Raw genomic sequence first — 288,358 nt, 5'->3', positions numbered from 1 at the left:
AAGAAGCTCTTCATGGTCATACAGTCCTCCTTTGCCTGACCAAAGCTTACATCAGTTCTTATACCAAGATGGATACACTACCATCTGTGATTTTTAATGAAAGATGATCCCAAGCCATAAGAAGCAACTAACCCTCACCACAGCAGCTGGACTCTGTCTCCAAAGAGAGTTATAGGAGAATTGTTGCATGCATAGCATTGCTTTGCAAGAATCTCATTAGATACAGTGTGGTAACCAAAAAATATGAACAAGTACAGCTTCAGAAAGTGATATTTACTATTTTATTCTCAGTTCCACATACTTTCCGAATTTCATGAGTAGAAAGTCATTGTTTCTCTAATTTCCACAGAAGCAATGATAAATCATTTTACATTATCCATCTGGAAGCAAACTATGAAAGGAGAAAAGTTAAATGGGGGTATGAAAAATAAAGCCAAGGTTATTCCCCTCAACCATTGCCCTAAAGAGGTGGCAGACAGGGACAGGCCATACATGGGTAGGACAGAACAGACACAAGTGGGGTACTGTGTCCTTTGTAAGAGTGTCAGGACAGAAAGGAACCAGAGGAAAACTAAGGCCTTATAAGGTAGAAAGGAAAGTAACATGTCTAATGAATTTTAAAAGGAACTAAATTTTTCCCACAAAATTTCTTGAAACAAAACCTAAAAAGTCACACCATTTTAGATCAAGGGAATAGAACCCAGTCAAGTGCAAGGATAGCAAACTAGGCCCAGAAAATTGGTGCTGTTTGAGAATGAAGGCTCCATGTTGCCAGATCTTCCCATTTGGTAAGAGACATTAAGAATCATATATAAAATCTCCTGACTTTTAAAGTGATTATGTGGCCCAAACCAAACACCTGTGCACATTAGATTTAAGCTGTGAACCACCAGTTTGCAAATCTCTCACTTCACACAATGACGACACTGGGGCTCAAGAAGTTTACATTTAAGGTCTAATAACCGCTTGTGGGCAAGTGCAGACCTGGAGTCCATATCTCTGTGTTCAGTCCATACCATTAAATAAAACTGGCTTAACCTAAATATTTCAACAATATAAAGAGTGCAGAGAGGAAAAGAGAAGAAAAAAAAAAAAAAAAAACTACAGGTGGATATGGACTCTTCCACTCTTTCCTATTAGCTACCCAATTTGGAAATGCACTGCTGAAGAAAAGAACCTAAGCCTTCCCAACACGCATGTGCTCTGCTGTGAGAAGCAAGATGCTTACAGATGTGCAGCCACAGATCCTTTGCGAGATATGCAGGGATACACAGAACACTTCTCAGATTAGAATCAGACTCAAGGAGTGCAAACCATCTTCTTCTAGGATTATGACACTTTCTCAAAATGACAAGCGTGTTGACATAAAGCAATAAACACAACTGACCAGTATTTTCTAAGAAGTTTTACTCATTAATGCCTTGAAATAACAAACACTATTTAAAAGCCCTTAAAAATAACTCATACTGCAGTATTTACTTGTTCCTGTTGAGAACTGAGAACAAAAATAGCCTCTCATGGAGACTTGCATAAGAATAATGTGCTACAGTTTTCAGTAAAATCACAACCAATTCTCTGTGGTCATAGGTAAAATTCACAAAACTTTCACAAAACAAGGTAATGCAAACTCAGGAAGATATTTCACTCCTGTAGAGACAGAAAAGCAGAGTTGTGTGTAAGAACGTTATTGAGGAGTAGTGACTTGTATCTTGCAAGAGTGTGGAATGGTTATGTATGCATAATAAGTTTGCAATAAAGTTGGGGACTGGTGTTCAGCACATTTGCCTTAAAGGAATCTTTAGCTGTGAGTTCTGGGGTAAGGATTTTAGTAACTAATGCTATAAATACTATCAGTAAAAAAATTTTTGACTGTATTCTAAAGTGTACATACTCCTACACAAGTAAGATGTGATATACACAATACACAGACATTTAACATATTTTTATAATAAAATTGACAAAGCATGGCTTAGCACATTCACCAGCTGAATTTTGTTTTTTTATCTATTTCATTTAGACCTATATAATCAATAAGGGGAAATAGTTGGAAGAAATTCCTTTACAGAAAGGCTGATTTAATTTCTCATGCAATGTTGCTATTTAGTTGGTCTGCTTTCTGCCATTGCAATCTCAGAACTCTGAGAGTATGAAATAAATTATACTTACCACAGACCATACAACTAAATGTTCTCTTATGTTATCAAAAGGAATCAAATTAGAACAGCAGTACTTTGTAAATAGCTGATCACATGATCAGGCATTAAGCTAGGAGGTCATTCTGTAAGGACATATGAGCTTTAAAAAGATCTAAGAAGACAGGAAACTGAACCAATAACTAAATACTACCATGATCTCATGCTTCATTTTGGGAAACAGTGTAGTGGCAATAAAGAGAATTTTAGGACTATTTTAGATACAAGTATGCAAGGATGGTGAGCTTGCTGTCTGCAAAGGAGCTAACTGCTCCCTTATAAATGTCAGAACCAACTTCAGAAGGATCCGGGCCAATATAACATCATCTCAAAAAATAACATCTATTATTATAGATCATACTGCAAATGGTAGTTTGAATCATACCATCCATACCAAATTAAGTTTCCAAAAGGTAAATCACGTAATTCCATAATTTTGTGGCACATTCCTAACCAGGTTCTTAAGACCCAACATTCTCATAGGCAACAAATGTTTGCTTGCTCTTTTATGATTATATTTCCCATAGTGAGAAATAGTTTTGTTCTCCCAAACATGTCATGCTTCTTAATGAAGATGACAATTTTCATCCCTTGTGTTGCCGGATTCACCATCTCTCAGGGATCAAGATTTATTCACCTTTAAGATGTATTTCTTACTATCTAATGATGTTTTGTACAGTAGATGCTTAATACATGCCTGTTTATTAATATTAATCTAACCTCTCTTTCATGCATTCAATCAAATATCCCTTTAGATAATTCAAATAAAAAATTGAAATGTGATGGGGTGCCTGCGTGGCTCAGTCAGTTAAGCGTCTGACCTCGGCTCAGGTCATGATCTCCTAATTCGTGGGTTTGAGCCCCGTGTCGGGCTCTGTGCTGACAGCTCAGAGCCTGGAGCCTGAGTCGGATTCAGTGTCTACCTCTCTCTCTGCCCCTCCCCTGCTCATGCTCTCTCTCTCTCTCTCTCTCTCTCTCAAAAATAAATAAACATTAAAAAATATTTTTAAATAAATAAATAAATTTGAAATATGAAATGTCTGCTGGGGTTTTTTTATATGCTTTCTTTGATATACTTTTACCAATTAGGGAGTTTTTTGACTAAGTTTTCTGCATTCCATAAAGTACATTCTCTCCCTTGACATTCTTAGATTTAGTGTTGCAATCAAGGGGAAATGAAATACTTATTTCTAATACTGTTTGTAACAGAAATATGGTCCTTAAATCACTTCCTTACATGTAATGACATATAAGAGTTCCATCTTCTCACGGAGAACCTACAAAGATTACAATACCAACCTCCTGTGTCATGAAACTTAATCCCCCAGTGTCTGGCCAAGTTTAAATTGGAGCACATCCACTGTGCTTTCATAATCCAACAAGATGCAAGTAAGAGTTCTGGGACCATTTATCTCATCCTTCTCAGTTGATGGGGATCCCTGCCCCCTTTTACCCTGCAAAATACTCTTTGGCATGGTCCTTAAGCCGCTGTTGCTTTTGGATTTTCAGTTAGCAACTTGAGCTGACAGTGTCAAATTCCAACTGTGTTAGGACAGAGAATGTGCCCACTGTCTGAGAATCACACCTCTATCGAGGGCCTACCTCATACACATGCACGTCAATTCTCTAAGCGGCATATGGTAACAGGGAGAGACCAGAGTTGGAAGGTAGAAGACCTGGCTTTTGGTCCTAGCTGTCACTATTTCTTTTTTTTTTTTTTTTTTAAGATTGCTTTATTTTTTTTTTTAATTTTTTTTTAACGTTTATTTATTTTTGAGACAGAGAGAGACAGAGCATGAACGGGGGAGGGGCACAGAGAGAGGGAGACACAGAATCTGAAACAGGCTCCAGGCTCTGAGCCATTAGCCCAGAGCCCGACGCGGGGCTCGAACCCACGGACTGCGAGATCGTGACCTGAGCTGAAGTCGGACGCTTAACCGACCGAGCCACCCAGGCACCCCTAGCTGTCACTATTTCTAATAAAAAGGAGAAACCCTTTAAATGTATTTCCTCATGAGTCACATGCAGAGTTTGAATAAAAATGTTTTCTAAGGTACTCTCCAGTCTTAAAAATCTACAGTTTCAATCTCTTAAAATCTCTTAGAGTAGCTTTCTCATCTATTAAATGGGGACACTATATAGATTAAACTAGACAGTAAACCTTTTAGATCAGGGACTTTATCTATTTTGTCACTGCTCTAGCCCAAGTGACCAGAACAGTATTTACTAATTTGCAGGCCTCCAGTAAGTATTTATGGAGTGAATTAGTGGATGCTTTGAACAGGAACAACAGGAATGTGAATCCTTCTTAATAGTTGGCTACACAGATGTTAACCTAGGAGATGATCCAATAGTTCTCCCTGCCCACTGAGCAGTACCAGCCACAACAGCTGTCCCACACTTTACATGTTGCCTACTTATCTCTAATGCAATTTAACATCATGCCTATTTCTAAAAGGCCCCATGGTTTTTGTTCCAAATCCCATAACTCCCTCAGCAACAGTGGTAGAATTACAGGACTGGTCTGGATTACCCCATTTTCAGTATTGTGCACCCACTTTTTCGATGATGTTGCCAACTGAGGACAACAACATCAAAGACCCTTGTTTTTAAGTGGTTGCCTGGGAAAGGCTGTGCTGTCCCTCATCATCCTTATGGCATGAGGTACACATTGATCAAAAGTTCTGAATTATTTGAGGCAGATTCAATTTCAAAATGTCTTATTATCAAAGAACATGTCAGATCATGTGTATCAATTTTTGTTTCAAGATATGTATCTGCTCTCTTCTCTTCTACAGTTCTTGTTTAAGAAATTTAGGACACCATTTCCCAAAGCATTTTCCCCAAAACCTAGTCCTGAGAGATTCTCTGTGAATAAAGAAAGTTTTATGGGAAAATACTGCATACACGATGAATATTACCAGGTTAAATGATTCTATAGAGGAGAAACCAACTTGTTTTTCTAGCATTTCCCCAAGTTTTGTTCATCAGGAAACATTTTTCTTTTTCAACAACGCTTATAAACATCCCTGGAATGAAGGAACATTTTTTGAGAAATGCTCACAAGTCTGTTGTAATTTGGGACAAAGAAGGAAATGCAACATAATTTATGAAAAAAAATGATAACCTTCAAATTAGTACTGATAAAAATATTGTAACCTTAAATTTTACCTGTGAATAAACTTCACAGGGAGGAGGCAGCTCTAGCTTTAATGGATGCTGGCATTAAGCTGTTAAAAGGAAGAGCCCCAGTAAGGCATGCTTTCTTCACAAGGGAACCGTCTGTAACCCTGGATATTACAGTTCGGGGGTGGGGGAGGGGCATGCATGGATATCTTGAAACAATAAACTGCCACAGAGAAAAGGGCTTCTGACCAGTAAGGGAGAAATGCAGGGAGGAGATCATCTTCTCTCTGCCCAGTTAACTCTTCACAGATTTATTTCAGATGTGGAATAAAGTTTTGTTGTAAGCCTGTTTTAAAGAGTTACCCACATTTGGGGGAAAACACATATCCTACACATCTCCCATTTGATACATTTGTAAAAGAACGAAGGGAAAAGTTTGAGTCAAAGACAAGTGCAATTGACAGATGTCATGTGTGAAGCAGAAAGTACTGTACTGGAGAGTTAAGTCCAAACAGGACTGACTTCTATATGGGTGTACTAGCTCTGTGAGACATGTGCAGAGCCTTATAGCTACAGGGGGGTGTTCACAAGTTTCCTGATTGCTTAATACAACTGTGGGTGGTCCTTGGCTTCTTCTGATTTGACAAGGACACACACGGGAGTTCTACAGGGAATTAGGTAAGCTGTCCTCTGTGCATTCAGCAACAGGCACCTGGGCATCTACAATTTATTAACAGCTCTACAACTGATTGGGTTGCAGCCAGAAGTGAGGACCACTGCTCTAATTCTCTTCCAGAAGATGCTTAATTTCCTTGGCAATGGAGGTTAAGAAAGAAAGGAAAAAAGAGAGGTCAGAGATGGACAAAACCAGAGTCAGGATTCTGACTTCTGTGGCATACCCTTCACATGTCCTGTAGAAACTCCCTGGGCAAGTTGGTAATTGGTTGTGGGTGAAGAGTGATCAGAGATAGAGACTAAAACTGACTTTAAATGACAGCAGTTTACAGAATACTGTTGAACATGGCATGAGCAGGGAGAAAATGAGACTTTTACAAACCTCAAGAATGCTTATGTAGTGTAAGATTATTCCTTGTAGCATATTCATTGTAACCCAGTGCCCAAAGACCAATTTCTTAATGCCATCACAGGAAAACATCTTTATTTGACAAAGCCCTTTATTACAGCCCTCTAGTTCCAACTTTGTCTTCCCATCTTAGGTGGCCACTAAGAGCTCCAGCCAGCATTTACTGAGCTCTCATTACATGCCAGGCAACATGCTAAGCATGGTAAGCACAGTGGCTATTACTCCTCACCACAACCCAATGTGATGAGTAATGTTATTCTCCTCATATGCAAGGAAAAGTGAAGCTTGGAGAGGTTAAGCAACTTACTCAAAGTTACATTGCTGGGAAGTGAAGGAGAGAGGCAAGGCCAAGCTGGACCCTGTCTGCCAGAGTCCCTGCTGTTAATCTTGTCATGTCAGGCTGCCTGGATGGATGAAGCTGAATTGCTACCATACTACCTCAAAGGTGTGTAGTCTGTGTTCTTGGTGAAGACTAGGCATGGTTGAATCTTTGCTACTGTAAAAGGGTGTTAGAGCTGTCAGACTCTCCTTATCTCTCTGCCTTCTCGAAGGAGGATAACATTCACTCTGTGGGTCCAACATCTTTAGAACTTATACATCAAGGTGATCCATGTTTCACTTTTTCTTGATTTGTAATCAAGACCCTTTCGCAGCATCACATGAAGGTATTTCTGAGAAGCAGTAGTTCATCCATGCTGGATCCAGGTGGTCGTCTGCTCGACCTACACCCTAGCTCTGAATCTGGTGGTGTCCCTGGTTATACTGATGGTCAGCTTTGGTGCTCCCTCTTACAGAGTTCCCTCTGCTCTCAACGAGTCCCCTTCAATGTTCAGTTTGCATTCATCCAGTTGAGGATGGAGCCCATTGTCTGTATACATAGATGACAAATCTCAGTCTTAGAATATAACAAATAGTATACTCCTCTCCTCAACTACCATTTACCAAGTAATGGCAACAATTTTCAGGAACAGATTGTGAGTTTCATTCCAAACAGGTAAAATACCATTTAATCAGTTCTGCTTAGTACAGCAATTTCCAGGTCTCCAAGGATAGACCATGGTAACAGTGCTTTGCTGATCTGGTTTTCACAAAAAAAAAAAAAATCTATTAAAAGAAAATCCTTTAGAACAGATGTGTTGACAAATCCCTGTCCACAAAGCAGTCAAGCTATTTAACAAAAATGTTGGTTCAGTATTTGTTCTATCTGTTATAAATGTGTGGGTTTGCTGAGTCTCAGTGGGGGGTGGGTTGGGGGGGATGAGCTAGAATGAACCGAGATAGAAGCATTAGCAGAGCCAGGTAAGGATGAAAGAAAACAGCAGTGGTGTAAAGTAAGAGGAAGTCAGGGACAGGGAGAAAGGGAAGAGAGGGCAGGACAGTCAAAACCAAAGTTTCAGAGACAGTTACCAGAGAGCAGAAATCAGGAAACCCTGACATTTACCATTCTAAGCAATGCTAATTTCAACAGTTCTTCCCGAACACAGTCATCTTAAATCATCTTCCACTTCACTCCTTCTCTTCCCCCCAGTATACTTCTCTCAATTAAAGAAACTACTAGATTCTTGAGCCTTAAATCTGGGGGTCTTCTAGACTCCTCTCCCTCACTCACTGCCATTGAGTCAACATCCAAGTTCCAATAACTCTTCCACTTGACTGTTGCTCAAACCTGTCCCCTTTTCTCCATTACTGCCACCACCTCTCCTGCAGACTCCTCCAACCACCTCCTACTGACTTCAGTCACACCCTCCTGCAATCCATTCTTCACCCAGCAGCCCAGAGGGCTTTTATCTAAAATGCATCATTCATGCACACACTCTTTCTACTCCCATTTTTTTTTTGCCCCCTCCTTCTACCTCCCATGCTGACCTGATGCTTAAATTCCTTAAGTGGCACCCTTAGGGTATTCCAAATAAACTTCAAACTTTTAGAATGACAGACAAGACCCTCTAAGACTGGACCCTACTTACAATGCCAACTTCATCTTTTTGCCCATCTCTTCCCCGTCCCTATCTGTACTCCAGCCAGCATCCTCAGCTCCTGAGTGTTTGCATCTTTGCACATGCACAGCTCTCTGCAAAGAATGGCTCATCACCCTCACCAGCTCATCCTCCAAGATATACAGCTAGGGCACAGATCAAGCCGATTCTGCCCTTCTCCTGAGTTCCCACGGTCTTTTGAGCTTGTCTCTCTAGGAGCCCTTGTCATTGTCACACTGTCTTTTAATCTCCAAAGGATTTTAATCTCCTCAGGAGCAAGAACGCTATCATGGTTCCCTCTACATAAACCTAAAGCTCACCACACAATGACTACTTAATGATTGCTTCTTGATTGAAATAATTCATGCCCCCATCAAAACTTTCAATGTTAGGAAGCTAGAATTTGCAAAGAGTACACACCAAAGTAGAGGGGGGAAAAGTAAACTTTCCATATCCTGCAGCACAAGGTTTTTACTTTAACATAATTTGAATTTAACAAAACCATCTAAATAACCCATCTGGTTAATTAAATTGGAATTTTTACCTGCAAATATGAATAGGGGTTTAAAATAACTTTGTGATACTATTTGAATTGTTCTCTCTGATGGAATCCTATCTGCAGTTTAATCACAGTGTTTATTGATGTTTCCATAAATGTATCTGTACTGAAGCACAGTTTATTTTCCGGACCACAGAGCTCTAATTTCAACCACCCCAGAGAATACCCATCATTTTCATCCAATTCCTTGACTTCATAGGAGGTCTTCCTTTCTCCTCAATGGGACAAATGAACCATTTCCCATCATTTAGGCTCACAGTTGCTGCTGTAGTGGAAGTCCTTTGCACAAGAGAGAACAATTCATTAGGCACTCAACAATACTACACTAAGTGCCATGAGAAAATTAAGGACCTAGATAAAGACCCTGCCATTGAGGAACCTCCATTTTTAGATGTGAATAGTCAGCAATGTGGGGGAAACCGCTGTTAATCCTCTGATCTTCCCAGATTGTCCACCTCTTTTCCCTGTTTGCTTTTCTTTCCCTTTTCTGCTTTACTGGCCTCTCTGTCTCCTCTCTCTCTCCATCTCTCTCTCTTTTTCTTTCTGAAGATTCCCTCACTCCTGTCCTCAGACATAGGCCTGACTCTGAAAATCCCAGTAACTCCAAACTCCCAGGTTAATACCAAACTTTTCTCATCCACCCCCCTCCACTTCTCCTGCCCCAGGCAGGCTCCACAGGGAGTCCCTGCATTCCCTTCCCTTTCTCTGCAAATGATTTGACTTCTCTGTGTTAGAATTTCCATTGATGGAAGTCACATCTGCACAATCTTCTGCAGAGTATTGCTATATCAAATGAAATGAATATAAAAATATACTAACACAGTAACATGCTACACAATTCCCATCATCATGATGACGTTTATGATCATTTTTTAATTAAAAAGACAATAAGCATATGACTGTCACATGAACCAAAACAGCTCATTTGATGTTGATTTATAACTCTGCTGAAATACACAGTCCCAAACCAACCTTAATTCTTAAGAATATGTAATGGTGGCTGGATGGGAGTGCTGCAGCGAAGAGTAAAAGGTGGGGGAGGGGCAAATTGAGTGGCAAAAGACTGGGATTTCCACACGACCCCTTTCAGAAGCATTGCTTCATTGACTACAGGGACTATAATAATAACGCCATTAATAATAACAGGTAATATTTATTAAGTAATCTGCTACGCACTAGGCACTCTTTTGAGTGTTTTACATGTATCCACTATCCTCCCCAACACCCAATGAAATAGAAACTGTTATCACCCTCATTTTACAATGAGAGAAACTGAGGCAAATAAGGTTATAAAACTCAGCAATCCGGGTCTGGAGCCCACAGTCTTGACCGGTGTGCTCCACTGACTTTCAGCACAGAGCTACACTTAAGCACACAGGTTATAGAGTCAAACCGCCAAGCACTGAAGCTGCTGCACCACTTACAATAAACCTCAGATTAATGAGTTAATGAATGCCCAGCACATGACAAGCACACAGTAGATGTTAGCTAGCAACACACTGCCTCAATTTGCTTTCTTTGCTTCCGAAACAATGAACTGGCTCTACTGATTATCCCAAGGCAACACGGTTTTTGAAGCCAAAATATCTAAAATAAGACGTCAAATGGAAACCCACACAGACACGCAGTGAACCAACTGAACTGAGATCATTAAATATGTCAGGCTCAGTCCCTCCCAGACTTAATAGTGGGATGGGGCAGCAAGAAATCAGAAGCATTCATTTTGCCATTTGCTCAGCACTACGATGGTCCTCTGTGAATAGAATTAATTGAATTTTTTTTGGCCCCAAATCAATCCATACAGGGTGAGGCAGACACAGCCTAAGGTCTGTCTCTCTAAACAGATAAGGTGAAATAGAGAGCAAGGCAATTTTAGATAATTTTAATGCAGTTAGTCCTGTTGAATAATTTAAGCCAAAAATCCCTGTTTAGATTTAATGAAGGTTTTAAAAAATGAAATAATTTAGGTAATTGTCCCAGATTTCTATTGCACTTTGCTTGTATCCACAAAACTTAAACTTGCAATTGAGAAACTCATTTATACGAGGATCAGGAACTCAGCTTCTGTTCAGGTGGAAGGAGAAATCCTTTCCAGACTACACGTTACCTGATTGGGACCATCCTTATCTAGTTTTCTTTCATGGGTCCTGGGTGAAGACTTCCAGTGTAGTCTCTCCCATCATAGAAAAGATATGATCAATTATTTCATAATAGGGTATGAGTTACTCAGTATATTACCCCTTCCTGGAGTATTTGCAATTTAGGATAGAACCACTGTATGAAGGAAAAGTTTAGCAGAAAGCAATGAATCACTATTGGTGGCATTTCAAACATCCACAGTAGGCCTATATCTTGGAGCAGGGAAACTTCCCAGCTTCCTGTCAGATCCACAGGCTATTTACACTATATAAATTGAAACACTTGAAACTTTTTGGCATTTTAAGGATCAGAAATAATACATTTTGATATTATAAAAACTAAAGCAATATGAACTTTCATTAATGGAAAATAACAGACAATGGGATTACCTATTCAATATACCAAAAAGCTATGAAATAAAGGGCATTTTCTCACTAAAAATGTAGCTTTTTTTCTATGTTGTAATATATAAGCCCAAGAAGATATTCTTTTCAAATGTAATGAAATATATAAGTCTAACCATGATATTTGGCACCAGATGTGTAATTTTTCTAGATATAAAGAAAGTGTAAACAAGCACATTTGTCACCCAGGGAAGGTACTGACTCACTAAATAATACACATTTTCAGAGTAAGTTAAAGGGTCAGAACGTGTGTGGTAAAGCTATGTCTCTGCATGCACATAATGTACATTATGTATGTGCTCCCAAGAAAATCACCTCTAACCAAATTTCAGAGACATGAGACAAAGTCTTAAGCTTTCACTAATTTTTCTTAACAACTGTTCAACATGATGATGATATTTATAAAAATTGCCCATGTGCATTTTTGATAGAGTAGACTTTTATGTCCAGAATTTAGAACAATTGCATAGTTGAAGCATTTAACCATTGTCATCATGAGAACTACCATCTTTAATAGCAAAATTGTATTGTGTATGTATTGTTGGCCGTAGCACAATACTATATAGTATTTCAGTCTACGTCCTACGTGTAAAAATTTTTAAGTTGTGATAAGATACACATAACATAAGATTTGCCATCTTAACAATTTTTAAGTGTACACTTAAGTATTAAGTATTTTCACATTGTTGCACAATAGGTCTCCAGAACTTTTCATCTTGCAAAACTAAAAGTCTCTACCCATCAAATAACAATTTCCCTTATATTCAAGTCTTCCTTATAAGATTGTTCCAAAGACTAAATAAGGTATTATGAATAAGGCACTTAGCACAGTGTCTAGCATACCATAAGTGTTCAAAAATGGTAGTTGGTACTGATATTGGAACTGATGTTGGAACAAGAAGACTTGAGATGTACACTTGGAAGAACCTTATCATCTTGTTGGGAAGAGGTTACTATCTCACTTGGGACATCTAAGTGATGACAATGCACTCTAGGACATCCAGAATGTGTTGTAGGAGTTCAACAAAGGAAGAAAGCAATCTACCGAGTTCAAAGCATGTAATGTTCATAGCACTTATGAACTTGGGTGAAGGACAAAGAGCTTCTTTCCTTTATCTCCATGAGTTGTTTTTTTTTTTTTTTCCCTTTGGGATCATGCCCAGGCTACAAAGAGTTGCAAGTTGACTTTCTCATTCATTGTACCTCAATATAGGGAATGAAAGAGGGAGTCAGAGGGAAACTGACTGAAAATCCAAACCAGAGGTGGCAGGACCTGGAGACACAGACATAGCAGGAAGGAAGGACGCCTGAGATGATGGGCAAGTTTTAAGGAGTCAGGCAGCAGGCAATAAGCACAGATCTGGGTAAGAGATGATTAGGTCTCTAAACATATCAAGTATTCAACTGCAGGTGTGGAGACCAAAGGCAGGACCCTAGAAACCTGGAAAAGGATCTAAAGTAAGATATATCCCAGAGCAATTGCTATATGAAGGAAAGTATAAAGGTAGTCCTAGGGATGACAAGGACTTGGTTACTGAAATTGGGTACTGAAGCAGAATAAGAGCCCGACTATTAGCCCTACCACAGAAATAGGAGGTGGACCAGTAAGCTGAACATCTGAGTTTCTCAATCAATCTCCTAACAAAAATTACCCAAATAAAAACAGGGTAGGGACACCTGGGTAGCCCAATCAATTGATCATCTGACTCTTGATTTTAGCTCAGTTTATGATCACACAGTTCATGAGACTGAGCCCCATGTCAGGACCTGCACTGACACAAAAGAGCCTGCTTGGAATTCTCTCTCTCCCTCTCTTTCTACCTCTCTCTCTCTCTCTCTCTCTCACACACACACACACACACACGCACACAATAAATCAATAAACTTAAAAAAAAAAACAGGGTCATGGTGGCAGACTTAATGCAGATGTTCAGTTTGAAAGAATCAAAGGAACAATGGAGTCAAGGAATCAGAGTGGTTTCCTTTAGTATATTTATACTTGTACGAAATGATAAATGTGCAACAATATATATTGAAGAACAATATTCAATAGTAAGAGGTTGGAAATAACTTATATATATCATCAGGGAACTGGTTAAATAAATTATGACTCATCCTGAAATAACTAATAAAATTATGGTAATTGGTTAAGTAAATTATGGCTTATCCTGGAATATAATTCAGCCATTAAAAAAAATGAGGCAGCTCTACAGGTACCATACGGAGCTGCCTGAAGATATATGATTAAATGAAACAAGTCACAGTTTAGATTAGTATCTTTGGTGTATTATCTATCTCTGATACAAGTAAATAAAAGCATATATATATATATATATATATGTACCTATATACATATATTTTTGTATTATCTCGTGCTTCATGAGTTTGAGCCCCACATCAAGCTCTGTGCTGACAGCTCAGCCTGGAACCTGTTTCAGATTCGGTGTGTCTCTCCTTCTATGCCCCTGCCCCGCTGTGCTCTGTCTCTGTCTGTCTGTCTGTCTCTCTTAAAAATAAATTAAAATATTTACAAAATTGTCACTTACTTTCTGTGAGTCCTAGTTACTTAATGAGTAAGTTGAAGAAAGCTACATTTGCCCTGCTTACCGGAGAGTATTCTTATTGGGCTCAAATAAGAGGACGTTCTTTAGTTGGTAAGCTATGAAACCCAATTAGGTAATACATATCATTATTGTTATTACTACCTAAGCATCCTTGTGCTGCAGGAAAAAATCCTAAGAGAAATATTTTGGAAAGCTTGAAATTTAGTGTTTGCTCTACTAGTCCATGTTTATAATGTAATCTATATTACATTCTAGATGTGTTTATATTGTAATATTGCTACTTTCCTAAATGCCTCTTTTTTCCAAATGAAAATATATTTTATTTCTGACTTAAAACTCATTGATTTTAAAGGCATGGCTTTAAACAAAAAAAGCTTAAAAATCCTATTGGTTATCTTTGCTTTAACATTATTTTGATAACATAAATATACATAAATCATAAAAATAAAATATTGCAGTATCTCATTTCCCAGAGATAACCACTATGAACTAATATTCTTTTCAAATCCTTCCAGATATGTCTTTATCATAATCAATATCCTTACACACATTTACTTAGGATTTGACCCCCCCCGACACTTCTCAATCCAAAACTGAAACATTAACTACAATGTCCCCTCCAAACACATTACCCATCTAGGTTTCACTTACAATGAGAAAATCAAGAGCATTTTTTCTGTTATGAAGAAAACCCATATAAAAATTTGGAAAGAACCCATTTTGATTTTAGTTCCTTCTTAAATGTTTAGATTCCCTAAATGTTGGGTAGAAGTTGTAGACCTAATTTTACCTTGCCAGCTAATTCTTATCTCATTGGAAGCTGGGGCAATGGTGTGAATAGATGCCCTGCAGAATAAAAAATGTAAAACTCCCTCTGCTACTAACCCCTTTGACCAAGATAATTAGGAAGCACCTAATTTAGCCCTGAACATTCAGTAGTGAATAACATATTCCCACTTGAAAGAGAAATTTTAAGACATAATAAATATTCTTTTTAATCAAATTAATCTGTGTTTGCATAAGCAGCTCCATCTCTAGGGCAGGTCCAAGATAGAATTTGCGCATAAATCACACAACACATCTCTATCTACAAATGTGAATTTATGAGCTACAGAAACTTAGCACTACAGGGGTAAAGATAAAGATAAAGACTTCTGTTTTCCTTCTCACCATTTAATTGTACTTCATCAAGGCAACATCAGTACTTGTACCAATACCAAACCAATGGGAAAGTAGCCAAATTTGGCCATATAAAGAAAGTATTCTTTCTTTCATCAGTTGCATTAGTCTGCTTGGGCTTCCATAACAAAATACCATAGACTGGGTGGCCTAAACAACAGAAATTTATTTTTTCATAGTTCTGAAGGCTGAGAAGTCCAAGATCAGGGTGCCAGCCTGGTCATGTTTTTTTGGTTTTTTTTTTACGTTTATTTATTTTTTGAGAGACATAGAGAGACTGAGCACAAGTTGGGGAGGGCAGAGAGAGAAGGAGACACAGAATCCACAGCAGGCTCTAGGCTCCGATCTGTCAGCACAGAGCCCCACATGGGTCTCGAACCCACAAACCGTGAGATCATGACCTGAGCCGAAGTCAGACACCCAACTGACTGAGCCATCCAGGTGCCCCCGGCCTGGTCACTTTTTAGTGATGGATCTCTTCTTAGCTTACAGACAGCCACCTTCTTCTTCCTGTGCACTCATATGACAGAGAGAGAGAGCCAGAAAGCTTTCTGGTATCTCTTTTTATAAGGGCACTAATCCCATCATGAGGACCCCATACTCATGACCTCATGTAACCCTACTTACTTCTGTAAAGGCCCCATCTCCAAATATAGTCACACTGGGGTTTAAGCCTTCAACATATAAATTTTCGGGAGACATAAACATTCAATCCATAATACTGGTCATTTCTGATGAATTTTGCAATTAATAGAATTATAGAGAATGAAAAGTAGTGAAAAATACCCTGGATTAGAAGAGAATTGAGTTGTATTACAAGTCATTTGTGTCTTTGAATATCCATCTCTTCCATGTGCTAAACTGAGACAGGTGGACTGCAGACTTACCATCAGAATTAATATTCCTTTTATTCAGAGCAAAAAACTGTTCCAGCACTTAATTTTTCTGACATCAGCCAAAATTAATTTCTATCCAGCTGTGAAAAGATGATTGAATTATAACTCCCCTTCCTTTTCAAAAATTATCTCTTTTCCAAACAAAAATCCAGTTTTGTTTCTAGAAGCAAATAAATTCCAGTACCTATAGGAGACATGGTTTTAATGTTGCAAAAGCATGTATAATTTATATATCATGACTGATGAAAGAGAGACATTGGGGAACAATCCACCAGAGAAAAAGTTTAAATGATTTCAGGTTTCTTATTAATTTCCCTTCATCATCTCAGCTTCCTCTCTGAATTTACTCCTTCATACTATGATAATGTTATTATGACCAGACTTAATACAATTAGTAATCTTTCCACTGTCATAATGGTACATAATTGCCTACGCCTCATCAGTAAGGGTAATATACAGCTCGTGTAGCTGTTATAAGACACTTTTCAGATACTTGGTATACTTAGGATTCAGATATCTTATGAACTGTAAGAAGAATAACATAAACTCCAAAGTTATTCCATAAGTATTGGAAGTTTATTACTGCCATGTAACTCAAGCAAGGCTTAAATTTTTTTAACTAGAGGTAGGCATAGAAGGTATTTGACTATAACACCCACGAAGCCATAGACCTGATTTCTACACAACAGAGGATTATTTTTCAGTTTGAATCCAGACACTAGCTTGCTCCATTATGTTAAAAATCCATGGAAACACATATAATTTTTTTCCCAGTCTTGCAATATAGGGCAAATCAAAAAATTCCCAGAGAAAGCAAGTTGCAGCAATGCTTACAAAGAACAATCCCATTCCAGGGACAAAATAAGGGCAAGGAATTTGTAAACGACAGGGGAGGCACAGGAATACCTTTCACATTTGATGCAATAATGAATTTGCATTGAATGTAATGCAAATTACATCTGATGCAATTACCTAAAGAAATGATTTATGAAAACTCTACTTAGAGGCTTTCATATGCAACTGTAAATGTAGCAAACAAACATCCTCTTACAATAGTAATCTTGAGTCTGAGGCAATACACACCCATTCCGTGGCAGGCAGTTGTAGAACATGCAGGGTGTAGGATCTGGAAAAGGAGCTGTGCAAAGGGATTAACACTAGGTCAGAGATATTCTCTGACCCACACTTACCTAAGAGGCCACCAATTCCTTCATGTGAAGAGATGAATGCCACTGAATTGAATAACACTCAGTACTCACTGTAAGTTTTTGTATATGTATTTAAGTACAACCTAATTTTAAGTATAGTAGTACTAATTTCATATCATGGATTTAGTTATTCTCAGCTATACACAATTCCTTCAAACCTTACTAAAGAATGTTGCCTAAATCAGGTGATTCCCAAGACCTCAGCTAACAACTGTAGTCAAGATTCAGCTGCCCAAAGTGACCTGGGTAGGTAAGTGTTACTGCCGGCAGAGGGTGCTTGAATAGGTCATATTCCTACCTGGGTATATACACATTACATCAGCCTTTAACTGGGCACTAAACTTGTGCACTGTAGTATGCGTGGCATTGTCCTGACTTCCAGAAACATGCAATTTAGTTGGAGAGGCAAAACTGATATGCATACACTCACAAATTTAGCAAATGAGGGTCTTTGTACAAGACATTATGCTAAGCAGAATACAAAGAGGAATGAGACTACATGTCCTTGACCTCAAAATGACTACAATCATTAAATAGAAGAGGACATAATAATATCAAAAAATAGTAATTTCAAACATATGTTGGGTCACATTTTGTGTCAGGGACTGCACCAAGAACTTTATAGCACATTGAGGGATTTCATTTAATCCTCATATTAACAATACAGGCTAGGTGTTATTATGCTTATTTTATAGATAAGGAAACTAAGCTCACAGAGTTCAGTAAGTGTTTCAAGGTCATGAAACTAGTAAGGAGGACCTGTTGGTCTGACTCCAAGGAACATTAGTTCCCCTCTGTGATATCGCACTATGTCTCCCACAATACACAAACTATTATTACATGGAAACCATCTTAAAAGCAGACCCATGAACACAGTTTTAATAGCAATCATTCTCAGCCAGAGGGAACTAGAGATGGCCTTTGAGCTGACCCCTGAGCAATGGCAAGGAGTCTAATAGAAGATGAGTAACTACAAGAGGCTGGGTCATTCCAGGAGTCAGGAGGCATAGAAATAGGAGAGCATATGTTTTGTAAAAGAAACATAATAATCTATTTTGGTGGTAACCTAAAAATAATACGGTGAAGGGCACTTATTTGTTGGGATAAGCACTGGGTGCTATATGTAAATGGGGAACCACGGGAATCTACCCCCAAAACCAAGAGCACACTCTACACACTATATGTTAGCCAATTTGACAATAAATTATATTTTTAAAAATTAATTAATTAATTAATTTTAAAAAAGGAAAATAAGTTGGAACCAGGTTGGAATCAAATGGTAATAAGCAGATCTTGAATGCTACTTTAAGGGGTTTAGATTATTTGGTAGATACCAGTGATCTATTGAAAGGTGTTTTGAGGAAGAAGGGCATAAGCAAACAGTGCCTCAGTATGATTAAAAAAGCAGATGATAATTAGGTGATGATACATGACAATTATCAGCAAATATTATCTCAGTGTGGAGTAATATGCTGGGTGCAATATTAGGAGAGAGCTAGTAGACTGCTTCAGAAGTGGCTTGTTAAATAACTGATTACATCTTGACCAGAACCATCACAGTTTAGACAGGCTGAAGAAGGTGTATACATTGTTTCCATCAGTTTGATCACACTGGAAGAAATGATAATGAAGCAAGGAAAATAAAATAACAATGTATAATAATAGCTAATCTTTGTGGAACTCATATGATGTGTCAGGCACTGCCCCCTAAGCTCTTTACAGTAATAGTCTGGTGTCTGCTGAGCCCAGATTCACTGCAAAGGTGGTTGGATAGTTCCGTGAACTATTTAAAGCAGACTATCTGAGAGTTTAGAGAATTCATCCCTTTTCAGGGGATTAGATTACTAATGATATCAAATAGAGTCTCTTTCTCCTCTTGAGTGGTCATAGGTAAACTACTCACCCCTCATCTTTCCATTTCCTAAACTCCATAAGGATCGTTTGCCAAGAACATGCTTCTATCTCCAAAATTACAGTTTCTTTTCCACGGGTTACAATGTATGGTGCTTATTTCGGTGGGCCTTCCATCTCTTTAGCAAACTTTCTCTTCTCCAAATCAGTAGTGGATAGCTTATTTCTAGGAAAAGCTCTTCGGATAAAACTGATTCCCTCCACTGTGTATTCATTCTGGTGTCATTTCTGGATTTGTGGGACTTGCAGCTCACTGTCTCTGACTGCCCAAACTTTCTCAATGTAAAGAGGGAAAATGGTTGGGAAACAAAATGCAAGAGAAAGATTTTGTGACTGCTATCAACCTTGCCTAGCAAAGGAGATTTAATCACCTGTGTTCTCACTCACAACATACCTACTATAGGTAAGCCATATGTTTAATAAGCCACATCAGGGTAGGATGGGGTGGGGGATACTACTTTGAGTCAAATTATTATATGTAAGTTCTTTAATGATGGAAACTATTTCTTCATAATCTTTGTATCTCTGAGTTGGCCAGCCCAGTGAACTACACACTCTAGACACTAAATAAATATCTGTTGAAAAAATAATGGATTTTTTAAACAAACCCTCGTTTGGTGAAATGGAGAGGAAATAAAATTGAAACATGAACAATTCACTTTTTTCAACAGTTTGAGGTAAAATAATTCATAAAGAACGAGGATAATGGCTAAATTTGAGCAGAATATTGGGTTTTTATAGAGATTCAATAATCTATTCTTTTATATAACCAATACAATGAATTATTTTGAAGAATAATCATAATAATAATGTTAATACCTGACTATTTAATTTAGCAACTCAGGCTGTTATCAGGTCTTCTGTCAGGTAAAAGAAAAATTATATACATTCTTCCCCCTCACCCTACCTGCTTTGCCCACAAGCTCCTCCCATTTCAGTGAACAATGTACTGGGTTGAATGATGCCCCCTCACCACCACCAAATAGATCCAAATCCAAATCCCTGGAACCTCTGAAAGTTACCTTATTTGGTAAAAGGTACTTTGCAGATATAATTAAGTTAAGAATCTTATGGCGTGATCATCCTGGATTTCCCCACATGGGCCCTGAGAGACAAAAGAGCAAGAGGCAATGTGACCTAGAGGCAGAGACTCGAATCATGCAGCCAAGGAATGTCAGTGGAAGCCAACAACCACCAAAGCTGGGATTCTCCCCTAGAGTCTTCAGAGGGAGTGTGGGTTTGCCAATACCTTGATCTGGGACCTATGGACTTCAGAACTGTGAGAAAATACATTTCTGTCACCCTAAGCCACCTAATCTGTGGTAATTTTTTACAGCATCCCCCAAATCTATTGCAAATGGCCACTCTTTCTTTCCAGTTGCTCACCAAAACTCCTGGAGTTTTCCTTTTTTTTCCTCATACTGCCAATTCATCCAACAGGACTACTTATAAAATATACCAGGAGTCTGCCCAATTTCTCACCACCTCCATGTCCTGGATCAACCCCTTAAAGAGTCTCCATGATCCCACCCGGGCCCTCTACAATCTACTCCGAAAGCATCAAACAGACTGAATCTTTTAAAACTTAATTCAAAACGCTGCAAGTACTCCCCATTTCACACAGAATAGAAGCCGAAATCTCCAGCCACCACCTGACTTCATTCCCCCGGCCCTCCAGAACACAGCCTCCACCGTCTTCCTTGCACCACTTCCAAAACTCCAGGCATGATCCCACCCCCACCACGAGGCCTTTGTCATTCCCTCTGCTTGGAAAGTTGTTTCCACGAGCGCACTTCACGTCCTTTAAGTTTAACTCAAATGTCACCTTTTCAGAAGGGAGTCAAAACTTATTGAATAAGTAATTAAGTGAAGAGATTTCAGATTTTTTTTTATAATCAGCAGGCACTTTTACTTTATAATTATTCTATTTTCCCTATTATTGTTCTTTTTTAAACACATGACCTGGCCTTAATGTCCCCTGCTTATTTTTTCCACCTGTTCAAATTGATAACGTTTCATACATTAAATCCACAATTACTTAATGACCTTGGATGATGTGGAAACATACAATGTTGTCCAATGTTTTCTGAAGTAGTATGTCATACTTTGCTCAAGTAACTAATTAGTTTTAATATGTGAAATAAGTGAAGTACTCTTTTCTTTACAACCAGGGAGACAATGGTATCCCCTGATCTTTTCCCAAAGTTACAAACTCCTGTCAAACATGAATGGTGATTAGTTAATGAATAATGTAAGAGAGTGGTTAGAATAACATAGAAAGTTAGTTTCTAAATGAACAAACCTATCAAAGAAAAAGCTCTTTGTCCAATATGGTCAGGATGGTAGCAGGTATATCATCACTACAGGAAGCAAGTTTGACTGTCAAGTTGACAAAGAATAATCACAATTGTCGGGCAGAGAAATGATGAGCTTGTGGGAAATTGAGCATTCCAAAATTCTCACCAAAGTGTTGACTTCATGTTATAGTCCCAAAATTCATCTTAATGCTATAAGATCCAACACACTTTTCCAGAAGTCATTGTTGCCAGTTTTCACCCTGCCAATTGTGAAATGTTCCAGTGTGATTTTTGTGTTTGTTTGTTTTGTTTGAGAATTCATTATCGCATTGTCTGATTCCTAGGTCATCACTTGGAGGGGCAATTTTAGTAGTGTTTTAAATCACCCATGTGATAAACCTTTTATTTGGAAACGCTTCCGTCTCAATCATCCAAAATAATTTCATAATCTCTCTTGGATTGAGAGTTTATAGATCTGAGGCCTATACATAATTCTTTCCTTGGCTAAGATAATAAATTTCCCCAAGCTAAAAGGAACTTTCCCAAACCACGTTGAAAACAAAATTGTGATGCTCTGTCAATTTCAACAGCTCAAACCCTTTTAAAAAAAATTTCAAGCAGATCAAATACTTCTACAAGTTAGGCACCACGGGTCTTTTTCTTGTTTTGCTAGGTACATGGTTTGTGGTGTTCATAACAACACAGTACTTCCTTTGAAGTCAGTATTCTTGAAGTCCCTACAGGCACTTGGGCTCGGGTAAGTTTCTCAAAGACAGACCTGGTATAATTTGTATAACAGCCCACGGCATTACCAGTTCGCACTGTAATTTTGCCAGATTTTATAAACTAAGCAGGCTTGGCCCTAGTCATTAGAGATGGACAGCCTCCAGGGTAAACCCAATTGCTGTAGAAACTATCATTAAAACTATTATTGAACATGTATCTGGTGCCAAAAATACATCCAACTCATTGCAGTCATTCAGATCTGCAGCAAGACAACACTTCTGTGCTTCACAAGGGACATATAAATGCCTTGGAAATTTTAACCCAGGGAAATACTGAAATGGAAAAGCACTAGTCCCAGAAGGCACTCAGGCAACATCATCCTGCTCCCTCTGATTCTGGACCACTTCCAGTTCCAGCATCCTTTATCATCCCTTCTGTAGTCAAGAGTCTGAAGGGAGGCCCAGATGTAATTTCATCGTGTTTGGCCAATTTTATCTCCAAAACACTTCTCAAATCTATCTCCTCTTTCTTCATGCAAAATACCACTGCCTTAGTTCAGTCCTTCCTTCTGTTGACCTGGAGTAACACAAAACTTCCAAACTGATCTAACTCCTATCTACCCACCTCCCCCCAGCCCAATCTATCCCCCTACATACATCTTCCACACTGAAGCCAGGGTGACCTGCCTAAAACACACACCTGATCCTTTCACTCCCAAGTTTTGAATGGCTCTTAATTCATTCATCAATTTATTCAACAAATCCCCAGTGCTCCAGCACTGGGAATACAACAGATAAAAAACACACACCTTTGCCTTCTTGAAGCTTACATCCCTGTAAGACAGGCAGTAGCAGATAACTATACAATGATAGATGTATAGCTATAGCAGAAAAAAGAGACAGAGTAATGGAGGTGGAGGATAAGTTTTAGAGAGAGTAATCAATGAAGAAAGGTCCTTTCTCAACAGAAGGGAAGGAGGGGAGAGGGTCAGCCATGAGAAGGAAGGAAGGAAGGAAGGAAGGAAGGAAAAGTATGTCGGGCAGAGAGATTAGCAAGTGCCAAGCCCTAAGTCAGAGATATGCCAGAATGTCCCAGGCACAGCAAAGAGGCCTGCATAGTTGGAGTGCAACATGTAAAGGAGTTGAAGGTGAAATGAGGAGCAAGGCAGGGACCAATTCAAGTAAGGACTTGCCTTTTACACCTTGGTAAGAATGTGGATTTTATTCTAAATGTGAAGAGGCTTGAGTGTTCACTGGGGAACGTCATCTGATTTATATTTTAAAAGTTTTTTATTTGTTTGTTCTTTTAAAGTTTATTTACTTAGTTTTGAGGGGGGAGGGGAGAGAGAGAGCATGCAGGAGAAGCAGAGAGAGAGGGAAATAGAGAGAGAATCCCAAGCAGGCTCCACACCAGCGCACAAAGCCCGATGAGGGGTTCAAACTTGTGAACCATGAGATCATGACCTGCACCGAAACCAATGAGTCAGACGCTTAACCAACTGAGCTACCGGGTGCCTTGATTTATATTTTAGAGGTACTGCTCTCACTTCTGTGAAGAAGGTTGACCTCACAGTGGCAGAAATGGGATGAGACTGATTCCCATTATCATTGCTGAGCTATTGCTATGATCCATGGTAGCTTAGCCTTGTTGGTTATGGTGGTGGGTCAAGAGGGTTTGCTGAAGGACTGAAGGTAGTTATGAGAGAAAGAAAGGAATAAAGGACTTGGCATTGCCTGAAAAATAAGTCCCAAGGTTATAGGACAGCATCCAAGTCCTTCCCTACCCAATACCTGCTTCCTTCTTCAGCCTCCTCTCCCACCATTCCACACCTAATACATTTCCCTTCAGTAACTCTTGAAATCTGGGTATTTCCCTGCCCTTGTCCCCATGCCGTTTTGCATCTTTGTGACACTTTTCAGGCTTTACTTTTTAAATTTCTAAATTTTTTTAGTTTTTCTTGTTTTTTATTTGAGAGAGAGAGAAAGAGCTTAAGCAGGGGAGGGGCAAAGAAAGAGAGAGGGATAAGACAGAATCCTAAGCAGGCTCTGCACTGAGCATGGAGCCTGAAGAGGGGCTTGATCCCATGACCCTGGGATCATGACCTGAGCCAAAATCAAGAGTCCAAAGATAAACTGACTGAGCCACCCAGGTGCCCCCAGGCTTTACTTTTTGCATAGATTTCTTTTCCCACCTATACAATTCTCTCTCAACCTTCCAGACTCAGCTCAGGCATCATCTCCCCGAGAAACTCTTGGTTAGACTAAGTAGCTTACCTGTGCTCAGCATCCAGGAGTCCTATCTTAGCATTAGTCATATTCCCCCTAGCATTTGTCCGTTTTCCCCCTAGGCTGTCACCTCCACAAAAGAGGGATCTTGCACTTTATGTCTTGGTATCCACAGTGCCTCATTCAGTGCTTCCACACAGCAGAGGCTCAATAAATGCTTGTTGATCTGAACTGAATCTCCTAGGAACTCTTCATGCTGGCAGATCAGCCTGATTATGCACCAGAGGGAATCATACTGTCAAAGAGAAATGGAGAGTGAAGCTTTCCTGGTTAAATCACATTGCACCGAAGGGCATACTGACCATATGAATCGTGTGCTCTTCCTGAGGAGCAGTCAGAGCCTTTGTCCAAAGAAAGCCATCTCCAAACATCTCTACAAGTGATAAAAACAGGAATCAAGGAGTAAGGGCTTGAGGGGAAAAGGGAGAAAGAACACAATTACCTACTATCTTTTGCATTTAAAGTCACAGACTTCTAGAAAGATGAAACTACCAGGCACTAGCCACTTGTTATCTCTGCCTGTGTCCTCTACATCAGCCCATGCTGCTTTTCATGGTGATAATATCTGGTAGAGAATATCAAGACAATCATTCTGTAAGTTGCAGGTACAGAACAGTGTTCAGGGGATCTATAATCATATTACATAAAGTAGGGTTTATATAAAGTTGACAGAATGTGCTGATGTGAGCCATTTACAGTTCAATTGTAACAGAGCAGTCTGGCAAGCAGCTAGCTTTATTTGGGAGATGATGTACTTTGCATTCTGCCATCAAGTCAGATTTAGAATAACAATCTGAAGGGAACACAATCCCCCTTTAAAAAATCTTACCTTCCCTTTCTTTGGATTCAGGCAAGTAAAAGAAGCTAGAAGACTCTACATAACCCCAGTAGACTTTTTATTAATTTATACAGAAAAGCAACTCCTTTGAAGAGTTTTTTGTTAAGGGAAACATTCAATATACAAAATCTGACTTCATACCATGAACTACAACTCTTTTTTTTAAAAGAAATATATTTTTTGAACCTAAAAAATGTGCCAGATGAATTAACAAAATCTCTTAAAATGTTTCAGCATAGTTGCTTTATTTATTAAAATATACAGCCAATGGCAATTCTATAAAGGGACTAAATTATGGAAGAGACACAGTATCTGTATGTGTGTGTGCATGCATGTGTGTGTGTGTGTGTGTGTGTGTGTGTATATATATATATATAAACACTCTGTGTGTGAAAAGATTGAGAACTCCTTAAACATAGGACTGTATTGCCACCTGATTTTATTTTCATATACATTCTCAAAACTTTGTTTCAAATATTTTCCCAATTTGTTTCATGGTCTTTCTGTTTTTCATGGTTTCTTTTGCTATACTGAATTTCTTTGTATGCTTAAATATGTCAGTATTTTCTTTTGATGTATATGAGGGGGAGTGTCTGTGTGTGTGTGTGTGTGTGTGTGTGTCTATGTGATGGTTAAAGGCTTTTCTCACCACCCTTGTTTTTGTTTTGTTTTGTTGTTGTAATTCTATGGTTTAATTTTTGAACTAAATCTATGATCCATTTGGAGTCTCTATTAACACAGTAATTGAAGTCAGTAGCGAGCTTTTTTTTTTTTCTGAATGACTAACCAGTTATCTTAACATTATTTTTTAAATAATCTACCTTTTTGACATTGCCACCTTTGTCTTATTTTATTCCTGCACTAACATGAATCTTCTTCTGGACTCCCTGTTTCATCTCATCTCTCTATGTATTGCTGTGCTGGCAGCTTTACTTACTAATGCCTTGATACTAAAGACAATTACCCCTCATCTCTTTTCTTTTTTGGAATTTAATTGGCTGTTACATTCATTGACTATTATACTTTTCAGAATATTGTTGGCTATATTTATGATCCAATATAATCTTTAGACTCATTTAATCAAGTTCCCTCCAAAACACCCATCTGGAGTCTTGATTAGGACTACCATTCATGCATTGATTGACTTTGAGGTCATTGACATGGTTACATTAGTGAGTGTTTCTAGCCAAGAGAAGAAGGTGTCTTTAAATTTTTTGACTCCTTTTATGCTCCTCGGCATATTTTATCACTTTCCTCATAGGTCATGCATATCTCATGTTAAGTTTATTCCTAGGTATTTTGGATGTTTGCAATTTAGAAATTATAATTTGTCCATATCCTGTACATCAAGATTCAAAAAGATTTTAGCCTCCAACTTTTAGTCAGCGCATCCTGTTAATGTGCCACCTAATTTTAATCTCCAGCTCATCCTGAAATAAATGTGTCCTCACTGAGGTTTTTTAGTCATAGCCTTTGGAACTTTGTCATTTGTAGCTGTCTGATATCTTTTAAAAATTCTCAATATTTTGATAGATTCTCAAATCATGAATCCAACCTTGCTGAAGTGAAATTAAACACACACACACACACACACACACACTGCTTCTTTCAGTCTCACTTGTAGCTACAGTGCAAGCATCAGATCTAGACTGTGTCAAGCAAATACACCCATTATAAGACTCTGGGAATAAAATGTGGAAGGTAGCAACATGAACCATGGCCACATGTAGGAGATGAACCTCCAGGCAAACATGGAAGTGGAAGCATCTCTTCAGGAGGTGCTGGCATGTAGCACCAAGGACAATCATTGAAGGGGGGCAGCATTGATGTCTTGGTAATAACGGTTCTGCAGCAGCAGAGCAGACCTCCAAGCTGTATTGTTGGAGAATCTGTTACATGTAAACCTGGCCTGATGAACCTTGCAAAAATTCTTTGAGCTACCTGCAACACTTTTTGTTTGTTTGTTTGTTTGCTTGCTTGCTTGCTTGCTTGTTTTGAGAGAGAGAGAGAGAGAGCATGAGTAGGGGAGGAGCAGAGAGAGAAGGAGACACAGAATGTGAACTGTCAGCACAGAGCCCAATGTGGGGTTCAAACCCAAGAACCGTGAGATCATGACCTGAGCTGAAGTTGGACACTTAACCAACTGAGCCACCTAGGTACCCCGAGCTACCAGAAATACTGTAATAAATCTCTTTCTCTTTAACCTAGGCAGAGTGGATTCCGTGGCTTGCAACTAGAAACTCTGAACAATTTATAGATGAAAGGTGGAAATTCATGTTATAGAGGAGGAAAGGAAAAAGAACTGTAAGCAAAAGCGGATATATTGTGCCTATGCTTATCTTTCTATACCCTGGGCATTTACCTAATTTTGGCTTTTACCATACCTCTGGCTAGTAAACACAGGTTCTGTTTGAATTCCTCAAGTGCCACTAAACTTGGCTCCCTGGTGTGAAAAGCAAACATACTTTCATAGCACAGGACTTTGATCCCCCAGTTGTGTGATTAACCATGTGTTATGGAGAAAATGTGTGAATTTGCTAATCTGGTGTTTTTTAATCCTTATTAATATTGGCCATCAGTGTGTCTAGAGATTTAAGTATACGTATGCTTGAACACACAAATTGAGTATTCACATATAATCATTAATCCACAATAAAACTATATATGTAAATATAAATAAGTGTGTGTGTGTGTGTGTGTGTGTGTGTATACACATATATATTTGCTAAATTACATACTGGTCTCAGCTACACCATTCACCACAAATAACTGTACATATATTACTAAATTTCCAAGGGCACATTAATAAGCTAAAGGAGACCAAGATACCAGAATCAAATGGGGCTGGGATTTATTGCCTTTGTTACTGGTTTTTGATACCGGAACACCAACCAAAAGTAGAAAAGCTTTCTTCAAGATAGCTAGGTATAAAATATGGACACATCAAACATATATTCCATTCTCCTCTTATTCTGATTTCATTTTCTTTCCCCACCTTAAAGACATGATGATCCAACTTCTCTTGGGTCACCTTTCTACTTCCTCAACTAGATAGCGAAGTATCTGCTCTGCCTTTCCTTAGTCCAAGTTCAAAGATACATAAATCTTCTTTTCTGTTTGTCTTAACCAAGGTTAAGATAACCCTACTCGTGCCCAGAAGTACACCTCATACCCTGTTCAAGGCATATGTTAGTATTAGAACAATTATTAATAAAGGATTAATTCCCAGAATGCTCACACACATCTCAAGTGCCATTTTGTTTCTCTATTTTTAGAACTTCTAGCATATAACATCCATAAAGAAAAAACACTGTGTCTCTAGAGTTTACTTTAGACCCTGATATACATAAGGCGTACAAGCAATATTGATTAAATGATGTTTCAATAGTAGATTATCACTGATCAATTTTTTGGCTGTATGTGAAAATACATTATAACTAAATTTCAAATTTCCAAAATGTCTGAGGTGGTCTGAGTTGCAAGGTGGTCTGAGAGGTGGTCTGAGGTGGTTTGAGATGTTCTGAATAACTAGATATTTTTCCTTCTGAAATCTGTTTTTATAATTTACTTTAGAACAAAGAAGATGAGATGAAAACTCATATTCATTCCACAATTGCCTTAACTGAATACATTTTTTTAACTTTATGGCTCTGCTTATATAAGCAACTATACACACCAGGAAAAGCTTCTTCAAATAAAGTAATCTATAAGGACAAGCTAACAAAGAGTTGAACTAAAACATTTAGCCAGTGAGAGTCAGTGGGATTATCTTAACCATTTTGTGTATTGGAATAAGTGTTTCTAGACTCCATATTACAATATAATTATGTGGGAAAATCTCTATCATACTGAAAAGCCTGACTTTTTTCTGACCTAATAGGCCATGCTGTCTAGACAGCCTTTTCCTGTGAGGACATGGCTAAAAAGGGTTTTTTTAAGGTTTCTTTGGCTCTAGATTTATCCAATTGCCCTCTGAAAGATAAGCCATAGCTCAGGTAGCTGATACAAATTTTCTCTTTTGTGCAGTGATTAAATTTTCTCCTACTGACCTTCCTTTTTTGGTAATAATTGCAATGAAAATTTGTAACAATTGGGAAATCAAGAAGGATTTTACCCAAGAAACTTGAGAATGTGAGGAAAACTGGCAACTTGAAGGGTAGTGGCCTTTATAAGTATTTTCTTGAAGTTATTTATTTATTGCCTTATATTAATCATGTTGCTTGGAATTACTGGCTTGTATATAAATACAATTAAGAAACATTTTCATATAAAAAACAGATGGTACTTGTTTTCTAATAAAGCAAAAATGACAGAATGAAAAAGGAAAAGAAGGGAAACTCTCTCAAACCTACAAAATATAATTGCTTCTTCCTCTTAAAGAATACTAAAGTCTTTTTTTTTAACCTTCATTGCACTTTGAATTTATCCCCTCAGTTCCAATGACATTTAACAGGAATCTTACAGTTTAATGCCTGTATGTCACATTGAAAAGAAGGCAACACTGGGAATAAATAAGCATTGTTAAATGATGAGTTTACTCTTAGAGGTCTTTCAAAGCCACCCTGAAGAAAATCAAGCCCATAAGAGTTGGAAACAAAAAGTTAAGTGACAGTTACTAATAGTGAGTGGTTACTTTACAAAGCAGAGGCTTCTTTTACGCATAAAGTCTCCACATTGTTGACTTCAGTTTGGATGACCCATTTCTTTGCTGTTTCAAATTCGTGTCAACTCCAGCGATCTCTTTTCTTTATGTACCACACTGCAGATTAAGGTCACTGATTTTGCATTGGCGCAAACATGAAGAAAAAAAGAAAAAGAACCCAATTTCAATGCATTACTGGGAAGAAAAAGATTAGTCTGCTAATAATTATCTATTAAACAGATGTTATGTGCAGAATACTGAAGTGGATTCTGTATGAGGAAACAGGAAGCAGAAGATAATAAGTATGCCTCTTGAGGAACTCAAAATCTAATAGGGACAAAACAAACCTAATGAATACAAAAACAATGAATGACATGCAAAAATATAGGGAAATATGTATGGCCAGGCTGAATATCCATGCAGGACCAGAATCCAAGACGAGAATGATTTATCACCCTGACTTCTATGGTACAGTTCACCTCCCTTGTCACTTCTGTGAGAGTCTTCACTGCTTTACTGTGCTTATGGAATACACCATAGGACAAGAAAGCAGGGTCAAACAGATGCAACCCACATGTATCAATCTCATCACACAGTTGTCTGAACTACTCAAATGTCACTACAGATTATGAATTCAAAGGGTTTAAAGGAATCTTTTAATCCCCGAACTATACTCAAGAAATTAATTCAAATCTTCATTGGAAAGTGAATGCCCTCCTCCCCATCGGTTTAATAAAAACAAAGTTCATGGGCACCTGGGTGCCTCAGTCAGTTAAGTGACCTAGTCTTGATTTTGGCTCAGGTCATGATCTCACAGTCATGGGACTGAGCCCCATGTTGGGCTCTGTGCTAGAAGTGGAGCCTGCTTGAGATTCTCTCTCTCTCTCTCTCTCTCTCTCTTTCTCTCTCTCTCTGTCTGCCCCTCCCTGCACTCTCTCTCTCTCTCTGAAATAAAAAATTAATAATAATAATAATAAAGAACATGTAAAATAAAATAAATAAATAAATCAACAAACAAACAAATAAATAAAGCAATTTCACTAAATTCTCATTGGATCCCTTAAGGAAAAAGAATTTTAAAAGGAAACAATTCTCCATTTGTGAATCTGTGCCAAACAAGCAGAAGACAATGTGAAAAAATAAAAGATGGCTCCTGCTACCCCATGCAGCATTGGAGGGAGTGTGGTGTTACTTCTCCTGTTTCTCCTGATAGGGGGCTGTCCAAACAGGGCAATTTTTAAAAAACAGTAGGAGATGAACACAGAAGAGCAACCTGGGAAAATCACCAAGCATGCCAAACTACTAGTGCTCTTAGCTTTTCCTTCCTTCTTTTTCTACATTTGTTGGCAATGAGAGTCACCAAAACATAGAATCACATGCATTAATTTTTTTCGAGATAAAGTTCCTATCTCTAAAATAGTAAATTCCTAGTGGGAGCAGGATAAGAGGTATGTTGATTCTTTTGCAGATAGATAGTTACTACTGTGGATGCCAGTGTTTTGTTGATTTTGTTTTTTTAAGTGCTTAAAAAAAATGCCATCCATCTGTCCTTAATCTGGAAATGACTCAATGGTTTAGAAGCTTTTGTTTAAAGCTCACAGGATTGCTATACATTGACTTATCTGCCTAAATGTGAAACCCAGGCCTTCAATTAGATACCCAAGTGAGAAAATTATGAGAGTAACAGAATTATGTTCTTTAATAACCATTTATTGTCATCCAGTGTATTTAACTTAATATCTTATGTCTTCTTTGACATCTAGTTAAAATGTTAGTCTCATCTAACTGAAATTGATGAAATCTAAAATGTATAATTAATGACCTCCTTTGCAGAAGAGCAGAAAATTAACTTTATTTCTTTTAGAAAAGGTGTTATTCTCATGAATAACCAAATTTCTCTAAGTTGTTGGAAGTAGTTTAGCTTAATAGTCTTATAAAAAAAGATCACAGAATTTTTATTCTTCCTTTTGCAAAAGAAATAAAAGCCACATTCACTGTAACACTAATGCTCAAAATTAGAAACTTTTGCTGGCTACTTCCATTCTCAGCCTCCACACTCATCACTTGCCATGCCCCTTTTTACCCTTTTGTATTGTTTCTGTGCTTATCTGTCTCCCCCACAAAACAGTAAACTCTTTGGAAAGCAGGGAATAGATTTTGTTCATTACAAACTTCAGCACTTCCATCTCCCAGCCCAATAATGTATACACAGTAGATGCTCAGTAAGTGTTTATCTGCAATGGGGTGCCCTGGTGGCTCAGTCAGTTGAGTGACCCACTCTTGATATCGACTCAGGTTGTGATCTCATGGTCCATGGGATCGAGCCCCACATTGGGTTCTGCACTGATAGCATGGAGCCTACTTGGGATTCTCTCTCTCTCCCTCTGCCGCACCCTGCTCATGCTCTCTCTCTCTCAAAATAAGTAAATATTTTTAAAAATGTTTACCTGCAACTATTTTAAAACTTAATAAATGTGCAAGAGACTGCATTTGTTTCTGTATATAAAGATAACAGATTGTTGACATCACAGCCCTCATGACATCAAGACTCCCAAGAGGGCATATGATATGTGAGTAATACCTTGACCACTTCCATCTTTCCCCAACCTGGCCTGAGAGCTGATGCTTGATTGAATGATGTAACATTCCCCCTTACCTCTAAGTCTGCTCTTGATATCAAATATGCCCCATATGTTCCAAGGTTGAGAGCCCCTGTGGGGAAAGCTTTCTGTAAGCAGTGCCTATTCCAAGGACATTTAAAGCCCCAAAGAAACCCCTCTGGGCTTCCCCACCTGTAAGGGAGTCAAATGTTGCTCTGGACAGGAAAAGGCAGAGTTTGTTAGACAACATGCATGTGCTTTAAGACGATGGTCCCATAGCCCATGTCAATTTAGAGAAGGGAAAATTACTCAGCTGCTGAAAGCTGATCTAGGGCAATGCTGGTGGTAAGTGTTATGAGTGTGTAGAGTGGTTATCTAAATTTTCTTGGGGTCAACTGTGTTTCTGCCATCAGTGGATCCAGGGGCTTCAGTACACACAAATTAAGGTGTTTGATTTCTCATTGTCCATTTCTACTCCACCCTGGTTGAAACTAGCCATTTTCATTAGGGAATGAAAGGCTGGGACAGAAACCCTTAGGGTTCAACCTTCCCAGCTCCAAAAGTAGCAGCATCTAGGACAATGGTCAGGGCTAGCTTGAGGCTACGGCCAAAGGGGACTCAAAGTCCTAATGCCAGACCAGACAGCCCAAAGCATCAAGACCAGGGATCAAGCTTAGAACCAGAAATAGTTTCAAGCACAAGATTTGCAATAGAAGGCAGAGTTCCAGAGGGGTCCAGAGACCCAAAGGTCCAGAGAGTGAGGTACAAAGCCGAGGGAGGAAGCCTGTGCTACTGTTCCATACACAAATTCACCAGCAGGCAAGGAACTGTTAATGGCTCTGGCCAGTGTGGTCTTCCTGTTTTCTCAGTTCCCAGGGATTTCAGAATGAAAGTGGGAGCTTATAGAACCCATGCACATGCCCTTCTAGGAACAGTTTTTAGCTTGGAGTTTTTGTTCGTTTTTTTCCAAAAATGAGAATCAGAGAAGCATCCATCGGCTCTGGGAGGGAGGGAGAACATCGATGGGGGAGGTAGCAAAGACTGGTGAAGGCAAGCAAAAAAAGCCCCAGGAGGTCAGCAAAAAGGGAGACCTATCTGTGGTTCCAGGACAGCTCTTCTGACTGAGACCATGAAGGGGAAGCCAGAATAACTCAAGACGGTTGGACTAACACATTACCTGCAGCAAGTAATAGCAGGTATTTGGGCAGGTGAGAGGCTCCCAAAAGACCAAGGGAGCCAGGTAACACAGAAAACAGTTTGCTAAAGGAAATAATTGGATGTGCTACACTCTTCTTGCGGTGTGCAAAAACTGACCCTGTGAAGAATATGACTGTCGCCACAGTTGGACTGGATGGCTCAAATTAACTTTCATGAAGGAGCTACCCATGTGAGACTGAGACTCACCTATATACTTTGTGCATAAACAGAAGGGAACGGGGACTCTCATTTGTCATCTGCATCAACATTCCTCAAATAGTCATTGCATGACCACTAGAAAAGACATTGTTCTAGGCACTGGGAATATATAGTAGTAGTGAGATAAAATCTCTGCCATCATGGATCTTTCTTGTTATATAGATAAATAGATCAGTAAGTAAAATATATAATATATAAGAACGGTGATAAATGCTATGGAGCAAATATATGAGGCGAGGGGGATAAGGAATGTTGGTGGAGAACAGATGCAATTATATAAGGTTCCCAGGGAAGGTCTCACTGAGAAGGTGATGTTTGCCAAGTGATATCTTTAAATTACATTTTTTTTACCATGAAAATTTATGTTGTCTTTAAATGGATGTTGAGGACAATCTAGAAAGATAAGAGGAAGAGATGCCACATAAATGTAAGATGTTTCTTGAGAAGCGTAAGTGGAAATGCAGGAGGAGATGTGTTGCCCAGCAACCAGCAGCAGGTCAAGAGCTGGAGCATTTAGGGGACCCCTGGGTGGCTCAGTCAGTTAAGCATCTGACTTTTGGTTTTGGCTCAGATCGTAATCTCACAGTTTCGTGAGTTTGAGCCCCACATTGGGCTCTGTGCTGATAGTGCAGAGCCTGCTTGGGATCCTCTCTCTCTCCCTCTCTCTCTGCCCATCCCTTACTCAAGCTGAATAAATAAATAAACTTTAAAAAAATTCTCAAAAAGAAAAAGAGCTGAAGCATTTTATAAGGAACCCAGGAGTTCCCTGGGGTTACTACTTTCTTCTTCAGGAAAATGGTGGTATCTGTTTTCTGGCTGCAGTCAGAGCCTGTTCTTACTGCCATGTTCTTCCCAGGAGCTGATCCCTCCCTGAGGGCTTCTCTGTAGGATGGCCTTCAGTATTAGACCTCCACCTGCAACTCAGCATTACTGGGAGAGGAAAGGATAAAATGCATCTCCCTTCCTTTTGCCACACTAGCTTTTTTGTTTCCACAAGAATAACTAACCAGGCAGCACAGACTCCAGCAAATTTCCTTACTAAAGAATTAGTGGCATTTCAGAAGGGAATAAAAACAGGGACGGAAAAAATATTAAAATTCCAGCAACTTAGACTTTCTCCTTGAGTGTCCAAGGGACCTCACAAGCAACATCTCGAGAATAAAACCTTCACAAAGAAAGATCCCTGTGGAATACTTTCCCCAGCTCCTACCTTGGTTTTCTTACACATGCACATGCACACGCACGCGCGCGCGCACACACACACACGCACACACACATACACACACACTCAGACTCACACAACTTCCACCACCAACTCTAAACAGATGCCTGGTGCTAGAGAAAAGGCAAAACAACAAAAACCAACCATCTCTAGTTTTTATTGACCCCTGAATCTGGGGATAAAGGGATTATTTCCTCACTAATGAGTCTCCTGAATCCTTTTTTATGTCTTTATTCTTTTAGTATTAGCAGATAGAACCATCTCCTTATTTAAACTGTCCCCAACCCATAACCAGTCATTTAGTTTTCAAAACTTTAGGGGTTCATCCTTCTCCAAATTGACTGTCTATGTTTGAGAAAAAGCTCCAAGCACAAAGGCAGCATAGAAATCCAGACACATGAAGAAAGTGATTTGAAATAAGAAAATCAACCTAAATTTTTCTCAGTAGTTAGAAAATATAGTTTGAGATTTATCTTAGAAACTCCTTCTTTGAATGGACACCCAATGAATAAAGAAATGAAAGTTGCCAATATATCAGGAGTTAAATAGCTCTTGAATACTCAAAAGAGTGAAGGCAGGGTGATTTGGTATTTTTGACCCAATAATCGATTACAGAAGAAAAAAAGTCCAATTTAAACAGAAGTCTCACTGAACCATGCCTCAGAATGGGAAAACTGATCAGTATGGCCACTCACATGTGTCAAGAATCATGTTAATGTTTCATAGAGGAAAGTTTGAATGTTATTCTGACATTTAATGAGAAAAATACCATGTTTCAATGCTCAGGGCACTCATGATTTCAGCTCAGTCTGATGTGATGAGTAATGCCCCTTTCTCTTCCTACACATTGTTTTCCTATAAGTTTTTCTTGATAAGGTTGCATTTTCATCTAACCAACATTCTCTTTATGCAAATGAATGTTATTTACATATGTAAAACTGGTTAAAAATCAAAATGACATGCAATTGATATTTACAGGCAATTTCATCTACTCATTTTTCAGTTTCATAGAATTTAAATTCAGCATTTTCTGACTTAGATTCCATTAGATTGGTACACTTAAGAGTTAAGCTGATTTTCTTTCATTAAAGTTTAGTTTCTGTGGTTTAATCAGTGAACATGTAATTGCTTAAAGTATTCATTTTGTAAGATTTTTCAATAAATTATCAAGGATGTTTAAATCTAAAAACTGGTGCTATTTCTGTACTTGTGGTCATAGATACACAGCACAATTTTTACAGCTAGTCAGCTTGTTCTACTTTAATCTAATAAACCAGCTGGAAAAAAATGGTCCTGTTTTCTCCCTGCTGGATTTCTTTCTTTCTTTCTTTCTTTCTTTCTTTCTTTCTTTAAATATGAATAAACCCGTTTCTACATTGTGTCTCAAAGGCCATCTGCTTTTACTTTGAATCACTTCTTGATTCATCCGGTAATAGTTAATATTAATTGAGATCTTACTATGTGCTAGGCACATAGTAATGGATTAATTCATTTACTCTTTATAATAACCCTAAGAGATACTTACTATTACTCTCCTTATAAACATAAGAAAAGTAATGCACAAACAGATCAACTTTGGGAAATAAAACCTACTCCCAAGTCCACCATATACTTATTAAATGAAGAGTATGTATGTAAAGCATGTATCTACCAAGGTTTGCCATGTTCTTATTAAGTGCAATGTGATATGTGAAGCATGCAGCATAGCACCTAGCATACTCTTTGCATTGTGTTTCAATTATTTATTAAACTAAAGGACTTTGAGCAAAGTGCTTAACAGCTAGTAAGTAGCTTGGCAGAATTCTTACTCCCAGGCAGTTCTTGTATAGGGCCCTAATTCTTAATTAGTATAATACACTGCTAGATAAATAATATAGGATTGATAATTTCATCAAACAATCACATATTCTGCCTTATTATACTATTATAACACACAAGAAATACTTCTATTACAACACTGACTTGAGAATATCATCCATTGTCAAATCTAGATGACAATGTTATCATATAAATGTGGAAAGAAGATATGAAATGGAATAAATGCAAACAGAAAGGGGTGTGTATCTGTAGTGGGCATTCTCATAAAAGCTGGGAACTTTGACTCAAGACTGGGTAGGACCAGAGCATGAGTCACCTACCCCTGGAAAAAAGGGAAAGTACAGAATCTAAGACTCAAAATGAAAAAGGGGTGACAAAGCATCTTGTTCATGACCTTCATTTTGGTAATATTTGGAGTCAAGAAAGAAAGTAGCACAGTAATTGTAATTTATACAACTTTTTCAGGCAGAATCATTCTTCTTAACTGCTACCAGACTGTTCTATCTTAAAAACAAATCTGATACTCCTCTGCCAAAATCTTTCAATGGTTTCTCACCACCCCCTCCCCACCCCGCCGGTTCAACATCATCTGGCCTTGTCTCTTGCAGTTCTCTTATTCTGTTAACCTTGCAAAGACCATTTGATATGGTGAAGAAAACTTGGGTTTTGAACCCAGAAAGATGCAGATTTACATTTCTTACCCCACCACTACAAACTGAATGATCTGACCTGGATGAATTTACTTAAACTTTCTGACTCTTATTATATTCTTTCTTTGTAACTTAGAGATAATATATGCATTTGGGGAAATACTTGGATTAAATGAAATATATATGTAATATATAACATATATATATATGTAATATATATATATATGTTATATATATAATAGTAATATATAATGGTATATAATTATATACCATAATGCCCAGTATGCCATAGACATTGCAGGTATTCAATTAGTTTTAGTCCCATTGTCTTTTACTTGCATATTTTTTCTATTATAGTATTTGGAAATACTTCCAAGTGTCTTAATTTTTTTTAGACTCCACTTTCCTCTTCTTCAAAATGGACCTGGAACAAGTACCTAACAGAGTTTTTATGAGGAATAAAGAAAATAATGAATGCAAGGCATGCAGTAATCACTCAATAAATATTAGTTATATTATTTCACTGGGCTGCTTTTAGTTCATAAACTCCTTGAGGACAGCAACTCTTCTTATTATTTATTTTTAAGTTTTTATTTATTTATTTTTAGTAATCTCTACACCCAACGTGGGGCTCGATCTCATGACCCCAAGATCAAGAGTCACATTTTCTTCCAACTGAGCCAGTCAGGCACCCCTTACTCTTTTTTATTCCCAGTGTCTTATATAGCACCTGTTTATGCAGTAGGTGTTCCACAAAATTTCAAAATGTTAACAAAGGAGTATTATCTGCTATGCTCTTGAGGCAGGATTTCTTGGGACCCACCAACAACACTGGACTTAACAGCAGTTCCAAATCTTATTTTCTTAGTCCTACTAGAGATTTCAAACTCCAACTTTATTAGTTAAGGTAAGTAACTATTGTTGCTATAAAAGAAAAGCCCCAAACCTCAATACTTCAACACAAAGACTTTATTTCTATTTCATGGTACAATCTAAAGCATTTTGGATTCTGAATGGTTTGTGATAGGGATAAAATTACCAAAAATGAATAAGTTCCTGTAGAGTAGGATCAGTGTTGTATATTTATTTGTATGTGTGACTGTCTTAATTACCACTACCACTTTGCCCATAGTTATCAGCACAGAGCTTCACTTTCCATAAGAATTCAAAAATTATTTATCATTTATCAATTGAACTATACAAGTTAGGCTTTTATCCAAATGTTTTAAGAAAAAAACTTTTATTAAAGAGAAGTTGGGCATAAAAGCCTATATTTGATAGTATTATTTAAATTAGTTGACTTTGTAAACAAATCACTTAAATCATATTCACACTGAAAAAATCTTTTTGTACTAATTTCTGGATTTTCTACATTAAAAAAAATTGTCAACTAGCTTAGCATGAGTATGACCAGAAGTGATAAGTATTCTTTTATGCATAGAAGTCTGAATATTCCTGAATTTAATGTAGAGAATATTTCAGAGTATAATAAATACTGATTGCTTTCTATTTGTAGGCACTGAGCTAAGTGCTTTGCATGTATTGACTCACTTACTCCTCTCAACAAACCTTATGAGAGAAGTCGTATTATTATTCCCTTTCACAGATGAGAGAACTGAGACACAGAGAAGTTGCAAAACTTGCCCAAGGAATTAGAGCTGGAGAGTGAGAGAGCCAGAATATGAATTCAGGAAATCTAACCTATAGCCTATACTTGTAACTACTTCCCCTGCTGTCTCCATAATAGAGCATAGATTGAAGAAAAATAACATATTTTTGGTTTCCAACTAATGTCTAATACCACATGGGCAAATTGTCATTATAAACAATATAGCCACAATTGTCTTTTTTTAACTTTAAAAAAGCTGAAGCTTTAATATAGCCTAAATTGACAGCACTTGAGTTATGAACTAGCTTGGAGCCGTTTTCTTTGATGCCAAAAAGGCATTTGATTTGATGTGGCAAAATAATACAATCCAGTTTTAAGGGTAACATTTGAGCTGAAGTCAAGATTTGCTTTTTGAAAAACAATCTGTAATCTTCAGTTACCAATGGCTGATTTCCAGGTTCTATTTTGAAAGTGATAATTAGGCCCAGAAATTTTTTGCTAACTTTGTTATGTAAATCACACCTTTGGGGAAAAAATTGGACAAAATAACACAATAGCAATAGAAAACCATTTTACCCTGAATGATTTTTTTAAATCTATTCAATCAGATGAGATATGTGCCAGGTTTTTGCCATACTCAATGGTTCCTAGACCATTTATATAAATATTTAGTCCCCAACTTAAAAAAGAATGGTTCTTGCTTTTGTTTATTCCGACCTCAGATATAATCTTGAGTTTCTCAGATCTTGGGTCCTCACTTGACAAGTTGGAGGCTCATAGAATCTTGAACTGCCAGAATATTCAATATTTCCCTCTTCTTCATCACATCTCCCTCACCCCTCACCATTTTCAACAGTTCTTCTCTGGAAAGAATATCAATTATTCTCCAAATAATGCTTTTTAATTCCTGTTTCTACATCTTTTAAAAACTCTGAGACTGATTAAATTGCACACGTCTTGAAGACTGTTCTTAGTCAAGTCAATTCCCAAATAAAAGTTGATAACCTGCATTGCACCACCAATTGGAGATAGCTTCTCTGGGCCAGACAAAAAGAAAAGAACTATATCAGCTCTTTTGCTGTGATGCTCCCTCACACACTGGAAGGCAGAATGAAAGTGATCCCATGAAATAGCACTGAACGCCCTATTCTGGCTCCTCGAGAAGCAGTGTCTGGTTTTGATGGGAAAGTCCAATTTCAACGATAGACTCAAGACATTCACAGAACTAAATACATCTCTAACTAAACACAGCACAGCTTGAAAAACAGATCAGATCTGGTTTCAAAACACTATATTGTTAATCCTTTTCAAGATGTGGAATTCCTTGAAATGATTATCCTCAAAGTTAAAGAGAAAAAAATGTCACAGAAAATCATTTTGTATCCAAATATTTGCTTGTATCTCAGCATATGACATTCACACAGTGGTGGCTGCATTCTACCTTAAATTACTTACTGTATGGCATCCAATGGCTTACAGATTGCTGAAGCCAAGAAAAAAATCAAAATGGACATAATTCTCCTATTCATATGTTGAGGTCAAAATAGAAGCTGACTCATCAGAGAGTCCTTACTTAGCTAGTCACAGTCCTTTTTACTACCCGTTTGTTCATTTGTTATTATGAGCTATTCAATTGCTGTTTTTCTTCCTTCATCCAGGGCAGAAACATAGGGTTTAGGCCAGAGACAGTGGAGTCCTTAATGGCTCTTTCTTTCTCACTCCCCACTTGACAGGATAGCCAGTTGGCTTACATAGCCAGTTGGACACAAATACCTTTGTCATCTCTCCTCCTCATGCCTTCCCTCTTTATACACTTGTCAGTGTGCTTTTGTTTCTTGTCTGTTGAGAGGGTAGTTTTCCTGAGCGCATATGCCCTTTTTGTTGCTAGATATGGCATTTGCCATAGTGCAGTTTGAGTCTCATGTATAATTTAACAATTTGTCAACTTTAAAGATGTCATTTTCCCTTTATTCATATTCTTCCCAGTGATGAAGATCCTACAAGAATAAGGGGCCTTCTCTTCTTCAAACTCCAGATCTTACTGTATCTAATTTTTTGTAAACATGTTGACTCAAATAAATCTTCCCTTATTTCATAACGCTACTTCCCTTTTCTGTCCCTTGGCAGTATTATTTGGAGTACATATTTAATGTCTTATTCTATTCTTTCTTAGTCCAGCTTGCCTATCAGTGGTTCCCAAGCTTGCTGCATATCAGAAATGCTCAGGGAAATTCTACCCCTTCAGAGTCTCTCTCTTTCTCTCTCTTTTTTTAATGTTTATTTATTTTTGAGACAGAGAGTAAGCCAGGGAGGGGCAGAGAGAGAGGAAGACAGAAGATCCAAAGCAGGCTCCAGGCTCTGTGCTGACAGCAGAGAGCCCAACATGGGGCTCAAACTCACAAGCTGTGAGATCATAACCTGAGCCGAAGTTGGACACTTAACCAACTGAGCCACCCAGGTGCCCCTCTACCCCTGCAGATTCTGATTTCAGTAGTCTCTGAAACACCCAAAGAAACTATATCATTTTTAAAGCTGCTACATTTTTTTCTTATTCTTATTTCCATCTCCAAAAAGAGATTGTTTGCATTGCCCAGTCAATGTAAAACAGATTAAGAGGACCATAATATCTATAAGAGTATTGCTTGGGAACATAATTTTTTTTAAGTTCCCTAGTGATTCTGAGGTAGATAGTCATTGAGAGTAGTTAAGAATCTTTGTTAGCTATGCTACAGTCGAGACAGACATGCAGAATAATGCAGAAAAGACTGATGTGGTTGGAGCATTCAGGTAGAGACTAAAAAGTTAGGTTGGGATAAATGAATAAAGACTCTCAAATGGTAAGTTAAAGAATGCAGGTTTATTGTATAAATAATGAAATGTTACCAGAGCTTCTTAGAAAAGGAGTGTCCTGATCCAGCCACAACTTTTAAAATGTAATTCTGCAAGCATTAGAAAGAAGGATGGAGTTAATGGAGGAAGAGACTAAAGTCAGGTAAAACTATTAGTGAACCAGAGATAAGATGAGGAGATCCTGATTCCTGAAAGAGGGAAGAGAAGGAAAAGATGTATGGGATGGCAAAAGAAAACTGTCCAGTATCAGAGTGGAGATGGAGGGTCAGATGGAAGGAAGGGTTGAAAATGACTCTCAAGCTTCAAGCTGGATTTCAGTAAGACTTTTGATCATTAACTGAGAAGAAAGGACCTGGTTTTGAAAGACAATGATGTTAGTGATGTATTTCTTACTTGAAAATAAGACTCAACTTGACTTAGAAAAATGCTCAGTAGCCAGTTGGAAATTTGGGTTTAGAATTCAGGAGGGAAGTCTAAATTGGAGAGGTAGGTGTGGGGTCATCTATACAGAAGTACTACTTAAAATAGTACATGAGACTACTTCTCAGGGATTTGGATGTAGAGGGGGCGGGGTTGAATCAATTGGGCCTTTAACGTTTTTTTTTTGTTTTTTTTTTTATTTATTTATTTTTGGGACAGAGAGAGACAGAGCATGAACGGGGGAGGGGCAGAGAGAGAGGGAGACACAGAATCGGAAACAGGCTCCAGGCTCCGAGCCATCAGCCCAGAGCCTGACGCGGGGCTCGAACTCACGGACCGCGAGATCGTGACCTGGCTGAAGTCGGACGCTTAACCGACTGCGCCACCCAGGCGCCCCTCAATTGGGCCTTTAAATGTGAGGGTAAGCTAGCTGAATTTTCTGCCCCTCCATTCAATTTATGAGCTTTATGAAGAAATCATTGTGGGGAACCTGAGAAGGAATGAATACACTGGGAAGGAGTGAAAGGGTCATATTGCAACATCAATGGCTGTATCAGTCAGACTATAGCAACTGTTGTAACAAACAGCCCCAAATCTCAGCGGCTTAACACAATAACCATGCATCTCTTGCTTAGATCACAGTTCAATGAGAATTAATGAGGTTCAGAGGGAGTAAAGGGTTAGGGTAAGTGAGGGGCTTGACTCTGCTTCATATACTTATTCAGGGACTCCAATTTCTTCACCTTTCTACTGTGGTGTCAAGACCACTCTAGTATCATTCAACAAGAGGATGAGGAAAGATGGATTGCAGAGTATTTATAAGACGTTTCAGAGGTCACACCCAGAAAAGGAATATATTGCTTCTATGCATAGTCAGACCCCAGTTATATGGCTTCATCCAACTGCAGGAAATTCTGGCAAAAAAATAATTTTGTTGCAGACCAGTTGGCTAAAAAAAAAAAGCAGATTTGGTAAGCACATGAAAACGTTTCTGCCACAGTCTGCCGTTCTGGTCATCACATATTTATTTCAACCTCTTTTTTCAAACATAAAACAAAATCACCACCTCCCCATAAGAGGCAGCCCAAATTCCCATTCAATCACTGCATCCAGCCCCAATGCCAGGATCTCTCAGTAATGATCAAGCTCTCCATCAATTCCAGGTGGGATTTCTCAAGTTCTTATAAATTATAAGCAAAAAAAAAAAAAAAAAAAAAAAAAAAAAAAAGGCACAAGCCACCTTCCTCTCAACTTACATACTCCCAAAATTCAGTGGTAGAGTGGGCACAGAATTACCACCAAAAAGCACTCCCATTTGGGAAGCAGAAGCAGACATGAGTTAAAGCCATTCTAATGGCCCTGATTCTCCTCTTTGGGAGGATTCCTTTGACCTTCTAGGAGCTCCTTCCTTATGCAACATTTTTGGCCATATCTAAAATGGATACTTGGGAGTACTCCTTTCTTATTGACTGCACAATTTCTAGGCTGCTTCCTGTTAGAACAACTTGGGGGTCCAAGAATGGTCTTACTCCCTAAACAGTATTTTTTTGTTTTTAATCCAAGCTTGAAGTTTGCAATTTCTTTGATAATGCAGTTCCCTCAAAAGCATGGAATGTTTCTAATCTACTTAACTCATGCTCATATCATTAGCTAAATAAACATCCCAAAATTATCTTCTAGACATAATTCTCAAATATGTTTTTTTTTCCTCACTCTGCACCTGCTGTCTCATTAATGGCAGTTGCCTCAATGCCATCAAGCTTGGTTGGAAAACCACACATTCTTAATCTGATATTTGCCAAATGTTTGGATTATTAATGGGTTTTTAACTTTTCAATCTTATTTTCTACTGATTGGGGCTTAGAAATGATAACCTTTGCCCACCCTTCAAGGCCCTAAATTTCTAGACTCCATTTATCTCATTTCTGCTCACTGAGTGGCCAGTTCTTTCCTGACCTTATCTATTTTTTGAAATATTTTTTAAAAATTAGCCAAAGGTAGTCAATACACATTGACAGCTTGATTCTTTTTTACCATATCCTATAGAGCTGTTTTTCAATATAGATGTATTTGCTTCACAAAATATAAGAGATGACAACCGCACCAAACAATTTTCCACTATATTACATGGATTGCCATTTTTTCAGACTTTAATATTAGTGTCTTTGCTACCTGCACCCCACCACACCCACCGGTAAGCCAATGCCATATATTTTAGGTTTTTATTATATGTTACCCCAGTTTTGATACCAGTATCTCTATTAGTCAAGATATCTGAGCTGCTGTAATACACCAAATCTGAGTTAAACAATAACATTTTCTAGCTTATGTCACAGTCAATGCATGTTGGGGACTAGGATCCCCCTAATTTTAACACATAATTTCTGTTATGGCCTTACTTGTATCTCCCCCCAAATTCATATATTTGAGAATAACTGCCAGTTATCTCAAAATGTGACCATACTTGAAGATAGGGTCTTTAAGGAGGCAATTAAATAAAAATGAAGTTATCAGGGTGGGCTTCATCCAATATGACTTGTCCTTATGAGAGGAGGAAATTGGACACAGACACATACAGAGGGAAGATGTGAAGATACAGGGTGAAGATGGCCATGTCTATAGAGTACTAGTCAAGGAGAGAGGCCAGGAACAGATCCTTTGTATAGCCCTCAGAAGGCCAACCCTGCCAACACCTTGGACTTAGATGTGCAACCTCCAAAACTGTGAGAAAATCTATTGTTGGAGCCACCCAGTCCATGATACTTTGTTATGGCCATCCTAGTAAACTAATATGGCTTCCTAGTCCCCAGGTGTCAACCAGCCAGCAGGTGGGAAAAGAGAAAATGTAGAGAATCTTGCAGGAGACTTCAGGGTCAATTCCTGGAGATTTTAGAGGCTATGGCTGTATATGACATCTATCCACATAACATTAGCTAGAACTCAGTCACAAGGCCTCACTTTACTGCAGGAAAGGTAAGAAGATGTTGTTTAGCTGTTTGCCATGGATAAAAAGTAAAGGGTTTGGTGAGTCCATGACAGTTTCCCTGCTGTAGTGACCTAGCTCAAGTCGGGTAGCCTGAATTTGAGGTGAAAATGACTCTCCACTCAGACCGGGAATGACTAGAATTTCTGCAGAGATCTGGGACAGAAGCAGAAGGGAAAATTTTTTTCTTCATTTATGTATTACTCTGATGCTTATAAAATACTTTTCTCAGTTAATACTCAAGTCACTCACTCACAGCCCATTCAAGTATCCACTGAACAAATATTTGTTGAGTTCACTGTGCATACATACTAACCACAAAGGAGACTCTCCCTTAATTTTCCAATCCATTAGATGTATGAGTGGATGGGTAGGCACACAGTTGTAGAGATACTCTTGTTCCTATTTTATATACAAGTAAACAGAGTCACAGAAAGATGACTTCTGTAAGTCATATAGTTGGTAATTGTATGACTTAGGCAAGTTATACCAACTATATATATATATATATATATATATTGCCTGAAAGCATATAATAAATGCTAGTTGCCTCACTCCACCCTTTGCTTTTATATCCAGTGCTGCTTTCATAGATTATACAGGGTAATCAAATATATTAAAACTGCAAGTGAAAGGTGCATTATGAGAAGCACAATTATTTTAAATGCCTCTGACTATACATATATCACCTGTTCTGTGGCACCACCATAGAGTGCAGACTCCTCAACTGTGTGATCAAACATGACTGCCACATGGTGGCCTGTCCCACCTGAGCTCCCAGCTGAGAAGACTCTGCTGTGCTCACCATTCTTTCCACAAAACATGCAAGGAAAACCCATCCCCTTGTGTTTGCTCATGCTTTTCTTGCCTTCTGGAATATCAGCTCCTTTCCTCTCTGCTGATCTATTTAAATCCTACCAATTCCTCAGATCTCTTATGTGGCCTCCTCATAACTTCCCCTGCATATTTCAGCCTACCTCGAGCCTCCACTATCTGATCTCACTATTTTTATTATTTTGGCATACCATCCTTAGACTTACCTTATATAACATTTTCTTTATGCTCAATGGACTTAGAATAAAGCATATATTTATATTTCTAAACTTCTGGGGCTTTCAAAATTCATTTTGCGGTTAGAATAAATTTGCATGAATCATCTGCTCATTTACTTCTTACAAAGTCATAAGTTGGCAGATCTTATTTCAGTGTGGTGTCTAGATATGGCCTTCTCTGGTCAAAAATGTGAAATAGATAACTTTGTGTACCCTTTCAAACCTTTTTTTTCTGCACTTTTTGCCTTTTTTAAAAAATGAAACTTCTAGTATCCTCCTCCCATTGTCAAGGTAGTAGGGCTGCCTTGGCCCCATAGGAGAAGTCCTGTAACCACAGATATTCTCAATTTTCCTCATCTCTTTCCCCACAGAATGTACGTGTCCTTTCTCCCATTTCCATGTGTCCAAACTTAATCAGAGAAATTTACAATAAAATACAGATGCTGAACACAACAGTAGTTTCATGGTTGCAATTTCATGATATCCAGGGTTTTTTGTGCAAATTGTAGTCTGTGAAGAAACACTGGAAGTATGGAGGCAGGATGTGAGGAACTTTTGATGTCCTTCACACGATGAAACTGTGAGTATATAAACAAAATCCTGTGGTCCAATAGAATGTCATCAATGTTACCTCTTTAATATTGATTTGAATAGTAAAACATCATAAAGCATGAATCTATAAAAATAGTTTTAGTTTTGAGGTCTCATATCCCTATTATAGCTTTTCACATTTTTCTTGGTTTGTGTTTTTTGGTTTTCGTGCTTTTTATGGTTATATAGCATAATTATATAGAAGCTGGCCAGCTGCTTGATATAAAAAGTTCATTCTTGGGGCATCTGGATGGCTCAGTCAGTTGAGCATCTGACTCTTTGATCTCAGCTCAGGTTGTGATCTCACAATTGTGGGATCGAGCCCTGCTTTGGGCTTTGTGCTGGGCGTAGAGCCTACTTAGGACCCTCTCTCTCTCTCTCTCTCTGCTCCTCCCTGTACACACATACTCTCTCTCTCTAAAAAAAAAAAAATCATTCTTGCCACAACAGTAACAAAAGAAAACTGTTTTCTGACTTAGTATTTAACAAGAAAGACAACAAGCAATGCTTTAGAGGAGAACTTTCTACTTAAGGGAAAAGAGCCTGATAAAAATAACAAATAGATTTAAGTGTGAAAATCCTCTACCTTCTCTGCAAGTCTTCTGGCGGGCAAGGCCACAAACATAGTGGTCCAAGCCCTAGAAGTAATCTAGGCAGGCTCTGGCCACTTCTGAGAGAGAACTAGAAATGGGCAGGTTGTACTTTTTTATTATGAGCCCCAGGTAACTGGAGATCATGTCTTGTTGATTATTTTGGCACACTCTTGCACAGTACCATGTCCATTTTTGACACTCAAATGCCCTTCAATACCCCTCCATATTTGTTCATGGGCCTCAAGAATAAAAGAAAAACTTCACCTATATTGAAACGTTCTCATTACCACTTAAGGCCCAGAAGCTAAAAAGTCTCCCTTTACTCCATCATGAAATATTTTATTATGCCAATTACGGGAAACCCAGTCACTCAAATAATTCATAGTCAGATGGAACAAAGTACCTGAAGAATCATTAGAAATAATCATAAAACTGACCATGGATGTGAATACAATGATATACATTTCAATAATTTCTTATTCCTGAAAACAAAGGGAATCAATCATTTATTCCTCCCTTTTAAATACAAATATAGATGTAAAGGCATTGAGAGGAGTTAGCTTAAGAATCATAATTACCAGCAGGGTGCCTGGGTGGCTCAGTGGGTTAAATGTCTGATTTCAGCTCAGGTCATGATCACACAGTTTGTGGGTTCGAGCCCTGCATCAGGCTCTGTGCTGACAACTTGAAAGATTCCTCTTTCTGCCCCTCCCCTGCTCTTTCTCTCTCTCAAAAATGAATAAATATTAAAAAAACTAAAAAAAATAATCATAATCACCAGCTTTTATTATGGATGAGGTCAACTCAAAGAGAGAGGAAAAGGACAAAAACTAGCGTCATTCTCTCCTTCCTTTTCCCATGATATAATAATTTACTATGAATATATAGTAAACCAAGCTTCACAATTTTTGTTAATTTAAATAAAATAAATTAAGAAATGTCCTCATTATGAAATATTATTAAACATCATGATGAAAAAAGTAGAGCTAGTTTATTTATTTATTTATAGAACACACATGCCCATTTGTAGGTTATTTCAAAGCATATCAAAGGGTAGATTGTTAAATACAGAACTAAAGTACACACTGTTAACCTGCAAAGTTTCTTAGTTTGATTTTCCTATATCACACAAAAATGAAGAAAAACTACTGTTTTAGTTTTTATTATTCTTTTAGTTTTCCAATTTAACAACTTTACCACCAATTGAATTAATATTAACATGTTTGTGAATCTTACAAACAAGACCTTGTAGTCTGCTTTAAAAAAAAAAAAAAGAAGTCTGCTAAATAGTATTTTGTTGTCAGAAATTTTCCTTATCTTTTTGTGTTGAAAAAAAAAGGCAATCTCAAATCTTATCACAAATGACAAAAAATATTTTTTTGTTTCAATGATCTCTTTTCAGTTCATTGCAATAAAATTTCTCTGATACACCAATGGCAAGGCTTTTTTACAATTTCTCATCAGTGCTTTCATCTGCCATTACCTAATGGCTGGCTCTCTAGCTCCAAATATGCTAAAAGGTGCAAAACACAAAGAAGCATACCTCTATGCCTTTTAGTACAGGAAGAATGAAGTTCTGAGGCTCCGTCTCTGAATGGGGGATTGGTTTTGTCTTCCTTATTTTTCCACTCTGCCCTGGAATGTATGCCCACAAATGGAGGTGATAGAAACAGGTAGAGGATTGTCACAGGATCTCCAATACCTACTCACAGCTGAGTAAATGGGATCTGTTTGTGACTCCATACATGCGTGTACACGCAGGAGAAAGAAATACAAAGAAAGGATATCTCCAATCCTGGCTATTGGAACACTTCGAGATGTCTTATACTCACCTTCAACAACTTACTTACTGTACATTCCTGCAGATCTCTGTGCAAATAAAAACATTAAAGCCCGAAGAATGACTTTGCTAATGCTTCAAACAGACAACCCACATCCTCACAAGGAAAATAAATTCTCGTTTATTTAAAAAAATGTCTTATGTGCTTGGAACCAAAACACTACTCTAAACAATATCATGTGGTGGAAATGAAAGACACAAAGGATGTTTTAGTAACTGGGTCTTGTTGTGTTAAATAAATGCAGCATGAAGTTTACATATCTATGTGGGCGTAATGATGTAATTCAATCTCAGAAAACTCATACATTTACAAGATGATGTTGGTATATATGCATTCCTGAGCACTGAGATAAACCATACATTTGTATAAAACTATACACGTTGTTTATAAATAAAAAAACATTGCCACCTTTTTGGAAAAAAAAAGACAAAGACAGCCATTCATATAAAGTATTTTGATCAATTCTCTGTTAGATTAAAATTGAATTACTCCTTTTTCTTCTTCCAGTTTAAGAGGGTCCAACAAATTCTTTCCAAACCTCCCTAATCCGGGTTAAATCTTGTTTTCCTATTCTTATTTCTTTCATTTTACCCTAAATTTTCCTCTACCTTTTATCCCATTGTGTTGTATATAAACCATTACAAATCGTTTCTGAACAATGGGGCAAGTATACCCAATCATGTCTCTTTCTCCCCAGTCTTAGTAGCAGGTAGGCTGGACTCTACCTTGTTCAGAGTGTCTGTGTCCAAATCTTACCTCCCAGCTGCCTTAGAAAGATTACCCAGCCACATGTTAGCTGCACATTTAGTTTTACATTAGAAGTGAAGGGTTTTGGAGGGAGGGGGTGGCATATATGTGTGGGAGCATTAAAAATTTCCTGGCTTAAAACAATCTTGAAAAAGGAAAACAAAGCTGGAGATATCACATTCCATATTTCAAAATACATTGCAAAGCTATAGTAATCAAAACAGCATGGTACTGGCACAAAAATAAACATGGATCAGTGGAACAGGAAAGAAAGCCCAGAAACAAACTCATGATTGTCAATTAATCACTGACCAAAAAAAAACCAAGACTATGCAATGGGAAAAAGTCTCTTCAACAAATGGTGTTAGGAAAACTGGATAGCTACATGCAAAAGAATGAAACTGAACCACTTGCTTACACCTTACACAAAAATAAACTCAAAATTGATTAACCTGAAACCATAAAAATCCTAGAAAAGTGCATAGGCAGTAATTTCTCTGACATCAGCCATAGCAACATTTTTCTAGATATGTCTCCTGAGGCAAAGGAAATAAAGGCAAAAATAAGCTATTGGGACTACATCAAAATAAAAATCTTCTGCACAGCAAAATAAAAAAATAAATAAATAAAAGACAACTAAGAGAGCTACAAGACAAGAAATAGACTCTAAACTACAGAGAACAGACTGATGGTTACCAGAGGGGAGGTGAGTGGAGGCATGGATGAAATAGGTGTTGGAAATTAAGAAGTGCATTTGTTCTGATAAGCACTGGGTGACATATGGAATTGTTGAATTCCTATATTGTATACCTGAAACTTATACAACACTGTATGTTAACTATACTGGAATTTTATTTTAATACTAGAATTAAAATAAAATAAATTTAAACAAAACTAAAAGACAGCCTATTAAATGGGAGAAAATATTTACAAATTACATATCCAATAAAGGGTTAGTATCTAGGGATACCTGGGTGGCTCAGTCATTTGAGCATTTGACTCTTGATTTTGGCTCAAGCCATGATCCCAGGGTCCATGGATTCAAACCCTGAACCAGGCTCCATGCTGAGTATGCAGACTCCTTGGGATTCTCTGTCTCTTCCTCTGCTCCTCTTCCCCATTCTCTCTCTCTCTCTCTAATATACATATGCATATACATATACATATACATATACATAGCATATACATAATAGCTAATATTTATCAATAAAATTTCACAGAAAGGGCTAGTAACTAAAATATGTGAAGAACTTATAAGACTCAACACCCAAAAAACAAATAATCCAAATAAAAGATGGGCAGAAGACACAAACAGACATGTCTCTAAAGAAGACATACAGATAGCTGACAGCACATGAAAAGATGCTCAATATCACTCATCATTGGGAAATGCCAAATCAAAACTACAATGAGATATCACCTCACACCTGTCAGAATGGCTAAAATCAAAACACAAGAAATAATAAGTGTTGGTGAGGATGTGGAGAAAAAGGAAACCTTGTGCTCTATTGGTGGGAATGCTAACTGGTGCAGCCACTGTGGAAAAAAGCATGGAGGTTCCTCAAAAAATTAAAAATAGAATTAGCCTATGATCCACTAATTGCACTAGTGGGTATTTATCCAAAGAATACAAAAACACTAATTCAAAAGGATATATGCGCCATTTTTTTGCAGCATTATTTACAATAGCCAAATTATGGAAGCAGCCCAAGTGTCCATCAATAGATGAATGGATAAAGAACATGTGTATATACACAATAGAATACTATTCAGACATTTTAAAAAATGAAATCTTGCCATTTGCAATGACATGGATGGAGCTCAAGAGCATAATGTTAAGCAAAATAAGTCAGTCTGAGAAAGACAAATACCATATGATTTCACTCATATGTAGAATTTAAGAAACAAATGAACAAAGGGTAAAAAAAAAGATAGAGAAAGAGACAAACCAAGAAACAGACTCTTAACTATAGAAAACAAACTGGTGGTTCCCAGAGGGAAGGTGGTGGGGGAGGTGTGAAATAGGTGATGAGGATTAAGAGTACACTTACCGTGATGAGCACTGAGTAATGTCTAGAATAGTTGAATCACTATATTGTACACCTGAAACTAATACAGCACTATATTGTTAACTATACTAGACTATATATATATATATATATGTGTGTGTGTGTGTGTGTGTGTGTGTGTGTGTATACTATACCTATATATATATATGTTAACTATACTAGAATTAAAATAAAAACTTTAAAAAATCACCAGGCTTGAGGTATGTACACAAAACCTGGCTTGAAGTACATACAGAACCAGGTAGTGTATGTTAGAGTTGCTACAGTTAAGACAATTCAATTCTCTTCTTCTAAGTAACTTTAATAAACTGAATTGCCCCCTTCAAATCCCTTCCCCCATAGTGTTAAACCCCTAAGTGGCAGGCTCATGGCCCTAACATTCTTTGGATCCCTTTTTGCATTCCCAATGGCTTCATCCAATGCCATATACAGAATAGCTAATATTTATTAAGCGTTTATGATATGCCAGGCCTTGTTCTACACATCGAGCATGTATTATCACATTTAATCATTTCGACAGGGGTATAAAGTAGTGTTAATTTTATCCCCATTTTATCCCCATTTTACAGATTGAACCAAAGCACAGAGATGTTCAGTAACTTGCATAAATACAAATCCACATTTGTAAGTAGCAAAACTGGAATTCAAACCCAAAGTATACACTCTTGACCCCTAAGCAACACTTTCACTAAGCACAGCATAGATGCTTAATCAAACTTTGATATGAGAATAGATGAGTTCAACAAGCACATTCATAAAAATGTGGAAAAGCCGTTGAAAGGCCAATTGTTCAAGTAAAAAGGAGAGTATCTTTGATAACTCAGAAGCTCTACCTTATATCATATTTGGTCACTGAGCAATGGCATCTCCTGAGCCACATTGTGGTATAGACACTGCCTTAATCTAAATGATAGCAATAACTTCCTAATTGGCCTCTCTGCCTCCAATCTCCCACCTCCAAACGACAGTCTATGCTTTCCAAATCAATGATATTAAGGGTGCTAATACAGAATGGATCAGAATAATTCAGTAAAATCATTTGTCTACCTTATTTTTCTCTAAATTCAAGCTCACTGAGGTAGAGACTATACCTTATTCATTTTTATTTCAGCTATATTACCTTTCAAGTAGTAGACCCTCAGTAAAGGTAGAAATTGGTTAAATGAGGGCCTTGTCAGGTTTGGCTAACTCTTTGGGGCATAGAGTAGGGTGATCCTGACTGACAGAATATTCTGGGAAGATGCAGGCATGGACATAGGCATAGGCAAAACAATGCATACATAGGCAATTTTCCTTTGATTCTATATTGTTAGGAATGTGTTCAGCTAGAAATAATAGAAAACCTAACTGTCTCAAATCAAATGTCACATTACAAGATCAAGGGTAGCAGTTGCCAGGGTTATTTTGGCTGCTCAAGGATGTACTGAGGTTCAGGCTCTTTCTATTCTTCTTTACCATACTCTGTGTACTGGCTTTTCCTTGGTATGGTTTTCATTTCATATTGAAAGATGGCTTTGGACATCATATCCCTACTCAGAGCAGGACAAAGGGAAAGGGGTAACACCATGACTTTTATCAGGAAAGCAATAGTTTACCCAAAGCCCCTCCTCCCACCCTGAGTAGGCTTTCACTTACATCTGATGGGTTAGCATTTTGTCACATGGTCAGTCATCTACAAGGAAAGCTGAGGAAGTCAGTTAGTTTTTCCAGCCTCTTTGGTGAAAGGAGACAATAAGGAAAGTGTGGGGGGGGGGGCGCGGGGGGATGGGGAATTGCTGTCAGTCAGTCAGTCAACCAACAGTACCTGCCACACACAGATTCTTCCCTTTCCATCTTCTTTGCCCCCATGAGAGCATTATTTCCAAGACAGTCATCTACATGTACTCTTCCCGCCAGTTCTAACCAGTCTGTATATCAAAACGAGTTCCAAGGAAAGACTACTGAATTTATGATAAGTTCTGAATGACAGTGACAACTCCAGTACAATAGGTCCCCTTTATCCAAAGGCCCCTAGTCGATGCCTGAAACTGCAGATGATGCTGAACTCTACATATTCCATGTTTTTCCTGAACATACATACCTAAGATAAAATTTAATTTATAAATTAGGCAGAGTACGAGATTAACAATAACAACTAATATAAAATAATACTGTTACAACAATACACAGTAGTGCAATAAAAGTCAATTAATATACAGTACTGTCATAAAAGCTATGTGACCGTAGTCTCTCTCAGAGTATCTTATTGTTCTCTACTCACCTCTCTTCTTGTGATGATGTGAGATGATAAAACACCTACTTGATGAGATGATGTGAGGTGAAAGATGTAGGCACCATGACGTGGTGGTAGGCTAATGACTGACCTTCCGATGATTCGACAAAAGGAGGATCATCTGCATCTAGACCATGGTTGACTGCAGGTAACTGAAACCACCGAAAGCAAAACTGTGGATAAGGGGAGGTTGCTGTATTTAAAAGTTAAAAGGAATCAAATTTTAAATCTGGACTCTGTCAGTATCTCTCGCCACATGCACTGTTAGCATTTAGGTAGGATAATTCTTTGTTCTACGTGACTGACTTCTCATGAAAGGCATTTATCTTCATCCCTGTCTCCTGCTCCAATTGATTGTAGTAATCCAAAAGGTCTCCTCTCAATACAGGTGCCCCGTAAGAAACTCCCAGAGGAGAACTACTGACCTAAAGGAATAGAACTCCCAGGTTAAAGAAATGTCAGAAACCAACAGCCAGGGGCTGGGTAAGAAACCTAATTGGAAAAGAGTGTGAAAAGGAAAGTTTGATAAGTTAACACGATCTTTTCAGAACCCCTAAAAAGTCAAGTCAGTGCCATCTGATAAAGAGAAAAGTCTAAATAACTTGTTTGCCATTAGTTTTGTTTTTTTTTTAAGAGGCAGAGCATGAGGGAGAGAGAAAGAATCTTAAGCATGCTCCACACTCAGTGCAGAGCCTGACATGGGGCTCAATCCCACAACCCTGGGATCATGACCTGAGCCTAAATCAAGAGTCAACTGACTGACCCACCCAGGTGCCCCTGCCACTGACTCTTAAGAAAGAAGAGATCACCTGGGGTTCTTGTCTGACCAACATCACTGCATTCTGGAATCCATCAAAGATCACAAATTAATGAGAACAATTTCAGTGAAGTAGGTTTGCCATTCAGTTTAGAGAACGGCCAAAGAAGCAGACATTTACATCCACCACACAAACGTATTTGCTCATACAAGTGTTTTTTAAAAACAATTTTATTGCTATGTCATCCATACACCATACAGTCCACCCATTTACTGTTTTCTTTTCAAAGTAGGTTTTACCTGTGTCCAGGGAATGAAAGCGTTGGATTCGGTGGTCTCAAGGTATTTGCAGCTCAGGGATTCTCCATCTTGCTGTGCTATCCCATTTTCTCTCTTTAGGAGGGGATGGAAGGTAATGGACAGGACATTGCCTGGCTCTGCAGTCAATGCTATAGACAAAGACTCTTTAAATGCTTCAACACCATTGCCCCAGACACATGGGGAGTACAGTGTCACTGAACAATAATCACAACAATTATAAATTGCACTGTCCTGCAAAGAACTCAAAGCTAATGTTAGCTAATACCTCCAGGAATCCTTATTTTCATATCTGCATCTTAAGTAGGTAGGGGTTAAGTATGATCATCTTCACTTCAGTGTTAATGAAAGTAAAAGACATTGGTCTGGGGTGGTTTAGTCCAAGTCCCACCCTTATCACCGGGTTAACTGAGCTGAGCTTTCCAGTGGGAGTGATCTGCTTTTATCTCTTACAAGAATAAACGTTGATGGCAGTTTTCTACAAAGTTGAAAAGCAAAAATTACAATAAAATACAATTCCTTTGTAAGATATGCTTGATGTGTTCTTTCAAACTTGGTCTTTTGTTACTAACAATAAAGATTTAGCACTTATGTAGCACTTTTAATCCACAAAGCACATTTCAAATGTTAACTAATTAAACTTCACAAGCACCCTGGGAATGAGCAAGTTATTATATTACACTTATGTGCTTCCTGTAACATGTATATTATATGCTTTACTTTTTAGTTCCTCAGAATAGTAGTGACATAGATGAAGAAAATAAAGTTTTCACTAATTGATTGTCTTTTTCCCATAATGCAATAGAAAATGCTGTTGAAATATTGACTAGATATTCTGTAATTTTCAATTAAATAGAGTGATATAGGGTTTGAGACTCAATGTATATTTGGTGTGACATATTGTGATTTGAAGTGTAATAAAGTAGTATTCGTTGGATTATTTTATTTTTTCTATTTATTTTATTTTATTTCATTTTTTGAGAGAGAGAATCTTAAGCAGGCTCCATGCTCAGTGTGGAACCCAAAATGTGGCTCGATCTCACAACCCTGGGATCATGACATGAGTGAAATCAAGAGTCAGATGCATGACCGACTGAGTCAACTAGGAGCCCCTAGATTATTCTAAATCAGCCCTTAAGAGAGGTAAAAAATCATCAAAATTGCTAAGATTTATTGAGCCTCCTCTATGCCAGGCACAATTCTAAGTAGCTTACATTTATCAACTCATTTAATCCTGGCAACAGCCCTATAATGAGCTATACAATTATTTCCATTTTACAGATGAGGAAGCTGAAAGAAAGGAGGTTAAATAATACAAACTCAGTTAGATAGCTAGTGTGGAACTGAGCCAGGCAGCCTGGTCCCAGAGTCCTTGCTCTTAAACTCCTTAGTATACTATTAAATTCACAACTGAGAGAAAAGTATTTTTTTAAAAGATTGTAGGTTAAAGGTCCATGGACAGTTATTAGAATATTATCTGTCCATGCCTCTTAGAAGTCTTAAACATACTTAATTATGAATATGGAAAATGAGCTAAAGTTCTGGCACCATTTCAGATTTGGGGAAAATAATGATAGATTTCGTATTTTCAAGATGGGTTTAAATACTCGATAATTATTTTAAATGCACATATATTAAAAATATTCTCTGATACTAACCATAGTTAATTATTTGAATTTTTAATCTGTCAATTTGTTAATAACTTCTAAAACAACTGTTAAACTTAACACTGAGTGGGAAAAAAATGCCATATGTAAAATTTTTTCTTGAGATATGCAAAGTACCTAAAGATTTGTGTGTGTGTTATGTAATATAAGCTAAGAACAAGTGGAATAGAACCCTCACATCAGGAAAGAATGAAATCTAACTAACCTTGGTCAACATTTATTGTCTCAAATATCACAGTAAATTCAATGGCTATTCAGTAAGCATTCTCCATGCACACAGCATCTACTGAATTTCTACTATGAATCTTTGGCAAAGAGAGAAAATTGTTTAAAATTTTGCCTATCACTTATCTATAATTGAGTATATTACTACAAATATCTTGACAGAAAAAGAAATGCTCATTTACCATAATTTAATGTGCCAAGATATATAAATTAAGATCTAGGTGGAATCAAAGTATAATATCATCCTGCAATAATTTCATTTTAGTGTGAATCAGATTTATATTTTAGTTCAAATAATGACCCTGGCATATCTTTCTCATTAAAATGTAGAAAAAACCCAAATGATGAATGTAAATTTTATCTCTGTCACCAATGTTATCACAGTAGCTCCATTGTTTCACCAGAGCTTTAAAAGTCCAACTTTGAGAAAGATACAGAATTCTCCTTGTTGAACCAACACAAAGCAAATCCCCAAGTCTCCCTTCTACATCTCTGGCCTTCCTCCTCTTACCACATTCCCTCCCCTCCCACCACCTCATCCCCTCAAAGGGCAAGAGGTACACCCTAAGAAGCTATGTATGGTCAAAGACATTAGAAAATAACTCACATTTTTAAAAACACTCTAGTGATTACATCACTCACTAGGAAAATGTATGCAATATACCCTTTTTTAAAACTTTTTTCCCTCCTGATAACAATTCCATCACTTCATCTGTACTCCTGGAAGTGTAAACATATTCTCCTGACAGCAAAAAACAACGAAATTAGTCATGGAGCTTACAAATCAACCATGTCAATGATATTTCAAAATTCTTATTAATGTCAGCTTTATTAGCCCCCATTTGGAATAACTCATTTCCTTTGCTTTGTCAGAAAGACAACTATTTTAAAGGTATATGACAAGATCTGAAACATAGAATTTCGTAACAATTAGAGAGAGTGCATAAAAAATCATTAAGACATTTTATACTTACCTTCAGGAGTATAAAGTTTTTCCTTCACTTTCTCTTTGTTTTTGAACTTTCAATTCAGGAATGAGAAACCTAGTACCTGATATATGTGTTATGTAAGGCCAGTGAAGATAACACCGTTCTCAGGCTCTTATAAATCTTAAGCGAAATGCTGTAACTCAAGATATGGAGCCTAACCATCAAACAAATCTTCCAATTTAAGAGTCAATCATTTTGATAAAAGCACCAAATTTGGTGATGTTAAAAGAAAGTTACAATAAAAAGAGGAAAATGTGACAAAACAGCAGGGCACACTATATTCTAACTTGTCTCACTAGGGAATTAATGCGCTGTAATGTTTGATCATAATTTAGTTGTTAAGGGAAATGATCGTGTGACAAATGAGCATAACAGAAGTGTCGTAAGGACCATCTAGATAGTGAGGGGGTGTTTCATGCCTAAAAAGACAACATCCTATATTAATAGTGCCATGGTAGGAAGAGTATTTTTAATAATGTTTGTTTTTTATTATGAAAGTAATATTTTCCTGTGTCCACATAGTTGAGATATACTATATATAGAATTATATATGCATTATATATGTGTATGTATATACGTATATAGATAGATTTTTTTTGCCCTGCTTTCTTCATCTAACATTACATCTTACATTCTATTTTCTTGAGAAAGTGTTTTGAAAGTGTAATTAAGGGATCCTTTTTCTGCTACGCATCCCTAGTCAAAAGGAAGGAAAAAGAATAGTAAAAACTGGGCAGCCAGCTGAACATGCCACAGTGCTAAAGCAAGACTTTTATTTATAAATTATTTTTAACCTCATTATTATTATTGATCATGTAAGCTTTCCATAGGGTGTATCATTAGGGTGTGGATTACTCTTTATGTTGCAGATAACAGAAAACCAAATTCAAACTGCCTTAAACAGTGCTTTAAGCAGCTTAAATCCAGAGGCAATTCTGACTTTAGGTAAGGCTGAATTTAGCAGCTTCATTGATTTTACCAATGAGCCAATTTGTCTCTATCTTTCCCACTTTATCTTACTCACTGCTGATTTGATTCTCCAGTTCCACATATTTGCCCCTTGTGGCCCCATCTACAACAGCTGCAAATGTGGTGTCTTCATATCATGCCAGCCAAGAAAAGAAAGACTCCAACAATCAAATACAAATTTTTTTTCAGGATCTTCTTGGTCCAGATTGGATCACATGGCTAACTCTGAACCAATCACAAGGGCCAGGATCTCAGGAATGAGATACTGATAAGCCAAATAAGACCCAGTCCAGGGCTACAAATAGGATCAATCCCACCTACCACATCATTGACTAAGAATAGAAGAAGATAAGATGGTAATGAATACTGCAAGACAAAATAAAACAGAATGATAAAATAAGATGGTAAAAGATGTACTCTATACCAACCACCATGGTTGGCTCAGATCAGACCTTCCTTGATCCATAGTGTTAACAAAATAAAATGACAAATATGAAAAATTAATAGGTAATTCATAGATAAACAACAAAGTTGGCTAAATTTATTTGGATTTCTTAGCCTACAGAAAGGAAATCCCAAATCTGATCCAAAAGACTCCATTAAAGTAGTCATAAAAAAATTATGATCTACATTATTTTCTCTTTCATAAGTTCTCCTAGATCGTCCCTTTAATGAATTCTTCTTGCTATGAGACTCACTGTCCAATCATGGAGTCAAGTTGGAATGTTCTATCACTTCACTGTGGTTTAGAATGGCAGAATTAGCCTGGCATCTTGCCTAAGCATTCTGTCACTCACAATTATAACAACTCTAACAAGGGCTAACTTCTATTGACTGCTTATTATGTGCCAGACAGTATGCTAAGAGCTTTGTGTGCATGCTTTCATTTAGGTCACACAATTCCATTGGGCGGTAAATATTATCATCTTCCTTTTAAAGATGAGGAAATGAATTGAGTTTCTTCTTCTCCAAGGTCACAGTCTCTAAGTAGTGCAGGATTCTTTCTACATGTCCAAATAATAAGCAACACAGTGACCCTATACTGAGCCAGTTACGGAGTTCTAAGATGGGGTATTTTTAAAAAATTTTAATGTTTATTTATTTTTGAGAGAGAGAGAGACAGAGCGTGAGCAGGGGAGGTGCAGACAGACAGAGGGAGACACAGAATCCGAAGCAGGCTCCAGACTCTGAGCTGTCAGCACAGAGCCCGATGCAGGGCTCAAACGCACAAACTGTGAGATCATGACCTGAGCTGAAGTTGGATGCTTAACCGACTGAGCCAACCAGGCGGCCCTGAAATGAGGTATTTTTAAAAAGAAGATTCTCACTTTTCCTGAGGACACTGATTGAGGATGTACTCATTGAGGATGGTTACCAACTCCTGTGCTCTTCAAGTACTCATTACAGCCATTCCAGAAGTATAAGCAGAATTGTACTCATGGATTATGTTAGTACTGGATTAATCTGGCCAAAGACTCTTTTAAAAACTATTGTTCAAATCTGTTTGTCTAATTTATAATAGGCACATAAACCCAATTGAGTTTTAAAGGTTTTTTTACATGCTAAATCTATAAATATTGATTCTATCTTTATAATTAAGCCCATCTGTATCAGTAAGCAATTGTTCCATAACAAACCACCCCAATACTCAGTCGTAGAAAATAAGCTTTGATTCTTAGTCACATGTCTATGGGTTATTTGGAGTGTCTTTTCTTTAGACTGCACCAGAACTGCTTTGCTTCACTGGTCTCATTCAGAGGCCCACACTGAAGGAGCAGTGGCTACCTGCTATATATTCTTATCCTGGTGGAGGCAGAAGAGAAAGAGACCAAATCCTACTGTGGAAGCATATATCAAACCTTTGCTCACATTTCTAACATCCCATTGGTCAAGATAAGTCACATAGCCAAGATCAACATCAATGAAATAGGGAAATATGCTTCTTCCTTGGAGGTTTTTTTTAGAGGAAGAAACTAAATGTATTGAAAAACTTTTTTTTAATGTTTATTTTTGAAGGAGAGAGAGACAGAGCGTGAGTGGGGAGTGACAGAGAGAGAGGGAGACACAGAATCCAAAGCAGGCTTCAGGCTCCAAGCTGTCAGCACAGAGCCTGACACAGGACTCGAACTCATGAGTTGTGAGGTCATGACCTGAGTTGAAGTCAGATGCCCAATCAACTGAGCCACCCAGGCGCCCCAGAAGAAACTAAATACTATTTGCCAAATAGTTGACTCTATCATAACTCAAATAAAGAACTAGAAGAGGTTAGCATGTATTAAGCACATACCTGTTTATCCATCAATTTAGAAAAGATTGTGAAGTAGGTATAATGTACTGATTTGGGGGCTACATGCTGGGATTGCAATAATGAACAATAGCCTAGTGGCAAAACAAATGTAATTTCCTTGTGAATCCTAATAGCAATCCTACTGGTAGATATGCTCTCTCCCATTTGATAGCTAAAGAAACTAAGGCATCAAGAGATCAAACAACTTGGTCAAAGTTGTACAGATAGCAAGTGGCAAAGGCAGATTATAAAAACTGAGAATAGGCCTAAATTCTTTCAACCTCACCAGTGTTGATTCTCAATAATAAATAAACTCTCATATGGCTTCAGAAGTGAATAACAAAAATGGACAACCCATCAGTTAGAGTTCAAGCAGGCAGGCAGAACCAAGGAATTCACTCTTACACACATTAGTCCATATGCAGCCATGGATGTCTGCCGCCTTTAGGTCTGGTAATGAGCCCAAACATCAGCAGTTAGGAAGAGAAGGTAGACACAAAGGGACAACCAAAGACAAAGCAGAACCTGCTAGGAAAAACGGAAAGATCACCTAATCACTGACTTCTGTCCTGATAATTTAGGCAACTTGAGGGATAAGCCAACATCTCTTTACCATAGGGCTGCACATGCCCCTAGTCCGGGATTCTCAGAGGCTGAAGGAGTTTGATGGGAGCAGGGGGTGCCATGGGTCCAGTAGGTGTCCTTGCCACCAGCAGATCCATGACAACATGCACAAACTCCAACAGTACCCACCCTGCAGCAATCCTCAGAGCTGAGAAATGGGTACCCTTCAGTGCCAAATCCTGTACAAATTTCTCTTGTGGCAAATCCTAACCTGGAACCATATGGGAGGAGAATTTGGGGAAATTGACATGGTACAAAGACATCACACCATGTTAGTACTTTTACTATGAATTAACTAAAACTTGTATTTGACATAGGAAAGTATGAAATAAAGTGATTTTTCCGAACTTTCAAGTGTCTAGAGTGGAAAATACTGAGAGATGTCAGAGAATTCATGTCCAGAAGCTTCTTCCCATGCAGTGACAGATCGTGAGTACTTTTTATTTATTTAACCCTGACATTTCATACTTACGGAGCCATAACACTTAGTTTTTCTCAGCATAATGTCACTCTGATATATACTATTTTGGTTGGAAGAATTCAAACCAGTGTAAGCAGAAAAGAAGGAATTTGTTGGCTTACATATCTGGAAATTTAAGGATGGCTCTCACTTCAGGAATGGCTAGGTACAGGGGTGCAAATAGTATCATTAAAGTTTATTTAGCATCTCTCAACCATGCTAGTCCCTACTTCTCTTTGATTATAAGGCACATGTTTTCCTACTCCAGACTATCTTCACATGTCAGAAAACATAAGTGCCAGTATTTCCAAGTGTGCATCTTTAAATCTTGAGATGCAAAAAATAAATAAGCCCTTTCTTTCACCACACACACACACACACACACACACACAAAGTTGCCTTGTCTGGGTCAAGACAAAACGGTGAGACACCATGAGTGGACAGGCTTGGGTCTCCTGCCCACTCCTGCAGCAGAATCTGCAAGACACGGAGACTGTCCTTTCTCCCAAAATCTGTAGGATGAGGGAGAAGCCAGTCCTCAAATAACACAGAGGTTCTGGTCAGATTAAAATGATTGATATTTAATGCAAATGTACCTTAAATCAAATAATTGTAGAGTCTGCATTGGTAGCAAAGGAAGATGTTGAAGTTTATGCTATTATTCTTTTCCTTTTTCTAGAAAGCATGACAGTGACGTAAAGAAGCACCTGATAACAGACGGAGTGTAGAAAAAAAAAAGGCAGCACATATTGGCAATAGAACCAAATGCAGTTTTCTATAGATAGCACTGGCCTGCTGCTATCTCAATTTAAAATACATTCAAAAAGTTGCCACCAGATGAACTTTATGGCCAGCTTTAGCTTTGAAGGAATTAAAAAAAAATCAAATGTCCAACAGATATCCTGTAATGGTTTGCCTTTGCTTAGGATGTTTTATTATCAAATAATCATGTATGCAGCTGTTACCCATTGGTCATTCACAGTTCATAGTTTCTAATACCAAAAAAGAAAAGAATCCATAAGAATGGAGAGACTTCCTGATAATGAAGAATGACCTCTAATTGTAATGGATTTACTTTCAGGTAAATTGGTTAAAAGCTAATTTTTATAGCATGACTTAGAATTATTATTTTTCTTACTGGTTTTGTTTCAGACAAAATGTAATGCATAGGTAATAACACTGAAATTGGTTCACAACTAAAAGCACTAAAGGATTATCCATTCCCTCATTCTTTCATTCTGTATTGACAGCCCACTGTATTGTCATGCACTGAACTAAGCACTAAGGATACCAAAAAGAATAAGACATGTCCTTGCCCTGGAGAAGCTTCTAGTGTAGTGTAGCGGAGGAAAGCTCAAGAAACAGACAGTGCTACAAACCTCTTATGTCCAGACAGCTTATGACAGCACAGAGGAGCAAACAATGAATTTTGCCTGGGGATGTCAGAGAAGGCCTTTTAGATCAAGGTCTTGATGGGAAAATAGTAATTTTCTAATCAGAGGCCCTAGAAAATGATATTCCAGGAAGAAAAGGCAGCACCCACTGTTACAGGACTTTGTGAATTAATCGTGTCAATGGCCGGACAGGGAACAGTGGGAAGGAATGCCCAGGAAACTAACAGGGTGAGACCAGACAGAATGGGACAGGAATTGATGTCATGCCAAGCAATTTGAAAAGGTAACTCTGGAAGCAGGACAAGGGAGAGAGACTGATTATTCTGGGGCTTTGAAGAGGGTACAGAGAAGGTTGATATGGGGCCGAAATTGAGACTGGAAATTACTAGCACTAAGTTGAATGATGGAGCTAAGGAAGAGGGAGGAATCAAAATACCTCTCCTGTATCCAGTTTAGGACACTAGCTGGATGGAGATACCATTAAAGATATTAGGGGAAACAGAAAAACAAAACAAAACAGATATGGGGATAGAGGGCAGGGCTGGGATGGAGTAGGAAAGAGAATGGAGCTCATGATTGCCTATGAGCCCAGACATTAATTGCATGCATAACATAAAACAACCTGTTTCACCCATAACATGTTATTCTTTTATATATTTTGATTAATGCCCCCACTTAAATGTATTCATTCTGTCAAAATACTTGTTATTAAGTAATAGTTTGCACCATGTTATCTGTTTCTATATTTCCAATATTATAAGAGGGGTATAATATTCTGAGTAGCAGTACAGAAATCTCATGTTATGTTTAGTATTCCAGCTTTATGAGAATATTACAGGTTTTTGGGAAAAAACTCTGTCTCCATGTGACTGCATAATATTTTGAGACAAAAACCATTTTTCTGACCTCAACTTGTGATCTCTTCAAAGCCAAGAACTGATACAGTTCATATTTCCTAACCTTCACTTTTCCTGTGGAGATATTTTCATCTCTAGGAGTATTAACAAAGCTAAATCTATGCAAATGGTGTCTCCTGGTTTAGTTCACAAAACTCGTACTACAGACTCTGACAGCTTAGGAGTAAACCATCCACCAGAAACAATAATAGCACCAGTTGTTGAATATACATTGCATTTTTCAATGATGTTCTAAGAAACTTGCTTTACTACTGTATTATAAAACTTCTACAGTGATCCTAGCTAAGGTATTAAAATGAATTACAAGAAAGGTGGCTGAGTTTTTTCCCATCAGATGTCAGGGTGGGGGTTTGGGTGTCTAGTCTTGTTTCACACTGAGTCTTTTTCATTTACTTTTCTTAATGCATTCAAAAGTTGTTAAAGTTTCTTATATAAAAATATGATTGATTGTTACAGTGACAGTAATTGCATTTTAGCAAAAGTAACCATTATAGTAATTTTCTTCAAGGAAGAGAAATCTAACTAACTAAAGTAGCTAGTTACTTCCTCATACATTAACTTTGAAATTTTTTAACATAAAAATACTTGATAAGGGAAGTACAAATTGAAGAACATAAAATGGCACGCAATATTTATAAAACTAGTTCCATTTGATGGTTTACAATTTTATGTAGCTGTTAATCACAAATTATGTGAAACGAAATAAAGGGGGAGACTACAATTTCTAAACAAGTTGGTCAATTAAAGTAAGGTCTCAACAGAAACCTTTTAAAAATGACTCTCAGATATCTCTTATGTTCACTTCTAAACTACAGAAAGTAATCATTTGTTTGTAACCAAGAAGATGTATTCATAGCATGCCCTGAGAAGATTGAATCAAATGAATACATGGAGATACTACGATTACAAAGAAAAAGGAAAAAACAACAATTATACATGTGCATTGACAGGATAATGCTGCATATAGTAACAACTCGTACATGTTAAATCACAAATGAAACAGCATCAGCATTGAATTTCATGTATTCCATTGCACACCTGAATACTAATTAGCAACTAAAATAGGAAATGTGTGGTACTGCATGTATTGATAATATCTCAGTTCTGTATTCTTCAGACACCAGCGATCTAACAGGAATTGCATACTAAGAAAAAACTACTTTAGCATTTTTACAGTTTCCTTTCTAAACTTTTTTCTTCCTTATTATTGAAAGCAATATACTAATTCCAAAATCAATCAAAGGTAACTGAAATGTTGGCTAAATCTGGAAATGCATTTTCTAATATTTATTGTTAACGATGTACAGACAGTAACTTCCAGGAGGAGTACAAAGCAGAAGCCTCAAATTCAGGATGCAAATAGATGAACAGTATTCAAGGTAACCTAAATCAATGGAGTCAACTCAAATTTTTCATTTTTAAGGGGCCACAGAGGACACTGGTACTTTGTTTCTGCCCCTCCTTAGCCCTGTATTGAAATGGCCCCTGTAACTGCAAAAGAAAGATTTATTTTGAAGGCCGAGACAGAGGAAAAGGAGTTTAAACTTCATGACTTTTCCCTGGCTGCCTCTATTCATCTCTCTCCCCATTTCCATTCCTTTGCTCGCCTCTATATTTAAATTGGCCCTTGCACTACCATTTGATTTATCCTGGAGTTACTCTTATAGAAGAAAATTTCAGTCACAAAGCCATATTTCTTTGAGTGAATACTTTCCTTTATTTTTCCACTATCCCCCATAGATTACATATCCTCTCCCGTTTGTTTGTGCCATTTTGCCCATCAATAGCATCTATAATACAAGTTAGTTTTTGTTATGTATGGCAAGGAATGCAGTGGGGGAAATTGCAGATGTGTGTGTGTGTGTGTGTGTGTGTACATGCTTGCCTGCACGTGTGCATGTGTGTCTGTTTGATTTTAGGTTGTATTCTAAAATAAGGATTCAGTATAAAATTGATGATAGTAGTCTTTCAGCAAAATCCTATTTCCTTGAAGCTTGGCTGGCGTTTCATTTACTAACAAAACACAAACATAAAAGGTAATTACAAAATAATTACACTAGCAGACATCAAAATAAAATGTTTCGGAGAAAAGGACCTGATAAATATCTGCTAAGAAAGTCACAGGGACCGTATCAATTAGGATGCTTCTAGTTATAAACAACAGAACACCCAACCCAAACTTGCATAAACAATAAAGAGAATTTATTGGCTCATGTAACTAACAGTCCAGAGGATGGGAGAGACTCAGGTGCAAATGACCAAAGCTACAGATGATTTGGTTGCAGTTAGTTGTCTCAGTTCTTCCCTTCTTTGATTATTGGCTCTGTCCTGAGACTAATTTCTTTCCAGGTTGCACAATTTTAGCTCACAGCAACCAGGGTCACCTTCTTTCCCACTCACATCTCCCAAGAGGGAGTGTGTTCTTCCCCACCCAGAAAATGAAAGTCCTGAGCCTTATTCTGATTGATCCAATTTGGGCCACTCTTGAATCATCTGTAGTAGCAGGAAGGCAAGATGTATTAGTTTAAACCAACAAAGGCATATGTTTAGCACAAGCTGACATAACTCCATAGTTTTTTTTAAATATTGAAATGCTTCTAAACCAGATGATAAGTAGCCCATGCTCTGTGTCCCCCTACATGTTCCTCACTGCACAGCAATCTATCCTGGAATCCTCCTGACCTACCTTTATCCAGCAACTAAAAGTTAACATCTACAAAGGAAGGATCCATTTGGTCCCTGCTCCGGCAATGCAGCAGGCATCTCTTCTGTTTAGATGGATCAACCCTGATGTGAAACATTTTGACTATAACCTCAGCCTATAGCTGAGGGCATTATCAACCCCACTATATTAGTTTCCTAGGGCTTCCATGACAAAGTACCACAAAGTGAGTGCCTTAGAACAATAAAAACTCATTCTCTTATATTTCTGGAATCAAGGTGTTGGCTGAGCCATGTTCCCTCCAGAGTCTATAGGGAAGGATCTCTCCTTGCCTCTTGTAACTTCTGGTAGTTGCCGGCCATCCTTGGTGTTCCTTGGTTTATGGTAACATAATTCCAATCTTGGCCCTCATCTTCCCATGATGATCGTCCATGTGTCCATGTCTAAATGTCCCTCTTCTTATAAGGATGCCAGTCACTGGATGAAGGCCCACCTCAATCCAGCATGACTTCATCTTAACTTGATTGTATTAACAAAGACCCTATTTCCAAGTAAGGACACATTCACAGGTTCCAAGTGAACATGAATTTGGGGGGACACTATTCAGCACAGTACACTCTTCTAAGCGGGATGGCTGTTATGTGATGGGAAAGTGGCAAAGTGATACTGGGGAAGTTCCTACAATGTCCACTAGATGCTGGGCCCTCTGGGCCTCAACTCTCTTCATTTACCTGTTACAATCAACAGCTGCATAGTTGACCAGGCATTTCAGATTTTATTTGCATCTTCTGAGCTGGATCCTAGTCTGTTAACCTCATTTTTAACTCTAAGGCTTAAGTCCATGGATTTCAAAAAGTAGTTTGGGGAAGGGATCTGACAGAGAGTCCTTAAATATATATGCCAGTCCAAGCATTATCAGTAGAGTGACTAAGCAATATATTTCAGCTAAGCAAGTACTATTGTTTTTCAAATATACATAGCTGTGATTAATTAAATAAAAATCCATTTAAAATCTTCCTGTATTTATAACGCCTCTTTGTCATTATGTATGTTCTCTATCAACGATAATAAAGGACAACTATCATTGCAAGTTAGCACACTAGCCTCTATTAGAAGGGCCATGCATAAACTGGGATACAAGTCTGTCTGCTGTCACAAAGGCCAAAAGAACAATAGCTCAAAGAAATAGCCATTGATTTCTTTCTCATATAAGAGCTGGAGTACAAGCAGTCGAGGGGTCATATGGCAGGTCTTCAGTCTTGAGGACCTAGGCACTTTCTACACTGTCATTCTGCCATTCTCAAGACAGGGCTTTCATCCCCAGTCTAAAATGGCTTTTGTAGCCCTTGCTAGTGTGGCTGGATTCTACTTACGTATCATTGGCCAGATCCTAAAATATATGGCCAAACATGGCAGTAAGAGTAGCTGGGAAATGTAGTCTTTATCTAGCCAGCCATGTGCTCAGCTAAATGTTGAGAATTCTAATACTAAAGAAAGAAGGAGCAAATCGATATTAGGGGAGAGTTAGCCCTCCTTAACAAGAGCTACATGCTTGTGGGAGAAAATAATGGATATTTGCAAGTGATATGTATATTCCTAATAGATTATTAAGTTTGTTCTAAGATAATTTTCAAGATAAGTGTACACATCCTTAACATTATAATTTTGTGATGTTTTCTTTAGCCTCTACCTCATCTTACTAACTGTACTTACATAGTTGGACTAAATATGTTCATTAGATGTCTATGGTAAGAAGGTTTTAAAGTCATAAGGAGAATGGTTGTAAATATTGGAGTCAACAAGAAACGTATGGAAGGGGGAAAATGACAATTTCCAGAGTGACTATTTTGCTTGCATGAGACTTTTAACCCCCTGTATCTGGTAACAAGTTATCCAATTACAACTAATAGGAAGAAAAGTTAAGCTAGGGTATCAATATTGAAGATATAAACTATCTGCACAGTGCACAGCCAACCAAGATCTTGTTTACTTAAAACCTGGTACCCAGTTTAAAAGTAGATTCTTCTTAAATAGGAAGAGGCAAGTCAAGGTCTTTATAAATATTGAACAACAAATTTGGGCAGAACTTTGCCAAAACAAAACAAACAAAACAATAATGTCCCCCTCCCAAAAAAAAAAGGAAGGGGAAAAAAGGTGAATGACTTTTTTTAAAAAAAAGAATTAACATTGGAGATTGGAAGTATACTATTCAAGTTACAATTGTTCAAAGGTCTTCCGATGCTGAAATTCTCACAATTCTTTGACTTTTCGCAAAGTCTTATTATAAACTTTTTTATGGAGACACGGGTACTGAATGGCCTCAGTGTGTCCTTTGGATCCATTTCCCATCCCTCCCCACCTGATCTGTACCCTAAGCGGCTGATTTGTATGGAACACATCACTAGACTTGTTTGCCCTTTAGTTTTTGCTGAAACTTGCTAATGAGAGGCTCCAACAGGATATCAGACAATGGAAGGACATTGAATTTGGGTATTTATTCCCCTACTTCTCTCCAAGCCACATTACAGGTTGGCAGTGCCTGTGGTCCTTCACTGAAGACCACAGCCCCTGTCAGCTTGTCCTGTCCTATAATTACAACCATAGTTGCCTTGCCTGTTCCCTGGACCTACAGAATCTAGCCTGGCCCTTCCTATTGATTTAACCCTGCTTATAATTTTATAAATAGTTCATTAATTATATTCTCCTAAATTGCTCTTTTTGGGTGAGCCATCTGTTCTTATGATCCTGAGTGATACAATAAAGAAGAAATGACTCATTCATCAAAAACTAGTCCTACTAATCCAGTGGCTAATGGGCCTGTCTCAATTTTGAAATTCTCTCCTTTCTACAAATCCATGCTCTCTCCTTCCTAAATTTGGATCAAGGCTCACCTCTTTCACGAACCATTTCTAAACTAACCACATGGCTTTTCTTCTTAAAAACACTGGCTATCACTTCCCAGCTCTGCCTATTACTCCACTTACCTACATTTGACACATTTATAAGCCATTTCTAAATTTACTGATGCTAGCTCTATACTATTTTTTTAGAGGTTTTAGTGTCCCCAATGTGGAGATGACTTTGTCTACTCTCTGTACAAATTCTGAACATTTCTAGAGTTCTATGCTTCTTAAGCAACAGATACGCAATATTTGTTACGTCTGGGAAGCAAATACCCCACTTTCTTAGGGTTTGAATTGGGAAGTAAGGTGAATATAAATTTCCTCAAAATGTACTCCTCTACAACTTTCACTGTGAGCAACAAATCAGACAGTTTCTCCTCATCTCCAGCACCTCTTAATGCAAGAGGGACCCAGGATTTAGTCTCTTGTGTGTGTATCCATCCTCTTTCCCTGGTAGTTCCCAGCCAGTCTCATGACTTTGTAGGCCTAGTGAACCTTTCTACTTTTAAGTCTAGTAGACATTTTTAATCTCAAAATTAACATATCCAAATCCAAACTTTGGATCGCCATCTTCACCCCAACTCCAAATAATTGTTCATGTTCCAGTCTTGTTCTCTCAGAAACTCCAGTTTCTTGGGCCCAAAACTTTGGAGCCATCTTTTACTCACCTCTTTTTTTCCCACACCTTACAAAAATCCTTCAAAAAGTTATGTCAGCCCTATATGCAAAATATATCCAGATTCCAGTCACTTCTCACCACTTCTTTGCTGCCTACTATTCTGGTCCAGGCCATTACAATTCACTAAAGAAGCCTCGTCACTGGTTTCCCCAGCCTAGGCCCCCATCCATTTAATAGTCTTCTCTTAGTAGAGCAGCCTGAGTGCTTCTTTTTTAAATATTAGTCACATCATGTCATTTCTCTGTTCAAACCCCCTCTCATGGCTCCACTTTTATTCAGAGTGACACCCAAAGTTCTCACATGTAGCCTATAGGGTCCCACATGATTCAGCTTCTGCTGTCTGTCTAGGTACATGTCCTACTGCATTCCAGATACACTGGCCTCCCTGTTTCAGGATAACATACCTGCCACCCCCTCTTCCCTTAGGTATCCACAGAACTCACTCTCCCACCTCCTTCAAGTCTCTGCTCAAGCATTACCTGCTCAGGGTGCAGCCTGAGCTGCACCTCTCTCTGATATGACTTAAAACATGCCTCTTTAAACTTAAAACAACAATAACAACAACAGTGATAGAAAAGATGAAATCAAACATTCATTTAAAAGGGGGAAACTAGGAACACCTGGGTAGCTCAGTCAGTTGAGCGTCTGACTCTTGATTCTGGCTCATGTCATGATCTTATGGTTAGTAAGATGGAGCCCTGCATTGGGCTCTACTGCTTGGGATTCTCTCTCTCCCCTTCTCTCTGCCCCTCCCCTGCTTGCACTCTCTCTCACTCTCAAAATAAATAAAATAAACTTAAAAGAATTAAAAAAAATAAAAGAGGGTGCCTAATGCCTAACTAGGATTCCACATGTGTAAAATTATACATCCTAGCTTTTAAAAGAAAAACACTGACTAGGCCAGGCAAAAGGCTGAGCAGAGATTAGAAAGGCAGAACCATACACTTGAGCAGACCAAGAGATTATATTAGAGAAACTGCTCTAAAAACCATCTTCTTTTCTCTTCTATGGCCATTGCTGAAGCAACAGCAGCCAAAATGAAATTCAATCCCTTTGTGACTTCTAACCAGAGCAAGAACCATAAAAGACATTTCAATACACCTTCCCACAATTGCAGGAAGATTGTGTCTTTCCCTCTTTCCAAAGAGCTGAGACAGAAGTACAATGTTCCATCCATGTCCATCTGAAAGGATGAAACAGTTCAGGTTGTATGAGGACATAACAAAGGTCAGCAAGTTGGCAAAGTAGTCCAAGTTTATAGAAAGAAATGTGTCATCTACATCAAACATGTGCAACAGAACCCAATGACACAACTGTCCAAGTGGGCAGCACCAGCCCTAAAAGGTGATCACCACTAGGCTACAACAGGACAAACACAGCAAAAAGATCTTTGAATGTAAAGCGAAATCTTGTCAAGTGGGAGAGGAAAAGGGTAAATATAAGACAAAACAGTTGAGAAGATGCAGAAATAAGGTAACCTTATATACAATCTTCATAATACCAACTGCTCAAATGAACAACAGTAACAACAACAACAACTCCGCAACCCTATTCCTGTGATCCACCAGCTGCCCCACACTCCTACTGCACAAAAGGATGGGAGATTGTTTCAAGTTCCTGCTTATTGATTTGATATCAATTAGCATCAGCAAACTGAGATAATCAAATAATTCCAGAAATAAAATTAGGGCCCTTAGTATTAAAAAATTCTCCTATCTTGGTCAATTAGAAAATAGGAGAAGAGTGCTTTCCTTTGCTCTTTTGTTGGTCAATGAAAAAACCTGGGATTGGTTCTGCCCCTTCTTCTCTGAGTCTTCTTTCTTTGAAAGAGGTACAATGTTTGAAAAGCCCTATGTTTTAAAATAATCCAGAGAAGAAAGTGAAAGAGTGTAAATGTCATAGTACACCCCAGACACAACGAAATGTTCTTGGGAAGCATTCACAAGTAAGTATCTGAAACTTTTCAAAATAAAAAACGAGGTTACGTGAATGACTTTTGAATATTGAAACTTCAAGTATGTTAACAAATCAGAAAGTCTATAAAACAAGACAACACCCTTTCTAACATCCCCTAAGGTCTCTATCATATAAACAGAGGTTCCAAAGGGGGCATTTACATAAGTAATCCACATTTGGAGCCAACACAAACCTCCTACTGATGAGAATATTCTAATTGTCAACATCTCTCAACGCAGTCCTTAAGATTTGAATACCTCACATTATTTGATTATAAGTTTCACTGGTTTTACACCAGAATTAATGTCTCAGAGAAAACTAAAATTTATATAAAACTTTAGGATTTTAAAAGCATTTTATAACTTGGCTTTATTAAAGAGAATTTTGTAGAAGAGAGGTAAAATGTTGAGATTCAACCATACCAGAAAGAAGGCAATGAAGTTGAATTTACTAGACCAAATCAGGATTTCAGTACCCACAGGTACATATGTACATGTTCACAATCTTTGGTTTTTCTCTTATACATCATTGGTGTTCATTGACATACTTCCCAATAGATATGTTTACATTTTTTTTTTTTTTTAATTTTTTTTTCAACGTTTTTTATTTATTTTTGGGACAGAGAGAGACAGAGCATGAACGGGGGAGGGTCAGAGAGAGAGGGAGACACAGAACCGGAAACAGGCTCCAGGCTCTGAGCCATCAGCCCAGAGCCCGACGCGGGGCTCGAACTCATGGAGTGCGAGATCGTGACCTGGCTGAAGTCGGACGCTTAACCGACTGCGCCACCCAGGCGCCCCTACATTTTTCCTAGTAGTTGGAAATATGGCACAACTTGTGAGGTTCTTCAAATGAGAAGATTCTTCAACACACCACATTGTATCTGACCGTGGCTAGCTCAGTACTAAGACTTGGGTGACAGCTGTGGCTCCTCAGAAACTAGCACTAAAGGGTGCTAATACCTTAGGAAGTGCTTAAAGAAGATGTAAAGTTGTCTCTATCTAATCTGAGGTTGAGAACTGTGTATAGAAAAAAGGCTAACAGAAATTCAGCAACCAGACATCTGTGTCTCCTAGTAAAAGACAGTTGGACAAGTCCTCTAAAAGACAGCAAGTTATTATTCATAAGTCAAACATTTGGGGGCCCCTAGGTGGCTCAGTTGGTTGAGCATCTGATTCTTGGTTCTGGCTCAGGTCATGACCCCAGAGTCGTGGGACTGAGCGCCGTTGGGCTCTGTGCTAGGCTCCGAGCTGAACGTGGCGCCTGCTTCAGATTCATTCACTCTCTCCCCTCTCTCTCTCTCTCTCTTTCTCTTCCTCCTTCTGCCACTCTCCCCCACTTGCATGCTGTCTGTAAAATAAAAAATAAAATAAAGTCAAACATTTCTTCTCCATTTGCAAGAGAAAATTATATTCTTTCATCAAAATCTAGTATATGTTATTTTTAAAAATTATATGCCTATCATTGAATGGCTGAGTTCACCTACATATTTGAGCTAACATATCAAACAAGAAAACAGGCTTGGCTGCAAAGTCAATGAAAGTCAAATAAAAAGCCAAACTAAACAGATGAGACACCATGCCCTGAAGATCAACAAAGAAGATCATTGTTAGGTGAGGAGGGTTTAACAACCAGCAAGGAGGATTTGCTGTGCCCATCATAAACACAAAGCAACTCATTTAAGCTACTTAAATATAAATCCCACTTCAGGACTGATGGGTAGTTGCTTGCATACACAACTGGATTTTTTCTTTATGATACTGTATTAGAGTTAAACTCCATGAGCCTTATATGAATATCTTAGAAGTATTTTTGAAATGTTTGGTAATAACAATAGTGGTAACAGATTGGTAGCTTTGTATCAGTAATTTTTAAAAATAGAGTGCTCTCGTGGCATGCCTGGGTGGGTCAGTCAGTTGAACATCCGACTTGATTTTGGTTCAGGTCATACTCCCAAGGTCATGGGATTGAGCCCTATGTCAGGCTCCATGCCGAGCGTGGAGCCTGCTTAAGATTCTCTCCCTCTCTGTCTCTCCCTCTGCCCATCCCTGCTCATGCGCACGTCCTCACTTTCTCTAAAATAAATAAAAATTTAAAAATTTGTTTAAATAAATAAATAGATAAAATAAAATAGAGTGCTCTCTATAAATATAAGTGTGAGGGCAATTATGATGACTAGGATTAAGATCATAATGAATTATTTGTTTTAAAACAATCATCATTCCAATACATCCCTTCTAAAATGATACTATAGTTTTTGAACACTGAGCATTACCTAGTCTGGTCTAGAGTACCCAAGAGTCCATAATGTATCTATATTTGTCCTTTCTGAGATTGTATCAGCATCCATTATGAATCTTCCTGCAAGGTATTATAATTATATACCTGGAAAACTCATGAGACTCAGCTAGAAAAGCTATTTAGCAAAGTAGTGGGGCACAAAATTAATATACAAAATAAAAACAACAAACAGTATAAATATATAATGGAAGAAAGTACTCATTTTAAAAAGAAAAGAAGATTAAAGGCAGGGGAATAAACTTAAGAAGTGTTAAAATCCTACTGGAGGACACACAAGAAATTCTGTACAGAGTGAAGATGTATCTAGTTGGTAGAGTTAACATTAAAAAATGTCAATTCTTTCTGAGTTCATTTATCATTTCAACAAAAGCACAAAAAGCAAAATATTGACAGTGAGTTTTTTGAAACTAGGCAAAGTGATCATGACGTTTTATGGAAAAATTATCAAAAATGGGAAGGAAAACTGGGGGAGGGAAAGGGCAATGAGGGGAAATTATCAAATGTCTTACAAAAACATAAGCATAAAACCTGAACACATCACAGTGGTATTAGTTCATCATTAGACAAACTGACCAATACAATATTATACAAAGCCCAGGAATAATTCCAAATGCATACTACAATTCGCCACATGAAAAAGATAGCATTTCAAATCAGTGGAGAAAAGATAAACACTTCGATAAATGGTGATAGAATATCTGAAGAAAAGATGTTGGACTCATACGTCATACCATACTCTAGCAAGGTAGCAGAACCAGGATAAATTTCAAACGAATTGAAGATATACATACAAAATAATGAAAGCATGTGAGTATTAGAAGAAAGCACAGGAAGTTCCTTTCTAACATTTCAGTGGAGAAGGTTTTTTCTGACTCAAACTCTAGAATCCATAAAATAAAATAAATTAAAATAAAATAAAATAAAATAAAATAAAATAAACAACATATGAAACTATAAACAAAGTCAAAAGATAAATGACACAATGAGAAACTTATGTCATAGACAAATACCAACCTCCCTAACATATGAAGAGCTACTAGAAACCAATAAAAGACTAATCACATACTAGAAAAATAGGAATACACATAAAGATATGTCACATGACATATATGTCATAGAAAAAATAGAAATGGCTTATAAACATAAACAGATGATCAAGTACACTGGTAATAAGAGAAATAAATGTTAAAACTACACTGATATATCAGCTTCCAGTTTGGTAATGGTCTAAGAGCTTGATAACACATTTTGTTGTTTTTAGGAAGACAGCCCTCCTCATACATTAGGGAGAATTGAAAGTGGCACAACTCTGATGGAAAGACATTTTCAAGGTTTATTAAAACTGCACATACATCACACTTTCAGGAATTTATCCTGCAGATATACTTGCCCACATGTGAAATGACATTATGTGTAATGTTATCTAGGTCAGTATTGCTTGAAATATAAAACTGGAAACACCTCACATGCCCATCAATAGGAGACTAGTTAAAAAGTTCTTGAACATTTACAGAGTGAAGTACTTACACAGTGGTTTAAAAAACTGAGGAAGCTCTCTGGTATTGATCATTAAGATGTATATTTAAATGTGAAAAAAATGATATAAGCCAGTGTATATTATGTGCTATTTTTTATAAAAAGAGGAAGAATACAACTATATATTGATATTTTCTGGTCAATTCATAAAGAAATCTGTTAAGAATAATCTGTCAAGAATATATAAGAATTAATTATGGCTGTGTGTGTGTGTGGAAAAGAGAGCTGTGTAAACGGTGGACAGGACAAGAGGACAAGTTTTCACTATATGCCTTTTTACATTTTTTGAAAATTTTGCACTATGTGAATATATGACATTTTAGTGTGTGGGGTGGGGATGGGGGGGGAAGACCGTGCTTGCCAGGAGGAGCTGTTCCTTTACAGCCCTAGTCACCAGCAAGTCACTTGCTGCTGGGGAGAGTGGGAAGTCAATTAAGACTAGCTTTTTCATTGCCAAAGAATCCTTTCTATTAAAAAGTACACATGAAAGCCACACTTTGGAAAAAGAACCAAGAAAAATACTTTTTTGTTTTTTTACTTTTTTTGTTGTTTTTTTGAAGATAAAAGGAATTTGGCCCAAAACAGTGGGTCCTTCTTTAAGTCTCTTCTTTGTAACCCTTTTTAAGCACACACAAACACACCATTCAGCATTGTCCTTGTCATAGTACATTTGTCTGCTCTAACAAAATATCACAGATTGGGTGGCTTATAAACAACAGAAATTTATTTCTCACAGTTCTGGAGGATGGAAGTCTGAGCTCAGAGTGCCAGCAGGGTTGGTGAGGACCGTCTTCCATGTCTCAGACTTCCGATTGTATCCTCACATGCTGGAAGAAGCTAGGGAACTCTCTGGAACCTCTTGTAGGCTGAATTTTTCTCTACTTTTGTTGATTTTGCCATTAATCTTTGAAATCCACAAAATTGTTTTAGTACAAGTCTGTCAAATGAAAAGTAGAGTGGAAGGATTATCTTTCAAAATAAATTTTTGGGAATTTCTTTGAAGTTAAACCTCACCTTGTATTTGTCATCTCTGATTTTACACTTTGTTTTCAGACTAACATTTTATCAACTTTCAAGTCATTTCTCTCGCCATTCCAGGATATTAGCAAACCACTTAATTCAGCTCCCTGTGAGTCTGACAATATGCTCTGAATCTTTTATCCAGGACATCAATAAAGATATGAAGAAAATTATCCTCATAGCATGTTTCCACTAATTGTCACTTGATTCACCTCATCTAGAAACACAACCATGGCTAACTACTCTTTGTTGTAACTTTGTCAAAGTGTTTGATTATCCAGAAGTGATATAAACCAGACCTCACTGTTATAGTTGTTTGAAGGCTTCTTCTCCTCTTCTTGTAGATGCTGCAGATATCCCCAGGCCCAACCTGCCTGGATTGAAACTGATTCAATTTTGTCCAGAGGTTCACCAAAGAATACAACGTAGGATAATCATTACAACACTAGCGTGGTGAAAGAAAAGTAACTTCAATAGTCTAGAATCCCCTTTAGCCATTGAGAATTTATAAGACATTTTATGTCATAACTTGCCTTATATGGTAAAGATAATACAAAAGAGATACTGCTGGAATTAGAAGAACTATATTCAGTTTGTTCGTTTTTCTTTTTCTACCCCTAACTTTTTTTTTTTTTTTAACTGTGTTTAATTTGGTTTCAGGACTAGATTTAGAATAAAGAGCAGATTGGTCATGGGGAATAATAATTCATGAGAAAGCAATATTAATACAATATAGTTACCAAAAACATTTCTTCTAAAAATAACCAGCTGAACGGCTCAGTTGGTTAAGCATCTAACTTGGGCTCAGATCATGATCTTATGGTTTCTGAGTTTGAGCCCCGCATGGGGCTCTCTGCTGTCAGTCTGCTTTAGATCCTCTGTTTCCCTCTCTCTCTGACCCTCCCCCACTCACACACATACACTCGCTCTCTCTCAAAAATAAATAAACATTTACAAAATAAATTTAAAAAATTAAAAATAACAAACATAAGCAGACTATGACAATTGTAGAAATTGGGTGATGGATACCCGAGAGTTCAATATAATATTCCTCTACTTTGATATATTTCAAACATGTTCCATAACAAAATATTAAAATAAGTAGACATTAAAGTATATTCTTAGTCTCTTTTGCTGTGGTGCATTTTATCAGATAGCCTCTAAATTACTCTTGGCCTCATCCCCCAAATTGGATCTATGTCCAGAGACAGAGATGAAAGTATAATTGAAGAAAATGTACTATTATTTTACTGTATTTATTTATTTTTTAGGTTTTTTTTTTAATGCTCATTTATTTTTGAGAGAGACAGAGTGTGAGCAGGTGAGGGGCAGGGAGAGAAGGAGACACAGAATCTGAAGCAGGCTCCAAGCACAGAGCCCCACACCGGGCTCAAACTCACAAAATGAGAGATGACCTGAGCTGAAATTGGACGTTTAACCGACTGAGCCACCCAGGCGCCCCAATTTTACTGTATTTAATAATATGATTAGAAAAGTAGAGAGATAGCAAAGTGATGGTATCCCTGAATGCTGGAAGAGAGGGCTACTGAGGTGGGTCGACGAACTTGTTTATATGTTTAGAGGGGACCTGGTGTGGACTAGACAAGGCGCTACAAGGAAATAAGGTTTTCAAGGAACTGTGGGTCTGGATGGTAAAAAAGAACATGAGAAAAGAAGGGAAAGAACAAACGTAGGAACAGCTGATAATGAAAAGCTGAACTCAGGCAATCTCTGCATATATCACATACCCAGAATAAAGGAAAGAAGGTTGATCATGGGATTTCTGTGGGTTCAATCCCAAAGACCTCCCACAAGGTTAATACTCAGATGCCTACAAGAACGGTAGCTTTAGCCCAAAACTGATCCAGCCAGAAAAAGGCCCTGCCTTCAAGGATAAAGTTTTCTAAAAAAAAAAAAAAAAAAAAAAAAAAGGTGGGGGCGCTTATCTGCCCTCGGCTTGAGGATGGAAGCAGTCTGAACTAGGAAGAAAGGCAGTGATTTTGATGGTTTGGACTCAAGGAGAGAGCATCAAATGAAAAGAACTGAGCTGGCTTAGGAGAGAAGGGTTACTGTTTTCAGGCTGTTCTGAGTTGATGAAGCAATGTACCCCAGTAACTCACCTCATCCATCTATAGCTTTTCCTGAAGCCCAAGAGGAAAGTAATATTAGTTGTGGGACTGAACAGATTCCGTGTACTGTATCTTGGTTGGATATAAGGGGAAAGGTGTGCTCCAGGGAGGTAAAAAGGGTATGACGCTGTAGAGAGATATTTGAAAGAAAAATCACCCCTCTCTCCCCCTTGAGTCTTCAAGTGGTTGAGAAGTTAAGTTTTTTGCTCAAGATGAGGGGCAGAGAAAATCCAACTAAAGTTGCTTTCTGTTTGGGATCTGGAGTGGCATTTCATCAGCTATTTAGAACTTAATTGCAAAAGAATAAATAAATATTCCAAGCCCCTTATTCTCTTTATAAATGGCACTTTCTCACTTGTGTGCTATTCTTCATTTGCCTGAAAAGCAAATTAAGGCTTTCTACTAACTATTCACAAATACATAGCAGCTTTGTGGGCCCTGCTTTATTTATTATTCTCATTTGTGATCCCAGGATTTATGTTGAGAGTATACTTATTAAACTAGCCAAAGATGCAAAGTTAGCTGGCATGCCTATTACTTAAGAAAACACATCTTCACAAATCAAATACCTTTAATTCAGGGAACAATTGCAGATTAAATCACCTAAGTAAAAGAAATAGATGTTAGAAATTTACATAAACATGGCAGAATATTATATAGTAATCATGATATATCAAAAACAATAAAAACAATAAAATCTTTGTATTAACATTGACCAGGTCTTAACCAGAGTACTGTTTTCTAGAATAAAGCTTCATAGCATAGATGAAATGACAAGACAAGGATATTTTCTGATAGGGAGAAGTTCAACAAATATGCAAATATTTAAGAAGTGATAGGAGGAAAGCTTAAATGAAGTAGGGAAATGATCACTAATGTGAAGATGGTTTTTAATATTCCTCAGATATTTAGAAAGGAATCATAGACTGTGATCAATCATTCTATATTTGAGTAGAAGTTATGGAAACAACAGGCTGCAGAATAGAAACTTAGTATAATAAGGGATGAGTTCCTATCATAAAAAGTATGTGATATCTAATGAGCGAGCATTATGAAATCTCTCAAAATATATGTTTAAATTAGATGATAAATACTCTTGTATCTCACAGAGACTCTTAAAAGAGGAAGTTCAGAATTCTGTCTGTTTCTAGAATCTTGGGATTATCTAGAGATTCAAGAATTAATATCATACTTTAAGAACTGATTTAAGAGAATTTTAGAGAGTTCTGAAACCATTGACACACATCTAATTTTTATAAGTTGGTATCGAGCAACTCTGAAGACTGTAGGTGTGGTAAAGAAGCATAATAATCTAAGAGTCAGACACATAAGGTATCAATCCTCAGTCTATTATTCACAGATTTTGATTCTTCATCTGAGTGTCCTCATTTGGAAAATGTAACACTTGACCTCCAACTTCAATAGCTATACAGATGACAAGATAATATATGTGAAAGCAGTTTAAGAATCATAGTGCTTTGTAGACATATATGCTTCTGTTAATTAGAAGAAACAATAATATTAGAAACAAATCATTCCTATGTCTCTATGGTACACATTTGACTCTCTTAACCACAAATATGAGAACTTTCACTCCTTACATAACACTCTGTGAGGGAATCTATATCCAAGAATTAAAAAAGGGACTGAGGTTAACCATTTACTTTTGTTTGTTTTTAAAGTGGTTTTTTTTTTTCAAAGAGTATACATTCATACCATAAAGTTCACATAGTGTATTGCTCAAAGAATTTTAGTAAATAAATTCACTCGTGTAACCACCATCCAGGTCAAGATATGGAACATTACCAACATCCTACAATATTTTCTCATGTTCTATTCCAGTTAACCATCCTAAAGATAACTAATATTCTCACTTTCATCACTACAGACTCATTTTAACTGTTTTGGGAAGGTCACATAAATAAAACTAAGCAATAGGTACTCTTTCTGTCTGGCTTCTTTGGCTCAATGTCATTTCTGGGAGATTCGTCAATGTGGTTGCATGAAACAGTAGTCATTACTTTTATTGCTGTATACTACTTTACTTCAACAAAATCTCAAAACCAAAGGCACTTCTGGAATGGCAGAGTAAAGACTTCTGATTTTCTTCTATAAAAGCAATAAGAACATTCATAAAAATTGTCAAAATTAACTTTTTCTGACTTCTAGAAATAAAGCAAAGACTTGCACAATCTAAAGAGCATTTATTCAAGAAAAATAACTGAATTTTGGTGAAAACAGCAAGCTTTGCAGCATTTTAACTTGCCCTGTTCTGGTTACCCTCTCCTCAGGTCTATCGTAACCTTGAAACCCAGGAGCCTTACACCACAGTAGCTATGAAAATCACCCAAGGAGACAATGAAGGGGAGAGAATGAATTTGGAGCTCCCAAAAAATCCCCAGTCAATTGTCACTATTTGACCCATCCAGCAACTCCCTGGAACAGCCGCCATTCATAATATTTGCCTTTATTTTACCTGAACTAGGGTTTGCTCGGTGAAGAGGGCTCTATCCCCAAGGGATTGTCCAAAACAATGAGTGGTAATTGTTTAACATCACAGCTACCTAAAACAGAAAAAAACTTAAAAGGGAAATCTGGGGGTGCCTGGGTGGCTCAGTCAGTTGAGTGAGCTGAAGCTCAAGTCATGATCTCATGGTTTGTGAGTTCGACCCCACACTGGGCTTGCTGCTGTCAGCAGCGCAAGCCTGCTTCAGATCCTCTGTCACACTCTCTCTCTGCCCTTCCCTCGTTCTCTCTCTCTCTCAAAAATGAATACGTTTTTTTAAAGGGAAATCTGGGAATCAGATATGCACAGTGGGCTTTGAAAAGCTCCAAAATATTTCTAGGGATCTAGAAGGCCACATGGTGGTGTAGGGCTGTATGCATCTCTCAGAAAAAGTAAAAGGCCCTATTTCTCATTTCCAGCCCAACCTGAGACCCAGTGCAAACAGGAAGTGAAGGCTAAGGCAGACTTATAAGATGCCAGAGCACTGAAGGCATACCCAACACAAACACACAGAGTCTCTTGGCAAAATCTTGGACACTTATTGTTTCAAGACTTATAAAAAAGTCATCCTGCAATTATTAGCTGACCACTAAGCTCACCAAGCAGAGACATCAATATATATATATATATATATATATATATATATATATAAAACAAAAAATAGTAATTTTACAGAATTAGTCTAGGAAAGTCACTAAAAACAACAACAACAACAAATAGCAACAACAATAACCCCTGTGGTATGAAGGTACCACATTATATTGCATAAAAATTTCAGTTTACAACAACAAAAAATAATTACAAGACTTGCTAAGACACAGGAAGTTATGGCCCATATACAGTGGAAAAAGCAGTTAATACATACTACCCCTGAGGAATCTTAGATGTTAAGCTTACTAGGCAAAGAATTAAAATCAGCTACTATAAACATGTTTAAAGAGCTAAAGGAAATCATAGCTAAGGAATTAAAGAGAAATATGAGAAAGATGACTTAGAGAATATCAGGGTGCCTGGGAGGATCAGTAGGTTAAACATTCGACTTTGGTTCAGGTCATGATGTCAGGTTTGTGAGTTCAAGCCCCACATCAGGCTCCATGCTAACAGCTCAGGCTCTGGAGCCTGCTTCAAATTCTGTCTCTGTCTCTCTCTGCTCCTACCTTGTTCATGCTCTCTCTTTCTCTGTCAAAAATAAATATTAAAAAAATAGAATAAAGAATATCAACTATATATATACACACATATACATGTATACACATATATATACAATACATGTGTATACATGTATATGTATACATATTTATATATATAAATATAGTGCTCGCTTCAGCAGCACATATACTAAAATATATATATAAATATAAATATATATTTATATATAAGTATATAAATATATATTTATATACAAGTATATAAGTATGTATATAAATATATACATAAATAAATAAATTTTGAGCTGGCAAAAGTAGAATTAGCAAACTTGAATATAGGTCAATAGAGACTGTCCAGTCTGAGAAACAGAAAGATTTGGGGGCGGGGGGGGAAAGAACAGACCCTCACAGATTTGCAGAACATCATCAGAAGTACCAGTATATGCATAATGGGAGTCTCAGAAGAAAAGAGAGAGAAAGAGACAGAAGAATATTTGAAGAAACAGTGGACAAACATTTGTCAAATTTGATGAAAAACATTAATCTGTAGATCCAGGAAGTTCAACCAACTCAAAGTATGATGAACATAAAGAGATCCATTCTCTTGCATATATAAATGATAGTCACACTTCAAAAGACAAAGAGTAAAAATGCATTTTTGTTTGTAATGCTTTTCTTCTTTTATATGAATTAAAAGATACATGCATAAATTATAAACCTTTGTTAATGGACATTAATACATAAGAATATAATTTATATGATAATAATAACACCAAAAATGGGGAGCAGAAAGGAACTAAAGCAAAGTTTTTGTATATTATTGTAATTAGGTTGGTATTAATCTGAAGTAGATTGTTTTAAGATAGCATGTTAATTGCAATCCCCATGGAAACCACTAAGAAAATTAACTCCAATAATATAATAGAAGAAACAACAAGAGAATTAAAATTGTACACTGGAAAATATCTAACACAGAAGAATGCAGTGATTGAGAAGGAAAAAACATAATACATAGAACACAAATAACAAAATCATAAAAGTCCTACCTTACCAGCAATTACATTAAATGTGAAAAGATTAAGCACTTGAATCAAAAGATGGAGATTGGCAAAATGTATTTTGAAAAAATGACCCAACTGTATGCTGGCTATAAAAGACACACATTTGACTTAAGAAGCAAAGAGTTTGAAAGTAAAAGAATGGGGAATAGTCTCTTTGGTTATTGTAACAGAGACCCAGTAACTAAAAGAGACTTAAAATAGGTATAATGGTATCAAACAAAATAGACTTTAAAACAAAACTGATGACTTGGGTCAAAGAAGGGCATTTTATAATAAAAAGTGGGTCAATTCATCAGGATGGCATATCAATTCTAAATACATATGCACCTAGCAGCAGAACTCCAAAGTATGCAAAGTAAAAGTTTACAGAATTGAATAAATGGACAATTAAACAATAACAGTGAGACATCAATGCCCCATTTCTAATAATGGATAGAACATAAAGAGAGAAGACCAAGAAGAAAATATAAAAGTGTATCTCCAATATAAGCCAACTAGACCTAACAAACATCTATAGGACAGTTTACCTAACAGCAACAGAATTCACATTCTTCCCAAGTGCTCGTGGAATAATTCTCCAGGATAGGCCATATGTTAGACCATATAACAAGCTGCAATAAATGTAAAATAATCGAAATCAGACAATGTATGTTCTCCAACATCAATGGATTGATATTAAAAATCAATAACAGAAGGTAATCTTGTATGTCAAGTATACTTCACTAAATAAATACCAAAAAATTAACAGAAAATAATTTTGAGACATTTACAAATATGTGGAAATTAAACAACACTCTTCTAAACACCAAAGGGTGAAAAAAATCACAGGGGAAATTAGAATATATTTATTTTATAATCATGTACATATTTTAATATTGTGTTATTAGGTATATTTAAATTTGTTTATATTCCGGTTGATTCTTCATTATTCAGAAACACTGTTTTTCTATAGTAATACTTTTTGCTTTAAAGTTTGCTTTGCCTGATATGAGTACAATTACACCATTTTCCCTTGGTTATCATTTCACATTATATCTTTCATATTATTACTTCTAATCTTCAATAGTCCTTATATATAAGTCATATCTTTCATGAGCAGTATATGGTTGGTTATTGTTTCTCTGTCCACTTTGACTATCTTTGTCATTTAATTGGAATATTAATCCAAGTACTTAAGTGTAATTATTGATGTATTTAGGTTTAAATCTACCTTTTTTTACTATATATTTCCTATTGTATCATCTTCTTTTGGATTAATCAAGTGTTAATTATTCCATTTGTCCCATGTTAGCTTGTTAGTGATATATATATATATGTGTTAGCTTGTTAGTGATATATTTTTTTATTTTATTAGTCACCCTAAAATAAGAAATGCCAAGATTCATTCTTTGTTCATTGCATTCTACTTTAAGTTTGTGCTTTTATGACTTCTTGGATAATACTTTTACTGTTGTCACGTATATTGATTCTATACTTATTTTAAGTCCCACAGTGATTTACTTACTATTATTTGCATTTATTTACCCTTCTCTCTGTTAATTTTTTTCCTGCAGTTCTGTGTTTAAACCTGAAAAAATCCCTTTAAGACTCTCTTTTAGTGTAGGTCTTCTAGAAACAAATTTTCTCTGCTTTTGTTTGCCTGAAAATGAATTTATTTCACATTCTTTTCTGCTGAGTATATTTGTAGGTATAGAATTCTTGGTTGGCAGTTTTGGTCTTTTCAGAACTTTAAGAATGTCATTCCATTGTCTTCTGGATTCCATGGTTTCTATTAAAAAGTCAGCTGAAGTCTTTGTTGCTTAAAAAGTTTTTCTCTGACTACTTTTGATATTTTCCTTTTATTGTTGTTTTTCAGATGCTTGATTATAATACTCTGGGTGTAGCTTCCTTGTATTTATCCTAAATACAGTTTGTGGAACTTTTTGAATTCATGACCTGCTATCTTTCATCAGTTTTGTAAAATTAGTTGCCAGTAGATTTGAAATGTTGCTTTTGTTCAATTTATGCTTTCCTATTCTTCTGGGACTCCAATTACTGGTATATCAAACTTTTAAAAAACTTTTATTTATTTTGAGAGGGGCGAAGGGCAGAGAGACAGGGAGAGAGAATCCTAAGCTGACACTGACAGTGTGGAGCCCGACGTGGGACTCGAACTCATGACCCATGAGATCATGACCTGAGCTAAAATCAAGAGTTGGTTGCTTAACTAAATGAGTCACCCAGTCTCCCCTGTTATATCAGACTTTTAAATGTTGTTTCATATAACTCATATTTTCTCTCCTGTGGTTTTTATTCCTCTTAATCTTTATACGTAAACTTGAATATTTTATACTTCTCTCTTAGTTTACTTTTACTATTCTCTCTGATGTGCCTAATCTGTTACTAACTCATCTTTCAATTTGTTTTAGTTCTTGTAACTTTCGGTTCTAGCATTTCTGTTTGGTCCTGTTTTTTACGTGCTTGGCAATTTTTAAATTGGATGATAAACATCATGTGTGAAAAATTGCAAAGATTCTACAGGAAGTTATCTTTTATCCTGAAAGGATTTGATATGCTCCAGTCATATAACATATGGACTGAGCACATTACTCAAGTCAATGCTGGGTTTCAGATTTTGTTAGCCTTATTGATTTTCAGTTTGTTCTAACTCTTAAAATATAGCCTTTAGTTTTTAAGAAGTAGCCTTCTTGGATTCTCTTCTGAAATCCTGAGGTGTTTACTTAGGCTCTAGCACCTTGGTGGTTTCTAAATTTTCATTTCTGTCTCCCAAGGTTTCCAAGGCTGTGAAAATCTCTGCTCAGCTATTTAACATCCAAGCTGTTCCTTTGCACTTAGTTTCTCTGCATTTTACCCTGCACAGTTTAGGAGTCAGCACATGCCTTGAGGGGACATTGTACATAAGTTCGGGCTTGCTCCTCTATGGTTTTCTCAATTCATGTATCTTAGTCTCTCAAGTCACAATCACCTTGGTAGCCTCAAACTACAGCATCTGTCTCCCTAACCCAGTGAGATTGCCATAAGCCCAGGCTGACACTTCTTCTTAGCTTCTATTACCCATGCCAAGAATCTGCCAATACACAAGTGAAAAGCTGAGGTGAATGTGGGGCTCAATTCATTACAGTTTTTTCCTCTCTGGGATCTTGGATTCCCTGGTACTGGCTTCCTTAGTTTTTCTCTGGTGACTCCAAATAGTTGTTGTATATATTATTTTTAAATGGTTGTTCTCAACAGGAGAGTTAAAATATTACAAGCTATTCTATCATAGCTAGAAGTGGAAGTTGAATCATTCACTTTTAATTTGCAATTTTCCATAATCTCTACTTTCAATATAGTCTTTCATTTGTGGTTTTAAAACTGCAGAGTTAAAACTGAGTCAGAAAAAGTATGTACCTGGGTGAACTTGAAATAAGAAAAATGAGTCAGGGAGGCATTTATTCAAATATTAAATAAAATCTGTACAATTGCTATTTTTCTATGGTTAGTCTAAATAACAAAGGGAAAATGGATTCCTGAATTATGTAGGTGTTAGTCTAATACTGCAAATTCAGCATTCTGTGTATTACAGGTCTAATGTCAGTATTGAACAACAAAATTAAAACACTCTATTGGTTTTATAAGTATAAAATATAGTGCCTTTCTGTAACATATATTTTGTATTACTTTTTGAATTCATAACATATATTTTCTCTCTGCAGAAAGGTAAGTCCGACGCTTCAGTATGTAAGTTGTTTTTATTTTTTTTTGTTATTTTTTTTCAAGTGAAAGAAATAGGTCTCTTTACTATGTTGTGTAGGTCTTCTGGATGGGACATGCTCCATTTAGAGCTCGGTTTCCTGCTTGGAGGGACAATTAATATGCTTACTACTTGAGAAACAGCATGGCTCATTGGACTAAGCTTTGAGTCAGTAGTTTGGAGTTATAATCCTACTTCTACTACTGATTCAATTTATGTCCCTGGGCAAAACATTTAACCTCTGTATTTGTTCACCTAAAAAATGGGATAAAATGATCACTTATTTGAATGAGTAGGTAGTAATAACTAATTTTGAATATAAAGAAATGTGTACAATATATTTTGACCAGTTAAAATTACTACAAGTGTTCCTACAATTCAGTTCCCCCCAAAGCCTCAGTATTGCTTTGATTAAAATTCTTCTGATCTAAGTTAAAATGAAGCACAATAAAGTGCAGCTAAGTGTTTTAATTTGCATGCTTAAACAGATGGGAAAATCCAGTGTTGTTTAGCCTGAGAAAACAAAAATTTTTTAGAAATAAAGTGAAAAATAATTTTTCTTTACCCATTGTTTTTTTAATTGTAAAGAGTATTATTTGTCATACACATGTATTACTCTCTATTGCCTCAGTGCAAAAATTCACTTTTACACACAATAACAATAAACTTACATCCACTCTTTTCATTTTCTTATAATTCTCTAGAATGGAGTTGTAATAATAATTACTGTTAAATTTTATGATAATTTTATCTCAGCACAGATTTTTTTAAAAAATGCTCTCACCATATCATAAAAAGGAGCAAATATTCGGATAGTTCCTTTGCCTGGTACTTTACCTTACTTTGCATAATATACGCTTTTGAAAAAATGTAAAGATAATCTTTTTTTTTTTTAATACAGAGAAATTTTCAAAATACTTGTATATAGGAAAGGTGCCATTGAAAGGAAGCCTTAAAAAGAATGCCTTTAAAAATTTAATAAATCACCCTCAATTTTTTTTCACAAATTTGAGTTTAATTTAAAATAGAGGACAATAAATTGACTTTCTTTACCATGTATCTCTTTATAACTATTTCTAGTGCACTGGTACTAGACTGAGACTCATTTTTTTTAATCTATGAAATGGCAATAATATCATCAAGGCTACCTATTTAACAAAGTTGTAATGAAAATCAAGTAAGTATGTATAACAAAACACTTTGAAAACCATTTGTCTTGTTGGAGATAACATTGAGGAATGCTGTCATCTAATAGCCTCCAAGAAAGATCTCTGTATTCTTGAAGTCTTAATGTTTTTACTCCCTTGTCTAATATTTGTCACCATTCTAAGTAGTTTCCACCTCCTTAGAAATGACCCATTCAGCTCACTGGATGCTTTAACATCCAATTTTGAATCCACTGCCAGTCACAATTTTTTTCTATCACTGCATTGGTAACTCCCTGGCCACTGTCATCACAGACACAACTCCCCTCCAAAACCTTGAATTCTTATTCTTAGATAATAGTTCCTATCCTAGCTCACTTGCTTAAATATCAGCCAGAAGGCAATGAGTCCAAATGGTGTCAGCCTTCTAATCCATTGCTCCTGTCACAACTCTACCCACAACAGCCTCTTCTAGATTGCATTTTCTCCTGTCCAACTCAAATTCCATTATTCAGTGTTTCAATACAATTCCTATAACTTTCTTGTTTTTCTTTTACTCAAAAATCACTTACTTAACAAACCCAACCAAGGTAGAACTCAATCATCTGTATGACATCTTTCTCAGTTTTTATCTCATCTCTCTGGCTGTTACTTTTTCATCCCCTTTCCTGGCTCTTTATCTTCCATTTGCTAAATTTCTTCTCTCTGTCCCCTCTCTACTTAAACACTTTTATTCATTCCCATGGACTTAAATACCTTTTATGTGCTGATAATTCCTAAATTTGTATCTGTAGGATTGCCCGTTCCGTGAAACTTCAGTCACATCCAAATGCTTACTTACTTTACATCTCTATTCAGATGTCTTGCGGTCATCTCAGATTTAACATTTTCAAAATTGAGTTCTTTCATTATTCATCTCTCTGCTTCCTTTTCTATATCTCTCCCTCTAAATATTCACCATCTCAACCAATGACACTATCTCTGATCCTTTGCTTAAGAAAAAAGTAGCAGTCATCCAATTCATCAGTAAATCCTGTTGATTCTTCTTCCAAATTATATCTTGAATCTGTCTGCTTCTTTCCATATTAGTTCATAGTACCATAATCTCTTGCCTGACTTACTGTGACACCTTTCTCACTGGTCTCTGCTTTCTTTGGTAATTTCTTACAACCTGTTCTCCATATAAGAGCAAGAATAATCTTTAAAGACCTAAGCTAGAACTCCCTTACTTAAAACTGTCCAATGGCTTGATGCTTCACATTGAATAAAATCCAAGGACTTTACTTCTGTCTATAAGATATTGCATGGTCTGGGGCCTGAATTCCTGTTTCTCCTTATTCATACCACTGTCTTCATAGCCATGAAATCCTCTTTTCAATTTCTGGAATACATTACAGGCTTTGTACATACTGTTCCTCCTTAACTAGCTCGATTCATGGCTATCTCCTTTTCGTCTTGTGGGTTCAGTTTAAATACGACTTCCTTAGTAGGTCCTTCCTGATTTATTCTAAATAATGCCTTTTTTCCTCTCCAGTTCCACCACTCTTCCTTATCTCAGCATCCTGTCTGCTTTTATACATAATCTTTCCCACTTGACAATTACTTGTTTACTTGCTATTTTTCCATCTTCCTTATGATACTGTAAGCTAAATGAGGGAAGAGATGATATCCACTTCTTTTATCATTATACAACCAACACCTAGGACAGACCCTGTAGCTAATAATTACTTGTGGAATAAATGAATACCACAGATAAAGATGGACAATGTGATGAAAATGATTGATTCTTATGCAGTCTTGCATTAGAGACAATTTTAGGGCCATAACCATCAAAGCTTTATTTAAGATCTTAAACATTTGTTAAAATGGATGGAAAGCACTATTTTTGAGACAGTCTTAGGTATATAGCCTATTTTCCACTCCAGTCCTTTCAAATGATCTATGGTGATTTTCCCATCTATGAGACTTTTATAAAATACAATAAAACTAAATTGCTAAAAACACGAAATAAAAAAAACAAAATATAAGCCCAATTATTTTTAACTTCCACAGACTTAACATTATTCTTTAAGTTTCTATAAAACTTTTTAATTGAATGTTGTCAATGTCTATGCCAATCGCATTGAAGATCATAACAAAGAGTTTGAGCCAACGCTGGTTTGAGAACTGCATTTTTGAGTAGTGTTGTTTTACTCCAACTTGAATGAATGACTGGGGTCATTGGGATTGATTTATTCACTATATCTCAAAGCGCATGTAGCCTTTGTTATAGAAAGAGGAGTTGAAAACCATTAGAAGTAAAATAGAAAACAAAATAAAAGCCATAAGATGTATAACATAGGCATACAATTTAGAAATAAAAGTTAGAAAATTAGTTGAAAAAAAGTTATAAAACTATGAAAACAGAAAACTAAGTCCCTGTAGTCATGAATATAAATTGGAGGGTGGGAAAATACCTCTGGATTTTGAAGGACATGAGAGTGGGAGAAAAGTCAAAATTTACCCTTGGGATGTTACACAAGAACCAGTTGGTTGTTGAGGATTCTATTACTACTGGTTAGTATAGCCTTTTTATCAAAGTGCTGGATACATTATTTCCACCACAGCTAGTATTTCCTAACTTTCCTAACTCATTTTCCTGCCTTAAAATATTCTGCCTTCATGTTTTGTCCCACGTCCATTCCCACATCTATATTCTCATTATTTCCTCCCCTTACACCCCACCATTGACATACTGCAATGCTATGCCTAGATCTAAGTAAAAAGAGAGGAGTAGCAGTAGCAAAAGCTAGGATATGGGGAATTTCATTTCCACCTTGAGCATTTAGGGAGAGGAGAATGTTCATAGAAGATATGCTATTATTTGCCTTCCTTTGACTTACCAAGTTACCAAGATTTTCCCCATGTACTATGCTTTACAGCATTGGTATATGAAAAATTCATTACTTATGCCACTTCAGGAACATCCATGTTATCTGAACACAGGAGAAGACTTTTATAGTACCTTTATAGTATACTTTCACATAGTTACACAAATATATACTTTTAGAGTATATCGAAAGCAGCAGAAATATTTTTAAATCCTTCATCTTAGGGAAATTCAACATCCTTCATACTCCAAAGAATTTAGTCATTTTACTGACGATAAAGGAAGAGAGATCTGGCATGTCTATGCTTAATTTATATGTGGCTGTTGGTATGTCCAAAGGCAAGTGAGTACATTACAGTGGGTTTCTTCACAATATATGGCATACCACCCAATCTCAAAGGTACGTTCAAATCTGACCTAATTCAATTCCAGCTCTATTTCAGAGCTGAAGATTTAAACTTACTCCATACCTTTTAGAGCCATATGAGTTTCTAGCATAAAAAATCAATTGTCCTTTATTTTGGAAGCAGTCTATGACACTTGTTTACCTCTGTATCCTCATCTAGCCAACATACACTTGAATTTCTAGATTGAATTGGCCTTTCAAGATTCCTCCAGCTGGGAAAAACTTGCAGTTCAATTGAACTTCTTGTCTGAACTCTGGACTTGAAATTCCAGCATTAGAGTGAATAGAAGACCAGGTCTCAGGCATGGAGATTGAGTGGTGTTAGCTAAAGATGTTTAATACATAATTGTCTAATGCTCTGGCAGACCAGAATTCATGTTTCCTTTCCCTTTCTTCTCCTTCCTTCCTTTCTTCCTCAGTTTGTGCAGATTGCACTGTTAGGGAGGTGTTGGATATGTAGATTAACAAAAAGTGATTCTAGAAATAGGAAAGAAAGAGGGGCAGTAGGGTTAGCTGCAGCTACCTTTGTCTTCTTTTTAACCTTTGGAATTCCAGTGGGAATTAGTCACATTCTCTCATGTCTTACTAGGTTAAATTATTTTTGAATTTTTAAAAATATACAGAGGATGGGGGATTTTAGGAACAAAATAGGTAACTACTGTTACTGGATATTAATAACTTCTCCCATGGGGTTAAACTCTTTATTAGAGAAGAATAGTCTTCTAGTGTGTACGTGGACTTGTTGCTCCTCTTTCATACTACAGAAAAATAATTTCCACCTTCTCTTACATTCTTTTACTGGCAAATTTAGGTGGTTAGATAAGGAATATATTTTCAAGTTTTAGTCCTATTACTGGTTATTCCAGTTATTCCACTTGCTCTGATTTCACAATTCAAGAAATATGGAAGTGATGCAGAGATAAGACAACAGTGAGGCCTGATCCAGGGTATAACCGACATCAAATTCCTGAATGAATTAAATACACTCTTCGCTTCCAGAAACATTAGTGGCAACTTTTAGTGCAACTGGAGAATGCAAGAAGGTTTATATTTATTCCTCTGACCAGCTCATAAAGTTCAGAGAATTACATAATATGAGATCATTTAGACACCCTGAAGACCAACTTGGGACTTTTCTTAACTCTTGCACAATATCAGTCAAATTCTGAGCACCACAACTTGAGAACTGGAAATCTTGGAGAGAGTTTAAAGAGTCACAATAATTACTAATAACCTTGACAAGTTGTAGAAATGGGCAGATAATTACAGGATGAACTTAATAGACAGAAATATAGAGTAATTTAGAGGAAGAGAAAAATAAAATGTGAATACAAGAGAGAAGGCTTGGCTTTGTGGGAAAAATGTGGGAATCAGTAAACCACCAGTAAAACATGAGTTAGCCGTACAGTACAGTTGTTTTATTATTCTTTATTAATAAACCCCCAAATTTATAGAATACACGCAAGAATATTGCACTTAAAAAAAAGGCAATAATCCCCTAGTCATCCATACAATTATACACCTATCACATGCTAGACACTTTGAGTGCAGGCATAATAAAATGGAGAAGACGTAAGATTCCTACCTTCACGGAGCTCGCTAAAGTGTGGTAAATGAGAAAGGTAGTACCTTTAATACTGTTTTAAGTTTGTATTTTGTAGCCAACTTCAAGTATAGCAAATACTGTGAGTTCCTTGAGGTAGGGATCCTGTTTTTGCATTTAGGATCCATTCCGTGCCTCCAGCACAGCACCTTGTAAGCCATCAACTCGTATTAAGGGGTAAAAATAAGTCCTAAAAGAACTAAAATTTGAAAAAGTAAATACTTGTCTGACCATCAAACATGTCGATCGAAATCAGGTTTCCTCTTCGGCACGTAATAAGTATTTGCGAACCTATTATGTGGAGAAGAGTTCTCAACACAATGCTTTGTGTATAAAAGGGATGGTGGGAATGCACTCAAATTGCACACGGTGATAACTGCCATGGATATCCTGACCGGGTTGACAGCCCATCCTCCACGAGTTTTTCCCCTTCTTTTTTAGCCAAAAGACAAAACGCTTAAGCAGTAGCTACAGGGTTGGGACGCGGAGCTAAGACTGGGGGCACAGACACCAGCTCGCGCGCACTGAGCTCCGCTCGGACTGGCTCACCCCGGCTTCCTCCGCGCCTCCGTGCGGACGAGGCGTCCCCCCAGAGGAAAGACAGGGTGCCGCAGACGCCCGTCGGAGTCACTGGCCACCCGCCCTGCCTCAGGCTCCTGTTCCTCTTGGGCTCCCACTGATCTTGCGAATGTACGCTCCAAAGAGACCAGCGGGGTGCGCGAGTAGAAAACCAGGTGCTCCGGGTCCCCGATCGCATCCAGTCACCCACCCACTCGAGCCCCGCAGCCCAGCAGGCCCAGCAGGCCGGACGCCGAGGCCTCGCGGTATCGAGCCTCCATCCGCCCCGCCTCCTCGCCCTCCAGCCGGCCCCGCCCTCGCACTCACCCCTCCCCCGCTCCCGCCTCGCTTCCCCGACAATCTCCTCGCGCTCCCGGCCCGGCACGCGCGCTGCGCCCGGCCGCCGCTGCCGCCGCCGCCGTCGCCGCCGCCGCGGCGGAGCGTTTCTCCGCGGTGCCTGGCTTCCAGCTTCGGGCCGGAACCGGAAGTCTGGGGGGCGGGGCCGGCGGAGGCCAGGGGACCGAAAACGCGGCCGAGCCCGGAGCCCGGAGCCGGAGCCAGAGCCTGGACCAGAACTTGGCCGCCGCTTGCACCGCTGCCGCCGCCGCCGCCCGCTGCTCCTTCCCCGCGCCGCAGCTGCCTCGGCCGCCACGGCCGTGAGCTCGGCCGTCAGTGGTCCGCGGACTTTGGGTGTCCGGGTTGAAGGTCGGTCCGGACGTCGGACCCAGCTCGGTTCCCGGACTGTCCGGGCGGCAGCGGACGCCGCCGCCTCCTCGTCGCCTCAGCCTGGCGTTTTGTTCCGAGAGACCCAAGAGGCGAGCGGAGCTGACAGTGATTTTGACAGTGATTTAAACCCGCTTTTGTTGTTGTTGGCTTTTCGTTGTTTGGTTTTGTGTGTTGTGCGTGTGTGTGGCGGTTTTTCCCCCGTGGTGCATTTTTTTTTTTTTATTGTTGTGCTCTCTCTTTTTTTTTTTTTTTTTCTTCTTAACCCCGTGAACGTTTTTTTTGGTCGGGGCTTCCGAATATGTTTTATGACGGTTGATTTTACACCAGGAGGTTTGTCTCCGAGGAAGACCCAGGGAACTGGATATCTAGCGAGAACTTCCTACGGATTCCTCGGAGCCTCGGGAAAATGGGAGCTGCTGCAAAGTTGGCGTTTGCCGTCTTTCTTATCTCTTGTTCTTCAGGTAGGTGCATGGAGCCCGGCGCGGCGGGGCTGCTGCTGCTGCTGCCGCTGCCGCCGCTGCTGGCGGCCGCGGTTGTTGTTGGCCGAGGTTGTTGTTGGGTCGGCGAGCTCCAGTGGAGCCTGGGGAGGTTTTCCCCAACCCGGAGCCCCTCGGCTGCGACCCCCCAGGTCTGATTGTGATCTGGAAACCTCCGTGAATTTTTCTCGTCTAGAGTTAGGCTGGCGAACTGATAAGAGTGACTGCTCTGTTGTGGAAGTGAGAAAGTCATGGTTTGTGGCCATAACACTGGATGACAGCGCTGGTTGGGTTGCAGTTAAGCCACAGATACCACAAGTGACAATCTATGCAAAGGTTTGAGAACCGAAAGGCGTTTTCTGGAATGTCATTTACTGTGGCATTCTCCAAAATAAGGGTGTTTTATTTTAATTGGCTTTTAATTAGTGCTTCACCAGTGACTATCACGACAGAGATCAAGCCAGTTGTTACTTAATTTTGACCGTGAGAAACAATGCATCATATCAGCAATTTCATCTGGGTCTCCCTTTACGTTTTCTTCAACTTCACTGTCCAGCAGTGTTAAAAATAGTTGTAGTTGTTGTTGTTGGAGTATTAACAATAACCCAGTGCTGGAGAGGTATGCCTCTGTGTGTTGGTAATGTGCTGGCTTTCAACCACCATTTATGTGCTCTTTTCTGGCATAGATTTTGCTTACCTACGGAATACTTATTTTAAACGCGTTGTATTGAAGCATTGTTTTTGGTTTAGAGCAGCCATTTGAGATTGTTCATACTGTCAAATACACTATAATCATAAAATAGGTTTTGCCCAAGGTTGGAAGAATAATTTGGTCCTTTTATATTTGAAATTTTGATTTTGTGAGAACGTTCTATGCTTGCAACCAGTGGTTGGAAAACTATCTAGTCCTTTGTATTTGAAATTCTGTAAATGAATATATCATCTAGCTCAAAGGTGCAAATGTACACAACAGGAGAGTTTGTTTGATAGATGAAACAATTTTAAAGTCACAATGGATCTGTTTATCATAAAATTCAATATTCAGTTATTAGGTTGTGACAGAATTATAGGGGGGGGAAACGAATTGACAGGTTTCATGGCCATGTCTTTATCTCGTTTGCTACAGGGAAATTAGAGGGTGTTAGTCTTTTCTTTGTGTACCTCTGTGGTATGTGTGTGTGTCCATCCTCCCAACCCTCCCCCCCCCTTAATAGAATCTTTTGTAATGTATAGAATTTTGCTGAATGGTACATTTCCTTGTGGTTAATAAATGGATAAAGTCTAGTCTTATGTCTGTAGTGGTATTGATCAGTTCCGGGTGGGCTAAATGTGTTGTGAAATGGCGATCATTGCCAGAGATTAACCAAAGAATCATGTCTGTTTAAATGGAAGAAGGAACATGCTTAAGGCAGGCTGACAGTTCTTTTTGTGCACGGTTTGGGGAAGAAGATAAACAATGGTGTCTCTGAAATGAATGAATACCTTGATAACATTAAACCTTTTGCTTTTGTGACATGACTTAACTGTGTAGTTTTTATTTTTCCCGTAGTACTCTTTATCCTGTGTTCTGTATGTTCTGGTTGGTAAACTCCTCTTGTTCAAATCCCTTTCTCTGATCTCCTGCCCTTGAGGAGGAGGGGCATCATGGCCACTGACCAAGGAATTGTGGACATTATTCCCTCCCAAACCCACCTGAGTCACACTAATTGGTGAAGGAGGTTATTCTTGAGCAGTCTCAAGGTATTACTTCTGGAAAAGCACGCTGTCGCTACAGATCTTACAGCTTCCTCTGCTTGGTTTGGAAGTAAAAAGAATTGAGCATTAGTTTTTTTGTAGGATCGTTTTAACTGGGCCAAGAGGTTAATAACTAAAATTTTAAAATACAGTAATTTTGTTGCTCTAGAGCATATAGATATATATATATATAGCACACAGAATTACATAAAATTGCTACTAAATATTGTTGCATAGTTTATTTTTCAAATAAAAATTCCTAGTTGAACTAAAATATAATTCTACTGAAGATCATTGAAATCATCTGAAAGACTTTAATCCATGTTTATGTATGAAGATTTTTAGTACTTAAAATATCTGATTTTTTTAAAAGGCTTTTGTTATGAATCAAATATACTCTAAAAAATTATTATGTTTCTTTTCCTAATTGATTTTTCTGTGTAATATGTAAATTTGGCATGCTGGAAGCATGAGGATGGCTATTTTTATGTGAATTAAAAAATTTTTCAAGTTGTCAGTTTTTAGTTTCTGGATTTTTTTTTTTTTAAGCAAATGAGAAATGGTGGTAAAGAGCTCTTGTATTTCAGGATTTTTGGATGGACGTTTATTGTTTTCTTTAGTATTTTGTGGACTTTGATTTTTCAGTTTCTATCCTGTGTTATATATACTGGAGACTGATTTTGCAGACTGATTTTGCATATTCTGCGTTCTTGTAGAATATGGCCAAATATGTAATTTCTTTCTGTAATTCCACGGGAAACATTTTGGAGTTTTTCCTTCATCCTCAAATGCCTTCAGCTTCCTTTTGTATTTGAATTTTTTCATTCTCCTTATCTTTCCTCAGATTCTGTTTCAAAACACAGATCTATTTCTTAGATTTTTATTTGTATGTTTTTAAAGCATTGTGGTTAATTTGTATCTTTCTTCATAATTCCTTAAACTGTGAAGCTGAGTTTAATACTTGTTCTAGTACTTAGGTTTATCCTACCTAGAATGATGCAGCTATTGTGGCATTTGAATTGTACTGTATAAGTAGAGAATTTGTTTGGATTTCTGTGAGAGCTGAAGGAGTCTGGTCCATATATTCCATGAAATAAGAACTGGAAATAAAGTAATTATCTGCATTTCCTTCACTTCAGTTAGACAATACTGTGTGTGTGTGTGTGTGTGTGTGTGTGTGTGTGTGTGTGGCCCGTGTGTGTTTCTGTGAGTGAGTGTATGTGCAGTTGGAGGGAGAATTGGCAGTACAGTGAATCTTCTGGGACTCTTCTGAACTTTGGCTAACAAGTGATAGATATTAAATGCTTTGTTTTCTACAGGCAGAATCTCTTAAATCTAGTCTGTGATCAAATTCAAATATAATATATTGGAACATTAAGACCATAAGAGAAACAAAATAAACTCTCTCTCTCCTACTAATTCATTTTGAATTTTTTTCTAAGACAGTAGTTCTCAAGCTTGGGTGTCTTTTGCTCCTTGCCCCTGCACCTCTCCCCCCAGGGGGCCTTTGAAGACATTTTTCCTTGTCACAATTGTGGGGGAGGGTGTGCTACTAGCATCTAGTGGGTAAAGGGCAGGGATTCTGCTAATCATCTCATAATGAACAGGACAGCCTTCCGAAGTGAAGGGTTATCTGGCTCAAAATGTCAATAGTATTGACAATAAGAAGGCTTATTTTAAACTTTTCATTTTTGAAAGCATGGGTATATTAGTAAAAGGGCTTTGCTTTCCTCTCCCACGGTCAATCATCCAAATTTTACAAGTACATGTTATTGATCTCTAGGTGACCTTGTATTGAGAGCTTTCATCTTTTATCTTTTAAAATTAGAATGATTATATTAGAGAAACAGACTATAGGTATGCACATTATTTCATCTTATTATACTTTAATGAAAATATTTTGTTGACTTACGAATAAACTCTCCAATCACTTTGCTATGATGGAGAGTCCATGAAGACTGTATATTCGTGAATAGGATGAATGATTGGTCAAGGTATCAAGTTTAATTATATTTGCTTTTGATCCAGTAGTGTCTTTGCTGTAATAATCATCTTTAAGGATATTTCCTTTTATCCTTATTAAAATCAGTGTCTGGACTGTGTGGTGGCAACAGGATTATGTGTGAGAGAAAGAGATGAACATGGTGCCTGTAAGTTTTATATGGAAGAAATATGTTTACTGTTAAATGTCTGTGAAAGGTTTCAGAGTATAAATTCAGGGTTTTTTAAAAGGGTATTTCATCTTTTTTAGATAACTTTAATTTGAAGAAATATTTATTTATTTTTGAGAGAGAGCGAGCGTGTGTTGTGTGTGTGTGTGTGTGTGTGTGCGCGCGTGCATGCGCGAGCAGGGGAAAGCAGAGAGAGAGGGAGAGAGAGAATTTTAAGCAGGCTCCACACTGTGTGTGGAGCCCAACGTGGACTCCATCTCATGACCCTAAGATCATGACCTGAGCTGAAATCAAGAGTCAGACGCTGGACTGAGCAACCCACGTGCCCCAATTTGAAGAAACTTTTAAAGTAGTTTCTTAATTACATAATTTTCTGAAGAACCATTGGCTGGGTTTTGGTTATCATTAGGCTCATGTAGGGTATACTAATTAATATTCTGTGCTCTATCACAGACCCTTGTCCTTTTTAAGGTTAAAATTTGACCATAATTAATAAGTGCTTACTTTGTTTTGAAATCTGGTTTTAAGGAAGTTAACCAGCCAGGTAAGGATTAAAGTGAAAAAGTTTAAGTGGCACTACACCAGTGAAAGGAAAAATTCTGAAATCTCTCCCACAACAAGTATGCAAATACGCCTTATACTATCTTTGTAACACTTCCCCATACATATATATCTCTGGTACTATTGACATTTTTACCTTTTGGGTTTACCAGACTCCTTGTTTCATGAGAAGTAAAGCATAACTAAACCAAATGAGATTTTAATAATCTCTAAATGTTCCTTTAGATTCTAAAACTATTTTGTTGCTTTTTTACTTTTGTAAGTAGTGTACTCTCATATCTCATCTTTGGTGTCTCAGAAATCTGTGATTTAAATTTGTCTTTTCATGCTCTTTTATGTTGCTACTTGTCAAAGTAAGGTTAGCAGTGTTTGATATTGGGGTCACTAGTACTCCTTCACTTTTTATTCCATATTCTGTAATTTATAATCTCTTCTGTTCCCTTTCCACTTTCTGCCTTCTTTGTTTACTCTCTTCCCGGCCCGCTCCCCACTGTTCCTTCTGTACTTCCCTAAACTATAGGCTGCTTGCTTGTGGAACCCACTTGTTGCTTAGCATCAGGGGTGGCTCAAGAGGGCACACCCATGGTTTAAATGAAAACAGGTTCAATTTAGGATGTTTGAGAATTAACCAGATAGTCTTTTCCACTGTTCTTTAAATTGTTGGTTTCTGGAATACCACACACACACACACACACACACACACACACACACACTTACACTTGGGAGTAGTGTTACTCTCTTGGAATCAAATGACCTGAACTGTAGATTGCTCTTACACCCTTTTTAATATTCTGGTTTTCTTTAACTCTTTGTTTTTTTCAGAAAGTCTGTCTTTTGTTACTATTCATTCATCATCTCTGGTTAAGCCAAAATTTGACCAGACCAGAGAATATATTTATTGCTACAGCTGGAACCACATCAGACTTCCTCTGTGGTAGATTTAATTTTGTTAGTTTATGATAGTCATGTCTAGACAGAACATTGATTTCAAATTGACTATTGAACATGAAAGTTCCAGGAATAGTGTATAGGGGAAGGAGAAGGAGAAGTCAAGAGGTAAGAAAACTACTGTAGATAGCAATTGACTTTCCGTCATTCTCCAACTGGATTTCTGTTAGGCACTTGCATATACCCAAATGCATCTAGTAGTCACATTTAATAAAGGGATCTAAAGGAAATGTATTGTCTTTGAGGTTCGATTTTTAAAAACTGTTAAATGGTGGGCTTAAAGGAAAAAAATCGGAGGTTCTTATGGATACTGAACAAGAATGTGGTCGTGGCGTCAGTGGACTTTGGTTCTGGTGCCAGCACTGCCACTGTCCAGCTCATTCATCATTTCTCTTACCTGAATTATTGTTGCACTTTTCTAGTTAAGACTACCTAGGATCTTGTCACTACTTCCTCTTCCATTCCATCCACATGTGACTTCCAGATTGATCTCATTAAAAGATAAATCTAAATATGTCACTCCTACTTAAAATGTTTCACTGTGAGTCACCTTTAGCATGAAACCCAAAGTCTTGGAATGGCATGTACTTAGAATGGTGTTTTATCATTGGTTCCTGTATGTTTTCTCTAACATGTTAGTATATTGGTTGGCTAAGGGAGTTATATTTCCCTGGTTTACATCCTGGCTTCACAGTTTAACCTTGGGCAAATCACTTCACTTTTTGTGCTTCAGTTTGTCATCTACAAAATGGGTATATTAACAGTGCCTCCCTGAGAGAGTAATTTGAAGATTAAATATCACATAAATACTAGGTATTCTGATGTGGCTCCTCCTTAGTGTGAGTCCTATATTCCGGCTGTACAAAGTTGACTTGCAGTTTTTTGAATGTGTCCTCCTTTATTGTGTATCAGTATGGTACCTTTGTATATGTTGTTTCTTCGTCCTTTACCTGGCTAACTCCTAAATTTTTACGACTGAGAAATATCCCCTCTTTGGAAGCAGGTTTTTTTTTTGCCACCCAACCCAGATTGAGCTAGTTACTTTCTATTCTTCTAAATGATCTTGATTCCAGCAATTATTGCAAATGTTTATTTGCCTGTATACACTTTAGACTATGAGCTCTCCGAAGACCTCTTTATCTACAGACCCAGTCCTAGAATCTGGCACACATTAGGTGCTGAGCAAATGTTTAGTGAATGAATGAAGTGAAATTTTTTAATTTCTGGGCCTGAATTTTCTTTTATGTACTAAAGCAATAAACTTGGATTAATTATTCCTGAACTTTTTTTCTGTCTCTAAAAGCTTTATGATTCTATAATCCTAAGGTTAGAGTTTAATAGTGATATTTTATTAAGAAAAAATGATTTTGCTGGTTGTTGTTTTGCTGCTGTCCTTAAGTTCTCTTCATTTTTTTGAAATGCTGTGTTTCTGATCCTTAGACTAAATATTTTAATGTAATTGGAATTGCAGAGATATCGAAGGCATCTTAGAGAGAATCAAGTTCTGTGACTTTCAGCTTTTTTGACTATAACTCACAATAAGAAATGACACATTGCATCATGACTCAGTTCCCTTAAACATAAATATGTATATGTATTAGAAATATTTTTGTGAACTTGTACTATGTGTAAGACTTTTATTTATTTTTATATTCTATTTCACTATTTTTTTTGTTGTGATCCATTAATTAATTCAGTGATCAACTAATGGGTTCTAACCTCCTAAGAAATAGTGACCTACCTAGCTCAACAATTCCTTATTCTCTCCACCCAATATTCTGACTAGAGAAGGAAACTACAAAGTAAATATGTGCAGTGAAAAATATGGGAGCTGAAAAATGTGCTCATTATTTAATCTACAATAGAGAATGTGTACTTATGTACAGAATATAGGGAAAACTCTTCCTAAGGGAGAACATGGACCTGCTCTGTCTAAGCTGTTTTCTCTTCTGGATTCGCAGGATAAATTAAGCACACATAAAGGTGTTAAAACAAAATTAGATTGTAATTTTGAAGAGTTCAGATTCCCCCCCCCCCCCCCCCCCCCCCCCCACCAAGAAAGGCTTGCTGGAGGACGTAGATAGATCCTAATAATAGGGAAAAAAAATAATCTTGGCAGGTAGTTGAGAGGGATGTTCATCTTAATATGAAGGAAAATGTACAAAATAGTATCATTAACACAGAGAACATTTGACAGTAAACCTGACCATGATGGAAGGCAAGTTGAAATGAAGGAATTTTGACTAACTCTAAGGAAGAGATTTATGAGATGAGAAGATGTTTATAATTGCTTGAAGAAGTAAAACAATCTTAGTCAAGGGGGTTCAATCAGATGAAAGGTAATTAAAACTAAGAGGGGATAGGAGTGGATGATACAGATCTTGAGGATGTTTCAAATATATAAAAATGTGGAATATAGAAGAGCAATTTGGTAGCACTACTAAATAAAATTGGTAAGGAAATAAACCAGGAGAAAATAGGGTGCATTTTCATAACTAAAGAGATTCTAAAGACAGATACGGATTTAGATTATAAGCACAAATGAAAATACAGACATAGATTTGGAATAATAAGAGTACATAGGAAACGTGAGTATGTGTGATATTCTTTTACAGGGGCAGAGACACTGTATGATGGAAAAGTCTTCATTGTATAGTTAAAGAATTCTAAGCACTCGTGGCTCAATATGTTGTTTGTATTTAAATAATGGTCAGATTACAGTAATTGCAATTATTGCTCATGCTGGCCATTCAGATTATATTCTTTGAAATCTTCGTGAGGCATTTTCCTCACAGTAGATCTTGGTTCTGTATAAGTAGATTTAGAAACTTTTCTGACTGACTTGATATATGCTGTTCATGTCTGAATCCTAAACCTTTTCAATATCATTCTTTTGGACTAGATAAAAGCACTTTTTTCTTCAGTTAACTATTTTCTTAGTAGCTCTTGTTACATTGGGAATCATTTTATTCTCTAACTTGCTGAAGAAAAGTAAAGCAATAAGATAATTATTAGAAATTCCCATTAGGGAGTGGTTGCTTTTTAAAAGATTTGAAAAATGAACCATCTTTACATATTGTAATAAAAATAAGCCTATCTATATATAAAGCTTTGAGAAAGGAATTTTCCTACTTAAGATTTCGAACTTTATAATATATACTTTATAGAAATGAAACATTTATTAGGAAATATCTGTGGGTCTTCACATCTTTATGACTATACATGATAAGTCAAGCTTGCTCCAAAGCATTATTTTAAGAAACCAGGGCAGGGCAAATTATGAGATCTTGGCAAGTTTCTAAACCTCTTAGATTAATTTTTTAAATTTGTAAACCACGATGTATTAAATGAAGTAACATGCCACATAACAGTAAATGGTTTATAGTAGATGTTACATACACATATTAGCTTCTAACCTGTGTTTAAGTCTTATTTTTAAGAATATAATCTGTAAAAACACTTAAAAATATAGATTCATTTCTTGGAATATGTTTTTTAATTTGCTGGTAAATTACTTATCAGTCAATATGAAATAATATTCTGACTAAATGATTCAGCCAAAGAAAATATCACTAAAGAGTGCCAAATAGGAGCCAGGAAATATCTAGAACATTCAGATAATTTTTTTTTTTTTTTTTTATGAAGAGTTCTTTAAGGTCTCCTTGTTCCAGCATGCATTAAAAGGAAACATTGGAGTACATTTTCATTTCTATTTATTGGAATTTAAAATATTTTTCTTAATTTCACTTAAACCTTAAGTGTTTCAAAATTTTTCATGTAAAAGTAAAGTCTTGAAAGATTCTTAAGTCTCTTATAGGGTAACAGCTGCAAGCTTTGAAAACATAATCATTTAAGTTTTGAGATCAGTATTTTGAATGTGGTATAATATTTTGGACTAAAACTTAAGAGCCTCATTCAAATTCCTACTTTGCTACTTACTCTTCTTTTACCTTGGCAATCACTAAGATTTCATTTTACTCATCTCTAAATTAAAGAGGATGAAATAAGTATTCATTTATTAACAAATATTGAACTACATGCTAGACACCGCTAAGTGCTTGGGATGCAGCACTGAACAAGACAGATATGATTATGTGCTTATGGAGCTTATAGTCTTAAAGTAAGTAGCCAAATGAATAAAAATAATTACAAATCATCATATGAGTTCTGACAGAAACAAACAGGGCCCTGACAGGGTAACTCTTTATTCGCCTCACTTCACATACCACAAATCTCTAGTTACTTAGTTTATCTGCCTATTTACTATCTGCACTTTCCACTACTGGAGTGTACACTCTAAGAGGGGGGTCTCACCTTTATTACAGTACCCTCAGGGGATGCACAGTTTCCAGAACAGAATAGAAAGAAGCTCAGTAAATGTTTGTCTATCTGCCTGAAGAAGTGAATGCAGGCTTGGGACTGGAGAGATAGCCTGGGACCAGATCATGCAGGGGCTTTGATATAATGTGGGAAAGAGTTAGAATAAAATCCAAAGGGCAGTGGGAAGCAGAGTTTTAAGGAGGAACTGGATCTGGGTTATGTGTTAAGATCACTTTGGCAGCTCTCTGGAAAATCTGTTGGAGATATGTAGAAGTGAAGAGGTGAGATTAGGAGGCTGTTACATCAACCTAAACTGGAAAGACTCTCCAAGACCCTTCTAGCTTTGAACATTCTCTGTATTCTAAAACTTGCCTACACTTAGCCAGTCTTCCTCTCAGATTTTCTTAGTCACCTCATATTTGCCCTGCTTATTCCTTAAAAAGAAGGGATAGGCTTATTGTGCACCTGAGGACTTTGAATACAACATCTCACAAGGAAACAAAAAAAAAAAAAAAAAAAAAGAAAACTCTTAAAAAAGAGATAATAAAACACAGACCAGAGTTTATTGAATTTTTGTGGCTAGTGCCTACATTTAGATTTTGTACATCTGCTAATTCATATTCTTATTTACTAACCATTTCTAGTTCTCTGAAATTTTGACTTTACTCCTTTTCATATGCCTATATTTTCACAAGATCACCTCTTTATTGTTTTAAACATGTAACATAGTTACTGTTGGTATGGTTGAAGATTCAGAGGTAGAAACAGCATACTTTGTATCTTAATTCTTAGGAGTTTGATATCTTTACAGGTTATCGAGGTCTTACAATAAAGGCTGAAAGGATAGTTAATACTATGGGTCCTTATTTTTATTCAGGGCTGTGGCCTCTAAGTAGTTAGCTTGAATATTTTTATCTGTGAAAGATTTCAAACCTCTACTGTTGGTAGGAGGGGGAGGTAGTGCTTGGCACAGGGAAATCAACTCTATATTGGCAGAAGTTCAGCAGCAGCATCTCTGACTAGGAAAAACTGTATTATTACACAGAGATAAAACCAGAAGAAACATTAAACTTTACTGAATTTAAAAGTATAATGGTGGCTGCCTCTTTTCATTTGGTTTCTTTCATTATGGAAGCAGGTAAAGCTGTCTTTGGTAAGCCATCTTCTATAAAGAAGTGTAGTTTTACCCTGTAAATATTATAAATAGGTCATTTTATTTATTATTACCTTAAAGTAGTTCTTGAAAAATAACTGGTTTGGTAGGTTTTGTGTTAATTGGTAGTGGAATTTCATAGTGTATTATTTGTGAATAGAAATTGCTAAGTGTTTTTATTTAAGCTAAGACCTGAAACTGCTTGTGTAAGTATACTTTAAAATGGTATGGGGAGAAGTGAAAAGTCAAAGTTAAAAGAGAATGGTAAATAGTGAGCAAAGGCAGTTGTGAGATAACTAACTTATACAAGATAGGCATGATAATAGTAAAGCAATTTGATCAGTAGACATTCAGAAGTAGAGTAAAATGTCTTTCTATGTGATGGGGAAAATGATTAAATAGCTCCTGATCATCCTTTCATTTTACATAAATATTACATAACAAATCTTACCAGCTGACGTTTTTTAATTCTCTTCTTTATTTCTTTAGAGATACATACATCTGGTTTGGGTGTTGAATTAGGAAATTAATTGCTAATTGTTTGTTAAAATGTAAATAGAAACTGCCTGTTTGCTGAGAGGGCTAGAAATAATAGAAACAATTAAATTAGGAGGCTTTAACTGCTGAGAGGGCCTAACAGACAGTCAGGTACTATTTTTTCTAGTAACTGCCTCTATCAGAATGATTTTTTGAGGAATAAGCTATTCAAGCTCATGCTTACTTCTGAAGGATGGAGTAAAATTAAAAGATTAGGGTCAGAGAAGAAGAGTGTTGGTTATACTTTTAACGTTTTGAATCAGTGAAGGGTGGTTTTGATCTTTTGTCCACAGATCTTATCTTTCACTACTACAGCCTTAGAATAACCTCACACCAAGAATTGTAATTCCTAGTTAGCAACATACATTTAGCAGCTTGATTAAACAATATTTTAAAATTAATATCTGGTCTTGTTTTCATTATAGGTAAAGATATCAGCTCACTAAGCCAGAGAGCAGAAGAAATCAGAAGAGCCCAGTCTGTTACAGATTATAGAATTTTCTACCATTGAAACCTGTTGGCCAGTAAGGGTTAGTTAATAGAAATAAAAGCTAATCTTGTTGGTACAAATATAGCTGTTGGTTAAAACAGAATGATTTTCTCAAAAACAAATAGTAGTAAGAACGTTCTTTATCTTAAATTCAGTGAAAGTAATTATGCACTTCTTGGACTGATATAGTAGAAAGAGCAGGCATTCTTAGGGAGAAAATTGGGTGTTGGGCCTTTTTTTTTTAAATCATGGTGTGATATACTGTGTGGATTTGGGAAAATTCCGTAATCTTCATCTGTAAAATGGAGTTTATTACACCCCTACCTTACAGGAGTACAGTGAGGATTAAAGGCTATATACACAAATGCAAGCACACTCACATAATACACTTGAAACTTTTTAAACTTTGAAATATTATTCCAGATATTTGTAATCAATGCAATGACTTTTTTAAGGAAAGCAGTAGAATGCTAGGTTCAAGTGAACTGTAACAGTTTTAAATCAGACTTTGTGATTCTACATCAGTAGACATTATTTATCTTTACATTGTGAATAAAGAGATTAATTCTACAAAAAACTGAATACACAATAAAATATTAGAGGAATGTATAATCCTTACAGTGACCTTAAAGTCATTGCTTGATATGGCCCTTCTCCAACTTCATCTTTTGCCACCTTATTTGTTCCCACAACAAACCAAGTGCTTTTTATTCCCCCTAGCTTTTGTTTTCACTTGCCTTCCATGAATACTTATGAGGGGGGAACCATCTCTGACTTATTCACTCTAGTTTTCCCAGTGTCTGACACATAAAGAGTGTTTAAACGATATTTGTGAATGAATGTTGAATCCTTTCAAATACCAAGGAGTTCACAAACTTTTTAGTAAAGTGACAGATAGTAAATATTTTGGGCAGTCTCTTTTGCAACTATTTGCTACTAATTTTAACACAAAAACATTTATAGGCAATACATAAATGAATGAATGTGACTGTGTTCTCAAACCCACAAACCTGAGATCAAGAGTCACATGCTCCTCTGACTGAGCTGGCTAGGCACTCTCCAGGTGACTGTTCTAATAAAACTTTATTTATAAATACTGGAATTTGAATTTTATGTAATGTTCCTGTGCCATAAAATATTCTTTTGTTTTTTTTCACCCATTTAAAAATGTAAAAACCATTGTTTAGGGGCTATAGTAAAATAGGCTGCAGGCTAGATTTGACCCCACAGGCAGTAGTTTACCAGCCTCTGACATAGGACATTGTATAAATAGCACCCCTTTCCCAATTTAGAAATGCTTTATGTTTTAAAAACTTTGGAACCTAGGAAGAATTTTCTTATAGGATCATTGTCATATATGTTGGTTAAGTTCCCAGACTAATATCTGAGCCTTTTTTTTACCTCTAGTGTTCTTTATTCCAGCAGTACAACTCTGCTCCCCAGCAATAAAATTGTTTCTGAGAGAATATGGGTATAGAATTCTTTCTTGGACCAGAAGAAAAATAGACTCTTCCAGCACCAGCAGAATTTCCTTCTTTCTGAATCCCTCCTTTTCTACCTGCTGGGCTTTGCATCCTGGGAAGTATCTGGCTCCCTGGGGCTCCAGTATGGTGGTATGATGACAAGAATAAAAAGAGCTTCCTGTATGTGATTAGGGAGGAGGGCATGGAGGGAAAAGAGTTCCAGGGGGAGCAGAGAGAAGAAAGAAAATAGAAAGTATTAGAGTCATCATACATAGTAAGGGTAGTTTTTGTGAAACTTCAGTTATGTGTGTGATTATATGCACATGTGCTGGGTCATAATGAAAAATGTGTTTCTTACTGTGGTTCATAGTCATAAAGTTTGAAAATTTATACTTTAAGGGTTTAAGATACTAATCCTGAGATCTTCCCCCCACCCCCCCACCCGCTTATTGTATATGAGAACAAAATGAAAAATTGAAAGGAAGTCTTACCGCTTGCTACAGTGTGTTTTGGGTACCAAGTTACTTCATGAGGTAGTTATCTGTTTAATAGATGAGAAGGCAGGATCTTAAACTAATAAGCTTCAGAAGTGATATTCATATAGACACTTACCTTACCTGTATTTTAGAATATGCACTTCTTCCATCATACTATGTGGTTTTACTTGTAGGGAAAGAAGCTATATATGACTTCCATTGTGTTACAGAGGACAAAAAACATCTCAATTGGTGGCAACTCACCAGATTTCTTGAGACAGGGCATTGGCTTAAGTATTAGGACAGGGTCGTAGGAAGAAAATGGTTAGGAACTCTGTATGAAGAGTGATAGGATGTGTAAGAGAGTAGAGGGCTCTGTCATTTTGCCTTTATTTTTCCTTTTCTTCCTCTCTGTACTGCTAGCCCTGCTCTTTCATACCTCACTAGCAGTGTTAGCTCTTAACTAATATCAGAAACAAGGGCTAGAGGATGAGGTTTAGTGAGGAAGAGTAATATAATCTTGTCTTTAGTTGAAAGGAGAATAAGGAGGGAAACCCAAGTAGCAGGGCCACCTGGCCACCTGAACGGGTTCGCTATTCTCAGGTGGCGATTTATAAGTGGGTATAAGTAAAACAGGGACTGCTATTAATCATGTTACAAGCAGAAGTCTAGGTGTTGGAGACTAGTAGCTTTGATATGCTAATTTAAAATAGTTCCTTTCCAGTTACTAAGGAGAAGCTTCTCTTAAACAATACTTGGTTAGTCCAGATTTAGTTACCCATTTTAAGTAGTTAAAAATTATATTAAATGTCTAAGACATTTCTGTTTCTCTTATATATTTTGTTAGCAAGTATGGTGAAAACTAATTTATGATGATTCTGATCTCTAACTTGATTTACAATTGTCTTGGGAAGAAAAAGATTGATAGGAAGGCTATTGTTCTTAACTAGAAAAGTAACAAAACCATAGCAGACAGATAGATACCTGGTCAATTGAATGGAAAGATGACATAAAAAATATGTTAATCTTTGTCAGGCTGAGTTGGAAGTTTTGATTTTCCAATGGGAATTACTAATTTATATATAGAATTAGTTTCAACTGGTAATATCTGAAGACTTGGACTTAATATTTTTTAGCCCTGTTGGTTAATCCTATGGTAGTGCTTACCATATTCTGTATTAGAATTGCTTCTTAATGTGTCCATATACTAGCTGACACTGAATTCTTTTAGATTCTTTTAGTGTAGTGCTTAGTGCTGAAGGTAGGTATAAGAGCACTGGAGCCAGAGTGCCTGGTTTTGTATCCCGGCTGCATTATTTTCTGGCGCTGTGATGAAGTTCTTTTTCTCATCTGGAAAATGGAGATAATATGGTACTTTATACAGTTGTTATTAAGTGTAGATGAGTTAATATATGCAAAGTGCTTCGAATGATATCTGGTACACAGTAAAGGTTCTAAATAACTCAGTGAAAATATTAGTGGAAAGATAAGACTGGAAGAAAATACTTGCAATATTTGGTAATAGCTGATAAAGGACTGTTGTCCTCAATAAACAAAGAACTCTTAGAATTCAATAAGAAGAAAACAAACAACCAGATTTAAAAATGGGCCAAAGACCTTAACAGACACCCCACCAGAGAAGATATACAAATGGTAGATAAACATAATGAAACAATGCTCTGACATCATAAGTCATCAGGCAAATATAAATTAAAACAGCAAGATGATACTACGCACATATTCAGAGGGTTAAAATCTGGAACACTGACACCACCAAATGCTGGCAAGGATGTAGAAAAATATGAATTCTCATTCATTGGGAATGAAAAATGGCACAGCTACTTTGGAAGATAATTTGGTGCTTTCTTATATCCTCTTAACATACGATTCAGCAGTCACACCCCTTTGTATTTACCTGGAGGAATTGAAAACTTAAGTCCAAAGAAAAACCTATATACATGGATGTTTACAGCTTATTCATAATTGTCAAAATTTGGAAGAACTAAGATGTCCTTTAGTAGGTGAATGGATATATAAACTGTGGTACATCTAAACAATGGGATATTATTCAGCACTAAAAAAAAATGAGCCATCAAGTCATGAAAAGACATGGAGGAAGCTTAAATGCATGTTACTAAGTGAAAGAGGTTGATCTGGAAAGGCTACATATTGTATGATTCCAGTTACATGACATCTGGAAAAGGCAAAATTCTGGAGACTGTAAAAAGATCAGTAGTTGCCAGGGGTAGAAGGGATGAATAGGCAGAGCACAGAGGTTTTTTTGGGGATGGTGAAAATACTCTATATGATATTCTAATGGTGGTTATGTCCAAACTCATAGAATGTGCAACACCAAGTGTGAACCCTAAGATAAGCTATGGGCTTTGGGTGATTCTGATGTATCAAGGTTTGGTAACAAATGGAACACTGTAGTGAGTGATGTTGATAATGCAGGAGGGCTAGGTATGTGTAGGGTCAGGGGGTATATGAGGTATCTCTGTACCTTCTTTTTATTGTGAACCTAAAACTGCTCTAAAGTAAAATTAAGTCTCAAAAAAATAATTGCTGCTGCTGCTTATTGTTTTTGCCTAGCACAATGTCTAGCTTGAACTGTTTATTGAACATGAATGAGTAGAATCTAAAACTGAGGGAATTCTGGTATGTTTAGTGAGAAATTATACTTTTTAATGTTTGTTTATTTTTGAGACAGAGACAGAGCATGAACAGGCGAGGGTTAGAGAAAGGGAGACACAGAATCCGAAGCAGGCTCCAGGCTCTGAGCTGTCAGCACAGAGCCCGACACGGGGGTCGAGCTCACGGACTGTGAGATCATGACTTGAGCCAAAGTCGGATGCCTAACCGACTGAGCCACCCAGGCACTCCGAGAAATTATACTTTTTCAGATGGCTGTGCTGTTCAGGATATAATAGTTTGTTTTATTTATAATAGTTATATTTATTTATATATTTACTGGACTCTAATTCTAGAACATCAGTTGGTTTTCAGGGAAGAATACTAATATTTTCAATTATGTAATTTGGTGGTATTTTGTAAAGAGATTTTGGGGAGATCTTTTCAGAAAACTATACAAAGAATGGAGTAGTGTGTCATTTAGTAGTGTATTCCCAAAGGGGAACATCTCAGAATCTTTCTAAAATGAGATGAAGACAAAAAGGAAGTGAGTGTGTTAGGGGAAATAAATGAAATTTCCGGAAGTGTATTTTATGTGATTTTTTTTCAGCATTTGTTTATCATCATTTCTGGGAAGAGAACTTCCATTTATTAATGCTTTATAGTTTTCGACATGATTTTGTGTATGTTCCTATTTGATCATATTTGAATCTGTTTGAAATAAGTTTCGTGTTTTGTTTTGTCTTTTAGTTTGCTTTAAGTCAGACCTTGAGCTCTAGAAAAATAGCTTGAATTCACTAATCAGTGGAGCTAGAACTTAAACCCTCATTTTTAAGTTCAATGTTCTTATGTAAAAGTAAAGGACGCTTACTAACTTTTTTCTCATCTTCCTCTGCCATTTCCCACCCTTAGTGGGGGGAGGTCTTTGCAGTCAATTATAGAGGTGGTTGTTTTGCAAATAATCCTTATAGTACACTTTGAGAAATAACGTTCTTGGTGGGGAAGTGGGAAGCTGGAAGTAGCTGTACAGCAGCAAGAAACACCAAAGTGAGCTCCAATTCCAGGGCAGGGGTTGTTTTGCTCTTGTTTGACAGCTTGACGGCAACCACAAATCCACATATGTTAATTGTGGCTGTAGGTAAATCCTGCCTTTGATTGCTGCAGATGTGCTTTTCTCAATTACTTTTGCTTTTGATGAAGACTGGTTAATGTTTTTTTTGCCAAAGGGGTCATTATTAGGTGAGTCCCATTACACATGTGTCAGAATTTTACATTATCATATTCTTTGGTCAAATTGGGACTGACAAATTATGTCATAGCTCAGTCATTATGTAAAACAATGTTATTAATGATTAACATTTGGTAAAGCTGCCATTATTAATAGCTACCACTTACTGTATGCCTTGGGCTAAGTGCTTTTAAGTTTTAGTGATAATGTGTGTGACTCACCTTACAAGATAGATATTATTCCCATTTTATAGATGAAGAACCTGAGAGTGACTTACCTAAGGCTACGAAACTAAATAAGTTGCAGAGCCATGGTATGTTACCTTGGTCTGCAGGGCTTACATCTATTCTATTGAGTCAAATACTTTGAAATGTATATTAAAATAAAAGTTACCAATTCCAGGGCAGTGTGATTTTCTTTGAGCCTGTTCTCCCCAGGTTCCTGCCCCATGTTCCCACCCTGACAGTAGCTGCTGTTGCTGTCACTCATTAAAACCTACGGTGCAGTAAACAAGGCTGAGTTATCAAATTGAGATTTTGATATTCTAACCATGGTTCCTGTAGCTGATAAAGCAGAGCTTTCTCCACCTCTTAAGTAAAAGTTCACAGCTGTTTAAAGACTGAGAAACAGAAGTTGTCCCTTTTGGCTATATAATGAGCCAGAATCAGAACTAAGTCAGAAATCATTTGCTCTGATCACCATTTGAGAAATTAGTGAATGAAAGGAACCAATCATTTAAAAATGATTATACTTTGATTCAGAGAGAATGAATTAATTGAAATTTACTTGTGTAGAAGAAAACATATCCAGATTCTTTTTGAGTGATATTTGGAAAATAATTTAATGGTAATAGTGGTTAATTGCTGACTCGGTGCCTGTTACCTGTGCTGGGTGAGTGAGAAGGAACATATTAGATAAGTTTGAATGGTGCTGGCATTTGGATTTGTGGTTCCCTTGCCCATATTAAGACAGATTGATAAAAAGATAAAGTACATACTTTGTTTTGCAAAATCTAAGGACTTAGTTTTTCTGTTACTGTAACTTTTATAGGTTAGCATGCAGAAAACTGAATGATGAAGAGAATAGGAAAAGAAGGTAGTCCCTTATTTATTCTGTGTTTCTTACATTAGGAAGAATGAATGACAAACAAGTAGTAGAAACTCATAAATCCGTAGGGATTTGGTTTGAATTTAAGTGACTGAATTTATAGAAAAACGAATATTGTAATATCCTTTATCTGTTTCTAGAATTGATATCAGCCAATATTTAAAGGGTACCTGCTGTGTGCTTCTTAGTATGCCAGGTACTGTGGAGGTTATAAAAGGAATATGAAGTTTTTGTTTAAGAAATAGTCACATTGGAATGATAAACCTTATACTCTGAAACATAATAAACATTTTGAAACTTAAAATGTAATACAGAAAGCATTTGACACATTAATTACTAAAATTAATGGTGTTAGGCACTAAGGGGGCATTTCTCTCTCTCTCTCTTGTTTGGAGGCTTTGGTTGTCTTTTAGGACTTTTTAGGTAAAGGATGCATTTCAGAAAAAGCCTTCTTGGCTTTGTTTCTTCCTGAATTTAGTGCTGCTACGGTAAAAGCACCATGAAGATAGGGATTATGGCCTTCGTGTTTATCACTGCATTCTTGTGCCCAGTGCTCAGTATTTTTTGAGTGAATTAATGCCATTCCCCCTTTTTCCTCTGTCCAATTTCTTGAAAGGTTTCTGCCCTACACTGGCTTCACATCTGTACCTTCTGTTTTCTCTTCAACCCATTGTCATCCTGAAGTAAGTGAAATAATCCCCTTCATTTTCTAATTGCCTAAAGGATTCTTCTTACCTATGTTCAGTCACTACTTGACTTTCCTGTAACTTTGATGCTGTTGTCTACCTGTTCTTGAAATTCTTTTGTCCCTTTATTCTCCCGCTTTTTCTGACTATAGCCACCTCACCACCTCAATACTCAGTCTGCCTGTCCTTTTAGTTTTGTGTTTCTCAAGATTTCAGTCTTCATGGAATTCTTAATCTGCATATCCTTCCCTGGTGAAGTAATCCCATCTCTTATTTTTAACTAAATGTAGATGTCCAGAGATATCTCTCACTCTGATCTCCCTCTTGAGCTCCAGACTTATTTATTAGTCATCCAGTGAACATTAAGTATATGTGAGAATGGGAATAGGGGGATGAATAAGACACAGCCTTTACCCTAGAGGACTCAGTTTTGTTGGAGAATGATTAGTAAAGGAGCAGTTATGTAGCACATTATATCTATATTAGAGTGTCTAGGGACTACAGAAAAAGGTGGCCTAATTCGGTTTAGAGGGAGTCGGGTAACGTTTTCCCTCAAAGATGTTTGAAGTGATTTTGAACGATGACTAGGAGTTCACCAGGGGAACGGAGTGGGAGGAATATTTTATGTTGTCTTTGTCAAGTCTGGTGGGTATGCTTCCTGGTGGTGAGACAGTCCATTATGGAAGCCTCCAAAGTCTGAGAACACACAGCCACAGGGCAGAGAGTGAGCATCTTTCGGTGGAGCCAATGTCGTGGCCAAAAAAATGGTATCAAGCAGTAAATCCGGAGGGAGAGAAGTGACTGTCTGAAAAGGAGAGTTAATAACAAAATCCATTACTTCTCAGTCAGCAGCAGTGTGGGTAAAGAAATGATTTAGATTAAGGCTCTGGAAGTAATGTGTGCTAGATTTGTCCTTTTCTGTGTTATCTACATTGTTGTAGTAATGGTTTTGATAAATTAAAGCAGTACTTCTCAGGCTTTAATATGCATATAAATCACTTGGAGATAATGTTAAAAATGCAGATTTTTGATTCAGTGTGTTTGGAGTGGCGCCTGAGGTTCCGCATTTCTAACAATTCCTGGTGATTCTATGTGTCAGTCTCTGTATTTGGGAGTAGAGAGGGACTAGAAGAGCCAAGAATGGCCAGACACATGCAGAGAAAACAACTTATATGGAGACATGGATAATGTTTGAGGAACTGGAATTAGTTCATGAGACATCAGTTCATTAGTTCAGGAAGCAGTGATGGACTCAGTGATGAGTCTGCAGAGTTGGGGAGGGATCAGATCACGAAGGACTTGTTTTGTGCAAGAATGTTAACTTCATGCCGAAGGCTGCCGGAGGGCCATTTTGAGCCAAAGAGTGCTTCATCAGATTAGAACTTCAGCATAAAGAGATTTGTTAAGTTTTCATCAAGTTGAGGTCAAAAACTACTTGTAGCTTATCCTGATAGGAATATCAAATAAGTAGTTGATGATACAGATCTTAACTGGAGAGAGATCTGAGTCTTCAGCTAACAGCTGTATAGGCATGAAATAAACTAGGCAGGAGGAAGAATAAAAAGAGTTCTAAAGGTCAAACTGGGAAACACTAACATTTTCAGGGTAGGGAGAGAGGACAAGGACGAGCTTGTAGAGGAGACTAATATGTGGCCAGAAAAGTAGAAGGAAACAAATATAGTGTCATTGTAAAAAGTCTATTCAGCAGTGCCAGAGAGACCAAATAAGATAGAACCTGAAAAGTCACCACTAAGTTTGTCAATTCGGAGATTATTTGTAATGTTAGCAAGAGACATTTCACTGGAATGGTGGAGACAACCATGCTGTCGAAGATGAGGAGTGACATGTAGATAAGGAGGTGGGTTCAGCTGTGGTCAATTATTTTTTAAGAAATGTTAGCTGAGAAGTGATGTGAAGCAATGGAAAGAAAGCTAAAGTTGAGATGTTCGTTCATGTGCTTAAGGAGTTGGTTCAGGAGAGAGATTATAGAAAGGGGAAGATTAAAATTTAAACCTTTTGGAACCAGAAACTTGGGTGCCATCTTCAACACTTCTTAGTGTTGTGCCAAATCTGAGAAATTACTAAATCCTGTAAATTTTACCTTCTGAATATTTCTTGAATCTGTTCTTTCTTACCCATTCCCATTAACAGAGTATTCTACCCTTTGACCATTCCTTCCCCGCACTCTTGAATGGACACTGTTCCCTCACCCCCCCCCCCCCAAAAAAACCAAAAAAAAAAAAAAAAAAAAAAAAAAAAGCACCAGGGAGTAAGAAAACCTGTCTTCCACACTCTTTGCTGGAAACCATAGAGACTATAGAAACTAAAACATGCGTCATGAATGTGCAGATTTGACCCTGACACTCACCTGCTTGAATCCCCTGCACTGACTTATCACCTACACAGGATGAAGGCCAAGCTTTTTTAACATGACATACAAGACCCCCGGGACTGTTCCTTTCCAGCTTCATTTCCTGGCCTTCACTGTCTCCCACTTTGATCCTATAACACTAAAAAAACTTCTAATCTCTCCCCTTCCCCTACATACTTTGATTTTGCCCCCAAACTCCACTCATTTTGTACTTGCTGCAGCTCATGGCGGACCTCCCCTAGCAAGTTGTTAGTTGCTCCTTTCTGTGTTTCCATACCACCTTATTGATTCAGGAAGTTGTTATACTTCCTACATTATTGACAAAAATTTTTTCTCTGGTTTTCTTTTCACGTGAGATCTGTAAGGGGTTTGTTTATTAATTCATCTCTGAATTCTTGGTGCCTGACTCAGTGCTGCTAGAGTAGGTAGGTAGGTAGGTGCTCAGCTCATGTTCAAGGATTAGATGTAGAAAGAATTATATGTGGAAGTAGTGGCATTTGACTGGACTGGGGAAGAATGGTAGGATTTCACCAAGTGTAATCCCATTGGCCTTTGATGGGGGAGAAGATTCTGTATGATGGGGAAGAAGATTCTGTACAGAGAGGCCAGCATATGGAAGAGCATCCAGGCAATAAACCTGATAATACTTACAGATAAGCTGAATGCCTCTTTTAGATAGGAGAGAAGAGGTAGAAAATGTATAGGAGAGAGGGTTAGAAAAATAAGTTGGGTACAGGTGAAATGGAGTGCTTTAAGATTTTCTTTTTTCCCCTGTAGCAACCCTTGTGCATTGTTAAACTGGGAAGTAACACCAACTCTAGAATTTTGAGGAAGGGCTCTGTATCTTCTTGAAATAGGAGATGAAGATAACCTGGGGGCGCCTGGGTGGCTCAGTCAGTTAAGCCTCTGACTTCAGCTCAGGTCATGATCTCCCCATCTGGGAGTTTGAGCCACTTGTGGAGCTCTGTGCTGACAGCTCAGAGCCGGGAGCCTTCTTTGGATTCTGTGTCTCCCTCTCTCTCTGCCCCTCCTCCACTTGTGTTCTGTCTCTTTTGCTCTCAAAAATAAATAAACATAAAAAAAAAAAAAAGGAAGATAACCTATCTTTTTTTGTTCAACGTTTTAGTAATTTCTTTTGTTTTTATTTTTTTTTTTTAGTTCTTTCCTAAAGATTATGAGATATTGCCCTTTATGCCTAGATCAGTACTTTCTGTCACTGTCTTTTAATATCTTTTAGAGCAATCCTTAATGACTTCTCAGTGTTTTTCTAGGTGTTTTTCTCTTAGAAATAATTATTTAATAAGGGCAGTTTGTATTGTTCCTTTAATATTAGAAAACATTCTAATATTACACTTTTATGCCCTTTAGAGAACTTCGTAAAGTTGCTCCCTTTTGGCATGGTAATGTGCTTCCTAGAATTGCTTGTTGCAATCTGTAAGTGTGGAGATTCTGCTATACACATACTTTTCCAGGTTATTTGTAAAATCTGTTAAAATTGATTTTGTATCATTGATAAGGGAGACTGACTATTCATTCTTGCCTTTTGTGTATTTCCTAAGCCAATGTCCAGTTTATGACTGCAAGACCCTCTTAGTTATGTGTTTAAATATGATATTGGGAGATTGTGTAAGCAAATCCAGGGATTTAAATGCATTTGGGGGACTGTCAGACAATATTAGATCAAAATGGGGAATAGCACGTAGGGTAACAGCCATTCACAAGGGGTATGTGTGTGCCGTATATTGTGTTCCTGTAGAGAAAACAGAAAGCTGTGATCTATGCTTATGCTCTAGTTGGAGAGAATTCTATATATAAATCAACAGTAAATGTTACAATATAGTTTATATTTAAATGCTGAATTGCTTGAGAAACCAGCTGAGTACTAGCTGAGTAACTAAGAAATTCAGGACCAAGAAAAATCAAGAGGCAAAGTAGTCTGGAAAGCTTCATGAAGGAAATGGGACTTCAGTGGACTTTGAAAGATGAATTAAAATTTAGATAATTGGGAAAGTGGTGTGTATGTGGGGGGGAGGGGAGTTGTTGTGAGTTGAGTGTAGGGACATGAACTAAGATATGGATATTGGAAATATGAGAATGACATTATTTGTGTTGAATGATGTATGGATGTGCTTGGGGATGTGAGAGCTATGTGGGGGTGTGAAAGTTGTGGGTTTGTGTGAGAGGAGAGGATGTGAGGGTGTATGAGCTACGGAGGTGTGTAGGAGTCTGTAAGAGGAAGGTATGTGTAGGAGTGTGAGGGTATTGTGGGCTGTGTGAGAAGAGGTTGTGTGTGGGAGCTAAGCGTGGCGGTATGTGGGAGCGTGAGGGTGTGTATGGAGGGTGTGAGTGTTAAGAGTGTCCTCTTCAAGGCAAAAAAGAAAGTGAAGTGAAAAATGTCCCAAGTATAAGGAAACCTTCAATATTCAGACATGTCTATTAGACATTGTGGTACTTTTGTGTAGCATAGCATCATCAAATTAAGTGTTGGCCTATTTCTTCCTCCCTTTAATATTCTACTTGGTCATCTCTGCTACTTTAATCAAAAGTTGTACCTTTCATCTCTGATAATTCTACCTATTGGTGCTTCTTTTGAATGTCTCTAAGTATACCTTGCCAGAATGCTGAGTTTAATAAGCCACATCTGAGTTTTCTTGTTTGAGCATTTGCAACTTGAGAGCAGGTGTCACAGTTTATTCAGTTCTTTGGCCTGTCTAGTACCTTGTGGGGTACCAAGAATGGAGTTTTACCCTTTACACCCTCTGGCCTAACTTAATAAAGTCAATATGCAGTGACTCTGAATACCATAGGTAATTATCATAAGTTTTTTATTTGCAGAACTGTTTACCCCCATTTTTCTCTTTTCATTCTTCTGTTTAGTTAATCCTGACTATATTGCGAAGACCTCCCTTCTCCCTTCTTCCCTTTTAATGAATGAGCTTCCTTTTTAATTACTTCTTGGTACAGACTGCTTTCTGCACATGTGTCATTCTTTTCCCTGACTACCCTCTTCCTTCTTTAGATGATCAAATATCTTTACTTTCCAAATATAGCTAGAATCTTTTCCATGAACTTTTTCTATGAAGACTTTTCTAATTAATCCTTTATATCATATATATCCTTTTAAATTTTACATTCCTCATGAAATTTTCACATTCTTCATGTACTTGGTTTGCAAATAAGCACAGAAATTATTTTAAATAAGTTCTAAATTTTTGGCATGTTTGATATTCAGAGCGGATTGCAGATTCCCCAAGGTCAAAAAAGGACTTGTGCTATATTTCTGTAATGTTTTGAGTGTTCTGAGTACTTGTATTTGGTTTTTGTATAATGGTTGGTACTCCTCTCCAGGACCCAGAAATCATGTGTTCAAAAGGTATTTTCCCTGGGACACGGTTCTGGTTATTTTATTATCATTTTTATGATAGTAAAAATGTGTTAGGAAGACATTTTTTTCTTGCTTTTGGTCAATGTTGAGTAAACGTCAAGTTAATACATTATTACTAATTAAATTAAGTTAATAAGCTTTCTCCTACTTACCTTTTGCTAATCACTTTCTTTGAATTCTAATACTTAAATTCTAATGACCATCAATAAATAATTTGGTTTGCTTCTGCTTTTTAAGTCAGGATTTTATTCAAATAAAAATATTGTATGTTCTCCCTGATAGAAAGATCTGCAGAATATCTGAGCTAGGTGCCTGTGCATAAAAGTACATATGATATATTTAATTATAAATACATTTTTACAGATAATATATCAGTATTTTGTGGTGGAAGAAAAGAAAAGTAAAAAGCTGTGCTATCTGCTTCAGGTAAGTCCTAACAAGCAAAAGCATGGAATAGCTCCTCTTAAGCCTTTAGTGTCAGTGGAATTGAGCAGATATATGCTGAAAAACTCATCTTATAAATATTCTGAGGACTAAGTCCCCTACTTAACCATCTGTTAAGATTTCATTTTAAAGAAAAACTTTCCTCCTGCTTTTTGGGACATCTTAAATTGCTGCTCACATTGCCTTCTTCTTGTTCTTCTTCAAGTTCACATCTTGTTAATTATTCTGCTCTTTCTTTTGTTACTTCCGTTTATATTTCTTGTGACTTGATTTTGTTTGTTTGCTGGTCGTTGTCATAGGTAGGAGAAAAACAGTTTGTTTATTAGCATCTACTGTATAAGGGAGCCTTATTGGTGATTCTTGTTCTCTGATGCAAGTTTTTTTTTACCCTTTAGAGTGGCAAACATGATCATGTACTTTCCCTTCCATTTCCTCTGAATTAGCATTGAAAACATGGAGCCCATGGTTTAGTATGTATTTATTCTATCACAGTAAAATTTTAATGATTGATAGCTGACTTCTTAAATGTGTCTTACCTACTAATTTTGCATCTATCAAAAGGGAGTCATGTGTTATTTTTTCCACGTAGAATGTGTTCTGTAAAGCCCAATTAAAAGTAAAATGTGCCTTGATGCAAAAAGCTTCTTTACTATGTCTTAATGGAAAGTTGGATTCCATGGATATTCGACATGTTGAGTAATTGATTTAAAGGATTAATGGCTTACATTTTGTTGTACTTTATATTTACAGAATGTTTCTCAACAGAAACCTCCTTTTCCAGTCTGACATCAACAGACTGCATGGTTTCATCTGATGTTTTTGGTTTCTCACTGTCACTTCTGCAAATTCAGGGAAGTTGTCATTGATGCATTTCTTGACTCCCACAATTAGAAAAATATTGGTGTGACTTCTTCCTTTGACAGAAATGCTACTAGATGACCATGATAGGAGTCTGAGTCACCTGCCACTGTCTCCAGGTTATCTAGTTAAGCAGCATTTGTGGCATATGGTGGTAAATGCATCTTTTCTAAAAGTTATAATGATTTTCTTTCTTAATAACAGATCTTCTGACTCTCAGAGTCTTACATACATTATCTTATATACAGATATCTTAGTGATAGGTATCTTAGTGATAGAAGTTATGCAGATATCTTACATACAGATATCTTAGCGATAGAAGTTATGTTTGTGTTTCTTATAGTTCCTAGGGTTTTCTTTTTCCCTTTGTTAGACGTAGCCATTGCCTTACCTTCTTGGGGTAGCTTTTAAGTACACAGGAGAGAGAGCAACAAGAAAAGTTCAAAGTATAGAAGGGGACAGGTTTTAGACTAAGCATGGCAGTTTATATGCCTTTGAACAGCTCGTTTACTTGACACCTAAGTTGTACGTCCCACTTTGGGACATTCATGGTAGCTTCATTTCTAGATGTTTCTTGAAATGCACGTGTATATAATTTGTGGTGAAATGTTTTGAAATTTTTTATGGGATGAACTAACTGATACAGCTTTGAGGAGATGGTTCAACAGAGACAGTGGGCATATTCTAAGAAGGTCTCATATGATGTGTTATAATGAGGGCCCTGGGCCAATTAGGCTAAGGAAAGCAGAACTGCGAAAGAAATAATAATGTAAGACACAAGTTCACAATAATGTGAACCACAAGGTATAATTTTAGATTTTCAAGCAGCCACATTAAAAAAGTACAAAAACCAAACCCCAAAAATGAAATTAATTTTAATAATATACTTTAACTCGGTATATTAAAGATATTATTGCAACATGTAATCAGTATGAAAATTATTGATGAGTTTTTGGTACTCTGAAATCTGCTATATGTTTTACAGTTATGTCACATCTCAGTTCAGATTAGCCACATTTCTAGTGCTCAGGAACCACATATGGCTAGTGGCTACTGCATCAGACAGCTGAGGTCTGGAGTGTTTGGTGAAATTGTGGTGATGCCAGGATATTGGGGAAGGCATAAGATGAGCAAACATGAATCTCTTAAGATAGACCTAGTGCAGGGAATTCTGTATGAAATGGTATGTAATTTCAGAAGAGAGATTGAGGAACTAGTGTGAAGCAGAGCTTTGGTAGGTGGTGGGGAAACCATCTGGAAGATGAGAACAGCAGAGATTCAAAAGAAGATGAAAATAGGAAATGGCAGGACTTGACAGTGGACAGTATTCTATGATACAGATAAAATAATTATTTTAAGGAAAACATCTTTCCCAACCAAGGACTTTTTAGCGTAGGCTATGTCACTACTGAAGACCAGTAGTTACTCATAATGACATTCAAGGGAAACCATTGAGATCAGTAGATAAAACTGATTGCAGAGAAATAATGTGGGTAGCAGTGAGGCAGGGGAGGATGATTTACACTAAGATAGTAGAGAGGAAGGGTCTAAGGTAAATGATTGATTTTAATGAAATAACTGAATAAAGTTCTTGGTGACTTAAGAGCAGGTGAAAGATTATGCAGAATATTAGATCATAATTTATTGCTTAGGCAGTGAATTAAGAGCACCTAGTGATAGGGGACACTAGTCACAGTATAGAAGTGATGTTCAGAGCTCATACTTTTAACTTTAGTCCTGGCCTGGCCTGACCGCTGAATTTTATATTCCTTGGTCAGTTACAATTACGCGTGTGTCAGTTTCTTCATCCATAAAAAGGGCAGAAATAGTATCAACTTCATTGATAAGTATGGGTTAAGTGAGTATGCATGAGTATGCATCTTGACTGGTCTGATCTTCCTGTTACTTCTCTTAGTTTGGAATATCTAGATGGAAGAGAAGAGTTACCATAGTGTTTTCTTGGGATATGTGTTCATACCACATCTTCAAAGCCAATATCCCTTAAAGCAGCCTTGATTAACAATTGATGAAAATTTCTTTACACATAATTCCTGTTAAGTGAATAAAGACTTTCTAAGTCTTGTTTTGTGAAAGGTGTGTATAGTGAAAATGAGAACAGAAGTCTGGGGTTGAGTCCCACTGCTGCCAGTAATGAGCTAATCACATCATCTCTCTCGGTCTCGGTTGGGATTGAATTGTTTAGTGATTCTCAAACTGTGGTTTGAGGTCCTCCCAGGATTAGAATCACCTTGAGTACTTGGATAAAAATGCAGATTCTTGAGCTCCACCTTAGACCCTCTGAATCAGTCTCTGAGGGTAGAACTAAGGAAGTTTTATTTAGCACTCACCTGACCCACACCACATCCAGTTTGAGAAACACTGGAAGGGATGGTTCTGTTTGGTTCAAGTATGAATCTTCTGATTGTATTAGAAGCCTAGAGTAGGAATTGGTAGGAATAATGATATCTCTTCCTTTTACCCTATAGGATTGTTGTAAGGATTAAGTAAGATATCTTTGTTTTTAAAAGTCAGTTTAGGGGCGCCTGGGTGGCTCAGGCGGTTAAGCATCCGACTTCGGCTCAGGTCATGATCTCACGGTTCGTGAGTTCAAGCCCCGCATCGGGCTCTGTGCTGATGGCTCAGAGCCTGGAGCCTGTTTCGGAATCTGTGTCTCCCTCTCTCTCTGACCCTCCCCTGTTCATGCTCTGTCTCTCTCTGTCTCAAAAATAAATAAACATTAAAAAAAAAAAAGTCAGTTTAAGTAAAAAGATAATTAAATGTTAGACTGCTATAGATTGTAATATATATAATGCATATTACCTGTGCATATACGACAATATATAACACATGTATTTTTATTTGTATATATAGGCAGTGACGCTTAGCTGTAAACTATAATGATTTCTGTATTAGGTGAGTCTTGATGGATAACAGTTCCTATTAAGTATATGATACCAGATTTCTTATGCACAAAACAATGAATTTTTATTTACCTCATTTCATTAATTTTTTGCTTTTATTTGTTGCATAGAGGCTAAGCAGCACTGTAGATATTCAAGCGAAGTAAATATATAATTTGAAGGAAAGACTTAGGTCTTTTCTAATTTTTAAATACAGAAGTTTAAAGTGTTTAAGGTTAGGAATATTAATATTAGAAATAATTCCTAATAATATTAAGAATAATTTTTAAAAATTATTTCTGTGACTATTATTTAAATAGAAATCTTGTTTGGGGATTATTTGAAGTCTACCTGCAATATTCTTTTACCGTCAATAAACAAAAAACCCAGCCCAGAATAAAAAGCCACCGCCAACACAAGGGTACTTTCTGGGGATAATAAAATATAATCCCCCATTTTCTCCATTTCCAGAGAGAGCAAACTATTACTGAACATCTATTTTGTGTTGGATACAGCATTTCATCTTCAAAAATTCTTATTTTTGTATCTCATCCCTACACATAATATGTAGCCATACTTACTAAAAATGTAGCGTAACAGACAACACATTATTAGAGAATTTGATTTAGTGGGTCTGGAATGGGGCCCAGAAATCAGCATTTTGGTGATTTTGATGGAGTTTGTGCAGGGCCCACACTTTGAGAAACATTGCTCTGAGTTTCTGGTTGCATCCAGAGGCATAAATTGTAGGAACATAAATTGCATTGCGTGACTTAGGAATAGTATGCTTCCAGCTTGAAAAGAAACATAAAAATGTTGCACATCAGAACTCTGTGTGTGGGTGCTTGTGCACATATATTTTCCCTAGTGACTCAAAATAAGGTATTAACACAGATGTCAAATTAGGGGACAAACCTATCACCTTTAGGTTAAAAACCAGAAATCATTAGTATCCAGAAAGGATTTTTAGAAAAAAGAAAATCATAGAACATGGTTGGCTCTCATAGAAGTCTGTACTTCTCACCCTTCCTTTTTAAGTTAGTTTCAGAGATCCAAAAATGTTACAGTCAGTCCATTAGTGAAAACTGTTAAGATTTTGTGGCAAAATAAATAGGGAAGCAGAAAATAGTATAGACAGGCAGTGTCTGGTACTTCTATTAAGAAAAATTATTGAGCATTATTGTATGCCTGGTTCTGTGCTCCCAGCGTGTTTTCTACACCACTAGTGTTCACCTCTTGGAAGGATTATGTACCATCACTCCCATGAACAATCCTTAGATTTTGGTCTTTTTTTCCTGTTTCTCATTTCAGCAGTCTATTCGTTCACTGTTTTTTTCTGTTTTTCTTGTAATGTGTCTCAATTTTTTGTCTCTCTTATCTTATTGGTTTCCCTTTTTTACTGAATAAAATAGTTATAAAAATAAATGAAGTAGTTTATAAAAAATTAAAATTTCTAAGTACCAAAGCAAACAAAAAACTAAAATTTGTTTTGTTAAATTTTCTTTCTTTACACCAGTGTGGCTGCTATTTTTCTTAGGTATTTAACCTCAAATCTCTCCTCAGGTGTTAGGAATATGCCATAAATGGTTATTTATATTTGAAAGTGCTAATGTTAAAGACGGATCTTGGGTTGTGTGGCATGTGGGACATAATTGTCATCAGCCTGTCACTGTCATTCTCCTCATTAAACTTAAGAGACTTTTAATACCTATAGATATGTAAGTTCCTGTTGGGTTCAAACTATCATCGCAGTTGTTCCTGTTCTTAATTTGTTTTTCAAAAGGAAAATTGGTCTTCACTGAAAATTGGGGCAGGTGGGTATATGTGCTATATGGGAAGAGGGTGTGTGAATTCCACCAGGAATTGGTTTTCAGACTTAGTGGAAGGCCAGGGATTAGAATTGTTGGCCCCTGAGTCAGCAGCCAGCCAGCTGCTTCACTAAGAACAACTCTGATGGATGCAGTTGTTTCCTGTGTCCTTCCAACTGCTTTTTGTCTCCATCCTTGTCTTCTGTCCCGTTGCTCTTGTCCCTTCTCAGTCTCCTCAGTGCACAAATACATCACTGAGCATGAAAAGGGGTAACAGTGGTAGCATTATTAAAGTTTCTGTTTCTCTGAATTCCTTTGCTTTCTGCTATACATCTTGATCCCAGACTTCCAAGGGTAGATCTGAACCTAAACACTGGCCATCTGTGGCCTTAGTTTCTGGCAGTGGGAAAGTAGCTTTTAACTTGGGAGTAAAGTGCCCTATATTTGAACATCTTTGAGCCTTATTTTGGTATCTTTCAGTGGCTCATTAGTAAGAATATTTTGCCTTATGTTTAAATGTTTCACAAATAGAGGACTGGGAACAGCCCCAATAATTGTTAGGATTCTGTAGGTCTTTGTTCTTTAACAAAACGATGGATGTAAACATTTCTGGGAGGGAGGATGTTGAAGAAATGGTAGACTGTCATTCACGGTGGGCTAACAACTCTTTTCAAGATATTTGACTTACTAGAACACAAGCAAGGGTACATGAAGGTATTAACGCTCTTCCAGTATTGGATTTAAAAGTAAATAGCTTATTTACTATTTTTCAGTTTTACTTTTCCACAGTTGTCTGTCATAAACATTTCTAGGAGGGAGGATGTTAAGAAATGGTAGAATGCCATTCAAGGTGGAATAACAATTCTTTCAAGATGTTTAACTTACTAGTATATTAGGCAAAGGTGTATCATGGTGTTAACTCTCTTCTATGATTGTATTTAAAAGTAAATAGTTTATTTACTATTTTTCAGTTTTACTTTTTTAAGGTTGTCTGTCATATTCCTGAATACAAAAAGTTCTTTTAACTATTAGCTTAAGCGAATAGTGGTTTTCTTGGTTTCATTAATGAGATGTAGGTGTTGGCATATTAGAAAATAATCATTCACATGGTAAAACTGATCAATTATTAATTACTGTTGAAGTAAACGACTTGTTTTTAGTAAACATGACATTTCAAGTGAACATTATATTAGGGTGATAAAATTTGTGTACTAAATGTAATAGGCTTTACAGATATGTATGTGAAAGCTTTCTGAGGAAGGCTCATTGTAGACTATTTTCTACTATAACTTTGATCCTTGATTGAAACTGTTAGTGTTATATTTATCATGTTCCTTTTTTTATTCTTTGAAAACCCTACTTCTTAACTACTGACTGGTTATACAGAGAAATAGGAATACTTACACTAAAAATGGATGCAGTAGTATATATATTTTATTCCATTAAGTTGTGGAGGGAAAACTCTATTGGGGTGCTATTAAAATAATTCTTTTGTGGTAATTAGCATAGAACAAAATTGTTGTATTTTGGGCAGTATTAAAGGAAGACTGTTTTAGTGTTGAAGAAAAACATTTTTCCCTCAGTTTAGAAGGTAAAGGTTAAAGCTAGATTTGGAAGAAATGTTTTAAAATTGTAAATGTGAAAGATTTAGATGAAGTATCTTTTGAAATATTAAATAATAATGTGTTTGTTAATCTGATTTTATTATTCCTTCTACTTTCATAGCGCCCGAACAAGCCAGTATTTTGAAGCAACTTTGATCATTATTGAAAGATGTTGGATGGACTTTTATCTTCAAAGTGGGCAAATGTGACTTGTATAAATAAACGAATACATTTTTATTAATAAGCAAGAGGCCAGTAACGAAACCAGAGTCAGATACTCATTTGATTTAGAATGTTCATCTGAAATTTTTGCTTAGGTTTCTCTGGGTTTAGGATGAAGGATACATGTTTTGTATTATTGTGACTTGGGATTTTTAGAGAAAGGTTATTAGATTTAAGGGCTTACCTTTGTCTCTTATGAATTAAATACCAAATGAGGCTTTCTTTTTTGGAGGAATTGATAATGGCTATAGACATATCATAGAAAAATAACTATTTTAATTTTTAAGAGCTTGGTTTCTTGGGAATGGAAAATTTGATGGTAAATGTACATATTTTATGTATTTCTTAAAAAAATTTTAATGTTTTATTTATTTTTGAGAGAGAGAGAAAAAACGAACAAGCAGGGAAGGGGCAGAGAGAGAGGGAGACAACATCTGAAGCAGGCTCCACGTTCTGAGCTGTTAGCACAGAGCCCGATGTGGGGGGCTTGAAGTTGTGAACCGCGAGATCATGACCTGAGCCTAGTTGTATGCTTAACTGACTGAGCCACCCAGGTGCTGCTAAATATACGTATTTAAAGAACTTACTAAATGTAATCAAACTGTGTTCTCAGTAGTTTGAGAACTATTTCCAAATTAGAGTTGATATTTTGCCATGATCTGGTAACTTTTCTCAACTTTTTGAAGCATTTTCTTAATGTTTTACTCCACTCCATTATGTCAGCCATTAAAAGGGGTCTGAAATAGGGAAGGAGTAGTAGAATGTATCAACCTGGAGGAGTTTGTTCTTTGTCTGGTGTGAATTGAGGCTAAAGACGAGCCAGATTGTGGATTGCCTAAGATTTGTTCATGTTTTATTTTAAATGCCTGGGCCGTGGGAAAGCATTGAATGGCTTTACGTTGGGGCAGTGACTGGATTTTGTTTGCTTTACTAAAGGATCTGACTTCTGGATGAAGAGTTGATAGAATGAGATGGAAGTGGAAGCTGGGAAATCAGTTATGGAAGCCATTGCTCTAGTCTAGGAAGAGATGGCTGACTTGAACTAATAACTTTCTTAATCCACTGACACTTCCTTCAAAAGCTAGCTTAGATTTTCTCTGAATTCTGTTGCTTATGACTTAAATCCCTGACTTGGTTTTGTTCTTTTAAAATTTTAGTTATCTATAAATATTCTTGACAAACTGGGTGACATTATTTTATTGTTCTATTCATTAGAGCTACTAATATGAATGCATGGTTTTTTTATAGTTAGTATGAATACCTTTATAGAGGGTTTATTTACTTTTTAAAGGGTCCTTACTGCCTACAATAAGGAGTTAATGTGGCTGCTTTGTGATATCAAGCAGTGATTAGTAGTGAACACTTTCATGTGCAAGTCAGGATTTCTCACTTGATTTTTATATTACTTTATTCACCTTTTTTCTTGTAAATTTAGTTCTGAGACAAAGTCTATATTTTTAGAGGCACTAACATGATTTTTTCCTTTAAATAAAATACACTGATAAAGAAGCATACTTGAGGGGCACCTGGGTGGCTCAGTCGGTTAAGCATCCAACTTCAGCTCAGGTCATGTATCCTCGCAGTTCATGAGTTCGAGCCCTGCATAGGGAGGGCTCTGTGCTCACAGCTCAGAACATGGAGCCTGCTCCAGATTCTGTCTCTTGTTCTCTCTCTGCCCTTCTCCTGCTTACACTCTGTTTCTGTCTCTCTCTCTCTCTCTCTCTCAAAAATAAACAAACATTAAAAACAAATTAAAAAAAAAAAAGAAGCATACTTGAAATTCCCTAGCCTTTGTGATTTTCTGATTGTTAATCTATCCTGCCTTCCCACTTACCTTACTGGAGAAATTAGAGTAAGCCTTAATTGAAATTCAGAAGTATCTAAAGGTTTGTGTGTTTTTTCTTTCTACTTTAGTATGTCGTTTTGAAAATTCAGTCTCCTTTTTTTCTCTTTTTCCCAGGTGAGGTTAAAGATTTCTCAAATTTTGAAAATACTTTCTTTTTCACTACTTCTGCTTAGTACCCAAGTGTCAAAGTGCCTGGCACATAGTATGGCCAACACTGTATTTGTTGGACATAGAAAATGCTCTACCTCTGTGAAATACTTAATGTCCTCTAAGATTTCATGTAGCATGTCACCAAAATAGACTTTAAAAAGTGTCTTGCCAGGGACAGAAGGGGTTGTAGAGGGGTAGAATTTTCTCATTTGTGAAGGAGAAAACATTGGGCCTCTTTTCCTGTTGTTTTTTGGTGGAAATCTCTCCCTCATAATGTTATCAGAAATCTACTTATATTCGCTAAAATTAGAAGACAGCAGGTCTTTTCTTACAACCATTACTCCTTCCTGACTTTTTACCCCTATTAAAAACAGGGAGGTTGAGGTTTGGAAGCTTGCCAGGATTTCTTGGACTGTCCTAGAAAAGTAATCTTAAATATGGTCCCAAGTGCTCGTCATTTGAATCAGAAGTAAGGCGTTTGTAATTTGTTCTTTTCTTGGTTCCTGTTATTCTGTATATACTTTATGTATTCAGGAAAGTGAAGTTCTTTGATAGTTGATGATAAAATCAATGCGTTGTTCTGGGCCACCAACCAAATATACCAACTTGAAGTAATTTTCTTTTGGGAGAAGACATTATAACGGATGGCTTTTGTTATTTATCAATTTAGTAATCAACTGTAGGTTAGGTAGTTTCTTATTGAACAATGCCTTTGTAAACTATCTTCTGTATGTATGTATGTATGTACGTATGTATGTATTTATTTAAAGAAAATTTTTTAAAATGTTTATTTCTGAGACAGAGAGACAGAGCATGAGTGGGGGAGGGGCAGAGAGAGAGAGGGAGACACAGAATCCGAAGCAAGCTCCAGGCTCTGAGCTGTCAAAACAGAGTCCGAACTGGGGCTTGAACCCACAAAACGAGAGATCATGACCTGAGCAGAAGTCAGATGCTCAACCGACTGAGCCACCAAGGCGCCCCAACTATCTTCTGTATTTAGACAAGAGTTTAAGAAATGAGGTCCTCTAAAAGCTTTGCTAATTAAGAAATGCATCTTTTTATATGATTAAGTGAATAAAAAAATTAGAAATTGTAAGGACTTTAAAGAGGGCTGTTTGCCTCTTTCAAAAAGGAAATTCTACCATTACAAATTTGATGATCTCTTTGGGGATCTAAAACTTTATTTATGTAGGTGCTTTTTAAGGAAGAGGTTTGAGAAATTGAGAAATTTATGTTTTTCTTCAAATCTTGGTCTTTATTAACTATAGAGAACAAACTGATGATTACTAGAGGGGAGGTGTGTGGTAGATGGGTGAAACAGGTGATGGGATTAAGGAGGGCGCTTGTGATGAGCACTGGTTGATGTATGGAATTTTTAATCACAAATGGTACACCTGAAACTAATTTAGCTCTGTGTTAACTATACTGGAATTAAATTTTAAAAAATAATATTAAAGAAAATCTTCGTCCTTACAAAGTAGATATATGTTTATTTTGGAACTATCTACATGGGAAAAATTAGTCACTTATGAGTTAACAGTGTTCAAATATACTTTAGGTGGTTATCTTAGTGATTTGTCAGGAATTAATATGGAATTAACATTAGGAGTCCTTAAATAACCAGTGGTTAAATGTTGACTTACAAGTACTATTTATTTATTTATTTATTTAAAAGTTTATTTATTTATTTAGAGAGACAGAGAACACAAGTGGGGGAGGGGCAGAGAGAAAGGGGGACAGAGAATCCTGAGCAGGCTCCTCACTGGCAGCACTGGGCCTGACATGGGGCTTGAACTCACGAAACCAAAACCGAGAGATCATGACCTGAGCCAAAACCAAGAGTCAGATGCTTGACTGACTGAGCCACCCAGGCACTTCAGTTTTTAAGTACTTTTACTCTCCTTTATCACACACACGTGCACATACTGTGTCTAGTGTTACACCATACAACGTTTAGATTTTTAGTTTATTCCATATTCTGTTTCTAGTTTATATTACTTGAGCTAGATGGATGGAATCTTGCAATATTTTGTCAGACTGATAGTACTAAGTACAGGGTATAATAGGTAAAGCAAAAAAATTTTTTTTTGGGAAGAATGCCAGAAAGTGTTTGTGTTTTCCTTTGGAAGTGACTGTTTGGTAGTATGGAAGTACTTGGTTTAAAAAAAAAAAAAAAAAGATAGGGCCTAAAATGTTTTTATTAGCATGTAGAAATTTTATTTGAAAATTTATTTCTCCTTCTTCATATTTCTGGTATGTTTATCAGAAGGCTTTTGGGACATTGTGGATTTCCTTTTCTTGGTAATGCTTAAAAACAGCCCAGGGCAGCCAAATAGGGAAGGTGACTTGTCTTCTATGATGCGTACTAATATAGAAATGAAAGGATACCAGAAGACCTGTAATGTACTTACAGTTGCATAGAAAATATTATTAAATTGAGATTTGAAATAGGACAGAAATTACATAACATACAAAAGTAATAACAAGAATTTTAGGTTTTTTTCTTTTCTAATACTAGGAGTCTTGGTTATAAATATGAAAAAAGCTCTTGGTGATTTTTAAAATAAGGCTAGTTAAGTGATTCTATACCCATTGTTATTTAATGTCAGTTTGTTTTTAGTCTGCATTCTTTTCCTTTAATAGAATTATATGGCTAGTTAAAGCTACTCTATTAAGTATTGGTAATTTTCTTCAATTGCGGATTTTAAAGTGCCTGATATCACTTTGATGAACACTTTTGCAATGAGGTGTTTTTTTTTTCCAGTTTCTCTTTTTTTATTTTATTTTATTTTATTTTTTTCAGTTTCTCTTTTTTTTTTAAGTTATTTATGAGAGAGAGCGCGTGCGCGCATGAGCCCTCTGTGGAGGGGCAGTGGGAGGGAGAGAATCCCAAGCAGGCTCTGCACTGTCCACGTGGAGCCTGATGAAGGGCTTGGTCTCATGAACTGAATGAATGTTGAGATCATGACCTGTGCCAAAATCGAGAATTGGACGCTTAATTGAGTGAGCCACTCCTCAGATTCTCACTCTTGATTCTACTGGCTCCTCAAGGGTGATATTTCACATTTACTTTCATAGGAGCTGAAATGATCCATTTTTATAGTCTTTTTACATCAGACAAGAGTTTGATGATTTACTAAAAAGGTTGCATCTTCCAAAGTAAATAAGGTACTAAAAAACCTTAATGTACATAGTGTCTTTGTGGTGTAATTGAGACTCCTAGATTGTTTTTAGTAGGAACTATGTGTGTGTGTGTGTGTGTGTGTGTGTGTGTGTGTGTGTGTTACCTTAATCTATTTTAGGAGCTCTGTTCCGATTTTGAGAATTTACCTTTTATCTCTTACTATTCTAAATTTATGCCCAGTTTTGGCTTTTGTACAATTTCTAAAATAGCCCATTAATTCCGATGGAGTACTGGCCTCTGGCTGCAGTCACCGTCATCTCCCCTGCCCTCATAAGATGAACATCTAATATCAGAAATCTATTTTACAGTCTAGCTAATACTTGTATCTACTTGTATTTGTTTTGATGTAATGCATATTTCGAATGAGTGCCAGAGAACTGGGTAGAACTATTTTAATCTTGCGTCCTGGGCATTTGTAGATATCCCACACATTTTGTGGCTGTAGGCAAAAACACTTTTCTGTTGTGCCTCATCTTTGAAGATATCTTACTTATCCTGAAAATATGGATCTTTTATGACAGTAAGAATAAATATCAGGAAGAGAGTTAGCAACTAAGAGAAACAAAGGGTAGATAGTATGGAAGATTTTTTTTTTTTTTTTTTTTTTTTTGGTCAGATGATGAAACATAAACATTTGGAAACAGCCAACCATCTAAACCCAAGTCACTTTTATAAATCAAATCGCTTTTATCTCTTACTTTCTTACACTCAGAGGGACCAAGTAAGGGACTATGGAAAGCAAAAATTTGATATCTGTATTCTAATTTGCCAGTCCTTTTGATACTTGGGGCTGTCTAGTCAACAAGTGATATTGTAGACCCTTGGTTTTTATTGGGTAGTTAGTATGACTTACTGGGTTTCTTTCCATTACAACACTGTTTGCTTATTGTATTCAGATTAATCTTAAAATATCACTTCAATTCTTTCTCTTAACTTCTGATGTCTTGCAAACCTGCCTTGATTATACCAGATACTAAACAATATGGAATGCTCATGTCTATTGACAGCAGTTTTGTCAAACGCTCTGATTATCCACATACTCATGTTTATCTTCTCTGCCTCTGTTTACCATAGTTTTGCCTCTCCTTAGTTTGCTTTAGTCGCACTTCCTCCATAAAGCCTTTCTTTTTTTCTTTTCTGTGTGAATTGATTGATTTTGTGTACATTTATGGAGTTGCTGTACTGTGCCAGGCACTGGTGATACAGAAGTGGTGACAGGGCTTGTTCTAGAAGCTCAAAGTCTAATGGCGGTCCTATGTTATCATCTCTAATTTCTCTGGCATTTATCTGGAGCCCTTATCTTGGTGTGTTAATTTACAGTGCAAGCATATGGTCAATATGCAGTAAATGCTCACTATAAAGCATAATTTTCTCTAAAAGATTATTCCTCAGAAAAAGTGTAATTTTGTATTTGAATTCAAATACAAAGTTGAATACAAATACAAATACAAATACAAAGTTGAATACAAATACAAAGCTTTTCATATTTTGAGGCTCTCTCAATTTTATTTCCTTTGGAGAAGGCAGACAAATTCGAAATGATGCCAGTTAGTGCTATATTAAGTGTTTATGTCAGTTTCCTAAGGAGAGACGTAGAAGGGGATAAAGAATTAAAAAAAAAATAAGTTATTCTTGATGGGGTGGTGGTTTTGGGTAGTTTACTATCATTTGTTGTAAACTGTTTACAAAGACTGTGAAGAAACTTTAAAAACTCATTTTTAAAAATAATATCGTAAGTAGTTACTTTATGAAGATCACAAAGTATACCTATAGAACACTGGAAAAAATCTTAGTATTATGTGAATGGATATTATTGGCTTGGAAAAACATTTCCAGTGACAATATTCTATATGACTTTAACACATATTCCTTCCCAAGCAAGTTAAAGTGAAGATGATTCATATTTTTATGCTTTTTGATGACTCACAAAGTATTGAGAGGACCCTTGTTAAGAGATGCATGTGAAGTTAGAACCAAATTTTTTTGTAAAATTTTTGTGCTTTATGATTTTAAAACATTTGTAAAACTAAATTAATTAAAATAAGTATATGTTGAACTGTTTCATATAAATATACAAAAGTGTGTATATTTCAAGTTGGTCAGAATTTTAAAAATCTCCTACTGGTGGAAATTGGGGAATCCTTCAAACTGAGGGTTGTATGATATTCATTCAAGTTGTATTTGGTGGGTTTTTTTAATTCAGTTGTTACACTGCTTTTTTTTACATTTTATCATTCATTAAATACTGTTTGTGTTTTTAGGGCAAGTAAGATGGATAGTTTTAGACTCATTGGCATTTGGGTGTAGAAAAGAATGTATAAAGAGACAATTGATTAAAAACAATAAATAAATGTAAAATAATACATTTTATGTTGGATTGCAAGTGGTGTGAATTTTGGGGGAAGGAGGAGTCCTGATTAAAAGATTTATAGGATTTTGTTACATCTGCCTTGAGAAAACATGAAAATTGTCTCATGTGAGATTTAGCCTGGGAGTCTTTTTGCAAGAGCTGGGCTTTCAGGAACTATTAAAATGATAGATAACAAAGGGGAGGGCATTTAAGAAATATTTGCTTGAACTATGACCCATTGCTCCAGTGCTATTAAAAAAAATTTTTTTTTAAGTTTGTTTATTTTGAGAGAGAGAGAGAGAGTGAACTAGCGAGCAGAGTAGGGACAGAGAGAGGGGAAGAGAGAGAGAGTCCCAGGCATGCTCCCCACCGTAGGCGCAGAGCCTGATGCAGGGCTCAAACTCAGGAACCATGAGATCATGATCTTTACCTGAGCCAAAAAGAGTTGGTCGCTTAACCAGCTGAGCCACCCAGGTGCCCTGCTCCAGTGCTGTTTATTGAAAAAGCTATCTCTCATCTACAGAATTGCTTTTGCTTATTTGTCCAAAATTAATCAGGCGTATTTGTGTAGATCTCTTTCTGGGTTTTCTGTTTCATTAATCTTTGTACCTGTCCCTCCTCCATTACCACATGGTCATGCTTATTGCAGCTTTATGGTAATCTTTAATATCAGTAAGCATGATTTCTCCCACTTTATTCTTCTTTTTCAAAAATGTTTAGAATAAGCTCATTTATGTCGACAAAAATATTTGATGAGATTTTGGTATGAATTGAATTACTTATCAAATCCAATACATCAGTTTAGGGAGAATGGACATCTTTATTATGGTATGTCTCTCCAAGTATTCAAATCTTCTTTTTATTTCTTTCATCAATATTTTATAATTTTCTTCATACAAATTTTACACATTTTGTCAGATTATATTGTAAGTATTTTATTATCTAAGGAACAGTTATAACTGGTATTGTATTTTTAATTTTAGTTCTATTGTTCAGTTCATTGTTAGTATATAGAAATGCAGTTAATTTTTGTGTATTGATCTTGTATACTATGACCTTACTGAACTCACTTATTAGTTCTAACATTTTTTTGTTTGAAGATTCCTTGGGATTCTCTACCAAGACAGTCATGTCATCTGCATGTAGAAAGTTATATATATTTTTCCAATTGGTATGCCTTTAATTCCTTTTTCTTGTCTTGTTAAAATAGCTAGAATTTTCAGTACATTGTTACGAGTAGTGGGAGTAGACATCATTACCTTGTTTCTGATCTTAGAGGGGAAACATTCAGTCTTTTGCCATTAAATATGATGTTATTAGCTATTGGTGTTTTTGTAGGTGCTCCTTGTGACTTTGAGGAAGTTCCCTTCTATTCCTGGTGTACTGATAGATTGTATGATTTTTGTGCTTTAGCCTTTTGATCTGGAAGATTGCATTGACTGATTTTTGAATATTGAACCAACCTTACATAAATCCTACTTGGTATGTGTTATTATTATTTTTTAAATACATTTTTGGAATGTGCTAAAGTTTTGCTGAGGACTCTAACATCTAAGTTAGTGAAAGATACTGGTCTATATTTCTCTTTTTTTTGTGCTGTCTTTGTTTATTTTGTTTTATCAGGGTAATACTGGGCCTCATAAAATAAGTTGGTGAAGTAGTCCCTCCTTTTCTGTTTCTGGAAGAGATTATATAGTTATTCTAGGTGAAAAATTTGCTTTTTCCTCATATGACGAGTATTTTAGATTCATATATGACCTTTCTAGGGCTATTTTTTGGTCAAATGTTCCACCAAGATTCAGATCCAGTGTTGGTTTTTTTTTTTTTTTTTTTTTAATGGTAGGAAAAATGGAAGTCAGGAAGTCAGTACTACTGGTCATTAATGCATAAGTAGTACTTTGGAAATAGAAGTATTATCTAAATTCTGGTACTAGGTTCTGTGATTAGACTTACTGATTTATTACAGCTAGGCTGAATGTGATTTATGAAACTAGGGAATTAACCATAATAATTATGAAATTTTTATGGAAATCCATCGGCTGTGGCAGCAAGGTAGTAAAAGTTTTGGTAATTTAACTCAAGGTCACAGTTTGTGAACAAAATCCCAAATTCATGTCACAGTCTTTTAAGCCAGTGGTGCTTAACTAGGGAGGAACATTAGATCATCAGTGGGTCTTTGTCAAAAAGAAAAAGAAAAGACACACACACACACACACACACACACACACACACACACACACTTTCTCTGTGTAAATACCCCTCCTGTTGTATGCTTTTCAGTTACTTGTTCCCAGGGCTACAAATGGCACTGAAGCATGAATTTGAGAAAATGTAGGGGATTCTGTTATACATAATTAATTTGTTAAGAACCACCATACTAAATGATGCACACATACATTTTATGTCTATTTCTTTTGAAAATAGTATGAACTATTTCGAATTACTTTGATAGAATAAATTTATGGGTAGAAATTTTAAGTTTTGGAAAATTTTAAATTAGAAGTTGCTAATTGTTGAAGTTGTTAAAAATTAGTACATATAAGCAACTTTTGCCATCTTTTTTTTTTTTTTAATGTTTATTTTTGAGATAGAGGCGGAGTGCAAGTGGGGGAGGGGCAGAGAGAGAGGGAGACACAGAATCTGAAACAGGCTTCAGGCTCTGAGCTGTCAGCACAGAGTCCGATGCGGGGCTCGAACCCACAGACTGTGAGATCATGTCCTGAGCTGAAGTTGGATGCTCAACCGACTGAGCCACCCAGGCGCCCCTGCCATGTTTTTTTATAACTACACCTTTAAAGTCACAATGTGAGCTTATGAACATAAAAATATATGTGATGTGATTTTATTTGTATAATTATCATGTTACTATATTTAGTATTCAGCTAGAGATATGATGGGATAGAGACTGATTACAGGATCAGCTTGAGCCTAGTGGGTGGGTGATGAAATTGTCACAATTTTCCATATAAGCAGTCTTCTTTCTGTCTCTGGAAAATAACAAATGGTAGTCTAAATCAAAAAACCATCTAGAAATCTTGTTTGCCTTTAAAAATTAAGTGGTAGAGTTTTCTTTTTTTAATTGAAGAAATGGTCATTTATCTTTTCTTTATTTTTTTTTAATTTTTTTGTTTATTTATTTGTGTGTGAGAGAGAGAGAGACAGATTGTGAGCGGGGGAGGGACAGAGAGAGAGGGAGACACAGAATGAAGCAGGCTCCAGGCTATGAGCTGTCAGCACAGATCCTGACATGGGGCTCAAACTCACGAACCGTGAGATCATTATCTGAGCCGAAGTTGGATGCTCAACCGACTGAGCCACCCAGGTGTCCCTGTTTATCTTTTCTTTAGACCAGAGATGGCAAATAAAAGACTAATTTTGCTCCCCCTCCTTCCATGCTAATTTCAAGACCCTTTTACTTAAAAATCTTTCTCAATATACTACTCCACTCAGCTACTATTGATTGGAATTGACACCAAAGATGAAACCTATTTGACATTTCTGCTCTAGGCAATATTTTGTTTTATTTTTGTCAGTTTTGTTTAAGTGGTGTTCTTGTGCTTCAATGGTGTCTTCCTTGGAAATTAAAAATAATGCTCTTAAAAATAGTTTTTAAAATTTATTTTCTTTTTTTGTTTGTTTATTTATTTTGAGAGAGAGCGATGGAGAGCACGGATGAGCAAGGGAGGAGGTCAGAGAAGGAGAGAGAGAATCCGGAGCAGGCTCCATACTGTCAGTGCACCACTGCAGAGACCATTGTGGGACTCGAACTCATGAACTGTGAGGTTATGACCTGATCAGGTCTGATTAAGAGTCACTCAACTAACTGAGTCATGCAGGCGCCCAGATTTTTTACATTTTTAAATGGTTGAAAAAAGACATGGAAAAATATGAAATTTTGCTTTTAGCGTCTATAAAGTTCATTTACTGTCCTTTGGATGCTTTTGTGCTGTAATGGCAGAATGGAGTAGTTGTGACAGAGACTATGTGGTCTGCAGAGCCAAAAATATTTACTCTTTGACCCTTTACAGAAAAAGTTTTCCTTCCCTTGTTTTGAGATAATAGTGTGACAGTGAATAGATTGATTTTGGGTTATTTAGTGAAGGACAAAACTTATTTTGCTGGTATTTTCAACAAGTTTCTGAAAAGGAATAACTTAGGAAATAGCTGCTATTTTATACAGGTAAATAGAAATAACCCTTCTTTTTCTTTTTTTCTTTTTTTCATTTGTTTTTATAGAATACAAAGAACATAGAGTTACCAGTCTTACAGTCTGTGAGCTCATGCTATTATGTCTTATGTAGTTGAGAGGAAGTCCATAGCACTGATACTGCCACAGATTTTAGCAGCTTATAATTACACCTGTGTAGTAGGACATTGCAGAACAGCAGCAGTTCTTACACTCTTTGGTCTGAACTTCTTTAAGACTTTAAAAAATGTAGAGTCCCAAAGAGGTGGTTTTTTTTTTTTTTTTTTTTTTTTTTTACTATTTTTTAATGTCTTATTTATTTTTGAGAGAGAGAGAGAGAGAGAGAGAAAGAGAGAATACAAATGGGGGAGGGTCAGAGAGCGAGGGGGGCAGAAACTGAAGCAGGTTCCAGGCTTTGAGCTGTCAGCACAGAGCCCAACGTGGGGCTCAAACTTGTGAACCATGAGATCATGACCTGAGCCACCCAGGTGCCCCTGTAAAGAGTTTTTTTTTTTGTAAATACAGGTTATATCTATCATCCTTGTCACATTAGAAAATGACAAAATTTTAATATATTTATTTAAAAGTAACAATAATAAATCCATTGTATGTTCACAAAAGAACATCTTTATGGAAAATATTTTGTAAAAAAAGTTAGTAAAATTTTTGCAAATCTCTTTAATGATTGTTTTAATAGAAGACAACTGAATTCTTGTACCTCTCCATACACTCTGCTGTGATATACATGTTCTTTTGATATGAAGGCAATCTGGCCATACATAGATACATAGTTAGAAAAATGAGTATTTTAATAGCTTTTTTAGATAATTGTGGATGTTTCTCTTTGATACTATACCAAAACTCAGCATGTGGTAGTGATTTTGCTTTTTTTTTTTAAGTTAGGTTTACTGAAGTTTAATTTACAAAGAATAAAATGTGTGTGGGGTTTTTTTTTGTTTTGTTTTTGGTATATAATTCTGTGAGTTTTCATTAACCCACAAGTCATATAACCATCACCATAGTCGTTATGTAGAATATTTCAGTCACTCTGAAAAGTTTCCTCATGCCCTTTTATAATCAGTCCTCTCCCATCATTCCCAGCTTCTGGCAGCGTCTGATCAGATTTTTGTCTCCATATTTTTGCCTTTTCCAGAACATTGTATAAATGGAATCACATAAAATATAGCGTAATGTATTTGCGATTCATTCATGTTGTTACAGCTATCACTAGTTCATTTCTTTTTGTTGTATGGATGTTTGTTTATCCATTTACCAGTACTGGATATTGAGTTGTTTCCAGTTTTGGGGGGGTTGTAAATAAAGCCACTAAGCATTCATGTACATATTTTTACATGAACGTATCTTTTCATTTCTTAGATAAATAGCTAGGCATGCTATTGCTGGGTAGCATGGTAGGTGTATGTTTAACTATAAGAAGCTGTCAAACTGGCTTTCCAAAGTGGGTAGACCATTTTGCATTCCTACCACCAATATGTGAAAGTCCTAGTTGCTCTACATATTTACCAACTTTGAGATGGTTTTGTTTTAGCCATTCTAATCAATATTAGAATTAGTTTCAGTTTGTATTTCTCTAATAATTAATGATATTGAGAATCTTTTCCCTTCATATCTGTTCAGCAAAGCATGTTTTTGAATCTTTTGCCCATTTTTTTTTTAAGGAATTTGGTGGTTTAAAAAATTATTATTGAGTTGTTAGAAGTTTTTCTGTATTCTGAATTCTGAATATCAGCCCTTTTATTTAGATATATAATTTGCAAGTATTTTCTCCTAGTCTGTGAATTTTGCTTTCTTTAACTTTTGAAGAAAAGTTTTAGTTTTAATGAAGTGCAACTTATCAGTTCTTTTGTGTTCATGTCTTTTGTGTTCTAAGAAATCTTTCATAATTTAGGGTCATAAAGATTTTTCATGTTTTTTTCTACAGGTTTTATATTTTTAGGTTTTATTTTATGTCTTTGATATGTTTAGAGATCATTTTTGTAAACAGTGTGAGATGTGAATTGAAGTTTTTGTTTTTTCATAAGATGTCCAGTTCCAGCATCAGTTGTTTAAAATACCGTGTTTTCTCTATTGAAATGTGTTGGCACCTTTGCTGTGTGTCAGTTGAACATTATGTGTGGGTCTATTTCTGGATTCTCTGTTCTATCCCATTGAAGCATGTGTCTGTCTTTTCACTAAGACCACACTGTCTTGATTGCTGAAGCTTTATAATGAATTTTAAAAACAGGTGGTATGAATTTTCCTTTGTAAATCTTTTTAGAATTATTTTGGGTATTCCATTTACCTTGTTTTTCCATATAAGACAAGAGAGAGTTTTTTAAAAGTTAGTTTTACAGTGCAGAATTTGAAACATTAATCCTCTGTAACATTAAAATCTATGGGACTGTCTTGAACATTGAATGAATTTTTTAAACCCGTGAATACTTTTATAACATCACACGTAACTCATTTAGAAAATACTGGTTTCTTGAATTATATACATCTACTAATTACTGGCACATTTCATTATTTAATATTTAAAAGTTAAATTTGTTATCACCACTGATTTTTTTCAGAGAATCAAGTGTTGGGAAAGTGTCAGGCTGATGGTGGCAATACAGATTTTCCAAATTTCTTCCCTTGCTTGAAAATTCAGATTTTATAATTGGCAATGCGTACTGTCAGTTGTTTTTCTTGAAGTAATAGGCTTACTTGGTTCATTTTTGAGAACAGGTCTGTCAGATATCGACGTCTGAATAACTATAGTTGGTGTAGTTCCCAACTCAGTCATGCAAAGGCTTTTTCTCGAGGCAACCATTGTACTTCAGTAAGCAGCACAGGTACTTTTGCCTAGTCCCCATTTTGTCACACAGAATATTGAAAAGAAGTCTACCTAGGGTCAAGATACACTTAGATTAACAATTTTACTGCTTTTTATCAAGGACATTCTTAAAAGTGAGACTGGCCTTTTCCAGAGAAATGTTGCAATAAATGTGGTCACTTTGTATTATTATGTTTATTATACTTCAAGTACAGAGATTGACTTGGAAACCTAAACTTAGTGTTACAACACTAGGAAGACAGTAAGTTACTGACATTTTAGGAACATTTGAGGTTGGTATACTGTGAGACAGTTTCTTATTTTAAGAGCTAATACAGTTATATTAAGTTGTTGTTTTATTATCTTATAGGTGCTATACTTGGTAGATCAGAAACTCAGGAGTGTATTTTCTATAACGCTAATTGGGAAAGAGATAGAACCAATCGAACTGGTGTTGAACCCTGTTATGGTGACAAAGATAAAAGGCGACATTGTTTTGCTACCTGGAAGAATATTTCTGGTTCCATTGAAATAGTGAAGCAAGGTTGTTGGCTGGATGATATCAACTGTTATGACAGGTAAGGAAACATTTTATTTTTTTTATGAGAATGTTGAATAATCCTCTCTATTCCCTTTTTAAAGGGGAAAGATCAGTGCGTGGATTTTCACTTAAAGGTTTCTTTTTTAAGATGAGATTATGAAAACCATTTTAACATGCTCTAATGACAAGATACACATTTTAAAGTAATAAAATAAGTATGTCATGTTTATGTTTTATCTTTGATATACTTTGAATAGTCTACCAAGTAGTGAGAATTATAGATAAGAACCATTTTTCCCCTATGTTATTAGGATGATAAACTTTTTTAATATCAATTTTAAGGAAAAAGGATTTTTAAAATTGCTTTAAAATTAGACAGTATATCTATTGAAAATCTATCCTCTGTCCTCAAGGAGAGTAAGCCTAATCATAGTATTTAATTTCCTTTTAGTTTCCCTCTTTATGTATCTGGAAGAAATTGATCTTACTGCATTTCTTTTTCTTGCAAAGTAAGCCTTTGTTCTTTACCCCCAAGAGACATTTTAACTTGACGTTCAGAATTACATCAGAACTAACACAGTCCTCATAGAAAGCTACATTTTATTTAAAAGATTGTGCTTAAATTGTTTTATTCTGTACTGGAAATAAAATACATTAGACATGTTATTGACTGCCTGTGATCTTTCTGTAAGGAGTCCCACAGATGTTGGGCTGATCACTGAAACTGACTGGGCCTCAGGATTTCCACTGTAGGTGGGTGCTGATCACCGAGAGGCTGTAAGGTCCTAGTTAAACAGACATTTTGGAGCCAGAAAATACTGATATACTCATGGAACACTAGGTACTTGCCTTTCCACTTTTAGGAACCTCAGTTCATTACCATGAACCTGTGGTTGATTGGCCATATGTGATTAATAGCAAAATGTGTTGAATAAGCCCATGAAAATGGAATTATATTAATTTTTATGAGAAATTAAAATCTTGGGTATGTATTTAGTATTTAGAGTATATTTCCAAATCTGTAAATTTTCCAGGTATTATTTCTCTGTAATTACACATTTTAGCTACATTTCTGATTCATAGCCTCCCGATTAACAGAAGTGATCATCAAGTGATATTTGCTATTATGAAAGGTAAGTGGGACCACTAGGAAAACAGGATAGAGATTCTTCAAAAAATTAAAAATAAAACTGCCATATGATCCAGCAATTCCACTTCTGGGTATTTCTCTGGAGGAAATGAAAATACTAACTTGTAAAGATATATATGCACCCCCATGTTTATTGCAGCATTATTTACAATAGCTAAGATGTGGAAGCAGCCTGAGTGTCCACTGATGGATGAATGAATAAAGAAAATGTGATGTGTGTACACACACACACACACACACACACACACACAGAAGAATATTTCCCAGCCATTAAAAAGAAAGAAATCTTGCCATTTGAGACAACATAGATGGACCTTGAGGGTATTATGCTAAGTGAAATTCATCATACAGAGAAAGACAAATACCAACCATTACGATCACACCTATGTATGTAATCTTAAAAGAAAACCAAAAAATAAAATGAATGCTTAGATATAGAGAACCAGGCATTGTTAGTTGCCAGAGGCGAGGGTTGGGATATGGATGGTTAGGTGAAATGGTTAAAGGTGGTCAGAAGGTACAAACTTCCAGCTATAAAACAAGTCCTAGGGTTATTAGTAATGTAGCATGGCAACTACAGTTAATAAGACCATATTGTATATATGAAGATTTTTTTTTAAATGTTTGTTTATTTTTGAGAGCGAGAGAGGGCATATATGCATGCTCCAGGCTAAGCATGGAGCCTGACATGAGGCTCACTTCCATAACCATGAGATCATGACCTGAGCTGAAATCAAGAATCTGTTGCTTAACTGACTGAGCCACCCAGGCGGCCCTGTGTTTAGGGAGTTTAAATCTACTCAAAAAAACAAAAACAAAAAACCTGACACTCTTAATTCCCAAATCTAGCTTGGGTCCCTGATGCTGAGATATGTTCTGCCATGATAGGAACTTGTGTCCTTTTGTGTATACTATGTATATTTATGTCCATGTATTTATGTGTATACATACATATAATTTTATTGATAGCATTTAGCTTTTGTATTTATGCCATAGGAAAGCTGTATTTCCTATAAGAGAAAGCACTCCTAAAGCAAATTTCTTCATTGGCTTAATGTTCCTTTTCAAGCTTTTCTAGTAATTAAAAAGAAATAAATAAAAGGTGGTTGCCTTAGATGGATCATTAAAAACCAAAATAAAGTAGTGGTCTCAAGGAGTTAGTGTGATTGCTATAAAATCATCTGTTGTGTTTTGATGAGATTTAATAACAGGATTACAGAAACATTTTTGGCTCTTAAGAATTGATCATTGAATATTAATAAAAATCTTGAGGTTGACTATGAATGACTTTTTCATTATTTCATCTCTCAGAAGAACTTTAGAAAAACTCCATTGTAGATTCAATATAATGTTGATTTTAATTATTTCTCCTTTGTTTGTTTATAGGACTGATTGTATAGAAAAAAAGGACAGCCCTGAAGTATATTTTTGTTGCTGTGAGGGCAATATGTGTAACGAAAGGTTTTCTTACTTTCCAGAGATGGAAGTTACACAGCGTAAGTTTACAGGGAAAATACATAGGTCTGTTCAACTAGTACACTGAAAACAAAGCATATTTGTGTTGATGGAATAATTTACTGATACCTTCTCCTAAAATTTGATACCATGATAAATATTTCTTGTGGAATTTTGTAGGCCAAATCTGAATTGTTTTTTTTCCTTCCATTTTCCACAGCTACTTCGAACCCAGTTACACCTAAGCCACCCTATTACAACATACTGCTCTATTCCTTGGTGCCACTTATGTTAATTGCGGGGATTGTTATTTGTGCATTTTGGGTGTACAGGCATCATAAGATGGCTTACCCTCCTGTACTTGTTCCAACTCAAGTAAGTTATTGTCTTGTACTTTGTGCTCTTTTAAATTTTATATTTTAAAGAACTACCACTGTGGTGAAACCCACCAAATTGCTATAAACCATTTTCTTTTGGAGTTAACTTTTGGAATGTTTGTTGTTATGAGAACTATAGCTAGTTTTCCAAACGTACTAAGTGCTATATCCTGAACTCCTCTTACTCAGGAGTTGAGCTAGTAGAGTGGAACAAAGGGTATTCCTGTTCTTTGGACAGTTTTATTGTCATTGTAGTACTTTCGAGTGGGAGATTCTCCCTGCTTTGTTTCTTGAGAATTAATTGATGATGGAGAAGCAATACCACAACCCTTTCTTTCCTTCCATTCTTTTTTCCATTCTTAAATTTTTGTGCCTTTTTCAAGACAGCTTGCCAAATTATCCTTTTAACCACAGGGAGGGATTTAGCAAGATAATCAAGAAAAGTGTGGAAAAAAGAGGTTTCACAAAGGCGCCAGGAAGATATATGCATAAAAATGTTTTGGGAAGAAGAGCAGATAATCAGTGCTTCTCATTACTTGTCATTGGTAGTTGCAGGTGCATCGTTATTGTTTGCAGTATATCAAGCATGTACTGAGGACTAAAAGCTTTTTTTTTTTTTTTTTTGAAGACTAAAAACTTTTGTAATGCCCTCAATTTCACTCTCCTGACCCCGAATATACCTGAAAATGTAGATATGTTGGGTAATCAAATTAAATTCATGAAATTTTCTTCATTCCCTGTCATGGAGGCAGTGGTGCTGGTACAGTGGTTTACAAACTCTTTTAATATAAGTAGTTAATGTTCTGCAGGCTGAGGAGTGGTGAAAGCTTTGGCATACTTGTGTGAGACATCTTTGAACTGTAGTTTTTACTGTGTTTCTTTTAACTATTAAGATCAGATTACCTTGGCCTTCTGGCTCTCTTGGTTTAACTTTGTTTCTCTGATACCACTAGGATTAATGGTTAAAACTTGATAGAAAAAAATGGTGGAGTCCTATATTTTAATGACCAAAATAATTTCTTTCCCTTTAAGCTTTATTTACATAACATCCTTCTTCCTTAGTACTTGAAGCAATCTGTTAGCATTAGATTATTGACACCCATAATCTTTTAAGATGTGTGTATGGAGAAATAAACCCAAAAGTGAAATACCTTATTCTGCAAATTAGGTAAACATGCTATTTTGTGCAGCTGAAATATTTTGACTTTTGCACATTAGTAACTAAGTTATGAGTTTATTAAAAATTGTCTCTAAAAAAGTATTTTAAAATAAAAAAATAAATGCCTAATAAATATATGTAGTTTACTCCAAATGGTCGTAGGCTGTACACTTTATCTTCTCTTGGTGGCAACTATTTTTTATTTTATGTTTGTATTTAGAAGGGAGAGTATTTAGTACTTGTAGTAGTGTCTGAATTTACCCTAGATTTATGTGATGATCGAAACAAACTGGAAACTCAATTTAAAAACAAATTTGTTAAGTTTCTTAATAAAACTTAAAAAAATAATGTAATTTTATAGAAAGCATTGATAATTATATAATATTAGCACAAAGGTATGGTTGGGCTTTCTTTTAAAAGGCTCAGTATCTTAACACATGAGGCCATTTTATTTAGAAATGATAATTCAAACGTTTAGACTTTAAAAAGGAAAGATGCAGTTATTCATAAATAACTGAGAATCAGGAATCTTCAATGAATATCCATTTCTGTGGGCTTTGGATATTTGTTACCGTATTAATGATACTGTACACATTTATTTAGCACTTGAATTGCTCTGTGGTGAATTTGCATGGTTTTGTGATGGAATGATCTGGAATGGTCAAGCTTTGTTAGGAAAAATATAAACATGCCTAACTTTATGCTTTCTTTCTGTTGCAAACTATGTTGTGCAAAAGAGGGGTTGTCATCAATTTGGAACTTAGTTTATATCATCTCTCACTGTCTCAAACAGTATAGTCTCATGCTTTAAGTCTCATTTTTGGTGAGAGGATTATACAAAGTAGTTCTGCAACACTGCTTAGTGGCCATCCTGTTACAAAATGATCAATTTTATCTCCTATTTTAAAGTAATTATTGATAATAACATCAAGTATTTATTGAACACTTAGAATGTATTGTACTGGGATACTGTTACATAAATATATAAAGACAAGAATTTTATATAAGAATATGTAAAAACATACATAAATTTTTTTCCATGGTTCCTATATTATGACTGGTATGTAAGGCTCATCTTTGGAATTTGTTAAAAAATACAAATTCTTGGGCCACATCCCTGTAAGTATGGAGTGGGGCCTGAGATTTTATGTTTCTAATAAAATTCCAAGGTGATTCTTGTGACCAGCCAGGTGTGAAAAATGCTGATTTGATTTTACCTCACAGGGTTGTTTATGTAGTTTCAATCCCCATTTTATAGATAAAGAAATTGAGACATAGCAAAGCTCACAAGTGTCAGAGCTGGAATCCGAACCAAGGACTCTGACACTAAAGCTTTACTGCTTTATGCTGTTCTGCCTCCCCCCCCTCCCCCCAGGAAGCTGATGTCTCTGCTGTTTTAAAAATTCAGTAAACATCACTGCCATCTCAAAATCATTCTATAGGTTAATTTATTTTCCTACTTTGGATATTGAATAGTCTGACTACTAAAATGAGTAATAACATCATCATATGGCCTCACATAGGACAAAAAGGAAAAGTCATGGAAATATAGAAGGGCATATTCCTGTGTTTCCATTAAGAAAATTTTTTAGCACATTTTAGAATAAGGTTTATCAGCACTGATTGGTTGTAGGTAAGGATTCCTGAGCCTCTGAATTGATAGTACCCCTGCCTATTAGTTATTCAAGACTTTTGTGAGAGACAGGGGTAGTAAGGGAGACATACATTTGAAGTCTTACGGTGATTTCCCTATTTCGTCCATATTCAGGTTCCCATATTCAAAGCTTGATTTCAAGGTTTATGAATTAGGAAAATTCCAAGGTTTAGGTTTAGGAATTCTGGAAAGATCTTATATTCTTGTGGATTTTTTCTCCCAAATTTTCAAACATTTTTAGACAGTGTCATCATGAAATATTTCATTCCTTTTATTAGGTAAACTTTTCCTTAAAGCTTTGGCTAAAGGCTGGTTTGTGAATTAATTGGTCTTTGTAAGACATTAGTCTCATTGTGGTAATATCTTCTTGAAAAGTCATTGCTACAATAAGAACTATACTTGAGAATTTACAGTGAATCTCACAGAGCAAGCTGAAGTTATACATACTGTGATCATTCCTTGGTCTGATTTCAGTCTTTTATTCTCACTGGGGGCTAAAAGATGAGTCCTATGGCATCCTGGAAGACGAGAGATATCCACATGTATCTTTTTACTAAGCTGGTTCTGACAGCTAAATTGTAGGATTCTTTATTTCTAAGACATCGAGTTAGAATTTCTTCTGGTGTTAGTATTTTATTGTGAGGAAGTGATATGGAAATATACCTGCTTTAAAATCTGGTCTTTAATTATGGTTCTTAGTAACCAGTAAAAAATATTTATTCTCAGATCTAGTATAGTTAGAAGTATGGGTAAAGTAATTTTGTTCTTTTTTTTGTTTTTAATTGAAGCCATACTTCTTTCTTTATAATCTGTTACTGTTACGTTTCTAACATTGTTCCATGGTATCACTGTCTTGGTATCATCCAGTCATCCTGGGTGGAAAGCCTTGGAGACAGCTGCTACTTTTTTTGGCCCTGTCATTTACCAAGTCCTGTTCATTCACCTTTTTATCTTTCTTGATCTTTTGTAGTTCAGGACATTATTACACCTGTGGCTGAGATTATTTCTGTAATCTCAGCTGGTCTTCTCTCTTCATCTATACTGTTACTGTAGAATAGTGTTTTACATGTCTGATTATATTACTTATTATTATTATTATTATTTTTAATGTTTGTTTATTTTTGAGATAGTGTGAGTAGAGGAGGGGCAGAGACAGGGGCACAGAGGATCCAGAGTAGGCTCTGTGCTGACAGCAGCAAGCCTGACGCAGGGCTCAAAACTCACCAACAGTGAGATCATGATCGGAGCTGAAGTTGTACATTTAACCGACTGAACCACCCAGGTGCCCCATGTTACTTCTGTTTTAAAAAATATTTGAGGGCTCTCAGTGACCCACAGCAAAGAATACACAGTTTGGAGTATGACATATGGGCTTCCATACCTCCATACATCTACCTTTTTATTCTTTCCTCCCATTACACCTTAAGCCATCCATTATATATATATGGAATGGTATTAGTTGTGTACTGTCCTTGAAAGAATTGAGAAAATAGTGCTGAAGTCAGTTTATATCTTGTGTGATTCAGATGAATAGCCCCAGTTGAGAAAGGCACTAGTCATTTGTGTACATGTTCCAGTCTCCCACTTGATTGTAAGCCCCTTGAATACCATGGGTGTATTGTAATCACTACTGTCTGTCACCTACTGTTTGTAGATATAACCACTCTGTAAGTGACGAATTACTGAATTGACTTTGTTGCATTTAGAGTTGTACTGAGATGATAATGCAGCATGCCCAGGGATTCCTTTAATAAAAAGCTTTAGGGCTTAGTTTTAAGAAAAATATTGAGGCTGTATGTCTTTAGGGTAGAATAAGTTGAAGTATTCAGGCTTTTATAAGAGAATGCCAGTATTCAGTTCTTTCTGCAATCACAAGCTTTGAAGCATCCTTTTAATTTGCATCACCTAGGTCCTTTTCTTTTGCCTGTGCTGAAACTGTCTTTCCACATGTAGGAATTTGCTCTTGTATCTACAGTGAGTAAACTGAACACAACTGGTTTTTCTAGTGCCGGTGAGTCAAGAATAGGAGGGAATAGATGCATTGACTCTATGATTAAGAAGTCTTATTGTGGTTAGAGTTAATGTGGTTTCAATAAAAGTGTTTGCATCGCTCTCAAAACCATACGTGAGCTTCAGTTTCCTGTTAATAAGATCTATATTTGTGCTGATAAAAAACACTTGCTGATAAGAAAGCAGATTTCAGGAACTAGAAATTACCTACCTTTAACAAGGTATGAAGTTAACTTCTTGTGCATTTTTAAAGGCTATATAAATAGCACTGTAGTATTGCAACATTAATACTTATTTAAGTGACATCAGTCTCTTCAGTTCTTTGCATCATGACATTTTGTCTAGAATTTGGTCTGGTAGAGAATAAAGGCTGTCAGATGTTTGGGATACTGAATTGGGCATACAAAATAATCCTGTTGACCTTAATATTAAAGTAATAATAGGTTGTCATTTCATGCTCTGCCAAATTACTGTCCACTGAGAAACCAAGCTGTCTGAAAATGCTGTGTAGGACTTTCCTGTTGAACATGAGTCTGTATGTGTACCCATTTAAAATTAATAAGATACTGAAAGGGTAGCCTAACATTCAACCAAGCCAGTTTAGGGAAGTGTGCTGCTTATTTATTTGGGGAGGATGAAGGGGAAATTTACTAAATTTAAGTGAGTATTTAACATGCTAATATTGTTATACTTGCAAAACCACATCTTGAAATAGGTTGACTCACTTTCTCTTTTTAATTCTTTTCTTTTTAAGAATGTATAATACTTGCTTGTTATAATAAGACAAATTCTACAGAAGGAAGTGTGTGCAAAAGAAAGGAGATAGAACCATTTGTTCTTCCTTTTTTTTTCCTTTATCATTTTCCTGAAATAATCAATTTTAACGGGTTGATATGTATCCTCTGACACCTTTTTCTAATCTCATTCGTTTGAATACATGCTTTCCTTCCCTTTTATAAACTACAAATGTTATTTCACAATTGGTTTCTTTTAATTTAAAGGTATACTGAGGATAGCTTCTCAGCTCAATACTTTTCAGTCTCATTCTGATTAAGTGATGTGTTCTTAAGTGAAACTTAGTGGAGCTCTAATGTATGCTCATGAAATTTCAAAACTTGATGTTTTATTAGCTTTGAGTTGGTGTTAGGTTTCTGCTAAGACCTGGAGTCTACATTTCACAATATTTTTAACTGTCTTATTTTAGTAGGTTTAAAATCTGGTGATATAATGCTCTTGTCTTGCAGTTGAGCATCTTTTTTTGTTTTTTCTTTTTTTTTTTGGTACATGCCTAAGAAGTAGTTCAGGACTACTGCAAATGTCTCTTTCTTCTGTGTTCTACCTTTGTGTGTGATTATTTTTGTTACAACTTAAATTACAACTAAGTTTTATGTATACTTCTAAACTGATTGTTGGGAGAAGTGTCATAAATTATTTGTAGACTTGCAGCTTGACAAAAAATTACTCTCTTAGGCATATATGAATTATTTTACTTAACAAATGAATGGACAAATCTCTGCTTGAGATTTGCTGAAATTCTATGTCCAAAAGCAAAAAAGAAGGGAAGAGGAGAAGGAAAAAAATTAAAAGCTTTATCCAAAGTTTAAAATGAGTTAAAGCTGTACATTAAAGTTAATAATGGAGCACTTTATTTCTAAAAATGACTTCCATTTGATTTTTAAAATCTTGAGTTCAGTTTTTCTTTGGACTGTGGAGGACCGCATCTTCCAATTTACAAGTGGGACTGATGCGTATAGATGAGAGTACCTAATTTCTCCTTTTTCAGGGTGCCTGGGTGGCTCACTCAGTTAAGTGTCCTACTTCAGCTCAGGTCATGATCTCATGGTTCATGGGTTCGAGCCCCACATTGGGCTCTGTGCTGACAGCTCAGAGCCTGGATGGAGCCTGTTTTGGATTCTGTGTCTCCCTCTCTCTCTGCCCCTCACCCGCTTAGCTCTGTCCCTCTCTCAAAAATTAAATAACCATTAAAAAAAATAAAAAATTTCTCTTTTTTCTTATCTGGCAAGATGGAAGATAGGAAGAAGTGACTTTGATTTTCTCTCAACTTTACTTCCTGGACCTCATCGTAGATCTGTTCCTTCATTCTTAGCTACTTCATCACTGTCAAATCTTTTCTGTTAATTTGAGACAATAAAATGAAAAGGCCCATTTGTTAGTGAAAAGCTGCTTGTATCACATAGGCTGGCGGGTGTTTGTTCGGGTTTGTTTGTTTTGTTTTAGCTTAACCACTCACCTAATGCTTGAGAGCCTGTTGTGTGCTGGGCATCATGCTGATGTGTGGTGATAAGCATCGGAGGGACAGTTCTTCCCTTTTGAAGCCCACAGTTAGTATATAAGGGAACAAAAAATAGGTTGGTGATTGGTTGTTTGGCTTTGCAGCTTGGCAATGACAGGCAGAGTAAGAAGGGAGCAAGAGTGGAGGAAAAGAGGAGAAATGTCTGACTCCAGTTATATAGTGACCAGGAGCCATATCTGGGACGCTTATCTAATGATAAGTGCTCAAAACCTGTTAGCTATTATTGCTGCCAGAGTAACAACTTCAGAATTGTATTCGAAGTTGTATTTATTGAAGCCATTGAAGATACATATTTATATGCCAATACTTTGAAATTAGCATAATAAAAAATTTCAATTTTGAGTACTCTGTCAAGGACTACACAGAGCACTTTACACAGATTAATCTTTCAACACCCCAAATATAGGTTCTGTTTTATTAAGTCCATTTTATAGATAAGAAAAACAAGGGACAGATAGGTGAAGTGTCTTGCTCTAGTGTCAGTCTTTGGAATGGTAGAGTCTGGGCATTTATATCCAAGGATTATTATTCACTGAAATGATTTTAATTGAATGGCTTATTTATTCCAGTAGGTAATTAGATGGGGTCTGTAAAAAACTAAAGCAGGATAAAGAGGACGATCAGAGTATATAAAGTATGTTTAAAGTAGTTTTTTGTTTTTTTGGCTGATAACTAAATCTTTATTTACATTTATGTCATAAATAAAGGAGCAAAACACAGGGAAGTTTTGAGAAAAATATTACAAACACCTACCACTCAGAACAGACATTTTCTTACATCTACTTTGGATCTTTAGGAAAACGTAATTGAAATAAAACATTATTGATAAAGTTGAAGTCCCTTTTGTATCCTTCATCTCCAAAACACTTCCCTTCTCAGATACAACCTTGTATACCCTTTGAGTTACTGTTTATATAAAAATATAAACAACGAGAGGTGCCTGGGTGGCTCAGTTGGTTAAGCTTCCAACTTTGGCTCAGGTCCTGATCTCACGGTTCATGGGTTTGAGCCCCACGTCGGGCGCTGTGCTGATGGCTCAGAGCCTGGAGCCTGCTTTGGAATCTGTGTCTCCCTCTCTCTGCCCTTCCCCACTCATGCTCTCTCTCTCTTTCAAAAAAAAAAAAAAAAAACATTAAAAAATATAAACAACGAATATTTATAAAGTCAAAATAGCTTTTATAGTAAGTGCATATAACCCTGTAGGTAAACATAACCATTTTACCACGCCATAATTTATAGAATATGTAGTGATCCTTTTCCTTTTTGCAGCTTTACTTGAAGAATACCAATGCTAAAATAAATAAAAATTTCTTCTATCCTTAATAATAAACCTGATGCTTTTGAGCAGTGGCCAGAAGGAGATTGGTTTCTTCAGACTTTTAACCTCCCCCCTGCTAACTACCCTGAGGAGCTACCTTCTCCTTAGGGAACTTATTCAGAATCCTGTCTCATCCACCTCTGTCTGCCTTTGCCTTGCTTTCAGAAGTTAGTTGAGAGAAACTGGAGGAAGTAGGAGTTGGTGCATCACAGTGGAATTTTGAAGATCTAACTGGATAGAATGATGGCTGTGCATTTGGCGGTATCAATATTATTGAATCTGTTAATGTATAATGTCTTCCTAGCTCAGAAACATTTGTTCTGATACATACACTATATTATTTCTTTATATATTCTATTTCTATCTACTTGGCAATAGTCTTTTTTAAAATTAGCAACTGTAACATTTCCTACAGCATGAGATAATTAGATGACTAAGATCAGACAAATTCAGAATTGGTTGGTTTTCAAATACTTTGTGTAGGGGGCAGGGGGTAGGAGGGGTCCTTAATTCTTCTTGAGGTCCTAAGAAGATATTTAGTGAGTTATCTCCGTTAGATATATATATATATACACACATATATACATATATATATGTGTATATATATATGTATATATGTATATATATATGTATATATGTGTATGTATGTGTCTGTATGTGTATATATATATGTATATGTATATATACACACATATGTGTATGTACATACACACACACATAAAATATATCAAACTTGGAATGATTTAAGTAGTAAATAAGATAAAATTCATAGTATATGTCCTATATGTTTATAGTATATAAATGAACCAGAATCCATAATCTAGAAAGATTTCTTTGTATTCCTGTTCTGTATATCTAACTGCCTACTAAACATCAGCAATTAGATATTTCCAAGTAGTTAACATTCAGGGAAATAATCTCTCCAAACCTCGTTCTCAGTAAATAGAACCAGTAACCATTTGGTTGCACGAGTCATTGTATCCCAATGCCATTTTCCTACCTAATCTGTCTCCCTCTAGTACTTACTCCATTTTTCAAGGATCCTCTCCCCAGGAAAATCTTATTTAACCTGCCAGTGTAAGTCAGTTTTCTCCTTACAGGTGTTCAGGATACTGAATTTCTTTTTATTGCAATTATTTCATAATTATGCATTCATTAGTGTGGTATCTTTGATTAGTCTTACTTCCCCACACTGTAGTAAGCATCACGAGAAGCCAGATAGTCAGTGTCTGGCGCAAAGTAGGCACTCAGTAAAGATTGGTTGAGTGAATGGAGAAGTCCTAGTCATTATTTTCTGATATTTGGCAATATAATTTAGTTAAATTTCTTTCCCCCTTATGGAATAGGCAGCGAAGTCTCTTTCGCATCCAGGAGCCTAATGACTTGACATTAATGTGCTGATTTGTTTTTTACTGTTCTCTCCAGTTATAGTGCATGATAGTCAAGTTTCATTTTCTGTGTTGTGAATTCAGATTGTTTTTTGTGTGTTTGTTTGTTTGGCTTGGTTGCTTTTTATCCATGTATTTCAGTGATTTAATTTTTTTGGATTCTGTTTTGACCCTTTTATTTTGTAACATAGTTTACACATTGAGGCCTGTTGTTGGCATCTCTTGTTTAGCTTGATCATTCTAGGACTTATTCTCATGTTCATTTATTGAGAAGTATATTGGGCAAAGATAGACTTTTTGGTAAGATGCATGGATGGCACATACTTGCACTGTGTTACTTGCAGTGGTAGGTTTATTATCCCTGTTACAAGTCACTGTAAAACAAAACCTGAGACATACCTATGCCCTGGGAAGCTAAAGTCTAGTTATTCATTTGGCATGTATTTCTTTCAAAGAGATGAATTTTACTCTGGAGTACTGATAAGATGTTGTGATAGTAGGATTAGCTAAGCCTTTTAGATGAATTATAAATAATCCTGAACCATTATCATAGGAGAAAAATCAAGAAGGAAGAAAAACTAAGCTGCTGGTACAGATAAATGAGTTGTCAAATCAGTGCTGTTCTCTGTATAAATATTGTAGAGATATTAGAAATGGCGGTTTTACTCAGCGATTGGAGGGGATTTGAAGGAGGGGATTTTTACATTGGTGACAGTATTTCTCTTAATTATAAATTTAGGCCCTTAACTATATTAGGATGACTGGGAAAATGAAAATCTTATTTTCAAAAGTCTTGTCAGTATCTAAGTGTCCTCAGACTAAAAAATATGTATGGATACTTGTTCTCATGGCCACCACTACTTGACTTCTTCACTCTTACGTGGCTAGTAAGTAGTCAACAGTGGGCCTGGCCTGTCACTGTGTTCTACTTAAATCTCATTTTTAAAATTTTTTCCTCGGTCTTATTTTCTTACCCTAGTATATTGTTTATGTTGCACACACAAAGACATCAGGAACATTTTTCTATTATGATTCTACTGTCTTCCATGAAAAGGGGAGTGAAGCAGTTCAGGAAATAGATTTTAGAGATTCGTAAAACAACTGTTGGAGTGTGGGCTGAGAACCAACTTCTAGTTACATAAAAATGTCTCCTGTGCTGCTCCTGGTTTTTGTTAAAGGCAATACTGCCCTCTCGTGTCCAGAAGCCAATTCCAAGATATTTTCTCAATTAAATTGCTCATTTTACTCTTCCAGTTGAGACTCTAGAACTTCTTAGAAAAACAAGTAACAATTACTTAAGACTTGGAAGTTTATTGGATCAGGTAACTTGGGGTCATACCAGAACCATGTATATAATAATACCCCTTATCTGAAAGGTAATGTCCAAGTTTTTTGTTTGTTTGATATTACTTTCCTCTGTTTATAAGGAAAGTGTTCCCAACTTTTATTTTAAAAATATGATAAATTGGATCATTGCCAATTTTAAAAAGCTAAATCATTATTCTCTTTCTTTCACTTTTGTAACTGATGTGTCATTTTTCATTTCATTCTTGATATAAATCGTAATTTCTTTTGCCTGTGTTTTTTCTTCACAAGCACGCCTTTCATATAATGATAGAGGTAAGATGCATTGATGTTTGTTTTATGGTTGTGGAACTTTTTGTGGATGCATACTGAACATTTTGTTTTTAGATTTTTGTTGTCGTTGTTGCTTTATTGTGCATCCTTTATAAATTTGTTATGATTTTTTTTTTTACCACTTTTAGTATTAAAAACATGATTGATTTGCCACCGTAATAGTTTTGGTTTTCAAGGAATCGTTACCAGCATTTATACTTATCTAAGTTGGAATGTAGAAACAACGGTTTTAGTTGGGTAGACATTAACCCCTAGTGGCTAGAAATGTCACTAGCTTAAATGTTCACGTATGCACATTTTTAACAGGAGCTGACTTTCTGGTTGAACCCATTATCTTTTATCATGAAATCTGTATTTTCAGATAGTTTCTTGCATCTTTAGCCTCTGTAGCAAATGGGCTAGCCAGTTCATCTTTTGCTGTCTAGAGATTGAGGCTTTATTTTAGATTAGAATTCACCCTTCTCACCCTTGAGAACTCAGAATAAAGAAAATGATCACAGACTACTTTGCAGCTCTTCACTTGTACTAATTTATTCCAGTCTTGATTTTAGTAATTCTAGAGGGTAGTGGTGTTTGGGTAGGTGCACTTTTTTTCAGCTACTGCCATTTGTTGTTTCTCAACATGAGGTCTTCTGATGCCAGAATTGTATAATTTTCATATACAAATGGATAAAGGAGATGTAATCAGAGCTATGTTCTAATACATGTCTTCGTAACTGTGCAAAGTAGCATGGGTATTTATTGCAAGAGAACTAGAGACTTAGGGCAAGTTTTCAGGAATTCTGCAGACCTTACCATTGCTCCCTAAAAGGTGGTTTTCTGTGTAGCAGGGCGAAGACATGTTTTATGGATAACATCAGAATGTTGATGTCATTATGAAGTTTAAATCTGAATTTATCTCTTTGGGTTGTTGATATATTTTAAAGGTATAAATCTTTATTCCTAGAATCAAGTACAGTTGACTCTTGAACAATGCGGGGTGAAGGGAGTGCCGACGCCCTACACGGTCAAATCTGCATGTAACTTTTTACCCCCATCAAAGTACTAAATTTTGTGACTGGTAACACAAACTGTTGATTAACATATATTTTGTATGTTGTATGTTTGGTATACATACTTACTTTATTCTTACAATAAAGTAAGTTAGAGACAAAAAAAATGTTATTAAGAAAATCATAAGGAAGAGAAAATACATTGCATTATATTTATTGGAAGAAAAAAGAAACCTAATAAGTGGACCGCTGAAGTTCAAACCCATGTTGTTCAAGCGTGAACTGCATAGACTTTTGGTGGGTAAATTAGTATAATGATGCTCATAAACTGAAAATAATTTCTGATATTCTTAGATGATAGGATAAATAAAAGCCAAATATTAGAGATACAGTTAAAGCGTCTTATAAATTTAATGAAGAGTTGAAAAGTATGACATAGAATATTCTAGTAATTTTTCATTAAAACAAAAAGGCATATTGATTTGGCACTATATATTTTATTCAGTTAGCTGTACTTCATTAGCTCATTTTGAGTCTCAACTTTTCAGTATTATAGAATATTATTTAAAAACACACATGTATCATTTCTAAAAGTTTTGAGATTTTATAGGAATGTGTTTTTGTAGACCTTTTCCTCACCCTTTAAAAATTTGCCAGTGTTCTTAAATTTAAGCTTTTTATTTATAAGTAATTTTGACAACAGTCTGTTTTCAGGTTGTTATGATATAATACTGAATAGAATGGTAATGTCATTGGGAGAGTGACCTAAGATACTTTACTGAAATAATGGTAGCTTAGAACTTGCCAAACAAAACCTTGGAAACTTATGGGAACCTTGAAGTTTATCTTTGCACTTAGAAAATAATCAGTGATCTTTTCCCCCTAAATATAGACATTGAGAGTTCTTGCATGTTTCCTAAAATTAAGGTTAGTATTATTTTAAACTGCTGACATATTCTTGAGATGTGGATTAAGTCATCTAAATACTGTTTTATAGACTAAATCCTAGCTGTGTGGTTGGTACTCTTTAGAACAGAATTGGTAATATAGAATGTTATCAAGAGACATTATCAATTTATATTAAAGTTATTCAAAATCTTAATGTTTAAGTAAAGAGCGATTCTATTCTTTACCTCGTTATTTTGCCTCTTCACCTTTCAGCTCTTATCTGCATACTTTAGTTTTTGGTATCCCTGCTTTGACAACTTGACGTTTCTGACTTATTTCTAAAGAAGGGGGGAAATCATTGATTTTAACTTTATAGTAATTTTAAAGTTTTTCAGGGGCACCTGGTTGGCTCAGTCGGTTAAGCATCCGACTTCAGCTCAGGTGATGATCTCACAGCTCCTGAGTTCAAGCCCTGCATCGGGCTCTGTGCTGACAGCTCAGAGCCTGGAGCTTGCTTCGGGTTCTGTGTCCCTCTCTCACTCTGCCCCTCCCCTGCTCATGCTCTGTCTCTTCCTCTATCTCAAGAATAAATAAACATTAAAAAAAATGCTTATAAAGTTTTTCAAACATAAATTTTTCTGTTAACATTAATTAGTTTATGCAGTTATCTAATAATTCTTGGACTTTGAACATGAGTGGTTTCTCTTGCCTCCGCAAGAGTAGTTTTCAACCTTTTTTTCTCCTGTCTCCACATCCACATAAATAACATACTCTTTTTCAGTAGAATCTCTTATTACAGTTATAAGTGACCAGTCAAGGAATGAGGTAGGGTAGGTTTAGTTTTGATAAAACCTCTGCATAGATTCTTCTGTCCTCTCCCACTGAGAATCGTAACTTTGGGGGCCATACTTCTCTAAGATTTGTATCTGACTTCCTAGACTCCTCACTCTGTGAAACCGCAACACTCTTTAGCTCTACTGTATAACCTTTCATCTTTTCAATGTGTGAAGGAAAAGCAGCTTTTGTAGACATTTTAAAAATAAACATTTGAGGTTGAAATTAGTTACAGGAAGTATTCTAGTTTATCCTCCTATTTTAAAATAGGAATTCTCAAGCCATGTTATAAAGATTGCCCACAGTGAAATTGCACATTTTTCCTCTTTTATACCTCGCAATGTTTTTATTTTTTGAGGGTCTTTCTAATGTAGATGTCAACTTTTAAAATTCTTGAGTGCCACCAATAGGCTGAATAATACCTAAAGGGAGCACTGACAGTCTTAGGGCATTAGAAGAGATTTTTGTCTTGAGAGGAAAGGGAAAGAGAGCTGCATGGATAAGGGTATGGCACACTCTTTCCAAGCGACTTAGATGCCATCCAGGGTCACAGTGTCTGTTGCTGTTGCCACAGAAATTTTAGTTCCTCCTTACAATACTCATTATGCAGCCTTTCAAACATTTTTATTACTTTGCTCTGGAAGCTTTTCTGAAGGCTTCCTACATCTTGTTTTAGTTGTAGATATTGAACTGATACGAGGCTTCTAGTGAGGAGTTTGTATAGGGAGGATTCCCTTGTGTTTCATAAATGTTGTGCTCCTGTTCACATACTGTATTTCCTCCATTTTTTAAATTACCTGTAGCAGTACTCTTCTCTTTTGTTTTACTTACCTTGTACATCTACTACAGTGACCACTCATTTTCTGGATTATAATTTGTACTTTCTTTGCCAGTCAGACTCAGAACACTAATAATTTTTATTTCAGGTCAATTTGGTAATTGTAAGCAAAGGGATGAATTGTTAATAGGTTGAAAAATCAGAATGAACGTAATAGTTTGGCTATTCAAAATATTTCTCTTATGTGCTTTGATACACTTATTTGCAGTGTGTTTGAGAAGGACTATGGGCATTTCTGAGATTAAAGATAAACAGTCACTGGGGAAAGTAGTGGATTTTGAGGAGTATTTTTCTTTGAGACATAGTCATAACTTGCTGTTGCTGGCACTTTTAAAATCCTCCTCTTCTAATGAAGTATCAACTAGATGAAACCATTGAAATACTGTTAAGTAATATCCTAAAAGTCACAGAAAATCTTAGTCCAGAAAATTAGTGAGACTAAAAATGATTTGATATTTCTCCTGCTGTACTTAGATAGCAGTAGTGAATGTTATTCACTGAATGTTATTATGAAAACTCTTGATTCAAGTGGCTTGCCTTATGATCACTATAAATAATTAGTAATGCTTGAGAAATCAGTTTTGGCAAGACTGAAGTTAATGTCATTTGTATGTGTTTACCATTTCTGTCAATTGATTCCTCAGTATACTCCCTTTTTTCTCATATTTAGAATTGATATGTATTGTGTGCTGCTTTTTAATATTATCATTATTGTTTATCTTAGGACCCAGGACCACCCCCACCTTCTCCGTTACTAGGTTTGAAGCCACTACAGTTATTAGAAGTGAAAGCAAGGGGAAGATTTGGTTGTGTTTGGAAAGCCCAGTTGCTCAATGAATATGTAGCTGTGAAAATATTTCCAATACAGGTATGTTATTGTATTTTTCTGATCTGCACATATTTTTTAAAAGATACACCTGGCTCGATTAGTATAATTCAGAAACAGTCTGAAAATACAAACCATATATTTCAAGGTGGTTCTTTGTGATACTGAGGAAAATGGTTACCCCTTTTGTCCGCCTTCTCATATGAAGCATGGAATTGTACAGTAGTCTTTGGAGTGGTGGAAATACAATAAATGAACACACAGGAGATCTTTTGCCAATAAAAATTCTACAGAAGTGCAAAATGAAGATGAGGATTCCAATAATATAATTTCATTGGATAACTTTTAATATCCCATTGACATTATCAGAAAACAAACAGAAGAATGATAGAATAGCATGCTTGTTTTAGAGTTATTTAGAGGTATTATTACCCAGACTGATTCATTTTGTTTGGTGAATTATCAGAGGCAGTGAATCAGGATGCCCAGTAATTGGTTTACTGTGGACTTGTTTTTCTTTCCCTTTTTTTAATTTTTAAAATATTTATTAATCATTTTTTTTTTTTTTAAGAGAGAGAGAGAAAGAACCCAGGGGAGGGGCAGAAATAGAAGGGGACGGAGGATCTGAAGCGGGCTCTGCACTGACAGCAGTGAGCCAGATGCGGGGCTCAAACTCATGAATTGTGAGATCATGACCCGAGTTAAAGTTGGACACTCAGCTGACTGAGCCACGCAGGCACCCCGACTTGTTTTTCTTTTAAAGGGGGCTTACCTCATAAAACCCTGGTCTAATGCACCTCTGAGCTGTTCTTATGTTTTGTTTTGTTCCATTGGTGGTATCGATCTATGATGATTTCTTCTTCCTTGTCTCTTGCTTATACGCCCCTCTAGCTAATGCCATGTGTGGTATTGTAATCCTGGTTGGGTTTGGTGATGCAGGCTCCACCACTGTATCTTCACAGATCTTCCTTATTCCAAAGTTATACAGTCAAGTTAATATACCTATCTTTTATCTTTCTTGCCTCCTCTAAGGCCTGTTAGAGTTGGTGAAGAAGTTTTTTACCTTTTTTTTTTTGGTAGCAATGCAGATATTTTAAAACTATGGTTCTCAGAGGAAGAGTTGAGTCTGTACTGCTAATATTCACAAATTCAGGGTTCTTCTTTCATTGTTGGAAGAAGCTTAAAAATGAGAGAAAGGCTGGGGTGCCTGGGTGGCTCAGTCGGTTGAGCATCCGACTCTTGATTTTGGTTCAGGTCATGATCTCATGGTTCGTGGGTTCTTGCCCCACATTGGGCTCTGCACTGACAGTGTGGAGCCTGCTTGGGATCCTCTGTCTCCCTCTGTCTTTGCCTCTCCTCTGCTCTCTCAAAATAAATAAACTTAAAAAAAAATTAGAGAAAGGCCTTCGGATATTAACATAAAGGTAACAACAGCAAGAATAACAGTAGCTAATATTTTATTGAGTGCTTCTGTTGTGTCAGGTGGAGGTGCTTCACATACGTGTACTCTGTAATACGTATCAATACAGTACTCATACATAGAATAAAACATACAGTATACCTATAATACAACAACTCTGTGGGCAGACACTATAGTCTCCATTTTGTTAATGAGGTAACTGAATGATGATGTAACTTGGCAAAGGTTTTTAACATAGTTTGGATCCAGAGGGTTCCTAACCATTATGCTATGGTGCCTCAAACTTTTAATTATTCTTCCATTGTGAAGAGAAACTAATCCTTTATAAGTAGACATGTAGTAAGCATGGATCACTTGCAGGCACAAATGAGCATATAGTATTTAAAAATATTGTATTGCCTATTTATCCCCTATTGCTCTCCTATTGACTTCGTGGGGTATTCTCAACATTTTGTTAAGAATGTTTGATATAATGTTAGTCTTTGAACAAAAACATTGTCCTCTGTTGAGATGAAGTCGTTCTACCTGAAATTCATATCTTACAGAGATTATTCTGAATAAACACAAGTAACTTCATACCATGATAAAATTACACTACAGTACTAAATTGTAAGCAGAATGTATTACCATCGTTAGATACAGAAGTATGGCATTTCTGCTAACTCCTATATTTACAAGCAAGAAACACAAAAAAGAATGTTTGAGGGAATGGGGCAGGGAAGGCATTTGTGATGGAGTTGTTACCTTATTGTCAGATTTATTTTATGAAAAAATAAGATGAAATCAAAGAGTCTTTTAACACACAGCTTTATTTTTAAATTTTGCCTTAGAATCTTCTTCAGTTATCTCTTAGATATGGTTTATTTGCCTGTGTTCTTTGGATTCTTACCATTCCTTCTTTTTAACTCTAGGACAAACAGTCATGGCAAAATGAATATGAAGTTTATAGTTTACCTGGAATGAAACATGAGAACATATTACAGTTCATTGGTGCAGAAAAACGAGGCACCAGTGTTGATGTGGACCTTTGGCTAATCACAGCATTTCATGAAAAGGTAAAAACTACTTTTCGTTTTAACTCTGGATCAGGGTTGGCTTACCTACTTAATGTTGGCCACAAATCGCTCAGATTTATTTTTCTGGGAACAGTATGTTATTATAGACAGTTAATATTTACAAATTTTTAAAAAAAATAATATAAGAGCAAAGATGGCAACTTTTTCACCTAACCCTCTTACTTATATAATACCAGTCTTCTGTCCCTTATTTCTCGTGCTGCAGTTTTATACCTCTCTCACAAATAATTATTTCAGTGTAGCGAGTGCTTAGTAATTTTCATTTACCATACGTGATCCATTTTTATTACACGGACCATTTTTTAGCTTGAATTTTGTTTCTTAAAAATCTTTAATCAGTGTAGCCTGTGAGAAAAATAGAGGCAGGAGATTTATCTGATGATCTTTGTTCTGTCACTGATTTGTAGAGTAGTTATCACTAAAACATACCTGCTATTTTTCCTCAATTTTTCTACTTTCAGATTTAGTGTGAAAGTACATTTTAATGAAATAGGAAATTGTGTTCTCCTTGGCAGTCAGTTTCGTCACTGTCAGATATAAGTGGCTCTTATACTTCCCTAAATTCTTGACCAAAAGGATGGCAATAATCTTTAGAGGAAGATTCTGGCATAGTTTATTGGTCTTAATTTTGGGTTTCCCAGTCCTATGGTGTAACGTCTCTGTAGTCTGTATATTTTAACTTTTTAAATATTTCTCGAACTTAAATTTTCAAATAGTCTTTTTTTTTTTTTTTTTTTTTTTTAAACTCCTGCCTTCTAAATAGGAGGAAGTCGACTGTGTCTTGTAGCAAAACTTTAAAGGTTAGGGGTATTCCTTCCTACTCAAATGTTTACTAAGAGGAAACTTGAACCATTCCAGAAAAATGGATTTTTAAATGTTAATATTCGCTAAAAGTAAAGATATGTTGCCTCCTATCATTTCTTAAAGTCTCCATGTCATATGACTTTTATCAAGAGCATAAGTTGTTTTTCCCCCCCCCCCCCCCCCCCTTTTCTTTAGGGTTCACTGTCAGACTTTCTAAAGGCTAATGTGGTCTCTTGGAACGAATTGTGTCATATTGCAGAAACCATGGCAAGAGGATTGGCATACTTACATGAGGATATACCTGGCCTAAAAGATGGCCACAAACCTGCCATATCTCACAGGTAGAGCTAAAACTTATACTGTTTTCCCAAATAAGTCAATATTTATTATTTAAATTTTTAATAATCCTGTGGAAAATTTATTTTCCCCCTAATTCTCCAACCATGCTATAGGAGGCACTTGATTTTCATTTCTTTTTCACATTGGCTTTGAGATTGGCTAGGAAGTATTTTGGATAATGTATATATTAATATCATTAGCAAAATTTAATTATTGACTTACAAAGTTTTGTCTCATTTCTGAAAGCATGGATAACATTGAAAATGTATTTTATCTATCACAAAGGAAGAAATTTGTTTTGCCTCAAAACATGATTTATTTCAAGGATAATTATTAGATATAATTATGGAGAGAATTTGAGTTACCTTTTTTTCTTATGTTTGTAATGACTATGTGATCGTTACCTGAGCTGAGGTAGAAGGAGGCATCATTTGGATAACTGGGTTTAGTCAATTGCCTTCATCAGTGAAGCAATAGTAGTTGGACCCAACGATTGTCATACCTTCAAGAGGGAAAATGTTAGTTCCTTTAAACATGGGATCAGTTTGTCTTCTTGTATTCAATTTAAAGATAGTTGCTTTGGAAAAAGACCCAAAAATACAGAGAACAAACTGATGGTTGCCAGAGGGGAGGGGAGGTGGGGGGTATGGGCAAAATGGGTGAAGGGGAATGGGCAAGAAGCTTCCAGTTATGGAAGGAATAAGTCATGGCGTTAAAAGGTACAACATAGGGAATATAATCAGTGGTGTTGTAGGTGACACATGGTAGCTGCACTGTGGTGAGCACAGCAGAATGTATAGATTTCCTGAATCACTGTGTGATACGCTTGGAGCTAATGTAACGTTGCATGTCCACTATACTTCAATGAAACAAAAAAGATTTGCTTTAAAAGTAGTTATGAACCGATTCATTTAACAGATACTTAGCTGAGGGCCAACAGTTGGGTGTTTTGGGTTCCTGGGAGGCATTTCTTTTAATTCAACTCTAGCATAGCTTCTGATTTTGCAAATCTTGAATAACTTCCACCTCAGAAAGAGCTCCCCTTTTTTCTCACCTTCCTGCATATAGTCGGTCTCTTCCTGGGTTTTTGCTTACCTCACCTAGACCTATAGGGAATTCATTCTTTGGCATCCCCAAAGATTATTAGGAGTAAGGTTCCAAAAAATCTTCTGAGGTGAAAACTGATTGGTTTTTATAGCATTCATGGGTGTGTACCTGCTGCCTCCTGTGTTCCACTGTTCGTTCTGTGTCTGGGCACATAAATTTAACCACTGCTCATGGCATAGATGTATTTAGCTAGAGTATAGTAATCTCTAGGATGAATCTTTGAAGCTAGTGTGTAGAAGAAGATACCTGATGGTTTTAAAATGGTTAGTCTTCAGAACACCAGGATCTAGCTGGAGCTGTTTATGTTTACGGTGAAAAATTTCTGTTACACATTCTTAGAGATGTTACATATTCTTAGAGATGCTTTTTTCTACAACAAAGCTTATGAATATAAGAACCGCTAAGGGACCATTCTAACATGTAGGCCTGTACCAATAGGCCAGTTCATTTTGTTTGAATATTCTTTGTTTGGTGTCTTAAATTTCAGTTTCAGTGGGAGTTTCTCCAACTATAAACTCTGAAATATTCTTATTACCTCAAAAAACAATTTTATGTTTGGTAGGTAGGTAGGAAGGAATGACCTAGACAGTATTTTTAGAATAGCAGCTCTTTAAAAAACTACTTCATGGAGAAAGTTCCTTACTGTCCATGTTATGAAAAATGAGTTTGTCACTCTACTTGTGTACTTCATGGTATAGGGGGAATTTGCTTAAGGTTTTTCTCCCTCTCCTTTTTTCTGTGTATCAGACTTCTATAGTATACACTCCTTTCTCCCTTTCAATGAAAATTTTTAAGAAATAACTTGTTTAAAATTAATTTGAATACTTTGTCTTTTTATTTGCAAGGGACATCAAAAGTAAAAATGTGCTGTTGAAAAACAACCTGACAGCTTGCATTGCAGACTTTGGGTTGGCGTTAAAATTTGAGGCTGGCAAGTCTGCTGGTGATACCCATGGACAGGTAAGGATGATAACTATAACCTGTAAGAAAGAATAATCTTGTCCCATATTTTCTTCGAATGGCATATCTGGATTGAATTGTTCTAAAATTATTGTGATGGTTATTATTTCAGCATCTAATACAGAATGACTCTCTTAAAGAAAGTAATATGTTAAATTTGCTGAGGAAGACATTTTCATGTGGTGAAAGACTGTTAGGAGCTCCAGTGGTTTAGATCCATTCATAAAACAATTTAGACACATATGTCATGGGATTCTGTTTTTAAAACAAATCAAGTTAGAATCCAGCACATTTAAATAGATCTAATTCTTAGGGAGTTCTTAGTATTAACTCAGTAGTTTTAATTTGTTAACTCCTTCATCATCCTAAGAGGAATGGCAGAATAATCAGTCACTATTCATGCTACTGTGTATCTATTATCTGTTTTTTTTTCCAGACAATAATGATAGTTTCTTGCTTCTTGGTCTTTAGTGCTTCATTACTTCTTAGCTTTTCTCTGAATTCTCTCCAGAGTTCAAAGCACTTATAAAGCCCTGTGCAATGAGCCTGTCTAGTCAGGATCTTGTACAAAGAGCTGTCAACAACAGGAATCTTTAAGAGAGCCAAATAGGAAAGTAACATTATCCATACATTTATCCTCAGAAACTGTAAGGTTAGTAAAGGTGCTTTCACTCCAAAAGATCACCTTTTTGTTAAGAAGACCAGTTTAACCTGAAAGGTGACATTTCCTTACCAAGTTGGTATGATTATCTCTTCATCTTTCAAATCATGGAAATAATTTGGTAATCGAATACTCAGCTTTCATTTTTCCTAGTATATTGTCCTCCAAGAATAGTTATTAAAGAATCATCGCATAACAAATTTTGACAATATTGAATAATGATATAAGAATCTAGTTTAGAGCAGTGGTCAGCAGTCATAGTTCTCGAAAAGTTGACACCAGATGTGTTTGAAAGAAGGCAGTCTTGTGGAGTAGATTACAGAGATGGGAGATTGTGCAGGAGGCCTAGGGACAAACGTCTGAGCTGATAGTGTGATTATCATAAAACTGAAATTGGGAAATACTTTAATCCTCTGGCATCTCATAACCCTCCCCTCCTTTTTTTACTGCCCTCTCAACTGGTTTACATGAGAAGGAAAAATAATTACATAAGTGGTTCCCTTGACTTTATATTTCATGGACCAGAAAATTTCGAAATACACTTTATTGTACATTTTATATACTGCAAAGAATGCTGGAGAAAAATAAGATTTTTATCTTATTAATTTATAAAAGAGGACATTTTATGCTTGAAGGTAGTTGTCATTTTATAAGAAAACTACTTTGGATGGCATACATTTATCTTTAGGAGGTGTTCAGAAATGCTTGCTCCTAGTACAATTAGTTACTCAGAGTAGCAAAACAGAGCTGCTATTTTTTTTCTTTCTTTAAAACATTCTCTTATTAAATGAATTAAAAACCTGAACTTGGGAGTCTTAGTGATCTATTCCTTTTTTTTTTTTTTTTTAAACACTTCAATTATATGTGTATTTGCAGATAATCATCTAACTTCTAGTCTAGAGATCAGTCACCTAAGGATAGAGCTTTTTGGAACCCATTATCTGGGCTACTCCCTAAATCTACAAAAACTCAATTAGATTGTGATCCACCCAGCTATCTTATAAAATTTTTAAGCGTTCATATATGAATACTGTCAACCAAAGCAAGCTATAGTAGCTTGGTAACCATAGTTACATTACTAAGAAATACCAAATTGTTAGGGACAGATATAAATAAAGAATGCCAAGACAGAATTCATGAATAAATAAATATTATAGACTTTATAGAAATAGAACTTTAAAAAGTTTATCCATCCTTTACTTGGCTAATTCTTTTTGTTATATACTATTTTTTTTTTTTTAACAGAGAAAGAGAAACCCTCAAAAAGGAGTATTTTTTTTAGACACATTTCAAACAGGAATCAGAAGGGCAACTGAAAAGTAGTTTTTCTTGTCCTCGTCTCCAACAAAACCACCAGTGTTTTTGTGATTACTTCCAGAAGGGGGAAAAATTCTAAGCCAACACCCAGCATGTCTCCTGATGTATTTATTAAGTATACCCAGAAAGGATCTTAGCATATATACTGTTTTGTTCCTTGCTGTACAGTGTTTTTGGGAATCTTTCCTTATCAGTCCAGGTTTACCCCCACGTTTTTTAAGAGCTGCATGGTACTGTTAAAGCAATCCCTACTGATGGAAACTTCCCACTTCCAGTGTCTTGGCTGTTACTACTTGAAACGGAATAAAATTCTGCTGGACTCTGTAGTCTGGTGGTCATAATTTAGTTACCTGATAGCAGACCATGCTTGGTTTTGTTTCTTTTTACAGAATCATAAAATACTAGTTCATAAAGTTAATGAATAAGTACTGTTTGCTTTCAACATCTTTTTCAGGTTGGTACCCGGAGGTATATGGCTCCAGAGGTATTAGAGGGTGCTATAAACTTCCAAAGGGATGCATTTTTGAGGATAGATATGTACGCCATGGGATTAGTCCTGTGGGAACTGGCTTCTCGCTGTACTGCTGCAGATGGTAAGGGAAAAAATATTTTTTAAAAAGATATGCCTACTGCCTACTACACATGTACGAAAAGGGATGATTACACTCAAAGGTATTATGTTAAAGTACAAAATTTTTTTTTAGGTAGACTACAGGTCTCCAGTAGCTTAAAGAGAATTCAGGAGGCAGGGGATGAGGGCAGGCTGGAGAGGGAAGGTATTGATTGATATGTATTGATCTTTACCATTGCCAGGTGTTTTGCCGGGCACTTCACATACGTCTAGCTTATTTCCTAAAACGACTTTGGAGGTAGTTATTATCTTAGTTTTACCAGTGAACAATTTGAGTCTCAAATTTTAAGTAGAAATTAAGCGGATTGTCAGTTTTAGCTTCAAGGTGGTACATGGTGAAACCTAGATTTGAAACTCTGATCCAGATGTAGGGACAGGGCTGCTACTTTTGTAGGTCCTGCAGGTCCTGCCTGCCCTCAGGTTCCAAAGTCAAGTTTCATGGCAAGAGAAGATGGATGAAGAAGAGCTGGGGGATTTTCCGTCCCAAGTCACTCACAGCTGAGTCTGTTCATCACTCCCATGATGCCCAAAATATACCTAACCAGATGGAATTTACAGTCTGTCCTCCATGACAGAATTGAGCATGCCTTTGGATATACCATAGGTTAAATCCTGCCTCCTAAAAGCATCGAAAGTCTGAGCCGATGTAGACATTATTGTGAACACCAGCTGCATTCTCTATCACACTGGTTCTACAGGATTCCTATTCTTTGTTTTTGTTATTTAAATCCTTGTTCAAGTCTTATAAATATTTGCACTGATTGATTATAAACTTGCATACTATATTCCTGGTGTGAGAAAATTAGTCCTTAGTTCTTCTCATAAGGCCTCTATTCTCTTGAATTGTGTTACAGCACTTTCTTTTGGTTGTGCAGATACAAGGCAAACATCTTGACAAATGTAAATTAGCTTGATCTTTTTAAATTTATAATTACCTAAAAACTTCCTGCAGATTGTGAAAGACCATAGAAGAAACTGTAGAGTACTTAAACCAACTTAACCTGTGTTTGTAAGAATATTTTCCGAGTACTTTAATGGTTTCTCAGTGTAGGACAGACTACCTCTGGTACATGAAATTTGATTTGGGGTACTGCGTTTTTTTTTAATTATTTTTAAACGTTTATTCATTTTTGAGAGACAGAGTGGGAGCAGGGAAGAGGCAGAGAGAGGGGGAGACACAAAATCCGAAGCAGGCTCCAGGTGCTGAGCTGTCAGCACAGAGCCTGACGTGGGGCTCAAACCCACAGACTGTAAGATCATGACCTGAGCCAAAGTTGGATGCTTAACCGACTGAGCCACCCAGGTGCCACTGGGGTACTGTGCTTTTAAGGGGAACTTGGTAGAGTGCTCAGGAATGGACAGCCATTCATTCTTTTAAGATCATGGGTTTGGCATGGGAGTTGATCCAGACCTAAGAAAGTTTGAAGCAATTTGGATATAATTCTAGCTTAGAAGTTCTATGCAAGGAAGAGTAAGCTTGAACGTTCAGTGTAGTTTGGCTCAAAGTGGAAGAGGAGGTATGTTTATTATGTGCATTTATAGAAGCAGAAGTAGGTTGGATGGCAGATACTCTAGGAAAATATATTTCATAAGAACTTTAATAATATGAACTCTCCAAATCAAACCATTAGATATGGTGTTATGGGGGATGTACAAGGCCCTGCCCTTAAGTAATGTTCAGTCTAATTACGGGGATAAAATATACCCTGGACAATTAACTCTAGAGTAAGGTAAGTGTGAACGGTCCAGCTCCGTGCTCAGTACGTACATATCCAGTGAGTTATTTTGGATGAATATAATACCTGAGAAATGTAAAGGAGTGATATGGGAGTTTAGAGGAATGAAAAATGCTTTTTTTCCGGGTAGAAGGGTTATCAGAGAAGTTTTTATGAAAAATGAAAAGGGCAGATGCTGACACTTCTTAAATGCTTTTGCATGTGCTATGAAATACTTACAGATTCAGTCTGAAATGGGGCAGGAGGGGATGGTGTGAACACTGCTAAAGTGAGTGCTGTAAACTTTAAAATCAGCAACTCTCAGACTTTAATATGTACTGAACTCCCGGTAAAGTTCATGTTCTGACTCAGTAGGTCTGGGCTGGAGCCTGCTATTTACATTTCTTACAAGCTACTAGTTGGTGCCAGTGCTGCTGACCTGTGGACTGTAGCAGGAGCGGAATAGACCCTCTAGAATGCCAATACTCTGAGGCATTGGAAGCGCTCAAGCAGACACGGGCCATCCAGGCATTGAGGGAGGAGTCTTCCATATAGACAGGGTGGAGTTAGATGTTAGACGGCCTTCTTCTCTCCAGGAGTATCTCTCCAGGAGTATCTGTTACAAGGTTTAGGTCTATACAGGAAGTTGCTCTTCAGTGACTGGTTTCCTTCAAGGGCAGGTCAGTAGTATAGTGATTGAAAGCACAGACTTTGGAGTCATGCAGAGATGGATTCAAATTCCAGCTCCACCACTGAATGCTCTTGTGTAAATCATGAACTTTTCCGAGCTTCTTTCCTATCTGTAAAATAGAGGTAATGCTCCCTTCACTGCAGAGAGGTAAAATGTAAGTAAATGACATATGTGAAGTTCCTATTTAGGATAAGTGCTTATAAGATTATTAATTCGTAACTGCATTTTCCTATTTGAGTATGCCTAAAAGGAACCGTTTATTTTGTTGAATAAATCATCTGTGAAGGCACATTCTGAAGACTGGTTGGGAACCCTATTTGGAGAGTATGTTTGTGATTTTTTAAAAACTATTCTTGGCAGCTCTTTTGAGGGCAAAGAGGTGTGACTCTCAGGTACATAGTTGTGCAGGCAGAGTGTGGGGCGGGGGGAAGGGGCGGTTAGGGTGTGTCACAGAGTAAAGATTGTTACACAAGACATTGCCCCAAATTGTCAGAAATGGAAGCGCCACTGTTTACCCATCTGATTTGAATTGTAAGAAGTACCTTAAAGGGACATTATAGCCTTGATTTGCAAATATTGATAGGGAAGTTCCCTTTGTCCTATATACATATGGAGATTGGCATTCCTCATTCGGTAGATAAGAAAGCTCCTTTACGGAATCCTTAGCAGGTTTACATGCCAAATCACGGAGTTTTTGATTTCTCCTAAATTAGCATTTGGGTCAAACTGTGGCAGTAGTTGAGTCTGTTTCTCTCCTGTCATTATAGCATGTTAACAGTTGGGAAAAGGTGATACAGAGTATGTTTCAGAAAATTTGTTCCAGTTTGGAAGTCAGGAAGATTTGAATTAAAATGACTTTTTTTCTTTACATTTCAGGACCTGTAGATGAATACATGTTGCCATTTGAGGAGGAAATTGGCCAGCATCCATCTCTTGAAGATATGCAGGAAGTTGTTGTGCATAAAAAAAAGAGGCCTGTTTTAAGAGATTATTGGCAGAAACATGCTGTAAGTTATACAGTAGCTTTTCATTTGAAATTCCAGTAAAATGCTTTTCAGAGAATGATTTCTATCTCTGCACACTTTTCTTCTGGGAGGATTTTCTGGGGAGGTTATATTCATACAGGATATTCTATCTAGAGTTCTGGAAACAAGAGAATTTTAGAGCTATGAGGGAAGACGGTAAAGTCATAGAGCCTAAGGCGGCTCTCATTGCTGTGGTCCTACGAGTTTGTATCCTATTTGGAAAGCTTCCCAGGGGGAAGGAGTACCTGACACTGAGCGTGTGGATACTGGGGTAACCTTGATGATCACCACCTAATGCTAGATTTAAAAGGGAAGCCGTTTTCTGCTCTCCATGTTTTGATTTGGGATTGGGATATATTCAGGTTAAGAATGCTCTAAAACTAGAGACTTAGGTAGGTGCAGAATGGAACAGTATTGCCCTCGTTATTTTGGCCCAAATATAACTGGAAACGTCGATAAAATCAGGTAGAGTATCTCGAGGATGCTTTTCTAATATTTTTTTTCTATTTAACTACAAGACAGAAATGCTGATATTAAGAAAACAACAAAAATTGGTTTAAAAAAATACACCTTAGTTTTGAATCCAGTTCAAGGGTTAGCATCAAATTGACCTGGTTTATAAGCAATGGATAGGGATTTTTTGAATTAAAAATACCTAATTACCTGCTGTGAGTCTCCATTGTTAAGAAGTTTGATTTTTTTAATGCTTTTCTTCTGTTTCCTGCATATAATAGATATTCATAAGTGGATGTTGACAAATAATATCAAACTTGGCTAATCTTGAACTTTCTTTGACTCACAAAAATAGCAATTTCTTTTTGGAAATATTACTGTTTCCTATTAGAAAACAAATTTTGTGTGTATGTTTTTCCTTTTTAGGGAATGGCAATGCTCTGTGAAACGATAGAAGAATGTTGGGATCATGATGCAGAAGCCAGGTTATCAGCTGGATGTGTAGGTGAAAGAATTACTCAGATGCAAAGACTTACAAATATCATTACTACAGAGGACATTGTAACAGTGGTCACGATGGTGACAAATGTTGACTTTCCTCCCAAAGAATCTAGTCTATGATGGTTGCACCATGTGTACACACTGAGAAACAGGACTCTGAACTGGAGCTGCTAAGCTAACGAAACTGCTTACAGTTTATTTTCTGTGAGAAATGCGTAGGATGTCTCCCGGACACGTCAAGATGACCCTCATTTGAAAATGTGGCTCTGGGAGACGTACAGCATTGCCTGCAGCAGAGACGTGAAGGACGTGAGACTAAGAAAAGTTGCAGACTCTAAAGAAACTTTTGAAAAAGTGTACATGAAGAACATGGCCCTCTCCAAATCAAGGATCTTTTGGACCTGGCTAATCAAGTGTTTGAAAACTGACATTGGATTTCTTAATGTCTGTCAGAAGACACTAATTCCTTAAATGAACTACTGCTATTTTTTTTTTTTTTAAATCAAAAACTTTTCATTTCAGATTTTAAAAAGGGTAACTTGTTTTTATTGCATTTGCTGTTGTGTTTCTATAAATGACTATTGTAATGCCAATATGACACAGCTTGTGAATGTTTAGTGTGCTGCTGTTCTGTGTACATAAACAAAGTCATCAAAGTGGGGTACAGTAAAGAGGCTTCCAAGCATTACTTTAACCTCCCTCAACAAGGTATACCTCAGTTCCACGGTTGCTAAATTATAAAAATTGAAAACACTAACAAAATTTGAATAATAAATTGATCCATGTTTTCTAACAAGGTATTACAAATTCACTGTGTTATTTAAGAAAAAAAGGTAAGCTATGCTTAGTGCCAACACTAAGTGGCCATTTGTAAAGCAGTGTTTTAGCTTTTCTTGTGCTAGCTTGTAATTTAAGGAAAAAAAAGTGCTGTTTTTTGAAATGAAAAAATGTCATTTCCCCCTTCTTCCCATGTTTTAAAGCTTCATCTTCTATCCAGTTCCCAAATTATTGCATACTTACCTAAGTATTTTTTTTTTTTTTTTAAAGGTGTGCTGTGTTTGGGGAATATTTGAAAATTTAAAGCATGATTTAAATTTTTTAAAGTGAGCTGTGACACTGGAAAGCTCTTCATTTTTATTCTTTTAAAATAGATTTTTTTCCTATTTATATATGTAAAATTGTAGTGTATTTCTTTTCACCAAACAGTGTGTGGGACATTCTTTATCACTGTTTAAGGATCACCTCAGGAAGTGTCATTACCCAGAATTCCTCACTCTCTGCTTTGAGACTTGTAACTTTATCACTATATTTCTGCTTGGTGCCATCTTGTCAGAGTAATATTTGATGTCTGTGATACATGAAGAATTATCCTAGGATAGAGGTATTAAATTTTAAGCACAGATTTCAGATGTTACTGCTTTAAAAAAAAAAAAAAATCAGGGATAACAAGTTAAACTTACAAACTTAAAATATGCAATGACATTTAGAGGTAACCGATGTTGATACAGGTAATATAACCTAGCCTCTTCCCATAAATTGCTTTCACAACTATGATATTTAGAATAGTTTCCTTGATAAGAAAATGGAACTGATGGTAGGTAGGTGCCAAAGTGCTTTTCAAAACACTATTACATTAGAATATAATTGGATTCTTCCTCAAATTTATACAGGCCAAAGTAAAACATTAATTTCCTGAATTTCTAGATTACTGACCAACAAATAGCCAGTATTATGCTATGTACTTTTGTCAGGTCATTTAAAAATCCATACATTAATTTTATACAAGAATTTTTTACATGTCACTATCAGGAGCTCACTGTGAATGTATTATCTTCAAATGGCTATTTAACCACACAGTACACTACGTTTTACATATAATGTGCACTTAATCTCTGGGAATAATAAATTATATTATTTATAGATAATGCATAGGTCAACAGACTCTAAGCAGGGAGGGAAAGAAGAGTAATAGCATTGTTGTCTGTGTGCCACACACCATACAGAATTTTGTGCTCTTGGGTCACATATATACCCAAGTTTTCATTGTATTCCTAAGAATTCCCATTTCAATGTTGAGTTTCACCTCTTTATTTCAAAAAGTACTTGACATCTCAATTTCTTGATTTCGTTTTACTTCCACTTTGAAACTTACCAAGATGGGAAAATGACAATGTTCATAACATGGAAACTGTCAATCTCCTGAAGACCAATTTCTACCTGTTCTAAACATTTAATTCTATTTTTAAGAGTAAAAAAAAAAAAAATCAAATCAAAACAAAAACAAGGAATATTATGATGAATGTTTGGCTTATGTGAGCACTTGAGATAAATTTTATAAGATCAGTTATTTTCTCTTCATGTTAGAAAACATTTTTAGAAATCCTGGGTATTATACTTAACTCTAGCTAACCAACTTTAAAACTTGTATCCTTTTGAAAACTATATTAATAGAAAAACACTTTTTATAAGCAGTAAAATAAGAATGTTCCAGTGACTACCTGTCCTGATACCTAGTCTTGTTAAAACTTTCTTTTGCAGGGCATTTTCATGTTAGGTTTACAGTCAGCGCAGAGTGGGCAAGCTTACAAAAGGTTTGAGCTAGGGATACTGAAAAATAGATCCAAGAATGAGAAAAACGATGACTTCTTTGTTTTGGGGTGAACTGAGACCCCAATATTTTTTTCCTCATGTGTATGGTGCTCTTTATGATTCGTCTTGTATTTTGCCTTTCTGATACCCATCAGAACTGCTGCTCTTCCACTCTTTAACCTTGCCCAAATCTCCGCGTAAGGAATGCTTTATGATCAACTGCCATAGGACTGATGGATTAACCAGTGTTTGGCTTTATTCGAAGTCTATGCCCTGCACAGCTCTTGTATGTATTTTAGATGCTAGGAAGTTTTTAGCATGTGAAGTGTGACTCTCGTTTGAATGTTTATTACAGGTACCTTGTGAATTCCAGAACAGAGACTGTGCCTCACAATTGTTGGTCCCATGAACTTGCACTATCTTTCATGGTGATGTTTTAAAAATACAATCAGGAAAACAAAAGGCGTTTGGAATTTAAAGTAGAATCATCTGTCATCAAATTTAAAAAGAACCTCTTCTTCCTCCTTTCCTCAACCCTAAGTAACAGCTACGTTTAAGTAAAATGCAGGTGGGTAGGGGAAAAAACCCTGGCCAGATGATAGTTTAAGTGGAATTAAACTGATTACTATTTTAGAAAAAATGCTTCTCCACAAATATTTTCCAGTTTCTCTTTTTTACCTTTTTAAAAAATTACTTTTTAGAAACATTTGGTATAATGTGCATAAAATTATTTACTGATTTATGGGCAAAATGATACAAGTAGCATCTTGATTGAACATCATTTACCTCAGATATTCAACCAGCAGTACATTTTTTATGCAGTCTCAATCCATATCCTATTTGTTACCTCTCAAAATATTGGTAAGCAATTATTTTAGCTTTACTCTGTATTTCTTGTCAGTGTTTTGGGCACAGGTTGTTGTACTACTGTCAAATTGTACTTGCTATTTTTTTCTGCAAGTATTTAACAAAAAGCTAAAAAAAAAAAAAAAGCCCCATAAAACCCCACCTTGGATAAGTGATTGTTAAATATTGTACAAATAAAATGTATGCTATCCCCATTCCATCCCCGAGTTAAATAAAAAAAAAAAAAATGAATATCGTATTATTTGCTTATGCAGTTTTCCTTTTGCTATACATTCTTTTGTTTTGTTTTTGAGAGAGACAGAGTGCTCGTGGGGGAGGGGCAGAGAGAGAAGGAGACACAGAATGTGAAGCAGCTCCAGACTCTGAGCTATATCAGCAGAGCCCGACGGGGGGTGGGGGTGGGGGGCTCAAACTCACAAGCTGTGAGATCATGACCTGAGCTGAAGTCAGATGCTTAACCGACTGAGCCACCCAGGCGCCCCTACATTATTCTTAAAGAGGGGAAAAGTAGCTCTGTAATATGGTGAGGCTCACACCTTGAGATATGCAAGAATGGAGACAGTGGTGAAAGAAGGCAAGTTTATCAAGGGTGGCATTTCCCTCCTTTATTGTCTAAGCAGACTGCATTCCCACCAAAGTTTGTATGTTGGTCCTGCCAGTTTTAGGAAACCAGAGGCTAGCTGGCATTGGTTATACAGAAACAGAAAAATGTGGCTTAGGAAATAATCATCAAAGATATAAACTACACTTCTTAAGGGTATATCTATTCTACTGAATGAAAGAATTCTGGCATTTTCACTTAGGGTAATCAATCAGTAAGAGTAACTGTCAAACTAGCTTTGACATTTTTGTTACCAAGGCTTTTGTTTATCCTGTGGCTTTCAAAGGAAAGGGGGATAGAAAGCACCAAATTGTAGCACTGAGTGTCACAGTTCACTCCAATGAATTCTCAGTATTTTTGAGGGTAAAGGTGAAGGAAAGGACATTTAAGTAATGGTGGTTTGAAACAACCTGCACTGCCTTCTAAACCAAATGAAAAGGCAAACTATGGTGGAATATGCACTGAATCTCTACTGAAAGATTGAAATTATTTTCCACAGCGTATTCTCCCAAACTGATTCAAAAGTTGATAGATGGTATATACTCAACATACACAGCATTATGATATACTAAGTTTGGACCAACAGGTTTTAATTCCTCAGAGCCATTCACAAGCATGTGCGCATGAACTGGAGAGGTGTTTTGTTTTGAGTAAGATCCTGTTTCGGATAGGGCACTGGAGGGATCACACTGAGGCCTCTAAAACTCTTCCCCACCTGTTTTCCAATCTGATGACTCATGGAGCTCATGTATTTTTTTTTTTTTTTAATTTTTTTTTCAACGTTTTTTATTTTTGGGACAGAGAGAGACAGAGCATGAACGGGGGAGGGGCAGAGAGAGAGGGAGACACAGAATCGGAAACAGGCTCCAGGCTCCGAGCCATCAGCCCAGAGCCTGAAGCGGGGCTCGAACTCACGGACCGCAAGATCGTGACCTGGCTGAAGTCGGATGCTTAACAGACTGCGCCACCCAGGCGCCCCTATAGCTCATGTATTTTTGTGCTGTTAAAAGGCTACATGACTCTAGTACGTGAAGAAAATATCCTTAAGCCTTATTTGTTAATATTCTTAAAAATTTTTCAAAGATTTTCAGATTTTTTTATTGATGATGTTTTAAGCAATTTAAGAGATGGACCGTAATGTTTTTCCCAGTACATCTTAGCTTCTTTGTATTAGGGAATACAGAAAGGGGAACATCAACACTCCTCCTCTCAATGCCTTTCTAACGTAGGCATATGTTTTATTTGTATGACCTTTTCTAACTTTTTTTTTTCTAATTTGCTTTTAAGAACTGTTTCACTGAGAATGATGTATAATATATATGTTATATATATAAATATATAATCTGTATACCTGGATGTTGAGGAGCTTCTGTAGGTCTTATGTATCCAGGAAGGCAGATGAGAGCTTCCAGCCTTTTAGTGGCATGTTAAAAAAGCTAGTAATTTGCAATCTTCAAATCAAGTTCTTTAGGTGCTTTCTTTCACAATGAGTGCCTTTAAGGCAGATAATACTTCCCTAAAATAGTTCAGAAATTTTTCTTAAAGGGAAAACTTAAGCTCAAGTGAAAAATCCTTGCTTCTAGTTAATAGTGATGCTACCATGCTAAGTATTTTGGCAAAATATCCCCTAAAAATCTGTAGACTATTGCATAGAACCAGTATGCAAGCCTTACCTTTACTGAGACACTGCTGAAAAGTAAATGACAGTGATCTGAAGACTGAGAAGGCAGGGAAGGACCAGCTATGTCTGCAAAAAAATAGGTTGAACTGAAGAGCTACTTTTATGCACAGAAATCTTACATTCCATTCTTCATCTGCTATTTCTTAAAAACCAGATAAGTCATTTCTTACAGCATACTTTAAAAAATATGTGCCAAAACTCGTTAATGCATTTTAACTCTTGATGGCAGGGCTTTGGTGTCAGTCAAACCTGAGTTGAATTCCAGGATCTGTCCATCATTCTCTACCTCTGTGATTCTGAACACTGCCACTACCATGCTTTCCTAACAGAACCTGAATATCACAGGGCGTTTGATATTCAAAAGGTTTATGAGCTACACAAGCATATGGACTGTCTACTGTAAACCTTCCATGAAAACAATAGGCAATTAAATATTCTTGAATAAAGGAAGTCACTAACTTACTAAATTTCATTTTAAACATATACCTGTATTAATTCCTGGACTCCTGAATTTATGAGGTGCGCATTTTCCACATTCGCTTTAGGGATTTTTGATACAAATATATTTACCTGATAGTGCCAAGCACTTCCCATTAATTGTGAGAATGTTTTTCCAGGCATTTCCTAAAGTCCCTATTAAAAAGACTCATTCTAAATTCTGACACTTTGGGCCTATGACAGGTGCAAGAATATGCCTGGTAAAAAAAAATTCTACAAGGCATTCTTCTATAAATGATGTAAGTACCACTTTTGAGAAGCCTGGAAGAAAATGTTCAAACTTTTCTTTTTTCTTCCATGTGAACCATCTTCTGGCCAAACTGGTCAGTATCCTGAGCTAGAAAACCTGGGTCTGGGACAGAAACCAAAAATCCATGGAGAAAACCAATGCAGCACTTCCCATTGGACAAAAACATTACTCATCATTACACCACAACTCTTACCATTGTTTCTTTACTGCTTTAGGGTTTGTGAAAAACACTTGGCTGCTGGGTTGGAACGAACTATTCAAATATATATGCCACATAAATACTTGACAAGTGTTAAATAAGCATATGGTTCATTTCCTAAAACAGTCACATTTATTTCTTTGAACTCTTACAATATAATCTAAACCACTGGAATTATAAATCATGTAACTGTTCATGATTCAAAGGCAAGACATAGCCAAGACCTACATGTATAACAGTCTCCCATAAATACAAAAATACAGTTTTATAAATATAAAAAAATGTAATAACATATCTTGTTAAAGGACAATAGCTTTTAGTTCCTTAGAGAAGTATGCCTGAAACTCCATAAGTGAAGCCACTGGTTATGTTCATAACCAGCTTAGTGAGGATGTTGCCCACTGCCTAACATCTGTAGGACAGTTGGGGTATTTCTGCAAAGCATTCATAATTTGAGTATTATCCAAAAGTAGTTTCATCAGCTGGTACTCTCTCTGTGTATTTACTGAAGTTCTTTCCATGGGCCTTATTAATTCTAATTGTTGTAAGTGTTCAAAAGCCTGAAAGATGAAAGAAACAGTGTAAGTTGAATAGAGGAAGCAAAATAACAACATTAATCCAGTAAACAATTAGGTTTGTGGTCAGTTGTAGAACAGAGTACCAGGAAACAAAACTTAACAGAAATCAGTAGGGTTCAAAACAACTCTCATCAACCTCACAAAAACTCCATGTATCAGGTGAAGCAGAGTCAAATACAAGTTCTGTCCCTGCACTGTTGAATGTGAACAGGGCAAACTCTAATTCACTCTGCACAATATGGTTTTTCTTCCAAACCTCATTCGATATCTAACACCTAATAGTACTTAAGATAAAGGAAGCGCTTTTAGTTCTCTCTGAAAACCCAACATCTGATGCCATAACCTGTAAAAAAGTCCCTTTCTTCCACCTTTCCCTCTAATAGTGTTGTCTACTGTTTCATCTCACCTCTAACATTCATGTATTATGTCTTTTCTCACCCTGATTATTGCTTTAGGTATTTTATTAGTGTATGAAGAAAAAGAAACCATTAATGACTACTAACCATTAAATACTGACACATTGAAAAAGATTCTGGAACTTTCTATTTCTATTATATTGTGAAAAAATATCAAATATATACTTTATGTATCATAAGAATTCTTCCAATGAAAAGAAAAATAGACACCAGTCATTTCTGAAAATGAGAAAATATCGGCTGCAGGTATTATTGGGGCTGAATAAAATTGAGAGCTAAAATATAGGCAGCAAATATTTTATTTAAAATGTAGAAACAAGCAGCTACAAAATTGCTCATAAGAATTTAAACGTTCATGTAACGAAAACTATCACACAAACATGGACATTAGAAAGGGTGGAAAACCAACCTCTGGTAGGCTAAACACACTTTTTCTGTTGTTTTGAAGAAATGGCAATGCTCTGTAATCACATTTTTTAGTTGGTAGAAGAAATAAAATTCTGACCACTAAGAATGATAAAAGACTTATGGGTCCACTGCTTTTAAAAAACAAACAAACAAGGGGTGCCCGGGTGGTTTAGTCAGTTAAGCGTCCGACTTGGGCTCAGGTCATGATCTCACAGTTTGTGGGTTCAAGCCCCGTGTAGGGCTCTGTGCTGACAGCTCAGAGCCTGGAGCATGCTTTGGATTCTCTGTCTCTGTCTCTGTCTCTCTCTCTCTCTCTATTCCTCCTCTCTCACCCATGATCTCTCTCAAAAATAAATAAATGTTAAAAAAAAAATATATATATATGTAGATGCACACACACACACACACACACACACACACACATATATGTATATTTAAAAAAAAGAAAAAAAATGCTTTTTCGCAGAAAGTCCTTTAGAGCTGCGTTGTCCAGTAAGGTAACCACACAGGGCTACTGCTATTTGTGGAACCTGGTTTCGAATTTTTTTTAATTAAATCATGTAATTAAGTTTAATTTAAAATTTGATAGTCAAGTTGATTAGAAAATTTTAAGTTTGGAACAATTTCAGAATATAAATCTACTTCAGCTACAAATTTTAAGCAATCTAAAGAGCAAGTATTTCCAATGAATATTTAGTGAATTAAGATGTGTTTTAAGTGTAAACACACATGAAATTTTTAAAATGTAATACATAAGAAAACATAAAAATAGTTTAATAATCTTCTACACTGATAATAGGTTAAAATATTTTCATATATTAGGTTAAATAAAATTTATAATTAAAATTAATTTCACCTTTTTAACATTTTTGTTGCTACTAGAAAATCCAAAATTACACTGTGAGTCACGTATTTCTGGTGGACAATGGAATGCTCTAATAAAGTTCCTCAAGTTTTAAAACTTACTCCAACTCCTAATAACACTTCATATGTTCTCACTCTCCCATGAAATTTTTTCCCTTAGTTTCTTAATGGCTAATATCTGCATTTTTGTCTTTCTACTGCTAAGATTACAAATCCAACCCTTGGATTGTAAAGGGACAGAGTTTTATTCATGCATTTGATGAACTGCAATATATAGTTCTTTGCAAGATGCAGTGCTAGAAACAGACAGTAGAGGGCAGTATATTCCCACAAACTGGGAAACCATTGGCTGCTTTCTTCAGAATTCAAACATTTCATTTTGAGATAATTTTGGTCTGTTACACACACAAAAAAAAGCTCATATGGCAAGTACCTAATGTTTCCAAATTAATAAGAGAGTAACTATGATATATACAGTCAAATGATACAAAAATATACCTGACAGCAGAAAAATAACTATGGACTTCTTAAATCTTACCTTCATGACAACAGGTTTCTCAAAATTATAAACAGAATGGGCCTTCCTTTGAACAAACTTCTGAAACTCTGTACAGAAAGCAACAACAACATTAACACCTTCAAATAAGCAGTGAAGTAGAGTCAGAAAAAAACTACTAACATCTCATCTCACCATTATAGACCATTTGAAAATTAAAGGGCTCCTCTTCATAGATGTCATTTAAATGTTTCATTGCTATTATAAGACATATTTCCAAGACTGACAGACCTATAGTAAAAGGGAAACAAATTATGAGTTGTAGTTTTCTCACTGATCCAGAAGATTGAAATAACTGTCCTCTCAACAGAATGATAAAGTGAAAGACATTATTTTGAGGGGTGGCAGGAGATCAAGACCTCTCCAAGGTTCAAATGTGTTTCAGTCACAATGACTTATACAATCCTAAGCAAGCTACTCACCCTTCCTGGGCTTAGCTTTCATATAAGCAAACTATGGATCTTCTTAAACTTATAGAGATGAGAGACAATATCATCAAGCACTTATCATATAGCCCATAGTAAACATAAACTGAAATGGCAATTATTATGTTTTAAATCACACAGCTTCCTTGAATATTGAGAGAAGTCCTAAACTCTTGGAAATTATATCTAAAAGTTTCTTTTTTTTTCTAGACAGAAGAAAATTCATTAGATTCTTAAAAGGGATAGTGAATCCAAACTGGCTAAGAACCAACTCTCTTTACTAGTACTCGATGCAATGTGAATCCTGCAATACAGTGTTAGCTGGACTTTCAATGTAGCAAGGGAGGCGCATCAAGTTTCCTTCACTTTAAATGGGAGTGATAATACCTTTTGCAGGGCTGAGTTAAAGGCTGTATGGATATATAAGTAGTCTGTATCATACCCAGTGTCAAGCATAATTTTGAAAGAATTCCATTATAGCAAGTTTCTCACCATGTACGATATTTGCTTTAGAGTCCATGCTACAGAACTGGTGGGCCTCCATCATATCTGCTGCAGTCATAAACGGGTGTGATGTTGTTACACGATTTAAAGCAAGCATCTAGGAAAATGTGGATCAGAAAAACATTTACATCTAGGAAAATGTGGATCAGAAAAAAATATCTGGAGATATTACTGAACAAAATTTCTTAATCTGGAGTCTATTCTCATAGTTAGTATTAATTGCTTGGGAAAGGTATTCTCATGCTTAGCTCTATTAAAATACAGTATTTCAGTACCAATGCCATGTAAGTCTGTAAGAGCATAAAAAAAAGTTCTTGTTGCTCTCTATACCTCTTCCCATTTGCATATCTTATTTACCATTCCTCAAAAGAGAAGCATTTAAAAAGGAGTAAGGCAAGGAAGAGAGCCAAAATAGGTAAGATTACTATTCAAAGGTTATTTTGATTTCATGGGAAAATGGAGTAGGGAAATACCTGAGCTCACCTCCTCCCATGGACACACCAAAGCTGCAACTACATATAAAGCAACTCTGTGAATGCCCTGAAAACTAGCAGCTGAAGATATTTTAAAAAGCCACACTGCAAAGGGTAATAAAGGCAGAGATGTGGTTGGGGTAGGAACCAAATACCCAGTGCAGTGCCCCACAAGCAGGAGGGATGTCACTGGTGTGGAGGTCCTTCCTCAGGAGTGAGGGGTTCAAGCCCCACAGTGGGCAACTTCTGCCTTGGGTATCTGCACCAGGAAGACAAGCTTCCATAATGTCTGGCTTTGAAAATCAGTGGGGCTCAATTCTGGGAGAGCCAGAGGGCTACAGGACATGGAGACTCCATTCTTACAGACCCCATACGCAATTTCAATTGTTCAGAGGGAGCAGTCTGAAAATCGTCTGGGCCATACAAGAAGGTACATTAACCAATTTAAGGTATGTGCTGGAGGGGCAGGATTCTGTAGGAGCTTTCTTTGGGAATGGAAATGTTGGCAGAACTATTTTTCTTGTCTTCCTTCAGCTAAGCTCATTAGATACTTACAGGAGCCAGCCGTGGCACTATCCATCTACCTTGTTAGCACCACTATCCATGCCAAGGGCATTCCCCTGTGGAACAACCCCACCCAAATCACCCACCTAGTAGGTATCCCTTCCAAATGAGTCCTACTCAAGGAAAGAGGGAGCCAGCCCCACCCACCAGCAAGCACAGAAGAGTTATGGTGGGATCTCACAACCAGCCACACAGGGGCTGCCCCACCCACCTACCCTCAGCAGCTACATTCTGCTCTCTCAGCCACAAGGGCCAGCTCCACCTGCACACACTGGTATGCCCGCAGTAGTTGTGGTGAGGCACTGCAGCTATTTGGGCCAGGAGCCAGCCCTGACAAGTGCGCCCAGTACCAACAGGGGAGTGCAAGCAGCCCACAAGAAACAGCCCTGAAAGCTCCAGTTCTAGTGACCAGAAAGGATTGTGTTTCTGGGCTCCAAGGATGCCTTCTACATGAGACCACACTACCTTTAAGACCAGGACATGTCGCTGACCTACCTACTATAAACAAACACAAATTCAGACAAAATGAGGAGACAGAAGAATATGTTCCAAATGAAAAAAGACAGAACCTCAGAAAAAGAGCAGAACAGTATAATTAAGCAATCAGCCTGATAAAGACCTCAGAATAATGGTCACAAAGATGATCACCTAACTTGGGAGACGAGTGGACAAACTCAGCAAAAACTTCGACAAAGATATAAGAACAATAAAAAAGAACCAATCAGAGCTGAAGAACACAATAACTGAAATGAAAAATAAGCCAGAGGGAATCAACAAATTAAAAGATGCAGAAGAATGGATCAGTAATCAGAAAACAAGGTAATGGAAAGGACCCAAGCTGTACAGCAAAGAGGAAAAAGGAATCTTAAAAATGAGGATACATTAAGGGACCACTAGGACACCAAGCATACTAATATTCACATTACAGAGGTCCCAAAAGGAGAAGAAAGAGAGTAGTGGGCAGAAAACTTATTTGAAGAAATCATAGCTGAAAACTTCCCTAACCTGGAGAAGGAAACAGACATCCAGGTCGAAGAAGTACAGAAAGCCCCAAAGAAGATGAACCCAAGGAGGTCTACAATAAGACACATAATATTCAGAGTGCTGAAAGGAATAAACCTACAACAAAGAATACTCTACCTAACAAAATTATTATTTTGAATTGAGGGAGAGAGAAAATTTCCAAGATAAAGTTAAAGGAGTTCATCACCACTGAACCAGCCTCACAAGAAATGTTAAAGGCACTGCTTAAAGCAAAAAAGAAAAGAGCTCAAGAGGAATTTTTTAAAAATTTTGGGAAAAAAAATTCACTGGTAAAAGTGAACATATAGTAAAGGGAGGAGAGCAATCACTTATAAAGCTTGAAGGAAGGTTAAAAGACAAAAGTAATACAATCAACTATATCTATGATTAGTTAAGGCTTATATTAAAGGATGTAAAATATGAGACCAAACACATAAACTGTAGGAGTTGGAGGAGAGTTAACATGCAGTGCTTTTAAAATGCTTTTGAATTTAAACAACTACCAACTTAAAATAGATTAACATACAGTGTTATATTTATATATGTATATATATGTGTATGTGTGTGTGTATATATACATGTATATATGTACATATATACATATATAAATACACCTCATGGCAACCACAAACCCAACAACTTAAAACAGATACACAAAAAATAGAGAAACGAATCCAAACACTATACTAAAGAAGTCCTCAAATCACAAGGGAAGACAACAAGAGAAGAATAGAGAACTACAAAAGCAACCAGAAAACAATTAACAAAAGAGCAATAAGTATATACCTATCAATAACCACTTTTAATGTCAATGGACTAAGTGCTCCAATTAAAGACATAAATAAGGTTGCTGAATGATTAAAAAAAATAAATAAATAAACAAGATCCATCTATATGCTGCCTACACAAGACTCACTTCAGACCTAAGGATATATGCAGACTGAAAAGTGAAGGGATGGAAAAAGATACGCAAATGGGGGAAGAAAAAAAAAAAGGCAGGGGGGCAAAGGTTCTATCAGACAAAATAGACATCAAAAAAAAAAAAAAAAAAAACACAGACTGTGATAAGACACAAAGGACATTATGTAATGATAAAGGGATCAATCCAGTAAGAGAATATAACAATTGTAAATATATATGCATCCAACACAGAAGCACCTAAATATATAAAGCAAATATTAACACAAAAAGGGAGAAACTGACCATAATACTTAAAAAAAATTTTTTTTTTAATGTATTTATTTTTGAAGGAGAGAGAGACAGAGCATGAACGGGGGAGGAGCAGAGAGAGAGGGAGACACAGAATCAGAAGCAGGCTCCAGGCTCTAAGCTGTCAGAATACTTTTTATAATTACATTAATTATAATTTAATACTCCACTTACATCAGTGGATAGATTATCCAGACAAAATCAGTAAGGAAACATGGGCCTTAACACACAAGACCAGGTAGATTTAGCAGATATATACAGCTCATTCCATCCAAAAACAGCGCCAAACACATTCTTCTCAAGTCTACGTGGAACATTCTCTAGGACAGGTTACATGTTAGGCCAGAAAACAAGTCTCAATAAATTTAATTAGACTGTAATCATATTAAGCATGTTTTCCAGGTATAATGGTTTGAAACAGGAAATCAGGTAACATGGTGACTATACTTATGGTGAGCATTCTATAATGCATTAAAATGTCGAATCACTATGCTGTGTGGCTGAAACTAGCATAATACTGTATGTCAACTATATGTCAATTAAAAAACAAAGTATTATTCAAAGCCCTAGACCAAATCACAAAGGCAGACCTGTGACTTGTATAAACTTTTTGGCTACCAAATTAGCTAGTTCAGGTTAGTGTTATGTGACAGAAGTTACCCACTTTATGTTCAATTGTATATAAAAGTTACCCACTTTATGTTCAATTGTACATAAAAAAAAAAAAAAAAAAAAAAATTAAAAGCCAAAATGACACCCAGAGACAACTTGTCATGTAGCTACTTGGCTTTCCAACAATTTGAAGATTCCTTTAAGTGTAATTTTCATAACATTTAAATTTAGTCGGTAAGCAGAGTTAGCAGATGAAAATGTTATGACAACTGCTTACATTTGAATTACAGGTAAACAATGAATAATTTCTTAGTGTAACTATGTACCCTGTAATATTTGGGAAATATTTATACTAGAAATTCTCCCCCATGTTAACTAGGGCCCAGGGTCCTTAGTTGAACAGAAAAGTTTGGAAATCCTTGTCCTTCATTTCTCTATTGGGAGAGAACCTGGTACATAGTAACTCCTTCTCTTACTCATAGTCTTAACTGTAACTTTTCCCTTTTATTATAAAATATTTGTGACATACAAAAAGGCAAAGGAATGATGTAACAGATATTTATGACCACTTCCTCAGCTTATAAAATATAATCTTACAGACTCTATTTCTTCCCTGGTTGGACTCCTACTCTTTCTCGTACAAAAAACCATGCATGCTGTTATACTTCTACTACATATGTATACATTCCTAGACAACACAGTGTAATTTTTAAGTTTTATATAAATACCATATTGTACTTATGCAACTCTCTTCATTGAACATCTATTCCGAATATTTACCCATGTTGAGGTATCAATTCCAGTTTATTCATTTTCCCATCATATATCCTCATTGATAGATATCTGTTATTTCCCTTTTTTTGCAATTATAAACAAGGTGGCTGTAAGCAATCTTGTACATGCCGTCTTGTGCATCTGAGTTTCTCTGGATATCTAATTTACCAAATTGTTTTTCAAAGTATCTATACATATTTACACTACTCGCAGCCATAAATTTAATAGTCACAAACATTTATTATACCATTAGACTTACATTTCTATATACTAACAATGAGTATGTTAAAAACATAATTAAAAACAAGGTATCATTTACATATGATATTTGTATAATATAATTTTCAAAGAAAATGAAGTACCTAGGTATACATTTCAAGCATGTACAAAATATGTGTGGTAAAAATTATAAAATGATGATGAAATAAATTAAAGAAAAACTAAGTAAAAGGAGAAATGTATCATAGTCTGGATTGGAAGATTCAGTGTAGTAATCATGCTAATTCTCCCAAAATTTATCTGTAGGCTTAATCAGTTCCCATCAAAATGTAATTACCTAGTGAAAGAAAATGAGTGGTAAAAATAAAATGAATACAAACCAATAACATGTGTAATGACCGCAGGTTTTTGCTGACATTGAAATGCTTTTGTAGTACTTCTCGCACACTTCTATCTTCTGTGAGACACTAGAGGGGAAAAAAAAACAGTAAAACAGGTAAGTAGTAAAAAGGCAGTTTAAAACCTAACTATAATGTTGTGCCTCACTTGTTGCTGTAGCTCATTAATTCTGACATTTATTATTAAATATGTGTTGGTTTTATTTGTAGAATACAAAGATCAAAATAGGTCAAAATGAAATTTCCAGTCTATTAATTTTCTTCTTATCCATGTTGATTAAATATACACAAAAGTAAAACAATCCTTAATATCCCAAACTTTCTGGTCTAAAAAGGGAATCTATAGTCATACCAGTGGGATGACCAAAATTCAGCACAAAATACAACAGAGAGTAAGAATTACTATATTTGGGAAAACAAGGTAAAGCATTACAAAGAATGCTTAAACTGTATGTATGAGTCAATATGCTAAAAAGAAAGCATTCCATCTACAGGGAACAGCATGAGCAATGTAGGAAGATTGTGGCATACTGACAGAAGATGAGTAGTCCTGTACCTCCAAGTTTCAGTTTTCTCCTGGTCAGTTCCTGCTAAATCTTCTCACCTTCTGTTAACTAAACAGGAAAGATTATGACAGTGGCTAAGGTCCTTGAACTTAGCTATAGTACTCTGGGGGAATTTCCTTTGAGGAGAATTAGTTATGGTCCTTTTAAATGCTCTTTTACAGGAATTTCTCTTATACTGCCATGCTGAGATGGTGTTCATTCTACTTATTTGATTCATTTGGGGTAGGACTACAACAAACATTCAAGTTAGGCATAATATCCAGGTTCAACCTTATCCTGAATATGTTTCTTGGATGAAATTCCACAGGCAACCTGTTATCTATACCATTGCTTTGGTTTTAACATGGGAATCAGAAAAACTTGCTGGATAGTCAGTACTGAGAGACAGGATAGCTCCCTCAATGCAGCCCTCCCCTCTTACAGGACAGGGCCTCTGGCCATGGTGCTGACTTATTTTTCAAATGAAGTTCCTCTATTAGCGCACCAAAAGTAAGTGGTAAATGAGGATTAGGATAAAAGGAAGAAAACTCTAGAACTAACTCCAGTTGTACTAGTTCTACCTTATTAAAAAACTGCAAAATTGTAAAAAGGAAACAAACAAAAGACCAGACAGTCTTCTATCTTCTCACATTCATTTCTACCATCTGCCCCTAAATTCAGTGATATAGAATCAGCAAAAAATGACCAAAAACACAAGCGTTAGCCATCCTCCTACCACACGGCTACCATTTTCTAAATCATCCAGAATTATGCTTCATCAGTAACCCTTATCATCTTCCTTTATATACCCACCCAGATGCACAGAATGCAATATAGCTGGGAAGGACAGAAAGATAAATGACAGCACAGTACAACCTGGGCTATGTAATTCATCTTGGGAAAAGACAGGAAGTAGAGACAGAAATAACAGAAGACCTGGCAAAGACATTTAAATACTATGAAAGACTGCATTTGAATGTCTTGTAACTGTACAGGGTGAAAGTCTGTGAGGCACTGAAAGTGGATTCAGAGGTCAAAGATCCAGAGCTCTGATCTGCTACAGACCTATTTAAGGAAAGGGACAATGTGGAAGTACCAAATATAAAGGGTTCCTAAAGAACAGAATCTTATAGTAAGATACAGTATCAAAAAAACTTTCCTGAGCTGACAAATATCTGAGTCCCAGGTGAGATTAACTTGGGGAGAAGGGTACAAGGGAAAACCCACACCTAATTATATCATAGCACAATACGTGAATTTTAAGAATAAAGTCAACCATTTTTGCATACAATTCTGTACAGTTATACTAAGAATAATATGAAGTATCCATCAGAACAAAATGGGAAAGGGAAAGCAAAAGTAACATGCAAAGTTTGAACTCTTTATGTAGTAACAACTTCAGTATGTATATGTTTGAAATGCTATAAACCAAATAATTACTCCGTACTAAAGGGAGGGAGATAGGCATGGATATAAGGAAAACTTTTTTTTTTTTTTTTTTTTTAAGAGAGAGAGAAGGAGAGAATCTTAAGCAAGCTCCAAGTTCTGTGTGGACCTCAACATGGGGCTTGAATCCCATGACCCTGGTATCTTGGGCCAAAATCAAGAGTCAGACACTCAATCAACTGAGCCATGAGCCATGCACCTTTCACCGTATATTTATTCCTATGAACTGATTAAATTTTACTCAGTGAACTTTTAGTAATTTCTACACCCAATGTGGGGTGTAGACTCATGACCCCAAGATCAAGAGTCACATGCTCTTCCAAATGAGCCAGTAGCGTGTTCCCGTTTGAGGAACTTTAAAAAAATTAAAAATGACAAAATTAATAGTACTTATATGAGTAGACTATATTTTATAATCAAAACAAGAATCAAGTTTTAGTTATGCAAGATGAATAAAAATATCACATAAAAATGTGACTATGGTAAACAATATTGTACACCTGAAATTTTTTTCGAAGATAGATGCTAAGTGTTCTCACCTCCTCCCACAAAATAAAAATGGAAAAAGGAGAAAGGAAAAAGAATAGAAAGAAAATGGTAACTAATGGAGTGATAGATGCATTGTATAGCTTGATTGTGGCATTTCCATATGTATTTGTATATCAAAACACCAAGCTGTAAACCTAAAATATATATAATTTTTATTTTATCAATTATAGCTCAACAAAGCTGGGAAAAATTAAAAAAATTGTTTAAGAGCAAAATAAATGCAAAGTTCTCACATTTAATTTGGTATTGATATTCAAGATTAAAATCACTATTGCTTCTTGAATCAGGTTTTGTTTTTGCTTTTGTTTTTAAGGTCGGCTCCATGCCCAGCGTGGAGCCCAATGCAGGGCTTGAACTCATGACCCCGACATCAACACTTCAGCTAAGATCAAGAGTCAGATGACTAAGCCATGCTGGTGTCCTCTGACTCAGTATTTTTGTATCCTTTGGGTAAATACCTAGTAGTGCAATTGCTGGATCATAAGGTAGTTTTAACTTTTTGAGGAACCTCCAAACTGTTTCCCAGAGTGGCTCCACCAGTTTGCGTTCCTACCAGCAGTGGGTTCCCCTTTCTCTGAATCCTCACCAATAACTGTTGTTTCTTGTGTTAATTTTAGCCATTCTGACAGGTATGAGGTGATAGCTCACTGTAGTTTTGATTTGTATTTTCCTGATGATGAGTGATGCTGAGCATCTTTTCATGTGTCGGCTAGCCATCTGTATGTCTTCTTTGGAAAAGAAGATGTCTTTGTTTTATGAGTGTTGTAAGTATTTTATGTATTTTGGACACTAACCCTGTATCAGATGTCATTTGCAAAAATCTTCTTCCATTCCATAGGTTGCCTTTTAGTTTTGTCCAATGTATCTTCCACCAGGCCAAAGCTTTTTATCTTGATAAAATCCTAGTAGTTCATTTTTTGCTTTTGTTTCCCTTGCCTCAGGAGACATATCTAGTAAGAAGTTGCTACGGCTGATGTCAAAGAGTTTACTGCCTGTGGTCACCTCTAGGATTTTGATGGTTTCCTTTCTCACATTTGGTCTTTGATCCATTTTGATTTTATTTTTGTGAATGGTATAAGAAAGTGGTCCAGTTTCATTCCAGAGAGGCAAACCATGAAACAGACTCTTAACTATAGAGAACAAATTGTGGATTGCTGGAGGGGAGGGCAGTGGGAAGGTTAAATGGGTGATGGGTATTAAGATGGACACTAGTGATGAGCACTGGGTGTTGTATGCAAGTGACGAATCAGTGGATTCTACACCTGAAACTAATATTACACTGTATGTTAATGAACTAGAATTTAAATAAAAACTTGAAACTGCAAAAAAAAAAAAAAAAAATTACTGCTTTGACATAAACAATATTTTTTAGAGGCGGTGAATACACACTGTGCAAATTTAATTGTCTAAAAATCTAATTATTTGCATCAGTATTTAATATTATAGATCAGTTTTTCCAAATTCTTTTATTTATTTATTTATTTAATTTATTATTATTATTTTTTTAAGTTTATATACTTTTGAGAGAGAGAAAGGGAGGGACAGAGGAGTAGGGGAGGGGCAGAGAGAGACTCCCAAGCAGGCTCTGCACTGTCACCATGGAGCCTGATGATGGTTTTGAACTCACAAACTGTGAGATCATGACCTGAACCAAAACCAAGAGTCGGACGCTTAGCCAACTGAGCCTACCAGGCTCCCCTCCAAATTCTTTGAAAACCAAGGACTCTCCATTATCTTCCACCTTCACAAGACCCATAGTTTTGAAAGATTCTACCATGTGGGATTTATTCAGCAATAGTTTTTCAATTTTGTTATTAAACACACTCCTGGCATACTCTCTCCCTTCATCCTGCCAACTGAAAATTACTTAATGTTTATTTTTAGACAGAGAAAGAAAGAGTGTGAGTGGGGGAAGGGCAGAGAGAGAGAGAGAGAGAGAGAGAGAGAGAGAGAATCTAAAGCCAAAGTAAAATCCAAAGTATCTCATGAACCATGAGATCATGACCTGAGCTGAAATCAAGAGTCAGATGCTTAACCAACTGTGCCATCCAGGTACCTCTGAAAACTCTTGTCAGTGTAAGATAAACTGATGCTAGTATGCTGAGTTGATATGACAATGGTCTATATAAGTTAGGCTATTCAATTTAAGTGTAGGTAAATTTATAGAGTCCACAAGGTTTATTAGTAAACTTTTAAATCAACATGTGAACGTGCCTTGGTAGCTAAGACTCTCAGGGTTCTAGGGACTGCATGATGATATTCACCCACACAGACAATACAACCATGCCAAGCCTTACTTGACTTAAGAGACCCAAATGAGATAAAAGTTAAAACTGTCTGAGAATTAGAAAAGAAAACAATCCACACTGGATAGTTAGTGATGAACCATTAAGCTAAACTATTGCTAAACTTGTAAATAAAGAAAATAAAATTTTTTTAGTAACCTAAATATTAACAAAATAATCTAAAATATAAGTAGATATAAATAAAACAAAAATCTCACTAAAGTTCTTTTGAGAGAAAAAATTTAGGATATGACATTTCAATCTCCTTTAAAACACACACACACATGCACGCACACATAAGTGTATGATTTGTATTAATGCAGTTCTATGCTACAGTAACATTAGAAGCTTTGTGCTAATTTACAATTTTTTTTTAATTTGTAGGTTTTTATTGCTTTGAATGGTATACCAAAGCACAAAAATTACTTTAACATTATTGCCTCTGTTCCAAGTTACCTGAATGCTCTCATTCCACTTCTCAGTGAAGAGCTTGTCTGGAAATTCTGCAGGTAGAGATAATTGTTCTTTAAATATTTTAAGATATTGTGGAAAACCAAATGAATTCATTAAATGTATCTGCCGGTGAGAAAATCGTGACTTCACTCTTTTTTCTAAGAGTTCCAAAATATCCTTAAAAACAACAACAACAATCCATATAAGATGCATGTTTTTTAAAAAACAACATACCAATATTAGAAGTATAGATATTCGAACAATCACCTGTAATTAACAATGTTTATCCTATAATACATAATTGAACTTTAAAACTTGTGTAAGCCTCCAAAACCTCAAATCATTCCCTTGATTTCTTTAATTATTACACAAGCTAATTTTATTAATTCCCTTCTAAGCATTGGTAGGCCTGGTGTTATGCCTTTTACCTACTATGCTACTATCAGTTAATCTTTAACATTCTAAGACCAACAATAATTGCAAAAGAATTGTAACTATTACTGAATAGTTCTACACCACAGTAACAACAATAATTTAAGTGTTTATTTACTTATTTTGAGAGTGAGTGTGACTGGGGGAAAGGCACAGCACAGAGCCCAACACGGGACTCGATCTCATGAACCATTAGAGAGTGTATGACCTGAGCCGAAATCAAGAGCTGGACGCTTAGCTGAATGAGCCACCCAGGTGCCCCATCACCAAGAATTTCAATAAGGAATTGCATATTCTATAAAGAATTCAGATTAAAGAAATGGTAAAATGTAGTAAGATTATTACATTCCTGAAAATTTAAATATCTTCATTATTTTATGTAACAAAGACTCAAGAAATAGTACATGTAATGGAGAAAAGTTGAGTTCACAAAACTACCTATAAATTCAAGCTGAAGCAAGCTGAACTACAAGAACAAACTATAGGAGAGGAAACTTGCAGGAACATGGCATGACACTGATAAGTTATTCTGTCTTTTGTCTTTTTATAGTGATATTTTAGAAACTACTTGCATTTGTGCTATTTGTCCTTAAAAAGTTAAAATCAAGTTTACTGTCAAGTTTCTATAGTAAAAAAAGCTTAAAAATGCTCTGGTGAGGCCCTAAAATATGGATTTTTAAATCTACCCAGATGATTTTCCTAATTACTAGATTGAGAAACCAATCATATAGAGCTTGAAAGAATTCAAGTGATCAACATGGGATCATGGTTAGTCTGGAAAGGAAGACAGGAAAGACTTAATAACTCGGGTTTAGAAGGGAGAAGGTGAATAAAAAACCTGGAATGTTAATAGGTTAAGTGCCAGCATAATTAAAAGAGACGAAAGTTATGTTCAGAAACAGCAGTATTATAAATTTATTTTCTATTAAGGAGTAGTTCTAGATCATCCATATAGGTAGGTGCCTGAAAGGTAGTGGAAACAACACTCTATACAACCAATAATTAAGAGCTTGAACTTGGGAATGAAAAGAAAGAGGTAGAAGTAAAAGGTATTTTAGTGGTGGAGAGTAATGACAGAAGCTGGCAATGTGGGAATAAAGGGGATAGTACCAAAAAAGAAATACTTCCACAGGGAAGAGGTTGTTTGCTGGCAAACTCACTAATCCACCCATCTTTTGACTTTTTTCCTATAAACATGGACATATGGATATACTTAGAAGTGAACTGCATAGTTGGAGAATTATACACATAGAATTTTTAAAGGCCTAAGATAACACTGCTAGGGAGCAGATGATTCTTTATTTGGTCCTTCATTGGGTCAATAACATTTGCCACTGCTTCTTCTACCCAAAGAGTTTTTTGGTTTTTTTGTTTTTGTTGTTTTTTTTTTTAGCAAGAAGATGCTTCCTTAACTCCTGTGGTATAACTGCTGCTTTTGGCAAGGAGCAATAAAGACCTGGCAGATGTTCTATGAGGGAGGCTTATTATGAAGGCATATATCATAGGCTCTAGAGCACCGGGAAAAGAAAACAGAGGAAGACACTACACAGAAAAACAGCACTGGCAGGAGGACTGTTGAAAGATGACTTAAAGCATTTCACTGTTCTAAAAAAAAAAAAAAAAAAAAAAAAGCCGGAGGAAAAAAAAAAAAAAAAAAAAACCTTATAAAAGTGTTAAAAAAAAAAAAAAAAAAAAAAACAGCTGCAGGAAAGAAAAAGAAGTAAATGAGCCTGATACAAGGCTACCAAGAATGCAGGAGGGAAAAGAAGGATGAAAACAACAGACTCACGGCAGCCAGAGCATGAGAAGAGAGATGACCCGTAAGTACCAGTTTTATCTGAATTCAGTAATAAAGTTTATAATGTAAAAGAAGATAAAAAAAGGCCTGTGTAGCCATCTGAAGGTACATAGGGTTCAACATGTAGTCTTCACAAAGTAATGTGATAGCAACAATGAGACTATGGTTACAATCATTCTAAAATCCCCCCAAAAAAGCAAAGAAGCCACTATCTACTCTGACATCTTGACAGAAGTAATCCCTTCCATTTCTCAAGATGTGTACTTACAAGGAGGGGATAGTATCATTTTTACTCAATTCCAAGCATTATCAAAATACAGAATGAATCTTAAATATAAAAGTAATTAGCAATTTTTATAACATGATGGTAAGATTATTTCATTGTCTGTTTACTTGCTAATGTAGAAATTATACTAGCGTAATCTGACTTCGCATTTTCATTCAGTGATTCCACTGGAGAGAGGGAGGTATTAGTTTATGAGTATGTGTGAATAATTGTTTCCTTCAATCTGAGCTGAAAAGTAGGATAAATGCACAAGGCACTGATAAAACACATTTGAAAGAAATGCTTAATATAATCACCTACATAAGTGACTACATCACTAATTAAGCTTTAATTATCTAAATATTATAATCAATTTTTTAATAGAAAGAATAACTTACCAATCTACATGTAAGACCAATAACTGCTAGTGGAGTCTGTGCAGACTGAGAAATGTCAAAAAGATTATAAAGGAGTGTCTGGTTTTTATGATGAGCAAAAAGATCAAATTCATCTAATATGAAGATCACTGGGCAACTACTAGACCTGTCACCTAAGATAAAATAAGAGTTTTATATTAATAAGCAATTATATCAACCTTTCTTAAGTTTCCAAATTATTCACTACATTTTAGTTGTTGAAACTCAATTCAACAAATACATACTGAAAAACCTACTTTGGGTAGGATACTTAACAGTGCATGTACATTTATTCAACAAAAAATTATTCACATGACAAGATAGCCCTTACTGCCCTCAAGTAGTTCACAGTCTAATTACCAGATTCTAGTTTACTAATAAAAAACTCAAGAATTATTTAAGTGATTATGCCATTATTTTTTAAATTACGGAAACATAATCTTTTACCATCAAAAAATTGACAAGGATCTCTTAACACCTACATAGTCCAAAACACTTTGGGATTAATAATAAAGGGAGCAACTAACTTATGAACAAAACTTTTGCTTCAAAAGAGACTTGTTTAGTTAGCAGAAATACAAAGTGCATTTTCCCAGGTGCTTAAAATTTTTACAAATAAATTGTTAAATTATGAAATTCAACCAAAGCCACTTTTAACTCCTTTTTGAGCCCTGCCCTGACAATTTTAATATTTCAACAATAGGGAAAGTTCAACATGACTCTGTGAATTCATTTTTCTCATTACAATGAGGGAAACTACTTTAACAGACGAATCACTATTACCTTAAAGTTTACAGCTTTATATTTACATACACAAGTGAAAAGAAAATATGATAAGAGGACATTTAACAGATAATAAAACATATACAGAAACCTAAATGGCATGAAAAGCCCGAGGACTACTTAAAAAGTCTTATAAACAAACCTATATAATATAGAAATTTAGTATTTGATAAAATATGCCATTACAAATCAATGGGGAAAAGTGGTTTATACAAGGTCACATCTCAACTTTACACCTTATCAAAATAAGTTCTCACCAGATTATATGTATTAGATGAAAACATTAACTAGATGTCTTCAAAATCTGAAGACAAAAATTTCGACTATGTAAAAAATTTAAAACTTCAGCAGAAAAGTCCAAACCAAATTTAAGAGAAAAATAAGTGCAAGAATTTTCATGAATGAGTATGAGATAAACATCACCAAAATAAGGCAAAAGAACCAACAGGAAATACACAAACCAAAAAATATCAGTGGCCAATAAAAGTATGAAGTGGTGAGCATCATTAACACCAACATTATGCATATTAAACTAAGAGATGTATTTTTTTCTCTTAGGCAAACATGAAAAATAATAACTTTGAATAAAAGTTGTGAAGGAAAAGGTACTCTCAAATATGTTTACAAAATAGAACTTCCAAGGTAGTTTGGTTATATTTATACTTTTAAATGTGGTACAGTTTGATCAAGAATTCTACTCACTAAAATTTACCCCAGGAAAAATCCAAATGACAATTTAAGCATTTCTTCCTAATTGTACAAAGTTAGAATGTCCAGAACTGGTGATTAAGAACCCAATTTAATATATTTGGAGCATAATTAAGTTATAAAACAGAATATATGAGAACCATAAAAATGATGGTGTAGCTCACTAATTACCGACACAGAAAGATGTTCACAACACACCGTTAAGTAAGTGAAAAGATACAGGTTATACAATATGGAAAATTATTTTAATCTTATACAAAATTACGTCCATCTGTATCAGTGATATACTGTAGGTGATATCTTCAGATGGTGTTAAATATGCTAATATTTACCTTTTTTCAAAGCTTCCAGAAGAAATGAAAGGTTTTCAGCAAAGCTTCCCTGAACAACAAAAATAGACACCATGACTAAAAGTTTAATGAAATAAAGAATAAAAGAGGACTATGATATTTGGACATTATACAGGCATTATGTATCTATTTTTTTCTAGATTCAAATTAGTCAGCAGTCAGATTCTGAGCTGGATATTTCTATGTGCATCAATAAAAACTTAAAATGTTGAAGCAGGGATGGCATAGTGTTGAAAACGGCATTACTCTATCATGTTTACAATTTTGCATTTTCCAGATAAAATCTGTAAAAATGTTAACTTTAAAGGTTGTTTTTAAGACTTGCTATATTCTAAATACAGTCAGAGAACTAAAACTCCATTGTACTTCAAATACATTAAGCTCTTGCCAGTCTCAGATTAATTTGAACATTAAAAAATGCCCATGAATTTAAATCAGATCCAAAAGGAAATGGGAGAAGAAATTTGCCTCAAATATTCCATACTATAATTGTTTTTACCTATTCAAGAGCATATCATAGAATGTGTATATATCATATCAAATTTGGCTGTTTACTTGGAACACAGCCAAAACATTTTTGGATAAAACTTAAATATATTCTACATGGAAATTAAGAGAGTAGCACATGCATTACCCTGATGTTCCAGCTTGTGGATAAAGGCCCTTTAAAATATTTTTTCATTTAAGTCATTAATTTTTACATTATTCAGATTTTTTGATTTAAATAAAAAACCAACTTTAAATTTGCAAAGACATAGCAGAGAAAAGAAATCCACTTGTTTCCCAATTTTGAGAGAACTGATACAAAATAGCATAATAGGTTTTTAAGAACTTGCACATATTTTACTATAATTGCATGTTGTCAAATCAACATTATTTCCAAGACAGGTAGGGCAAGAGGTATTTACCATAATATAAATAAAGGCTCACAGGCTGTGGGTAAGTCAGTAGCCAAAGTTATTCAAACGTTGTTAGTCTTTTTTCTAAAGTTTATTTATTTATTTTTAAGAGAGAGAGAGTGTGTGTGAATCCCAAGCAGACTCTGTGCTGTCAGTGCTGAGGCTGATTTGGGGCTTAATCCCACAAATTGGGAGATCATGACCTGAGCCAAAATCAAGAGTTGGATGCCCGACCAAAGGAGCCACCCAAATGTCACCCTCCTTCTTTTTAAACACAGCTATACCTGACATTAAGTTTATCATTATATAAATACATATGCACATATAAGAATATCCTTATATGAATACATATAATGTATTGTATATAGATATCCATATACATTTACAGGAATATAGAAATTTGCTCTAAGTATATCAAAACAGAAAGACTCTGGGTTCAGTTAAGTGACTTAGGTTCTTAATGTCCAGCCTTTGTCATTTTATGACCTTAGGTAAGCTAAATATATTGTTTGCCTCAGGTGACTGATCTATATAATGTAGAAGTTAAATAATGTCTTTATGTGATGCTATAACAAAAGTAATGACCCAGGATGTTAAACAACGGTGACTTTTTAATCAATTCCTATGAATCCAATATGAATAGGTCCATTTAGGAAAGTTAGAAACACCAGTCTACATCGATTGCAAACCGAAGGCCAAACTGAGCCTACCTAATAGTAAATCTCCTTGATCAGGTAGGCCACTGTATTCAACAGTACAGTCTTAACAGGAGACAGAACATTAGACTTATAGAAGGGGCATTATGAACCTGTAGACAGTGTAGAAGGATAACACATGATTGGCTCAACTTTTTATAAGTAATTATGAAAGAGGCTTACAACTATGGCTATGCCATTGCAGAAAAGAGTATACATTTTAGAGTGATAGTACTGTATGATCACCAGTGAGCAGAAAATGAACCTGGGATGTATACAACCCACTTTAATTGAGTAAGCAGTAGGAGAGGTAGTCATTTCATTATGAAAGTTAAGGTAGCTATAAATTAATGTTTCTCTTGAACCCTATAAATAAAGTGATAGGGTAAACATTTTAATAAAAGTTCCAGAACACTGCTGATCAGTTTCATTTAAGTAACTGATGTTCACCAATCCTGAGATTCCAAGCTGCTACAATAATGAGGTATAAATAAGTTTCTGAAAACATTTTAATAGTAAGAGATAACTGACATTTGTAAGAGATAACTGAAATTTGTATAGTACATCACAAACCCAGCATTTTTCAAATATAAATTATGTTCAATGCGCCCTTTTGTCTTTAGAATAAATCTGTGAAGTATGAGAAGATAATGCACATTTAACACAGATGAGAAATCTCAACTTCAGAGATACTAGCCATGATGGCCATGTAGTCAATAGTTTCAAGACAAGGCTCAAATCCACATTTCATAGCTTCAAATTCAGCACATTTTCCATTACACCTAGCTACCCAAGTCTCGAAAGACTAAAAACAGACTGCTAGAGTGTAGTACTTTAAAAAATGTATTAATCTACCTCCAAGGACAGAGAATCAAGATATTTCTCTTAACATGTAAAGAAACAAACTCAGATAATATCTACAGAAACACGGATTTCTTGACTATTTTATAGTGTGATCTACTTAAAAAAATCTAAATATAAAGATATGAATAAATGCATCCTAGAACATTATACTTTTTTATGACAAGAATATTTCAGATTTCAATTTAGAATCTCTGAACCTGCCCTAGTCTTTCAAAAATATAAAAATATCTATGCCATGCAAACATTAAAGCCTATTTAATAAAGGAATAGAAACGATACTTACAAAAACTTTATCTCCAACTACATTTTCCAGATTTAACTGTCTTGTGATTTCCTTTAGGGCAATTTTATCATTGATCTGCAGCAGTCCTGAAATAAAGTCCATTTAAAAATATTTAATTAAAATGAAATATTTATTTGATAGAGCACAGGTTATTTTCCAGTCAAGTAAGTTTTCTAACGCTTTTTAAATTTAACTAAAAAGAAAAAAGTCAAAAGCCTGTTTGTTTACATTACTTCCTTTTTGAAGCACAGCAATGAAGATGTGGTAGACTTAAAGAACTATCTACCTCGGGATTCTTTTATTTTAAGAAAAGAAAGACAAAAAACAAGAGTCCTTATGTGCCTCCTTTATATATTATTATTATTATTATTATTTTAGTTTCTAAAAATAATGCATACGGTACTTTAAAGTGGAAGTTGTTAAACATGAATCATGTTTTTAAAATATAATTGTCATCCACCTTTAAACATTTTAGGTAAATTAGGTTTTGTATTATAAAAAGCTCACATGGCTTATATCATTTCCAATGGCAAAATTATGACATACTTACCATTTAGGTGAACTTGTAATACATTCTCACTCACTTCTTCTATTTCCATTAGTTCTTTCAAAGCATGGTTTATTAACTAAGTGGTATTAAAAAAAGTTTATGGAATATTTAGATAAAAATCATAAGCTTGTATTTTTTTAAACTATGAATAATAGAAACAGAACATAATAAAAATATCATTTGAAACAAATAAATTTGCACATTATTCAGATAAAAGAAAGGTTTAAGTAGAACATCTAATGTCCGACTCAAGATGCCAGAGACAAGACTGATGTCACACTCTCTCAATCATCTCCCCAAACTAATAAATGTTTATAAACAACCGTCAAGTTTACAAAGACATATTTGTCTGTTAAGTCACATAAGTCACATGTATCAAATGATTACAAAAATCAACCCCAATCAATATATCAATTTCTATGAAATACTGTTAACTACTCTGTATGTTACCATGAAATAAAAACAACCCTCAAGTTTACAAAGACATATTTGTCTGTTAAGTCACATTAAGTCACTTGTATCAAATGACTACAAAAATCAACCCCAATCAATATATCGATTTCTATGAAATACTGTTAACTACTCTGTATGTTACCATGAAATAACAACTGGAAAAGTAAAAACTACCAAGAGGATAACCTGAAAAAGAGATGGCCCCTCTGTTAGTTGCTAGGTATAGTACCCATCCCTCATCCACAGTTTCAATTTCCATTAGTGTGGAAGCAGATGAATCCTCCTTTTGACGTTATGGTCAAAAGGTCAATAGTAGCCTAATGTTACATAAAAATGCCTACATCATTCACCTAACCTAATCTCATCATGTAGGCATTTTATCATCTTACATCATCACAAGGGTAAATAAAGGACAAAACGATACTTTGAGAGAGACACCTCACTGAAATAACTCACTGTATTTGTTATAACTATTCTATTTTATTACTATTTATTTTTTATCTCTTACTGTGCCTTATTTATACATTACACGTTCCCAAAGGTATATATGCATAAAAAATAACAGTACATATAGGGTGTGTTACTATCTCCGTGGTTTCAGTCATTCACTGGAGTCTTGAAATGTATGCCCTATGGGTGAGAGGACACTACCGTACACAGAAAAAGACCCTATTAAAGAAACGTAGAGCTTGTAATAAGAAAATTACTACTACTAATATAATTACTACTAAAAATACACTCACAAAGTGTTATACCATCTTAAACTGTTTTAATTATAAAGTTTCGGATTTGTATAACTACAGATTCCTATGCCACATACTTTCTATTCTCTATTCTTTTGACTTGTGATATCACAATTACACTGCAATATAATATACATCTCTTCACATTAATATTGCATTCATTTTTTTAAATTTAAAAATGAACACAACTAAGAAAAGCAAAAAAGCTTTTAAAAGGAAGAGCAATGATGAAGGACTACTCCTAATATTAAAATAGAAAGGACTATTACAAAATAAATGGTCGCCCAAAATAGGCTGTGTATACAAAATTAAATTACTAAAGTTGGTATCAAAATTTACTGAGGACAAAAGAATTATTCAAAAAACAAAAAAAACCAATGGAACAACTGGTAAGCCATTTTGAAAAACAAAATACTATTTGTATTTGCAATATTCTATTTGTCACTACAACATCTTTGTGAAATAGGAAGAAGTAAATATCATTTTAAATTATTAAGTTTCACAATATGGTATCAAACATACTAGCCATTCTGGTATATCTGTACTGTTTTAAAAACAAATGGAACTCTATGTCAGATCATAGTTAAACTAAGTCCTCTAAAAAAGGGATAATCTCAAAATATTAAGTGACATACTATGAAATAAAGCCTAGTAAGAAGTGACATTCTTTATAGAGAACCATTAGAAAATGAGGTGGCACTTCTTGGCCTTTAGATTAAGTATGAGTCTATCGTGAGAGTTCGTCCCCAGGTAATACAAACTTCATATCTCTAACAATCAAATCATCCTAAATACCCCAGAAATCAACCTGAAAACTGGCAAAAAAAAAAAAAAAAAAAAAACCCTCCACAAATAAAGGTAGAGAGGAGGCTACATCAAAGGAGGTAGGAAGTATGGAGAATCAACTTGGGAGAAAAATGTATCGTAGCCAATGGGGTAGGGAGGAAGTTACCATCTGGAGAAGGGCAAGAGACAGGCTAACACATAGGGAAGTATACAGGAAATGAATCCCCACAGCAATTGGCTTGGAAAGTGAGAGGGCCTGAATTTCTTGAGTTCTTGCAACCAGTGGGGCTTAAAGCCTGGAGTTCTAAAGGTCAGCATGCTTGGCTCAGGGAAAGCTGGGACTGGGACACTGGGACTGCTCTTGGAGAGAAGGCTGGGCAAACAGCCTATGGACACAGCTTGCAAAAACCAATCTGGATAGTGCCCGGGGCACACTGTAGGGAGGTTAGCTACTCCTCTCTGAGAATGTTCCAGAGTGAGGGCATTCAGAGAGAGAGAGAGACCTCCAGGTAAAAAGGAACTGGCAGGTACCAATTACCTCACCTGCCTGTCAGAATACAGAGCTACCAGCAAAAAACAGTCTTGGGCCCACACTCATTACCTAACTTGCTTACACCAAGCCCCACCCACCCCCTCACAATCTGGGGAAAACAACCTTCCTAGTCACTCTTGCCTAGGTCACAGCATGGCAGGCCCCCTCTCCTACAAGACTGGCCCAAACCCGTGCCAATACTATGGCTCCTATCTGGTAAGTTTTGCAAAGCTGCAGTTTAGGTGATGGTGGTGACAGGTTATTTCACAAAGCAGACCAGAACACATTTAGTTAAAATGCACTACATTCAGGGCAGGGACCAAACACTGCCCACAATAGGCATCTGTAGATGACTGCCCTGAAGCATAAAACTATCAGGACCACACAACAGCAGAGTACACTTAGCATTGCTGGAAGTGCCAGGTCCTGGGGAAGAAGGGACACTATACTACAGGGCACCACAGGACCTCTTCTTCATAAAGCCATTGCCCTCAAAAATAGGAGAAGTAGCTGACTTCCCTCACACATAGACACTGAGACTTATACAAAATGGGAAGACAGAAGAATTTCTCCCAAATGAGATAACAGGACAAGGACATGGCAAAAAACCTAAGTGAAACAGATAAAAGAAAATTTAAAGCAATGATTACAAGTATACTTACCGGACTTGAGAAAAGAGTGGAGCACATCAATGAGACCATTAACACAGAGATAAGAAGTAACACAGCACAGAAAAAGGACTCAATAAATGAAATGAGAAACATGCTTGATGGAATAAACTGCAGGCTGGAAGAAGAGGAACTAATTAATGACCCAGAAGACAGAGTAATGGAAAATAATCAAGCTGAACAAAAGAAAGAAAAAAGAATTATGGAAAATGAGAACAAATGTAGAGAATTTCAATGTCTCCATCAAATGTAATAACATTCATATTACAGGAGTCCCAGGAGCACAGAGAAAAGGGAGTAAAGAATTTATTTGGAGAAATAATAGCTGAAAACTTCCTTAATTTGGGGAAGGAAACAGATATCCAGATCTAGGAGGCACAAAGAAACCCCAACAAAAGCAACAAAAGTAGATCCACACCAAGACATATGTAATTAAAATGGGAAAATACAGTGGTAAAGGAAAAAATATTAAAAGTGACAAGATAAAGATAGACAGTTATATACAAAGGAAATACCATAAGGCTACCAGAGAATTTTTCAGCAGAAACTTTCCAATCCAGAAAGGAGTGCCATGTTATATGCAAACTGCTGAATGGGAAATATCTGCAGCCAAGAATACTCTTTCCTGCAAGGCTATCAGAATAGAAGGAAAGAGTGAGTTTGTCAGACAAACAAAAATTAAAGGAGTTCATGACCACTAAACCAGCCCTGCAGAAAATATTAAAGGGGTCTCTTTGAGTGTAAATAAAGGAAGACCAAAATGACAGCATGAAGGTAGGAAACACAAAAATAGTAAAAATGAATATTCCTGTAAAAAAAAAAATCAGTAAAGGAATTCACAAAATGAAAGGATATAAAATATGACACCACATACCTAAAACATGGGGAGACGAAGAGTAAAGAATGGGTTCAAACTTAAACAACCATCAACTTGTATACAGGCTGCTCTATGCCGAAGATGTTATATACAAACCTAATGGTAACCACAAATCAAAAACCACTAATAAATATGCAAAGAATAAAGAGAAGAAATCCAAACATATCATTAAAGAAATCAGCAAACCATGAGAGAGAAAAGAAAAAATCAGAAAATCTTCAGAAACAACCACAGAACAAGTAATAAAACGGCAACAAACGCATATCAATAATAACTTTGAATGTAAATGGACTAAAAACTCCAATGTAAATGTAAATGAATGTAAATGGACTAAAGACTCCAATAAACAGACAGAGGGTAACAGAATGGACAAAAAACCCCAAGACCCATCTATATGATGTGTACAAGAGACACATTTTAGACCTAAACACACCTGCAGATTGAAAGTGAGGGGATGGAGAAACATTTATCATGTAAATGGATGTCAAAAGAAAGCCAGAGTAGCAATACTTATATTGGCTTTAAATCAAAGACTGTTAACAAGAGACCAAGAAAGACACTATGTAACAATTAAGGGAACAATCCAATAGACTATAATAATTGTAAATATTTACACATCCAACATGGGAGCACTCCAATACATAAAACATTTAATAACAAACATAAAGGAATGAATCAATAATAATACAACAGTAGGGGACTTTAACACCCCACTGACATCAATGTACAGATCATCTAAACGGAAAATCAACAAGGACAATGACTTGGAATGATACATTGGACCAGAAAGATTTAGCAGATATATTAACATTCCATCCAAAAATAGCAGAATACACATCCTTCTCAAGCACACATGGAACTTTCTCCAAAACAGATCTCCAAATATTAGGCCACAAAACAAGCCTCAACAAATTAAAGTCATACCGTGTATCTTTTATGAAAACAACATTATGAAACTATACGTCAACCACAAAGAAAAAAATCTCAGAAAACCACAAATACATGGAGGTTAACTAACATGCTACTGAACAATGAATGGGTCAACCAGGAAATCAAAGAAGGAAATAAAAAAGCACATGGAAACAAATAAATATGAAAATATAATGGTTCACACCTGTGGGACACAGTTTTAAGAGGGAAGTTTATAGCAATATGAGCCTACAGGCCTACCTCAAGAAGCAAGATAAATCTCAAGTAAATAATCTTACACCTAAAGGAGCTAAAAAGAACAAAAAAACCTAAAACCAGCAAAGGAAGGAAATAATAAAGATTAGAGCAGAAATAAATGATATAGAAACCAAAAAAACAATAGAACAGATCAATGAAACCAAGAGCTTGTTCTTTGGGGGAAAAAAATGATAAAACTGGTAAGCCTCTAGCCACACTTACCAGGAAAAAAAAAAAAAAAAAGAAAAAAACCAAATAAATAAAATCAAAAACGAGAGAGGAGAAATAACAAACACCACAGAAATATAAACATTCATAGAACAATATGAAAAACTACATGCCAACATTGGACAGCCTAGAAGAAATAGGTAAATTCCTAGAAACATGTAACCTACCAAAACTGACACAGGAAGAACAGAAAATTTGAACAGACTAATAACCAGTGAGAAAATTACATCAGTAATCAAAAAAACTCCCAGGAAACAAAAGTCCAGAGCCACTTGGCTTCTCAAATTCTACAATCATTTGAAGAACAGTTAATACCTATGCTTCTCAAACATTCCAAAAAATAAAAAAGGAAGGAAAACTTCAAATTCATTCTATGAGGACAGCATTATCCTGACACCGAAACTAGATAAAGACATCACAAAAACAACTACAGGCCAAGATCTCTGATGAATACAGATGCAAAAATTCTCAACATAATACCAGCAAACAGAATCCAACAATACATTAAAAAAAATTATTCACCACAATCAAGCGGGATTTAATGCTGGGTTGCAAGGGCGGTTCACTATTTGCAAATCAATCAACATGATACAGCACATCAATAAGATAAAGAATAAGAACCATATGATTATTTTAGTAGATGCAGAGAAAGCATTTGGCAAAGTACAACATCTATTCATGATAAAAACCCTCAATGAAGTAGGTTTAGAGGAAACATACCTAAACATAAAATAGAGGAGGAACTGAAAGCCTTTCCCTTAAGGTCAGGAACAACACAAAAGATGTCTTTGTATTCAACACTTGTATTCAACATACTACTGGAAGTCCTAGCCACAGCAATCAGAAAATATAAAGAAATAAAAGGCATTCAAAACAGTAAGGAAGCAGTAAAACTTTTCACTTATTTGCAGATGACATGATACTCTATATAGAAAACCCAAAAGACTCCAACAAAAAGCTGCTAAAATAAATGAAGTCAGTAAAGTGGCAAGATATAAAATCAATGTACAGATCTCCATTGCATTTCTATACGAAGCAGTAGAAAGAGAAATTAAGAAAACAATACCATTTACAATTGCACCAAAAAGAGTAAGATATCTAGGATAAACATAACCAAAGAGGTGACAAATCTGGTCCCTGAAAACTATAAAGCACTGATGAAAGAAAATGAAGAGGACACAAAGAGATAGGAAGACATTCTATGCTCATGGATTGTAAGAATACTGTTAAAATGTCTAAACTACCCAAAGCAATATGCATTTAATGTAGTTCCTGTCAAAATACTAAGCATTTTTAACAGAGCTAGAACAAATAATCCTAAATTGTCTATGCAACCACAGAAGACCCCAAATAGCCAAAGCAATCTTAAAAGCAAAGCTGGAGGCATCACAATTCCAGACTTCAAGTTACATTACAAGGCTGCAGTAATCAAGACAGTATGGTACTGGCACAAAAATAGACATGCAGACCAATGGAATAGAAAACCCAGAAATAAACCCACAATTATATGGTCCATTAATCTTCGACAAAGTGGGAAAGAATATCCAAAAGGAAAAAGATAATGTCTTCAAAAAATGGGGGCACCTGGGTGGCTCAGTTGGTTGAGCATCCAACTTCGGCTCAGGTCATGATCTCACAGTCTGTGAGTTCGAGCCCTGTGTTGGGCTCTGTGCTGACAGCTCAGAGCCTGGAGCCTGCTTCGGATTCTGTGTCTCCCTCTCTCTCTGCCCCTCCCCTGCTCATGATCTGGCTCTCTCTGTCTCAAAAATAAATAAAAACATTAAAAAAAATTAAGAAACAAACAAACAAAAAATGGTGCTGGGAAAATTGGACAGAAACATGCAGAAGAATGAAACTGGACCACTCTCTTATACCATATGCAAAAATAGACTCAAAATCTACTAAAGACCTAAATGTGAGATCTGAAACCGTAAAAATTCTACAAGAAAGCACAGATAGTAATTTCTCTGACACTGGCCTTTAGGAACTTCTTTCTAAATAGCTCCCCCTGAGACAAGGAAAAAAAAAAAAAAAAGCAAAAATAAACTATTGGGACTATATCAAAATGTAAAGCTTCTGGATGGTGAAGAAAACCAACAAAACTACAAGGCAACCTACTGAATGAGAGAAGATATCTGCAAATGACATATCTGATAAAGCGTTAGTATCCAAAATATATAAAGAGCTGATACAACCCAACACCCCAAAAACAAATAATCCAATTTACAAATGGACAGAAGACAGATATTTTCCCAAGGAAAACATACAGATGGCCAACAAACCCATTGAAAGATGCTCAACATCACTCAGCATCAAGGAAATGCAAATCAAAACCACAAGGAGATATCATTTCACACCTGCCAGAATGGTTAGAATAAAAAAAAGAACAGGTGCTGGCAAGGATGTGGAGCAAAAGGAACCCTCATGCACTGTTGGTGGGAATGCAAATTGGTACAGCTACTGTGAAAGATAATATGAGGTTCCTCAAAAAGTTAAAAGAGAACTAACCTACAATCCAACAAATATACCAGTGGATATTTCCCTAAAGAATACAAAAACACTAATTCAAAGAGATACACACACCCCATGTTTATATAGCATTATTTACAACTGCCAAATTATGGAAGTAAAGTGTCCATTGATAGATGAATGGATAAAGAAGACATGGTATACACACACAATGGAATATTATTCAGCCATTAAAAAAGAATCAAATCTTGCCTTTTGCAATGACATGCATGGAGGGATAATGCTGAGTGAAATTAAGTCAGAGAAAAAGACAGATACCATATGATTTCACTCATGTGGAATTGAGTTAACAAAACAAGCAAAGGGAAAGAGAGAGAAAGAGAGAGAGGCATACCATGAAAAAGACTCAAGTTTAGAGAACCAACTGATGGTTACCAGAGAGGAGGTGGTTGGGGGGATAGGTAGAATAGTTGTTGGGATAAAGGAGTGCATTTGTGATGAGCACCAGGTGGTTAAAATAAAAACTTAAAAGAGTTAAAACAAGTTTATAACATTCTTTCCATTAAATTTACTTTAAACAACTTATTATTTGTCTAGATCAGCTCACAATTTTTACATGATGTGTTTGTGTGATCTGAAATGATAATTTAAATGTATTAGCATATGTGTCTTCAAATAATTTTAGTTCAAATCCACATATTGCTAAAACTGACTGGTGTGTTACCTATTGTATAATTTTTTTTTTAATTTTTTTAACGTTTATTTTTGAGACAGAGAGAGACAGAGCATGAACGGAGGAGGGTCAGAGAGAGAGGGAGACACAGAATCTGAAGCAGGCTCCAGGCTCTGAGCTGTCAGCACAGAGCTCGATGTGGGGCTCGAACTCACGGACTGAGAGATCATGACCTGAGCCAAAGTCGGGTGCCTAACCGACTGAACCACCCAGGCGCCCCCCTATTGTGTAATTTTTTAACAAATTGTGTAACTGGTAAATTTTTTACTGTATACAATTTCATCTTTCCAAATATTTTAAGCTACATTATATACTAAAAATACTTAGTTGATATTATATTACACCAACCACCATAACAAAGATGGCTACCCCATTTCCACAATCTTTGTAGCTAACAATTAATTTTGCAAACATACTGGCATAGTTCATTTAGACCTGCCAGCAATCAGGGATTTTTATGCTTACCTACTATTACTGTTACCACATGCTTGTTTCTTTGTCTACAGTAATTTCTGTATAGAAAAGTATTTTCCAGGATACAATCTGTCATTTGGAACCACATGTATTTTTTCAATAAAATGTTTGAGATACAGTAAATCACACTAACTTTCTGTTATCTTTATCAGTTGACTGCAGATTTAAAATTTTTGTATTTCAAGTAGTTTGGCCAAAGAGAGAATTAAAAATATAATGTATTCTTATTAAATTAAAATTTACATTTAAAAAGTTATACTAATAAGAGTTCTTGTCTAAAATCATCTATTTTATGTCTCAGGATACTCCACACACAACAAATCACAAAAGTTAAACAATCCTCCTTGGCTCTCTGTCCTCTCAATATTGGAGTGCAATAGGAATAAGTCAAATCATAACAAAATGGAATACCAAGTATGGGATTCTTCCCTATTCCAGCAAAGTCAGACTTGATAAGTGACTTTAAAGCACCAGAACAGGCTTCTCTGGTTTGAGAAGTAACAACAATGGGACAAACTGTCAGCATACCACGAACAATCTGTTTTATTAAGTGATAAATACTATGTCTTAATGGCTGTCTTCTTCTTTAACCTTGAATAAATAGAAAAAACTAACATGGGAGTTTATATAAAAATTATGTTACATAAAGGACATAAGCTGATGAAAAAGACTAATTAGTACTGAAAATGTGTATTTTAGAAAATAAATATTTTGAGCTGTTTAAGCCAGACTTAGATAAACACAAAACAACAGACTAAGAAGGTACATGACAAGGAGGCAGACAAGTAGGAAGGACTGTTAGAAGCTAAAATGCAGTATCACATTAGAAGAAGCAAAGTGTGGAACTGCTGGTGAAGAAAATCACGCTGGTGATATTGCAGAATGCTGAGGGGGAAAAAAAAAAAAGAAAGAACATGGAGAAATGACATAGAGAAATAAGAACAAAGGCTTAAGAACTGGATATGCTAATGCTAAGAAAGGACAAGAAGAAATAAATGAGAAATATCCCAAAATAAACTTATTCTTCAGTGAAAACAGACCTAAATTCATATTAAGAGGCTTTGAATAATATTAATTTTATGATCAGTGCTTAAACATAGCCTGTGAATGACAAATGCAGGAAGACAAGAGAATGAAATAAAAGGTACAAAAGGAAATAGGAAAGAAATAAAAACTTTCTGTCATTTGCAGATGACATGATTGTAGAAAATCCCCAAATATTGACAAATTTTTGGAACAAATGATCAATTACAACAAGATTGCACAATACAAGATAAAACACAAAGTCATTTGCTTTTGTATATATCAGCAATGAGCAGGTGGAATCTGAATTAAAAATGTCATACTACTCACATTAGCACCAAAAGTATTTACTTAGTATAAATCTAATGACATATGTGTAAGATCTATATGAGAAAAACCACAAAACTCTGATGAAAGACCTAAATAAATGAAAAGATATTCCATGTTTATCAATGTGAAAATTCAATATACTTAAGAAACCAATTTTTCCATTGTGATCTATAGATTGAACACAAAATCCCACAACTGAATACAAAAATTCCAGTACTTGGAAATAAATACATAAATTCTAAAGTTAATAAAAAGGCAAAGTACCCAGAATAGCCAAAATAGTACTGAAGCAGCACACAAAGTTGGAAGACTGTCAATGCCTAACTTTAAGCCTTACTATAAAGCTACAGTAATCAAGACAGGCAGAAACAGACTGACACAAATACAATCAACTGACCTTTGAAAAAGAAGCAAAGGTAATTCAGTGAAGAAAAGACGGCCTTGTCAACAAACGCTGAAACAATTTAAACATTCATATACAAGGAAAAGAAAAAAAAAGAAAGAAAAAGAATTTAGACACAGACCTTACACCATTCAAAGAAATTAACTCAAAATAAATCACCAACCCAACTGTAAAACACAACGACTATAAAAGTTCCAGAAGGACACATAGGAGAAAAACCTAGAAGGCCTTGGATTTGGTGATGAAGTTTTAGATATAACACCAAAATCACAACCCATGAAAGAAATAACTGGTAAGTTGATATGGGAAAACTGCTTGCCAAGGAAACTCATAATAGAATTAAAAGAGAAACCACAGATTTGGAGAAAGTATCTGCAAAACACATAGCTGGTATATCCAAAATATACAAAGACTTCTCAAAACATATCAATAAGAAATGAATAAACCCAATTCAAAAATGGTCAGAAAATACCTTACCAAAGATATACAGATGAAAATAAGCATATGAAGATACTTAATATCATACATAATTAGAAGATTGCAAATAAAAATAGCATTGAGATACTACTACATACCTACTAGAATGGCTAACATTAAAAACAACGATAATACCAAATGCTAATGAGGATGCATAACAAGAGAAACTCTTATTAATTGCTGGTGAAAAAGCAAAATGGTACTGACACTTTGGAAGACAGCTTAGTACAGTCTTACAAAGCTAAACAGTCTTACCATACGATCCAACAATGTTGCTCCCAAGTATTTATCCAATTAAGTTGAAGATTATGTCCACATAAAAACCTGCATACAAGTGTTTATAAAAGCTTTATTCAGAACTACTCAAAATTGGAACTAATCAAGTTCCTTTAATAGGTGAATGGATAAATAGTGGTACATCTATACAAAGGAATATTATTAAACAATTAAAAGGAATGACCTATCAAGCCATAAAATGACATGAAGGAACCTTAAATTCATACTGGTAAGTGGAAGAAGCCAATCTTCTTAATTTTATGATTCCAACTGTGACATTCTGGAAAAGGCAAAACCGTGGTGATAATAAGAAAATTAGTGCTTGCCAAGGATTGGGGGTGGGAAGACTAATAGGTAAAGTACATTGGATTTTTAGGGTGGCAAAATTATTTTGTATGACACTGTAATGTTGGACACATGACTATGCATATGTTAAAATCCTCAGAATTGTACATCAGAAAGAGTGAACCTTCATGAAAACTATGAGACGCTAGTTAATGACAACATATTAATACTGGTTCATGAATTTCTACAAATGTACCATGCTAAGGGAAGATGTTAATAACAGGGGAAGTTGTATGTGTGTATGTGGGGGGTGGGGGGGAGGGATGGTTATAACAGGGGAACTCTCTGGCACAAAAACAGACACTCAGATCAACGGAACAGAATAGAGAACCCCGAAATGGACCCACAAACGTTTGTATGGCCAACTAATCTTTGACAAAGCAGGAAAGAATATCCAATGGAATAAAGACAGTCTCTTCAGCAAGTGGTGCTGAGGAAACTGGACAGTGACATGCAGAAGAATGAACCTGGACCACTTTCTTACACGATACACATAAATAAACTCAAAATGGATGAAAGACCTAACCATATGACAGGAAGCCATCAGAATCCTTGAGGAGAAAGCAGGCAAAAAGCCTCTTTGATCTTGGCCACAGCAACTTCTCACTCAACACGTCTCCAGAGGCAAGGGAAACAAAAAGCAAAAATGAACTATTGGGACCTCATCAAAATAAAAAGCTTCTGCACAGTGAAGGAAACAAGCAGCAAAACTAAAAGCCAACCGATGGAATGGGAGAAGATATATGCAAGCGACATATCAGATAAAGGGTTAGTATCCAAAATCTATAAAGAACTTACCAACTCAACACCCAAAAAACAAATAATCCAGTGAAGAAATGGGCAAAAGACATGAATAGACACTTCTCCAAAGAAGACATCTAGACGGCCAACCGACACACGAAAAAATGCTCAACTTCACTCATCATCAGGGAAATACAAATCAAAACCACAATGAGATGCCACCTTACACTTGTCAGAATGGCTAACATTAACAACTCAGGCAACAACAGATGTTGGCGAGGATGCGGAGAAAGAGGATCTCTTTTGTGCTGCTGGTGGTAATGCAAACTGGTGCAGTCACTCTGGAAAACAGTATGGAGGTTCCTCAAAAATTAAAAATAGAACTACCCTACAACCTAGCAATTGCACTACTAGGTAATTATTCAAGGGATACAGGTATGCTGTTTCGAAGGGACACATGCACCCCCATGTTTATAGTGCACTATCAACAATAGCCAAAGTATGGAAAGACTCCAAATGTCCATCGATGGATGAATGGATAAAGATGTGGCATATATATACAATGGAGTATTACTCGACAATCAAAAAGAATGAAATCTTGCCATTTACAACTACATGGATGGAACTGGAGGGTATTATGCTAAGCCAAATTAGTCAGAGAAAGACAAGTATCGTAGACTTCACTCATATGAGGACTTTAAGACACAGAACAGATGAACACAAGGGAAGGGAAGCAAAAATAATATAAAAAAAGGGAGGGGGACAAAACAGAAGAGACTCTTACATATGTAGAACAAACAGAGGGTTACTGGTAGGGTTGTGGAAGGGGGGATGGGCTAAATGGGTAAGGGGCATTAAGGAATCTACTCCTGAAATCATTGTCGCAGTATATGCTAACTAACTTGGATGTAAATTAAAATAAAACAAAGTAATAAGTAAAAATAAATAAATATTGAAAAAAAAACAGGGAACTCTCTTACATGTTTAAATTTTTTTTTGGTAAAAAATAGGTCTATTTTAGCCAATTTACTAATTAAATGAGTAAAGTTTCAATTTGTATTTAAACATCTTTACAAGTGTTTACTAACTCTACTTCTTTTTTTTTCTGAACCTTCTCCATGCTTTTAGGGACAAACTTCCAAGATGAAGTTCAGAATAAATTCAGTTGCTTGCTTGCGACCCAAGTTATATTTTTAGGCTAGACCCTTTAATATACACACCATTGAGATACAACTTCTCTGTTGTAATGCCACTTTGTTTCAAGATGCATAGTTTATGATGGAATAATAGGTCTAATGTACTGATTTCCTACATCTCATTTTCTCAGAGTATCACTAATGGAGCTCTTGAAGAATTAAAGCATTATCTAAAAATAATCTTTAAACATTTGTATGATGATGTGTTTTCCAAAGATAACAGAACAATGAAAACTGGAAAAAAAATTAACCTTTACTGAAAAAAGATCTAAATTCATATTAAGGGAGTTTATACAGTATCAGTTTTTATGACCTATGCTTATAGTCTGAAATTTTTACACTGCTAAGATAAAGAAATTCTACAACTATCAAGTCAGGGAAAAATCACACAAAAAACAAGTTAGCTGTGGTGAACATCACAGACATTCACCAAATACTTCTAGCAATCCCTTCTAGGCATCTAGGAGAAATCCACTTCTTCGCTCTCTTGAAATTAGGTATGAGCATGTGACACTCTGGCCAGGCAACTGTGAGGAGATGCAGTCTGTATCACCTCTGGGTAGGAACTGTAACAAGAATATGTGTCTGTGTTTCATCATTCTCCCTTTTCCTACATCAGCGCTTGCACTTTTATGTTTTGGAGGTGTTGCTTTCCTTAAACCTCATGAACCAACTTCTGCTAGCTTCAAACTTTTCTTCTGCAGCTTCCTCACCTCTCTCAGCCTTTGAACAACTGAACAGAATTAAGGCCTTGTTCTGGATTAGGCTTTGGCTTAAGGGAATGTGTAGGCCACTAAAACTTTCTCCATATCAGCAATAGGGCTATTTCACTTTCTCACTACTGGTGTGTTTACTGGAGTAGCACTTTTAATTTCCTTCAAGAACTTTTCCTTTGTATTCACTGCTTGACTAGTGTAAGAGGCCTAGCCTAGCTTTCAGCTTATCTTGGTTCTGACATGCCTTCTTCACTAAATTCAATCATTTCTACCTTTTGATTTATTTGTTTTTTTTTATTTTTATTTTTTTAACGTTTATTTATTTTTGAGACAGAGAGAGACAGAGCATGAACAGGGGAGGGGCAGAGAGAGAGGGAGACACAGAATCTGAAACAGGCTCCAGGCTCTGAGCTGTCAGCACAGAGCCTGACACGGGGCTCAAACTCACGGACCGTGAGATCATGACGTGAGCCGAAGTTGGACGCTTAACCGACCAAGCCACCCAGGCGCCCCTCTACCTTTTGATTTACAGTGTTTTGATTTAAAATGTGTGACTCTCCCCTTCACTTAAACACCTAGAGGCCACTGTAGTGTTATTAATTGCCTAATGTCAATATTGTTGTATCTTAGGGAATAGGAAGGCCCAAGGAGAGGGACAGAGATGGGGGAGTGGCCGCTGGGTGGAGCAGTCAGAACAAACACATCAATCCATTAAGTTTGCCATCTTATATGCACATGGTTCCTGGCACCTCAAAACAATTATAATAGTAACATCAAAGATCAGTGTTTACATATCACCATGACACATATAATAATGAATATGTTTGAAATATTTTGAGAATTACCAAGATGGGACAGAGACACAAAATGACCACATGCTGTTGGAAAAATGGTACCTACATACTTGCTCAACAAAGCGTTGCCAAAAATCTTCAATTTGTAAAATACACGGTATATGCAAAGTGCAGCAGAGCAAAGTAAAATGAGGTATGCCTGTACAAACCAATACAAATAGGATATTTTTTCCTCTTCCCTTTTTTTCTGGACTACAGACAAATGTTACTTTTTGCTGATGCATAATAATCTATCATATGGATGGATGAACCGGCATTTATTAACTGGTATTGTTGATGGACATTTATGTTGTTTCTCATCTTTCACTATCAATAAATGTTGTTGCAATGAGTAAGTGTATATACATCATTTAAAAAGTACAAATTCCTAGAATGCTGTTGCTGAGTCAAAGGGCACATGAATTTGTAATGTGGTTAGATACTGTCTCTTATGCTAGTTATGTAAATTTATACTACCAATAGGAACATGTGTCTATTTTCCTATAAGTTCACAATTTTAGTGTTCGCAATTTTACAGGTTTTGTCATCCTGGTAGACAGAAGTGCTAATGCTTTAAATTTGTTACTTATTGGGGCGCCTGGGTGGCTTGATCGGTTAAGCGTCCGACTTCGGCTCAAGTCATGATCTCGTGGTCTGTGAGTTCAAGCCCCGCGTCAGGCTCTGTGCTGACAGCTCAGAGCCTGGAGCCTGTTTCAGATTCTGTGTCTCCCTCTCTCTCTGCCCCTCCCCTGTTCATGCTCTGTCTCTGTCTGTCTCAAAAATAAACGTTAAAAAAAAAAAATAAAAAAAAAAATAAAAAAAATAAATTTGTTACTTATAAGTAAGATTGAAGATGCTTATAAGTTTAAGACAGATTTGTATTTAATTTTCTGTGACCTTTCTGTGCATATCCTTTGCTCAGTGTTTCTACTGTTAATATTATTGTTAAGAATTTAAGATTCTAATAGCTCAAAGGCATACCAATCACATGGCTCTCTTGTTAAAACTATCCCAACAGCATTGAAGTCAAACACAAAGGAAAATCATAATAAAGAAAGCAAGAATAAAAAAATAGTGGTTATATAAAATGAGCAGAAGGATTGAATCAAATACAGTATAGTCAAAATGAAAATATTATTCTAAATATAATTGTAATATAATAAATGTGAAAAAGTATTCCAAGATTAAAAAAGAAAAGAAATTACCTAGATCTGTATTCCCAACTTATATACTTCAAATACTGGAAATGGGTGAGAAGAGTAAAATACTAAAGTCCTTATTTCCTCACGTTACCTAATGTACAGTCAATATTTATTGGTTACAAAATAAGCAATATTACTTATAATTTAACTTAATATAATTTAATAATTATAATTAACTTATAATTTACATAATTTTATTTAATACATAATTTTACTTCTACACATAAAAATAACTATGTTAGTGAGAAATCTAAATTCACTGCATGGAATATAGCAGAAAAGAAATTCTACGCAGCCCAAGTACTGAAAGTTAATAGTAATATATTCAACGTAACAGCTATAATTTGTCTCATATATCGAAAAGAATGTGAAAAGACAAAATCAGAGGAAAAAGCAAGAGTATGCTTTTGAGGTAACTAAGCGAAATATGATAGAGGGAAAGTAGAAAAGAATTCTAGAAGATGGGACTATAATGAAAAAATTACTTGAGTTAGGATTAAACAGTAAATAATCAAATAGTAGGGAGAAAAGAATGCATGGTATGATAGTTACCCAATTTATAAACAGAATCAATGCCTACCTTACAGGGTTAGTATAAAAATGATAACAGATAAAAAGCACAAGTTAAGGTACAGGACATAGATAAAAAGCACAAGAAACATGCTCAATAAATGCTAATTTGCTGTTTCTACTGGCAATCACTAATTCTTCAAGGACAAAAGACAATGGGAAAACATCAAATGAAAATTTGTTACTGAGGAGGAAAGTAAGGTAAAAAGGATATGCTCAATTCAAATATACCACCCTAAGTTTTAAGGCTTTGTAGGTCTTCTATGATTTAAAGAAAAAAACAAAAGCAAAATTAACAAAATAATGAAAATAAAAGATATTTCCGGTATTGGCTAGAAGAATCATCACATGTCTACAGAAGCAAGGAAATACCAGAAATCAATAGTTTTACCGTGGTCTTTCCTGATCCTCGGGGCCCAATAATGAGAACAGAGTTACTTTCTCCATGGATAGCAGTTCTTTTTAGCAGCTCAATTAAGTGTCTGAAATGACATAAATAGCCAACATTTAAAAAGGAAGCTAGAATAACTTGCTAGATAATACTTTTTAAAAGCTGAATATGAATATGCACAGAAAATAGGCATTCCCTTTTTCTCTCCCACTTGGCACTTGACTTATGCTGTATATAGTCCTACACAGAAAAACACAGGAAGAGATAGTAAGTCCATACGAATCTCTAGAAACTTCAAGAGGAAACCAAGTTAAGTTTGAAATATCTTGGCTTTATGATGATATGGGACAAGGGACAACAGTGGCAATTCTTGTAACCTTTCACTCCACAGCTGGCACTCGAGAATCAGGTACAAGACCTCAGAATTTGTCTCCATAATACCAGATGACAGAAACAACAAAAGATTCAAAGTTAAGGAGCTTTCCTGTTATGAAAACATTCATATCTGCTCTTGCTTTATAATATTCAGTGCTTCTGTATAAAAGCAAAATTTTTTATCTCTATAAAAACGTTAGCCATATTCAAGATAAAATCCATGTAAGGTAACGTAAAATCTATGTAGGTTTTTGAAAAACCTAAAGGGCATCTTTAAGTAGAAAAAGGGATAGCTAAACTTACTTGTATTGTACTTGTACTCCAAATAAGTTACTATGTGGGCTTTGATGACAAAATCTTTCCCGTAAAACTCTTTGTACCTGATTTAAAAAAGTGAGTAAATACAAATGAAAATGTTATTCATGAAATAAAAAATGACTGAGAATACACATTTATAGCAGTCAGAATTAGGTATTAATCAATTTATTTAACCCTCCATAAATAGCTTGTGTTCAAGAGTTCTGGTACCATTTTCATGAGTTGTAAAATTAGTGGGTTTTTTTTCTTTTTCTTTTTATTATCCCAAGTCCCAGAAGAAAGATGAAAATTTACTTGTGAAATCCAACAAGAGAATTACTTTAGCCACATCAGCAATTGGAGGGCTGTTTTACTGCATGTGAATGAATGATTGCTTCACTTTGTACATAACATATCAGCCAAGGAACAAAGACACAAAAGAATCTAATAACGTAATGTCATCTAATAATGCTCATGAACCACACCTCAATCTCTAGAGACCAAACACATCTAAACTGGCTTAGTTCAAGCCCTATCCATCTACATCTATCATGACAGTCAGGATTTGAGAAAATAAAGTTTAAAAGTCTATATACTTATTGAGGACCTATTAGATTCAGAACATACTACTACTAAAGGAGCATGACCCATGCCTAAAGAAACACTGCATATAAATTGGAAAGAAATGACATATTGAAAAAAGTAGTAATTCAGCACATAAGGAAATGCTCAATTACATGGAAGAAATTGTGTTCATCTACACCTATAAAATGAAGAATCATTGGAATGAATTAAGAAAAAAAATCTTGTGAGGACCTAAATTTTGAGTTTGCCTTAGAAAAAAGGGCTTAGACTGGGTTTAAAAAAATTATGTCAGACAATCTAGCATAATTTTTCAAAATATAGACCATTAAAGGCATTCCGTTTCTGAATCTGCTGCTACTACAGAGGTCTTTCAGGGACAAAAGTCTTAAGAGGCTATTTCAGATTTGGTCCCATCATCAGAAGAAAGAAGCTTCCAAGATTATTTGCTTCTCCCACACTGACAACATTGGACCGATACTTCATGTACCAAAAAGATAAATCTGAGTCCTGTTTCCATGTACCAGAGGCTAAGCAAAGCAAATTATTCAGTAGAGATAAAATAATCCATATTATCATTGTATAAGAAGGGGAAAGAATAAGGAGTGATGCCAGAAGTCAACTACATGGATTTTAAAGTTAGCCTTTTCTAAATGTTAATTTTTTTAATCTACAAAATTGAAACAATTTTCTGGCAGGCCTGTTCTCAAGATTAAATAAGGCAGTCATCTGTAACATAACACAGGTATTGTATAGGTAACAGCTGATACCTATAAAACACTTAAATGAGCATCTACAGAGACTCAACTAAACATAATGCTTATTTCTCTACTTACGTAAGATCATTAGAAATCAAAAGATAAACCTCACTTTTTTTTTTCTTTCTCAAACTTCATTAAAGTCTAATAGAAAGGCAAGAACTATGTATAACATCTAAGGGGTAAAGTGAAGTGAAGCTGTAGTGAACAGTGAAAGGTTCAAAAATCTCAAGTGATCTGAGATGAAGGTTAAATAGGTGTATACATGTACAGAAACTGAACTGTATGTAATTTGTGCACTTTACTAGGATATGTAAATTATACTTCAGCTAAAAACTTTCTTTGAAACGGAGTTAAACATTTTCCTTCCAAAAAGAAAGTAAGGTCTTATATGAAGGGATGCCAATAACTTACATTTAGTTTTTATTAGAAAAACACACAGTTCTGGTCAAGCCAGATAAATAGAAATACCAGAGCAGTTATTATAGCCACTCCCTACTATATTCCTTAAGGGAGACACACATACATATATACTCACCATTGGAATACAGTATGCACTTAATATTAAATTTTCATGATAAAAACACCCAACATACCAGGAAAAAAGACAGCATCCTCAATCTGATTAAGGGTACCTACAAAAACTATAGCTAACATCATATCAATTGTGAAAGAATGAATGTATTTCCCAAATATAAAAAATGAAACAAGAATGTTCTTTTCACTTTTACTCAATATTGCACTGAAAGTTCTAGTTGGGGCTATTAGACAATAAAAAAAATTAAAGTCAACTAGACTGAAAAGGAAGAAGTAAAACTATATTTGCAGAAGACATGATCTTATATATTAAAAAACTAAAGAATACACTAAAAACTATTAGAACTAATAAGTCTGGCAAGGCTACAGGAAACAAGAGTAATATACAAAAATCAATTTCACTTAGATACACTAACAATGAACAAGTAAAAAAAATTAAGAAAAAAACTCCCATTTATAACAGCATCACAAGAAGTAAAATAGGAATAAATTTAACAAAAGAAGTCCAAAACTCTGAAGATTACATTAAAGTAGATGGAAATTAGAAGACATTTGGGAAGGCAGAAGTCAAGTTAGCACTCCAACTATCCAAAGACTTACAAAGAATAAATAAATGTAGTGTAAGGCATTCTACCCTTTTGAATGGAAAGGGAGTTATGTTCTCCCTTCACGTTAAAGGGAGAATTCCAGTTAAGAAGATGACAATTCTCTGATCAGCGTTGCATGTTACGAGACCTTAGGATTAATGAAAATACTAACCTGTGAAAGGAGCTCTGCATGTATTAAGTTGTTACTCTTTGATTTACGACTGCTCATTTCAACAAACTGAAATCCTTAAAAAAAATAAATTAGCATGAATACAAAACATTACTGGCTTGAAAAGATTATTTAAGAATTTACTATCATAGAATCAAAATAAACACAAGTTTTAAAACATGAAAACATGAAAATGTCCAATTTCTCAAACTTCAAAAAATTTGGGCTAAACCTAGTGTGATAATCATTTCACAGTATATATAAATCAAACCATCATGCTATACACTTCAAACTCATACCTTAATGTATGTCAATTTTTTCTTTCTTACAGACAACTACTCCATTTCTCTTCAATCTACTATTCACATCCCTTCCTTAACTTTTTTTTTTTTTAACTATGTGCTTCCTTCATACAGAATGTTTCCCTCCCCATCCATCCCACAGGATCATCACATTCCACAAAACCTTTGCTTTCTTGCTCCATTCACCAACCATACACAATCATTAGAGAGTAGGTAAAATGCATCTTCTCTGAACATCCATAATTGCCTGTATTTCTCTTTACCCGTAATCAAATTACATTAAAAAAGATTTCCACTTAATTGCCAGTATCCCCAAACTGAGTATATTTCAAAATTAGATGCATTTTAGCATAATGTCCAAATAAAGTTGGGAATGATAGCAGGAATGAAAAATATATATACTATTAAGAAAAAGATAACTTTTGTAAAATTCTTCTTTAGGGCAACATATTCACAGATAAATACTTTTGGTTAAAAGATCTAATTTTTTTCACACTGACTTCCAATAGCAATCCTTTACTAGTCTGGTAATAAGAACTTAAGCAGTGTTTACTTATATACCAGGAACTGTTATAAGTGCTTCGTATATACCTCATTTAATAACTCATTAGCTCGTATTTTTAATTTCACATACTGACAATTAGATGCCAACCCCTGGAATGCTGTTTTATGCTTCCCTGGAAATGCTAACAGGGTAACATCTGAAAAAGGCTATGACAGATAAATAGCAAGAAAATCTGTCTTCCTTTTATTGTATAAGCCATGTAGCCAGGGCCTAAACTCTGGCTTCTGGTGCCAAGCTCCCAAACTGGAAACTCAAAAACAGAGTCATCAACTGCTGTCTTAACCTTTAAGAATATTTTTTCTTAGGAGAAAATTAGTCTTCTCAGCTGCCCCTAGAAGGCACCTAATCCCTAAAAGGCACCTTCTATCAGCCTAATGTCCATGCAAGGCACCTTGTTTCAGCATCTTTACATTAATTATTTTTACTTGATTCTACTTAATTATTTTTTCCCTTAAATCAGAGTTGTATGTGGGGTTTAGAAAACCCTTTCAGCAAAATGAAATGACAGCCTCACTGTGGTTTAAGATACTCTTGACTATGAAAAAGATCTGTAAGTCAACATCTGAACTCACAAAAAAAACATGAAATAATTGCCTACTAGAAAATGAGGACTGAATTTTTAAAAATTGGGGGAGAGCTTTTACAATATGCTTTTGTTTTTAGGGCTATAATAGCTATTTCAAACTATCACTGAATTAAAAAGTACTTTCCCCATTTCATAGATTAAGAAAACAATGCTCATGAAAGCTAAGTAAAATATCTGAGGTCATAGGTAGGTGTCTAATCTGCCTCCTTGCATCAAATATAATTCAAGTAAACCATTAAAAGCATGCATTTGTCTTCTTTTGGGGATCATTCATGAAAGAAACACACACAGTACTTCAGTGCCTACCTTGCTGTAAATTAAATCTTAGTCAAAAGATTAATTTTAATACGTTTTGCCCCTCCAAATAATAGTCAAATCTGCACTCCATAACAAAGTATATTTTAAAAAACAATTCTAATTTAATAGAAAAAAAACAAGCTTTAGAGCATGACAGAAAATATTTGTAATCCACATATTTGACAAAGGACCAATATATAAAGCATCTTCAAAATTCAACAAAAAAGAAACAATCCAATTAGAAAAATCTGCAAAAGACATAAACAGACATTCCACTGAAGAGGCAATAGGGATGGCAAATAAACATGTGAAAGATGTTTAACATTATTAGCCATTTGGAAAATGCAAATTAAAACCATAATGAAATATCAATACATATCTGTTAGAACAGCTAAAATAAAAAAGTGAGGTAACACCAAATGCTGGTGAGGATGCAGAGAAACTGGATTTTTCACACAACTACTGGTGAGAATGCAAACTGGTTACAGCCACTCTGCAAAGTTTCTTGCTGACAGTTTCTTAAAAACCTAAATATATTCTTACCATGCAACACAGCAAACAACTGTACTCTTGGGTATTTATCCCAGAGAAATGAAAACTTATGTTCAACCTAAAGCCTTGTAATGTGAATGCTCATTACAAATTTACTCATAATAACCCTCAAACTGGCAACAATACAGATGTTCTCCAATGAGTCAACAGAATTTAACAAACTCAAACATCCATCCATATAAGGGAATATACTTGAGCAAAAAAAGAGGAGTAACTACTGATACATGCAACAACATACATGGATCTCAACAGTATTTATTACCCATAGTAAAAAAAAAAAAAAAAAAAAAAGCCAACCTCAAAAGAAAATTACATATTTTATGATTCCACTTAAACAACATTCTTGAAACAATGTGAATAATAATTTGTACTAAAAACTTCTACAGTAATTGTAGTCACCCAAGCTTACATTTGGTACTAAAATGATTAATAGCCATGTATAGATATTTAGTTCCTCTTACACTTTGTCTAGTCCTACTATTTCGGAATAGTAAATAAAATAAAGCACAGAGGGAAGTGGAAGGAGTCCCAAGATCCACTGGTATAACTGAAATGACAAGAGATTAAGAACAGAGTGGTAGTGGCTAAGAGACAGAGTCAAGGTTGCAGGGGTGAGTATAACTACAAAAGGGTTGCATGGAGAGTTACTCTGTAATGGTGGAACAGTTGTGTATCTTTATTGAGGTGGTGGTCACACAAATCTATACATGGGATCAAATCACAGAGAATTATACAGACATACAAAAATCAGTGCAAGTAAAATCTGCTTAAAAACCAAATAAGACCCATAGTCCAGTTAACAATATTAGAGCAATATTAATTTCCTGATTTTGATATTGCATTATAGTTATACGAGAGTTATACGTATTAACTCTATATATAGAGTTACACGAGAGGTCATCCTTAACAGAAGCTGGATGAAACCGGTTTATTTGCTATTCTAAAATAGTAGGACTAGACAAAGGGTAAGAAGAGCTGAATGTCTATGCATGACTATTACTCATATTGGTGGAACCTGGGTGACTCTAATTATTTAATTGTAGGAATTTTGGTACAACTTACTATTACTTACTGATACTATTTCAAGGAGCAGTGAAATGGGTAATTCCAAGGAATGGTTTACTCTCATATTATTTCTTTAGCTTCCAGTGGACCTTCCTCTCAAATTATGTTCTGCTAGAGTGAACGCACCAGTTTTCAATCTCAGATGCTGGAGTAACAATTGGCCTATTATACTGCCTAAAGAATTTCAACCCAATCCACTTCTGTCACTAGCTGCTTCGATCCCACTTTAGATCAACATCATGTCTAGACCAGAAATCTATAGCAACTTTTTTATCGGTCTCCAACTCTTATACTCATTAGTGATACCACTTTCACATAAAAACCCCTCAGTTCCCCCCAAGCCCCCAAATTCTGAATTCCAAATTCTCTAACACCATTTAAAAGGAAGGGTCTGGGAGCACCTAAGTGGCTCAGTCAGTTAAGTGTCTGACTTCAGCTCAGATCATGATCTTGTGGTTCACGAGTTCAAGCCCTGCGCTGGACTCTGTGCTGACAGCTCGGAGCCTGGACCCTGCTTCAGGTTAGGTGTCTCCCTCTCTCTGCCACTCCCCTCCTTGTGCTCTCTCTCTCTCTTTCTCAAAAATAAATAAGAACATTTAAACAAAATTTAAAATAAAAGTTAAAAAAAAAATAAAAGGAATGGAGTGCCTGGATGGCTCAGTCAGTTAAGCATCCGACTTTTGCTCAGGTCATGATCCTGGGGTCCATGGGTTTGAGCCCCACGTGGCTCAGACAGCTCAGAGCCTAGAGCCTGCTTCAGATTCTGTGTCTCCCTCTCTCTCTCTCTGCCCCTCCCCCACTCATGCTCTGTCTCTCTCCATCTTTCAAAAATGAATAAACGTTAAAAATAAATAAATAAATAAATAAATAAATAAATAAATGGAATGCTCTGAATGACTAGCTTCTCAGTTTAACTTACTAGCTCCTTCTATTAATATTCTGTCTGAACATTCAACAATTCTTGTATCCTGCTTCATACCAACCTCTGGAATACGTTCCTGTGATACCCCTGTATACTCCTACTCTGGGTAAAGTCTGAGGGGATGTGTCCGTCAAATGCTTTCAGGATATATGCTATCTTCTCCTTTCATAAAACTTAATCATCACACAGTGTGATATAACTAACTCTGTGCTTACTTATATGTTTGCTCCACTGGATCACAGTCTCCTTAAAAGAAGGGCTCAGAAATTATGCCTATCATTGTATCCAAATCAACCAGTACAATGTTGGCATACAACTGGTTTTCAAGAAAAGTATTTGATAAATGAATACATGCTAGGTAGTGCAGGATGTCCACAGGTAAACTAGCTGCCAAAAAAGAAGCCAGAGCCAGGTTAAATCAACTTCTTAGCTAAGTTTCAAATTTTTTAGCAATTACATGCCATGACTCTAAAAAAACTGCCAAGTATAAAAGAATAATAAATTATAAAAATACAGAATGACTTATTCTCTAATTCAAGTAAAATATATGCAGTATATCTCATGGTAGTGTCACAGCAATGGAATTTCAAAATGGTTAAAATATAGTTAAATTATTTATGAAATTCATTTAACCGAGAACTTACAAGATTAACAAAAGATAAAGTACATGAAAATTTTTTAAGAAATAATTTTTAAATCAAGTTGCAAAGCATATAAAGCTGTATGTCTGGTGATTCAAAAGAAGCTAACGTCAATTATTGTTAGACAAAGACATCAGGAATTTTTATCTTTTTATAAGTGACTGACAGCTTGCTAGTAACATTAAAAAAATTAGCAAAATATTCTTTCTGGAATTAGGGTTGTATATTTCATATTTTATTTACTGCCTTCAATTAAACCTTGAGGTTTAGGAGGAATATTTATTCCAAATGAAGATTAAAATTACTAGTCAATAGCTACACTTTTCCTTTTCTAATTTGTAATTTTGCCATGATTTGGAATATTCTCCTTACTCATTTCAAACTTGAAAATGCTAGATGCATTTTAGCATGTCTGAAAAATTTGGCAATAGAGACTTTAAACCTTTTACTGAATATATGAAAAGATTTCCATTTTTGAAATTAAACCAGAAAAAAGTAAAGGTATAAGAAGTGAATATGAAGATACCAGAATTTTTCTAGAAATTTTTAGTTTTTCTTAGAAAGTCACAAGTGATGAAACTAAATATATATATATGTGTGTATATATATATATATATATACACACACACATATATTTAAGAACATTATTCAAATTAGAACTGTGAATAAGGAGAAGTAAATGGTAAAGACCATTTATATCAAATTTAAGATAAACGCAAATTCAGAAAGAGCCAAGGAAAAGGAGAACTAGAGAAATGAAATTGGTAGCAATATTGTGTCCTTAAAGAGCTTTGTTACTAGCAGGGCCTAGATTTGGGTTCTTGTTCTGTGGTGTCACTTTTGCAAATTAACTTTCCTAAGTCCTAGTTTTCTCCTCTGCAAAATTGAGATAAAACTATTATCTAACTCACTGGGTATTGTGGGGGTTAAATTAAATGGTTTACTTGATATGCCATGCTGTCAAATCCCATGCACAGTGAACACAGTACCCTTTCTAAATTATCACATTACATTGGAGAAGAACCGAAATGAGGATGAGAGGGGTGCAGAAGCACATCATCTTATTCTAAACAATTTCTGTGACAGTACTTCTTTGACAATGCAATAAATGTCAAGTGCAACTTCAACTAAGGTACCTCAGAACTATGAGAGCCTACTTCAATGGTATACATTTACTGAGTTTTGCTCAATACAAAATACAGTTTTAAATACTGGTATAATAAAAAGAAATTATGGGCAGATCAGTCTATAGTTACATGGATCCCAAAGACCTCAAATCACTAATTGTAAGAAGCTATTCAACACCTGGAAGAGATGATTGCTGGGCAGCATCCCCAGAGTTTCAGATTTAATAGGTCTGGGGTAGTGGTTGAGAATTTGCATTTCTGTTAAGTTCCCAGATGATGCTCCTCTTGCTTGTCCCCAAACCATATTTTGTGTACTACTGAGAAAATTGACTTGATTACCTTGCATTCCACATCAGACCTGGTAAAACTGATGAGACCACAGAAGGTAAAGAAATCCATGGGTATAGAAAACATCTCTTCAAACCAAGCTAAGCCTAAAGGTAAACAGTATCTAAGGATCACACTTAAATAGTTATCTAAGGGTCATCAAAACAGGAGAATTTGGAATAGGAAAGACACCAGGAAGCCAAGGGACTTTTATCACAGTAAATAAACAAATATGCTAGAAAGCTTCCTATTAGATAGAAAAATAGACCACTGAACATAAACCACAAGTAGAATAAGAAAGTGAGAAGAGTTTTTCTTTCCTCTAGTTACTGAAAAGTAATAAAGGTTTTGTCCTATCATCTGATAATTCAGAGAGACTTTGGAGGACATTCCAAAACAGTATACATTCTGTGATCTACTTGAGAGATTCTTTTGGTTGCCTGGATCTTTTACATTTACATGTTGTCCCCTGATTTAAAAGAAACCCAAAAATCTTTCCTGAAAAGAATTTGAAAATTGTTTTGATATATATGCTTTAACAGCATAGAAGACAATGTTTTTACAAACAGTTTTTGATTCGTCAAGATTTCTTGGGAAAAATTAAAATCCCTAGGCTAAAAAAAATTAAAAGTAAAAATTAGTGTCTAAAAAATACTTTGGAAAATAGTTATTAACCTAGTACCAGTCTCAGACTGGTATCAAACAACATGAAAAGCACTTAATATAAAAAGAACAATAAGATGTGCTTGATTCAGGAGATAGGACAAACATTTGCTCTGATGAAGCCAGCTAAATAATGGTGCTAACTGAAGATTACAGTCTCACAGTTCCAATGACAAGATGAGAAAAGCACTAATGGTGTGGCACTGTTAGGCTGTGTCAGTTACTATGATGCCAAGTGGGTGGTCAATGGCAAAGAACAAGTAGTATTCAGGTAGACATGAGCAAAATGGATGAATGGTCATTAAAAAAAAAAAAAAAAAAAAATCCCAGGGCAATAGATCTGAATCTTTAGGGGTAGAATCCGCCCCTCCCCCCTTTTAGTGCCATAAATTATTATTCTGATATATAGTGTTGGAAAAAAAACTGGAATAGTGTCACAGAACATGCCTGTAGAATTGCTGGTAAATGACAAAGGGGTTGTTTTTATAAAACCTGAGCAACTTAAGTCTGTGTTAATTTGTCCACTTCCCTAGACACTGATCTCTTGAGCAGTTAAGTGTACCATGTAAGATCGTTATCAGAAGAATTTATTGCCAATATCCACAGAAGGAAGGTACTTTTTTGCCCAAGGCCACCTGCTTCAAACACTGTTGAGGATGTGATGACCTCACAGCCTAAAAAATGCAGAGAAGCTACCACAGATACCCTGTGAAGAGCAGTAAAGCAGGAAAAAAAAAAAAAATTTTAAAAACAAAAACCACACCTTTTCTTCCTATTTACTTAATGTTTCCATGCATTTGTCTTGGTGAATAGATATTTAACCTAATTAATTACCTGCCCTTATTTATTGTACATGTTTATGCGAGAGTTAAAGTTGATTCTTAATTATATAACCTTCTCTCTATATATATTACCACCAAAGGGTTCAGAATACAAATGAGGCAATGACTTTAAAAAAAAAAAAAAAAAACCTTCACACTTGAAGATATTAAAAACTCTTAACCAGATAACTAAAAATAAACAATGTCATTTTACCCATGCATAAATGTGCACATATGAAGCTACTCAAGCCAGAATATTCATTCACACAACAGCCAAATAAAGCATACCATTCATGGAATATTCACACACACACACACACACACACACACACACACACACACACACAAACAGATAAAATTTGTTTTTCATTAACGGTCTTCTAGATGTTCTTACATGTCCAGAGCTAAGGCACTAAACTTGAAAGGCTTCCTGGCTATGCTACCCAAGATTTTACTTTCACTAGAAGCTGTCAATAGAGAAAAAGCTAAAGCTACACAGAACAGGCATCTTTAAAGTATCTGAATGTCGGGGTGCCTGGGTGGCTCAGTCCGTTAAGCATCCAGCTTCAGCTCAGATCATTATCTCTCAATTTGTGAGTTCAAGCCCCACGTCGGGCTCTGTGCTGAAAGCTGAGAGTCTGGAGCCTGCTTCAGATCTGTCTCCATCTCTCTCTGCACCTCCCCTGCTCACGCTCGCTCTCTCAAAAATAAACATTAAAAAAATAAATAAGTAATAAAAAAATAAAATGTCTGAATGTTAATCATTCTTCTCACCTAATTATACTGTTAACATTCCTCAGGATCATGTAGTATAGTGGAATCAAACTAAAGGGTAGTTAGATCATAGCCAATTCATCTATGATGGGATTCTGCTCTTTATTATTTCTTATATCCTTGTGCACCCAGCGAGGTACCTTTAATGTGGTATGTACAATGAAATGCAGTAGGTCCAGTGAAAGCATTCTTCTCACAAAACAAGAGTACAAGCTCACAAATTATTACACTTTTTTATTTTAAAAAGGCAAAGGAAAATCAGCTGGCATTAATGAAGTTTTGGACCCAAGGGTAACCTTAAACTATAATTAGAAACATACACAAAGAATCAATTATTTGCTTTACTCTATGTAAGTTTCCCAAATATCATTAATTGCCTGGGAAAATTCTTCTAAAACATGATTTGCGTGTCTTGGTCATAAATCTGGGTCTACAGAATGTTCTCTGATGAACTTTGCTCTACTACCAGGTCTAGGAACCACTGCTCTTCACTATTGGCTCAAATAAGTGAATTGCAATGTAGCTCTGACTTCTCTCTTAGGTCATTCTACTCAGTTCTGACATACACATAAAGGTGGATATATATAGAGGGTGGAAAGATTCTCACCACACCAATTCCAGAGCACTTCTAAATTGTAAATCAGAAAGGTACTGACCACTGAAATTTGTTCCTATGTTGACAAATGACCAAAATGACAGGAATTATAAAATTATGTCACATGAAGCTGCCTGCTCAGAGTAGCCTATCTACATTTTTCCATGGTCCCTACAACTCACACTAATTGAAGAAGAAATGTTAAAAGGTGAAACACTAAAATATATTCCTTGATGGATACTTAGCAAACCTATATGTGGAATTTTAGACTTTTAAAGAGATGTTAAACAAAGCAGGATGACTACATTAATTTAAGACACAATCATGTGTATATTCAGCTTCCACTTACCAACTGAGGTGGCTTATTTATCACAGTAATTACCCATTTCTATTCTTTCCAAAAACTACATGTTGACTAATTCCTAAAAATTATGAAACATGTCCTTTACTGCTCCTGAGATTTCAATGGGCACTTATAGCTCTTCTTTATCATAATGCCTTCCTCAGCTCCAACCTTCACTCAGAGCCTCTATCTATACGTCATTGTCTCTACATCATATATTTTAAATTAACTCTGGCCAACAATAAAACATAAAAGTGATTATTCTGAAAATCTCTTAACTTGTAAAAACATAACAAGAAAAGAAATAAATGACAGTAATAACGTATTCCCAAATAGAGCTCAATATTCAGCAAGATGTCAAGTTGTTTTCCCAGCCTAGAGATGGCAAACATAGATCTACCAGGTAGGCACAGCCAACTTAATGTCTTCATCTTAGTTTGGTTCTAATCATTGTCTTTGAGACTAACAGAATAAGAAACGATTCAGGGAAAACCAACTTGGATAAACTCCTGGGGAAGTCCTTTTAAGTCAGATTTTTTTTTTTTAATTGAACTACAGATGGCACATAATGTTACATTAGCTCCAAGTAGAGAACATAGTGATTCAAGAAGTCTTTACATTATGCTTTGCTCACTGCAAGTGTAGCTACCATCTGTCACCATACAACAATATTGCAATACCATTGACTATATTCTAAATGCTGTACCTTTCACCTCCATGAGGAAATGCTGTACCTTTCCTATACATTCCATAATTGGAAGCCTATACCTCCTACTCCCCTTCACCCATTTTGCACATCCCCCCCCCCACTCCCTTCCCCTCTGACAACCATCACTTTATTTTCTGTATTTCTGGGTCTGTTTCTATCTTGTTGTTTATTCATTTGTTTTGGTTTTTATATTCTACATATAAGTGAAATCATAAGGGATGTCTTTCTCTTAGCATAATTTCACTTAGCATAATACCCTCTAGGTCCATCTATGTTGTTGCAAATAACAAGATCTCATTCTTTTTTATGGCTGAGTAATATTTCACCAATTCAAACAAAAAAACCAGATTTTTTTAAGTTTAGTAAATTGACCAAATATCTCCCAGCTTGCTGATCAGTAACAGGATATAATATCTGTATTATAAGATAAAACCAAATTGTAACTGGTAATATCTAAAAGAACTTCAAGTTATCAAATCTTACAAAGGCACAGATTATGGCACTTGCTTTGATAACCACCAGCTATAGCTGAGAATAAGCTGCTCAATAAATTACTGAATTGATTTAATAAATATTTCAAAGTAAAAAACATTGTTTCACCAAAATGATACTGTTGCTTTAAGTCACTAAGTCCTTTTATGCCACAGATTTTAGGTACTCAACTTGCCAGCTGTGTAAATTAGATATAAATTTTTTGGTAGTATTATTACATGGTGATTAACATTTCCTGACTAATTTGACTCAAGACATAAATAAGATGGCTATACAACATATTTGTGTGTCTATGTGTATATATATATATATATATATATATATATGTATGTATGTATGTATAAATGATTATGGTTTCAGTTTCAGACACTGCTTAAAGGAATATTTTCACCCCATTAAATAGAGATTGTTACCTGGAATGACATTACAAACAAAATAGAAGATAAATGCAATCTAAAAAAATGATTAAATATTTATTTAAATAAATAAATGTATAACTGCCTCCCTGTATTATAATGAGAAAACCAAGTAGCACCAAGCTAATAACAAAGATTCTCAACCAATTCAATTTAACAAATATTTAGTGAATGGGTACTTATTACAAGGCCCTATGAGAAGTACTATGGGAAAGATAAAATATTAAAGTTGGTCTCTATCCTCAAAAAGCTTAAAGTCTGACTGGAATAAGATATATGAATATAAAAGTAGAAAAAGCAGTGAAAGTACAAAACAAGGAATAAACTCATGGATTTAGTAATGAAAGGGGTCTTAAAGAACATACAGTCCACTTTTTATTAAGAGTAGAAATTGGGCAGAGAGATTTTTTTTTAATTTATTTGAGAGAGAGCAAGCGAGAGAGGGAGGGAGTGAGCACTGGTGCGTACACATACGAGTGGGGGAGGGGCAGAGAGAGAGAGGGAGACACAGAAGCTGAAGCAGGCTCCAGGCTCTGAGTTGTCAGCACAGAGCCTGATGTGGGGCTCAAACCCACAAACCATGAGATCATGACCTGAGCCAAAGTCGATGCTTAAAAGATTGAGCCACTCAGGTGCCCCTACAACTTAGGTTTTTAATAAACATCTGTATTTTTAAGATAAAAAAACTTAACATTCAGAAGTAATACTTATTTATCACAGAAACTTTGGAAAGCCAATAAGGAGCCATGTGGATAAGGATCATTGAGCAAAATGAAATCAGAGAATACTTGTCCTTGCAATATCTAATAATGAAGAAATGTCCTGGGGGATGATGGGAAAATGGATTATGGAACCTAGGAAGCACCAGGAATCCTTCTCCACACCTAGAAAGCAACTGTACAGGGAAGAATCCAATATAAGTATTTTGGAGCTCTGGAGTCTATTTACGGTTTTTAATATTCAGAGGAAGACTTGGAAAGCAAATTGCCAATAATTTTGGTTAATTTCAGCTCTTTGCTCAGTAGCAGCTATCTATCCCCCACTACTGAGCCCAATGGTAGGCAACTATGAACCTGTTCCTTGAGCATCTTGCACATAGTTTATGGTGACAGACTGGTGACAAAGGGATCCTGTTGCCCAAATGTCAGGGATTTGTGTTGATGGTGGCTTTTCACCTCAGAAATAGAGAGACAAGATGCCATTATTATTCCATTTCCCCTTATTGTTGGAAGTCCCTCTTTCTCCTGCAGGTATAACTTCCATGGGAATAAAAAGGCTAGTGCCCACTTTCCGTCCCTTTAGTTTTTTCTTCCTCTTTTCGGAAGCCAGAGATTACAGACTAGGACATTAAAAAGAAACTGTACAAATGAGGGGAATTAGAAAGTCATGATACATATCCAGGGAAAGGTGAAGGCTCACAGAGACCTGAGAAATTGTAATTTTATACCTGAAGCTGATTTTTGGCACAGAGACAACACTACAACAATTAAAAAAGTAAAGTAATGGACAAAGACAAAAAACCCCAGCAAACTTTGCAGAATAGGGATATCTTCTGATTTCTAGAATTGTAAATTATTAGATTCAAATGCTCACTTTTTAAATAGAAAATATCAGGTCATACAAAAAAAACGGGGGGGGGGGAGCAAACACTTCTTTTTCAAGGGAATAGTAAAGTTACAAGGAGAAAAAAATTTTAATGGAGACTGCACTAGTAATGTGAGCAGGAACTGTAACACTGTATACCAAAGAAAGCATTTACAAGAGAAAACAGGTGAGAATATGTCCCATTTACTTAGTTTTAAAATTGTCCAAGTAGGTCAAAGACATAATAAAGAGTCTTTCCTACCCTGCAGAGGAATAGGCTCCAAACTAGTTGGTGCAAAAAAAACCCTCCCTCAGGTAAAACAAGTATTTATTTAAAGGGTTCTATTTAAAATATTTATCTAAAACATGAGAATTAAATTAAGCTTAGATAATATTTAATATATAAATTGACATTAATACCTCCACTTGATCTGTGTTAGCTAGTCGTGTCATGTCACAACAGCAATCTAGGAGCCCTAAGAAAGAATGGGAAGTAAGTAAAAGATAGGGGTTACAAATTGCACCATGTTTATTCACATTCAGCTTTTTACTATATGAGTTAGGTGTGTGAGTCCAGTTGGATGGATAATGAACTTAAAGGTATTGTTATGACGTTTTAAAGGAAGATGAACTAATTCAAGTACTATGGGGGGGGGGGGGAAGGACAGGACAAGGACAAGGACAAGGACAAGGAAAGAGAAAAACCAAAAATAAGTAGAACTTTAAAAATAAAGGTAGGAAAGAAAGATTTTTGAAAGAAATTTGTGCTATGGAGAAAGCATTTTAAAAATGTTTTCATCTCTGATTTTGTGTCTGAAAATGATGTATTATCTATAAAAATCTTTATAAATATACAATTGACACTTATGAAGAAGACTTTCTAACACATATACCTATAAAGAGCAGAATGAGCTTTATTTATATCAATTTGTTAAAAATATAAAAACACACCTTTACAATCAGTTTGGAAAAACACCCAATTTACAATGAGAAAAGATGAAATTTACTAACAGAACTCCTACAAAATCTATGTAAAATTGGTGGATGGGACTGAAAATGAAAAACATACAATCATTATTTTTACAAGACTTTTTTTTTTTTTTTAAACAAAACTCCGAAGTTCCAGCAGAGAGTATTACTTTGTGACAAGAATGCCTGGTTTAAAAAACAAACAAACAAACAAACAAAAACTCCAATGATGAAGAAAAAAAATTGAAAATAATACCACTATCAATCTTTAATTTAGGTAAAAGTAAAAATACAAATTCTACTACTGCTTAGTGTCTAACTCAGTATGGCTGACATTTTTCAAAGAACAGTAAGAATGTACAAAACATTAGAACTTTGCCTCTCTTAAGTTAGAAAAATGTCCTTGATTGGATAAATAGTCAAATATTGTAAAACAAGAAATATTTTAGGAGAAATCTGTGGGCGGTTTCCACATTTTGTCATTATTCTTTAAGATGAAACTGAGGTAAGAATATATGTTTTTCAGCCAGCTAGAATTAGTTTCCACACTTATCTCTTGCCAGTTGGAGTGTTTGCAGCAAGGAAAAGACTAAAGGAAGGGTTGAAGGTAGAAGAAATAAGGGACAAAATAGGTATAAATTCCAAGTTTACAGACTAGCAAACATATTGTTAGTACTTCCTAAAAGGATCAAGTTGAAATGCTATCTATGATATTATGTGAATTTAGTAATTAAGTCAAGTTAGGCAGAGCCTCTGGTGAGATGTTTCCTTGAGTTCCCCAGAGCTGAAGAGTAATCCCAAATAATCCCAAATAATTGTTTTTTTGTTATTTCTAGATATAACTCATCCACAGTAAAGTAACTAGTAACTCCTGACAACTTCTTAAATTTTTTTCTTCTTCATTTGTTCTCAGTGAATAGAGGGGACACAATTTACTCAGAAACTCACTCAGGCTCAAATGAATTCAAGGTTTAATCATCTTTAGTATAATTACATAATGACATGCTATTCTCTTCATTGATATTAAAATGAAGGAAAAAATTCTATAATGTCTAATACTCAAAACTGACCAAATAATTCAGACTCAAAGGTTTACAATTCTCCAGAAAAGCCATGCTCTCTCTTACCTTTTAGTTTTCAGTACTGCATAGCAATGTGCTTGGAACCACATATACACATGGAGACATATCCATACATGTACATATGTATCTATGTACATTTATGTGCATAGATACATACAGTACTTTGTAAAGTACTATTAGAATCTTCATATTAATGAATATGCCCACGGAGTTGTTTCTAAGAACATTGGTGGATGAGCAGTCAACAAAATAAGTAAATACTCTCATTGGGAAAATCATTGGTTTAACAACACAAAATCTTCAGGTAAAAAAAGGCATTTATAAGTTACTGCAATATTTTATGATTATTAACCATGAAACATCCCATATAAATAAGTATCAATTTTGTATTAGTGTAAAAAAAAATATTGAGAGAACTTCTTTAAAGCACACATTTAAAATATATTCACTTTTGAATTATATAGGCTAATGAAAGACGCAACACACATTTGCAAATAATCTAGAAATCCTTTCAGCTTTTGAAATGCATTGTATCATTTTACCAGCATTGATTTAGCTTGTAACTTTATCCTAAATGTTATACTGGTCAATTATACTCTATTTTCTCTGAGCACATGGAATGTGACTAGAAATATGCTGAATAGAAAGAGGAATGAAGGCTGCGAATCAAAGCTAATATGCTTACTTAGGTGGATAAACAGCATAAAGACAACAAAGACTTGAATCAACAAAAACATCATTTTGTTTTGAATGGAGGAAGGTACCAAAAATAGGAGTCGATTTAAGACCTGGCTTCTAAAATCAGTGAGTAAGGAGAGAACACGTGTATATAGATTTTTTTTTTTGAAAAGTATATGGTATACTTTATAGACATAAAGTGTAATATTGTACAGTATCGTATTTGCTTGCAAGTGCAATTACTCCAGGGCATATGTTGATTTAAGAAGAATAATGAATAGAATCCTCCCCACTATTTAGTTTTTTTCCTTTGACATGTTCACAGATAAATTTATGTAAATGTAAATACAATATGCTACAACCTCAGTGAATCAATTAGCAAATGTTAAACTACTTTTAGAAGAAAAAAAGACTGAAAACACTGCCTTTGGAAAAAAATTTTGAGAATTTCTAGAAATAACCCCATGTAAACCCAAAATCTTACAATTTATCCTAAAAACTTTAAGAACAGTTTGTTGTTTCTAATGAGACTCTTCAACGTGTGCAGGAAACAGGGAGATCAAATTCCTATAATTTGAGTACTAGGGCCCAAAATTATATTCTCCCATGGTGTTTGCTAATGAATATTAATGAATATACACTCCCTACACCCATCAGCATGCTTAGATAACTCTGCCATGACAGATAAAAATATAAGTTTAAACATTTATACTGTAATTAGGTTTCCAAATAGTTGGATTTTTTTAAAGGGAGAGAGTCCCCAACAAGTTTTTTTTTTTTTTTTTTTGCTTTAAAAGGACAGCTTAGAATTTTTTCTTATATAACATGGTACAAATTCAGAGGAAAACTTTATCTTTTTGACACTCCAAACCAGAATTCTAAGGAACTTACATTTTTCCTTGTACTGCAAAATAGCTGTTCATCATGATGAGTTTAAGGCAATAAAATACCCAAAATGTCTTCATAAAAGTGATACTTATTTTTAGCAAGATCATCAAACATAACTCCCTCATTTTTACATAAGAAAAAAATGAGACACAAATCTACTCAGAGACCCAGTTGCAGGCATATTCAGGTTAAGAACTCAGGTGCAATAACATGTCTATCCTTTTCTGCAACCCATCCCCACCCACCCAAGGTTAAAGGGCTGTCAATGAGAGGACTAACTGATGATCAACTGTGGACAGACAGGTTCAAATATACTGTTTCCTATATTTGTGTCACTTTTTATACACCTCTTCTTATGTAAACACCATTCTCTATTCGGAAAAAAAAATGTATTCTTTAATCAGTGACATAAGGAAAACAAAAATAAAAACCACTCTCATCGAAACAAAACTCCCAACAATAAACAAAAGCACTGGTCTGGTTAACTGGCTACAGGGAGCACTCACTCTTCTAGCTGAAAAAGTTCAAATACATTTGACCAATGAATTTCCTAATTCTTAAATAAGATAAAGGTAGCTCATGAAACCCACATTATTTCCTTGAAAAGGCATTAGGTAAGCAAACACAGAATTCCCAACACTAGATCTGCGGTGCAATATGCTTGCTAATAAAAAATGGTCTTTTTGAAGTAAATACACACGAAAGCAAAGAGGAGTCTTTTCTCCCCTTGGAGCCAGACTACACTGCATAATTGTGAGACAAACCATTAGGCTCCTGTTGACAATAAAAAGAACAAATCTATACCATCAGGTAAGCTAAAAAGATGAGATGACCAGAATGCTGAAAAACTTCTGTTAAGACATAAAGCACACTGACTAAACAGAGGATATTATAACCCAGTATTTGTAAAAGACTTCCATAAAACCTAAGTTCTCTTAGGACCCTAGAATAACTATAAGATCTAAAGGAAGAGGCCAAGGGGCGCCTGGGTGGCTCAGTGGGTTAAGTGGCCGACTTCGGCTCAGGTCATGATCTCGCGGTCCGGGAGTTCGAGCCCCGCGTCGGGCTCTGTGCTGACAGCTCAGAGCCTGGAGCCTGTTTCGGATTCTGTGTCTCCCTCTCTCTGACCCTCCCCCGTTCATGCTCTGTCTCTGTCTCAAAAATAAATAAACGTTAAAAAAAAATTTTTTTTTTAAAAATAAAGGAAGAGGCCAAAAACCATAAAAGAGATGAGGAAAATCAATGGTAAAGGAGTTTACCAATCTTTAATTATTTTTGAGACACAGCATCGAAGTAAAAGTGGGGGAGATGAGGAAGAGGAGGGAGAGGGAGGGGGAGAGAGGGAGAGAGTATCCCAAGCAGGCTCCATGCTCAGCACAGAACCTGATGTGGGGCACAATCCCATGGTCCTGGGATCATGACCTGAGCCCAAATCAAGAGTTGGATGGTCAACCAACTGAGCCACCCAGGTGTCCCCCTCCCCCCCCTTTTTTTTCCTACCAATCTCTAATTTTGAACTCAGCAGTTCAATTTATCCAACTCAAATACACAAAACTATAATTCTCTACGTAAAGTGAGAGCTTTTTCAGAAGACAGGCATGCATAAGAGAAGGTCTCATACTCAAAATGCAAGGTTTTTCTTACATCCTAAAAGAAAATTTAGTAATTCCACTTTATTTTAACTAGCTTCCAAAATGGCCCTCAGTGGTTCTTAACTTCTAGTATGCATGTCTGTAACCAATCCACTACCACATTATAGAGCTGGCCAGTATAACCAAGAGGATATTGTGAAAATAATGGAGTGTGACTTCCGAGGATAGGTTTTGATTTCATTTAAACCACCTACTCTGAGGGAAGCTACCTGTCATGCAATGAAGTCCTGCAACTCTATGAACAGGTCCATATGGTAAGTAACCAAGCCTCTTATCGAGAGTCAGTAGAAACTTGACAACCATGTGAGTGAACTATTCTCCAGCTCCTGTAAAGCTTTCAGATGACTGCAACCCCAACTAACATCTTGATTGTAACTTCATGAGAGTTGAAGAACCACAACTATCCAACTAAGTTGCTCCTGAATTCATGACTGACAGAAACCGTGTGAAAAAAATGCTTGTTGTTTTAAAACACTACTGGTTGCAACTGTTGTGAAACAGTGTGCTACATAGCAACTGATAACCAATATTGCCTACTTAAGAATTTATAAAAAACACTAATAGTGATAATCCAATTATTAATAGAGAATTGATCATAAATAGTGTAAATTTCCCCTACCATAAAGAAAAACAAAAAACCCCACAAAATCCAGAGAAAAACTTTTGGTATTTTTGAGATAATACAAAAATATTGATCTCAGGCCCTGGTTCCTGCACATACTCCTGAAACCCTTGTAATTTCCTCAGTGTTAAGAGCACTGGGAGCATTTTTTTTGTTCTAATATTTTATCTTTGACCCTGGTTCCTACACAGGGCTCCTGAAAACCTTGTAATTTCTTGATTGACAGGAGTCTCTTTTGTTCTAATGAGGCAGCTTTTAGTGGAATTGTGGATAGGTCCCAGTCACTAGAAAGAGGAAGCCATGATTCGAAGCTTGGAATTTTCAGCCCCACCCCTATTCTCTTGAGAAGGGAGAACTGAAAATGGAGATGATGATAGATCATGCCTGGGTGATCATGCCTGTGTGATGAAGCTTCCCAAAGTAAAAGAAAATCCCAAAAGTATGAAGTTCAATGAATTTCTGGGTTGGTGAACACAGGGGAGATTTAGGGAGAGTGGCATGCTCAGAGAGGACATTAAAAGTCTACACCCCTTCCCACATTCCTTGCCCTATGCATCTCATCCACCTGGCTGCTCCTGAGTTATGTCCTTTTATAATAAACTGCTAACCTAATAAATAAAATGTCTTTCTGCATTCTGTGAGCCACTCAATAGCAGGGGAACATTGGAACCTCTGATCTACAGCAGGTTAGTCAGAACAGGTGACAACTTCAACCTGTGACTGGCATATGAAGTGGGGGGTGGGGGGTAGTTTTATAGGACTGAGCTCTTAAACTGTGGAATCAGATATGATCTCTAAGTAAACAATGTCAGAATTGAGATGAATTGGAGGCCACCCAGCTAGGGTCTGAGAATTGCTTGGTGGTGTGGGGAACACTCCCTCCAATACTTTTGTTGGAACTGGGTGCAGAACTACTTGGCATTAAACAAGCTTGCAAACTTATTATTAAAGAAACTAAATGTGAAATGTGTAACATTTAACTTAAAAAACTAAAAAAGTTTAAGTGAAAAAGTGCATAATGTAAAAAAAGGCAGAAAAATGACAAAATAATTATTAACAAAACAAATAGTAAGAAAAGTAAAGGCAGAAAACATGAAAAAATCAGTGATCACAAAAGAAATGGGAAGGGTGCTCAAAACTTCGCACAAAAATAGCTATAGCACCAAGGAGTTCTAAAATTTAAATTTCTTTTTATGTTCATTTTGAGAGGGAGAGAGAGAGGGCACGCTAGAATGAACACAAGCGGGGAGGGGCAAAGAGAAGGGCAGGGGCAGAGAGAAGGAGAATCCCCAGCAGGCTCTGCACCAGAAGTGCAGAGCCTAATGTGGGCTTGAACTCATGATCCATGAAATCATCATGACCTGGGCCAAGATCAAGAATCGGATGCTTAACTGCCTGCGCCACCCAGGCAACCCTTGAAATTTAATTTTTAACGAATATTCAAAAAAGAAGTTTATAGGGATTTAAACAATTCCAAAATCTAGAAAAAAAAATATATAGGCCTTCGTACTTTATTCTATGCACTTGATATAAGCTTTGTTAATAAAACTTGGCAAAAGGCAAAAAATATCACTGCAGATGAGGCTCACACAGAATTCATAAACAGAATAAAAGATTCTGGATCAAATATTTATTAGCCAGTAGTCCAATAAATAAAAAAAGGTATCTTTTAGAAAGTAAAAGATTGGGGCGCCAGGGTGGCTCACTCAGTTAAGCCTCTGGCTTTTAATCTCAGCTCAGTCTTGATCTCAGAGTTATGAGTTCAAGCCCCATGTTGGACTTGGAAAAATCTGGTTCTTCAGTTATAATACGATAGGTATCAAAACCCACTGTAAACGGTATTACAAATAAAATCATGAATATATCCACTATTACCACTAATACTTAATTCTAGAGAAATCAAGCAAGAGTAAAAAAACAAACAAATAAATAAAACTACAGGCCAATATCTCTGATGAAAACAGTTACAAAAAAAAAATATCAACAAAATAACAGCACTCCAAATCCAACAACACATTAAAAAGTCATTCACCATTACCAGGTGGGATTTATTTCAGGGATGTAAGGGTGGTTCAGTATTTACAATCAAATCAATCAACATAATACATCACATTAACAAGAGAAAGATATGAACCATAGGATAATCTCGGGAAATGCAGAAAAAACACTTGACAAAGTAACACATCCATTCATGATAAAAACTCTCAACAAAGTTGGTTTAGATGAAACCCATCTCAACATAATAAAGGTCATATACGAAAAACCCACACCTCACATATTCTGTGGGGGAAAGACTGAGAGCCCTTTCTCTAAGGTCAGAAATAAGACAAGGATGTCTACTCTCAACACTTTTATTCAACATAGTACTGGAAGTCCTAGCCACAGTAATCAGACAAGGAAAACAAATAAAAGGAATCCAAATTGTTAAGGAAGAAGTAAAACTTTCACTTATTTGCAGATAACATGGTATTACATATAGAAAACCCTAAGACTCCACCAAACCATTAGAACTGATAACTGGGGAAAAAAAAAAAAAAAAAGATAAATGGATTTAGGAAAGTCACAGAATACAAAACTAACATACAAAAATCTGTTGCATTTCTATACACTAATAATGAAATAGCAAAAAGAGAAATTATGAAAACAATCCTATTTACAATTATACCAGGATGAATAAATTACCTGGGAATAAACATAAGAAAGTGAAAGACCTATACTCTGAAAACCATAAAACACTGACTAAAGAAATTGAAAATATATGTTAATGGCCTGAAAGAATTAATACTGTTAAAGTGTACATACTACCTAAAGAATTCTATAGATTGAATACAAATTCCTATCAAAACATCAACAGGATTGCTCACAGAACTAGGACAAATAATACTAAAATTTGTATGGAATCACAAAATAACTCTGAATAGTCAAATCAATCTTGAGAAAGAACAAAGCTGGACATACAATAATCCCAGATTTCAAGGTATACTACAAAGCTGTAATAATCAAAATGGTATGATACTGGCACAAGTATAAACAGATCAACAAAACAAAACAAAGTCTAGAAATAAACCCATGCTTTTATAGTGAATTACTCTATGACAAAGTCAGCAGGACTATACAATGGGGAAAAGACAATCTCCTCAACAAATTGTGCTCAGAAAACTGGACAGCTACATGCAAAAGAATGAAATCAGACCACTTTCTTGCACCATATTAAAAAAATAAACTAAAAATGGATTAAAGATCTAAATGGGAGACATGAAATAATAAAATTCCTAGATGGAAACATAGGCAGTAATTTCTTTGATGTTGGCCATAGAAACATTTTTCTAGGTATGTCTCCTCTGGTAAAGGAAACAAAAGCAACATTAAAGTAGCAGGACTACACCAAAACAAAAAGCTTTTGCATAGCAACGAAAACCATCAACACAACTAAAAGACAATCTACTGAATGGGAGAAGATATTTGCAAAGGACATATATCTGATAAACGATTGATTTCCAAAATATATAAAGAAATGACACAACTCAAAACCAAAAGAACATAATCCAAACAAAAAGTAGGCAGAGGACTAGAACAGACATTTTTCCAAAGACATACACAGTCACCAACAAACACATGAAAAGATGCTCAGTATCACCAATCACCAGGGAAATGCAGATTAAAACCACAATGAGATATCACTTTATACCTGTCAGAATGGCTAAAATCAAAAACACAAGAAACAATAAGTATTGGTGAAGAGGTGGAGAAAAAAGAACCTCGTACACTACTGGCATGAATGCAAACTTGTGCAGCCACTGTGTAAACAGTGTGGAGGTTCCTCAAGAATGAAAAATACAATTACCAAGTGAGCCAGTAATTGTACTAATAGGTAATGACCAAAAGACTACGAAAACACTAATTAAAAAAGATATATGAATCCCTATGCTTGCTGCAGTATTATTTATAATAGCCAAGATATGGAAGCAATTCAAATGTCCATCCATACATGAATGCATAAAGAAATTGTTATGTACATACATACTGAAATACACATAAACACACACATATAAAGGGACATCACTCAGCCATAAAGAAAAAGTGAGAACTTGCTATTTGCAACAATATGGATGAACCCAGAAGGTATAATGCTAAGTGAAATAAGTCAATCAGAGAAAGACAAATACCATAAAACTTTGTGCATATGTGGAATTTAGGAAACAAGGGGAAAAAAGTCAAAAAATCAAACTCTTTAAGTACAGAGAACAAACTGGTGGTTGCCAGAGGGTAGGTGGGTTAGAGGATGGTTCAAATAGTCTTAACAGAGATTAAGACTGCACTTATCTTGATGAGCACTGAGAAAGGTACAGAATTGCTGAATCATATTACACACTTGAAACTAATAACTGTATGTTAATTACATTTGAATAAAAAAATTGAGGAAGAGAACAAAGTGAATTTCATCTTTAAAATACAGTTCTTTCCCATTAAAACTAAATTTAACAAGATTAAGTGAGGTACTATTTTGGCACACAAAGTAAAATGTTTGAGTTAAGGTCATAGTATTGGTAAGGCTGTGGTTAACTGAAGCAACACAAAATAATGGTACAAACACATCTTTACTAGAAGGCTCAATTTAATACAGACTTTGATCCTGCAATTCCACTTGCAGGAATTTACTCAAAAGAAATAATTACAGATATATACAGATACCTAGCTATAAGGATGTTTAATATAATTCTGATTATAAAAAGGAAAAATTAAATAGCTAGTGGTAGGAAGTTAATTAACTACATCACTATACACACACAATGAAAAACTTCAACTACAGTCTTCACTAATTTGATTTTAAAGTAAAAACAAACAAAACCAGAAATTTTTATTCAAAAAGGATCAAGGTTCTGTCCAGCATGTAAATGAGAGCTTGGAGGTTGACACTCTTCTCTTCATAGCAAGAAAAAACTTAAACAAACTGAAAAACAACAACTCTTCTTAGATCTGTAAGAATGAGGTCAGAGGGCCCTGTGTCTTCCAATATTAGACACAGGCAGATATAGAGAATCATAGCTTACTGGAGCAGAAGCCCAGGTACAGAGACTGCACTGGAGGCAGTTCCAAAATATACGAAATTAGAATGTGACTGACAATTTGCTAGAGGTTCAATGTTAAAAAGCTTAAGAGTTAAAAACTCCAGGAGGGCCAGTCTTAGGGAAGACCCCACACTTATTCTGAGTTTTACCTCCAAGTACCCTTCCAGGTTCTCTAGACCCTTCTGATCTTCTAACAAGGATCAGAAAAAATTTCTTCCTGTTGCAACAGGGATACGGGAAAAGTAGACACACTGAAATATATCTAGAGCATTCTGTCCTCTTTAACAAGGCTTGCCTGCAAAGCAAATTATTTTACCAGAGTCCAGCTCTCTTAGGGAAGGGAAATACCCAACTCTAGCCCCTTCTTCCCTTCATGACTCCCCTAAAGGGGTAATGTGTGTGTTACTTGTTGAGGGTGGGGGAATCTGAGAAGTACCTGTATAGGTACTATGTTCAGGGGGATACGTTCTCTTACACACAAAACTGAGACCTAATTACAGGAATATATGATGCTTCTCCTCCCTCAACATCTTCCCACCACATTAACAGGGCTCCTGTATTAAAGTAGGGGTTTACAAGTGAAAGAACTCTCAGACCTTGTTTATGAAATCTCTAGGGAATTCCAAAGAAAACGGAGACAAAAGCAAGAACACAAGAAGAAATTTTAGTTTCTGACACCTAAGGGTGCAGCAAACAATAAACACAACCTAATTTTAAGCTGAATAAACATAAAAATCTCACACTAAAGACTTACTTACCTCAGTTCTTTATACACAGTACATCATTTCTGGCTTTCAACAAAATGTTACAAGGCACACTAAAAGGAAAAAAGACATAGCCTGAAAAGACAAAATGAGGCTCAGATGTGACTAAGATTTTGGAATTAGCAGACTGGCAGTATAAAACAACTACAACTAACATGTTAAGGGCTCTAATGGAAAAAGCAGGTATCATGCAATTACAAACAAGCATTGTAAGCAGAGATGGAATTTCTAAGAATGAATCAAGAGGAAACAGCAAAAATCAAAACCCCTAAAACAGAAGTAAAGAATGCTTTGATATGCTTAACAGTATAGCATAAACTATCCTTTATAAAGGATCGGAGTAAGGAATTAGGAATACTCTATTGCATGATACTTTTGCTAACCATTAAAAGGTATAGTGTTTTTTGAAAATGGGTTTGGATTGCTTATACATGTATACTGCAAACTCTAAAATAACCACTGAGAACAAAAGTATAATTTATAGCCTGAGAAAGAGCAAAAAACTCTGAAATAATGTAAAATGCATGGTTATAACCACAGAAGGCAGAAGAAAGAGTGAAGGACAAAAAAAAGAAAGAACAAGAGCAACAAAGGGAAAACAGCAATAAATTTGGTAGATATTAATCCTGCTATGTCAGTGAGTACTTTAAACAGCGGTCAAAGTAAATACACCAAGTAAAAAAAAAGACTATCAGAGTGAGCAGAAAAACAAGACTCAACTATATGTTGTCTGCAAGAAACCTACTTTAAATCTAATGACATAGATTAAAGTACAAAGACAGATAAAGATATACACTAATCAAAAAGCTGAAGTAGCTATACTAATTTTGGATAGTGCAAATTTCAAAGCAGGCAGGCATATCAGAAAGAAAGAGTATTACATAATGATAAAGTAGTTAATTCTCCAATAAGAGAATACTACTTAATGTGTGCATGTTCAACAGAAAGTCAAAATTCATGAAGCAAAAAATGATACAAATGCAAGAAAAAATTGATGAATCACTCTTATACTTGGAGACATCAATATCCCCCTATCAGTAATTGATAGAAAATCAGAGAAGACCTACCTGAACTGGACAGTACCATGAGTCAAATGGATCTGATAATTATAGAATACTGCATTCAACAAGAGCAGAAAACACATTCTTCTGAAGCTCACATGGCACATTCACCAATCACATTCTAAGCCATAAAATATTCAAATTTAAAACAACAGAAATCAGATAAAGCATGCTCTATCATGATGAAATTAAACTAGAAACAAAAAGTAAAAAGATACCTGGAAAATCTCACCAAAAGGAGATTAAATAACACATTCCTAAATAAAAATAATACATGTGCCTAAGAAGAAAAAACAAGAAAAATAAAAATTGGGAATGAAATGAAAAAGAATATAGAACTTAACCAAATAAAGAGATGCAGCAAAAGAAATCCTTAGAGGACAATTTATAGCACTGAACACATGTACTAGAACAGGAAAAAACCTAAAACTCAATAATCTAAGTCTGTACCTTAAGAAACTAGAAAAAGCAAACCAAAACCATGCAAATGAAATAATACAAATTAGAGTAGAAATCAATCAGGAAAATCAACAAAATAACTGGCTCAGTTTAAATTTAAAATTATAAACATCTTGCCAGGCTAAGAACAAAATATTTTAAAAAGATAAGACACAAATGACTAATAGAAATGAAAGCAAGGCCATCAGCACTGATCCTTTAAACATTAAAATGGTAATAAGGCAAAATTATGAACAACATCTCTGCCCACAAATTTGATCCCTAGATGAAATGGACCATTTCTTTGAAAGGCAAAGTCTAACAAAATGTATGCAAGAAAAATAATCTGAATATGTTTATATGTATTAAAGAAATCGAGTCAATAAATAACCTTCCAAAACAGAAACCATCAGGCCCAGATAGGTTCACTGGTAAACTCCACCAAACATTTAAGGAACAAATGATAGTAATTCCCTACTAATGATAAGTCTCTTCCAGGAAATAAAGGTGAATGAATACATTATAACTAATTGTATGAGGTAAGCATTACCTTAATAGGAAAACCAGACAATGACATTACAAGAAAGGAAAACTATATACCAATATCTCTCATGAATACAGATGCAAAAATTCTCAACAAAGTAGTAGTGAACTAAATCACACAATACATGAAAATAAGTGGGATTCATTCTAAGTATGCCAGACTCATTCACCATTCCTAAAACAAATGATTAATCCATTACAATAGAATAAAAAAAGAAAAATATGATTTTATCAAGAGATGCAGAAAAAGCATTTCACAAAATCCAATACCAATTCAAAAATACCAGGACTAGAAGGGAATTTCTTTAATGCTAAAAACATCTAAAAAAATATATCTACAGCTAACACCATTTTTAATAGTGAGAAATTACATGATTTCCCACTCAGATCAAGAAGGATCACCACTGGTATTCAAAATGATACTTGAACACTTAGCTAATGCAGTAAGACAAGAAAAGGAAATAAAATGTATACAGATAGGGAGGAAGAAATAAAACCATCTGTTTGTAGATGGTAAGATCATGAATGGAGAAAATCCCAAAGAATACACACACACTATTGAAATTAATAAACTACTAAAGCAAAGTTGTAGGATACAAGGTTAATATACCAATGTCAACTACTTTCTACATGAGGAAAACTAAAAAAATCTGATTAAAAAAAAATCAAAGTGGACCTAAACACATGAACAGATATTCCATTTACATGGATAAGAAGACTCAGTATCGTTATTATGTCAGTTCTTTCAATCTTCTATAGATTCAATGAAATCCCAATCAAAATTCTAAAGTTATTCTGTAGATATAAACTGATTTTAAAGTTTACGTGGAAAGGAAAAAGACACAGAAGAGCCAATATGATATTGCAAGAGAACAAAGTTGGAGGTCAGAAACTACCCTACTACAAGACTTACTATAAAGCTAAAGTAATATATACAATTGACCCTTGAGCAACAAGGGTTAAACTGCTTGGATCCACTTATATGCACACATTTTTTTTTTCTTTTAATAAATATAGTACAATACTGTAAGTGTATTTTCTCTTCCTTATGATTTTCTTAACATTTTCTTTTTTCTAGGTTATTTTAAGAATATAGCATATATTATATATAACATACAACACAGGTATTATCAACTGTTTATGTTATCAGTAGTTAAGACTTCCAGTCAACAGTAGGCTATTAGTAGTGAAGTTCTGGGAGGAACTAAAAGTTACACACTCATTTTAAACTGTACAGGCAGTTGCAACCCTAAAACTTGTGTTGTTCAAGGGTCAACTGCAGAGTGTAGTAATGGTGAAAAAAATAGAAAAATAAATAAATAAATAGAACAAAATAGAAACCCAGATATAGACTCACAAAAATATTTTTGACAAAGAAGAGAAGATAATTCAAAAGATAAAAGTCTAAAGGTACTGGAACTGGACATCCACAGGTAAAAAACTGAGTTGACAGAACACTTAAACCTCACAAAAATTAAATGTAACATACACCTATACATTAAACACAAAACCGTAGAACTTCTAAAAAGGAACACAGAAAAAAATCTGTGTGACTTTGTGTCTGGCAATGAATTTTTAGGTACAACACCAAAAGCACAATCTAGGAAAGAAAAAATTGATAAACTGAATTTTAAATTAAAAACTTTTGCTCTATAAAAGACACTGTTAAGAGAATGAAGACAAGCCACAGACTGAGAAAAAAATACTTGCAAAACACAGATTTGATAAAAGACTGGTATACAAAACATACAAGAACATTTAAACAATAAAATGGAAAAAAAAGCAACCCAGTTAAAAAATGGACAAAAGATCTGGACACCTTACCAAATAAAATATATAGGTGATAAGCATATGAAAAGATGCTCAGTATTATATGTCACTAGAAAATTGCATATTAAAACAATGATATTTCTGCTCTATACCTGATAGAATGTCTAAACCCAAAAAATGATGACATCAAATGCTGGTGAGGACATACAATAATAAGAACTCTGATTCACTGCAGACTAGAATGTAAAATGGTACATCTACTTTGGAAGACAGTTTGGCAGTTTCTTACAAAATGAAGCATACTCTTACCACACAATCTGGAAATCAGACCTGTTGGTATTTATCCAAATGAGTTAAAGACTTATGTCCATACAAAACCTGCACCAGATTGTTTGTAACAATTTTATTCATAATTACGAAAAAGTGGAAACAACAAAGATATCCTTTAATAGGTAAATGGATCAACAAACTGTGACACATCCATAAGATGAAATATTATTTGCTGCTAAGAAGAAATGGGCTATCAGGACATGAGAAGAAATGAAGGAAAGTTAGACACATATTGCTAGGGGCAAAGGACAATTTGAAAAAGGATACACACTGTATCATTCCAGCTCTATGGATGGAAAAGGCTAACCTATGGAGATACTCAGAAAGATCATGGTTGCCAAGAATTCAAGAGAAGGGAAAATGGGTGGAGCACAGAAGACTTTTAGGACAGCTAAATGATTTTCCTGTGATACTGTCACAGTGGATATATGTCATAATACATTTCTCAAAACCTGTAATGTACAACTCACAGAGTAAACCTTAATCTAAACTATGAACTTTTCTTAATACTAATGTATCAATACTGGTCCATCAATGGTAACAAACATACCACTCTAGACAAGAAGCTAATAATAAGGTAAACTGGGTTAATGCTAAGGGACCTAGGCCAGTAGGAATATATGGAAAATTGTTGTACTCTCAAGTTAATTTTTCTCTAAACCCTTAAACTGCTCTAAAAAAAGTTTATTAATAAAAAAAATCCAAAAGAAAGGAAGAAATGATCAAAAGTCACAATTCTTACTCTTCCATGTGGACAACTATGGTGACCCCAAAAAACATGCAAAAATACACACTCAAAACTGCTTTACTCTATGATAATTTGTGAAAAACAGAGATGAAAACACAAACTTACAGAACATTTGTGAAAATGAAATGTAAGTACCAAAAACATAGTTTCAAGTTACTAATACAGATTATAAAATGAAGTAAAATTTCTGTAAAGTAAAACGTATAGACAAAATCTGTTTTAGCAAAATATGACCATACAGAAAAGTTTGCAAAACAATAATGGTAATTCATAGGAAATATTAGCTACTTTAAAAATGTTTTAGGGGCGCCTGGATGGCTCACTTGGTTGAGCGCTGACTTCAGCTCAGGTCATTATCTCAGGGATCATGAGTTCCAGCCCTGTGTAGGCTCTGTGCTGACAACTCAGCCTGGAGCCTGCTTCTAATTCTCTGTCTCCCTCTCTCTCTCTGCTCCTCCCCTGCTTATGGGCAGGTGCTCTCTCTCTCTCAATCTCTCTCTCTCTCTCAAAAATAAAACATGAAAAACACATACTTACACACACACATGAGTAAAAATACTTTAAAACTAATTTACCTGGTGCACCTGGGTGGCTCGGTCGATTGAGCACCTGACTTCATTCAGCTCAGGTCATGGTATTTCAGTTCCTGAGTTCAAGACCTGCATTGGCCTCCCTGCTGTCAGCAAAGAACCCGCTTCAGATCCTCTGTCTCCCTCTCTCCCTGCCCCTTCCCTGCCTCGCACACACACACTCTCTCTCTCAAAAATTAACAAACGCAAAAAGAATATTTATATACAAAAATAAGAAAAATTGTTATAGTTTGTTCTTGTCAACACTGATCATGGCACTATTTAGGAACATAACTCCCAGAGGCTGGCAGGTTATTTCTACAATATAAAGCAAATATACACAGTACTATCTTGTAACAGTATGTAATATACTGGAAAGATATTAGTTACATATTATTTCTTTTAAAAGTACACAAGGGGCACTGGGGTGGCTCTTGATTTCAGCTCAGGTCATAATCTCATGGTTTGGGAGTTCAAACTCCAGGTCAGGCTCTACACTGACAGTATGGAGACTACTTGGGGTTCTCTCTCCCATTCTCTCTGCCCCTCCCCATGTCCTCTCTCTCTCAAAATAAACATTTTCTTAAAAATAAAAGTACACGGCAAAACTTTATGACCTGGCTGTTAATAAATCCATAGAAACAGATTAAAAGGACTAAAATTACATAAATCAACATCTTAGAATTGTTTCCAGGTGCAGGAATAACAGATTATCTTCATTTTTTCTCACCACTTTTACACTGAATATATTACCTTTTTTGAATTTTAAAAAATCATGTTGCACATTTAAATCAAGTAATATATAATTTGACTATATAAAGTTTTCAGTGCTAGAACAATAAACATTTTATTTTAGCTTCTAAACATGTTACACATGTAAAATTCGTTTCAACCTAAGTTTAAAACATGATACCCATCAGACATTGCATCAGGATGATGCTGTATATAACACATGGGACAGAAGTCTAATAGTTATTAGCTACAACACAGCTTTTAGAGAAAATACACTGCTTTTTACTCATTGTAAAGTAAGTTGACTAAAACATACACAAGCCTAGAAGTGATTACTTTAAGAAAACAATATAAGGTGACATTTCTGGGTCATCTATATTAAAAAATGTCTATTTTTACAATGGTGGCAAGATGCGAGAAAGTGAGAATGTGTAGGCACACCAAAAGAAAAGCTAACATACTTAGACCTTTAATCTTGTCAAATCTGATCTCAATCTTTTGGTCAAAACTTCATAGTAATCTGTCACATCATTCAAGGAAGAAGTAAAATATCTAAGATTTTATTGTGTTTTTAAGGGACATTGGGATAAGAAGGGACATTGGGAAAAGAATATACTATTAAGGGGAAGAAGAAATCAGGAAAAACTAGCAACCCCAAAAGATGCTTCTTTGAAGATAAGCACCTGGGAAAAATCTGGAGTGAAATGGGGTAATAAAACTGAAATAGAAGGATGAGGAACAATTGTCAGTTCCAGACTTCACCCATTTCCTAGTTTATAATCTTCAACTTGCAGCTTATTTTCTCATTTAAGCACTTCATAAAACACAGTCTCATCAGCCAATCCGGTTCAAATAGAATAAACACATAACAAGGTCACTTAATAATCAGTATTTTAATTTGCAATAGAATTCATTTACAAAGCCATCTCTCAAAAATCTACATTCCTAAAACGGTTAAAATTAAAATGGAAGCCTCTATCCCACTCCATCAGAAGACAAGAGATTCTACAGAGAGTAAGAAAAGGACTTTACATTGGGAGATACCAGACACAACAGAAGGTGAGGATATCATATAAAAAAAAATCAAATGTTGTGATTCTTGTGCTGTTTTCAGCTGGTTCTCAAATCCCTGGCAATCAGGCTTATGCCTTCTGTGAACAGGGTTTCTCATAATAGGCACTAATGACATTTTGAACTAATGCTTTGCTGTGAGTGGCTGTCTTATGCATTATAGGATGTTCAACAGCATCTGCAGCATCTATCCACCAGTTTTCAATTGCAACTCTTGATAACCAAATATGTCTCTGGACATTGCCAAATGTCTTCTGGGAGTCATATTGTCACAGCTGAGAACCACTGACAGGAAAAGGCAAAAGATTAGAGGCAAAAGATTAGAAAATTCTACTCATTGGTTTCTTATTAGCCCAAGAGAAAAGACTTTCAAATGAATAAAAAGTTGATGTCGGTGATCCCCCCACAAATATGCTCCAGACAAATCCTTCCAGTGAGAACCATTAATAACTAGCAAGCCTCAGCCAAATTCACACAGCCTGAAATAGCTTCCTGATGCCCTTTACATAAATTTGAACACACAACCAAGAATCACAAGACAGCTGAGGAAAACTTCTAAGATGAAAGCCTCTGAAACATCCTAACAGAAAGAAAAACTTAGAGAAAACCAAGTAAGTAGGGAGAAATAAACTTCAAAACATTAAATTAAATGCTTAACTCAATTAAACATTCAAAACTTCAATTAAATCCATAAAGAGAAAAAATATCAGGATGCCATTTTAAAAATGCAGAGATCAAAAAAGGTATTGGAAATTAAAAATATAACAACAAAAATTAAAGTCTCAAATGTTTAAAAAATCAAGCAAGTTTCCAAAAAACTGTAAAGCAAGACTGGAAGATGATTTTAAAAATGGGAGAAAAGAAACAGCTCTAAGAGTGTAATATCTAATTGCAGCTTCAGAACCAAAAATAGAGGTAAGGATATTACAGGACAAGTATCAGAAACTTTCTCAGAGGTAAGGAAAACAAGTTGCCAGACAGAAAGAACCCATGAAATGCACAGCAAAGTCACCTCACAACAAACACTGTGACATTTCAGAACACTGGGAACAACAAAGAACATTCTTTAAGCTTCAAACAAAAATAGGGTGCAGAAGCTTCCATAAAGAAGAAAAGAGTGAAATGCAAAGTGTTGAAAATAAGAATGGCTTCAGATTTTATATCAGACACTAAGAATTCCTTTGCAATTCTGAAGAAAAACATTTCCAACTTAAAATCCTACATCCAAACTAAGTTAGGGTAATCTAAAAATATTTACATACAGAACATAACGCCTCAGACCATTCGCCTCTCAGATAGCTACTGGAGATTGTGACCAAATAATATGAGGATAATCATTAACCTTAATGGATAACCATTAATCTTTTAATGATGATAACCTACGTTAAAGAAATTCTGAAGCATGTACTTAAGCAAAAGAAAACAGATCCTCAAAGAAAACTCAGAGATGCAAAAATTAACACAAAACGGAGAATTACATGGGATACAGGAAACAGAGGATCCATCACAGAATAGAGAGAGGTTGCATGAGGGGTAACCACATCAAGGAGCCAGCCTAAACTGGAGATAAGAATGTTCTAGGAGAAATTTCTCAGCGATAGTTAAACTGATTAAAAAATAAATAAATAAATAAATTGATACTTCTGAACCTATGCAGATGTGCTGACAATAAGCAAGCAGATTGTTCGGGGCTGAATTAATGATAAATATTGAGAAACTACACAGACATAGGATGGTTATTTACCAAAAACTAAGATATCAGTGAAATGATGGGGGGCGCAGGGCTTGGGTATTTGTGGGAAAAAACCAAATTTACATCGCTCACTGTGGAAGTCAACGGATAATGCCTAACATGGAAAAATCAAGTGGCAGCATATAAGATGTTATTTGTAAATACAGAGTTAAATATCAAAAGAATTAGCAAAAAAAAAAGCTTTAAAAGTTTTTGCCCCTAGCGAGGGGGAAGTAAAGGCTTTAACAGCCACTTTTTCCAACATCACATCCTCCCTGGGGCCTAGCAAGGTGTGGAGATAAAGGCCCAACCATTTCAACCCACCATGGTGCAATTCTGGTGGGCCACATTCTGGAGAATTGAACCTGTGATAAATAAATTAAGCTTTTTTTTTTTTTTTAATAAGCCATGTACAAATAGTTAATATTTCAAGTGCATGTTCGTTTACATTTGAAACTTAATACTTAAAAAAATATATTTGAAAATATTTTCTAAATTTTAATTACCTTGGCATCTTATGCTGTTGAGGCCAATTTGATTGAAAAATTTTAAACTAATGTATGACAAGTTAAAACACACAATTTTGGCTGGAAGTAGAAAGATCTTGAAATCAAATCTCAAAAATAGAAAAGAGGTTAAGGGTTCCATATATGGTAATGGCAGATCAGATCAATCCTATTAAAACCAACAAAAAACCTTCACAATAAAAACCAAAGAAACAAAGCAGTATGAAATTACATGCCAAAATACAGGAGGATAAATCAGAAAAATAAACACCATAGTCAGTCACTTTTTCCTGAAGACTTGTACTTATCCAGAAGAAAAGACTGAGCAACAAGAAGAAAGGCTGAACTACTGGTAGCTCTGTTGGGGTATGAAGAAAAAAATCGAAGCACAAGATCCACCAAACCCAGATGCAAATAAATCATCACTCAAATTAAAGTTGAGATCTTAAGGAACATCATTGGATTAGGAAGAACTGGAAGTAAAATGGAACTTGTAGAACTCATGACTTAAGTCCTACTTAAAGTTAAGTGTAAAACAGAAGTACTCTGAAGTCCTGAATATGAACTAAGTGACTTGGGACTGGTAGTGTGCCTGTTACCTTTCCAAGGAAAACATGGCTTCTTGAAAAAGATATCATTATCCTAGGACTCACATATTCTTATAATTTTTCAAATCCAACAACTGGCACACAGGCACACATGAAAAACCATGAAACCAAGAAAAATCATGAACCAGCAAAAACAGACCCATTACAAATTAAGAAATTGGAATTACTGGTCACAAACAACAATTATGAATACTGTGCCAATAAAAGCCACAGTAATTTTTAGTAAGTAGCTAGAAACAGTAAGAATAGATACAGGTGATTTACTTCTTAAAAAGACACTGATCCACAGATTCAAGAATTTCAATTAATTCAAAACAGGAAAAAAAAATTCTACACAAAATGCCATAAAGAAATAGAAGAAAACTTAAGACAAAGAAACATTCTTTAAAGATTTCTTTCAAATCAGCCAGTATTAGACTGACAGGTGACTTCTCAAAATCAATAATCAAAAAAAAAAAAAAAAAAAAAGCAAAAACAAAAACCCACAATGGAACATTATCTTCAAGATTCTGAAAAACCACCACAATCCTACAGTTTAAAAGACCCAAAACTTTCTTCAAGATTGAAGGTGAAAAAAGACACTTGGAAGGTAAGCAAAAAAATTAAGGTAATTGGCCATCAGTACACCTGAATTAAAAATATTCTAGGGGCTCTGGATGGTTCAGTGGGTTAAGCGTCAGACTTTGGCTCAGGTCATGATGTCGTGGTCTGTGAGTTCGAGCCCTGTGTCATGCTCTGTGCTGACAGCCCCAAGCCTGGAGCCTGCTTAGGATTCTGCGTCTCTGTAGCTCTTGCTGCCCCCACTCCCACCCCCCAGTTCACCCTCTGTCTCTGACTCTCAAAATATAAATTAAAAAAAAAAAAAAAAAGATTCTAAACAGTGTACTAAAAGCAAAAGGAAAAAGATCCTCAAAGAGAATTCAGAGATGCAAAAACAGTTGAGAAAATTCATTTACATACCCAAGTTGTTCCAAACATACTTAAGCATTTTTCAACAACTGAATCAAGTATCAATTTTCAAATTTAAATTAACACTTCATAAAACTAAAAATTCAGTTCCTCAGTAACACTTTTAGCCAGATTTCAAGTGGTCCATAGCCAGCCACAAGCTGGCTACAGTATTGGGTAGCACAAGTATAGAACTTCTTCGAGTTAAAATTACAAATAAATTTAAAACAATAGGAATTAGCATATAAACCACTAAGGAATGAAATGAAGATAAAAATCATCCAGGAAGCGAGAAATGCTCCAATTATAGAGAAGATATTTGCGATACTAGTCAAATATTTAAGTAAAACACAGACTACCCAATAGAAACATTGTGACAATTCAAATAAGAAATCCAAACAGCCTACAAATATTTTACAAATTGCTCAAAGTCATTAACAACCAGGGAACTGTGAAAACATAAAGCCACACTCATCATGTTGGCATCAACAAAAAACATCAACTGTTGGTGAGACTGTAGAAAAAAAGCATCTACCATATACTGCTGGTGGGAGTTTAAGTTGATCTATTTTGGAAAAGTTTGGCATAATCTCCATTCTACAAAAATGCATGCTATGCGTGGAAAAATACATGCACAAGAACATTCACAGTAGCATTGCTCGTAACTGCTAAAAACTGGACACAATCCAAATGCTTATTAATATTAGATGAGTTACATTAATTGTGGTTTATTCAGAAAAAGACTACATCACACTATAGACATTACCATATAAAATGAAAAAACATGAACAATAGCTAAATGTACTAATTGGGTTAAATATTGGGGACACGTGAGGAAAATAACACATAATGTGTAACTCTTTTACATACAGGTAAAATACAGATAAAATTCATCTGAATCGGGTAGTAATGCCAACACTGGTGGTTAAAAAATACTTGAAATAAATGTAGAAAATAATTACCATAAAAATCCGGTTGCTGTTAACCTCTTGTAGTGGTGAGGCAGGAGGAATATTCAGGAATTGATGGGGGGAGGAGTAGGTCTCCAGTACTAGGAACGTTCTAGTTCTTGACTGTGGTAGTGATCACTCAGTGTTCACTTAATAATTACTCATTGTATTGTATACTTATGATCTGTGCATTTTTTTGCATATTTAGTATTTTAACATAAGAAATTAAAATTTGTTACCTAAAGCACTTATATTACTTTGCTGTGACTTTTTTTCTTTTATAAAATGATATATATTTGGTTACAATATAAACAACACTTTAAGGCACAGGACTCTAGTTTCGATTCCACTCGACAAGATTACTGCACACAAAGAAAGCAGTTAAGTACTAGGCAATGATGCATAAATAGGGTTAATTGCCAAAGCGTAAGTAAAATGTAGAATACAAGTAACACAACTTTAATTGATAGTGTATCCTAAAGAATAATTATTACAGAATTAAATACCTGTATGAGGAACAAACATGAGGAATTTTAGATTATTGGCCTTAAAAGAAACTATACAGAATGATAATCTTTCAAAGTACTTTTACAAAAGAAATTAAAGATTGAAATGGTTCTAGTTAAGATTTATGAAATGATGTGAAAAATGGTGACTTTACTGAAAAAAAGCCTTACTGATGTAAATACACGAATCCTTTAATAGTCTGAATTATTATCTTATGAGGGAAACATTTCCAGCAAAAATAGGTAGCATTTAATTGAGAAACCAAAGGATCTAAATCCGAGACTAGTAACCAAAAAAACTTAAAGCAAAATATTCATTTAAAAATCTCTTATTTACACCATAGAAAAGGAAAAATTTGTGATGTCTCTTCTCTATCAACCGTAACATTCCTCCATATCGAGGACTACACAATCCCATATCGCTTTCTGAGAGCAAGCATAAGCGTTTTGTTGCAGCAACAACGCCAAGCTAGAGAGAGGAAATTCCATTCAAGACTTCCCAAGCTTGCTCCCTCCCCAAAAACCACTCCAGAATTCCAAGGAGGGTAGCGAAGTAAGGAATAATGGTCATAATACCTAATACAAGCAGTGCATCTAATGCCAGAGTTGTCAAAATTCACACATGGCGCTTCTCTCTTCCCCTGCTCTGAAGCAGTCAACAGTCATCTGCATAGGCTCCAAAGATTCCATTTCTCTCTGACAGCAATATCATCACATTCCTTACAACCACCATCGGGTGTAGTCAATAACCAGCCAGAGACCTAGTTCCATGAGGAATCCCTACAAGCTTCAGAGATTCGTAGGCAGCCTCACAGGAAAGCCACGAGACAGAAGTGGCCTTCCAGATTTCTGGCCTGCCTGGCCTAGACAAGCCTGCCGCCTTCCCGCATTCTGAGTCTCCACAACCTTCCGTCCTCATTCTTTTCGATTCGCCTTTCAACACTGGCGACCTTAGGCCTTCGTTTCGAGGCCAGCCTAGCCCATATTACCTCTCACAGAAAAGTCGCCCTTACCAGGGCAGAGCAGCAATCTAGCCACCACAGGAACCGCTTCACAAGCGCCCCTGACCGCGTAGTCAGCTCAGCTTCACCTGCCGCTGCCAACAGTACACCAATACTCCCGGCATTCCCCGCGCACGCAGCGCGTCTCCCACCCCGCCCCACTCCCGCCCAAACACGTGACCTACATTAGTCTCCGTCCACGCCCACTTCCGTTCCTCCACTTTCCCTTAGGAGGTAGGAGGGGTCAGGGGGTTGTTAAAGAGTAGCGACTTCCTCCTACTCCCCGCCCCCGCCCCTCTACCCCCTGCTACAATGTCTTCCGGGTCGCAAGTGCCTCGGAGCCTTCTGGGAAACCAGATCATTTCCTCCCCTCCCCCTCCTCTTGCCTTCAACCAACCAGCCTCCCGTCAGAGAGAGACATGCGCAGTGAGTGCCTCCCGTCTCTTCTACCCGAACCCCCCCTCCCCCCCCCAGCAGAGAGACCCCAGCAGCAGCAGCAGCTGATGATGAAGAGAGAGGCAGTGGCAGAGGGGGGGCACCTTTTATTTCTATTTTTAAAGGGACAGGACACTAATTTTACCCCACTTCAACCTTGAATTGAGGGGGGTGGGGGGAAGGCGGCTGAGTTCCTTCCCCCACCCTCCAGCCCTGAGACCTGAGAGGGGGATTGAGCCTGAGAGAGAAGAAGAAGGAGTTTCTTCTTCTTCGAAAACCCCCATCCACGACTCCTACCCCCTCACCCCTCCACTAGCCTCCCTCCCGAGCCCCCTCCACCCTCCTCCTCTTTGGCCGTGAGAGGAGGAGAGAAAGAGACCAAAAGCCTCTTAGCAACACAGACCCTTCTCTGCTGCTGCTGCTGCTGCTGCTACTGCTGCTGCTGCTTGGCCCTGGCTGGAGACATCTCACTACACCCAGGAGCAGCCACTTCCCCAGCTCTCCTCCTCCTTCGCCTCCTCCTCCTCCACTCCCCCCCCTTTATTACCCTTTGTGTCATCCTCCACAGCTCCAGGGAAGGCACTCAAAAGTGGGGGGCAGGAAAGGTAAGTGTGTCTGTGGGGGCTTCATTGCCTTCCTCTGGCTCTGACTTTAACTCCGGGGCAACAGTAGCACCAAACCACATACGCAGTGGAGCTCCGGGGTGAGGAGGGGGTGGTGCTGGGGGGGGGGGAGTGAAGGAGGGATTGGAGTGGGGAGGGGTGTGTGCCCCTCCTGTCAGAGAGGTGGGTGCCCATCCTGTCAGAGGAGGAAGGGCACTTTTATTTTTATTTGCTGTTGTCAAAAGTGGTTTCTCTTCTCCAGCTAACATCTGATTGTGTCTTGCTCCAATGGGGGAAAATACAAAAACAACCCCCTCCTTCCTCCAATGAGGCGCCAGGGAAAGAGACAGAAAGAGGCACACTTTCTAGATGTCACTTGAAAAAATTCATTTGGAGAGCTTTTTTCCTTTTTCCCCAGGAAAAGCTCCACTGCATTTGTTTCTGAGTGGGAAAATGTCGGGATCTGGATTGTATTGGAACTGCTTATCCATTTGTAGACCTGAGTGTTTTCCCCTTTTTGGTTCTGTATGTGATTTGGAAATTGACTTCAGTGTTGGAACAGACTTGATTGGTTTTTGCTTTCTGGGTTTAATTTTTCTTTCTTTCTTTCTTTTTTCTTTTTCTTTTTCTTTTTTCTTTTTTTTTTTTTTTTTTTTTTTTGTTGTTGTGTCTGACTTGCATGGGAGATTTCAAATTTTTAGTTGATAGAGGCCTTTGGTTAGGTTTTGACTTGTATTACAGCCTTTTTTGTTAAATGTTTGTTTCATATATTAGCATATAAAGTTCAAAGCTTAAAATGCTTAAAGTTTCAATACCACTAGTATTGTCTCTCCTTAGATAGGTTCTTGATATTTTCCACAAGATGAGAATATTAGCTATTTTGTAATTAATCTGGATATTTTTCTTATCTTTGTAACTTGTCTGAACAAGTAATCCCCATTGAAAACTTTATGTTGTTCTGGCTTCATGGAAGGCCAAACCTCTCCATCAATAGTTTGCTGGATTGGTACCACTTTCAATTTTAACTGAATTATTTATTTACTGTTGTAAATTGAGATGAGTTTTTCATCTCTTGGGGTACTGAACCAAATTGCTCACTATATGTGAAAGGAGACAAATTTCAAAAATATATTTTCATGAGTCAAATCATGAAGTTGTAGTTAGTATATTCACTGTAGTTTAGACATAAATTGAAAGATAAATTCAGGTTTAGGTTTATAGAATAACAGTCTTCATAAAAATCACTGTGGCTTTCGATTTCAGTGCTGTATTTTATTTCACAAATGCTAGAAAGTATGTTTCCAATATAGGCCTTTTACTAGAGCTTACATTGGAAAGTGTTATTTTGTTTCATACATACATTTCTTTATCCTTTCCTTGAAGATGGATGCACACATTCATATATTCTCTCTCTCTCTCACACACACACACACACACATTCTCTCTCTCTCTCTCTGTCTCTCTCTGACACACACACACACACACACACACACACACCCTTTTTTGTAACTGCATTGGTATCTCTGATCCCGTAATTTATGTCAGCAAAAAATATTCTTCTGTAAAACAGCAATTTTATGATCAGACTGATAATATGAAAACAGCAATTTGATCAAATAGAAAGGACTGAAGAAAAATAAATCTAGATGGATATTTGACATAAATATTATAAAACAGGATAATACTTTTAATTTTTATTTTTTTATGGCAAAGCCAAAATATAATGCGCTTATATTTTAGTGGCAGAAAAGCAATGCAAATGTAGAAACTTGTTCTGTAAATTTTCATTAATGTGTACAAGAGTAGACATTTAGACACAGGAAAAAAGCTCTGTAGCAATAAACAATATGGCCTTATTTCCTTCCTTTCTGTTATAAATTTGAACAATTTCTTACCTTTCTCTAAGGTGTAATTGGTGCATTTCAGCAGAAATCTGTGTCAAGTTCAAGTTTTTCTCCCAACATCAATGCTAATATTCCAGGTCCACCTAGGATTTCTTGTCCTCACTCTAATACCTCAGCAACCTTAACATAAGAGGGAGAAAGTAGAACTTAGTGAAGAAATCAATTTTAAATAAGGCGAATTGTGCAGATAATTGGATGGTGGTTGCCCCGTCGGCAGCTGAGTGAAAATTTACAGTCTTGAGTATAATACCTTTACTTAATTTATGTCTGCTTTTCTTTTGAAAACATTCCTTTATCTCACCACTCCCTGGCTAACCCTGTATAATTTGAGATTTCCAGACTTCCTCTGAGTTGGATAATGATTTATGTTTAAAAAACCTTTTTTATTCTAGCTTATTTTTAAATATTAAGACATATTTTAAGATTGTAATTTTCATCTAAGTGACATCTTGGAGGTCACTTTATCCAACTCTTCATTTTCCATTTTGCTGAAGTTCAGAGAGTTTGTGGAACTTACCTAGGTTCCAAGGCCTGTAAGTGGGCAGAGCATGGACCAGAGAACTTAGGTCTCTTAACATTTCCTGTGCTACACGACCTCATTTTCTTTGTTGGAAATGAAACTGTCATTCACAATTTTGTCTATAGCACTTAAGGATTTTATGTGGAGGCGTATTATCCTAAGAATATTAGGTAAATAGCTTTAAGTCAAAACTTTGCTTGTTTATAATTCAATAATTTGTTGATTTAAAAGGTACTGATTTCTCTCATTGTGGATAGTTATTATTTTGAGAATTATTTGTTTCCCTTGATGCTTATGTTTTCTCTGCACTTCTAATTAATCAGTAAATATGCTTTTTACACTTGGATTAGAGACATATATATAATAATGACCCATATTGTATTATAAACATTTACCTGCTAGTCTTGCTCTGTGAACCACTTAAGACTAAAGATTTGTATCTTAAGATTTACATCCCTCACGGTACAGTGTCCGGTGCACAGTAGGCCCTACTGATTAATTGACGTAATTGGTATTAGAGTTAGGCATATTTGAATTTCTTTACTCCCATATGTGGGGTTCCTTTCCTTTCTTCCTTTTTCCTTTCCTCTCCTCCCTGCTACAATTTCTCCACTACTATGAATTTTTTTTCTTTATTTTTACTGTAGCTCTCACTTTTTCTATTAGCCAAATTAAATCCTGTTAATAATATAGTACTCATAGAAAGTAAAAACATATTCCCTCTAATCCTGTACAGGATACAATTTGACAAAAGTAATTTATTTTTAGTGAGAGATTTCAAAAAATTCCTATTAAAAATATCCTAGCAAATATTCAAGATACACTTAAATTTCATTTCATTGAGAGACTAGTGCGATAGGTTACTAGAATGATTAGGCCACTTTTACCAGCTCTATAAAGCAACTGTTACTTAGGTGACATGTTTCCCTGACTTTGTTTTTTTGGTCCTTACCCAGACACTTATCAACTTTCCAGTTTTCTATGGATATGAAGATTTACTCCTAGTCATCAGTGGGACCCCATGAAGTCAGCCAGAAAGCCTATGTCCAACTTATGTACCTTTGCAAACTTGTCTGGATTTTGAATGTATGTGCAAAACAGATTGTACTTAGGTATTCATTAAACATCTTTTGAGCATCTACTGTCTGTCAGGCACTGTGCTAGGCATCTGAGAAACAAGGATGGTCCCTACAGTTTAATGTGAAGAGGTATTTTAATTGTATTCCACAAGTATATTGGTCATAACTTTATTTTGATGTTTCTAAATAAATTTTATATTAACTAAATAAATGGATACTGTTAGGTGGAAAAATGCATGTTTAAGAAGGATTTTGCTGTATTTTATTAAAATAGAAATATATAATGAAAAATTTTCCACTTAATACTGTATTCTGGGGCTTTCTATTCTGTATATAATTCACTAATTTTAGACCATAAAAATAGTCTATGTGACCATCATTACTAGTATTTTATTGATACATACTTTTATTTGAAGATTATCAACATTGTTTATTGAAGTATCTCTTATAAAATTATTCCAAAACAAAAAACAAAACCCAAACTCTCCAAACTTAAACTTTTTTTTTCTCAAAAGTAACTTCTCTTCTTACATTTCATATACCAGGTTATCTTTCATGGTTCATTGGAATACATGGTACATCATTTTCATTTTGATCATTTAGTTATTTTCTATAGTTTAAGCTAACAGTATAATTTATTTATCATGGAATAATTATGGTATATACTGTTCAGGAGTTTTGGAATTTTCATTGTGTGCTAGATAAATTCCTCCAAGATGCTCATTAGAAACTTTCCAGTTCTATCTCTAAATTAGTTAGTTGCAATTATTAATCCTTACTATGTTCTGTAACTTCAGTAAAATGAGTTATTAATTTCTTAGTTAATGGATGTTTCAAAACCAAAGAATACTATCTTGGTTCCTATCATGGCTTTCGTATGTAATTTAAAGATTAGAGAGAGATTTCCTGGATTTTCTTTGTCCTTCTTAAACTGTACCTCTTAGAGTAATATTGATTCACAATTTGGAAGGAGGAGGGGCTTGGGCTCCCTTGCTGGTACAGTATTTTTGTGCAGGTAAATAGATTCCTGAAGGTCAATCTGATCTCTTTCAAAGTCATTCTTAACTTTTATTTTAGTACTAATCATAATTACCATTTATTATAAGTATCTAATACTGTGACAAATATAACAAAACACACATCCTGTGAATTTTGAACATTGTTCCCGTGTTATAAATGGGGAAATCTATTACTGACAAAACAGCATTTTACATATAGCAGCAAAATATTCAATCACAGTAAATTCATAACTTTTTAATTTAAAATACAGACACAGTAACTTTTATCAGTCAGTAATTTCTCTGGTAAACATCAGTAAAATCATTGCCCCAGTAGCTTATTGATGGAGTGATGGAAAATTTCTAAAAGTTTACAAGGACAGAAAAACAATTAAAAAAAAATCCAATTCTTTATAAGGAGCATAGATACAGATCAGTGTGCAACTTGAAGTAAAATACACTTGACCCTTGAACAACACAGGTTTGAACTGTTCGTCCACTTATATGCAAATTTTTTATAGCACTGTAAGTATTTTTTTCTTCCTTAATGATTTTCTTAACTTTTTTCCTCTAGCTTTATTATAAGAATACAATATATAATACATGTAACATACAAAATGTGTGTTAATTGACTGTTTATGTTATTGGTAAGGCTTCTGGTCAACAGTAGGCTTTTGGTAGTTAACTTTTAGGGGAGATAGAAATTATACTGGATTTTCAACTGCGCAGAGGTCAGCACTCTCATTGTTCAAGGGTCAGCTGTAAACGTAAAGTCAATCTTCTCTTTGTATGGCAAAAATTACATTTAGGCTTTCTACATATTGAACTTCCTTTCTCTTGCATGAGTTACATTTAGCATTTTGTTACATGAAGTTTGAAAGTTCCAACAATTTGTGACCCAGTGAATATTTACTATAAACATTTTAATGTAAATGTTGATAATGGAAAACCTCGAAATAGAGGAGACTTTATATTGTCTAATGCTTGAGTGTTTATATACACATATCTTCTGGATCCTGTATCTTAAAAGATTTTCATAATTACCACATTACACATATAGAATTAAGTTTAATGTATTCTTTTTAGTACTATTTAAAGTCAGAAATATTTTTAATATAAGAATGGACAACTTGTTGGTTTCTCCAGATTCCTAAATTATTATTCTTTAAAGCAGCTACTGAATTAAAATACTTTTTGATCTAGCTAACTAGAGTTGATTTTTACATTCTTTGCTTCTAGGAGAAAAGAGTAATTTGTAAAAATTACTAATCAAGTAATTTTCATATTTATCCTAAGTAGATATACACATTCATCCTATATGCATAAGTTGCTGATATCATTCTATAAGCAATTATGCCAATGCATTATGTCCTGTAGAATTTCAAAATATTTTAAATGCTGAGGAACTATTCTCTGTTATCTATTATACTTCAGAAAGGAAATTTTATACCAAATTAGTTTTATTGTTTTTAAGAACAATCTAAGTAATTGGTCAGATAGAATAAGTCATTGGTCTCCAGTAATTTCCTTAGATAACCCAAAGGTAATTCTTAAGAGGTAATACCTAAATATAGGTACCCAAAGGTACCTATATTACCCAAAGGTAATACCTAAATATAAAGATTAAAAGTAAAGATTCTTACTTGTCATTGTTTCTGTTTGAGGTACTTCTATATCATGTAAAGTTTCAGAAGTTGGAATGACTCAGAATTTTTCAGAAAGACAAGGTGAGAACCAGGCTTAACATCTATTAAAGACATATCTTCTAATGTAGTTGGACATAATGGAAAATAAAATCACTAATGACATCATACTGGTGTAAAGCATACACTTCATTCAAAGTTGTAGGTGACTAATTCTAACTTGAGTCCTATTTCAGTTGACCTATATAACCTTTTCTTAGAGAACTTGTAATTAAATTTTGTGTCATTGAATAATTTATTAGAACATATTATGTTAAAGGACTAAAATGAGTTACATAAATCAGTCACCAGCCTTGCAGTGGTGAAAAATTTTTGCACATCCATGCTTCACTGAGTTCTTTGCCAACCAACCAACATTCAGGCAATGAGAGGAAAAATTTCTGTATGGGGCTAGTGTTAAAATTTACATTCTTGTGCTGCCCTTTTTTTTTGTTGTTGTTTTTAATTTAATGTCTAACTCATGGAAGTTTGTTTCTTCAGGTTGACTGAATGCAAAATTAGATTTATCCTTGCATCCAAAGCCATCTTTTTCTATATACGTTGAGTTCAGACATGTTCTACTGATCTGTTGACCATTAATTAACTTAGTTTATACAATCTTAATGTTACTATCTAAAAATAATAATCTTGGTTGTATATATACAGTCACTAATGTTGGAGGAGGGAAGTATTCCACATCCAACAAAAGAAACGTATTGATTTTTAAATAGCTTTCCATACTTGGGATTACTGATCTAAAAAACAGCAGCTATGTAAGTTAAAAAGGATTTTTATTTATTTGGAAAGTCAAATGTAAAGTGTATCATTAATGAATGAATATTAAGCAACATCAAAATATTTAGAAAGTCAAATACATGTTGCAGTAATGACAGAACTATAGAGGCTATTTTTTAGCATTATTCCAAAATCATTTTCCTTCTTCTACATTTGTCACACGAGTTTTTGCTGAAGGATTTCTTGGCCATTTTAGAGACTGTAATCTAGTTAAAAGGTTTGTTTATACTTCCCATCTCTGTTCTGCTGATGGTATTAGAATGCAGGCCAGAGCCAGACATCTAACTGTTTATAACATTCAAACTTCAATTAAAGCTGCAGTGTTCAGTTCACTATATATCAGAAAGCTTATACCAGCTACAAATATCACCACTAATGATGGCAATGATTTTGTGTAGCCATAGGCCTTCCTAAATTATGCCATTCCTTGTGAATACTTTTTTCATTTTAGATGGTATTAACATTAATTCTTTCATAGAAGTCTAAAGATGAAGTTTATTTTCTACCAGTAGTAAAACATTTTCTTTAGCAGTTTCTTTTGATAATGAAACCAAACAGCTTATATTATTGTATATCTTATTTAAATGGCCAGTTTAGTTTTTAGTTTTTTTTTTTTAATTAATAAATTTGATAGTAGATGTTTGTTAGCTAATTGATTCAACTCAGGTTTCCAGTTTGAAGAAAGTAGCGATATGTTGCGTAATAGAAAACAAAAGTAACAGTCATATTACTACAGTGTTTTGTGTATGTGAGGAGACTAGACCCACATAGTACAGATTTTAATTTAATCTTATGTTGTTTTTCTGGTCTGCTGCTCTGCTGTTTGTGGTTTCTATGTTCTAAGTATGTTGGTAAACTATTTAAATTTTTTTCTTTTGAAAACTTTTAAGAATTCTTTAAAAACATTTCTTCAGCAGCTTCACTGTTTTTGCTCATTCTACCTCATTGATTTAGAAAATGAATTATGTGTGTATGTGTTTAATTTTGTAATGACTAGGCAAATTTGCTATGTTATATTGCTTTCTCTTTTTATAAGAATAAATTTTAGTTTTTACTAATTTTAGACCTTGATTACTAAATTTATACATTCTTTATGTACATACATATATTTTTTATTAAAATACAAGTTTATAGGAGGCTTAAACGTTTTAGGAAAGATGAAAAATCATATTAAATTCAATGAATACTTGCTATAATGCTTTTAATTAAAATACATTACAATGGAAAAATCTACATTACACATTTTCCTGGCACTGAAAGAAAGAATTCATTTATTTTGAAATTTTATAAGAAAGTTAAAAAATACTACCTAGAGTGTTTGAGGATAAGAACTAACAACAACCAGAGAGCCTGGGTGGCTTAGTTGATTGAGCATCTGTTGATTTTGCCTCAAGTCATGATCCCGGGGTCATGGGAATGAGCCCCGCATCAGGCTCTGCACTGAGCATGGAGCTTGCTTAAGATTCTCTCTCCCTCTCTCTCTCTCCCTCTCTCTCTCTTGCTTTCTCTCTCCCTCCCCCTCTCTGTCTCTCTCCTTCTACCTTTCTCCTCCACTCAATGCTCACCATCTCTAAAGTAAAAAATATAATCATAAAAAAGTAAAAAGAACTAACAACAGCCATGCAAAATTTGGATTTGTAAGCTAAAAAATATGGAAAGATCTCTAAGATAAGCTAAACTGAAAACAGGGCACAAAATGATGTGTACAGTATGATCCCATTTATGTAAAAAATTGCCCAAACAGAATAAATATAAGAATTTATATTTACATGCATATAATACATATTTTATACCATATGTACATATATTTATAAAATAAATTGCATAAAATATATGCCTTATGTTTATGTAAATATATTAAGATTTGGAAAATATGTAGCAGATTATATTCTTGGTTTATAGAAAGTATGTGGGATGCTAGAAAATTAAGAACTCTTACAGTTTTGCATACTTTACTTGGGTTTATTTTTAACAATAAGTTTATATTCATGTAGTAATTTTATAATGGAAAGAAATACTTATGTATTAAAGGAATGAGAAAAAGAATGACCCAGGAAAATTGCAGTCCCATCCCCTAATCATCACATGAATATATCCCCTTGAATACCTTGAAGAGAATTGAGTATTGGCTAACAATCATCATAGCTCGATACAGAATAAGGTCTGTTAGACTGATCTAATCTTATCTAACAGGGTGAAAAGCATTGTCAATTGAGGGAGGAACAATGAATATGATCTATCCTGACTTTAAAATACTTTGCTTCTTATTGCTAAATGAATTTCTCACGAACTTGGGAAAATACCAACTGGGGAACTGGTGGTAAAGAATGTCAGTCATAAAGTGGTGATGATAAGACAGTTTCAGTCTGAGATCAGAGAGAATATGTGGTGGACCTAAGATAGACTCTTATTATTTTAATCAGTGCTCCAAATTATTATATCCTCATTCAAAATACAGATGGCATAGTCACTTAACATTTTTATAATTTTTCTGTATTCAGGTACTGGTTTGAATAGAAGACAAAGATAAAACAAGTTTTTAAGTCTTTTTTTTTTTAAGTGACTGGAATATGTACTTGAAAGACACTTCAGGAGCTTTTGTAAAATAACATCAAACTGAGTATGAAAATACGCAGAGTAAAGAAACAATTAGAATTCTGTAGAGTTAATCACAGTGGGCTTCTTGGGAGGACATGAGTTAATCAGAGTTTAGGTAGAGGAGAAATCATAGGTTGGCTCAGGAGAGTAATTCAAGTTAAGACAAAGCTTCCAATGCGATATGGGGTTAGGGGAGCTTATTTTTAGTAGTTTGAAAGCTAGGATTAAAATTCAAAATAACTTGGTAAATTAAGACAGACGTTAGAAATAATATACCTTGCATTTATGTTTTTAACACTTCATTTCCAAGAATGCAGGTCAGAAAAGAAATAGGGAAAAAATAACTTACATAAAACATAAGGAAGTGAATAGTTCTTTATAGTTATGACTGGAAAATTTGTCAGGAGCCCGAAGCAAATATATTCTGAAAGAGTTTGAAATAAAATGCTGTGTAGTTAAAACAGGAAAATTTGAGGGCGCCTGTGTGGCTCAGTTGGTTGAGCGTCCCACTTCACCTCAGGTCATGATCTCGCGTTTTGTGAATTCAAGCCCCACATCGGGCTCACTGCTGTCAGCGTGGAGCCTGCTTTGGGTGCCCTGTACCCCCTCTCTCTCTCTCTCTGCCCCTCCCCTGCTTGCTCTTTCTCAAAAATAAACATTAAAAAAAAAGTTTAAAAAGAAATTTAAAAAAATAGGAAAATTTTATTCAAGGATATTAGCTGAGGTTCTTTTTCTTTTCATAATTAAAATTAATACCCAAGTTGGTCCCTAGGATCAATAGTAATTAGTATATAATTAAAACTGTAAATCTTACATATAAATTCTAGAAATAACAAGAAGATATAGCTTATATTTTCTCCATTTACTTGAGTTTTATTTGCATCTGGCATAATTTATTTCCATCTGGCTGCCTCATGTCAGTTACCAATCCACCTATCTGTACCATCACAAATTGAACTTTTTTTTTCTCCTGAAAAATGTCAGTTTTAAAGAGTTCTATCAAATATGGCTCTGTATTTTGTTTTCATCTGAGAAGTCAGTGATTTTTCTCTTATGTAGGGGTCATTGTAAGTATTCAGTATTCCTTATCTCTCTCTCTCTCTCTTTTTTTTTTTTTTTTTTAACCAGTGCCTTGCCAGTGTCTTTCTTCAGCCAGTATATGTTGACATCAATTATGTGCTCTGGAATAGTGACCAAAAATAGACATAGGTCTTGCTCTTTTGAACTTATCCTAAAGAGTAAAGATAGTAATCAAATAATTGTATAAATGAATGCAGGGTTGGAACTATTCCAATTGCTGTAGAGAGGTACATGGGATTTAATATGAGGCTCTTAGAAGGATAATTTAACCAATCAATGGGATCAAGGGAAGTTAGTTTTGGTTTTTGGTTTTTTGGAGGAAGTGCTTAGTTAACTGAAATCTTGATAAATTAGTTAACTTGATCAAGAGAGAGAAAAGTTTTCTGAAAGGAAGGAATAGTATGTACAACGGTACTGAGGGGTAAGGAGCATAGTACCTAACATTAAATGAAGGTCAGAATGGCAGAAGTTTCAAGAACTAGAGAGTGCATAGTAAAAGGTGATGCTAGGGATTAATGTAGGAACCAAACTGCAAGATGTAGGCCAATGTTTTCTTTTCCTTATGATTAATATTTATATTTAGACTAATATTCTTTATTTTCAATGCAAAAATTTACTACCACATATAAAAGGGTTGTTTTATAAGAGTTCACTTTTATTTCAGTTTAAAACTCAATGCTTTTTCTCATGGAATTATGATTATAGTGATCAGGTCTTATAAAACCTCTTTAACACAGATAACAATGGAAAGTAGTGAACATAACATCATGCCCTAAACATAACTAGGTAGAGGTTAGAAAAGAAAAGGAAGAAAGGGTATTAAAATTGATGTTTGTATGTATTCAAGAGAATATCCAGGGTGTGATTGAGTTATAAATAATGAAGAAAAAGAAAAAGTCTGCAAGTATAGTAGGCTGATATAGGATATCATAGCAAATGATTGTGAGGGACACATTCAGTGGGACATCTTGAGAAGACCTTTAACTGGCACCTGAACATATAATGTGATATCTGTAGCAAACCAAGACAAACAGAGTAGAAGACATCATATTCACAAACAGAATATCGCAAATCTAGGGCGTATTTGTGTTGATGTTATTAGAATATAAATTTTTTTTTTAATTCCCTTAAGAAAAGTAGAATTACTAATCACAGTACAATGCCAACTTTATTTTGCTAATTTTTAGAATAATTTGTACAGTCAGAATTAATTATAAATTATTAAGTTGCATTAACTATTTCAGGCCTCAATATTAGCTTTGAAAATATTGACGTATCTCAATTGAAGTTGTAGCTTTAAAGACAAAGTTGAAGAAATTTAATTTTTAATTGTTATTTTCCATTTAATTTATATTGCTGATGAAATATCTTTATGTTGATCTTTAAATTTTAAGCCTCTTTGAACACTGGTTTCTGTCTGTGTTAAGTAAGAAACCATCTAATTAATAACTAAAAGTTCAAGAAATATCCCAAATACTAAGAACATTATAAAAATAGATTAAGTCACTTTAGTTACTATAAGACCAAAATATTGCAAAGATGTGTTAAATGGTAAGAATGAGGTAAATATATATAAGCATTTACCGAAGGGACAAGTTGTATCACGTTACTATTGGTTGGTGAATTCTGCCAGTGCGTCATCCATCTGGTGATCTTGAACTTCACTTTCTGGCGTTCTCAGAAATGGCAAACCATGGTTTTAAAGCAAGTTAACATCTAAAATTAAAAACTACAGAATTGAGTTTGTGTTATTTATTCACTTATTTGTCTTTTAACTAATTTATAAAGCATTCTTAATGAGACGGTATCAGTAACATTGGTTTATTTTTCATGCAGTGTCTAGCTGACCACTGATGATTCATAGACCATAAGTGTTTGGGAAGCTTACTGTGTTTGAAAAGATAGTTTACCAAATTAATTTAATAATTCTGACGGGTCAAGGTACTTTTTAAACAGAAATGAGGAATCACTTGGGAATTGTTTAGGGATTGATATGTTCTATGTTTTACATTTACACCTTCCTGTTTTTCTTTCTATCAAAGTGTGTTCCAGAGATCCCTAGTTCTGTGATAAGTTAATAGGTATGACACAGCCCCACCAAAGTTCCTTTATCAAACTAAGTTTAGAAAGTAAGATTATGGGGCACCTGTGTGACTTGGTTAAGCATCTGACTATTTCGGCTCAGGTCATGAACTCACAGTTCTGAGGATAAGCCCCACACCAGGCTGTGCGCTGGGCATGTAGCCTGCTTAGGATCCTCTCTCCCTCTTGCTCTGCCCCTCCCTGATGTGCACTCTCTTTCTCAAAGAAAAATATGATTATGATTAAAGAATGCTGGGTAGGATTTTTTACTGCAGTAGTAAATCACTAACATGTATCAAGTGCTTACTTTCTGCCATTCACTTTGCTAAGTGTTTTACATACATTATCTTATTTAATCCTCTTAACGACCAGAAAAAACATTCAGAAGTATATTCTTCATATTATACACTGCTTATAAGCACCAATACAAAAAAGTCTGCTAAGAATGTAAAAGTGAGACAAATAGCACTTTAAACTGTTACAAACCAATAGCTTTGGAAAAGAAAGGTTACGAAATTTATGCTTAAAATTAAATATTCAATAGTATGTTTCTCTGTATATTTTATATTTGGAATGAACTATTTAATTTTTTGTTTGAGTATAGTTGACACATTATATTAGTTTTAGGTAGATAACATTGACTCAATAACTTTGTATGTTGTGCTGTGCTCACCACAAGTGTAACTGCCATCTGTCACCATGCAACACTATTACAATACCACTGACTATATTCCCTCTTCTGTACCTATTATTCCTGTGACTTAATTGTTTCATACGTGGAAATGGTCACATTTCTATATACTAATAATGAAGTAGCCGAAAGAGAAATTAAGAAAACAGTTCCATCTACAATTACACCAGAAAGAATAAAATACCTGGGGATAAACTTAACCAAGTAGGTGAAAGACCTGTACTCTGTAAACTATAAAACACTGATGAAAGAAATTGAAGATGACACAGGGGTGCCTGGGTGGCCTGTTGGGTTAAGTGTGGTTTCCACTCAAATCATCATCTCATGATTGTGAGATCGATCCCCGTGTCAGGCTCCATGCTGGGTATGGAGCCTGCTTAAGATTCTCTCTTCCTCTGCCCCTGTCCTGCGTGCGTGCATTCACTCTTTCTCTCTCTCCCCTCTAAAAAGAAAAAAAAAAAACAAAAAAAAAAGATGACACAACAAATGGAAAATAAACCCATGCTCAGGGATTAGAAGAAATCATATTGTTAAAATGTCCATCCTACCACAAGCAATTTACAGATTCAGTTCAATCCCTATCAAAATACCAACAGCATTTTTAACCTAGAACAAATAATACTAAAATTTGTATGGAACCACACAAACACTTCTGAATAGCTAAAACAATCTTGAGAAAGAAGAACAAAGTTGGAGGTATCACAATTCCAGAATTTGAGATATACTAAAAAGCTATAGTACAACTATAGTATTCACAGATGATCAGTGATAACCATACTTTTTTTTTTTTTTTTTTTTTAATATGTAGCAACTTTTAGAGCTTCAGAAGCAGTCCTCAGTTTGAGCACTGGCTCCACATACTGAGCGTATCGTATGTAGCCTTTGGTGAGCTGTTAAGGTTCTGAACTTGGGGGATTATCTGTAAAATTAGCATAGTGACTCCATTCTCACACAGTTATGATTATTAAATAATAGAGTGCATATGAAGTCATAGCATGTTGTGGACATTCACTGAAATTTAATTTCCTTTCCTTTTCTTTCTTTGCTTCTATTAGTAATAACTACATTTCAGAATCTTTGTGAAATTATGAATTTAATTTTTTCTCCTCTTTTAAAAAAATAAATTTATCCATTACTCCTAAAAATACTTCAAACTTTCCCTGAAATTCTACCCATGAGGACCTAATCTACCCTTTACTTTTGCTTTCCTGCGCTCAGCTAATAAAATGGGTACCTATAAATACTGCTGGGCTCAGGTATTAGAGAAATTTGAATAAATGATCATACTTCATTAATGTAAATATTCTATTCCTAGCTTACAGCAGTGCTTTTGGTAATTCTTATTAAGTGAAATAATATATAAATAGGTTACTTTTCTTTGTCCAGTTTCTCCACATCAAACTTAAGGCAGTATTAGGGTGTGTGTGTGGTTCAGTCAGTTGAGCATCTGACTTTTGATTTTAACTCAGGTCATGATCCCAGGGTTGTGGGATCGAGCCTCATGTCAGGCTTCTCGTTGAGCATGGAGCCTGCTTAAGATTCTGTCTCTCCCTCTGCCCCTCTCCCCTATTTGCACTCTCTTTCTCTCAAAAAAAATTTTTTTTTTTTAATTAAAAAAAAATAGGCAATATTTTTTAAAAAGTTAAGAGCTTGGACTCGAGAGCCAGTCTGTCTGGATTCAAATCCTTATTCTACCATTTCCTATCTGCCTCAGTTTCATCGTTAGTAAAATAGGTGTAATAATTATGCCCACCTCAAGATTGTTTAATAAGATCAGGGTATGTAATATATATGTGTGTGCGTGTGCGTGTGTGTGTGTGTGTGTGTGTGTGTACATTTGTATATGTATGTATGTGTATATATATATATGTGTGTGTGTGTGTGTGTATATATGTGTATATATATACATATATACATATATATATATATGTATATATATACACACACACATATATATGTAGATATATCTTTAAAAATGCCTGGCACTACTGTTAAAAACATTAACTGTTCTAGCAATTATATATTGAAAAACTGATGGCTTAAATATGGTGAGTGTCTAACTTGGTAATTTTTCATTTGCAGAATAAAACAAATTCAGTTTAATTTACAGTTCCTTGAAAACTATGTCAGACTTTTATTTAGGATTTTGTATTTTCCAAATTCTTTACATTATTTTTAAATTTTTTATCTTATTGTTGAAACATAGTGGGAAAAACCTCCCCATTGTTTCCCATAAAGAAACAGAGACATACGGAAAGTTCATACCTTTTAAAGCATGGCAGTAGAAAAGTTAGTAGAAAGACTAAATTAGAATTCAGAATATTTCATGTGCCAGTATTTTGATCCAGCTATGTCTGCTCTTTATTAAGTATTCAAACAACACACCTATTCATTGGCAAAATAAATGTTAAAGTTACATTACTCTGTTCTTCAAAAATTTTATTGGCTTGTGTTTCCGTGGATGTGTCCTTTTAAGTTTTATTCACTGAAAACTTGTATGAAAATAATGTTTTAAATGGGATTAATGGGGTGACTGAGTGGCTTAGTTGGTTAAGCGTCCCACTTCAGCTCAAGTCATGGTCTTGTGGTTCATGGGTTTGAGTCTAGCCGCCTCGGGCTCCCTGCTGATAGCTCAGAGCCTGGAGCTGCTTCAGATTCTGTGTCTCCCTCTTTCTGCCCCTCTCCTGCTTTTGCTCTGTCTCTTTCAAAAATAAATAAGTAAAAATTTAAATAAAATAAGAAAAAAATAAATGGGATTAGATTAAAGCTATCTCTTTGGATATTTAAGGATCCAGTATTTTTTTAAAGGTATCAATGGCTTCCCCCCCTCCAACCCCCGCCATGAACTAATTAAAAAACTCCTTGCCTGTTTCTCATATTGTCAGTGTGTCATACTATATATTATGGGCTCAATGTAGTTTTCCAAGCCATCCTAGAAACTTAACCATCATTGTTAATATTTCGTTTCTGTGAAAAGTAATTCCAATTTCAAAGAGTAAATTATTGTACAATTAGCTTTTGAAAAGTAGTAGGATTATAAGAACAGTATGTTTCTGTAAAGACACATGAGAGAAACACTAAAAAGTTGGTTTTTTGTTGTTTAAAATATTATGTAGTGTTTATAATTCAGCATTAAGAAAGTGATAAACAGCCTGGTTGGGATACAGAAAATAGTAAGATTAAGGCCGAAAGACTCAGAACCATCTCTTTGAGAGAGAATTGTAAATGATTTCTTAGACAAGTAGTATAATAGTATCTAATTTCAAGTTTGTAATTATTGTTCATAGTTGCTTAGGAGGTAGGATTATTGTGTACAATAATTTATTATGGATTTTCTTTTTAAAAATAACAAAACTTAAAGTTTAGTATTCCAATCTAATAATTTGCTAACATTTATGGGGATTTTTACAAAAATGTCACTTTCATTATAGAAAATTAAACAAATACAATTTCATATGTATTTAAAATAGGAAGATAATTAAAGGAAAGACAACGACCTTGCTACTTTCCACATGAAATAATGTTTATATTTTGTAAACAACTTCTATAAAATGCTTGTGCACACACTTGCTCTCTCTCTCTCTGGTATTTTGATATATTCATTCTGATGATCGGGGGCATAGACTCTCAGGAATCCTAATCAACTGACAACCTAGTTCGAAAACTCAAGTTACTTTATTTTGCAAATTCTGATGCCATTAAACCACTTTTATGTTTCTGCTAAAAAAATCAAGTTATGTCTAAGTCTTTTTTTTTTTTTTTTAAGTTCTGTCTTGTGAAAAGAATTAATCTCTTTACATGAGATTATTGTGGACATTTTAGGCTAACAGTGGCTAAGGGACATCAAATTCTAACTCAAGGGAATAGTAGTATTTTTCTAAGCAGGAATTTTTCTCAAAGAGAGAGAAAACATGGATTGTTGTGTTGATTCTTATTATATATGTAGTTAGGTAAAGAGAGACCTAGGAGTCAAGAAATAATCTTGGGTTTTTCATAGTGGTATCGAGAAGCATAAATTCTATTCATTCATTCAGTTACTTGCTCTACAAATACTAACTACTTGCTATGAGTTAGTTACTCAGCAATAAATAAGACAGGGACCAAGATGCTCAAGAGTGATCCACATTACAAAGACTAAACAAGTGTTTCAGGTAGTTAGAGAATAGAGATACAAGTTGAGTTGTAAGACAGACATTTCGAGATGATAATAATAAAGGCATGTAATTTTCAGTGTTTTAGTTTTACTGATGAAGAAATAGAAATCTGTTACTAGAAAAGGTGAATGGTATATCCAAGGCCATATAGCAAGTGGTATATCTAGGACTGAGGTCCCCTGCCTCCTGGACTTTTTATATTTGCCACTTGGATTAAAACAGGAAGCTGAAAGAGAAGAAAGTAAGGCAAGGTACCTAAAAATTTGAACCAGACACTTTGGACTTGAACATAGTTTATGTATTTTGAGAAATTGTACTTTTTAAATTTACTTATTTCTTTGTGCTTGTTTTTACTTTATTTGAATTTCTTTAAATTTCCTTTGGTTTTCCTTTAACATTTACTAAATAGTTTTTTACACTCATCCATATTTGTACAAAATTTTTAAAAGGGAGTTCTGTGCCCCTGTAAACCATTATGTTGGTTGTATGGTTCTTGAGGCTCTTGTCCACTATAACTTTTCAGGGGTTTATTCTGGTTTTTTTCTCAGTAAAGAAAGTTGCTTACTTTAATTATCTTGAATTTGCTAAGCTACAGTGTACTTTGCTGGGTAAAAAGAAAAATGGGATGCTAAAAGATTAAAGACACAATTTTTCCTGGGATACTTTTGATTAATACTGGTTTGAAATCCTGTTTGTCTACACTAATCCTGGGTGTATCTGATAAGAAAGGCTTCATAATAAATTATAAAGGATATTCCAATTACAAATAAAGTTTTGATTAAACTAATAGATAAATTACAAGGATTTGTAAGAAAGTTATATGATTTCATCTTTGTTTCCATTGTAATTTCTGTATTTTTGATGTTATAGTTTAAATAAGTTTGAATTTTTCTTTAAGGATATTAAATAGAAAAACTACAAATCCTAGTAACTTACTTTGACTTGGGGACAATAAAGCACAATTATAGGATCACATTTGAGAAGTAAATAAAAGAGTTTGAAAGTTGATTCTGCAAAGCTAGACATAGTAACAACATGAAGCATCCCACCTACAATGCATATGGTAAAGGAGAAAGGTGGTGCAACAGACGACAGATAAAATAGTTGGAAGTTAAAAACACATATTCTGCTTTACAACCTTAGATCTGTCATCTCAGAAGTAGTAATACTATATCTTTCTTCCAGATAATAATGATATGAAGATATTTTGATTTATAAGAAACTTTTTAAAGTATTTACTTCATATTATTACATTATTTATAGTTACGGCATAATGTTTCCTGTATGTTTTATATTTTGGGGGGTATATATTTGTGCTTTTTGTCCCTTAGGGACACATACTGTATTCACTTTATTATGCCAAATTTTAATAAATTTGTTACATGAAAAATTGAACCTATAAAGACTGTAAAGTAAATGATGAAAAAGGTTTCACTGAAGAATTCCTTTAAATAGAAAGCTCTTCTGATGCACTTAAGTGTTTTTAAAATCACTTCCTACCCTGGGCTAACTAAAAGAGATAGAAGAAAACTCAGTGCTGAAATGTCAGAAGCCACTACTGCTTGAATAGTAATCAGAAATGAGGGTGAAACATTTCTGAAATTTTAATCATAAGCTAATGAAAAGATATTCTGCATATAGAAACTCTGTTTGAATCTAACTTCTGAATATATTCATTTTGAGTACTACTGTATATTCTTTAATTTTGTTATCTTTGAAAGTAGTTTTTACAGTCCAAATGAAAATAATATGTAGAATAATGAGTTTTATATATAAAAATGACATTGTGTGAGTATCAATTAAGCACAAAAGCACTGGCCTGTTAGTTATGTTTCAAAATGTTTGAACTTTATAGTTTGTGTATGTGCTATTGCTCCTTATTTAGCAAAACGGAATCCAGTGGTCTATAATACTGGACTATTGTCTAATACAGTATTTAATCAGAGCACCCTACTGATAAGTAATATCTTCTTTAATTATTTTAAATTATAAAGAAGTTCATGTCCACTAAATGTGAGCATATGGTGTATGCACAGAGTATTTAGTCCTCTGATTCTGTTTCTGTATTTCTGTAATCTAATTAATGAAAACTAACATGGTTTATACATTTAATGGTGTTCAGAGTCATTGCTGAAGTTCATAATTAGGCAAATATAATAAATAATTGCTATAAATGATAATAGTGTTTTTTAATACAGCTGTTTTTTTCTATTTTATTTCTCCAAACACTAGTATCAGATTTTATAACACATTTAATCTTTATCATATGTATACATCCACTATTTATTAATTGCTTATCTCATTCTTAACAATTTGACATGTCAAAGCAATACTTTTTGTTTGTTTTTGCACACTTCTTCCTCCTAGATGTAAGGTAGTATTTCTAATGGATACACATTAAAATCATCAAAGACCAGCCATAAGTTTAAATCAGAATATCTGAAGATGAGGATTCTTGTATTATTATTATTTTTTAAAGTTTCTCAGATGATGCTAAAGTGCAGACAGTGTTGAGAATTATTGTTCTAGGGCTAAGGTCTGCTGGGTTAACATTTTCATGTCTTTCACTTGAGAGATCCTTAAACACCAGGATCACAGGTTGCTGGAAGGCTGATGGCACTGCAGAATCTGGACTCTAACTTGTTTTGTAACTGATAATAGAATGTGATGAAGATTCCTGTGAAAGTGGCTTCTAGATTCTCAGCTCTGGTTGCTTAGACTAGAGCAGGATAGCTGAGAGCACTCATCCTTGCTCAGCCCAGGGGAGAATTAGGAGAGGGGCTTTCTTGACTGGGTGGCTCAGTTGGTTGAGTGTGACTTCCACTCAGGTCGTGATCTCACGGCTCCTGAGATTCAGCCTTGTATTGGGCTCTGTGCTGACAGCTTGGAGCCTGAATCCCGCTTCAGATTCTGTCTCTGTCTCTTTCTGCCTCTCCCCTGCTCTCTCTCTCTCTCTCTCTCTCAAATATAAACATAAAAAAAATTTAAAAAAAAAAAGGGAGAGGGGACTTTTTTCAATTAGGTGAAATTGAAGTGAGTTTAGAAGTCCCAGAAAGTAATAGTTAAAAATAGCCAATTATATAGCCATTCATGTCCTGAAGTGCCTTGCAGTGGACCTCCAAAAAAGCTACCCCATGCCATAATGTACAGTCTTTCTTAGGGAGAAAGATGAGAACTGGGCATTAACAGGCTATCCTCTGTAACAGTGCTCCCCCTTGTCCCAGTGTACACATGCACTCAGGCATATCTTACACAGCTGCCACCCTGTTACTCTAAATCAAGTAAGGTTACACATGTTTTGATGCAGAAATTGATTACTGAGGCAAAAGAAGATTCTTCCTTGTCTCCTTGTCTCCACTGCCTTTCTTCTGCTTTCCTTCAACCTTCCCACTCCAAAAGCATAAACAAAAAACTTTCAATACCTGTTGGCTTGTACTTGAAATTCCTTTAGAGGAATGGATTTTTTTCCTTAAATAGAGGTGAAGGAAGCATACACATTGGCATCTTCTGACAGAATAGAGTAGTCTTAACAAGTTAGATGTGTCTTTATCTTTAACTGTTTTTACTCCGAGAGAAAGGGAAAGGATAGAAAAGCTCTGGCCACCTAAGGGAGATGGCTCATTTCCTGATTTGCTCCTTATCTTTCATTGTGAACAAATACATAAAAGATGTACAAAAATTCTGTTCGCTACTCAGCCTCAGATGAGCAGTCAAGTTGCAGATAAGTGATTAGCATATAGTATTCTTTTTTAAAAATGCAGAATTTCTTTTTTATAAGAATCTATGGGGATAGAAATAGTAAACACTATTATAATAAGAGCTATTAGATAGATGTTACCATGGTTCAGAAAATAACATTTTCTTCCTTTTTCCTACATAATAGTCTTTAGAATAACTAAACATGCTGATGAACAAGGCACTGGTACACTAAGAATTCAGTGATTGTACATCTCTCTATACCCTTTCTTGGCAATTTTTCCTACCATTTGTTTTTAGTGCCTGAATAACACTTTAAAGTTAAGTCTTCCTTTACATAACTGATGAGAAGTATATGGCTCTATGAGGAAGAAAAGGGGTTTATGACCTAAAGATAGAACATTTCTCACAGCTATGAGTAAACTATAGGGAACTTCAAGTTAAAGGCCAAAGAGCCTTTTTTTTTTTTCTCTTTAAATAATGCCATTGAATATCTGAAGCTAGTTAGCCTCTCAAAAACAAGGACAATTTTTAAACTTTTACATTATCAGGTCAAATTACATTATTTTTTTAAACTGCAGTTCCTCTAAAATCCACATTAAATAAAGAGTAATGTAGTTACTTTATTTTAACAAACTTAGGAAGGTGAGGAAAGAGCCCCACAGAAACACTCAAAAACCAAACTGTAAATAAGAGAAGTTGCAGATCTCAAAGTCTCTTGGAAAGAAACGTGATGTTGATAAAGTTTCTATACTAGCATTTGGTAATTTTATAAAAATTATAGGGTGACTGCCTCTAAGTATAAAAAAAAGGTAAAGAAAACCAGACTAGAAGAAATCTTACAAGTTGTCGGAATCCCATTGCTGGTCAGGGATTGTTTTACTGGGGCTTCAGGGCTACCAAAGGCAATGTGGCTTTTGCCCTGTTTTGGGTCTTGGCTCTGTCTGAGAATCTGATAAAAGTATTGGACTCTTGGGATGCCTAGGTGGCTCAGTCTGTTAAACTTTCAACTTTGGCTCAGGTTATGATCTCGTGGTTCATGAGTTGGAACCCCGTGTTGGGCTCTTTGCTGACAGCTCAGAGCCTGGAGCCTGCTTCAGATGTTGTGTCTTCCTATCTCTCTGCCCATTTCCTGCTTGTGCTCTGTCTCTGTCTGTCTCTCTCTCTCAAAAATAATCATTAAAAAATAAATAAAAGTATTGGACCTTTAAGGGAGAGTGTCAGTGAAAAATCCTTTATGGCCTTCTTTATGTACCAGGGAATTTTTTAACCTTTTGAAGACTAATGACCGCCTAGATCACCTGCTTCAGAGTCCCCCAAGTTGCGTATTAAACTACAGTGTACCCCAAACTTACTGTATTAGAATTTCCAGTGAGTTGGGCTGTGGAATCTGCATTTTAACAAGCATTCCTACAGGATTCTTCTGCGTACTGCTAAAGTTTGAGAATCACTTCTCTAGAGTTTTATGTATTATGCCATTTCTGCCCTTGGCCAAGGAACAAGGTTTTCTATGATACCTGACTTACAATACATTACCTACTAAATTTTGTTTTTCAAATTT

General features: G+C 35.7%; 2 protein-coding genes, 2 long non-coding RNA genes and 1 pseudogene across 16 annotated transcripts; 3 read left to right on the top strand and 2 right to left on the bottom strand.

Moving 5' to 3' along the window:
- The first annotated feature begins 72,246 nt into the window (after positions 1–72,246).
- Positions 72,247–73,258, top strand: LOC125910933 (60S ribosomal protein L26-like; annotated as a pseudogene).
- Positions 73,259–77,544: 4,286 nt separating this feature from the next.
- LOC125911640 (uncharacterized) lies at positions 77,545–85,962 on the bottom strand. Its single transcript, XR_007454393.1, has 3 exons — positions 85,795–85,962; positions 83,029–83,116; positions 77,545–78,340 (listed from the first exon to the last, which is right to left on the bottom strand). It is a non-coding gene; the product is annotated as an uncharacterized LOC125911640 (long non-coding RNA).
- A 10,657-nt stretch (positions 85,963–96,619) lies between these two features.
- Positions 96,620–180,088, top strand: ACVR2A (activin A receptor type 2A). The gene is made up of 11 exons (XM_049616147.1): positions 96,620–96,768; positions 144,785–144,992; positions 147,492–147,601; positions 147,781–147,935; positions 163,695–163,838; positions 166,128–166,271; positions 167,292–167,437; positions 169,388–169,502; positions 171,935–172,073; positions 175,394–175,524; positions 176,422–180,088. Exons 1-11 carry the CDS (start codon positions 96,714–96,716, stop codon positions 176,614–176,616), a joined length of 1,542 nt encoding a protein of 513 aa, XP_049472104.1. The 5' UTR covers positions 96,620–96,713; the 3' UTR covers positions 176,617–180,088.
- A 3,343-nt stretch (positions 180,089–183,431) lies between these two features.
- Positions 183,432–264,599, bottom strand: ORC4 (origin recognition complex subunit 4). 13 transcript variants are annotated; one of them, XM_049616153.1, is made up of 15 exons: positions 264,494–264,599; positions 239,665–239,720; positions 226,467–226,540; positions 223,837–223,913; positions 223,159–223,249; positions 205,526–205,601; positions 204,976–205,061; positions 202,217–202,265; positions 200,376–200,527; positions 197,486–197,659; positions 192,187–192,273; positions 186,921–187,029; positions 186,139–186,234; positions 185,986–186,053; positions 183,432–183,741 (listed from the first exon to the last, which is right to left on the bottom strand). In XM_049616153.1, the coding sequence occupies exons 3-15, from the start codon at positions 226,521–226,523 to the stop codon at positions 183,553–183,555; spliced, it is 1,311 nt and encodes a 436-aa protein (XP_049472110.1). In that variant the 5' UTR covers positions 226,524–226,540; positions 239,665–239,720; positions 264,494–264,599; the 3' UTR covers positions 183,432–183,552. The 13 variants fall into 13 exon arrangements, with proteins under 13 accessions (XP_049472110.1, XP_049472107.1, XP_049472109.1 ...); XM_049616150.1 differs by lacking the exon at positions 264,494–264,599 and adding an exon at positions 250,963–252,192; XM_049616152.1 differs by lacking the exon at positions 239,665–239,720 and having other exon boundaries at positions 264,470–264,599.
- Positions 264,600–264,798: 199 nt separating this feature from the next.
- LOC125911893 (uncharacterized) lies at positions 264,799–279,248 on the top strand. Its single transcript, XR_007454489.1, has 2 exons — positions 264,799–265,521; positions 268,899–279,248. It is a non-coding gene; the product is annotated as an uncharacterized LOC125911893 (long non-coding RNA).
- The last annotated feature ends 9,110 nt before the right edge of the window (positions 279,249–288,358 follow it).

Source organism: Panthera uncia (assembly GCF_023721935.1).
Source record: "Panthera uncia isolate 11264 chromosome C1 unlocalized genomic scaffold, Puncia_PCG_1.0 HiC_scaffold_3, whole genome shotgun sequence".
NCBI lineage: Eukaryota > Metazoa > Chordata > Mammalia > Carnivora > Felidae > Panthera > Panthera uncia.
Note: the sequence above shows the minus strand (reverse complement) of the source record. Positions and strands in the feature narration are given on the sequence as shown.

What these genes read in the sequence shown, in the direction of transcription:
- ACVR2A (XM_049616147.1), top strand. Translation starts at nt 96,714, where the DNA reads ATGGGAGCTGCTGCAAAGTTGGCGTTTGCCGTCTTTCTTATCTCTTGT. An exon ending in TGAAAATATTTCCAATACAG is followed by an intron (nt 163,839 to 166,127) that starts GTATGTTATTGT and finishes TTTTAACTCTAG; the next exon opens with GACAAACAGTCATGGCAAAA. An exon ending in ATTATTGGCAGAAACATGCT is followed by an intron (nt 175,525 to 176,421) that starts GTAAGTTATACA and finishes TTTCCTTTTTAG; the next exon opens with GGAATGGCAATGCTCTGTGA.
- ORC4 (XM_049616152.1), bottom strand. Translation starts at nt 226,523, where the DNA reads ATGAGCAGTCGTAAATCAAAGAGTAACAACTTAATACATGCAGAGCTC. An exon ending in ATTACAAGTTCACCTAAATG is followed by an intron (nt 205,062 to 205,525) that starts GTAAGTATGTCA and finishes ACTTTATTTCAG; the next exon opens with GACTGCTGCAGATCAATGAT. An exon ending in TAGTTGGAGATAAAGTTTTT is followed by an intron (nt 202,266 to 204,975) that starts GTAAGTATCGTT and finishes TTTGTTGTTCAG; the next exon opens with GGAAGCTTTGCTGAAAACCT.